Source organism: Callorhinchus milii, unplaced genomic scaffold, assembly GCF_018977255.1.
Source record: "Callorhinchus milii isolate IMCB2004 unplaced genomic scaffold, IMCB_Cmil_1.0 Scaffold7, whole genome shotgun sequence".
Lineage (NCBI taxonomy): Eukaryota > Metazoa > Chordata > Chondrichthyes > Chimaeriformes > Callorhinchidae > Callorhinchus > Callorhinchus milii.
In genome coordinates, this window is record NW_024704748.1 from 18,710,282 (window position 1) to 18,998,639 (window position 288,358).

General features: G+C 38.0%; 4 protein-coding genes and 2 non-coding genes across 13 annotated transcripts in view; 1 reads left to right on the forward strand and 5 right to left on the reverse strand.

Moving 5' to 3' along the window:
• Positions 1-2,085: 2,085 nt before the first annotated feature.
• On the reverse strand, positions 2,086-203,331 carry prkg1b (protein kinase cGMP-dependent 1b). 4 transcript variants are annotated; one of them, XM_007896982.2, is made up of 19 exons: positions 184,775-185,145; positions 159,476-159,642; positions 131,980-132,093; positions 81,608-81,713; positions 74,695-74,758; positions 70,610-70,687; positions 68,920-69,014; positions 47,559-47,624; positions 43,422-43,496; positions 30,287-30,383; positions 21,506-21,645; positions 15,302-15,391; positions 12,305-12,328; positions 11,565-11,706; positions 11,310-11,473; positions 10,232-10,354; positions 9,931-9,993; positions 6,818-6,884; positions 2,086-5,224 (listed from the first exon to the last, which is right to left on the reverse strand). In XM_007896982.2, exons 1-19 carry the CDS (start codon positions 185,083-185,085, stop codon positions 5,126-5,128), a joined length of 2,085 nt encoding a protein of 694 aa, XP_007895173.1. In that variant the 5' UTR covers positions 185,086-185,145; the 3' UTR covers positions 2,086-5,125. The 4 variants fall into 4 exon arrangements, with proteins under 4 accessions (XP_007895173.1, XP_007895192.1, XP_007895182.1 ...); XM_007897001.2 differs by lacking the exons at positions 12,305-12,328; positions 184,775-185,145 and adding an exon at positions 202,905-203,331; XM_007896991.2 differs by lacking the exon at positions 12,305-12,328.
• On the reverse strand, positions 153,900-153,971 carry trnae-uuc. Its single transcript has one exon. It is a non-coding gene; the product is annotated as a tRNA-Glu (tRNA).
• Positions 171,088-171,159, reverse strand: trnaa-agc. Its single transcript has one exon. It is a non-coding gene; the product is annotated as a tRNA-Ala (tRNA).
• Positions 203,332-222,402: 19,071 nt separating the features above from the next.
• Positions 222,403-254,934, forward strand: a1cf (apobec1 complementation factor). Of its 3 annotated transcripts, none has more exons than XM_007896957.2 (12): positions 222,403-222,498; positions 224,636-224,779; positions 225,960-226,094; positions 226,972-227,102; positions 227,859-228,097; positions 228,579-228,743; positions 229,513-229,610; positions 229,700-229,970; positions 231,766-231,983; positions 232,096-232,232; positions 238,854-238,981; positions 254,793-254,934. In XM_007896957.2, the coding sequence occupies exons 2-12, from the start codon at positions 224,681-224,683 to the stop codon at positions 254,810-254,812; spliced, it is 1,641 nt and encodes a 546-aa protein (XP_007895148.1). In that variant the 5' UTR covers positions 222,403-222,498; positions 224,636-224,680; the 3' UTR covers positions 254,813-254,934. The 3 variants fall into 3 exon arrangements, with proteins under 3 accessions (XP_007895148.1, XP_007895129.1, XP_007895139.1); XM_007896938.2 differs by lacking the exon at positions 254,793-254,934 and adding an exon at positions 240,429-241,970 and having other exon boundaries at positions 222,407-222,498; XM_007896948.2 differs by lacking the exon at positions 254,793-254,934 and adding an exon at positions 240,429-241,970 and having other exon boundaries at positions 222,407-222,498; positions 231,790-231,983.
• Positions 248,326-274,005, reverse strand: asah2 (N-acylsphingosine amidohydrolase 2). Its single transcript, XM_007896970.1, has 21 exons — positions 273,948-274,005; positions 272,745-272,896; positions 272,165-272,259; positions 271,592-271,741; positions 269,935-270,111; positions 269,056-269,183; positions 268,150-268,227; positions 267,753-267,873; positions 266,720-266,845; positions 265,774-265,860; positions 265,353-265,457; positions 264,191-264,272; positions 263,880-263,995; positions 262,888-262,982; positions 262,403-262,442; positions 262,033-262,131; positions 261,503-261,598; positions 260,480-260,632; positions 258,230-258,289; positions 256,669-256,757; positions 248,326-249,758 (listed from the first exon to the last, which is right to left on the reverse strand). Exons 2-21 carry the CDS (start codon positions 272,881-272,883, stop codon positions 249,575-249,577), a joined length of 2,220 nt encoding a protein of 739 aa, XP_007895161.1. The 5' UTR covers positions 272,884-272,896; positions 273,948-274,005; the 3' UTR covers positions 248,326-249,574.
• Positions 274,006-278,205: 4,200 nt separating this feature from the next.
• sgms1b (sphingomyelin synthase 1b) overlaps positions 278,206-288,358 on the reverse strand; it is a 36,173-nt gene continuing 26,020 nt past the window's right edge. For all 3 annotated transcript variants that reach the window (XM_042336769.1, XM_042336770.1, XM_042336771.1), the window contains 5 exons: positions 286,905-287,822; positions 285,185-285,302; positions 282,616-282,769; positions 280,489-280,655; positions 278,206-279,923 (listed from right to left, as the gene is read on the reverse strand). In XM_042336769.1, coding sequence (XP_042192703.1) covers positions 279,738-279,923; positions 280,489-280,655; positions 282,616-282,769; positions 285,185-285,302; positions 286,905-287,509 — 1,230 coding nt within the window. In that variant the 5' untranslated portion in view covers positions 287,510-287,822 and the 3' untranslated portion in view covers positions 278,206-279,737. The remainder of the gene's footprint in view (positions 279,924-280,488; positions 280,656-282,615; positions 282,770-285,184; positions 285,303-286,904; positions 287,823-288,358) is intronic.

Genomic DNA, 288,358 nt, shown 5'->3' on the forward strand with positions numbered 1-288,358 from the left:
TTATTGTAAATGTGTGAAGTTAAAAGATTCTCAGTGAAGAAAATCTTTCATTTGCACTTCATTTAACTTCATTGTGAGTTTACAGGACTAATCCAAATCTGTGGTAGCTGGTTTTTGTTTTAACAAGACTGCCCAATGTGTAGAGCAGTGTGAAAAGATGGTTGTTTTGGGAACTCTTTGATGAAGTGAGATCAAACAGAATTGCCAAGCTTGCACTAACCCTGCGCCTTAATCAGACTTGAGGAGACATTGCGTTTACACAAACATACCATTACTGAGCTGTTAGCTTTTTCCATAGACTCCCTGCTCAATAAATTCATCCAGCTCGATGGGACCTGATCCTTATTAAAATAAGGCAGGAAAACAAATCCATTCAGTCTATAATGACTTTGGCACCTGTCCAAGTGAGATCACAGCAAAAGCCATGTCGATTTTGATTATATTAACACAGAAAAAAGAATGGACATGAGCACACATTGGTAAGAGTGGACAACAGCAAATATTTTGGCATCAGTCCCTGTAACTTGGGTTGCAAAGGAAAAAGAAATGTTTATATTGCCATCTTGTGGCCACTGCAGTTTTGATTGTAGTTGCTGAGCAAAATTGTTTGTGGTTCTAACTTATCTTCCCTCTTATCCATATGGTCTGACATCAGTCAATTGCAATCACGTGTGTTGTGCTTTTCCTTCAGTTATATTTTTCTGTCAGCTGACATATTGCAAGAGCTTTTGTTTGTTTCTGGCTTGCAGAGTTAACCAGAGCTGAGTGGGAAGAGGTCCTGTTACCGGTGACAGTCCAAGACAGGCCTTGGTTTTACCAGTCCAAGTGCTGCGATGAGCCAGGCTGGCTGAGCTGTGATGAGAGGTACTGCAGACCCACTTGATTCAGGAATTGGACTCCTGAAACCATCACAATATATATATATATGTGTGTGTGTGTCTATGTTGTGTTCATATTATAGTAGGTTTCGTTTTGCTATTATTAGAAACGTTATTGTCATTATTGTATTAGTAACTTACAGTTCTCATTTGGTGGGGGATGGCGGTAAAATTAGAATTTTCAAAAACTGCAATTGATCTTTGTTGTAATTTTACTCATTCCAAACTAATGGAAGGTTGTGGGTTCATGCCCATGCTGGTCCTTTGAGCTCACAGTCTAGGCACAAACTCAAGTGCAATCCTGGGGAAACATTGCATTGTTGGAAGTGCCGATTGGCCAGCAGTGCCAATGAGATGTTAAACGAAGATCCTCTCTGCCTGTTCAGATGGCTGTCCCCCAGATAAAAGTGGGCATTGATTTCATGATTGTTTTGGGACATTGCTGTGCGCTGATAGGCTTCTACATTCACCTAAAGAGGCGCTATATTAAATGCAAGTATTATTATTACCTCAAGATCCCAATTAAATTGTTGGCCAGGAAACATGAGATGGTGGCCGCTATAATTTAGTCTGTAGACAATATCCAGATGATCTCTTAATGTGTTTGGGCAAAATTTACGTTAACCACCAAAAATAAAGAATGTCTTCAACAAACCAATAAAGGAAGTGAATCGACAGTTGTTAACATTAAGCTGTCTATCCTGCATCTAAAATTCTCAGCTCTTTAGATGCCAGTATGAGAAGTGATGACAGATTATGGCATACGCATACTGGACCAAATAACTACAGATTCATGTAGATGTATGTGCGCCTTAATAATTAGCAATAAAAAAGAGGAATGAGGAGGTTTGATATTGGACACGTACTTAAAATTAAGTTAGTTAGTCTACCAAATAAATCTGCATTATTTACTTGGTAGAAAATAACTCCCATTTTTTCACTGTGTACATTTAAAGATATTCAATTCCTTTCTTCTTCCTTACCTTGCTCTCCCACCCTCACCTTATTCCATATCCTTAGATTCCCTTTCACCATTGCATTCCCTTTCTTACCTTACCATGCTATCTCCTCAGAATTATCATCCCACTTCTTATTTGCATTAATCTCAATACCACACCACACTGTGCATTTATCCACTGAACTATCAAAGGAACCTAGTCATTTTTATGTCGGTGTTAATAGTTAATACTCAAAAAAGTATCATATATAATTCAAAAGTAATCATCTTTATTTCAGCTCTAGAAAGTATATACCAGGCACTCTGCATTGACAGCTGCAGGGAAATACAGGACAAATCAAGGACAATTAAACTTGTAAAAGTTAAAAATCTTTGACCAAAGAAGTGCAACAAGCCTGTGAACAGCATTTGATGACAAAGTTTACATTTTGACAAAATTGCCATGCTGACATACCTAGAACAAAGCTTAAATTGGAAACATTTGAAACAAATACTTTATAAATTTATAAATATTCAGTGAGTTTAACAGTTGATAGTAAACGTTTTGTTAAATAGAGACAGGGAATACAAGAGATTTTAAAGTGGGTATCAGCTACATTAAATCAATCTTAAGAAGCAGAGTAGTCTGACAAGAGTCTCTAGTAGTTTTACTGTTGTCCTGAAAGATTTCAATTTGTGTCAATCATTATTGCAATTGATGACCTTAAGGAGAAACTTTATCCTAATATTTCTAACACAAGTGAATCAATATAAGAAGGATTTGCATATACAAGAAAGCCATGTAAAGCAACAATAAGAAGTCTTGTGACTTTTTTTGCACTGCACACATTTCACAGAAATGATGCATTTCGTCAACAGTTTCACAGTTTCCCTAAATTGAACAGAATTATGGGTACCACATATTTTCTGCAAGTCGTGCAATAATAAAAAGGCCTTTGAAACTTAACAAAGAAAGAATTTATGAAGAAACCAGCTAGGAAGGACTGGATCCTTGAGGTTTGTTTGTTTTTGTTGCGCAGCATTTGACCAAATTTGTAATTTTTTTGGATGCCATGTATTTAAGGCACTTGAAACTCTGCCAAACAATGTAAATAACCTATGGAAGAAATGATCATTTTATGCAGCAACCTTCAGCCTTTTGCTTAATAATAAGTTAAATAATATAGATGATAAATTTAAGTTTGGTTCTTTCTAAAAAATGCTCAACTTTGTGTCCTTTTGAATTAACTGGTGAAGCAATGCCCATATATGAAGTCGGCAAAAACAGAAATGTTGCTCTCAACACCAAAACGCATCTGCTTATTTACAGTACTATGCAGCTTGTGGTCCTATTAAATACAAATGTATGTAGTACATTTGAAAATCCAGAGGTGCAAAAGCTACAGAGCCTTCGGAACTGCAGTACAACAGTGTGCGATTACCACTCAGCAAGAAACTGTACCCAGAATTTTTTCTTTGACAACTAGTAACCACCCCACCCCTATTATTTCTATATTCAGTTCTTAAAAAATAACCAGAAAGAGGAACTAATCTATATGATCCTGGCACTTTCTTCAGTACATTACGTGGTTGCTACAGACTTAGAAAAATTAAGCACTAACAAATTAAGTTGCAGATTTATCAGGAATGATTATTGTGGTATTTGGAAATATGAAAAAAGCTACTGGCAAAATAATCAATCTTCTTACTGCAACAAATATCAGGAATTTCCACTGGTTCTATTGTCAATGGACTTCAGCTAAGCAGTCTTCATCATTTCTGTTGGAAAGGGAAACTTGCAGGGATAAACTGCAGCTTAGAAATTTTAAGGTGATTTCTAAAATGAACTTAAAATGCATCTCAGTAAAGTAGAATTGTCACTGTAAAGTCCATTTAATTTGTCCCAATTTTATGTTTTTTCTAATGAGTTTGTTTCCTTGAATAAAAAGAGAACATCAAATGCAAAGCAGCATCTTATTAGTACTGTCATGGAGGATGGAAGATGCGAATACTCAAGCACATTTATTTTTATCCCAGCAACATGTTACTGGAAAGATAGTTTGACCAGACATACACTTCTTTAATCAGAATCTGTTTAGTCCCTCTTCATATAGACTGTAACCTACACTGGTGCAGCTGTAAACAAACAAAATAGTTCACTGCATCAGGGAGGCAGGAAGATAATAAATCAATTTTAACAGAAGAAATGGCCTGTATTCTATTCAAGGAAATGTGAAAATAATATTTTAATATTACTAACACATTTGTTTGACAGCATTATACAGAACTATTACTGTTTGAAATAACAATACATTATCAAGTACAGTTTTCAGAAAGGTTTGTAAACGACTGTTTACTATAATTTTAATCCATAGTTTTCAGCTAGAATTTAAATCCAGTGGCACATACAAATAAATATTATTTTTATTCAGATGTCTTAGGAAAGAAGAAACTTATTGAACCCATAGTAATTTTGCTAGTTTCACATTGCAACACAGAGAGATAAAATTACAGTATAGAAAGAAAGGGAATAGGACACAGGAAACCATCTATTTTTCCATCAAGTCCCATTTTGATCAGATGCATATATGATTAATGGAAAATAGAGACAGAGAATTTTAATCCAAGTTAATGGTCCTGATCACATCAGCATTTGTGCTTTTAATATATATGTGATGCTATTTTGCACATACCATCCAAATAAAGAGCAAACATTCAGCCTACTAATGGATACAATTTTTAAAAAATGATGGCATTGACTTGACATGAAATGTTGTTGACCAATAATTAATTGGTCCTCTTGGTTACATATACACTGGCCTGCTACACAAGGCCCTGTATTCTTCCACTGAACAGGTGGGAATATCCCAAGTTCACTTCTATAACTATCTATAATAGTCCCCTGAATAAATAACTACATTTGTCTAGAAAAAAATTCTAAATTCAGAATATCAAACAGTTTACTGGCTTTGAATAACCCTTTTTTAACCCATGTTCTGTCAATTTGTATCTGGAGCAATAGCACTATTCACCTCAGTGAAGGCAAGCCTTAGGTCTCTGCTAATAAAACAGCTTTGCTCTAGGACCACCACCTAAGTTGCTATTTTAGATTCAAAGCTAATCTTTCAAGGATCATCACTGCAATTTGCTAACGGCATAGATCCTAATGCCACTGTGAATAGTGTAGCAGCATCAGTCAAGGCATCATGGTACCTAGAGCACTAATCTTCCCATCATTCTTTTAGTTCACGGGCAGCCTTTTTACAAAGATGCTGTCCTCGGCAAGGCAGAAGCAGTTTGAAGGAACTGATCAAAAATCGGCATCCCATCCCGAGTTATCGTCAGGAGGTGGGTCATCATTATCTTCGGGGAAACTATCAAAGTTGCTTGTGTCTGTTGGAGATGTGACCTGCAAAGCAAACATCACAACAGTGGTAAATCTTCTCAACCTCAGGAATCATTGTCTGTTCTCAAACACAAGAAAGGCAGAGACACAGAACTAATGCTGTAATGGTTGATGATATTTTTATTCTGAAGTAAAACAAGAATAAGATGGAAATGCACAATAGAGTGATCGACATCTAAAAAAGGACTAGAAGTTGACAGTTTTAGGTAACGCTTCATAAGAGCACACTTTTTCATTTAATATCCAATTTTTAGGTAGAATCTTGTCGTCATTCATTTGTATTCACTATTGATAAAATTAAATTGTCAAAAGATTATACAAATAGCTTAGAAATAAACCCTGTCACATCAGTTAATATTTACAGATTGTTTGCAAGACGTGGAGTGTTGGAGGTTATTTTAATAATAATAATCCTTGTATTTGATATAGAGCCTTATCACATCTTCAAGAATTCTCAAAGCGCTTCACAGAATATACTGTAACTTCAATTGACTGTATGTTTTGTGGACAAAACCTGTAATGCACCTATTATGCTCCTACCACTGATTAACATCAAAGAGTGGGGGCTAAACCTTGGACCTTGGGGGTCTGTATGACTTATTTCTTCGCAGGGCGGTGACTTCTGAATAAATCATTGCACAAAATTAATAGAGTTGGTTCAATACTTAAGCATCTGCAGTTAAGTCAATACTTAAGACATGTCAGCAGTTACATAAAATTGATATTGATGCAACAATGGCAGTCGTCAATTTCTGTTAACTTTGCTTTAGTTGCAAAATTTGTCTGTAAGGTAGTTTTGTAGCCAATTAAATCTATATTTGAAAATATTTGGGTAAACAGATACTTTTTTAAATGTAATTTTTAAATGTAGATTTTGGTCATCGTTGCAACAATAAATTTATTCCTGGTGTTGGGAGTAATTTTGTTACTGTGATGTTAGTTTAATTAGAGCACATGAACTGAAAATATTTTTAAAAATCAGCCAACCCAGGGTGATGGGAAACTCTGCTAACCTGCTAACAGGTCAAGTGTTAAGCTACATAGTAAATGTGACAGTGGCATGCTTCTTTAGTTTGCCAGTTAATTTTGATTTTATGGATGCAGTATGTGCCTTGCAATAAAACTGCTGCAAAAATTCAGCTTGGTTAACTGATCTATAAAAAAAACAGTGTCTCCTGAAGTATGATAAGGTTTTGGCACCAAACGGCAATGAAATCTCCCAATAAATAACTGCAGATTATTTCCGAATAAACTTGAAATGGCACATAATCATTAATTAGTCAGTGCAAATATTATCATTCAGCAGTGATGTGCTGTGAACTGGCAGCTGTTGTTCTTACTGAGATATGTTATTGGTACAAAACAAATCAAAACCAGAGCATATATTATTAAACCATAACAAACACCAATGAGTCGTTTCAAGATCATGGCATAATCTCCAAAATTCAGAGAATTTCAGATTCTCTGAATGTCTGATCTGAATTTACTGATGTCTTGTAAACATTCTGCAGATATTCTCAAAATACCAAATTTAAACCATACATCGAGTTAATACCTCACATCAAGAGCCATTTCAGTTTTGGAAAGGAGACTTACACTAGGTACTATTGGAGGTGTTAAAGTGCCTTTTCTTAATCCTTCCCAGTTAAAGCCTTCAAACCATCTGAAATACAAAACATGAAGATTTACTGCAGTTGAAGCCTTGTTAAAAATTAAATGTATTTTAATGGAAAATGTAATTTTCATATGGGATTTATACCAACACAACTTTTTTACTGGTTTACTTAAGAATTGAATTCTATTATTAATTCTGTACTCATCCTTCATTGAGATTTCTGTCTTACCACCTATTTGCACAAGCAAGGCATAGTCCAGCTTTGCATTTTAAGTACATATGCGGCAGAACTGTGATAGCCTGCAACTGTCATTTATAATGAACAAATAATGATTGTGTGTTTTTCAGTTGTTGAATAAAATATATTAATTGACAAAAAATCCATTCAGTCTCAACTTAATTTAAGCAACATACTGAGCAGAATAATTTGATTGGTATGCAGTAACCCATTGATCAGAATTCTTTTATCAACATGTATTGCTCACCAGTGTTACCCAACTTCTGACAGCATCAGCATGACTCGTAGTCATTTGAATTTTATTCATTCACTTGAGATGGACTGTGGGATCACTGCACATTAACTGCTTATATTTGTTACTATATAATGTTCTATGATGATTTGAATTCTATTTTCATTGCATGTGATTCTGAGATATTTACCCAGTATTTCTGGGATCAGATTCCAGATGCGACTTATGTCGTCTTTGTCACTGTACTTCCTCCAGTGTTTGTCTGATATTGCTAAGAGTAGGTAATAAATGTGTTTTTGCTTAATGTTTTGCAGTTAGGAATTGCAAATAATGTGACATGAGGGAAATTACATAAACGAGAAATACCTTTTTTTTAAATAAAGCTTAGTATAAGTGCACACTGATTGTGTAGATTTCACTGATACATACCTTAAATTGTTTATCATTCACCTTTGTAAAAATATATGTTGGAAATGAGGTGTTTTGCGAACTACTAAATCTAAACTAACGATAATCCTTGCCTTTGATGTAGAACTTTTTATCCAGTTTTTTGTAAAGTCTATCTGTCAGTGTCTCTGCTCTCCCACTGGTTAGAAATAATCAATGTATATAGAAACTAGGAGTTTAAAGTTCTTTGACATGTTTCTTGACCAGAAACATGCAGAGAGGTGACAATCAAATCTAAAATGTGGTTTGGATTTATTTTTCATCATTTCTCAGTTATTTTCTCTCTCTTTTAATCGCCCTGTCATAAGCAGCAATCTGTCTGAGGTAAGTAACTTGGTTCCAAACTCTATTACCATCTACTGTAGTAGGAATTTGTATTTGTCTTCTGATTATTCCTCCCTTTGGAGAAATGCCAAACATCTCTTCATTCTTGTGATGGATTTTCTTTCTTTCCTTTGGACACTTCCGTGAGGTTAGAAGCTTACTTATGGGGAATCATGAGTGCTATTCTAGAAGGCTGAAATCAAATGGCTGGGGGGCCTTCCTCATGCAAAAGGTTAGCAGGTATGAATCAACCTGGTACAATGGTTGATGACTTCATATCTTTAAATGCAGTTTTACCTAAGAAGTCTGTGATGATGATAATAATAATAATAATGGCTTATAGCGCCTTATCCAGTCTTCGAGACGTCTCAAAGTGTTAGAATTTACCCTTTTTGTATAATGTTAGAATCATAATAGATGTTGCGAACGGGTTAACTTTTAAGTTAAGTGTGTTGTGGGCAGCTGGACTGAAACTCCCTACACGTACACGAGATAACGGACTGTCTCAAGGACAGTGTGTTTGTGTGTGTGAGGCACGTACACCCCATGAGGTGTTCACGTGAACCCAGCATGATTTCGACCGGGTGATCTAATATCCGCACCATGATTGGATGAATATTGGTATAAGAGTTCCGATAACTTTGTGTACGGGGCTGTCCCAGGTCGCGGAGACAAGGATACGGGAGATGGAGCCGTCCCGGGTCGTGGAGACAAGGATACAGAGATGGAAGACTGAGAGCTGGAAACACTAAGACTGAGGATATCAGATGGAAGATTGAAAGTTGTAAGCAAGAAGACTGAAAGCATGAAGAATCAAGTTTGTGTGCTGGAAAGACACAGTGTTGAACTCTTGAACTCGAGATATCTATAGTGGTGTTATTCTGTTATAAGATCTGTTGATTGTACCGGCCTTTGGTCTGACCCATCGGGATATTGGGGAATAACGAACGAATTATAATAAAACAGTATGATATCTGGTTAGAGGAATTAGCGTTATTTCCTTGCAGATTTGGCTGATTTTATTTTCTAACAAAAGCACTTCACAGAACATACTGTAAATTGAAGTGACCGTATATTTTATGGGCATATATTTTGTACATATTGATGATGTTGATGAGCAATATTATTACTGTAGGATGTGTTATTTTTATCAGTTGTTTTGAAGTTCAATTTATGATTCCCATGTAAAATATAACTATCTAACTAGAAAACAACAACAAAATTACATTTGTATAATGCCTTTCGTGTCAGAAGACGTCCCAAGGCCCTGGGTCTTTTATTCCAATAGGGTGTGCATTAAGATCGCATTTCTGGGAAGAACATATCTCTTCCCAATGATATGAGTTGGTGATTACTGTACATGCTTTTTTGAGCACCATTAATCCTTTGCTCATAATAGAGCAATTCAACCAAGAACATTATCTCTATAGGTTCTCTTTCGCTTCAACTATTGTTGGCATCTATGAAGAAAGCAATAGTAACAACAGTGATCACCAGTCAAAACTTTACATTTTATTTCATTAAAGTCTACACATGCTAAGCTGCGTTGAACACCTAGAACTATACATTTTATATGTGGCTTAGTATTCAAGCTTTACCTTTTGTATTTTAGAAGAAACAAGTAATATTTTTGGGACTAAGCCATTTTAGTCAGAATTGCACAGTTTGTATAATCTGTCATCTGTAAATTCTATTGCTAGTTGGAATACAAAAGAATTAGGAAATTCCTCTGAATATTGTGTGTTTAGAGATTTGCTTGTGCAACTGCAGTCATTTAGAAGGTGAATGAGTTTACAGAGGTTTAAGTGGGTGTTACAAGATCATACTTGGAAATTCAAGAACAAAACACTTACTTGTGCTTCTGAATATCCTTGACTCCATTTTTCAAGTTTCCTAGTCTTTCTGATGGATTGTCCCTGCATTTAAGAAATCAAAGAAGTCTGTTTGAATAATTACATCCAACAGTTTGATTTATCTTTCCACACCATGTATGGATAATCTCACTTCTAGGTTTAGAACGTCTAATAAACAATCCCAAATCAGTTTTGAGTTAATTTAATAATTTATATATATATATATTTCCAGTTGAAATTATATCACAAAACTAGTGTCAGGTATAGGTTGCTGGAGGCTCCAGATTGGGGTGAAACTCACCTGCATAGTTTCTTGATGAGGTTAGCAGCGTTTTTGGTTATTTTCTTTGGAAATTCAATCATATCAATCCCACGTAGTATAATGTTATATGTTTTCATAGGATCTGGACCTGAGAAAGGTGGGCTTTATAAACAGAAAGGCAACACAGACTCAAAATTAACAGACAAAAAAATCCACACAAATGTTTTAAACCACCATTTGTCTCAAAGCAAATATATAGATTGTATTGAATGAGTGGACATGAGATTCAACAATTCTCATAGTCTTAGTCTTAAGAGCAGTGAATTTAAAATTTAAGATTGTGCAGAATTTTCGAAAATTCAGATTTCTGCATTCTTGCACATATTCACCAGCCAGTGTATAACCATATAAAAGCTGACTCAGGGAAGGAAGGTTTATGTTCCATTTACCATATCAAGTTCATAGAATCTTAGAAATATACAGCAAGAAGAAGGCCATTCAGCCCATCGTGTCTGTGCTAGCTATCCAAATCAATCCACTCCCCTGCTCTCTCCCCATAGCCTGCAAACTTGTCCACCCCAAATAATTATCTTTGTGAAGGGATCGATGGGGCACTTGTGCCTAATCTCAAATTAGGAAGAATGGAGTCAGATAAAGACTATCTACATAACTAAAATGCATAATAATAATAATAATCCTTGCATTTGATATAGCGCTTTTCACATCTTCTAGATGTCTCAAAGCGCTTCACAGAATATGCTGTAAAGTGAATTGACCGTATATTTGTGGGCGAAACACGGCAGCCAATTGCGCACAGCAGTGTCCCACAAACAGTCGTGGATTGAAAACTACCTATTTATTATTGTTTTGTTTTGGAGGGATTATTATTAGGTGTGTGGAGTAAGGAAATTTGCCCAAGGTTTCGCCCTGCATGGAATTGAACCCAGGTGTCTCGCTTGCAGGGCGAGTGCTCTAACCACTGAACTACAGGACTCCACGGCAAATGAGGCATGTGAATGAAATAAATGGAGAAAGATTGCAATCCTACCTCCAGTTCTTCATTCCACAAAATTGACTACTTGGTTTTCTAGCCAAAGCTAATTTTAAGTTATCTCACCTGCCAGTCAGGAGTTCATACATAAGGATTCCCAGTGACCAGTAGTCTGCTGATATGTCATGTCCTTTATTCAAGATGATTTCTGGAGCTACATATTCTGGGGTCCCACAGAAAGTCCATGTTTTCTTTCCAAAACCAATCTTCTTGGCAAATCCAAAATCCACCTGTTCATACAGTCAAGTGACATTGTTAAATGCACCTGGGAAATGGAGTTTTTCATCTTTACTTTTAAACTATAGAAAAATAGCTACTCACCAATTTAGCATAGCCCCTGTGATCAAGAATTAGATTTTCCGGTTTGAGGTCCCTATAAATAATTCCTTTGGAATGCAAATAGGCAAAGGCTTCCACTACACAGGCTGTGTAAAAGCGAGTGGTGGCATCATCAAATGAACCTCTGCAAGAAAAAAAGCAACACGGTGTTACAGTAAATGCCATATTTACCATTACACAATGCGCGATGTGAAGCCAGATTTTAATATTTTGTTGGATACCAGTGTCATTTTTGCACAGACTGTCACGAGGCTAATGCCAGGAAATATTTGACATTGTGACGTAATGCAGTGCATACACTGCATACGGATACTATTAAACGTATTATTAGGTAAACTATTCTGTGCTAAGGAACAATGAGGAGTTCTGGAAAAGTTCTTTGTCTGGAACTAGAAGCAAACCAAAGGATATAAGCTAAAGAAAATGTGACCCAAAAGTAGCTTACTGAGTAATTATCTCACACAAGAGTTGTTATCTCATGCAATAGCCTAACACTCAGCGAACTGAATGTGACCTTGGCCGAAGCAGTCAAAAAAAAGATGGAGAGACTCCTGCTTCAAGAAGGAAGGAGATGAAAATGGACTGGATGGGCGCTGCACATGGATTTAAATGAGGCAAGCTGCACATGGATTTATATGATGGGCTGAATGGCATGTTCTCGTGTTCCAATTTGAATTGAATAGTTTACTTATTTTGAGTAAAACAGAAAGGACACCACATACCTTTTAATATTGTCTTCTCTGTATCTATGGAAAAAGTTCAATAAAATATTATTGAAGAAAAAAGGATATCTGGTATCTACAATATCTGGGTTTCTGCCTTTTTAAAGACAGAGGCCTTGTATACATGCATCAGTGTTTTTTGGGGGTGGTGGTTTGTTCATGCATTCCTTTCCTTTTAAAAATGTTGGAGGAGGTTCAAGATCGCCCCTCCAACTTCTGGGCCTTTGCTTTATTGGCGTTAACAAGCATTTTTAAATCTGTCGACGTTTTGTTGAGTACAGCCTTCATTTTATTGCAGGGGAGCAAAAAAGGACAGCCTCAAAAATGTACCATTGTGCAAAGTGACAGCAGATCTTTAATTACACAAGAATAATATGGAACTACAAAAAGATTTGTTGTGCTGAGGCCTGGAAAGAAAAAAAACTTTATTGGCTGAGCCAATATTATAAAAATGATCACAGAGAATAGTTATCAGGTTATTTGCATGAGATGGCAATAAAAATATTGATGTACCTGGAAAAAGGAAATCCATTTGGGTATTGGGTCTGCTTCTTGCACAGACCATACCAAAACTGCCCAATTATGGGCTCACTAATGAACTGTATCTACCTGGGTAAGTTGAGTTTACATGCTCCCTGAACCCTAAAGATATTCGAGCAAAATGAATGTGCATCATCACTGTCCAAGCCTTATTTTTCTTCTTTCCAAAGACAGTATTGCCAGAAGGACCAGGAGAGCCAAAGATTATATCCTGTGGAGTATTTATTCATGTCAGTCTATTTCTTTATTCTGCACCTTGGGATGTCCTCTTGACATGTAAGGTGCTATATAAATGCAATTTGTTGCTGTTGTTGTTATCATTGTAGTCTATGACTTCAATCCTTTAATACTGCCCGCAAATGAATTACAACTGAAAGTTAATAAAGAATTAACCATTCTGCATTACCAGAACTTTTAGTAATGGCCTGAACAGTTAATAGATCATGATAAATTCCTATTAACATTTTTCACATTTCTTGTTATCAATGTAAACTGAATCCAAGCATTTATTCCAAGTATACAATAATTTACATTTTTTGCAAAAGGTATTTGATATTTCTGCGTCAGCAGGTGGCGCCAAAGGATACTGATGAGAAAGTGGAGCTTTGTTATAATGTGGTGGTTGAGATTCATAGAATCTCAATCCGTTTTATAAGGAGATCATGATAGCTTCTGTGTGCGGTGAATAGTGTCCACGTGCCATTCATGTTATAAACAAATCACTGCTATAATGAAGTGCTTTATAACAGGGTTGCATTGTGGTGTAAATAAGATGAGTTGGTCACTTTAAAAATTCAGACAAATTAAGGGCTTGTATTTGTGCTTACATACTTCATTAAGACTTTAATGAAACAAAACGCACATTGCTAGTTACAAAATTTACAACATTTAAAATTATTTCATTGATGTCACGAATATAAAAATGACAATAATCCTGACAAAATAAAGAGAATATTTATGTCCATAGTTCAACCAGTATTACTGGTCTGCTCATAGAATGAGACACTGGAGAATAAAATCCCAAAAGCAACCAAAATGTCCTTGTGTCCTTTTGCCCACAAATATACGGTCAATTCACTTACAGTCTATTCTGTGAAGTGCTTTGAGACATTGAGAAGACGTGAAAAGCGCTATATCAAATGCAAGGATTATTATTATTATTTCTTGAAAGCATCATTATTTCACAAAAGGTTGATGCATATTGAAAAGCCTCATTATTTCAAAGGCCATTAACAAACGGTTGATACATATTGAATAGCAATACAGTACATGTAGGGTAAGTATTCTATTAGTATAAGTAAAATGTAATATTAGTATTATTGAATTTATAAAATATTTTGGTTTTAGATGCATATTAAATGTTTCCTTTCAATATCAATGACAATTATAAGTCACCTTACTACAGTGAAGTGGTAGAGATCGATCATACAATCGGCATGCAGTCCTTTACTTTCAATGATTTTTTTTGTTATCCGGTGTTTTTAAGTGTTCGCCAGCCATGAAACACATTGAAGCAGAAAGCATTTGATGTTCTATTATATTTTGTTGCAGCATGGTACTCATCATACTTACCAACAATTGCCTTCTTGGTCATATCACCAATGAATGCAAAACTATTTTTAATTGGAAATTGCGTTAATTTTATAGTAAGCAACTACATGTATTATTTGCAACAAATCTCAAATGCATATGCTCTCCCAAACAGTTTAAAACTGGCAGATGCCACCACGTAACCTTGGTTAACACTTCATGACTGCAGTTGGGGTGATGAATCCACTTGTACTTTAAGTACGATGGTTATTTCAGAAACAGAAAGCAGCAAATGGTTTAAACATGTGGCTGTTAGTAATGTGTGCATAATTTGCCTCCATTTATTCAGAATACTCTGAAGAAAGAAAACCAGATAAAAGAAGCAAAATGTATTTGAAAGTTCATACTGAGTTGTCAATATTTATGACTACTTTTAATGGACACTTGAATTGTAGTAAACCAAAGACACGCTTACAGATATTTTCCAAAGAATAGTCAAAACATGAATTATTAACATTTGTATGGAATTGCGCAAACTGCACAGGAAGGAAGCAGACTAGTCGGCTCAACTAGTCTTCTGTGTAGGTGTTTATACTCCATGTGAGCCTCCTCTATTCCTTGCTCCCTTATTTAGCAGAATGCTGCGTGTTACAAGTAAATGCACTGAACTCCATCCACTACAATTATCTAGATTTGAAATGCATTTACATTGACTGCAACCCTTCTCCACTGATCTCCTGTCTGAATTATACTTTTCTCATGTGTTGAACTTGAAATGCCAATCTGTGAAACAAAATGGGGTTTGCAGCAATCTTATCAAGGTTAGTTTTTGGCTTTCTCCTTGCAAGAACAGCCCCAAGTTAGAAATAAAAAGGAAGAAAATTATGTACATTTATGAATACAAGCCTGTGCATTTTAAATCCATACCTGTCCCTGAGTATCGTCCAGAGTTCTCCCCCGAGGCAGGCCTCCATTAACATATATAAATATTTGCTGTCCTTGAATGTTCTATATAGTCTGCAATGAGAAGACAAAGCTTTGTTCATGTTTGAACTATTTCAGCTTATTTAAGCTTAAAGAGTTTACTCAAAAACAAATCTGTATTTTCAAATAATTATAAATCCCACCATGGTTCAAGATCTTTATAATTGAACTAAAGAGGCTTAGTTTGTTGAATAAAATTAAAACTAATTCTGTCTAGCTTTATGTTACACCACATTGTTATATAAAGTAAAATAAGAGTTTGTCAGATTTCTCCGAAGTATTTGCTTCTACTCAAATATAAGCATAAATTACAGCAAAACAAATTATTGGTTGCTAATCACTCTCAGTGATCTGATTGTTGCCGTTTCAGATAAAGTGAGGATTGGGAATAAAAACCCAAGGACCCATAATGACAGCCATGGAACAACACTACAACTAAATGAGATTACTGATGTAAATCTGTCTGTGCTTTCTTTTTCTTCCTCTCCAGGTTCTATTGATAATTTTGTAATCCATTGAGTCTTGTGACCACGCTGCTTTCAATTCCCAGTAGTGACACTGCCCTATACTCAGTCATGTTTTTAACATGTTTAACAATCATTAAGAAACAGTTTCTTTGGCCATTATGAGTCAAAATCTACGGTGAGCAAGGTTAATGACTCCTTAGTAATGCATCAATAAGCAGCCCTCTAGCTCAGAGGTTAGAGCACTCGCCTCGTAAGCGAGAGACCTAGGTTTGATTCCCAGCAGGGCGAAACCTTGGGCAAGTTTCCTTACTCAATACGCCTGATAATAATCACTCAAGAAAAAAAAAAATTGGTCACTTCAATCCACGACTGTTTGCGGGAAACTGTGTGCGCATGGCTGCTGTGTTTGAAAAGCGCTGCATCAAATGCAAGGATTATTATTATTATTATCAATACACAGTAAGCAAATTGCATCATTCATTAAATGGCAAAATTGACTAACCTAAGCCTACAAATGTGTTAGCACTCTAGGTACCTCAACTATATGTTTCAAGATCACAATACTGGTTTGAATTTGGAGAAGATTTAAGACTTTCACTCAACAAGAGAAATAGACACAAATGTACAATTCACTAAACATTCTGATTTATATTTCTGGGATCTAATGTGAGGCCATAATTATTATAAGCGAGCGGAAATGAGTGCAGTAAAGTACAACAATGAGTAGTATAATATACCAACTGGGTCTAGATTTTCTCTATTCACACAGCATTTCAGAAAGTGCAGAATTTGAAAATTTGAAGTTTTTAAAATAACTTACAGAGAAACAGTTTCAAAATTAAAGACTAAATATCTGACAAACTTTGGACTCTCTGAAATGTTGCGTTAATTGTGTAAATCTAGAAATTTCTACTTAGAGATGAATAACCAATTTCAATTTAGGAATAAATTTAGATTGCGAAAAGAATATAAAGCAGGATACTGGGAGAAAGACCACATATCTTTAAAACAGCAAAGGCAGGGCCCTTCACTTCTGCTTGAGTAGGCTTCTCCTCCCACTCTTACACCATCAAGTTTGGCATTCCTCAGGGATCTATCCTCGGTACTCTACTCTTTAATATTTATATGTTCCCGCTTGGTGATGTCATCCAGAGGTTCGGGGTTAATTTCCACATGTATGCAGATGACACCTAACTCTATCTCTGCCTCCAGCCTTGATTCCAGGACCACTGCTTTCCTGACAATTGCCTGTCGGACATCAAGCCCTGATGAGAGCTAACTTTCTCTGGTTGAATGTTAAGACAGAGGCTCACCTAATCATGGATGCACGCTCCACCTCACTGAACTAATACAGAAACTCTGTATCTTGTTCAACTTTCTACTGCCCTTTAAACTCCATATCTGTGCCTTGACTCGTTCAGATTTTCTCCGTCTGCCATTACCTGTCCCCTTGCGCCACCAAGACCATAATCCATGCTTTTAAAATGTCCAAGCTTGACTATGCTAACTCTCTGGTCACCCGACTTCCCAACTCTTCCCTCCACAAGCTGTAGATTATTCAGAATTCTGCAGCTCGTGTGCTCTGCTGCTCTGCTGCTCCAGATCAACTGCTTAAAAATGAACTGGCTTATTTCTATGGTTAATCTACAAAGTCTGCATGATTGCAGCATGGGACATATTGCCTGTAGCCCATGGTAAATTAATGTGAAATTCCATGTACTAAATCAGATCTTATTGCTTAGCTACCACAGGCAGGGCAATTCCAGCACTGGTGCTTTATCTTTCATAGCACCAGGTCTTGCGTAAAATTGGGTAGTACCTCAATCATGCATCATTTGCCTTTGGCTAATGGACCATGTTAAACAAATTATTTGTTCTGGTGTTGTTCATTTATGCCAAAGTGAATCAAAACCATGTCACATAGATTGGTGATATTATTACATTTTACATATCTTCATTGAAATGGTTAAAGCTAAGAAGAGTTATTGAAGTCGTCTTCACTAAATGAGTGAACAAAATAATGCATGCTAGACCAGACTGTTAAGAGATATCTGCTTGTTTGGGAGCAGGTTTTACATAGCAGATCTACATTACTTTACCTTTATTTCTCAACTGCAATCAATCATCCAATCAATCACAGCAACAGTTATTCAATTCAGATGCTTATGAATTCTCTTATGAAAGGACTCTTTGCAATGTATTTGAAAATGTGTTCTATTTGCTAATTAAAATGGTCTTAGCCCCACTCCTGTTACAAATAAAATTAAACCAATTTTGCATTTGCAGTCCAACAGTTGATAACATTTGCTGGAGCTATTGTTTCAATCTAACATTATAACAATAATGCTCTTTGACTTCTGATGTTGAGGAATCCTACATAGCAAAACTGATTCATACTTTAGCAACAATTCTCTAGCTACATGCCAGCTCACATCAGCCACAGCAAAAGCAGATCAAAGGGCTATGGGACTAGTTATAATAATAATCCTTGAATTTGATATATTAATAATAATCGCATTTTATATAGTGCCTTATCACTTCTTCGTGATGTCTCAAAGTGCTTCACAGAATGTACTGAAAAGTGAATTGACTGTATATTTTGTGGGCGAAACGTGGCAGCCAATTGCGCACAGCAGTGTCCCACAAACAGTCATGGATTGAGTGACCAAGTTATTATTATTATTATTTTGTTCTGAAGGAATTATTACCCCCAGAAAAATGATTCGCCAATCGACTAACAACTCGGTTCCTGCTTACTGCTCGGTAAACAGAGGCGTGTGGAGTAAGGAAACTTGTCCAAAGTTTCGTCCTACTGGGAATCAAACCCAGGTCTCACGCTTGTGAGTCAAGTGCTCTACCCACTGAGCTACAGGACTCCACTCCACAAGTCTTTATGTCTGTGTAAGTCACCGGAAATGTGTTCTCTTACTTTTATGATTTACTGAGGCCTATTATGCAAGTTGTACAAACCATGTTTAAATCATACGTAAACATGTAAATTGGGTAAACAGAGGGAATTACAGGCATCATTAGTTATGTGATTAGCAACGTTGGGGTTTTGAGCCACCTAAACTAGGCTGACACTCCAATACAGTGCCTGGGGAGCACTGAGTTTTGCCCACAAAATATAGTCAATTCACTTTACAGTATATTCTATGAAGCACTTTCAGACGTCCCAACCATGTGATAAGGTGCTACATCAAATGCAAGGATTATTATTATTGTTGGAGGTGCCACCCTGTGGATAAGAAGTTAAACTGAAGTCCCGTTTGCCTGTTCAGGTAGATGTTAAAGATCTGACAGTTTTATTTGAAAAGGAAGGGACTCTTTCCCAGTGTTCTGGCCTCAGAAATGCGAGTGCTACCAACTGAGCTACACTTAAATTAAATCAAATTCAAGATCCTCATCCTCACCTACAAGGCCATTCATGGCCTTGCTCCCTCCTACCTCTCTGACCTACTATCCCCCTACTTACCTGCCCGTACCCTCCGTTCCTCTGGCTCCGGTCTGCTCCACATCCCCCGCACCAACCGCCCTACCATCTGTGGCCGGGCCTTCAGCCTCCCAGCCCCTAGGCTCTGGAACTCTATCCCCCAGTGCCTTCGCCGCCTCCTCCCTTTCCTCCTTCAAGGCCGGTCTCAAGACCTTTCTCTTTGACCGTGCCTTCAGCTCCCTTCTCGACTCTCTACCCCCTCCTCGCTCCCTCCCTTCCCTCCCCTCACCCTGACCATTTCCCCCCTGCTCGGGTGCTGATCCAACTGTACAGCGCCTTGGGACGTCCTCCTAACGTGAAAGGCGCTCTATAAATGGAATCTTGTTGTTGTTGTTGTAAATATAGCTCAGCATCCTCCTGCCTGACACTGTTTTGACATTGTGAGCAATGAATCACTGAGAGGTAAAGATTACTACTGTTTTGAGACCTGGAAAAAGAATGAGTTAAATTAGGAGCCAATGCAATGTATTTTAATTTCAATGTATTTTTTTAAATGGTCTTGAGAAAAAAAACTCATCCTCTAATTACCGTGGAGTTGATTTTGCTCATACTCTTTACAAATGCTTGACCTGATGTATTCTGTACATCTTTGAACAGGAGAAAAATCTCATGGAGCTAAGGTTTGGGTAGTTTTGCACTGTGATGTGTCTCCTTTGGGAGACAAAAAAAAACCACCACTAACTCCCTAAGAACCTGTAAGAGCAAAAATTAAAGAATTTTGTTCTCACTTGTCTTCAGTGAATTTAATTTGGGCTTCCTGAAACAAAAGGCTCTTGTTTTATCTCATTGCATCACGTAATGTACTTTCATGTTTATTAAATATTTATTAGGTTAATGTTGCTGCTTTCTTTTATTCATAATCAATAGTGAAATAAGCCAAAGTAAAGCGGAGAGATGTTTGGTTGTAAATCAAGCTTCAATTTTTTTGGGGGAGGAGAGTTTAGATTAAAAACATGCAGAGAACTTAAAAATGTTTAATGGTTTTTTACTGACTGTATTACACTAAGAGCTAAGTGTAAGACTACACTAAGTTGTACAAGTACAGTTGTCCCTGTATCTTTCCGGAGATTTAGTCCAGCTAAGTGGAAATGAAGCTGGATGTATTTAACAACTGCTTGGCACAGAGTTTCAGGTTACTTTTGGTTATGACCTCACCAGCACAAAATTCAATATCTGTAACATTAAAGTCTTGTTCTAATAATGCAGACTAGTCCATAGACTCCCCAGATATGGACATCAGACTATCAGGGAGTGTGGCTTCATGTACACTAACAGACTGCTGAGATAAAAGGACCCACGCCCACAATTGGACTGATTGGATGCAGTATGAACTCTTCATCTACTTAGAATGTAGATGCAGTATGTGGAATTGATCTTTTAATAAAATCTCTAGGCAGCTAATAAACACAATTTGTCTTGCAGTAATAGTGTGTTCTAATACACAGGATTCTGTTGTAGCAATGATATATTCACATGATTTCTGGTATTATAGTACAGAGGATGGTGTCACCCTTGTGGTAATTCAGATTGCAGGTTTTCTTGTAGTATAGATGTTAAATCACAATCTGATGAAGCAAAATAGTAGGTTGTTTTCATCCAATCAAAGAAATATAGCTCAAAATTGCAGGGGACATCATCTTTGCGAATACTTGTGTTTATGACTTTCAAACCTTAGATAAATTCACTGTTGAAACATTGGATTTCCAACACAACCTTGGTTCATAGTTACTCCCACTGAAATGCACTGATGATTCAGTAAATCAGTGAAGGAATAGTTCTGATCTAATGTCAAAGTATGGTGTAAATATAACAGGCATTGAATAAGAATATCTGTGACAGAAACAGGTTTACAGGCACAAAGACTTCAAAACACATGATAGTATGAATGTGTTTTTTGTTCACTTTGACCACACTTTCGGTCAACTTTCCCCTCCTGACCCCCAAAAGTGAAAGGTGTAAATTGTATTGTAAAGCTTGAGCGTAATGGCCAAGGCTTAATGACAGCAGGTTCAATCTTTTACATACATATTTGAATATATTAAAGCTAAATAAGGCAGAAGGTAAATGTATCATGTCACAATGATGGCAGATTTCACTTTCTGTTTCTCTCACTCCTGCTTTTTTTAAAAAATGTTTCAAAGGTGAATTTATCTTTTTATTGCACAATGTCATCAGGTTAGCTATTACCTCACAATGAAGTCTGAGTGAGCCTCCTGCATTATTTGCTTTTCAGATCGTATGTGCTCCTGTTGCCTTGTATCTACTATATGACGTTTTTTCAGGATCTTCATAGCAAATGTTTTTGATTCCTCACTCTTCATTTGGACCTTTTAAAAATAAACAATGACACAATTTTATATGTTTTTTTAAAAAAAAGTCTAAACCTTTTGCAAAAGATTTTCCGAAAAATACAATTGTTATTAAATAAAAGTGAAGATATAGTTGAACATTGTCTTATTTCATCATCCTTAGATTCGAAGCTTGGTATTTACACATTAGCACTGTCTATATAACCACCGTTTGGGGAGAAATGTGACACGTTTTGAATTTTATTTGGTTCAGTTTCTCAATTCACACTAGGCAGTGATTTTAGCAAGTGAATCCTATCAGGAGAGCTAGAGCATGGTATTTCAATAGTACCATCAGGATATTGAGTAAACAAAATGTACCTGCTCTGTGGAAAAATAGACCGAAATGGCTTTATTGAACTTTACTACGTCAATACATTCTCATGCTCTTAGTTGAATAGAACAATCTCTTCAATTACTAAGGTGAACAAGGAAACGGTTGGAAATATCTATACGTATGTATGGATACAAACATTTATGTTGAATTTTCTGGTCTTAAAGTTGCTTTGGAAACCTTCAATATTAACATCAAATTCTTTGAATGTTACTGGGTACTGCACTAGACTCAAACCTCTCAGAAACGGTTAATCTTTAAACTGTAAAGGAAAAGTTTAGATTATGTAACAAAATACTGTAGTATCAAGAAAGTAGTAAAAGCTGCAACAAACTTTCCTCTAGTTAATGAGCTGAAAAAGTCTTACATGTACTGTATATCTCAGCATAAGCACCCCAAAATGAGTTACAAAGTTATTCCGTTGAATTAAGGTTATACTGAGATTGTTATGAGCCAATGTTATATATGTAAGCAAGTTTGCAATAATTTGTTGAATTTGTGGGGCATTTTATGACTAATAATTCTTAAAATAGATGTAGAATTTTATAAAGGTCAAGGAAGTGCATTTTTTTGTGTCTCTTATTATGAAATGTACAAAATACCAACATTGCTTTTTTTAAAAAGCATTAGAAAAGTACCTTTTTCCGCAAGAAAGAGATCATCCGGTCTTAATTCAACCATCTGTGACACGGAGTACAGCGGAAGTCAATTTCAGCATGAACAAAATCTCAAACTATAAAAGTATTGCGTGTAGTTCATAGTGTTTCGCCCACAGAATATACAGTCAGTTTGCTTTTAAATATATTCTGTGAAGTGCTTTGAGAGTCTTGAAGATGTGATAAGGTGCTATATCAAATGCAAGGATTATTATTATCATATATTCTATAAAAATAACACTATAATAATCTAATCTCAGGTTTCAAGATATAATCACTGTTTTTGTTGCTTATAATCTCATTAAGATTCTCGGGGATTCATTATTTTATACCTAAATAAATCAGGAAAATATTGCAGACAGAGTAGACTTTGAAATAATCTGACTTGATGTATAACTGATGAATTAATAATGCACATTTTTTGCTATTTTGAAAATGTGCATATTAAATTTATCACCATCATGTGAGAAATAAATCTAAAGATAGTTTCCGTTAAAGCTCAGATATATAACTACCACATTTCTGTCATTGTAGGAAGAGCAGGTTTTTTGTGGTTAACATTCTTAGAGTATAGAAAAGCTGCGTTGAGTTGAACAAGCATTCCGTTCTTTATTCCTGCACTACAGATTTTCAAAATACCAACCATCTGTTTCTAGACAGAGATGAGGCAGCTCAGTTCACACAACCTAATTAGAATTATTAACCCCTGGAGCCCTGCAGATGAGTTGTCTAGTCTGGGCACTGCTGGGGTTAAGAGGGCTGCCGCCAATGTGACTAAAGCCATCCTGCTGTGGATGTTAAACCCACATTAATCACACTTCTTGTCAATCTTCCTCATTTTAGCTTTTCTATAAAATAGTATATTTAATAAGTTACTCCCACCTTTGAAAATGAAAGAGGAGAAAGTTAGCAAATGTTTCTTGAGAAGGGATTTAACAACCTGTGAATGAAGAAACCAAGATCCTTTCATTTGCTGACTGGAATGCCAAATTAACCTGCTCAAAATAGATTGCTGATTAGCATTTATCCTGCTCATTGATTATAAGATTCTTGTTTGTAACCTGACTAAAAAATTACTGAGACAGCTAACACCTCAACCTGCAGAAACTGATCAGCCCTGAAAGACATAGATAAACGAGACTGAATGGATCCTTGGGAGTTCTAATGATTTAAAATAACATGAGGTCACCAGCACTAGATTTTGTGCTGATGATTTACCATCAAGGAGCGATAAAAAAACAGTTGGTCTTTTAACACATGTCAGTATTGTGATATGGACAATCTGGATTTTAAACCAATTACTATTCTGACATTCATGTTTCCCATGTTTCCCAGCTGTACTGCTGCATACACCACAACTGTTGTCAGAATCATAAATACATTCTCTGGGCTGTCATAAGTCATCCTGTGTTAGCTCGATGACTAACTGTACTTACTTAAATGTAAGGTGAATTCAGGTTTTAAAGGGTTTGGGGGAAAAAAACATAACTGCAATTTTAAAGGAGATCTTTTTCAGTTCATGCCCAGTTGTAGCCTCATCCCTCTCTGTTGATATCAGAGCTCAGTTTCCCACTTCATTTCAGGACAAGCGCAAAATCAAGCACCAATGGACTGCATCTTTTTGTTTTGGTTTACATATGTCAACGCAATTCAGCCACTGTGCACAGGAATAAGGAAAAGGAGGCGATGATGTCTGAACATTCAGTGTCCAAAAACACACTTACACAGATGTTGTCCATCAGTATTGAAGCCTCCTGAATTCACCTGCACTGACTATGATTCTAAGATTCTCTTGTCTCCAAGCCACCCCTGAATTTTGGGGCTCATTGATGGGACGTGATGGGGCAGAGAGGTTGGAAGAGGTGAAGGAGTTGGCGAATAAATGCCACACTGCAGACAAAACACTCTGCCCATAATTTAGCTACCAACAACAATAAAGGAGATGCTTCATTCACCAATATTTAAAAGTTGGCCTTAGTTGTAGAAGAGCTATTATTGTGAGAAGACAGCAATTTGTACAGAATAAATGCTGGAAGTTAAGCTTTTGATGTAAGTTTACAAGTCTGATTTCTAGTTTAGTTCAGTCACAAAATTTAGCTGCAAGTAAAAAGTAAAAAAGGGTTCTTCTGTACTAACAATCCGCCCTCTTAGTAGATCACCAACAGTATTTTTGTAGCTTACTAACGTAGCTCATTAAAGTTATGGTGATCAAGGCAGAACACATGCCTGGGTTTCAAGACACGTTTTTCCTTACAGAACTCTGGCACCAGATGCAGATCTGGCCAATATGCCTGTCATCAGTCAACCCATACAAAATCTTTTGGAAATATGCAAAAAATGCATAGACTTCAGAAAACAGGCTCTAGATTCGCTGTAGAGGTTTCAAATACAATAGCTTTTCCAGAAGTATGCTATTCAGTGGCAGTTGGACACTCCCATTAAAATGAATACTACAACCTGGATGCCATAATTGCTCTGTTAGATTCATAGAGTATCACCAACAATTAAGTTGTTTCAAAAGCGACAGAAAAATCCCCCAATATTACCAGAATTGATCAGTAAATTAAGATTGGGTCAATAATCCAACACATGAACATTTCAACAATATACCGCAACAAAAAGAGTGATGACATTAAAGTAGATGATGCTGATGTTTATCCCCACAAGAGCATTTTGTGTAATGGATAAAGAAGTGTCGTCTAAATCCATCAGTATTAGGACACATTAATAGTGTTCTTCAGTGTAATTGGTATTTTTTTCCAGTACGGTTGCATGATGGACAGGAGATGAATAAGAACATGTTTAATTAACCACATTGTTGATTAATGATTCTCAGAGCTTCAAGTACATAGCAGGGCATGCGATCTGGATTAGTTATGCAAAGACATGTCACTGGAATAGTACAGCCTGGAACTGCATAGATTGCTACTTGAATAGTAAGCTCTGCATAGATTAGTTTACTGGAATATAATGGCTTCACAAGAAGGAGGAAGCAGCTATTTGACCCCACTGCTTAGAGGCCTGCTCAGGATTATGCCTGGTCATGTGGAAAGCTTTTTTCATTATACATTCTCACACTCAAGGGCAGCAATAACAACACATTATATTTGTAAAGCGCCTTTTACGACAGGAGGACATCCCAAGGCAATGGACAGTTAGGGATCCGCACCCGAGCTGGAATTAGGAGGGGTGGAGAGCAGGGAGGTAGGGGTAGAAGGGTGACTGAAGGCACGTTGAAGAGGAGGATGTTGAGACGGGTTTTGAGGGAGGCAAGGAGGGGGTGGGGTGGAGGTACTGTTGGATGGAGTTCCAGAGGTTGGGGGCAGAGAGGCTGAAGGTCCGTCCGCCAAGGGAGAGGACAGGTTGGTAGGGCATTAGAAGATCACAGAGGTAGAGAGGAGCAAGGCCGTGAAGGGCTTTGAAGGTGAGGACCAGGACTTTGAACAGTATCTTCTGAGTGATGGGGAGCCAGTGAAGCAATGTGCAATGATACACTGTAAAATAGAACAAATTGAAACCACCCATTTACAGACCAGTGGAAAATGCAGCAACTTTCAGAGAATTACCCCTCTGTTTTCTGTAAACTGTGAACCTTTTTTTGATTGTAAAAAACTCCAAGCTTTAAATACATCCAGAAAATGCTGAAGATTTTAGCAGCTCGATGAGCACCTAAAATATAGGTGAAATATAAGTGAATGTTTTGGATGTTTCCCATCATCCGACGTGACCTCCTTCAGATGACTACCTACAAACGCTAACTTATTTTCCATTTTGGATGCTGCTTGAACTGCTGTGCTCTCCTCCGTTTTCTATTTTCATTTCAGATTTGAGTGTTTTTCTGTTTCAAATTTTGTACTTATCGTTCCATATACAAAAGCGATCATACACAGAAAAATAGGAGAAAATCCTCATACACAAGCACTTAGTTAACAAACATCAACAAACCTATTTGTTGTCCCTGAAATGTTATTAGTCAAAATTATATTTCATCAGTATGATCAACCACAAAGATCTTTTGTGAATTAGTGAAAAGTTTCAAAAAATTGTTTCAGAGTCAATGATCCTGTTGCATTGTCATAATGGATGCAGTGCCCTAGAAATCATTTACTTGGCACTGATGTGTTTGCCTAAGGCTCAATTCCATGTCTCTCTGATCTGCTGGTCAAGGACAAAACAGGAAAGGCCAAAAGCACATCCTGCTGCATGTCAGCTTTTATTACAATCTGAATAAACTATCAAGGTCTGCCAGAGATCCTAAACTTTAAATCCCAGCATGACGAGACAAATGCCCTCGTCTCAGACGATTACAAAAAATTGTGCCTCACTCCCGTCAACACACTGGATGCACTGAGGGCAGATTGTACTCAAGCAATATTGAATGGCTTTACAAATGAAGGAAAGGAAATTTTTTAATTAATACTTGCCTTACTATTTAAAGAAACAATATAATCATAAACTTCAATACATTCAAGGATTTAACTATTATGCTTCAGCGTAAATCACAACAGCTGCTCAGAACTATTCACAGGCACAAGAGGAGGGAATTTCTATATCAGCTCATGAAATTCAGTTAGTTTCTTTTCAGCCGTTTTGACATTTTTTCTTATGTGTACCTATTTGTGACATTGTCATTTGTGCAGCAAATACTGGGATGCATCTTAATTTAATTATGAATCTCAACACTTTAATGGAATCCTACACAACTCACTGGTAAAAAAAACAAATCTGGTATTTCTTATCTACAATCACAGGTCGAGTCCAGAAGAAGATAGTTTCTGAGCCAGGGTTCCCAGAGTTCTTAGTATGATGTGGTACTGGTTACCATGACTAGTTGCATGACTCAGATTGCTTTTTGAGGAATCCCATTAAGAAATATCACAAATGTGTACATTTTTAGATTCCCTGTACTTTCAAATGGGTATTTATGTAACAAAGTGTTCAGAGAACAGTGAAAATGATGCTTGTGGGATGTGGCTCACAGAGCTCAACTTATTTTCAGTGGAAAACAAACTAAGAGAAAATGTGACTAGGCTTCTCATTACAATAACGAGAAACATGAATAATAAAGCTTCTCATTACAATAATGAGTTGCACAGATGATGAGTCTAATCCCAGGTTACATGGCTTCATTCTTTGGCCCCCCTGCACTCCTCCCCTCCTCCCAAAAATCCCTCTGATTTATCTCCTCCCCCTATTGGTCTGCAAAACTCCTGTTAAATCTTGCCTCTTCGACCCTCCTATACCCCTACTATGAAAACAATTTTTTTATCTGCATCTGTAAAATCCCCTGAAACACTGTCCTTTGTAAAAGCCACTATATATGTGCAAATTATTGTTATCTAATAGACTCCAATTGCAGAACTGGGAAACATTAACACAAATCTAGCAAGCTTCAAACAACGATGAGCTCTCACTAAGAGCATTTAATTTATACCAATTAATATAATTTTAAAAAGGGAATCAAATGTACTTATTTTAATGCAAGACTGATGCTATAAAACTAAAAATAGGTCCATTAATCAAATACTTCAGATGAGATGTTAAACTGACGTTCCATCTGACTGCTCAGGTGGACATTAATGATCCCACTATTCAAAAAGAGATGGGAGTGCATCCAGTGTCTTGACCACAATCCCCCTTTAAGACATCCTCCAGACATGAAGGCCAATGTTAGGATTATTATTACCATTACTTTCTGGAAATACAATATTGAGATTGCAGAGAGGATTGAAATCTTGTGGTTTCTCTCATTAACCTTCATGAATCAAAGAAAAAAGCCATGGAGCTTTACAACCTTAAAAGCTTTACCTGTTAGTTGGTTAGTTTCCTCTCAGGAGACTGAATGGGATTGGGGACAGAATGTACGACAAAATGTGTATGGCCTGACGATAGAATGGATCACATGGTCTGAATTGTTCTTTGTCACACATTATTTTCCTGTGGTCTTGTGTTCCTAACACGAAGACTCAACAACCCACAGTTCTCATGTGTGGACAAAAAGTAATAATCTACTGTTACCTAGTGTATATTCTCTATATACCCTCAAGGAAAAAAACAATAATTTGGTCACTCAATCCATGACTGTTTGTAGGACACTGCTGTGCCCAATATCAAATGCAAGGATTATTATTATTACTATTATTCTGTGAAGCGCTTTGAGACATCTAGAAGATGTGAAAAGTGCTGTATCAAATGCAAAGATTATTACTATTGTTATATCATTAAATAGCTATAGATAGTCCCATGCATCATATTATTATGGATGGAATATTCAGTCAATGGATAGATGGCAAATATAACTTTGCAATCCTATTCATTCATTTAAAATCAGACATATTGAATGCATAAAAACTGATTAAAGAGCAACTTCAAAGATAAGAGCAAATGAACACTGTTATTCTAACAATCCTTCCATTCTCAGGGTAGTCAGGTTAGAAAGAATGATTAATTCATTACAAGGTGCTGGAAACTAGTCTTGCCAATAAACATAAATTCATAAATTATTAAATGGATATTAAACTTTCTTTGCATGATTCCAATATGTATGTCAGCACCTGTGAAATAACTTGATTATTTAACACAGTTACACACTGCACTAACATCAATAAAAATATCAAAAACCCTCAATTCATAAATTAATTCATTCCTAATTTATGTAAAATACAATGAATAAAAATAGTAAAGCATATATAAACTGTATAAGAAACTTGTCAAATTTGATCAATTGTAGATTTTATTGTATACACACGTTTGTAGAACATGTTCATGCTAATAATCTTAATTATTTAAGTGATTATAAAATAATAGATACAAATAACCTTCATAATACATATATACTAAAATATATTTTATCACAATGGTATCTAAATTGTCAAACATGCTACTTTCTGCCTCTGTTTTCATATAATTCTGAATAAAATTTCATGCATGCTGTTTTTTTTGCATTTTGTTTTCTACATTGAAAACGTCAAGATGTCAAAGTTTCTTTGGGCATTTTTCATCAAAGCAGCATTTTTAGCCTTAAATCCTAGACATTGGTATGCTGTGTACATCCTTCTGGAAGTGCAGTGAAGCATCCAGGTAGAGCAATTGCAGCAGGAAGCTTGATTTATGGTTTCTACTCCACATCTCCTCACATCGAGTCCATATTTGGAGAGTGGAGATGGTATCAATTTGTACTGTTGTGTTTATGCATTTATGCTGTCCAATTCAAACTATTGTGCCACCAAAACTACCTCTTCCGGATAGGGACAGCCATTTTATGATGACTCTTGCCACTCTTGGATCGTGCCATCTCACCCCTGATTTATAGTGCACATTTGGTGGCTAATTGCTGCCAAACTAGCATAAATGCAGTATGAGACAAAGCATCAGAGATGTCATCTGGATCTAGATTTACTCTATTTAAGTAGCATTTCAGAGAATCCTAAATTTGGCAAATTCCTAAAAAGAGCCTGAATTTTGAAGCGGTTTTTCTATAACATATTTTAGTAATTTCAGATAACAGAGTTCAAAGTTAATGTTGATTTCAGCAACTTGCAGAATTCTAAACTGCTACATACATAGAATAAATCTAGATCCAGGTTGAATTCCTCTGTCGTACTTGTTTGAAATAAAGATATTGACCTACCAGTTCAACTCGTCCAAATCCTCCGACTCCCAGAGTATCAATGATGTTAAAATCAGCTAGTTTCAGGTTGGCAAAGAATGCGGATTCAGCTTCATATCTAGATATTTTCAAATGAAAGAATGGAAATTTCTTAGATGTGCCAAAGTTACGATTCTGCAGCATTATAACAGAACGGCTGAGCACTTGTTACCATCGGACCCTCTGACGAAGGCCTAAACTTTGTTCTATAAATCCACTATGCTATGGTCCCAGGAATCCAACACCAAGTTATTTGGGTTATGGAGTTACTATGGTTTCAGTAAGTCAGAAAACATTCTTAAAATAGAATTCTGCTTATAAAGAGAAAAGCACGTTCTTCTTAATGGTTTTTGTTTTATTTTGCTTCAGTGACCATTTTCCTATTTGTTTTGAATTACTAGTCATTGAGAGGAAAGGAAAACCAAGGAACTGCCTGAGTATGCAGATTTCATTATGAACAATCTCTCAAACCAAATTCCACATCTGCAGCTGGTGAGAATTATCCAAATGTGTGCGGGATCAGAGGTGTCAAGTCTACAAGGGTCTCCGGAGAGAAATCACATCCAGTGTTGCGTTGGGAAACATTTAGCAGCAAAGAAAACTGAAACATTCAAGTCAGATTGCATAACTTTAGAGGATTACATATGGCAGCTACCATTAATTTAATTTATCATTCTCTTACCTGAGTTCATAAGGATCATTTTATGATGTCCACAGCCCTGTTGTTGCAGAGATAAAGTCTTAACCATCACTAGAAAGTATGAATTTACATAGATTTTGATAAGAGTAGAACTGAGTCCGGCCGCCCCTACTAGCAAATACAACTCTATAAATAACGATTCGTAGGGGACCTTGGTATGAGTGGAAATATTTGGTGGTAAACATTCTGGTTGGGTAATGCTCTTCTCCCACATCGACCTAAGCCAACTGGTCGCTAAAAAAAGGATTAGCGACATGATCTGACAATTGACCTTTAACCTGCTACGTTGTGCACTATGGTGCGGATAGACACTCATGACAGCCTTATGGGGTTCCAGCGTTTTAAAATCCTTTTAAGTGGTAGTATATTTTATAAACCTTCTCTCGCTGAGTCTCTCTTGATGAATTAATTTTAAAAATTGTATTTAATTTAACAGTTACCTCAAGAATTTGTTGTTGTAAGGGATTAATACCTTTCTGTTTATTATGCATCTTTATATTTTTGTTTTTGGTTTATATTTGACCATCTTAATTAGTGCCTTGATGTATGGCATTACAGACCATTGGTCATATAGCATAAAGGTTTAACCAGTCTAAAAAGGGCATTATCTTTTAAGGCTGTGGTACGAGGTACTTTCAGTCGTGTGCCAAAGATTAATGGTTAAAAAATGCACTTATAATAAATAATAATCCTTGCATTTGATACTTAGTGTAAATGCCTCCATCAAAGTCTTAGACATTGTATTTGCTTCCTTTCCAAACACTTAGCTAAAAATAAGCATGGGACGAAATGTTTCAGTTACAATCTAAGTGACTAGAAGACCTTTCATAAATCTTTTCACATTTTAATTTCTAGTTTCCCAAAGATTCGCATTTCAGACCGTATTAAATGAAAGCCATTTTTCAAATATAGGAATGAATTGCAATATGTTTGCTTCTGTTGGTTTTGTGATAAATTATAATGTATACTTTGTCTTCTGAATAATAATACAGATGGATGGATCATGATCTTGAATTGCATGCACTGCATCACTATGGCTGATGAAAACCTAACAAGAAAAATTAAGGTACTGAATACATCCTTCAGATGAGATGTTAAACCGAGCTGGCCTTTCCAGGTGGATTTTAAAGATCCCATGGTACTATTCAATAAGAGAAGGGCATTGCTCCTGGTATCCTGACCCAACAATCCCCAGATAAGACTGATCATTTACTTCATGGGTGAAAACACAAATACACAATCACCACCCTTACAATAAATCCTGTGATGTGTTTTGAGATGTTTCAACATTGTGATAAGGTGCTGTATCAAATGTAAGGATTACTACTTTTCCCTAATCTCAACATCTCTTTTTAATTATTTATAATAATAATAATCCTTGCATTTGATATAGCTCCTTATCACGTCACCGAGACAGCTCAAAGCACTTCACAGAATATACTGTAAAGTGTAGTGACTGTGTGTTTTGAGGGCGAAATTTTGTATTTTCCACTAAATTGCTAAAAATTTGCATTGAAACAAATAATTTAGGAAATTTGAGTAACAATTATATCATAGAGTGTATACATTTTGCTTTACAATAATACGATATAAATTTACATTTAGATAGCGCCTTTCACATCTGGAGGATGTCCCAAAGCATCTAGCTGGGGGTGGGAGCTGAGGGTGGGGTGGCATTTGGTGCGGAGGGAAAAAATGACCAAAAGCACAGTCGAAGTAGTAGGTCTCGAGTTGGACCTTGAATAATTTGAGGCAGGGGCGAAATTGATTTGATGCATTGATACAGACAAAACTATTAATAGGTGTGCATTATGCTCTGTTTATGTTCTATACCAATATGATTGTAGGAATAAAAGTGTAATGCAAGGTATAGCAATGTTTCCCATCAACAATGTCATGGGGCTAAATACAGCAGCACACATGTGCATTTCATTTCGTGTTCTGAGACAGTGTACTATCCATGAGGTTGTATTGTGACAGGAGTGTGTATCACCTGGAAGTGAGACAATGCATGAATGCAAGCCAAACAATGGGACCAGTAATAATTGCATCTTATGTCAACAGAGCTTTATAAAGATTTATAAAAAATGTACAGCATATAAACAGGACACTCGACCCAACCAGTCCCTGGTCCACAGGAGTCTCCATCCATTCCTTACTTCCTCCCATACCCTTATATTCCCTTCTCCCTCACGTGAAAGTCTAATTTACTCTTGAACACATCTATACTGTCTGATTCAATCACTCCTTCAGGCAGTGAGTTCTACAGACTCACTACCCTCTATGTGGAGTAGTTCCTTGTAAATTCTCGTTTAGATCACCTAGCAATTGAGTCACACTCTTCTTCATGACTTTGCTAAATAGCTTTTCTAGGCTGCAAATAGGTTGCAAATAGGCTTTGCATTACACTTTCATTTCTACAATCATATTGGTATAGAATATTAACAGAATATAGTGCACTAATAGTGAATATAATAATTATAATAATCCTTGCATTTAATATAGCGCTTTTCACGTCTTCTAGACGTCCCAAAGCGCTTTACAGAATATACTGTAAATTGAATTGACTGCATGTTTATGGGCGAACGCGGCAGCCAATTGCGCACAGCAAAGTCCCACAAACAGTCGTAGATTGAAATTGACCAATTTATTATTGTTTTAGTTTTTTTGGAGGGATTATTATTAGGCGTGTGGAGTAAGGTTTTGCCCTGACCTACCTGGAATTGAACTCAGGTCTCTCACTTGCAAAGCGAGTGCTCTAACCACTGAGCTATAGATCTGTATCTTATATTTGTGTTCCCTGGTTAGGGATTCCTCAGCCAGTGGAAACAGCTTAGTTAAGCTAATTATCAATCCCTATTTAGCAAAGTCATGAAGAAGAATGGCACTCAATTCCTCCTCCGACCAAGTAAACACAATTTTTTTTTAAAAAAAATGCTAATTGAAGGAGAGGGTGGGAGGAAATGAAAGAATATTGGTAAATCAGTCTCAAATTCAACTGAAGTGAAAAATATTAGGTCTTGTATTTTTATTGCAGTCTCTATGTCTTATATGACATTGCTGCTTGAATTTTTAACTGAGTTTGCACTGCTGCACAAGAGGTTAATAACATTATTGAAGCCGCGATTCTCAGAAAGTAATGTATGTTCAAAAATATCATGGTTTAATACAGCTGTTATTAAGTGACCCCGACACCCACCCCTACTCCCCCATCCCACAGTCCTTGAAATCTGCCAGTTTAACTAAAGCTGTAGCTGTCAGAGTTTAGAACAATATCACAGCAAAGATCCTTGTACTGTAAGTCAGATCAGATATCATTACCAATGTACTCAAAGGGAATTATGGTTGAGCTTCTGTATCCATATCAGACTTATGTGAGAGATTTATGTGTTTTCCTTTATTCTGCTGTATCTATTGAGAGAGGGAGGTTACTTGGAAAAATCTCTTTTGAATGAATTTGTTTTGTGTTTATTTAACAGAGGCAATATTTAACTCACATGAATTCACTGTAAGAACACATTGACTTGGCTTGTTTGCCTTCCCTCCAGGTGATGCATTCTCCTGACATAATCATCTAAACTGAGATCATCCAAGTAAAGATGTTCAAATTGGAGGAAAGTAATACTGATTTCAGAACTAAAATTTTTCATACTGTCCTCGAGTTTACTGTGATCCATTATTTCTAAGAAACAAAATTCACGATTTCCCTGTACATTCTGTGTCCACTCAGAAGCCTTTAGGACAAGTTCCATGTTAGGATTTGAGATCATCGTCTTGGCTGACACTAAGTGCTGGGTGAGGTGTTGGGATGAACATTAAACTGACGTCTTGTGTGCCTGATCATGACACTACTTAAAAAGAGAGTGTTTCTCCCATTGTCCTGGTCCACAATCCTCTAGAATAATCTGTGAGACCTTGCTGCCACATTTACCTACAAAAGCACAGCCACTGTACTTGATACACTTGAAACTGTGGAGAACTTTGAGACATTTTGAGGTGATGAGGTGCTATAAAAATGCATGTCTTGGTTTTCTTACTAACGAAATACACTAAACCTAAAGTATTTAACTGAACTGTTACTAAGCCCACAGCCTCAGATAGAGCAAAGTCAGAATGAAAATGTCTTCTCATTAAAGGTAATGCTAGTATCAGTTTATAACTCTTTTGTCCAACGGAGTACAGCAATAGAAAATTGAACAATTCTTAAAAGGTTGCTCAGATCTTTCTGAAGTGTTCTGTAGGGTTCCACTAGAGGGCAAAGTGGTTTGGGATTTAAACAAAAGAAAGCATCTTTCAAGTTAGCAGCTTTGTAACATCATCCGGGATTGTCTCTTCTGTATAATACATTAACCAAAATTCAGAGATGTTAAGTGTTGGAACTGCACTAGAAAGCCATGGTAACCAGTAATGAGTTAGGAAATGTGATAAATTAGATTTCTGTCTGGTTGGTCTTGCATCGCACGCTGGACCCTTCATGAACCAAATTGGAATGACAAACAGTCAATATGTCTGATGAATGCTATATTAGACTTCTAAACCACCATTAACAGACAGACTCCAAGAGTGCCACAAACTCTCTTATGTGAAGTCCTGTAGCTCAGTGGTTAGAGCACTTGCCTCGCAAGCAGAGACCTGGGTTCAATTCCCGGCAGGGCAAAACCTTGGGCAAGTTTCCTTACTTCACATGCCTGATAATAATCCCTCAAGAAAAGAAAACAATCATAAATTGGTCACTTCAATCCACCACTGTTTGTGGGACACTGCTGTGCGCAATAGGCTGCCGCATTTCACCCACAAATGTACAGTCAATTCCCTTTATAGTATATTCTGTAAAGCGCTTTGAGACGTCTAGAAGACGTGAAAAGTGCTATATCAAATGCAAGGATTATTATTGTTATTATTTATTATAAACACAGATCAACAGATTGATTTGAACAACACAAAATTCAAAATACAGACCCGCAGCATTGGATTCCACTTCTACTGGACCCACGTATAGCAATAGTTTGATACAAGGCAAGACATGTAGCTGAAGCAATGCCCACTATCCAAAGATAAAATCATCATGCACATTGTTACAGTTGGCGTATTTTAAAACTCAGGGCAACGCTGCACGTTTGAACGCAATGCATGATGTAGTGTGTACCTGAGTTACGTGTATGCAGTGCTGTTCTGAGCTTTGGAGGATATCAGAGTTGTTAATGGGCAATCTAAATTGGTCACCTCTCTCAAGTTGGGCATTATTAGCGTCAATGCTGTGAGGTGCACTTGTAGAACATTGTTGATTTCCCTCAACTGGCATTTGTGCTCTAGAAATAATAGGTATATATTTGTAAGGAATATCCTCACTTTAAATAAGAAAGAGTAAGCTTTAGATTTTTTTAAAAGACTTGCACTGATAGCCAGTTTGAGTGATCTGGTAAGTGGACTTGCCTTCATTACAAGATCTACATTAGCATATTCATCCTACTTCTTGATTTGTTCTAGGCTCTAGGGATAAAAGCAAATCACCATGGACTCCCTGTATTACTGTAGCTGTTTATAAATGTAAATGGTGCTATATTTGTTTGTATCGTTACAAAATATATCATTACAATCTGGACTTTTAAAGCACCAAAGTAGAGTTTTAGATTTTGCAATAAACATTTTTAAGGAGTTTGGATTTGGTTGGCTCCCAATTTTATATAGTGTTTTATTAACAAACCTCACCAACGATAACAGAAATTTTGTTTTGTAAAGGTATTTGGATAATGTTAGTCCCACAACAGGGTGCACATGTGCCAAATATCCCATCAATGTCACATAACCCTGAATAATGATTCAGCATCAACGTTTGGGAATGCACTCTGGGATCGCAGAAATAAAACATTTATATTGAGTGAGCATTTCTCTTCTTGATAGCATCTCTCTGCATTTCCTCTCCATTAATGGTATCACTGGAATTCAAAACCCCCAGTGGAACCTATAATTGCTTCTCTGTTACACATTTCCAGCACAGTTCCGTTATGAGTCAGCTTTTGTTGCCCTTGGATTGTTGAAAAAGTCTCCTGTGTGAGAGATTTAGATGAAACAGATGGGACAGCACAAGAGCTCACTTTGCAGCCTCACTGGACACACCTTTTAAATCCTGCAATGAGAAAAATGGTCTCTGACAGAAGGTTCAATCCCATGATAGACTCCCTCAATTATATTGAGACTTGGTTTGTTAATCCTGGGTCATTAAAAGGAAATCTTTCAGAGTAAATTACTGAAGTTGCTCCAGTTAAAGTGGTTATATCGGCAATGGTTTGAATTGGAACTGAACCCTTTGATGGTTCTGGTTAATGTAGACACCAATTCAGCAACTATACTAAATGTCAGAGAATAGGATATGGCAAGTTTGGAGTTAATCAGGCAGGTCTGGTATGAGTGCATCACGCTATATCACAAGCATTGTACTGTGTGTACACCTTTACTTCAATCCCTACAGCAAAATACTTCTCCTTCAAGAACCAGGTCAATTGCATCCTTTCAAACCAGTCAGTAGCAAACGTCTACCTTCTAAGTCTCCTTGATTCGCATTGAAGCCATTGAGACATTATGGAAGCTTGCGATCTATCAGAATAATCTATAATAGACATTCAATTTCCCAGTAAATTGACTGCAGATTATTGCTCGAAAAACCTGCATCAATGACCTTGCACTCATTGATTCTTGGGTGTGAATATCATTGTGATCAAGGTTGAGGGGTAGTCATGTGGGCAGCAAAAACAGCCCAAATAAAACACACTCCTCTGTAAAAGTGAACCCATATATATTATACAATAGGTGCTATCAGATACCAGGCAGTTGTTTAAAGGCTTTAATCTAATTTGGTGTTTGTACAATAGACACAAATCTTTACAGTTTCACCGGAACCTTTCTATTGTAATTGTTCTCAAGCATTCATTCTATATAGTTACTATTTTATCTCCTCTAAGAAATTGGCAAACTAATTTTTAAACAATATTTAATATTCTAACTTTCAAGAAGACACTTTCAATTATAGATTTTTTAAAAAATTATAGTTACTGTCTTCAGCTTTTTTTTTTGCTGGAGAATATGCTTTGGTTGCATACATTCTAATTCAATAAAGTCTGTTTTATGTTATGATACACAGGATAGACAGCTAAGTATAGCTGTATAGATAAGTATAAAGCTGACACAGGATTTAAATCACAGTATACTGTGCCATTTCCTATTGATTTCATAGAATCATAAAATTATACAGCACAGAAGGAGGCCATTCGGCCCATCGTGTCTGTGCTGGCTCTTTGAAAAGAGCTATCCAATTCAATCCCACTCCCCTGCTCTCTCCCCATAGCCTTGCAAAATTGTCCTCTCCAAATAATTATCTACACACAAATTCAGTCTATTTCAGGTCTCCATTTCAATCATACTGCTTACCTTCTTCTTTTAAAAAAACTGTAACGTGTGAAAACACTTTACAGAGGATCATAAAAAATACTGAATTGAAACACTGAACTCTAAAGATGTCTCCCAATTTGTAGTTAAGTAACTAATGAAGCAAGCAGAGCAAGAACAGAGTTGCTTTTGTTAGTATCCATTGCTCTTTCATCTTCAAGTACACCGAACCCAACTCATTATACAGTAAAAGGTCAATAAACAGAAAAGCGGCAGACTCTGATTGTTATTCATTTTGAATGGGCCTCAGCTACAGAAACCAACTCAACCCTCATGAGTTCAACATAATGCCTGCTTCCCCTACAACATAAGCTAAATCCTTCGTTCACATCAGTTCAGACAGAAAAATAATTAGCATTCACCACTTCAAGTATCTAATTATTTGCAAATTTGAATTGAGTATATTGCAAGAAGTTAGTTGTCTGCGTGAAATGAACAGAAGGAGAAAGGAAGTTGTGAGGGTGGAAATACATTTTGCCAACTAGTGGAGATGATGCCAATGGTAGATTTAATGCACTGTAGAAATTGCTCCAAATCAGACTATGAGAACTACTGCAGGTCTCAGTTTTACAATGGACCTCATCTTCAACTCTAAGTCTGGTTTCATTCTGAACTATTAGCTGTTTGTCAAAATGGAGCAAAATAAATGTTTGGTTCTAATTTTAGAATATTTATTTAGTGATAATCTAGAAGAGTATGAGAGTGAAATCTGACGAGTCTCACAAACAATCCAGTTATAATGTCCAGACATTTGTACTTTGTGCCTTTTCCCAGAATCGTAACCTAACTTGAGTGCTTATGTGAAAATTGGACAAAATGACCAGTGATTTTACCAAGTGATTGTCATCTGTTGTTGATACATTACTTTACTACTCCAGCAGATTTACAGGGAGCCAAACAGTGCAACAAAATCACTACATTAATAGGGTTCCTAAAATACTAGAAGAACAAATAAACTCCTGTGAAATGTAATGCAAGAATGTTGCAATGCTGCAGCCTTTCTATGACAATCAACATGGCAACCTCTGAACTAAGTTTTCATATCAACAACAACAAGATTGCATTTATAGAGCGCCTTTCACTTCGGGAGGACGTCCCAAGGCGCTGGACAGTTGGGTCGGGACCCGAGCAAGGGGGAAATGGTCAGGGTGAAGGGAGGGAGCGAGGAGGGGGTAGAGAGTCGAGAGGGGAGCTGAAGGCACGGTTGAAGAGAAAGGTCTTGAGACCGGCCTTGAAGGAGGAAAGCGAGGAAGCAAGGCGAAGGCACTGGGGGATGGAGTTCCAGAGGCTAGGGGCTGAGAGGCTGAAAGCCCGGCCACCGATGGTAGGGCGGTTAGGGCGGGGGATGTGGAGCAGACCGGAGCCAGAGGAACGGAGGGTACAGGCAGGTATACGTGGGGGGATAGTAGGTCGGAGAGGTAGGAGGGTGCAAGGCCGTGAATGGCCTTGTGGGTGAGGATGAGGATCTTGAATTCGATCCTTTGGGGGATGGGGAGCCAGTGGAGGCGAGCGAGGGTGGGAGTGATGTGGTCCCGAAGCCTGGTGCGGCATAGTACACGAGCTGCAGAGTTCTGAATGACCTGCAGCTTGTGGAGGGAGGTGCTGGGAAGGCTGACGAGGAGAGAGTTCCCGTAGTCCAGCCTTGAAGTGATAAAGGCATGGACCAGTGTTTCAGCAGCGCGAGGGGTGAGGTAGGCCGTAGTCTGAAGATGTTCCGGAGGTGGTGGAAGGCAGTGCCTGCTGTGGGGCGGATGTGGGGAAGAAAGGACAGCTCAGGGTCGAACAGAACACCAAGGTTCCTGACTGGCTTTGAGAGGTGGAGAGTGCAGCTACCAGATGTCCCTAAGTACGGCATGCTAGGAAATCCCTGACATAACAACAGTAGCTTTTAAATGATAAATGAAAGACATCCAAAAGCCACATGTGCATCTGAAAAATCTGAACATTATCTTCTAAGAGTGTCATTCTTAGTGGGATGATTCAATAGTCGACTTTAGTTCCACATGTTAAAACATCCAGCAAAGGTATACTCAGGTTTCTCAACTGTTAAGTTTGTGTGTTGAGCATCTGGAAGAGTATGATTCGTGCACATTCAGGTGTACTAATTGTTAATGATGTACATCATCCAGCAACTTCTCCAGTCATCCTGGGTTAGACCAATAATCGCTGTATAATCAGCCGACAGGAGCCGGTGGCTGACTGCGTGACTGACTACTCACTAGTACTTTTGCCCTTGAATTTGAACCATAGACACACAGCACAGTTAATGTGTTGATGTTCCAACGTACACTGATGCAGCACTACCCCATAATTTCTACCTTCAACCCTTTTGAAATTTAGTGCTCATAGTAACAGACCTCATAGGTGTTCTAAACCCCATCAGTTTTTATATCTTGGACACATAATCTTTACTGCACGTGTCGACAAACCTGAAAAATGGACACTCTGTTCCCTTAAATATCATTTATGTGTCAGGAGCCTTCTCTAGCCCTAGCCACCCCTCACCTACAGAAGGCAGTAAATGTAATGACGCTGGATATACACATTCCTATTCCTTTGAAAATAATCCAATGGAATACTTTAGTATCACTATAGAGTTGCTGCACAGTTTGCAGAATCCAACTCCATATTTCAACTTAGAAATACTTTTTTGCAAATCTGTCAATTGTCAATTCATCAGATTTATTATTATTATTGTGTTGTTTGGTTTTGGTTTCAGTCTGTTTTATTTCTGAGCCTAAATCTGCACTTGCCAGAAACAGCCACTAAGTGTCATCCCAGTTCTGAAGACCCATCCCACGATCCTGCTCAGCTTTGTTTACAGGAGGATTTAAGTACTATGGAAGGAATGTTACAATCCAGTCTTTCTCCCCTAAAGCCCCGGAGGTTTTTTTTCACAAAGAAAGCTAGGTTTCTGAAATCTTATAATCAAAACCTGTACAAATCAAAGAATATGAGATCGCACCCTGCTTTACATGTTAACACTCATAAATTACCATTACTTGACGGCCTTCAAGGCTTAATCACATTAAGGAAACTGCATATTTCTCTTTGCTGAACTTCAGCCTGTCTCCATGGTGCTGTACTGTGTGTCTGAAGATAATGAATGAAAAATGGAAAATACAACTATAATAATTTAATGTAATATAACACAGTCTTGGGTCTAATTAACTGATTATGTGTCATATGTAACTCTATATGTACCTTTTAAATAACAAGAGTCCTTGAATATTAACACATTGTGGAAGGTAAAGTGACCAGCTATGTTAGAGTGTTGGCAGAGTAAATCTGCAGCCAGTTTACACACCTGAAACATTAAAAACTTAGAACACAATCTTAACACATATACTAAGCAAATTGATTTTCTTTGAAGGAGCAGCAGTAAAAGCTGTGGCCACAGTTTTGAGAGCAAAGCCGCTTCTCAGCTTAGCAGTCATGTAATAGAAGATTTAATATGACATGTAATAGAAGATTTAATTCCCAGCGTGGAATTGAACCTGAGTTCAATTCCACACAGGGCGAAACCTTGGGCAAGTTTCCTTACTCCACACGCCTAATAATAATCCCTCCAAAACCAAAAACAATAATAAATTGGTCATTTTCAATCTACGACTGTTTGTGGGACATTGCTGTGCGCAATTGGCTGCCGCGTTTGCCCACAAATATACAGTCAATTCACTTTACAGTGTGTTCTGTGAAGCGCTTTGGGACGTCCTCCTGACGTGAAAAGCGCTATATCAAATGCAAGGATTATTATTATTATTTGTTTAAAGTAAGGACCAGAGAAAATGACGTCAGTGACAACAGAGCTAGAGTAAAACAATGCTCCTCCTCTAACGATGGCTGCTATTAGCTCAACAGTGTCACCCGTCATGATGTCCTGGTACTGCCACAACTCGCAGCTTTTATTGCACTTAACACGTTTAATTTAGTTCAAAATAAGATTAACAAGCTGTTGCATTCCATTCCGAGGAATGGGATGCAGCAAATAAATGAAATTATTTTAGTGGTAGGTCCTGAAATATATAAAAATTGAACTTATTAGCAGCTAAATGCAGCCACTCAGCAGCTACCATGAAAACATTAATCAAGATTCCCCCAAACTGTTTCCTCAAATAATATACTTGTGCTGCTTTAAATGGACTCAATCCATTGACAGAAAAGGCAAGAATGTCCAGGGACCAACAGCTTGAATCCTGAACCCAATGACTATCTCCAACAGTAAGGCATCTAAATCGCTGGAAACGTGTAAAAGCAAGTAATAATGAGTCTGTTCTTAAATGTGGATTTTAAAAAATTCAACGTCATTTGGCAGTGATTAGCATTAATTGTTACAGCTAGTTACACCCTTTTCTGCACAATGATCAAACAACCCAGTACTCTATCCAGTACTAAAAAAAACAAAATTATGCTTCCAAGTAAACTACCAATGTATATTTACTTACATATATTTTATAGTCATGAACTTATAAAAAGCACTGAACTAAATCAAAACTCAAGTAACTGAACAACTTCTTACACTTCGGATCACACAACAGAAAACAGATTCTTTAAAACTACGCAACACTTTATATATTGTACAACAGCCAAATTCGACTCCACAAAAGGTATTATACCACAAACTCAGACTACGTCATTGTTAGCAGTGTTAGTGCAGCACTCACTGTGATTGATGTTTTGGGAATGGTCAATAAATACTCAAGTTCTCGAGGGATATTTCTGGATTCTAACTCCTCAAGGAGGTGTTCAGTCATTTATTTTACCATGGACTTGGTGTATCTGTTCACATTTCTTTTGTTAAATGCTCATCACAACCTCAATTACACTAGTCCCAGACCTCTATAATGCAAAGTGGATGGGATTTTTCTCCAGTGCAGTGACATATATTTTGAAACACCAGCTGCAGACGACAAGAATGGCAAATTTATATAACATGCAAAGTTCATTCTGAGAGAATGATGTTGATCAACATACTTAGCTTTAGCTTCAGCATCTTCATAGGCCTTGTTGGAAACATCTTCTAGACCTCCAATCAGGTGTTTAAATGAGCTGAAAATAATCAAAAGACAGTGTTCAGAAAATCCACATTCCCTTTTTTACTGAGTTTCAAAATATATTTAGCAAATGATGGGTTCTACCAGTGTCTCTTCTAGGCATAAATAATAGTAAAATCACACTGCCCACCTGCTATTTAATATAAGGACAGTCTAGACAACATATTGACATTTAATCTGCATAGAATTAAAAAGAAGTACTTCATATTTCTACCAAATATGTGGAATAGTCTACAATACAGAGATTTCAAATAATGCTGACATTTATGATTGTTGTTTACCACAAATTCTTAACAAAACCAGAGTGAATGTCTAAAAAGCTGTTAATTACAGAGTAGTAAAGCAGAATGTCCCTCTAAGAGTTCCCACTTGATAAATTAATTTAATAGTTACAAATAAGTATGCCACCTGCACTTGGAAAAATGTCTGTGTCTGCAACAGAATTTTAAAAATTCTCTAAGAGAGCCAGATGCCAGTCACTGTCATTGCCAGTCACTATGATTGCCAGTACTGCATGAGGCAAATGACAGGGTACTGGTATTCATGTCATATGAATTAACTGATTCCCATTTATTGGGGACATTTGCTGACCTAAATGTCTTATGACATGAGGTAACCCACAAAGTGCAGTGCAAAGGTTGAGAACTATTGAGTGTAAAGGAAGGGCTCTTGTTTACTAATCGGATTTGGTTTACACCAGAAGTGTGGCCTGCGGGAATGCAGCTATTACTTCTGAATGTCATTTTACAGCTAACGTGAGCCTTTGCCTCCAGCTTCCACCTTCTGCTGTCTCACATGAGGTGGTATAGCAGTCTAACTGAGCTGAGCGTCTAAATTTATCAGCATCACAAAAAAGAAAAACAACTTTTACGAATTCATAGATGGTACTAAATTTCAAATCCTTGGAAGGAGTCTTTGTCCAATTTAATGGTAGTCTTTTAATACATAAAACATCCAGTAAATAACTGTTTCTATTCTGTGGTTATCTTTGATTGCCCATGTAACAGAGCGGACCATCACAGCATGTATTTGTTGCAATCATAAACAGATAAAAAACCTGTACATTGGAAACTAAGTGGAACCAAAAAAAATGCTAGGAATGCATATTGGGTTGATGAGCACTTGAAAGAGGAAGATAGGTATTACTCAGTACGTGATCTTTTCACCAGAATATAAAAGTAAGATTTGTTTCCATTGTGTTGAACAACTTTACCCCCTCTTTCATTGCTTACTGTCCTGTTGTGCATGTATTACGTTCAGTCAGTCTCAGTTAAGCTAACTGAAAAAGTTTGAATCTCAAACATAGAAATACTCAACATGTAGAAGCTGGTGATTAACAGGCACATTCAGCAAATCTGCATCAGTGTGATCTGGTCTCAGTGGGATTGGACATCCACTAGCAGCACATGCCTCACAGAGGTCACACATGCAGTACAGAATTCCCAAAGCTCTGGCTTTCTTTTTGAACTCAACTTTCAAGCTTTGCTACAGTATCAGGTTTAAGCTCCACGATGCCAGAGCTGCACCAGTATCAACTAAAAATAAAGTCAACCGAACCAGGCCAATTATTCACAGGCAATAATTTGACACTGAGAACCTCATTGTGTCAGCCCTTTATTTAAAGAGTGTCACCTTTATGAAAATCAGTGACAAAAATGTTGAGTGACCTTCACAATTTTTTTCTCTCCTTTTCTTTCCTCTAATTTTCCCCTACGAATTTCTCCTCCCCTGAAGGAGTTGACTTTTTCTACCTGAGTAAAGTTCCACAGGTCAGTCAACCTCTTGCATGAGTGTAGATAGTGAATGTTAGCAGGTTGTGGAGGACATCACAGATAAGCCCAATTCTGTCATTACTTGAAGTCCACACACACAAACCTTTCAATAGAAATATCCATATAGTGATCAGGAACAAGACCATACTACGCATTCCTCCTCCTAACCCAGCAGGATAGAGAACAGTCAACTCAAAGGACACCAGGATTGAAACCTGTAACTTTCATCTGTATTGATGCCCTTCTCCCTTTGCCCACTGAGGATTCCCGTTTCTTACAATTCTGTGATATTTGAAAATGCTGCAGAAATGGTGATGCTGATGACATTATTGGGGACTGTTGTGAAGAGCTCTCATCCTGTAAGTGTGAAAGGTTGAAATGATTGTCTGTACTCATCAGTAGGTTCAGCAATTTTATACTGAATTCCATTATAACAGGTTTCTACTATATTTGTATCTAATAGCCTGTGCTTTCTAATATTAATCCTCAGTAAGGAAACTGGAAGTATGACTTGGTGACCTGTGAGAGCTCTGTCCTGACGCAACTTACTTTTGGAGCCACGTTTCCATGGGGTGGGGAAGCATCATAATGATCTTGATATAATTTCAGTTACAACTCGAGTCTCAACTCAAATTCCTTAATTACAATTTCTAGATGTGTTTTCACATGTGGCAAGCTCCTGCTTTTGATTGGTCTGTATGCAAGATGCCATGCGATTACTAGAAGAGAAAATTGGAGCCTGCTTTTGCACAGCAAATAGTTCCATAGTAGCACAAGCGGAGGTCTGGGAGCACATACTTGATCAGCACAGCTAGAGAATGGGATGTGACAAAAAGGAGAAAACTGTAATAAATCTGTAAGGGGCTTAAAGATTTTTCTAAAGATGATTCTCTGCACCAAAGCTTATTCAGTGAAGGTAGAGCATTCAACTGCACATCTCTACAGCTCTGCCAGCCATGTGGCTGCTTTCATTGGATTTACCTGGATTCGCTAGAAATCAGTAAACATCCAATATCCGTCCGTTCTTGCGCAATCCAACACAAATGCATTTTCACAAATAACATTTTATTTCACAATGCTGGGAGGCAAAGAATTGAGGAGAAAATTAATTAAAAATTTGTCTGAAATCTTAGAAATGGTGAGTACTGGGGGTCAAAGGTGAATGAGAAGGAAGAGCCTAAATCACATACTTGTGAGTTTGATGGACCAATGGGGGTCCAAATGCACACCTTCACTGAGGCATTAAGAAGGTCTGAGTCTGTGACTTGTGACTCATTATTAGGTTGCCAATTGATCTCTGTTCAGTGTGAAAATTGACCCCCCAAAAAATCGATAAAAATCTATTTTTTCAAACAAATTGCCAAAAATAAATCTGGTGAAAATCAGCAAAAATAAAAATCAACCCAATTTATACTGCACTGCAGGCTGCTGCGTTATGTGAAGCACATAAAGGTGAAGCTTCTGATAGAAAGGAAGAAAATCCATTAGCACAAGCTACCGGCAATTGACCTTCTGAGGTGTTCTTTTCTGGAGGACACTCAAAGACTCATGATAAACCTTTTGCTCCCAAAACTCACACATGATATTTGCTGATGAATTTATTGTACAAAATTAAATTGTGCATATGGAGTAAAGTGTACATATTTTTGTCCACAGAATTATTTTAAAATGCATTATGGTATACATTTAATAATAAAGACACGTTGTGTGAGCACAGAACTAAATTGCTGAACAAATATCGTGGAATCATATTGAATATCTGAATACTGAAATTTGTATCATGGCCTTTCCAAATTATTAACTAATTGACACAAATTAATTGTATTTATTTTCATTTCAACAAATTGTTCCCAATGCTGAAAAGGCCAGTAACGCTGTTGAACCTTTATTTTGTGAATAAAGTCGAGGTAATGTTTACAACATTTCCATCGCCCATGTAAACTTGCAGAAATTATTTCACATATTGAGATAAAGTTGAGTTGGTTCATAACCCTGCTCCTTGTGAAATACCACAAACTTTACCCAAATGTTTCTAAAAAACGAGAATGATGGAGATGCAGAGAGTTAAATGGCATCACCGCAAATTCCACTGTACCTGTGACATTACAACTTGGCTACGGCTCTGGTTGTATGTACACAACTATCTGTGTTTGTAAATGCTATCATGGAATGTTGTTGACCCAATGATGTAAAGCTCAGGTTTAGGTGACCCATGCGATTTTACGTACACTCAAATATGTAACACTTGCAGAAGACTGGGGAAAAAAGGAAATTGTCTCACTTACTCTCTGTCAATCACAAGGCAGGTCACCATTTCAGCTGCAATAACATTGGCTGTCCTCACATCTTCTCTGTAAAAAGAAGTCAAAAGGAAAAATGTAAATTACGAGACAATGGAAAACAACTGACAACACTTATATTCATGAACAATTAAATCAATTCAAAGCCAAAGCCACATTGTGGATACAGTAATTCGCTGGTAATAGTGAAACACCAAACCTTTAGCCAGTGAAGACTGCAGTTTATTTGTACCACAGCAGGTCTAAGGTGGTCTCTCACATAAACAGTAAACTAGATAACATGTATTCTATAACCAGCATGTAGCGTCTCCTAGATCCTTTAACTATCTTCAATGAATAGTACAGCAATTGGCCATTTCAGACACACAAACCTTATTACACATGTAAGAAGCCCATGTGTTTTATAATCAGACATGTGAAATACTGTTCACAATACTTGTGGAATAACTAGTGCAAGCACAGAAGAAAATATAATAAATATTAACAGTCAGTGGCAGTGGTAAATATCTGAAATATTTTCCATAAGCACTGATGTGCAAGTTGGGCAAGGCAACACCTGTGTAGTCTAAACCGTCTAGCTGGAGTTTCACTGTGCTCTGTGGTCAGTTTGCTGATCTCAAATGGGGAAGCACTATCAATTGATCTTAGTTCTCCTGATATAGTGAGGAGACAAGTCAGCCAGGATACCTGCTCCTGATTGTTATCCAATCACATGTGGGTTGGGCTCGGCTGCATTGCCCTTCACAATGAAATGGCCATTTGAACTGCCAGATGAAGAACAGCTACTTGAACAACAACAACAACAACAACAAGATTCCATTTATAAAGCGCCTTTCACGTCAGGAGGACGTCCCAAGGCGCTGCACAGTTGGGTCATGACCCGAGCAGGGGGAAATGGTCAGGGTGAGGGGAGGAAGGGAGGGAGCGAGGAGGGGGAAATGGTCAGGGTGAGGGAAGGGAGGGAGCAAGGAGGGGGAAATGGTCAGGGTGAGGGGAGGGAAGGGAGGGAGCGAGGAGGGGGAAGAGAGTCGAGAGGGGAGCTGAAGGCACGGTCAAAGAGAAGAAGGTCTCAGAGGGTTGCTTTTGGCCTGAAGGAGAAGGGGGTGGGAGGAAACTTCACGTCGAATGGAGCGAAAATAAATGGTTTCAAAATAAGCAAGCACACGACTCAATGAGAAAGTTCAAATTCTACATCAAATTACTTATGGGTAATTTGTGCCACAAAAGTGACACAAAGCTCTTGTGACATTTAGCTTTCCCAAAATGTAATGACTTATCAGCCCCGTTTGATGAACACATTGCCCCTTTAAGTAACAGTCTGTGTTCTTTAGGATTGAACACACTCACAGCTGTTCGTTCACCACACAGCAGCACCATTATGTTATTATAATTTTACAACTTTGAGAAAGATTTGAGGATTCAGACAATGTTAAATATGCTTAAAAGAATGGGCAAACATGAATTTATAGACTGAGTTTCCTCTATTAATTCCTGTATCTATGGTAAAACCACAGAATGTAGTTAGCTTATGATTTGACTGCTATCAGGTAAACACGGTAACATTGTAAAACACGGATCCATGATTAGCATCAGACAATTTTATTAACACGTTGATAAAATTATTAAGACCTCAGTAAAAAAATAAAGTCAGGGAACAACAATACAACACATAGGCGATACAACACAATCGCCTTCTTAGTATTCCGCGCTCTGGACATTCAACATTGAACATTCTTGATGACTTTCAACTTTTAGCCAAATACAGTGCACTGACAACTAAATAATTAAGTTGACTACTTTGTGCTACAATAACACATGAACATAATGAGTTCTAATTGTTTGCCAATCATTACTCTCACTTCTTGTTCTGCTTTGCTTATGACTTCTAAAATGAATAACAGGCATAATTTAATTTAATTAAACGTCTTCTGTTGTACACAACTGAACAATGTAGCTCTCTTAGCATCAAGAAAGTCTAAACCAGGGAAGAAACTTCAAATTTGTATTTAAACAGGTATAGTGTAAGGAAAACAAAATCACTAACTCAAATGTTTCCTCAACTTTCTCATCTGTTTCTTCATCAGTGGACTCTGAGAAGGAATACTCCCAGTCTGAGCAGTCTGTTTCAGTGTCTGTATTGTTCATATTTCTCTATGAAGTCTGAGAAATGCTCCCCTTCATAAGACTTCACATAAAACTCACTAGCTCTCAACCACCCAACCACAGTATCTTATACTTTGGAACAAATCTGGCCTTCTTCCCACAGCACCTCGCAGCTTAAGAAGCAATGTTTACAGCTGCTGAGGAAAGCAAGAACTTGATATCGTTGGGGCATTTTGAAAAGCACACAGTGCACAGCCAGAGCTCAGCACATCATCACAAATGTTAGTTTGCTGTTCATCATCGGGGCCCTCCTCTTACTCTGACTGTTTTATCTTTACTGGACTAGGTAACGCAAGCCCAGTCATTGCTTTGTGTGGTGTTGTACCCTTGTGAATGAGATGCTTTAGAGTGGCTCTTACAGTGAACTGGCAACCATTTGTTAGTATGTCATATACCCAAGTCGTCAAATTGTCCTTGACTTGTACCAATTAACGTAGCTCTATCTGGCTAGAATCTGCTGCAACAGCTCTTACTGAGAACACCAGTTTCAGTACATTATTGACAAAAAGTACCATACCTAGGACATGAGCCTTTGTACCAACAACAAATGCAACAAAAACGTGCATTTCTATCGCGCCCTTCACCTCAGTAGTGTTTCGGAGTTGCAGGCTCTCCTTCAAATTCACACACTTGAGCTACTTTGTCACGTGAAGTTTCACCTTAATTATTTATTCCTAATGTTTTTGAAGCATCAATATTTTCTGGTCAGCACTGAATACTTTTCTTATTAATAAAAATGCAGCAGCATCGTCCATATAAACGCATGAGGCAAAGTTTAATTATTTTCCCACAATGATTTTACCTCAGCTTTATTTGTCTTCCAACCTCCTGCTCTCCTCTTCAGGTCAGGTGGGCAGGTATTTGGGCAAACTGAGTAGAGGTTAGAGACTGACTTCGTCCCAGCTGCCAGATTTGATGAGGGGACGCAGCCTTTGGCAGACACAATCGGCTCGCTCCCAATTTTCCATCCTCATTGAGCTAGAATATCAGCTACCTTGCAGTGTTCTATCTGACAGTCTCGCTGCCAACTAGGAAAAGCCACTCATCGAAGTTACCAAACCCAGAGTCAGAGTCAAGTCTGGAATGTGACCCTAGAAAATCCACTCCTGCAGTTGTGAATGGGAACCAGATGGTCTTTCACTAAAGTCAGCTGGGTCGCACATTTCAAATGGCCTCTAAGACTGTTCAAGCTTATTAATACTACTTATTCAGGTCACTTTTGAGTTTGGGACAAAATATACTACAAACCATTGTATGGGTTTTTCATAAAATGTAATACAGCACACCATTTCCAAAAGAAGTCATAGAAAGTCATCCCCATTGATGGTCTGGAGAAGCAAAGCGAAGTGAGTCAGCTCAGATTAGATTTATTTTCTTTCCGTGAAGCAGGAAGATTAACATGGGACATTTTAGATTCTCTCAACATACAGTCCACTGGAACCACCTTCTAAAATAACCATATAAATAGCTCCTCCAGCTTTCCTTGTGGTCAGCAGTTGTTAACAGGCTGTCAGGTTACCCTTTCAGTAGTTAACTTCTGAAATAAGATCCCAACTAGGAACTCACTAGATTCACAAGAATGTATGCTAAAAAATCATCACCATCATCATCATCATCATCATCATCGCTTGTCGCTCCAAAACCACAGCTAGGATCTGGTGTTGTCATTTATCTCAAATAGTTCCCAAGATGTTGACAAGGGATACTGCATCAGACAGTATTCAAGTATTTACCAACGCTCTCCACATTCACATCTGGGTTAGTTTCTCAGCTCCCATGTTGAACACATTGTCACCAATCTTTGCCACACCAACTCTCGCTCCATTTAGAGGACACCAGTGTTTTTGTTGGAGGTAAGTGCTGGTGGAGTTTGTTCTGAAGTAAACCAGGTTGTCCAGGATCATTGGTATTTCCTGCCATTCTGTTACTCTGAAGCCTTCCATAATAGTATTTTAGGAAAAGGGATTTTGGGGGTCAGCTCGCTATTATGTGTTCGCCAGTTTCTGGAGTTGACTTCCTTTTTCAGCTCCCTGATGTGCTCTTTGAATGTCAGCATTCGGTCTAATGTGACCCCCAAGGTACACCACATATTTATAGTGCTTGAGCATTGTACCATCTCAAGTTATCTGAAGTTTTTACTTGGCCTGACAGTGTTTCAGGTGGAATGCGCACACTCGTGTCTTGCTAGGGATAGGATTCAGGGACCATGTGTGGTTGTATTCTCCAAGTAGACTCATGGACTTGTGTGATCAGCTGCACATGTGAAGGTACCCACGATCGAATAGACTGATATCTGTGGATGCCTTCACAAGTGTAGCTGGCCATTTGGGTGAGGAACTAATCCAAGTCTCATCCCAACTTCAAAATAACACTAAGAGCAGTCTAGTCATTATTTCAACATTTAGAATCAATCCGCAAACCTGATTGTTTTCTGTAAATTTTTAAAGTCAAATGATAAAAATTAAATAAATTGCTTGTACAATGTGGAGAAATCTCCAAAGCATATAATTTGAATCATTACTTATCTTAAAACATTACTGTTCTTTTAAGAGAGTGCTTTGTTTGAAAACAGAAGATGTATTATATACACTAATACATTAATGGCATACATATCTTTCATCAGTAAATGATTTAGAAAGTCCTTTTATAATAATAATCCTTATGTTTGATACAATTTCCTTGCATCGAGTGCTGCATTAAATGACTTTGAGTATTTCTGACCAAATAAGGAGTGCTATATGACATCTGTTGAACATTTGGGATATTTGAACAGGAAAACAAGCTGAGCCTACATAACTACAAAAAAGGAAAGGATTGCATCAGTTTTTCCTTTTTCTATAGCACTTGCTAACTTGCTAGCTAGCTAACTAACTAACTAACTAACAGCTTGGCCAAGAACACTCTACAATGTCATGAGTGCTCAAGTATCAGCAACCTGACCAATGGAAAGATGGAACTTTCACCACTTGTGCTACTGGCTGCCAAGTTATTGTACAATGGTGCCATAAATGTAAATTTATTATACCCTGGAAATTAAACACTACACTCAATGGGCTGGATGGTTTCAAACTGTGAGAATATGCAATTCTACATTCCAAGTTGTTGATCTGTAGAGTGAGAAAGATTGTCCCTGCCTAGCTACTAAGAATTGATTGTGAAAACAAGGAGGTAATAACATGTTCCCTGACCTTTGACAATTTTTTTCTGTGAGTGAAAGTGGCCAAAGCAATGTTCCTTCCTGCCTGTTTGCTCACACAAAATCTCAAATCTATTTTTATTTACAGCAAGGAAGGGTACATATTGATTTCACTATGTTGGGCGAAACATTATGGTTTAGTGAAAGAATGTGATTAGAAAATCAATATTACAGATTTCTAAAGGTTATGATCCACCAAGACAATTATTCTTAAATAAACTATTCTTAAACTGACAAACATATTAATAATGGGATTCTTAAGAATTATATCTGAGTCACTTCATGACATGCAGCTGTGCAAACCTAAATAGTGAATTGGCAAAACTTCAAGCAAAACAATACAATTCTACAGAACTTCATTAAATGGCTAAAAATAAATTGTGTTTGCATGAATTTATCCCAAGAATTTTTGATCAATTTCAATTCTGGTTTTGCCTAAATATATTTGCTCCAAATTTTGATTTATGGAGAGGCACAATGTGAAGGACAATCATAAACATAATGATGGTTATTTATTTTCAGCATGGTGACACAAGGTAGATACCATGATTTGTGCAAATCACAATTGCAGACATCTGGCCACATTTAAAGCAGAACTCAAGGCTCATTTACATTTCACGCTTAGAAACACAATTCTCCATCATTACTGTGCTTTGCATCTCTTTCTTTGGGGCTATTATGATTCATTTTGTGTCACACTCACACCATCGGTGATGATGTCAGTCTTCATCCATGCCCTGGGCCAACACAAAAGTGTGGCCGCAATTTTTCCGCAGAACACGGTACAAACACCACCCTCCATTACAAACAACCCTCTCCACCACAAACAACCCCCTCCACCACAAACAACCCCCTCCACCACAAACAACCCCCTCCACCACAAACACCCCCCTCCACCACAAACAAGCCCCTCCACTACAAACACCCCCTTCCACTACAAACAACCCCCTCCACTACAAACAATCCCCTCCACTACAAACACCCCCCTCCACTACAAAGAACCCCCTCCACCACAAACGACCCCCTCCACCACAAACAACCCCCTAATAATAATAATCCTTGCATTTGATATAGCGCTTTTCACGTCTTCTAGACATCCCAAAGCGCTTCACAGAACATACTGTAAAGTGAATTGACTGTATATTTGTGGGCGAACGTGGCAGCCAATTCCGCACAGCAATGTCCTATAAACAGTCATGGATTGAAAATGACCAATTTATTATTGTTTTTGTTTTTTGGAGGGATTATTATTAAGCGTGTGGAGTAAGGAAACTTGCCCAAGGTTTCGCCCTGCCTGGAATTGAACTCAGGTCTCTCACTTGCAAAGCGAGTGCTCTAACCACTGAGCTACAGGACTCGCTCCACTACGAGGCAATATAAAAATGCAAGTTCATTCTTTCGTCACCATCTATAATTTCCATAAAAATTGGCTGTTGGTTTCAATTGATTCTACTTCAAATGCAGTGTGCTTGGCCCCGGACTATTTACTCGACGGCGTTACTGTGGGTGGAGCTGCTCTGGACGCGTATTCACTGTGCGAGCGGGAAAATAGGTTTGCTCACCCCAAGGCCCCACTGTTGTGATTCTCTATGTGTGTCTATGAGTGTGTGTCTCTCTGTGTCTGTGAGTGTGTGTGTCTCTCTGTGTATATTACTCTCTATCTGATTGTGTGTCTCTGTGAAAGCAAGAAAAGCTTTAAGCATCCTGATTTCATGCTTGAATCCGTATTTTGAAGTTGTCAGTGTTGCATTAACTGCCCGACTGAAGATTTTTATTCCTTTCTTTTTCTGTCTATTTCAGTGCCTATGTCAACAGCAGAAAGTCACAACTAAAACCCCTGCAGGAAACGAATGTAGCTTCGAGCCAAGGCGACACATTTATTAGAGCTAGGAGAAATATTGGCACTATATGTTGCATTAAAGCACAGAATTATTATGACAGCTCCATCTTTGGCGACAACACTGAGATGTCCAGATCTCGTATTCACCCAGCACTTTGGAGACAATATGATTGGAAGAGCCATTACCTTTGGAGTCAATCCTTTCTAGCTAAGAAGCTTAGTTTGTTTAATCTGGCCAGCAATAAGATTTTTTATATGGTGTTTCATACCAACTTACTTCAGCCACTGACAATAGATTGGGTGTTGTAGGATTTATCCTGCAATGCATATGATGCAACTTCCACTTTGATCATGATGTAAAATTCAAAACCCATACTGTACAATTCATAATAATAAGAGGTTTTAAAACATCTTCTAAAATTCTTTATGTTCTTCCATGCTGTCAATAACTTCAAACACCTTGCCCACCTCTTCCCACCTGCTTGGTGATCCATATATTCTGTAAAGTGTTTTGAGACATTATCAATCACAACTTGCATTTATATATTGTCGTTCAACATTTTATGAAGACAATGTCAGAAACTGAACAGGGAGGGGGAGGAGGAAGATGAGTATATGCATGTTCAGAGGTAGATTTTCAGAAAGCTTTAGAGAAAGAGTGAGACAGAGGGATTGAAAGAGAGATTTCCAGATGGTATGGGGCATAGTTGCTGAAAGAGCAGAGGCATTGAAAACACATTGGCCAAAAGTCACTGGGCAGAGGAGGTGATCAGCTGCATTGCTCCACCAGAGCAATCATCCTTCAAATGAGACTTGAACCAAGGACCTCTCTGCCTGTTCAAGTCTGTGCTAAAGATCCCATGGCGCTACTAAAAATAGAGAAGGGCGTTTCTCCCAATGTCTAGGCCAACAATCTCCCAGCTAAATTGGCTGCTACGTTCACCTATAAAAATATACAGTTACTGCACTTTACAGTAAATCCTGTGAACTGTTTTGAGACATTTTGACAATGTGATCAGGTGCTGTATCAAATGCAAGGATTATTATATAACAATGAATAGTCAAACTATTAAACGATCTGTATGAATTCGTCATTAAGCGATCTGTATGAATTAGTATGAATTAAAACCTATTTATGGGCATAAAATAAGGAAGTATTAGCTTGTCACATGATCAATGAAATATCTTTAATCACATTATGGAGCTCATCTACCGAACAAGAGAACTATTACCATAACACACTGTGGAACAATTTTATTAGGAAGCAAAATAAACTTTTCAACTTCTAACCTCTATCCGTGGATCTATTGATATTCTGAGACAAAGAAATTTATTATTTTCAAGCAACTGAATCTACTTGTAGGTATCAAAACAGAGGTCACTTTTGAAAGTATATTACCATGCATCTTAGATTGTCTCTCACTTTTATTGCTTGTATCAACAGGTATATTGTAGTATTTGTTTTGCATAAATTACTGGTAATAATATGTACAAAAAACAAGATATAATGTGCATAGTATGATTATGGTTTATAATATATTACAGGAGAATGAGATTCCTTGTGTAAGAATTCATCTTTTTCAGAAAAATTCTCCTCTTTGATGGTTTGACATATGTTCATTTCTTGTAATATCCCTTTTCCTGTCGCATATCATATTCCAAAAGCAAAACCATGTGACCATAACATGTGGCATCATTTAGTTGTGGGATAGGAAGCCATAAGTCATAAATACTTTAACTGGGAGACAAAACGGAAGCTGAATGTTCAAATGATAAACACTGCCAATGGTAACAGAATACAGACACTCGCGCTGCAAAATGTAGTCTCGTAGCAAAATTTATGAGCTCAAATGGCAAAGTTAATGAATGAAATGCTATTTTTCATTCATATTTATGAATACACAAGCAGAGAATTGGATTTCTGCCTTCCTCCAGTATTTGGGCTGTGTTGAATTCTTTCAGGATGCTCAACTCATTATCTCCAAGGTTGCTTTCAGCATTTGTTGCAGCATTTATTATATATTATGCTATATGTATCCATTTGTATCCACCCTCACGCCGCTGAACCCCTGGTCCACGTCTTTATCACCTCAAGGCTGGACTATGGGAACTCTCTCCTCGCCGGCCTTCCCGGCACCTCCCTCCACAAGCTGCAGGTCATTCAGAACTCTGCAGCTCGTGTACTGTCCCGCACCAGGCTTCGGGACCACATCACTCCCACCCTCGCTCGCCTCCACTGGCTCCCCATCCCCCAGAGGATCAAATTCAAGATCCTCATCCTCACCTACAAGACCATTCACGGCCTTGCTCCCTCCTACCTCTCCAACCTACTATCCCCCTACCTACCTGCCCGTACCCTCCGTTCCTCTGGCTCCGGTCTGCTCCACATCCCCCGCCCCAACCGCCCTACCATCGGTGGCCGGGCTTTCAGCCTCTCAGCCCCTAGGCTTTGGAACTCTATCCCCCAGTGCCTACCCCTTGCCTCCTCCCTTTCTTCCTTCAAGGCCGGTCTCAAGACCTTTCTCTTTGACCGAGCCTTCGGCTCCCCTCTCGACTCTCTACCCCCTCCTCGCTCCCTCCCTTCCCTCCCCTCACCCTGACCATTTCCCCCCCAGCTCGGGTCCTGACCCAACTGTACAGCGCCTTGGGACGTCCTCCTGATGTGAAAGGCGCTCTATAAATGGAATCTTGTTGTTGTTGTTGTTTGATTGCAGACACCGAGCTCTTGTGAAGATAATGGACAACAGTTCTTGAAAATAAAAATGCTCTCTCCATCCTGTAAAAATCTCAGAAAACTACCTTAGATCTGGACCTAGCATTGGAGTGCGTGCACATTATGATATTGGACCTTATTGCTTTGCTTCAACAAAGCACCTCATTAACTGTCCCCACCATTACCTGAACCCTAATTGTACCAATTTGACAATTGCCCTTTGCATGCTCTTAAGTTGAAGCTGTGTAGCAATGAGATGGTCATTGAATTACCTTTCTAAATCAAGCTGCCAACCAAAAGTAAATGTGTAGCCTCAATTGTAAAAAAAATCTGGGTCTTTAGAGAACACAAGAGTGCCCTTGTACATGACAGGAAAAGTACCAGGCTGAGCTCAAAGGACCATAAGGCATGATGGTACAAACTACAAAGAGCTCCTGAGAAACAGAAAACAAAGGTCAACCCAACAACAAAACAGTTGCCTTAATATATCAGACAGGTTTTCTCTCTGAATCTTTTTAATGCTGTTCTAACAATAGCATATTTACAAAAGCATATTTCCACTGACTGAATATCTGGTCAAAAACCGGTGAGGTAATATTTGGTATAATTTGGGATACTGATCAGACTAGAATGCTCTCCTTATTGCGTTGTATAACACATTTATGTTTAATTAGGTTGAATTGTAATTTTATAAACTCTGAGGTATTTTAGTTTACTAATAAATGTTAGAATTACTTTGTTATTTCAGTGCCTTCCGACATGAAAGGCACTATACAATGTTATTTTGTATTGTATTGCCTTAAGGTAAAACTATTCTATTTTTGGATGGGTAAAGCATTGGTTTTTGTTCAACAAATACTGAAGTGTAGGTGGTGGAGAACTTATTGCCAAACAAGGAATCTATATTTCATTAATAATTATATATTTAATTAAGCTTAGTAAAATATCTTAAAACACCGCATATATTATTATCTAACAATAACTGTGTGACGTAAAACAATTTTAATAATTCTTTATATCTCCGCAACTACTCTAAAACAATCAATGAGAATTTTTTTAAACATATTTATATTTTTTTCACAAGATTCAGATATATTTAGGCAGGAACCTTTGGAAAACCTGCTGAATAAAACACATTAATAATCAACAATTAATACAACAACAAATTACAATTGTAGAGTGCCATTCATGTCAGAAAAACATCCCATCGGGGACCCGAGCTGGGAGTTGGGGTCAGATGGGAAGGAGGGCAGGGGGTTGGCGGTGGAAGTGTGGTTGAAGGCACGGTCCAAGAAGAAGGTCTTCAGACAGGACTTGAAGGAGGTAAGAGAGGGCATGAGGCAGAGGGATTGCGGATAGAGTTCCAGAGTGTGGGGGCAGAACACAGAAATGTTTTAGTGATAAAAATATTTTTTAAAAGTGATACAAGTATTTTTCTTTTTATCGTTGGAAGATCAAATGGTTATATATCGGGAATAATGCTGTTCATTTTACAGTAATTAATTTTTAAAAATTGTTTTAAATTTCCATTTAAAGGCAAAAGTTCAAAAAGTAATGAGATTTAATGATAAACTCTTAGTAGTTATGTTCTAAAGTAATATGGTCACATCATATTCTGGGGTTATTTTTACGTTTCATAAAGTGCATAATCTATGCAACAGGAAAAAAAAATGTACATAAAATTTTGCAGCTATCTTGCAACTGGGTAACCAAACTCATGGTTACTGAGTGTAATGTTTATAGAAGTAGCTGATCTTTGAGTGCCCAGGCACGGACTGACACTAAACATTCAGTACATAGCTTGTCCCACCTGTTGTTAGTGTAAAGTCTGACAACAAATAAAAATAGAAATTCTCAATTATTTTACAGTTTGCCAAGAAGTACTGCAGGCACAAACCGAGGTGCATATCATGCTGTGGTTTTGCTTATGCCACTGTCACCAAGTCACTTGTTCAGTTGATAAGTCACTTCTTTGTGGGTTGTTGTTGCCCCCGGTTGGAGTTGCATATCACTGGATGTATTTCATAAATGTTTGTTGTAAAGAAATACGACAAGTCCTGTGGAGTCCTGTAGCTCAGTGGTTAGAAAACTCGCCTCGCAAGTGAGAGACCTGGGTTCGATTCCGGGCAGGGTGAAACATTGGGAAAGTTTCATTACTCCACACATCTCTGTTTACCCAGCAGTATGTAGGAACCCGGGTGGTAGTCGATTGGCGGATCACTTTTCCGGGGATAATAATTCCTTTAAAAAATGCACTTGGCTGCCGTTTCGCCCACAAAATATAGTCAATTCACTTTACAGTTTTTGGGATGTTCTCCCGACGTGAAAGGCGCTTTACAAATGTAATTTTGTTGTTGTATTCCGTGAAGCGCTTTGAGACGTCTCAAAGAAGTGATAAGGAGCTATATCAAATTTAAGGATTATTATTATTGTTAAATACAATGAAACCTTTGTTTAAAACAGCATTTGCTTCTTGAACTGGATGTGACTTCTTAAATTCCTCTAATTTTGAAAAAACGTTACTGTTTCCACAGTTAATGGAAAGTCCTTCCTTATCATGTTTCCTTATATATGTTGTAGGCTAAAGATATTGGAAGGCTTTCCCTAGAGTACATGCACTATATCTGGAGGAACGTTATCATGTGTCAACAGAGGGTTCCTAAACTTTAAGCTGTTCCAAGAACTGGAAATTGTGCACACAAAATTTCTAAGCTCCTTTCTTGAGCCTAGAGGTTTTACTTCTACTGCAATGTTGTATCAAAATTTTGCATAATTTATAGTAGGGTTTATCGGTTGGTGGAGAATTGGAATCCTAGCCTAGAAATTGAAACTGCCATCTGAATTTCACCAGTACACAAGTGGGGCTGCTAAATGGTGTGTTATGTGATGAAAGAAAACTCCATTCTAGAGGTAAGAGGGAGAATAAGTGCAAGGATCGAAAGTCAATTCCCTATTCTGCAAAAACAGCTGACTGTCACAGCACCAAGGCAGTGGAACAACAAGCCATAGGTTTAGAGTTGCAAAGGGCAATGGCAGGACAAATACCAGGAAGTTTTACCTTAACCGGAGGCTAATTAATGACTAGAACAGTTTGCCAGGAAGGGTTGAGGCCAGGACAATGGATTTATTTTAAAAACAACTTGATGCTCTGATGGGAGGAGAGCAGGGTGGGTTTTCTGGAAGGATGAGATCGAATGGGCTAAAGGGCGTTCTTCATCCAAACCAACCTTGTGATCACAGCTTACTGATGCCCTAGCACTCCGGTCTGGAAGATTCATCTCACAATAAAACACTTTTACAGATACTAAAGTCATTTGTTTCAAAGCACCCAGATGAAAGGCCAAAGTGCATAATACAATACAACTCCCAAGGCTGAAAAATTTAATCAAGGGGAAAGTGGTTAGGTGGCTACATTCAATATGTATAAAAGTAACCATGTGGATTGAAGAAATCTTGTACACTGATCATTTATTCCTTGGTATCAGTAGTTTTCTAAAATAAAAGTTTGTAAATATTTGCGCATAATATTTTGGATTTTTTGTGGGCAAAGATGCCATCAACTTTATCCTCCATTGGGATTGTTGTGTATTTATTCGCCCATTGGTATTATTTAAGCCCTCTGAGGAAGATGAACGGTATTCAATGTTCATTCAACCATCATTTGAAATTTTGCTCATTTGTAGCCAGTAACTTTAATGGCAGATATTGTTTGGTCTTTAACTCTGCTTAAAGACATCACAGTTTGAGCCAAAGGAGCCGCCTCAGAAGAGAGCTCAAAAAGCTTGTATTCTGTCAGTAATAGAGTCCTATACAAGGAAATAATAATAATCCTTGCATTTGATAGAGTGCCTTATCACGTCTTCGAGATGTCTCAAAGCCCTTCACAGAATATACTGCAAAGTGTATATTTTGCAGTACATTCTGTGACTGTATATTTTGTGGGCGAAATGTGGCAGACAATTTACGCGCAGCAATTCAAGCTATGCCTCAAATTACACATACAAGAGGTGTTTAGGCTTTATCAGCTTTTGTCCTTTGGGAAGGACAGAGTCACCTGTGTATCCCCACCTGCCTCCCACCCCATGCTCAGGTGCCCAGCCAGCCATAGAAAGCTCTTTGAGATGTTTTCCCAATGTGAAAGGCACTATAATAATTGCAAATTTATTGTTTGCAAATCTGCTATCTCATTTGGTAAAATAAGAAACATCTACAGCTCCAGTACATTCTAACCACTTAATAAGAATTTCAATGTTATAATTGTATCCATTGCAATCCAATAGTGTGGCATCAAAATTAATCCTCTTAAGCATTTTCTCTTCAGTAGAAACTTACCATGACTGACTTAGTACATGATTGACATGCAGTAAATGTTTTGTTTACACAACCAAAATCAGTCAATTGTACAGCTCAAAATATGATTTATATTAAATATAATTTATAATTATGCTCGCCTAGAAAACAAGATATTGATTTGTAAATATATTTTAAGATCAGAGTAACCAGCAATTAGAATAGGCAATATCTATTAGCCAGCAAATGATTTACCAAGCATTTTAATATACACATTTGTGCTGATGAAATTTGTGCAACAGTTAACATCAAAGACTTTTTGATCCAAACAGTTGTTTCTACACTTCTCTGCCTTTTATTTAGCACGGTCCCCAAATCCGCTCTCAGGACAATTGGGTTGTTCTCCTATGTCATGCTGACATTTCATTTTTGCTGTGAAATTAATGAGTTCAACAGAGTCAATCCTGAACAATCTGAACCAAATGAATTGATGGCTTAAGTTGGAAAGAACAACAACAACAACAACAAGATTCCATTTATAGAGCGCCTTTCACGTCAGGAGGACGTCCCAAGGCGCTGCACAGTTGGGTCATGACCCGAGCAGGGGGGAAATGGTCAGGGTGAGGGGAGGGAAGGGAGGGAGAGAGGAGGGGGGAAATGGTCAGGGTGAGGGGAGGGAAGGGAGGGAGCGAGGAGGAGGAAGAGAGTCGAGAGGGGAGCTGAAGGCACGGTCAAAGAGAAAGGTTTTGAGACCGGCCTTGAAGGAGGAAAGGGAGGAAGCAAGGCGAAGGCACTGGGGGATGGAGTTCCAGAGCCTGGGGGCTGAGAGGCTGAAGGCCCGACCACCGATGGTAGGGCGGTTGGGGCGGGGGACGTGGAGCAGACCGGAGCCAGAGGAACGGAGGGTACGGCCAGGTAGGTAGGGGGATAGTAGGTTGGAGAGGTAGGAGGGAGCAAGGCCGTGAATGGCCTTGTAGGTGAGGATGAGGATCTTGAAATCAATCCTCTGGGGGATGGGGAGCCAGTGGAGGCGAGCGAGGGTGGGAGTGATGTGATCGCGAAGCCTGGTGCGGGACAGTACACGAGCTGCAGAGTTCTGAATGACCTGCAGCTTGTGGAGGGAGGTGGCGGGAAGGCCGGTGAGGAGAGAGTTCCCATAGTCCAGCCTTGAGGTGACAAAGGCGTGAACCAGGGTTTCAGCAGCGTGAGGGGTGAGGTAGTGCCGTAATCTGGCGATATTCCGGAGGTGATGGAAACAGGGAATCCATATTGAAGTCCTCCTCCGTCAAATAAATGAAAGAAATATAATGGCCATTTATTTGTAGGAGTCAAACCTGTCCCCAAAATTCTGCTTGCACACAGCAGATATTTCTACACATTTGTGCAGTACTGTGTAAAAGTCTACTTTTGTAAGTTTCATAACAAATTACATAAGACCAAAATTCTGAAACACCCTCCCTCAATCCCTCCGTCTTGCTCCCTCTCTCCCCTCTTTCAAGTCCCGCCTGAAAACTTTCCTCTTCGACCATGCCCTGTAGCTCAGTGGTTAGAGCACTCGCTTTGCAAGCGAGAGACCTGAGTTCAATTCCAGGCAAGGCGAAACCTTGGGCAAGTTTCCTTACTCCACACGCCTAATAATAATCCCTCCAAAAACAAAAAACAATAATAAATTGGTCATTTTCAATCTACGACTGCTTGTGGGACATTGCTGTGTGCAATTGGCTGCCGTGTTCGCCCACAAATATACAGTCAATTCACTTTACAGTGTGTTCTGTGAAGTGCTTTTGGACGCTATATCAAATGCAAGGATTATTATTATTATGCTTACGGCCACTCGCCCATACACCCCTCCCCCCACCCCCCACCGCCACCCCGCACTGGCTCGGAGTCAGGCTCCTCCACTGTTAAGCGCTCTGAGACGCTACCCTGCGTGCATTTGCAGCTCTAAAGGTTAAGCTGTTTATGCTGTAGTTTTACTTGGCAGTAAAGGTTTGTTGTCAAAATCACATTTCTCCAATGCAATTTGCCATTGCTCACATTTGCAATCCATTTTCTGCAATATTTTTGGCTTAACATTAAAAGTAACAATCAAAACTGTACAAAGCACTGGCTTCTCTAGGCTGACTAGTTTAAACTTCTCAGTGTTTTACTCAACGTGCTAGTGAAATCCATAACCTCATATAACCTTTGTATCTCAGCCTACAGGGACCTTAATCAAAAATGAGCCAGGAGTATTATATTACCTGTAACTACCTAAACATTCTTTCCTAGGAAGTGTTGTCCAACAAAAACCATAGCAGCAAGCATTGTTACCACAAGAATGGCTTCTGCTTTCTTGTTATTGCCAACATCTGTGGAAAAACAGTGCGCTTTGACAGGATGAAAAATGAAACTTTTTCCCCTCAGTTTTGTGATTTTATTGTTATTGTGTGCAGATTAATGATCTCATCAGTCATAGATTGCCTGTACAGTCATATGATGTGCAGTCCTTTATTCGTAAAGACGTTCATCATTGAGTTTTTGTTGTGTTGAACATTAACTACTAAAACAAATTAAGTGCAACATTTGATGAATATGTTACCTGTTGACTTGGACCAGTGATACAATTGTATGTAGATTAGCACAGGCGAGTGTTTGGATGACTGACCTGCATTACTAGTGTTAAGATATATAGATACAGAGTGTATTTGTTTTAGTGCTTTGGCTTTGCATTACATCATCAATCAGTGTAAGCAGATTTTCATAATGCAACTTAATTTTAGTTCCAATTAAGTTCCTTATTTCCTAGTTACTTAATGTTATAAAATAATTAACTCACTGGCTTGTGAGTGAGTTGTCATCATATATTTATTATTTCCCATGATCACCCATCCTACTACATTTTAGACCTAACCTCACCAATCCTACCTCTCATAAACATTTCTCCTAAAAATGTTATGCTTAAGATCATTATTTATATTTTTTAGGTTCACCATCTGTTTTGGTACCATCCATTAATTTGTCATTGATACTGTAGACATAAATATATTTATAAAGTTGACAGTTTAGCAAGGAACTGTAGCAGGAAATAGATTTGTACTACCATTGGGCGATACTAATTCTGCAATCATTAACATTCTTCATTTTCCTACTACAAATGAAAGTGACACAATATTGTAGAAGTAAAAATGCAAACCAGTTAGTAAAAAGTATGGTTAATGTTCAATGGCGAGTCACTCGAGTGATTCTATACAATTCACTGACTACAAGTTATTTGAGCCACTTGCCCACGTCAATGCTGTATTCACATTTATTTCTTAAACCTATTGCACTGTCTAATTAACATCTGAGAACAGGAGCAGGAATAATGAACAGACAAAAAACAGGGTAGTGTGTAATTAAATTCCCTTCAATATTCATCTGTATTATCTCATTTTGGCCCAACAGGACCCATGATTAATGCCTAATTGACACATACTTTAATTAAAGCAAGTGGAGAACTGGCAATGTTTCTCCATTCAAAGGAAACATTATGAATAAGAAACCAGCTCCTTTCCACATCAGCTCAGCAGATGAATAGAATCTGTTCAATTCCTGTTTCACATGGAGTGATTCAAAGCCAATCACTTGTATTGTACATCTACAGGACCAAACATTTTTCAGAATTTCACCAAGGTCTAAATTTGCTTCATTTATATAGCATTTTAGAGATCCAGGATTTGGCAAATTGTTGAGTTCAATCTTAATTTAAGTCGGGTTTCTGTGGTTATCAAAAGAAAATTACAGAAAAGCTTATTCAAACTTAATATTATAGAAACAGTCGTGGTGCGTTCTGCTGCTATTGTTTCCATCTCAAAACATCTTTAGATCTGTACACAGTTGTTTTAAGATCACTGATCATGATCGGTGGTAATACCTACCTTAAAGTCTGAGCAAGGGTGGAACAGGTAGACGTTAAACATCAAACATTGCTCTATAGCCTGTGTTGGGCAAGCTCTTCAACCACCCAGCCTGCTCAGAGCTAAAAGATCATTCCCTGCTTGTGTTCGGAGGGACTGGCTGATGCCATCTCTTTCGTTGGTGTGTATCACCTCCAGCTGCCCTGGTTGCATTGTTGGCTTGCCAGCTATGCAAAACTGAGTCAGTGACAAACTGATAATTTACACAAGGCATTAGATGAAAATTCAATATTTCCTGTTGGAAGTGGGTTTCCTTAACTTCTGCATGGACTAATTTGATCACTGTGATAGTGGTAGGCAACTATGCTCCATCTCCAGACAGTCTAACAGGGGTAATATTTGCAGACATTGGAAACATAATCCATTTCTCCAGCAGTCATCAAATAAAGGTGCAACAATTAAATGGAATGAATAACAATAAGAGGTGAAAAATATATTTGACATTGATTGGTGTTGTTACTGTAATACAGTGATGCTGTAAAAATAATAAAATAATCCTTGCTTTTGATATAGTTCCAATTATGTTAAAAACTTCTCAAAGCACCTGCCAAAGTTTCTGTAAAGTGTGGTGACTGTATTAGTAAGCAAATACAAAAGCCAGTCTGCACACATTGTCCCACAAACAGACAAAAATTAAAGACTAATATATCTGGGGAATTGTTGGCCAAGACACAAAGAGAACTCATCTTCTCTCTTCGAATTGGATGTAATAGGATCTTTAATATCCACATGAACAGTCAAACAGGAACTTGGTTTAATATTTGATCTGAAGGATGGCACCTTTGACAATACAGTGCTTCCCAGCACCAGAGAGTCAGTCTGGACTATGAGTTCAAACTTATGTGTGGATCTTCAACCCACAACTTGTTAACCCCAAATATACCAAGTTGAGACCTAAGCTATATTGCTTAAATACAGCTCATGTAACAATGCTTCTGAATTTCCTTCCTGAATTACTAGAGTCAGATCTCAAGGGCATTATTCATTTAGTTTTCAATAGCTGAAGTTGAAAGTAAGAAATGCAGGTTTCCCTATTTTTGAGCTTTGAGTTCCGTTTCCTTTAAACACAGAGGGAGTCAACAGATATATTGGCACACAAAGGCTCCACCGTTTCAAGTGATTAATCTGAGCTGAAGAAAAGTTAACAAAATCTACCTAATGACTATATTTTTAAAAAGTCAGATTTTTAACAAGTAAACGTTTGTGCCCTGTTTTGTTTTAAAAAATGAAATAATGAAAAGGACGCTTTTTTTAGCATGTTTGGAAATGCTCATTTCATTTCAAAGTTCAAAGCAGCCCTTTTATCTGTTTGTCAATTATACCGAGTCCTCTAGATAAAAAAGTTAAGTGATTTGTTTTGATCTTTCATTCAGAATTTATTATAAAACTGCATTAGTATGCACATTATTTAAAAATTAACTGTTGTATCCTTGTCCCTTTATTTATAAATGCTACTGTGTCTTAAAGTCAACAGAAATGGGAAAGGGGAATAGAAATGGTGGAGGGTCGTGTGGAGTTTAAACACCAGCATAGACTAGTCAGGTTGAATGGTCTGTTGCCATGCTGTATCATTCTATTTACAGTAATTTTATGTAAAAGGAATGAAACATCTTGTGCATCAAGGGAGAAAATTGAATGAGCGGGAATTAAAACCTAAGCTTCACTCTTATAAATTCATGATTCTATCAGAACCCATTGAGTTAATTATTTCTTTGCGTCTCACCAACAGCTAGCTATTAACTAATGTGCATAATCCTTCTGCATTTACCATGTGAAAATGTACTTGAGAAAGTAAAATCAAACAGTGAATTCAATATAAGTCTTGACTTTGGACCAAAGGTTTTTTTCCAAGTCCAAATAGATGTACGCCAGGTAAATTAATTTCCTGACCGAATCAAAGAACCAAAATAAATTGATGTTTTCTTATTTGAGTTCCAGTAATAATTAAAGTCTCATCACTTAAATAACTGTGGGATGCATCCTTTATATTACTTTTTTAAAATGTTCACTGCAGCTGTTACATCCGTGTTTTAAAGTGACAGATTCTGATCCTTATGTAACTACAGCATTAAGAACCTCTGGTCTGTTAGTAATTGTACCGGATTATCCCTAGGTGACAGCACTCCCTGGCAGGTCTCAATTCAGCTAGAAAATAATTTCTAGAATTTCTAGGCCTCTCACAAATTTTCCATTATTTGTGTGTTTAAATTTGGGTATTTTTATGAATGTATTTAGTGTTAACATTTTTATTTAAAACATACTATATGACAGTGTTGCTCTTAATGCATCTGCTTGATCACAATTAAATGTTGTGTCATCAGGGCAACATTTTCACAGTCTCATCAACCATTGTCCACTGAAAAGAAGCAAGAAGCAGCTCATAGAGCCCTGACTACCCAGTGTGGTGTACAAGGTGCAGTTGGCTCCACACAGGATAGTTGTGGCTATTGAGTTGCTGACATAAAATAACTGTTGCTAAAGGACAGAAGGAAAGTAACAAGTACATGTGAAAAACCAAAGAAATGTTGTGCTAATATTTTGGTGTAACTCCGAGAGTAATATTACATTTCATTTGTGTAGAGACTTCTTCAATGTATAGATCAGTGGCATGATTGTTTGCTGGTTTTAGTGTAATGGTCAATCCTTGTGACTGGCACTTGTGTGACAAAAGGCTGCTGCTGGCAAAATCAAAAAAAATTTAAAAAGAGAAAGGTAATTCATTAAGAAACTCATTAAGACATACTGCAAAATTAAATCCTTTACTTCACAGAATCTATGGAAATTCAATGCAGGTATCTGTTAACCTGATCGTACACTTCAGTTTGCATCCTACAGATGCAGCTTGAAATAATGAGGGAATGGAAAGATATCAAAAAGAAGAGACTCGTGTGATCTTTCTTAGAAAAACTGGCACTAATTAGGAAGTAAAGAATACGCCATCAAATCTAGTGGAAATGAAATGATTAGATACTCAAAAATATTAATACCTCAAATAAATGCAACCATATGAACGTCCCTTTTATATTATGATACATTCTGGCTCATTTAATTTCAACTCTGTAATACATTTCATCTCTTCAAAGCTTCATTATTGTGTACCTTCACTGATATATGCCCTTGTGTTGGTTGTAAACTGCTGCTCATTTTGTGAAACAAACAGCCCCACAAGTAGTCATAACTTGTAGTTCATCTCTCTTTTCACTTACCCCTGAAGAGCCTTTTCTCCAAACCAATCTCCCTTTTCTAAAGTCCGAAGGAAGGTTGTTTCTTCATTTGCTGTACCCTCCCGGGTTACATTGACCTGCCAGCAAAACAGTCAAAATTAGGCACTTACAATTGCATAAGGAATCAATAACTGTTCCTAACCTTAAAATCCCTAAAGTAATGGAAATGTTGCTTTTTTAAAAAAATGTCTCCTCTGGTCTTTTCTTTATATATACCTCAATCTCTTCACCCCCCATTGTCCTACTGGCACAACCAAGAGTGCTAGAGATCTCATGTACATGTTTGTAAACAAAATACTGATTTATTTGCCAATAGTTTTGTGTTGTAACTAGGGAGTATTTAAAACTCAAGCCAGTTGTGCTCATCTTTGAAGCCAAAGCAACATATCTAACCAAACCAGCAGAGCAAAAGGTTTGGTTAGATAATAATCTTGCATTTAATGTTGCAATCGTAAATTGAAATAGATTTGATTTGCTCTGCCCTCCAAATACAAAAAGCCAAACATTTGTGTTAAGGAATTATTAACTAACAGTTCTCTATTGGGTGAAGATTTTGATTTTAGTGAAGGTGTGTGCAAAATGTTGTTGAATAATATCCTTGTAAAATATAGATAATAATAAATAATAATAATAATCCTTGAATTTGATATAGTGCTTTTCACGTCTTCTAGACGTGAACTCAAAGCATTTCACAGAATATACTGCAAAGTGAATTGACTGTATAACTGTGGGCGAAATTGGTAAAAGTTAGATTCATTATTTTTAACATTATTTTAACATTTCCCCTCAGTGGTGTAAAATCAAATCCTGCATCACATGCTATTGTGAAGGTCTTTGTTATTTGCTTTAAACTGTACCATTTGTAACAATAATTTTATTGCTTACAATGTTATTAATTTCACATAAGCACAACTGCATGGGTGTCACAAATGATAAATGTGTCACTTATCCATATCTGCCAAACAACAGAGCTGTCAGATATTATTTTTAAAGCTATGCTTCATACTTGCAAAAAGGCCAAGATATTCTTGCTAAGAATAGAAAATGCCTCTGGGATGCATTTCATCGTAAAGACTGGGAACTACATAGAATTAAATATTCTAAATGAATTCCTATTGTAACGAGGATAAGAAAGAGCAGCAATTTCAGTATAAACTCCTAAATGTCTGCATGTAACAGACTTCAAAAGCACAAAACGCTATCTAGTCTTGGCTTGTAAGACCATTTTGTCTTAAAATTTAGGATCTTGCAGAATTATGCAGAAAATTATTGAATTGAAGTGCTCTGAGATGTTAACCAACGCTATGTAAATGATAGTTGTTAGAATATTTTTTTTACAACCCTAGAATTTTTTTAAAAATTAGGACTGAATTCTGAATTTTCCTTAACTCTATGCAATCTTAAATAACTGATTTCAACAGGAAAGATATTTATTATGCTTGAGATAAAAAGTGTGAAAAGCCTTAACGAACGACTCAATGCTTGTCCTTGACTTGTTGTCAAGTGAGAGTTAGTTTTTTTTTAAGCTCAAGTTTGAAACGTTCATTCTGCAACAGTATTATATTCAGTTATGAAGTACAGCTGGCTTGGATGTTTGGCAGTGATCCTTACTGTAGTCCCTAATTCCATTACTCAGTAAAATTTTCAAAGAAGGAACTCAGCAATAGCTTACCCTTCCTTTGCTAATAATGAAGAAAGTGTCTCCTCGAGCTCCCTGTCTAATTATGTACTCTCCATTTTCATAATGCGTCTGTGAAGAAAAAACAAAACCATTAGTGCCACAACCCATCCTGTGAAATCTACAATCTCAGTTTTGGATAACCAGTAATTGAAATGCATTTTGCAAGCGAGAGACCTGAGTTCAATTCCAGGCAGGGCGAAACCTTGGGCAAGTTTCCTCACTCCACACGCCTAATAATAATCCCTCCAAAAAAACAAAACAATAATAAAATTGGTCATTTTCAATCGACGACTGTTTGTGGGACATTGCTGTGCACAATTGGCAGCCGCATTCGACCACAAATATACAGTCAATTCACTTTACAGTGTGTTCTGTGAAGCGCTTTGGGACGTCCTCCCGACGTGAAAAGCGCTATATCAAATGCAAGGATCATTATTATTATTATTATTATTATTATTATTATTATTATTTCAACCAGCCATAAAATCTGCTTGTGCAAGAAACGCACAATTTGCCAAGATAATTAGACTAGTTACTTTAACTCGAATTAGTATTACTATTGTGAAATAATACAATTTCAATGTAAATGGACATGAATTTCAAATAACAATCACACTGATATATAAATAATGGGGTAAAACATATAGTGCTGTAGTTTCTTAACTCATTCCTGTGTTATTTAGTATGTGGAATAGGTTAAGAAATTATCAAACATTTTGCCCTAATATTCAAAAGTATCATTATTCTAAACTCAACAATGTGTCTAACTGCGAACTAAACCTTTGTATTGCCCTATTAAATATCCATCTCTTGACATGCCCCCAAGCAATCTAACTGAGAACCATTCCCTAAGCAGTTCTACCACATGAGGGAATTGTGAGAAGGTACTTTCAGTAAGTACTTGTGGGCAGTTTCATAGCAATTTATAAATGATTGTCCTGACAGGATTTTATGGGTTGTGCCATTAAGTTCCACAATAATATTTCAAAGATTTATTTTCTAAATTATACATTTTGGGATCCAAAACCGAATTCTTGTTTTCGTGTTGCCTTGGAAATATAATATATTATACCTTAGAGAGCGTCACATTCCATGTGTCTTTCTGCCTATCGAGAGTTTTAAGGCACGGAAAAGCAATTGGGAGTGACTAACCATATATAATAATGGATTTCTTCAGTTTTTATCCAGCAGCAAGTTGTATTTATCTAGTGATCACTGTCCATCCCCTGTATCAGCATCAGTATTATTCCTGCTATGGAACTGCTTACGACTATCACATCACCTCTTTGTTTCAATAGCTTGATAAATGGGTAAAGATAGAAACAAAATTCCAATGCATATCTTGTGTAAACTACATGCAGTTATAGCAATATAACTAGCATTGATGGTGATGACGTTTTGTTGTTTTCAGGATTACTACTGTGAATTTATTTTATACTTAATTTGGTTTGGCTGAAACATCTAGTGAGAAAGCATTCTCAGGGACTGCAGTGTTTATCAATGAACCTAACCTTTCTGCTGCAGAATACAAATACAGCCTTCATATTGAGCCTCTTCACCCTGAAAGGTCTAACTGATTTACACAGTTTTCCATCCTGCAACTCAACTGTTAACTGCTACATGCAGTTCAAGCCAATGCACTGCAATTTAACTGGCTCACCCTATATGCATGATATACTCTTGACCAGGATCAAATGTCAGCAGCTATCAGGCATTGACCTTAAACAAATACTGTAGTTAAAGATCTGACACAAAGGTATGCTTCATGTTTCAGCAGAGAGGTTTACCAGAAAACACATCTTCTTAGAAGCAGCTCATGTAGAAAAGCCACTGCAAAGACTCAGGAGTAGGGAATGCACACTCTGCAACACTGAAACATTGCCAGTGACAGTAAAGATTAGAAGTGCAACAACATTCTTTTGAATGTTTTCTCTGATTTATTTTTGTTTCACTGTGAAGCAAATAAATTGTGTTCAATTTACACAAGACGTTGGTTATACACGTTCAACCAAAGGACATCAAAGCTCTGGAATAAGAAAGAACAGATTAACATGGATAGTACCAGAGATGTGGGGTTATAGATGTGACTTGAGAATTTAACTTTTTTTTAATGGAACAGAGAAAGTTAAGAGTGGATATTAATAGAGGCTTCAAAATTCTAAAAGATTCTGAGTTGATAGAAAGTGAAAGAATATTCCTGCTGCTTGGTAAATTGGTAACAAGCTCAGGATTATCATTGAAAGAGATGAGGGATCAGTCAGAATGCTTCAAATAACAACCAGGATATTTGAACATGGAATGATTTACCACAAGTGGCTTTTTGTTTAAGGCCGAGACCATAACACCTATTTTGGTTAAATATTTGAAGAGGAGGAATATAAAAGCATATGGATAGTAAGGGTAAGAAGTAGCAATAGCACAGTTTCTTTGGATTGAATGGACTTTTATCTGTCATTTCTATGATTTTATCTGTGCTCCGCTAGGAGTTAACCTAAAAATAACAGTTCCTTTACTAACATAGTCAGTATCAAATTATCTCACCGTGGAGAATTATTGCACATTACTTTGTTGCTATGAGGCTATGTACCCACACAAGGCTTAAAGTATTTATACTACAGTGGATGCAAGTTGTACTCCCAAATCATCTCGCCCAGGAGATCTTGAGCCTGCGGTATAAATACAGTATAAACCTGTCACTGTGAGGCACACAGAAGGTGGCCTGTGGAAGCCTCTTCTTCTCAACTCACCTCCTCCATGGCTTCCACTCAGTGCCCCCTCAGCAATGCACCTAAAGTCAGACATACAGCAGCAAAAGCATTGGTTTAGGTCCCTATGGCCATCGGTCCTCAGATAAGGTGAGTACCTTACACATTACGCTGTCTGCCGTTGATCTGTTTTCAAATCCATTTTTCATTCAACAAACGGACTTAAAATAGCACCAAGTTATTTAGATGTTCAAAGTTTGTTCAGCAGATAGATGTAGGACAATGGACTGGGCCTTGGGATCTCTGAATTAAGACTGTGGATTTACAAACTGGTTAGGATGTTAGGCCCAAAGGAATAGGTTGAGGACACGAAAACCTATTTCATTCTAGCTTCTAGTCACTGTGGACCTGGATATCATATCAGCATTCAGGTTAGATTAGATTCCACAGAAATAAAAGTGCATCCTACAAAATTAATTCTTGTACAATTCAGCTTTACATAAATGGAGTGAAAGCAGAGGCACTGAGGTAACACAAGCAAAGAGATAACCCTTGGAGCAAGTCTGCTTCTCACACCTGGTGACAGTTTGATCAATCTGACTACCATACCACTTGCTAACATTATTTTTCCCCCTCATATTTATTCTCAAGTATTTTTAAATAACTTAGTCCAGGGAATGTATAGTTCGCCTTGCTTCCTCCCTCTCCTCCTTCAAGGCCGGTCTCAAAACCTTTCTCTTTGACCGAGCCTTCAGCTCCCCTCTCGACTCTCTTCCCCCTTCTCGCTCCCTCCCATCCCTCCCCTCACCCTGACCATTTCCCCCCTCCTCGCTCCCTCCCCTCCCCTCACCCTGACCATTTCCCCCCTGCTCGGGTCATGACCCAACTGTGCAGCGCCTTGGGACGTCCTCCTGACGTGAAAGGCGCTTTATAAATGGAATCTTGTTGTTGTTGTTGTTGTTATTTTAGGATTTCATACACAAATGAAGATAAAATAGAAAGAATTTTATATTACAATAATTGTTTGAGAAAATCATTGTTTTATATTTATACTAATATGGCAAGTTAACACAATATGCAATGCTATCTATAAACTTTGACAATTAACTTCATTGAGAAGAGTCGGAATACACACATGGACTTAAAAATATTAACATTTGAAAAAAGTGATCTTTATAGGTTTCTACCGAAAAAGACACAAAATTTCTTTAAAAAAATGTACACCTCACTTAAAAATCTACAATTGGCATTCCTACAATTAAATTATGAGTTGAAAAATGTGACGTAAAAAACATAAATAGAATTTTGAAGTCGAGAAACATTAGCAGGCACAGAGACATTGATGTACACTTTTCAAAGATTGTGGCTTACCTCTTCAAGGACATCAGCTAGTTTGCTAAGTATTTCCTCTGAAAGGTTTTGGAATGTTGGAACGCTAAGGATTAGAAAATGCATTTCATTATCTAAAGGAATACAGTAACATCAATGTGTAAATTAATTAGCACCATTAACCAAATAAAGTAACTATTAATGATTTTGTGCAACTGTAATATTGTTGCAAAATTAGCCAATTCTGCTTTACATATTTTAACAGAAACAACTTGCATTTATCAAAGCACCTTTAACATAGAATAATGTCTTGGAGCATTTCACAGAGGTTGAGCTAGGAGGTGGGTGGCGGGTGATGAGGAGGTGACCATAGGTGCAGTCGAAGTGATAAGTTTTCAATTGGAATTTGAAGATAGATATCCAGGAGAGGTGAGGTGGAGGGATAGAAGCAGGGAATATCAAAGGCTGATGGCCTGAAGGTTTGGCTACCAATGGTAGCACGGAGGTGCAGGGAATGTGCAGCAGACCTGTGATAGCCAGGTGTAGGGGTAACAGAGGAATGAGGGACGAGGAGATGAGAGAGATGGAGAGTGCTAGCGCATGAAGGGATATTTTAATAATTCTGAAAGTGCAATTAATTAAAATCTGCAAAAGTAATATCCTTTGTGAGCTTCCTGCTTCCATTTGAACATAAGTACGGTAACATTAGCACTTAGAACTATTAAGGGCAGTTTGTTAAGATGCTGGTTCACCCATTTCTTCCTTTAATTCAGGTCAGTGTGTTAGCCGACATGACATTACATTAGTATATGGCATAATTTCCTACGATTGCAAAATGGTTTTCTGATGTTTTAAGTACATGCTCCAAGTCAATCAGATAACATCTTTCTCTGTTGCATTTCAATGTTCCTTTGCTGTTCTACTTTCTGCTGCTAGTAGTTTGTGCCCAGTTTTACTCTTAAGAGCAATTCGAAATTATTTCCAGAAGCAAAGCAATTAGACATGAGAAGTTTGACTTGAACTTCCTCCTCTGAAATTGGTTTGGCAGTAGCTCAGGAGAGGTTTATTACTGAAACACACTCTCTTTTCCCAAAACTCTTCATGCTTCCCAACCATGTCTATCTCGCTTTTAAATGCATCAACTGAATCTGAGGTAGTGCATTCCTCATTAGAAATCTCCATATATTAAACTTGACTATCACCCAATTGATTCTCATTTATGGTGTGATGATATGCAGAATAATACTGTTTTACAAAATTTTCCAAATCAGCATTCTTTCAGCTAAGGTCTTTCTGAGAAAAATCAGAAATGTGCTAATTTGTAGTCAGTTCTGCGCTGTGATTCCACACGTACTAGGAACTAGGTTACGAATTCCCAAATGTTCTTGCACTACATGAGCTCAAACACAGGTCATAGAAGTGAAAGTATAATGTGCTTACCTACTACTGCTCAGTGTATCTGCTACTTATGTAAGCTTTGATATTCGATGAGTTGTTGAGCTGTTTAACTATAATTCTATAACTTTTCAACCTTCATGTGTATAGCAATCCACCCATTATAAAACATCCATCTTTCCTAGGAATAAGATTTGTCAAACACAAAGGATGACTTGTGCGGCACAATTTAGACAGAAAAGTGGGTCATTCAGGAAAGCAGGAGATATACAGTCATGCCTTTCAAGTTGCATAAGCAATATAAAGCTATTGAAAGATACAGAAAAGATTAGCTTATTGAAAGCTCCATAAGTGTTGCGAAGATCTTTGCTTGCATCAAATATTTACAATACAGTAATATCAATGTAAATGACACAAATATATACATTTCCTATAGCCATTGGTCTCAGATGTTAGGAACCATAGGTGGTGCTGTTTGCTAATTCCAACCTTAAATTAGTTGAATTTTAAAAGCCTGCCCCCTACCATAACAGGCAGATCAAATCGGATTGTTTTGAAGTGAAGTGAGTCTTGTGGTAGGAAATTTAGATTAAAAACAAATTTGCATATTTACTTTGTTCAAGCACAAAGAATAATTCCCTTCATTAAAAGCAGTCATTGCATCATTTTACTGATAAGAGATTTGTTTTCACAAGCAACGTTTCTCAGATGATAAAGAGCACTGTTGCAGTTGATTTGAGGAACAAAGTTCCTGGAGCCTGTCATTTAGCTAAACTAGAAATGGTTTAATCTAGGCTATATTGCTTCTCCTGATGCCAAAATGGGTAAATACGTTATACGGTAAAGTTAGTACTGAGCAATCCAAATTACTAAGGACCCAGTTTCGATCACCAAGTCTTATCACAATTGGGGATGCTAAAAGTAACTTCAATGTTCCCAGGGTAGGAAAGGCAAGCTGATTTGGTCTAAGTTCCCTATTCTGATCAATATCAGGGCTAAAGTTTAAGTAACGGCTTAGAGTGCAGTTCAGTTCCAGTACTTAAATTATTCTATCAGCAGTATCAGAAGACTTTGTTCTCGAATTGCACCAATGAAATTCTCGTACAATACCGTCATTAGGTTTAACAACTTGATAACATAAATCAAATGGTAAATCCAGCAAAATTTGACCTGCCAGACACTGTGGTCTGGCCTTGTCAAAACACCTGTAAATATAGGAGCACTAAAACTACTGATTCCATTAGCTATTCCCCACATAGAGAATTCTTGATACTGGGTATTTTATTGGAAGTACTTGAAGACTATTTATGTCTGCAAGTACTTCATGGAAATAGTAGTGAGACACGCAGAGAAACAGAGAGAAGTTATATTAAAAAGCAAGGCAACGTGGGCAACTTTCACTCATCGATTGAGTAAAATACTTGAAGTAAGTTGAAATGTGTGAACAACAACTGTATTTATATAGCACCTTTCATGCAGTATGTTGTTGTTAAAATACATAAGGAGAAAATAATACCAGTATTTGATCTGGTGCCACATTATGTCCAAAATGTCTCAAACTGCTGCTGTACAAATTGTGGGTTGTTTGGGAAATGCCAAATTTTGATCGACTATGTATTACTTTCATAACTATTCAACGACTTTGACTTTGTTTACAGCAGAGCATCTCAATTTTTATTATAATAAAACCAATTCTTGACAACAAGAGCGAGTTTAGGGATTACAGACAGAGTCTGTGAAATCTTATGAAATGCTTCATTTAGTTTTGATGGAAATAATTTCAAATGAACTTTGCCAATGCCCTGAGTCAATTTCTCTGGCATTGAAGAACACTGGAAAAGGTTATTTTTACTCATACATTTTGAAACTAAAACCATCAATTTGATGAAATACTTTTGAGAAGCTTTAATTGAGTCTACTGAACAACAACTTGCATTTATACAGCGTCGCTCACTCGAAGCTAATGTCTCAGAGCGCTTGAATGAGTCAGAAAAAGAGATTGCGAAAGATGTAGGTCAAGGGCCAAGATATCTTTGAAGCCTAAATGTCCATTTCAGAGTTTTGCCTCTGCTTAATCCCACTGAGTTCTACCAGGCAGATCCCCAAATCTTTCGAGATCAAGTTTCCACTGAAATTAATTGAATGTTGTCAAAAATTGCCTGAGAATGAAGCATTGGGACATGGGTAAGATTCACAATTGAAATGCATCAAGGACTGCTTCCTTCACCCACCGAAGATAGATTACTTCTCAAATATTTAGCAACCCTATACTATCAATTAAATTTTCTTAGTTAATTACCAGAGATGTTAACTGAACTAAATTCAAAAGCCAAGGTAACGAAAGTTAAACAACGTCAGGTTAATTCAGCATCGGATCTTCTGGTTTGGTTTCATAAGTATAAATTTTCGAATCTTTGAAGCTAGAAAATGAGACCAAATCTCATAGAACTTGTACTCCTTGTATTCATTAAATGCAGCAGAACCACTTGAATAGTTTATTGGGTGTACTGTTTTATTCATTCCCATGCCCTATTTATCACCTCATTTCATTCTCTTTTCCAGACTCTTTCTTTTGACTGATGTTCATTCCAGGAACATTTTGCCAAAATAAACAAAGAGGATGTTTCCTCATCTTTCTTTTGTTTATTTGCTTTTTATATGCAGATTTGCACCAAATTTGAAAATAAATGTTTTTTGGTACACAGCTTACTTATACTTGGGCACTTGATAGTTCAGTTTGAATAAAGAATAAAGGAGACCCTTGCTTATATGGCATGGAGCACAAGAAAGGGAAGTAATATAATATTACAGCTCTGAAACAGAGCATTCAGCCCTGTCTGTGTTGGCAATACATTGTGCTCTTAAAAGGATAGGCATTTTAAAAAAAAAGATTTCCATTGAAGGGGCATGTGTGAGTTACTGAGTATGGAGAACAAATGAACACAAAAAACAAATTCAATTAAAAAAATTATTCTCAGATATATGAAAAATAAAAACTTGAAGTGGTATTGAGATCGGCTATGGTAGTGGGATTGAATAAACAGCTTGCACTGAAAACTGGTGCAGACTCGATGGGCCAATTGACCTCCTTCTGCATTGGAAATGCCTATGATTTGTATGCCTTTTAAAATTAGAATTCAATTTCATACGCCTAATCTTTTCTTCTTGTTCACTTCCTTTGCTCAACTTCTGCAGTGGACGTAATCATTTGCGTAAAGTTCAACAGTGATCTAACATTTAAATGCTGCTCAAAGACAATTGAGTTCTCACACACTGCTGAAATCAGTAAGCACCCGAGAGTTGGTTCATTTTGCTCATTAGCATTCAGCATTGAACAGACAGCAGTAGGAAGGGGAAACAAATTATTGAAAAATATTTAAATAATTTCATTTTAAAAGAAGAGCTGATGGCAAGACACTTTTTGTAACTGCTCATCTTTACAGACTTTACAATCTTACACATTGACACAATTTATAGTCAAGTTGATTTCAAGACATACACAGTCTTAAAGTACTTCATAAGATTAAATATTTTTGTAAATTTGTGGTGAGGTAATATTAACAGTCTTTAGCTACAGTACTGCAGTAATCTTTTGGCTTTCATGGAATATTCTATGAAATATTCTTTTCGACTTCAAGATCCTCACACTCGTGTTCAAATCTCTGGCACTTCCCTACCTCTCCGACCTCCTCACTTCACAATCCACCACCTGGCGCCTCCGCTCGACTGGCACTGGCCTTCTGCTTCCACATGTATGTGGATGACACCCAACTCTACCTTTCCTCCTCTACCCTCAACTCCACGACCACCAATGTCCTGACAGCTGCCTGTCTGACATCGAGTCCTGGATGAGAGACAACTTTCTTCAGCTCAACGTGCGTAAAACTGAGGCCCTCCTGATTGGCTCGCGTCAGCGCCTCCGCACCTCAGGCGCTGACACCATCAGCATCCAAGGCTGCACTCTCCACCTCTCAAAGCCAGTCAGGAACCTCGGTGTTCTGTTCGACCCTGAGCTGTCCTTTCTTCCTCATATCCGCGCCACAACTGGCACCGCCTTCCATCACCTCCGAAATATCACCAGACTATGGCACTACCTCACCCCTTACGCTGCTGAAACTCTGGTCCACGCCTTTATCAGCTCAAGGCTGGACTATGGGAACTCTCTCCTCGCCGGCCTTCCCAGCACCTCCCTCCACACTGCAGGTCATTCAGAACTCTGCAGCTTGTGTACTATGCCGCACCAGGCATCGCGACCACATCACTCCCACCCTCGCTCGCCTCCACTGGCTCCCCATCCCCCAGAGGATCGAATTCAAGATCCTCATCCTCACCTACAAGGCCATTCACGGCCTTGCTCCCTCCTACCTCTCCGACCTACTATCCCCTTACTTACCTGCCCGTACCCTCCGTTCCTCTGGCTCCGGTCTGCTCCACATCCCCCGCCCCAACCGCCCTACCATCAGTGGCTGGGCCTTCAGCCTCTCAGCCCCTAGGCTCTCGAACTCCATCCCCCAGTGCCTTCGCCTTGCTTCCTTCCTTTCCTCCTTCAAGGCCGGTCTCAAGACCTTTCTCTTTGATCGTGCCTTCAGCTCCCCTCTCGACTCTCTACCCCCTCCTCGCTCCCTCCCTCCCCTCCCCTCACCCTGACCATTTCCCCCCTGCTCGGGTCCTGACCCAACTGTCCAGCGCCTTGGGACGTCCTCCCGACGTGAAAGGCGCTCTATAAATGGAATTTTGTTGTTGTTGTTGTTGTTGCTAGTCCCTCACACCCTCCTTCCTACCATCGGTGGTCGTGTTTTCAGTCGCTGCGCCCCAAAACTCAGGAACGCTCTCCCCCAATCCCTCTGCCTTGACCCCTCTCTCCCTGTTTCAAGTCCTACCTGAAAACCTTTCTCGGAGTCAGGCACTGCCACTGTTAAAGTGCTCTGAGATGCTACCCTGCATGGAGGGCGCTACATAAGTGCAAGTTGTTTTTGTATATTTATATGAAACAGTCAAAGTCTGTTTAAAACATCATGGGATTTTTGAATCGTTATCTCAGGGTTCTTTGTAACTCCTAATTTATTCTCAAATGTTTATTTTCCTTCATACTTTAACAAGTGTTAAATGCCAGCTTTTAATTGATTGGTGTCAATTTTTGTCAATTAATTTCTTATTTGATAAAAGCGTGATTACAACATCACAAACGCTGAAATTGATCCTCTTCATGATGAGAAACACATTAATCACAGTAATTAGAGAGGAAACGTCCATGGTTACAATTTTTATAATCAGGCAAACTTTTCCTTTTTTTGCTCCCCAAATAGACATTTGGAGTGTCAAAACAATCTTTTGCAACCATAAACCTTGATGTCAATTAGCATCACTCATTATTAAATTAGGAAAACAGTCACAATTTAACACGTTGTGTTTCTGTGGAGAAGCGCACGAGCAGTTGGAGCTAGTAAAGAAACAAGCTATATAATAATTTTTTTTTAACGTTTTTGAAAACAGCGTGGGAGTAAAATGACTTTAACATGGTTCAAATATAGAGTAAAAGCACTGCACAAAGCAAACTAACCTCTTTAGGAAGTCCATATACTCCGAATGCTTGATTAGTCCTGTCCTCATCATTATTGTCTGGAAACATTGTCGATCAATAGCCCACAGTTTTACATTTGTAAGAGCTGCCAAACCACAAAGAAAAAACAATTAATTCACAAGTGAAAAATATAATTTTTCTTTTTTAAACAAAGTTATAAATCTGTCAAAAAGGCAGCATGAATTCAGCCCCAGTAAGAAAAGGAATGGGGGAGGGAGAATTTTCAGGTCTGAAAAATACATGCTTAATCATCGACCAGAAAGATCAGAATTCCAACAGTACCGAACGAACATCAGTGCATAACCAATGAAAGTTGCAATTTTCCACCACGAACGTGTTAGGACAACAATCTCCAAAACCTTCTTGGCAAAGTCATTGGATACCAATTGAGCTTGGAAATCTATAGTTTTCTGCTAACTCTAAGGTTTGGCCTCTAAGGCCAAGCCACTGTTTAGCTACAAGGGTATTTAGTAATGGTCTGAGTAGGAGTGAAGTGTATAACTTGTATGCATAGAACTGAAGCTTTCATTGGCTGTAAAGAGAATTTTGTATTAGATAATACCAGGTGCTACAGCTACAGCTGCTGGTGTGTTCACCGAGGAGAAGAGGAACAAGGGCACTATCACACATAAGCAGAAGACTCCACTAGAGACTGTCACCAGTTGTTCTTCTGTGACCCGCAACAATCATGGCGGTGGTTTTATGGATGACTGATGGAAATATTCATGTCTACCAGATTAGGAGCAAGTGCAACTCAGCAATATTTTTTTCACTTTATTTTTCCAGGAGGTTTAAAACGATATAAGATACAGAAAAAGCACGCTAAAAAATTAGAAAAAGGCAGTTAACACAAAAGAGACATGACATTAACCTCACTCTGCCATCACTGAAATACTGTAGTGTAGAACCTTATCTATATTTTCACATCTTAAGTACAGCCACTCTTTCTATTTTGTTCAGATTTCAAAATTGTTAAATCCTGCCGATAACTAAACACTTCCAAACTAATGGCTGTTCAAGGTTGCTTCAAAAAAACATTTACGTCAAAAATTGCAACTTGAAAAACATTTGCGATCAAGATAATGTAACAATTAGTATTATAGAAAATATAATTTGGTTTTAAAATTCAACCTTGAAGATCTGCAGAAAGGCTGCAGTTTCACTGAAGCCTTCGAAAATGTAATTATGAAAACAATTTGCCGTTGGATTTGTTAATTCCAAAATGCTTGTAACTTTTTGTTGCAATTGAAGTTTTGTAAGACTACCTGGGTCCTCTTCTATAGTTCTAATAGTTCTAAAAATAGCATTACACAATCCTTTGGAGAATTTAAAGGAAGCTGTCAAATCATAGTATTGTTAATTTTTTAATGGAGATTTGATATGAAGCAAATGGATATCTAATATAACTGTGACCAGATTTCCAGTCACTAAACCATCCTGTAATGAAATATACCATTTAATGGCTGTACATCCAGAGCATAATGAACTTTTCTGTATATTGTCCGTTTTCCTCTTGATACCTTGTTAATTCATACAGGGAAAAGAAAACCATATTAAGCTTACATTGTCAAAGTCAGCATACTTTGTGGAAGAGGAATTTCACATCATCATCATTTTTGGTTTAGACTATTAAGACTTATTAATATACTTGAGCAGAGAGTAATGACGACTACTAGTTTGGTGTTGTCTTGGTGTCTATCTTATGCTCTCAATTTTTCATCTTTATCTTTAGTTGTACCTGGCTTTGCTTCACTCCTACTGATCTGCCATTGTGAAAAATTTATAAGATTGTCCATCTTTCAACCACTTTTTATTGTTTACTATTTACTACTGTGTAACAACATTGGCTGCTACATGAGAAAAGGTCATCTAAAAATCAAACTGTGGTTAACTGAGATTATTCTCCTCTGGATGGGAAATTTACCAATGATGTTCATGTAATGAAAAACCTTGTTATAATTTGACACCAAAAATGTACCACCAGAAGAGAATAACCCCCATAGTTATCATTCACAAATGTTAAGATTTGACTTTGTTATTCTTAAATGATCATCGTCCCATTTGAAAATGTACTGAATTCTGAAGTATATCTGTTTTTGTAGGAAACTAAGGAAAACGTCACTGGATTATTTATAGGGATTATCAACAACATCTCATGTTAATCAGGCTATTGAAATTCCCTCACCCTTTAACACTTCAATGCAAAATTCATTGCCAGAATGAATCATTTCAGCCTGAGGGAACTGCAACCTTTGAGTTCAATTGATATTTGCAGTTTATTCCATGATAACAGGAATAACAGTCTTTAACTTTGTTTCTTTGGTACCTTTAATGAAGAGTTAACCCCACTCATCAATCTTGCAAAAAGCAATCGTTCCAACTATTTATTCGATACTCAATACTTTTGTATGGTTCAGTTAAGGACTCTGTTATGTGCATTGCTAATGGTCTGTTGCTGCAAGTACTTGTGGGAGCCTGGATCATGCACTAAAACCAAGAGATTACAAGGATTTTTTTTAACACAGATAGTTGTTCGAATGTAGAATACCCACTATGTGTACTGATCAAGGCAACTAGATCGATATATAAAAAGGATTCTTTGCAGGAGTTGTTCATTGTTTCCTTACATTGTTTTGACACAGTGGGCAGCAACTCATCTAAAACACTAGATTTCTTTCAACTTTCCGCTTGCCAAATTCAATCCCATTCATGGAATATTGTTTTAAAATGCTTTAAATTAGGTCAAATATTCTCTGTTACTGTGTCTGTCTGTGTCTGTGGGGAGGTGAGGGGGGCAGGGGGAAGAAAAGCGTGAAATTGGTTACAAGATTAAAAGATTAAACCTTCAGTGAAGCTGTTCACCGCTATGGTATATCCTCTGAACTTAAATGCAATTCAGAATTCATTGAAATTAGCTCCAGTTAATGAGTTGCTGGTATAAGGTAGATAAGAAGGTTCACTTCTTTGGAATGTAATATTTTGCATTCATTGTAAGAGCTCTTTTGACTGGATACCTTAGCATAATACTCCCAAAAGTCAATCTTACTAATCTGAATATGAAAACTATTTATCTTAATATTTTACCAAAATGGAGTGCTCTCTTAAGGTACTGATAGACTGTGCTCGAGGGAGTTAATCTTTTTGAAGCAGATAAAACCAAGGTTAAGTGCTGCAGGCCAAGAGCATCAGGTGTTTTCTATCCGGAAAACGTGTTATCAGAGTAACATCGAATACATGAGTCTCAACTATTTCCAGGATTCTTCCTGTATTTACCTCAAGTACTACTCACAAACTCATTCACTTTTCACACGAGTTGAAAATAACTTGGCAGACAATAAGCCACACGTGTGCAGTGTTTTATTCCTGATTTAGGCCAACGTTGATGGGAAATGTTCTGAGGGGTTGAATATGCATTCTTTGAATATACAATTACCTGAAAGATTTCACATGACGTTGTCAGGAAGAATGCTGAAGCTGTGTGTGACCACTGAAATAGAATTTCTTTCACAGTCGTATATCGTTAGACCAAATATCACCAGTGCTGGGTTTCCTGCAAACTGAACACGGTTCACAAACATACAGCCATTCTTTGTCTTAAAACACACATGGTTCAAAGGCAAGTTGTGTCTTTTTATCCAAAAGACCTGGAGTAGTTCCAATCAAGAACAAAATAATCTTCATTTTAGTCCTCTATGTCCTCTATGATAATTATAGTAATTTTTCACATACAAAATTTGAAAAATGTTATACTAAAATGGGTTTGAAATGCAGGTTAGGTACTTGTTATATCCCAAAATAATGATGGGAGTGTTTTTTTAAATGTTCATCTTCAAGATAATAGATTTGAACCTGGTGAATGGAGAAAAATAATAGTTATCAGGCTAGACCTTTAGAATTTTAATTTGCTGAATTTTCCAGCTACAGAAGTGAGCATCTAATCCTCTCTCCAGTAAAGCCAGAGTAGCCACACGGTAGCCCTGAAATATCAACTATTGACCTACTACAGAGCCTATAATGGCCATCAGTCTGTCCAGTAAAATGACATCTACATCAAATCTACATCAAATAATTGCTACAGGAGAAGGTAATACATTCTACTCCAATGCTTCATTAATGGTGATTAAAGGATGTCAAGAATATAAGACAACCAAATCCTTGCAATAAATACAAGACAATCCAACCCTTGCTTTGTATCCTTCAAGCTTTTGTCAAAAATAAATTTTGGCATTAAGGGAAAATTATTAACTAATTGAAACAAGAAGAATGCAACCTTCCCTTGCCCCCCCATCCCCCTCCAAAACATACAGCCGTGTAAAATGTCACCCTACATCAAGGAGAATGAAATGATTGGTTTTGTAAGTTACTGTAACATTTAGATCCATGTACAGTATAACAAATGGACTCAATTAACCAGGTAGGCTTGATAGTAAATGGGGTATCCTGCTGAGCTGAAAGGCACTATCAATATGTAATTTGTTGTTGTTATATTGATACTGAAAGCCAGTTACAGGTAATTTGCCTTGCAAATCATGGATGCTGGTGGGACTTTGCTGGCATAATTGGCTGCTGTGTTTACCATTGTCTAATGATAATTCATAAGGTCTTTCAGATGTTTTGAGGTGATATCACGCAAAAGAAATGCAAGTTCTTTATACTTAATTGATTGCCTTTTAGCATTTAAATGGAAAATCATAATTAGGCAGCAAATGCTGTAATGCAATAAGTTAATCTGATACACCAACATGTATAATAATAATAATCCTTGCATTTGATATAGCGCTTTTCACATCTTCTAGACGTCTTAAAGCGCTTCACAGAATTGACTGTAAAGTGAACTGACTGCATATTTTGTGGGCGAAATGCAGCAGCCAATTGCGCACAGCAGTGTCCAACAAACAGTCGTGGATTGAAATGACCAGTTTATTATTGTTTTTTTTTGAGGGATCATTATCAGGCGTGTGGAATAAGGAAACTTGCCCAAGGTTTCACCCTGCCGGGAATCGAACCCAGGTCTCTCACTTGCAAAGCGAGCGCTCTAACCACTGAGCTACAGGACTCCACTGTATGTACATGTTCAACACCCAGAAAAATAAGATGATTCAGTTCTCAATGCAGCAGCCCAGCACTAAATGGATTTTCTCCTTAAACTGCCAAACAAAAATAAAGGGCGTTGATTGTGTTAATACCAACAGTGTCAAGAGTGGCCAGCAAGAGAGAAAAAATAATTAAACTAAGCTTCATAAACGTCGAAGTGACGACACATGCAGCATGTGCTTTCCTTAGTGTGCAACAAGGAAAACCATTCCAGGCACTTAACTTTACCAGTGATATGAGGTTCCTGAGGTACCATGTCACTGAGAAAGGGAAATGGAATGCAGACAACAAAACTGGTTACACACCTGAGGAAAGCCAATAGATGTGTATGAGAGATTATATCTTAAAAAAAGAGAATCTGAGTTTAGTACAAAATCCTTTTCCATGCAGATGTTGAAACTTCTGTGAACACATAACTGGTTTTCGGAATGGAATACCACATGCACAAGCCCTGTGACCAGCCGAATATATAATAGTAATAATACTTGATTTGAAATAGCACCTTATCATGTCGTCGGGATGTCTCATAGCGCTTCACAGGATATGCTGTAAAGTGGATTGACTATGCATTTTGTGGATGAATTTGGGATTTTAATTTGATTCCAATTAGCCAGCTGGAAATTATTACCATAATAATACTGAGCTTTTCATTTGCAATTAAGTCCCTTTCCAGCATCAGTTTGTGATGCGTCTCAAAGGAAATTGAAATACAATGATACACATTTTCACTGAATGCTATACAGCAGAACTTATATCTCAGTGCTTAGCAACAAGGAATGAAATGTGTTTCTTTGGAAATTGGGCTACTTTTCGACTGTCAAATTGTAAGCGAAGTGACTGTACAAGTGACGGCCAACGTGGCAGTCAATTGGACGACCATGATGTTTACTATTCTTTGTTTAATGGTTCATCTGAATGAACACTGATAATAATAATTATAATAATAATCCTTTTGTTTGATTGAGCACCTTATCACATTTTCAAGACGTCTCAAAGCGCTTCACAGAATATACTGTAAAGTGAATTACGTGTATATTTTGTGGGTGAAGCAAAATATATGCAGAGTCCCCCAGCATTTCACTGGAGTGTCAGCCTAGACCAGTGTTGTTAAATCCAGATTTGTACTGAGCCACAAAGTGAGCCACAAGGTCAGAAAATGAAGCATGTCATAGAATTTATTTGTTACCATGTGAGACTCTTTTTCAGCAAAGGCCACACCAAGAATACCACATAGACAGCAGAAAAACTCAAAAATAAGCAAATATTAGCAGTGTAAAAGCAAATTAACACATTCGTGTGAGTTTTGATAGTTGTTTTTCTCAACCAATTTCTAAAATTCTGTGAAAATGATTGTGCATAGCGCAGTTTTGCTACCAAACATTCGATTGTTGAGATCTGTATTTTCCTTTGATGAAAGTTATCACAGAAAATGTTGATTCACAGATATATATCGATCCGAACACTGAAACGTTTTGTTGTGACTGTTTTTACTCAGGTGAATATTATTTTAGATGACTATTTCATCTGAATATTCGAAAAGCCTGACTAGAGAATTTTTTACCACGTACATATAACACATTTAAATGGCCATGCACACGTCTTTGTAAACAAATTATCAGCAAGAATTATCCGAGACACACACTTTCTGCTGAAGCTAAGGTGGCTGTGAGCCATAGCAAGATCCTTTATGTTGCTCATGGCTCTATGGTTTAACAATGTCCGCATAGACAATGAACTCGAAGCCTTGACATGGGGCTTCAACCCAAATATACATCTGTGTCAGTGGTGAGAGTACTATCAACTGAGTAAGGCTGTGATATCTGATGATACAATGATGAACAGCTCCAGCACAATATCTGCATAATCATAATAATGCAAAACCTGCAAAGTGATAGTTTTCAAGTATGTAACGGAAGTGGCAAGTCCGTCATAGGGTAGGTGACATCAATAAGTATTCTAATTGAAAAGCCTATGTTTTTCAAATTACGTATTTTAAATTCTATTAGGAAATGTAACTGTGTTACAAAAGTGCAGCACTGGAAAGGAACCTAGTGAGTAATACTGCTTGACCTTTAAAGCAGCAGTGCAATCTAATAAATAACAATGCAGAGTTGAAGCATATTACAATAGTGTAATAAAATTGAAAGGTTCTGACAACATCATAAACCATGAAAGTGAGCTTCAAACTGGTTGTATAAATACAAAGGACCTAAAATTACCTTACAGTCTGTGACTACTTCCAGACATGTTTGATCTTATGATACAGCTTTCAATTTTTTTGAACATAGATTTCTTCTCTGAGTTTTGTCTTTTCAGTTTGTGTTCTGTTACTGCCGTCAAAGTTGGTTTACTTTCACCCATGCTGCTAGGGACATCTAAAACTAAGGCAGTCACAACTCTACATTCAGCATTACAACTCTACAACTGTGGAGTCCTGTAGATCAGTGGTTAGAACACTCGCCTCACAAGCAAGAGGACCTGGGTTTGATTCCAGGGTATGGTGAAACGTTGGGCAAGTTTCCTAACACCACCTCTGTTTACCTAGCTGTACGTAGGAACCCAGTTGTTTGTCGATTGGCGAATCGCTCTTCTGGGGGTAATAATCCCTTCAAAGATGTATATATATATTTGGTCACTCAATCCACCACTGTTTGTGGGACACTGTGTGCTACTGGCTGTTGCGTTTCGCCCACATAATATACAGTCATTTCACTTTACAGTATATTCCGTAAAGCGCTTTGAGACATCTCGAAGATGCGATAAGGTTCTACATCAAATGCAAGGATTATTATATTATAGCGTTGTGACACTCTCTACCCCCCACCCTAGCTCCCTCCCCTCACCCTGACCATTTCCCCCCGCTCGGGTCCTGACCCAACTGACCAGCGCCTTCGGACGTCCTCCCAACGTGAAAGGCGCTCTATAAATGGAACTGATTTCATTCCACCTCCTCCCACTCTTGAGTCTCTTTTGTCTATCCCCTCAAAGGAAAAGAGGGATAGCATTCATTCATATATCACCAAAAAGATTGAAAAGAAGACCAATCAACACAAAGCATATGAGCTGCAGGTAGCAAATGGTTCCATATCTGCTGTTTTTATTTGGAAATACTGTACAACATGAGTGCAAGTTGACTCCATTTGAACTCTATATTACCCTATCCCACCAATTCGCACTGAAGCTCTGCTGGGTAGTGCCTAATTATCATATACAGTATATTTTTCCCTACTGCAGTGTACACACTGTATCACAATATGTACAATTTATTTACATTTCATATTGACCTTTCTGGAAATGGAATTTATCTAAAATTCAGAATTGACATTTAGTTGATGCGAAATGTAATTCATGTAGGTAGTTCTTGCAGCGCAACCGAGGAATTAAGAGTAGTAAATAAATCCACACATGCTTCGTTAAAAATTGAAAAAGAAGCAATAGCAGCAATAAAGACTAATGAATCCATTCGAGTTGACTGCAAAGCACATTCTGAATTGCAACTAGGCTAATTTGTTTTAATTGGCAAATACCTAATACTGTCTTAATTCTAAATCTTCAGAATTATTTTTCCCTTAAAAAACACTTATACTTCTATATTTTACTGTCTGATCTTGTGGAATTGCTACATAAAAGGAAACATTTTTTTAATTGCTGCAGGTAGCCATCGAATCTTTAGTTGTCAAGGACTATTCTTGAAGATCCTCCATTATTTACTGAACCAGCGTGAGCCAAGGCTACCTATCATACCATAGTATGATCCAAGGCCAGCTTCAACAACACAGTGTGGTCTAATGGTTCCTATAATACCATAGTGTGGTCAAAGGCTATCTATCATTTATAAGTGTGAACCAAAGTCACCTATCAAATCACAGTATGATCCACTGTTACCTACCACACCATAGTGTGATCTACAATATTATTCAACAGAACACTAGCCATTTTGTTTCTGCATTTTTGGAGTCAAAATGTTATAGCGAATCAAATAGTGATCAAATAGTGAATCCTTCAGCTAAATGTTGACAAGACAGAAGTCATACTCTTTGGCTCTCGTCAACGTCTAAAATCACATGGTTCTCACCTCCTCCACCTACACGAACTCCCCCTAAAACTCTCTGAACCCGTACACAACCTAGGCATCAGATTCGACCCCTAATTATCCTTCCTCCCCCACATCCGGTCCCTCAACAGCACCGCTTTCTTCCACCTCCGACGCATCGACGGTCTCCACCAATACCTCTCTCCAATAGCCGCTGAAATCCTGGTCCATGCCTTTGTCACCTCTCGGCTGGACTATTCAAATGCCCTCTTCACCGGTCTCCCCTCCACTACCATTCATAAAATCCAGGTCATACAAAACTTTGCCGCCCGCATTCTTACACGTACCAAACTCCACTCCCCGATTACCCCAGTCCTTGCCAGACTGCACTGGCTGCCTGTCCCAGAGAGGATCGACTTCAAGATCTTGTCTTCAAATCCCTCCACTCCTCTGCACACCCCTACCTCTCTAACCTTCTCTCTCCTCACAACAGTGTCCGTTGTCTTCGCTCCATCAGGTCTGGCCTCCTCCTTGTCCCCCGAATCCTCCGTTCCACCCTCGGCAGCCATGCGTTTAGCCACCACGCCCCAAGGTTCTGGAACTCCCTTCCTCACTCCCTTCGCCTCGCCCCCTCTCTTCCTATTTTCAAGTCTCGGCTAAAGACCGTTCTTTTCGACCGCGCCTTTGGTCACCTTTCCTCTCCCTCCCCCTGGCTCGGACCAGGGATCCGTTACTGTGAAGCACTCTGAGACGCCATCTGGCATGGAGGGCGCTATATAAATCCAAGTTGTTGTTGTTGTTGTTGAACGAATAGAACCTTTGGTGATGTGCAATTATGAAGCGGAAACATCCCATTAGTGGTCAACATCGACAAAGGTACTCATGTAACTTGGACCGGAATCAGTATCCAGATTTCACCCAGTTAGAACCATAAATTTTGTACTTGAAAAATATGATGTTACAAATGGCCTGCCACAGGGCGACAGACACAGCGAGCACCTGACAAACTAATTAGCTTGAAAAATCACTCTTTCACTTTCTGTTGACCTTAAGACAGCGTTTAACCTCAGCAGACAGAACCATCGTACTTTAGTCACTGTGGTTTCTAACAAAAATAAAGATCCTTGAAACACAGTAAGGGTATGACATCAATTTGTCTTCCTATGGTTTCAAATAGATATCCACCAAGAAAATCACTTCCACAACTTGGAGCATTTGGAGTTAAAGACAAAACATTTTAGACCACATCATGAAATTTGATCTCTTGCAATTTGCAGAATGAAGCAAAGTCTTGAATTTTAATAGAAAATAAAATGTATCAACACTGCAGGTGAAATCTATATTTTAAGGAAGAGGTTCCAAAAATGTTCTTTCTTCCTATTTCACTGTAATGTTTAATACCTATTTTATGGTGGCAGAGTGATTGGCACTATTTTCAGCACTTGGGAGATTTGGTCAAGAAACCTGATTTATGCTTAGCCACTTGGAATTGCTCTCACCAGGGGCTATGGAGACCTGTGTGACATGCTGAGCTCTGAACATTCTCAGATTTTAAGTGATATCAAAGAACTGGGAGTGCAATCATCTCATTTATAGCATTAAATCTTAATAGAGGGCTAATGGGCCACCCAAGACCTTCTACACTTTTCTTTACAAGTTTGAAGGTTCATTAAAAGGAACTACCTGCATTACAACTATATTTGTGCTGCAGATAACTCTCTCAATCTCAAGACAAACATTGTGAGAAATTATTGCTAATATGCTGTATAAATAGGGCATTTTCTTCTGCATTCATCAATCAACAAAACCTTATAAAATATTGTTTATAATATAATCTATTCCCAGATTGGGAAAAGTCTGGGTAAAATTATTAGAAATTCAGTCTCATTATCGCTAGTCTGCTTCAAATTTTAAAATTCAGTTTTTGTAGTACAATATAAAGAAAAAGCAGAAAAAGGGGATTAAAGTGCTATTCTACAGTGGAGCACCAGCATATAGCCTCAATACTGTATTTTCTTCTGTGCTGCTGATTCTATAATAAGGCATCTATTTTTTAACACCTGAGTTCAATTTCATTGATTACTTTTGCAAATTCCTCGTTTTTTTGTTTTTGGTCTGGTATCTGACACGTGAGGAAACCCATCACCATGCTGAATAGTATCCAACAGTAAGTCAAACTGAGTTCCATGCATCCCGCCTATACATGGAATTTCCAGAGACATTTGTAGAAATGGAATACGCACTCTCTCCCTGCGAGATTCCTGGTGGGCAACACAGCTCAGAATGAAATACATGAGAGAGCATTGCCACCATCTTCCTGTCTGCATATCGGACACATATTCCTTCTCATTGAGTGATGGTTCCACCAGTCCATGTCGTGGACATTAAGCAGCAGTTGCTTACTTCTCTGCAAACCGACAGCAAATTCCTTGTTTTGTTGCCACTATTTTCTGAGACAACTCATTAATTTGATGTTCTGCAGTACAAAATGTATTCTTGCATATGTCTGTCTTGCAGCTGCCTTTACTGTGTAAATTTTGGCCCAGCTCTTTTATGCTTGTATCTAATTTAATGCAGGTCTCGTAGTTTACATATGGCTCAATCAGCTGGTTCCAAATATGATGGAACTATACTGTATGTTGTGGCAAGCAGGATATCATTATTTAGAGGTCGCTGCTGGATATCAAAGGCATTAACCTGGATGAAGTTTCTTATGTTATGCAATAGAGACCTGCCATTATTATTCTCAGCTTGTCAGTTCAAATTTATATTGAATAGACAAAACGAAGAATGGTGGAAGCTGAACTCAAACAATGCTTACAAGGACGAGGAGAGCTGCTAAAATAAATAATATATTGAGGTGTTGTAATGAATGCAAACAAGAAAGCGAGGAACACAATCTTGTGAATAATATTGTGCATTAAGAAAGATTGATTTTACTCGTACGCTGATGCATATTTATGAAGGCAATTGCATTTTGACTGACTTTGGTCTTTAAACGAAAATCCTTCCACAGTCAATTAACCTATCTAGGCTGACACATTAAGAATTTTCAGTTTGGTAAGGCACTGAGCTTGCAGAGCTATATCCTAGTAAGAGTTAGCACCTTCAGGAGAGAAGAGCAGTATATTGAAGGGAGCCAAAACACAATTAGGTGGAGAAGAAAGGAATTGAAACCCATCAAAAAGGTCTGATGGCCTTTAGTCAGAAATTGGAAGGGTCACACCTGAAACATTCACAGCAACTAAGACTTTTCACTTAGGATGACTGTCTCAAAGTAATCCATAAAGACAATGGAGAATTTTCGATTCAAATTTTTCAGCATCGGTGTTTTATTTTGTTCCCACAATGACCTAGATTTTCTTGTGGTGATAAGTGTGTAGTTCTTTTTATCTCACCTGGTTTGAATGGTAATCTTCACATTTACTCCTGAGGAAAATACAGTGAAATTCTGATAACTGATCATCACAAGGGAAATAGCTCAAATCACTGCTTATCAAGGTTGATTAGTTATCCACAGAACAGTGTCTTGAAAGAACAAAAAGTACTTGAATTGGCATGGGAAAGACTAGTTATCAGAGGATCATAATTAACATTTCTTAATGGGAAATAGCCAGGATATTGAGTGAGCAAAAAATTATTTGGGGTTGACGACTTATCTCAGAAGCGAGTTATCAGTTTCACTGTTCACTGAAAGGGATAGAATACAGCTATCATGCAAAGGCAGTGCAATTCATACATACATACATGATCTTATCATATGTAAATATCAGGAAAAAAAATGAACGTCCTCCTGACGTGAAAGGCGCTTTATAAATGGAATCTTGTTGTTGGTGTTGTTGTTGAACAGACCGACCATAGCTTCTATTTTCCAAACTTTCATATTGTTTTTAAATATCTCTTTGAATATATGAGAAAGCTTGTTCCCAAAGCAGTAGAATTCCTGCCATACGTTCAAAACACCAAAATAAATTCCAAAATAAAAAAGTGAATTGCAGCAAAATAAATTCCTTTCTTGCACTGTTGCTCCTAACTTGTCCACTTGGCTGCATGTCCACCTTCCACTGAGCACCCAAGGTCATCCCATTTCTCTTCTAGAGCTACGGTACGTAGTCAGTTAAATACTGTATTCAAATCCAACAGTTACCAAAACAGAAGACAGTGTAAAACAAGTCATTTTGGGACTGAGATGCATTTGAAAAAGATAGGTATGTCTGTATTTGGGTGTTTATGGCAAAGTGCATGTTTCAGGAAATATACTTGCTCATCAGAAGCACAATCTTATTTACAGTTATGACTGCTAAATTTAAACTACATTTACATCCCTCTGCTGCTGCCTTCGTCCAGCGATAGGTGCCTCACACTAAAGGAATTTTATAACCTGGCAGATAAATCATCTGACTGGACTTGAGCTCTTCTGAGTATTTTAATGGCACCTTGTTGCCAGGCAACAAGTTGCCAACCTATAATAGCAGCCAAAAAGCATCACCACTATAATTCTGAATCCCAATAGAAAGGTTTCATCTATGCACCAGCATTTAGACTGTTAGTCCTATATATATATATATATATATAATATGGTAAAGTCAATATATATATGGATTATAACATATTCTTAGTGAAGTATTAAAGGAGAAAAGATATTCTGTTGAATTGTCACATCATTTCAAGTATAATATAGGGTGAAAAATATAAGATCTAATGTGATATAATTATCATATGGCTTAAAATTGTGATCCAAACCAGTCTTTAATTCGCAACTATTTTGAGTGGGGTTTCCGTCTAACCCTGACTTCAACATAAAGATTGGGCTTGAAGCTGGCTTGAAACATTGGAAGCCGCCAGTATTTGCATCCGAACCATTTAGCGGTTCAGCTTTGCTAAAGATTGTCTTACTTTGACCAGTTTGTGACCTCTTGTTAAATATTATTATTACAAACTTTATCACGATGATATGATGATTGCCTGAATTTCTTTGGATAGAATGTCTTTGAATTCCTGATTCAAAGAATACAGGAGATTAAAATACAAAATTCAATATACTGGGAAGTGTATGTGGATGCCTTGCTACTCGGGACTCTGGTCATGCGAACGTATGAAAGAGATAACTGTTGACATGTTGTCCCAGTGTCTAATTCTTGCTTACTTTGAGAACTGTCTCTTCTCTACTTAGTGGCACAGCATGGAAAAGACTAATCAAAAGTGAGTCACATGGGCAACTAAGAGAGTGAACCCATATCCTATAACAGAATGCTTCAATCTGATCTACCAACATACATACTGCCCTGCCCCATTCAGCTAGTATTTGTGTCATTAATTAAAAACATTTTTCATGTAAACTGAAAGATTGTACTCTCTTTATATTTTTCCAGTTGGTGCAAATCCCACAGGATTTCACACAGCTGATACTGTACCAAATAACACACTGAAACCTCAGCATACTCATTGAACCATAAAATGGATTGGCCCTAGTGTAACCCTGTATGCTGCAACAGTGCATAAATCGCAGATCCATCTGAAAATCCATGAATATCAAAAAGAAGTTGAAACTGAACACAAATTAAAGTGAAGGAGATATTAAATCCATGACCTCAAACGAATATGAACTTTGGGATAACATCCCAAAGTTCCAAATGCAGCACATAGACCATCCAATGTAATCAGAGATTAAGATAACGTGTAAAGGACATTTTTTATGTATTTGCTTTATTCTTTTCTTTGAAAGTAATTCCCTTGATGTCTGCAAAGCCTGAATCATTAATAAGCTTCTATTGGGTTTATAATGTTGCAGGTTTACAAGAAATAAAATACGCAATGAAATCCCTGTAGCCAAACTGAATAACACAACTGTCGTATGTTAATATTTAAAATGAAATTGCAATTTGTAAGCATAACTCCTTTCTAATATATTTGAAATGAAGATCAAGTTGCCTTATTTGAAACCTTGGGCAAGTTTCCTTACTTCACACGCCTAATAATAATCCCTCCAAAACCAAAAACAATAATAAATTGGTCATTTTCAATCCACAACTGTTTGTGGGACATTGCTGTTCGCAATTGGCTGCCGCGTTCGCCCACAAATATACAGTCAATTCACTTTGCAGAGTGTTCTGTGAAACGCTTTGGGACGTCCTCCCGACGTGAAAAGCGCAATATCAAATGCAAGGATTATTATTATATTATTGTTCAATCCCAGAGCAGACAGATGCTTTTAAAATCATAATTTAATTACCCTATTCCCCAGTAAATCCTTGCTCTAACTTTCCAATGTCTCCATGACCTTCTCCCACATGAACGCCAACATCTGCTTCCTTGGCCCTCTTCCCACCCATTTTCTGACCATCCAATTGCCCCTCCTCTGCCCTTTGCTTGTGAATGTTTCCTTAGCTTTTGGAATGCCATCCCATCTCACCAGGATCATTTTCCTGATTTCAATCCTACTTTACCCATTGACTCAACTTGGTTTCCTCTAATGGGTTCTCCTTTTCTCTTCACAAAGTGACCTGCAGTGTACCCCAGGGCTCTATCCTCTGTCCCTTCTTTTTTTCCTATAACTATATATTTACCCTTTGGTGACAGCATCTGCAAACCATTCTAACCCTCACAAAATCGTACTTGCACATCCCCCCTCCTCCCCATTCTTGCTAGGTTCCATTGGTTCCCTGTCTCCTGACAGATTTCCTTCGAGATTCTCACTCTCACCTACAAATACCTTCATAGTCTCTCACACTTTCCATCCTATGTGCCCTTCTCCAGCCTAACTTTTCTGCTTGCCTCATCCTTTCAACCCTTCCATTTTCTCCCCTTCTCTCTTTAAAAGCTATCCAATGTAATAATAATGATAATAGTCTTTGCAGTTGATGTAGTACCTTATCACATCGTTGAGATTCCTCAAAGCACTTCACAGAATTTATTTAAAGTGAATGGACTGTGTATTTTGTGGGTGAAACATACAGCTAAATCGGTTTTGAAAAAGTCCACTGAAATGAAATGAGTGCGAGTAATAGTAATAATAAACATAATACCGTACACCTAGTTTGCTGTTAAAATGTCACTGAATTCATTCTGTGCCTCTTCGCTGCATTGTGTTGCCTGACAATGTGTGAATGAGGTGGAATACTTTGAAGCCATCCCTTGGGAGACGGCATCATCAGTGTTTATTGGCAGCCTCATGACAAGAGCAGCACTTGATTCTCACTATCAACCCTGTCACATTTCTGCTAATTTAAAAATGCCAAGCTGTCATTCAATTGAATTTTACAGTGCAAACAGCAAATTCCTTTTTACACACGTGCTCAAGGATACAATTAGAAACTGCTCTGACAGTTCAATTCAGTGTTTTCTGCCCACCTGTAACATGATAGCTTCTCAATTTTTCCCCTACCACCTCAATGTCCTGCTATTCACCAAGCTAAAGTTTTCTGGCCAAAGAAATATTCAAAAAGATTTTTAAAGCAGTCAGTAATTCCAATGTAAAATAGCACTCCTCTTCCAGCGGCAACAATCTCATCCATTCTTAAGGTCATATGTGACATTTATCTTTTAATTGTAATGAAATATTCCCACTGTTCAGAAGACCCTCAGTTCAAATGAATGATAAATACAATAACGATGCACATTTATAGTGAATGCTAGCAGTAATCTACTTCGATCTGAACACCACCCTATGATGCACTTCTGTTTATGGAAGGAGTCCCCATTGCATAGCTTATTTCTGGAATCACTTTGAAAAATACTGCATATTAAATCTCAGTATCTCTTTGATCAATAGTCCCAGGTGCTCTTTTGATATTCTGAAGAACAAAGTTACCCAGCCATCAGAGCAGCATGATATTGCTTGTGGAAGTCGAGCGGTGTGAAATAGTAACATGATTTTTACTTTCACTTCTAATTACACAGATCTTGAGCTGGTAGATGGCATCAGAATGTCATTCCCATGGGTCAGCATCATGTGCTTTGGTTACCAGGGGAAGTTCCCATTTGTGACTGGGTATCTTTATCAAGAAATCCCAATTGAAATCATCATATTTTTTACTATAACGGCAGAATTCAGCACACCAAAGACGTTTTTATTTTAATGTTTCTTAAGCACATCTTTCACTTAATTCGTTTTGGATTACCCAAGAACTTATAATGAACCATTGAGTAGAAATTCCACCTGGGTCTAGATTTACGCTATTAACATAACAAAACATTAATAAATTGGTCATTTTCAATCCATAACTGTTTGTGGGACATTGCTGTGCGCAATTGGCTGTCGCGTTCGCCCACAAATATAGTCAATTCACTTTACAGTATATTCTGTGAAGCGCTTTGGGACATCTAGAAGATGTGAAAAGCGCTATATCAAATGCAAGGATTATTATTATTATATTATTTTCTGAGTGCGCAGAATTTGTCAGCCTCTTAAATTAAGTCATGAATTTTGAAGCTAGTTTCCTGTAAATTCTTCTAAGAATCACAGAAAATGGGATTCAAAGCCGAAACTGAATTAATTAAGGAAATCTGGACCTATGAGGAATTTTACTCCATCGATTGGTATGCAGCCAGAATCTATTCATACACAAGGTAAAAGTAGACAAAGTGTACATGGAGCACTATTGTCTTCCTCGCTCTTCTGCATTCCTTGTAGCACTTGTGCAAATGCTAGAAATTAAACCATGAACAGCAGCAATAGCTTTTCAAGAAATCGACCTAAAGACATTTCTGGAGAGAGAGCAGTCTTGTGAAGTAAACATCTACAATTTTGAATTATTACAGCTGGGGGGACTGCTTACAATACACCATTGCACAAATCATTTTGCAATTTATACTGATCGCAATGAAATGATTTGAATAAATGTTTACCTTCTCCTGAAATAGGCAAACAATTCAAAATTCTATTGGTTCTTGTTTTCTTGGGACAAGCTCCACTCTATTCTGTGAAGAATGTGGTTGGATAAACTTTCTGTCAGTTCCTTAAACTAAAGGCACCAGGAAGTCTACATTTTGTTAACATTCTGGGGCCTGGATTTCTATAGAAAAGTTGTCATAAGCGAGGCTTTCGTGTAATTGCTGTCCATTTTCTATTTGGTCTTTGAAGATTAATTAAAAAGTGCAAAATTAAATTCTATTTGTGTCCCACTAGGAAACTGTTCATTATATTAATTTTCGAAATAGGTGTGGGCAATAATAATCTAATAATCCAAACAAATCTTTTTATGTGTGAATTAATGCTGCATTTAAATTGGATAAATCTCCACTTTAATAATTTGCTGCTGCATTACAGAAATGGTAAAAAAAACAACTGATAATAATAACTAATCATTTATCCCTCATATAACTACACTGGATAAATGTGTGGAAAGCCGTGATACGTACCATGGCCACTTAGCTCTTCCTGATGTGAAATGCATCAAAGAAATGTAAATTTGTATTTTATTGTATTAGCTGTTACTTTATCAGAGCTACAGTGACCAGCAATCCAGGATTGCAGACTTGGGAGTTTGCTATACTGTAGAGATATGTTGCTTAGTAGAAACTAAATTGTATTCCCTTAGGCTGTGTTAACATGGTTGTTAAAATCGCCATACCTCTGGACAATGTTTACTAGCTCATTCAGAATTGAAAAGATATTCAATATTATAGCACTCTTTGAAATTATGTTTTTAGAGCATTCTAGAAGATAACCAGAAGAAATTGCCAGGATTGTATGATAAAAGTAAAATACAACAATAACTTGCATTTATCTAGCACCTCTCACACAGGGTAGCATCCCAGAGTGCTAAAGAATGAAAGAATAGAACAATCAAGAAAATTAGTGGTAGTGTGATGTCTTTAGTTTTTTATTATTAATCTGCAGTCGTTTTCATTCATATTACATTATCAGTAATATTTAGATTTGTAGCCGCATTTTTTGACAAAACTCATAATCCATAAGTTACAAGAAATAAACCTTACTTACTTTCTCTTTCAAAAAAAAGACCAAATACTCTATCTTGTAGGTGAAATCAGTCATTTCTAATGAATGTTGAAATAACCTTGCATGCTGAGAAACAAATAGCCGACACAAAAATGTAAAGCCCGAGTTAAAAAGAGCAGCGGAATATTTTAATTAAGAATGGCAAAAATTGCACACTCACTGTGAAGATTTGCATATAAATTATAGTCATTTAGGACTGTGCTCAGTAGAAGGGAAAAATACATTATTGCTACAAGAGACCTAGAGGGGAGGGGAGCTAACTGGAGGAGTAAAATTGTTTGAAAAGGAACCCTGGTAGATTTTTCCATTTCTAACCCAAATTAAATCAATAATTGCAAAAAAAAAATGACTTCAACTCGGGAAATGCCATTTGATCACGTATAGCGGTGCAAAGCAATTTGAAGCCAAATTATAAGCCTTACTGATGAAACAAAGAATTATTTGTACAACACTGTGAAACTTTTACTTACAAAATCCTTTTTTTCTGGTGTCTTACCAGTGTAGTCTTCCTAAATCTCAAATAAATTAAGCTATGTACTCTATTTTTCTGAATTATCAATGCAAAACAAATTCACAACCAATCTAATATTTCTTGTGCATCAGTGTGGGGTGATAATTAAAATGTGCTGAATAACTCATTTTGTATGCAGAAAAAACAATCTATCCTTTGCATACAAGTAATGGAAAAGGAGAATATGCAATTTTGTTTAGAAAAAAAGGCACATGATACAGCATCAATTGATTTTTTACCTTGGTTGGATGATTGTTCTTAATGTAGCCATAGCAACACAGACACTGAGTCAACAGCAGTTATCATATCAACTAGACTCAATGCAGAATCTGAACAAAGGACACATAAAGCTACCTGACACTTGTAACTGTGTGATCTACCATAGAGTCCTGAATACTCAAATAGATCAACACTCTTAACCTCAACACTCTTTCCAGTTCTTTTGCAGCTTATAACGTTTCTAAAATGTACCCAATTGAAAAAAAAATTGCTGAATACTTAACACTATACTGTAGAAAAATTGACCTTTGCTTTAGTTAGCAGTTGGGTTTCTAATTTCATAAAATTACTCATGCTGCGCTTGGTTATAATACTCAATGTTACCTTCCAAAGGTAGCAATTTAAATCAGATAAATTAGAGGGAATCCAAGAATATCTTGCACTTTATTCTCTTACAATCCCCTTGATTTGGGGTTATTTTGTAGACCAGTGTTCTGATACGTGCACCAGCTCCTTGAAAGTCCTTGAAACAGAAAGGTTTACTTCCAAAAATTATAGAAATGTGAATAATAAATGTACTTTGATTGACAGTCACCTAAAGATATTTTCAGATAATGCTTTTTGCATTTAATATGATTTACCCAAACTCCGAGTTGCAGCCAAACTTGTATAAGTCATATCAAATCCAATTTAATCAATAATCTACCCTTGCATGCATAATTCAATGCAGCCGGGAAGTGCGCATGCAGTGATAGGTCAACACTACGGTTCCCACGATTCAATGCATCTTGAGCCATCGCCGCATGTGCATTTATTGGCAAGCATTGGAATCGCATCGACTCGCAGGAAATAAAGTTCTTCTGTGCATCCGTCGATGGATCAAGATTATGCTTCCTCTGATTCAATGCAGCTGGTAAGTGCGGGAGTAATGGAGGACAGGGGAATGCTGTTATGAGTTAGAAGATGATTAATACGGCTAGTGCAAAGAAACCTGATAGGAAACTGATTAGAACTTGGGTGCATGTAGAACTTAGGCGATTATACGATTCATCAACATACCACTTATACAAATTTTACTGTACTCGCACCTCTTAAATCAGAGGTTGTGGGTTCAAACCCAACATCAGGAGTCTAAACTCATGGTCTAGGCTGACTCTACAATACAGTGCTTGGGGAGCGTGGCATTGTTTGAGATGCTTTCCTGCGGATGAGATGTTAAACCTGATCAGGTTGTTGTAAAAGATCCCGTGGCACTATTACAAAGAAGGGAGCAGTTCCCCTCAGTGTCCTGGCCAACATTCCCCCAGTGAAACAAAATTGGTCATTCACTTCACAGCTGTTTGGAGGGCATTAATGCTGCAAATTGGCTGCCCACATTTGCTTACAAATACAAACACTACACAGTAAAATCTTATGAAGCACTTTGAGATAAGTCGATAATGTAAACAGGCACTATATTAAATGGAAAGAGTATTATTATATATATTATATGAGGAAAAGCAAACAATTGTGGTGGTCATTATGTTACACCATTAAACCCAAGATACGTATTTATCTAGCGAGAAACCTAGATGGAAAGGTAAATAACTTCAGTATCAACAACAACAAAATTACATTTATAGAGCGCCTTTCACGTCGGGAGGAGTATATATTGCTAAGAGATCACACTCTGGAGTCTTCAAATCTTAGCTCTCATCAACCTGCACTTAAACTCTCCAGGATTGGGTGAGCAGGGTTCATCCCTCTGGGGAGAGCGTACACTTTTAAATAGGAAAACAGATTTTTCTGGCCATATATGGAACTCTCAGTAATTTGGTTTGAATACGCTTAAGCATTGTGATGGGAGTTTTGTGTGTGTCAGACATCATTCTGACTGCAAAGAAATTAGATCATTGGGTAAATATCCTGTTCTCTTGAAGTCCACCATGTATCATGTTCAGTAATTCCTTTCTGAACTGCAGAATGTTTTCCTCTTTACCCACTCCTATCTAAACAGAGTCAAATAGTCTAAAATTTACTTGAACCTAATGGTGCATTCACCTGCCAGAATCAGAAGAGCCAGTCTGTACATGGTGGTAATTTTTTTAAATGACCCCAGATCTTATCAAAAGAATTTGTGTGCGTTCCTTCAAAGTCAACATTGGCTTCTCTCCATGCTACAACACACACAACAAACCATCTAGTCGTCTTGGTATTAATCATTAACATGTGCATATAAACAGAAGCCAAAGCAATAACCGTTTGCATTTCCTTATCAAAAATCCAGATTACTTGCAAAAACAGCTTTTAAATTCCACTAAATACAATCAATCTAGCTAGATTAATTCAGCTATATCAGGACAATGTTTTCTATCCCCAGTGAATTGAGGCCAGGAAGGACCTGAAGAGGTTAAATCTGTTAATAATATTCCTCAGTGGACTTTTAACACTGTAGATAGAGCTCGATGTGCATTTTTAAAGTTAAAAGAATTGTTGCTATATCAATGCTTCTTTGAGGCATTTGATCTCTTTTCATGACATTTTAAAAGACATTATGACATTTTTCTCACAGTAGCAGAGCACTGGGTCCCTGGGGTACATTCACCTGGTCTAGTCAATGGTAGATTAATAAAAGCCAACATTTTATAGCTGCTTTAGAAATATAACTGTTTTGGAAAGCTTGTCTTATATAAACACAAAGACTTCTACTGAAATATTAGAACAATATACATCTGCTTTGGGTAATGAAATTTAAGAGAAATTGCTGACAGAAATTCTACCTCAAGAACCAAACCTAATTTCTTCAATGTTTTAAGCCTAGTTTAATCATTTGAAAGCTCCCCTCAACCATTGAGTCACTATGCAATTGCATTTAAATAATTAACCACAAATACAAATCTATTTACCAATTCTTAGATGATCCATTGTAAGATTAGATAACTAGATTTATGGACAAAAATGCATTAAAGGTTGCCTTCAGGTGAATGCCATTTCACTTTTGTCCTGATTCAGACATTGGCTGCTGTAAAATGTAGTCTTTTTGTTGTGAGGCAGCACAGCTACAAATACAAACCCACAGTTCAAGCAAACTGCATAAAAAGTAATCATTTGTAGGGTTACGATTCCTTTACATTTCTGGAACGAGGAACCTCTGGAACATTAATACAGTTTTCTAGATTCTATAGGTGACAAACATTGAGCAAAACATCTACATAATGGTCACCTCACATTTTGTGCAAACAAGACACTGTTAATCGAGGCAGTGTCTGGCAATACCTTGATAAAATACCCGATACCCGGGTTATTGGGCCTGCCCCATAAGAGAGACAGCGCTATATTGAACCGATAGCTTCAAGAATCCAGATTTCGGTCTTAACAGGACCAGGTCTCCCCAAAAATTCCCTGAGCCATATATCCTCCCCACATATAGACAATTTCAAACTCCTGCCAGCCCCGTTCTCATCACTCACACCACGCAGCCCATGGGATGCCCACAGCTTGACACTGAGTGGTTCTGCTGAGGGCATCAACACAGCTGCATCGCATCAGTGATGAGTACAGAACCATACAATATTGTTTTGTTTTGTTAGTCTATTTATCAACCCCATCCTCGCTTCCCATCAAACAGAGGATACAGTTCAACAACAACAACAAGATTACATTTGTATAGCGCCTTTCACGTTGGGAGGATGTGCCAAGATCCTGGTCGTCACCTTCAAAGACCCCCATGGCTTTGCTCCCCCCTACCTCTGCGACTTCTTAAACCCCTACCATCCTTCCTCCTCACAGTGGGCTCCGGCCTGCTCCTGCTTCACGTCCCCAGTTTTTAATGTTGTTAAAAAGCCAGCCATGTGATCTGTCTCTAATAATATTAAAACTCTAGCACATGATTTTGGTATTTTACACATAGGTCCAACTGTGCATGTGCAGAACTCTTAATCAGGCACCCAGAGAACTCTTTGCATTAAATCACTTCCAATGCTCTCCAGTATTGAAGATGGTGAAGCCCTTTACCTTGGTCACCAACCCTATAATTCTGAAGATTTTTTTTCTTAGGGAAGCTGACAGTATTTGGCAAACATGTTCTTATTTCTTTACAAATGCACATAATAAAAACATAAATTGTTCTCGGATCATTGTCCGGTTACACATACGAAGTCATGACAAAAATGCTCTATGGTTCTTCTTCCTCAAAGAGTGTTTAGTTAGTACTATATAAGGTACCTGGCAGTTGACAACATAATCTTACTCCTGCTGAATTACAAAGCTCTAAAGGAAAGGCGCACAGCAATGTCCCACGAACAGCATAGAGTGAGTGACCAATTTTGAGAGATTGTTGGCCAGGACTCTGGGAGAAACTCTCTTCTCTTTTCGAATAGTGCCATGTGCTCTACTTTCATTGTGTTAGAAACATATTTTTCCAAATTGCTTGAAGCAGCTGATTAAGAACTGATGATTATCCCAGAGGTATTTTTACCGCCTTCATTTTGTTTCCACAAACGGCTTTTCCTCCAGCCCCCGCACTGTCTTGTGCGGTGTTCCTCGGGGCTCTGTCCTCGGTCCCCTCCTCTTCACCCTCTATATGCTCCCACTTGGTGACATCATCTGCAGACATGGGGTTAACTTCCACATGTATGTGGATGACACCCAACTCTACCTTTCCTCCTCTACCCTCAACTCCATGACCCCCGATGTCCTGACAGCCTGTCTGTCTGACATCGAGTCCTGGACGAGAGATAATTTTCTTCAGCTCAACGTGTGCAAAACTGAGGCCCTCCTGATTGGCTCGTGTCAGCGCCTCTGCACCTCAGGCGCTGACAGCATCAGCATCCGAGGCTACACTCTCCACCTCTCAAAGCCAGTCAGGAACCTCGTCATTCTGTTCCACGCTGAGCTGTCCTTTCTTCCTCATATCCGCGCCACAACTGACACCACCTTCCATCACCTCCGAAACATCGCCAGACTATGGCACCCCTTGCGCTGCTGAAACTCTGGTCCACGCCTTTATCACCTCAAGGCTGGACTATGGGAACTCTCTCCTCGCCGACCTTCCCGGCACCTCCCTCCACAACCTGCAGGTCATTCAGAACTCTACAGCTTGTGTACTGTCCCGCACCAGGCTTCGCGACCACATCACTCCCTCCCTCGCTCGCCTCCACTGGCTCCCCATCCCCCAGAGAATCGAATTCAAGATCCTCACCCTCACCTACAAGGCCATTCACGGCTTTGCTCCCTCCTACCTCTCCGACCTACTATCCCCCTACTTACCTGCCCGTACCCTCCGTTCCTCTGGCTCCAGTCTGCTCCACACCCCCCCCCCCCCAACCGCCCTACCATTGGTGGCCAGGCCTTTAGCCTCTCAGCCCCTAGGCTCTGGAACTCCATCCCTCAGTGCCTTTGCCTTGCTTCCTCCCTTTCCTCCTTCAAGGCCGGTCTCAAGACCTTTCTCTTTGACCGTGCTACTCTCTACCCCCTTCTCGCTCCTTCCCTTCCCTCCCCTCACCCTGACCATTTCCCCCCTGCTTGGGTCCTGACCCAACTATCCAGCGCCTTGGGACATCCTCCCGACGTGAAAGGCGCTCTATAAATGGAATCTTGTTGTTGTTGTTGTTGTTTACTGATACCCACAGTATAATTGTGGCGGTTGAACTGTGAAATGAGACTGGAATGTGGATAAGAAATAATTGAAACAAGGATACATTTGTAATAACTTGCTGAGGAATTTCTATAATTTATGGTGCCGTCTCAACATTTCTTTATATGATAGAGAGTTGTGAAAAATTATTCAAGCCGTCCTTTTGTTGTGTGTGTACTGTATATGTGAGCAAGCTGAGTTAGTTACGACTTTTGTCAAAAACTCAAAAATATTCTGAAATATTCAGTCAGTTCACCATACAGTCTATTCTGAGAAGTGCTTTGAGACGTCTCAAAGATGTGATAAGGCGCTATATTAAATGCAAGGATTATTATTATTATTTAATTGGTACACATTGCAGTGGTGCCTGTTGATCTGTCTAACCTTAACACAAACCCACCTCTCTGTAAAGAGCTGATTTGAACTCAAAAGTGACCTTTGTAGAAGGATGATTACATTAGTTGCACTCTGCCAGTGATACTCCTCCCTTTATTAACACTTCCCATATATTAAGTGTTTCTTTCCTAAAGCTGTTAGAATATTTTCCTCCTCTTCATCATACTGAAAAATCTATTAGTGCTCAGAAAGGGCTTGTTTAAGCTTGGCGAGTGAATATCGTCACCCTAAGGACCATATCCTTAATCAGCATTAAAAAATACCCCAGTAGGAGATAAAATAAATTGAATGGAAAAAATTGGAGGAGAAAAGTGCCAAATGAAAAAAAAGAGCAATATCAGAAATTAGACTGTACCATTTTTGTTCCTTTATTTCCGTTTGCTGGTTCTGAGCGGATTTAAAATATGTTGGAATTAACTAAGCATATATTTATACTTTGCAAAAGAGTCCGATTGCAATCAGACATTCACATCAGACCTCATCTTAAATAATGTTGTCCATATGTTGCTATTGTAATTTCCAACAACTTGCTTTTTGCAAAACTCATTGAATTCAAATGGGACATTTGAATGTCCCATTTGAATCTCCCTGTGGGAGATACAGTTCTGAAAGCCTTTCCCAGGCAGGCTACACTGTGGACACAGCAGTTACTCGAATTGGAATCAGTCCCCTCAATTCCGTTCAATTTCCCTCTTAATAGTTTTTCAGAAAGTTCGCCAGAAAGAAACTGAAGCTTTTTACCATATGTAATTCTTACAAAGATAGATATCTTAGTTATTGATGTACTCTGAAACCATTAACTCATTTCAATCTCTTAGGACCCATTAAAAGCAATCCAACTTTTTCCTATCCCCTCCCCCAACATCATACTTTACTGCACTGAGATAATGCTTATGATGAAGACTCAAAAGGACTAATTTCTTCCATTCTAGGTCAATGGTCATTTCGCTCAATTGTTTTTTTCTCATGGTTTAAAAGGGTAATTGTTTATGCTTCTTTTTATGGTACTTTCATGGTTGCACACTACAACTCACCAAGCCAATCAGGAACCTAGGTGTCTTGTTCGACCCTCAACTGTCTTTTCTTCCCCACGTCCAAGCCATGACCCACTCTGCCTTCCCTCACCTCTGTAACATCACCCGACACCGCCACTACCTCACCCCTCAGGCCACTGAAACTCTTGTTCATGCCTTCATCACCCCCAGGTCGACTATGCAAACGCCCTGCTTGTCGGCCTTCCGAACTCCTCCCTCCAAAGGCTGCAGATAATCCAGAACTCTGCAGCCCGTGTCCTCTCCTGCACCAAACTCCGCGACCCCATCTCCTCCATTCTCGCCTGACTCTATTGGCTCCCTATCCTTTAGAGGATCCAGTTCAAGATCCTGGTCCTCACCTACAAAGCCCTCCATGGCCTCACCCCACCCTACCTCTGCGACCTCCTAACCCCCTACCAACCCACCCGCTCCCTCCACTCAGCCAGAGAGCCTTCAGCCACACTGCCCCCAACCTCTGGAATTCCATCCCTCAATCACTCTGCCTCGCCCCCTCTTTAGCCTCCTTCAAGTTCCGCCTCAAAATTCTCCTCTTTGACCATGCCATCGGTCAACCCCCTTCCCCTCCCCTCCCTTCTCCCTCCCTAACCCCAGCTCGGGTTTGAAATGCTGTACACTGTCCAGCGCCTTGGGACGTCCTCCTGAAAAGCGCTATACAAATGTAATCTTGTTGTTGTTGTTTCAGATAAACAAAGGAAATATAAAAGTATCATCTATTTAATGATGTGTATCAGTGAGGCTCATGATTTTAGAAAAATTATTATTCATCCTTGCATTTGATATAGCACCCTCAATATTTAGTCTCAATAACCAACAATTTGTTGGTCAGACAAGAGGAGAAACTATCTTCTTTTTCAATATTGCTATTGGATCTTTAAATCTTTTGAGTTGAAAGTCTGGACATGGGGTTTGAACCCACTATCTTCTGACTTAAAGAAAATAGTTCAGTCAACTAAGTCATGCAAACACCTTATGTTTTATGTACATAGATTATTTTTCTATAAAAAAAACACTTGCACTCTGTACTCCATTAATAGTCTAGTTTCCTGGAACACATAGTGTTGGACTACCTGCACAACCTATGACATCCAATTCACCCTAGTTAGCCGCCAATCTATCAAGCTACACTTTTGAGTGCTAAGATGGGATCTATGGAAGATCTTTATTTTGATTAAATGGTAAACTGTTGAATTCCTCTATAGAACTCAAAGTAACTGAAATAGAGCATCTTATAACAACAACCATTCTTGAGTCCGAATAGAAAGTGTACAAATCTATTCAAAACGTTTCTAACTGAACTAAAACAACATAAGGGAAACATCTGATAGTGCCATTCTGTAGTAACATATAGATTTGATAAGACATTAGCAATTGGCTGCTGTGTTTCACCCACAAAATACACAGTCAATCCACTTTACAGTATATTCTGTAAAGTGCTTTGAGACGTCTAAAGGACATGATAAGGCGCTATATTAAATTCAAGGATTATTATTATTTATTATTACTTTTTTCAGTGATCAATTCATTCCAGTCTTGTTTCGGCTTCTGATAACTGATCATTCTCTTCTGTTTTGTGCAATTGTCAGGTAACAAAACACTACTGCACTCATGTTTTTACCCTTCTACAAGAGTGTGCATAAAATCAGATTGACAGTTAGTACAGAGATGCATTTTCAATTCAAAATGCTTCATTGCTACTCAGGGTGTTCCAATACATCTTCATTTAAATTAAATATATTTTTAAATGTTTCATTCTGCCTTAGCTGGAGCTGCAACAGCCAGTTTTTCAGTAATCCGATGTGACCTCCAACTAGTTTGTTTACTCTATCACTTTCTCAGCCTGTCAGCTTTCGTTAGTGCCTCCCCACTCCTAAATGTTTTGGAATACACATTTTCTCTGCCAAATGCTAAATACAACAGTTTGTTTATTTTTATACTGTACATTCCCAGCTCAAAGAAATCCTCTCATTTATTCTACTTGAATGCTCAGAAATAGCAACTTCTTAATTATCGGTTCATAAGGAAAGAACTCGGCAGGTGATCATTTACCAGCTGACAAGATAGTGTGGTTCAGATAAAAACATTCTCCTCTTGCTCGCCTATAGAGACTGACTTAGTGGGGTACAGCTTTCATTCTTCATGTATTAGCCTAGCTAGTGAGCATGGCATTCATATTGAGCAAGAAGAACCTGATTCTATTCAAACACTTGAATTTGCAAGCAGGGGTCATGGGATAGCAGTTTATTTTATTTTATTTTCCCACCACAATGATATTTACTTTAAATTTCAGTTTGTTGCTTATAGTTCAGTATGTGTCTGCCTTTGATGACTAAATATTCACACGCAGTCACAATGCATCTGGTCTCCCTGGCAGTAATCCAAACTAATTTCTTCCTCAAGGCCACTCAATCACCCGGTCATCCGCTACATCCTCACAAATTAATAAAATGAGGCAGGCACACAATCCACCAGGAACAGACTCTGACGTGATCCGGTACACAGTGTCCAAGCCATATGACACACATTTTGCTGCCAAGTCTTAACATGTGAAGAGGTCTTTTACTTCACATTTATAACAGGATTTATTGAATAGTGTAAGAATAATACATTTTTTTAAAGTAACTCAAAGTGAAAGAACAGAGGGAAAAATGCTGAAACACATTCAATAGTGTGTTTTTTCTATAGTTCAATAGTTCAACTTGGACTTATCGCTACTATCCACATATACAGCTTCTTACAGAATGTGGTGGTGCTTTCCTGTTTTTCATGTCAAAGTCAATCCTATCTTATTTAACATTTATCATTTACAGGACAGTGCCCCGAAACAAAATGTCTGAAAAGTTGAACTGCCCTGGAATTTTCATCAGTGCATGACTTAATTTCGCATTATAATTCACAAACATATGGCTTAAATCTCTTCCATTGCCGTACATTTGAACTCCATCCAGGAGTCACAAACTAATACAGCTGTGACTCCACTATAAATGGGAAAGATACTTTCATTCACTATTTCATTGCCCCACATTATAAATCTATAATGAATCTGGCAAATATCTGTTTTGATTCATATCAAGAATACAATAATTTGACCAGCAAATTGAACTTGCCATTTAAAACTAGTTAATACATTCCATCACTCTTCATAACCCAAATGGTGTGATCAAAGCATAAATCCACCAGATTAGATTTAGAAGGAGATGAGCAGATAATAATAAAAAAACAGAAGCTTATTACCGTAGCGAAAGTAACAACAGGTGACAAATCTGTGGCAAAAAACACCAATTTACAAAGTAATACAATATCAGCTATTGGACAGGCAAAATATAGTCAGGTGTTCATATATTAAACAGAATCCACATCAAATATACTGGAGCATCTAGTCTTATTCCATGTTGACTTTCCAGCTGTGCTGAGGGGCAGAGGAAAATTCCCCTGGAACAAAGTTAAAGATAGAGAGAATCCTGAATTAAGATCAGATTTTCAATGTCCCTCATTTGATGTCAGTTTCCTGTGGATTTTTTTTTTTATCTGGGTTACCAGCAGATTAGAGCAGCGAGTGGACTGTGTGGGAGCAGAGACTTGGGAACACTTTTGAGTACAGTGAGTTAACACCAGTAATAATGTAACACAAGGATCTGGCTCAAGAACATCACAGATTTTACTTGATGGATTTTTCAGTCGTATTTGCATAAAATCAAAGAAATTACAGTATTGGAAGTGGAATAGAGTCAATCTGATCCAGTCTTCTACTCGGCACGTAAAATCTCTGATCACATTAAAGAAAATGTAGACCACATGTGGATGAAAAACACAAGCCCCATTCGAAAACAGATAAAATCAGTTTTACACGCTCGAAAGACTTTCACCAAAACATTTCTGATGACCGCAAAATGTCAATAGACATAAGGTCATCCGATTCACTTAGGCCAATCTAATTAGAAAATGCTCCTTTAACTGTTGCATCAGCGAATGTGTTCCTAACTAACAGCATTACTGAAATGTCTCAAAAGCAAATGTCATGAAGTGTTAGCTTAAAGAAAGTAAAGCTGTAAATAAATGTCAGATTACACTGACATTCACAAGCCTGAGTGTACTTTCCTTCTTTCCATAGCCAGGCTGCTTTTTGAAAACTTTCCAAAGATCGACTCACCAAGATATTTTAATAGGGAAATTCTGTGTGAGTTATTCACTTTTCCAATTTTATCATTGTAATGTACAGAGTGAAATTCTCGGTCGTGAACCATTTTATTTCTTGGTGCAGCGATGGCTTTCGAACTAATGCGCTGTGCAATATCATCATTCTGACATAGCGTGCTGACAGCTGCTGTCAGCACTGGCCACCACTGTTAACACAAATCCAGACTGTGAATGGAATAAGCCTTGCATATTAAATCAGGATCTATGATAAATAATTCTTGCAGGAGAACAATCTCAATACTCTGATCCAATTTAGAGGTTAGGTGGCAGTTACAGTTCACTCAAGCTTCTCTCTTGTAGCTTATTATGTCAATGGAGCTTCTCAGTAAGATTACTGTCTCATCAATCACTTCAGGGGGTCCAGTGTTCTTATGTACAGATCATTTATGATTATGATTATTACACTCTCTTCAAGTGTTTTTGAAGTCTACAAAGATTAGCAAAAAGGTGATGTGCCATTTCAGTTACACAAACTCAATTTCAACATGCTTTGCTGGGAAGTAGTGATGCTGACTGAATACTGAACATATATATACATACTGAATTTGAAAATTGTCAAGTTCTTCAAATGCTTCCAAATGGAAGGTTTCTTTTTCGGGAGCCATTTGAGTAATGTTCAAACCAACATGTCTTGTGTTGCAAATCCTCTAAACCCTGAGGAGGGGAATTATCGCCAATGTTGTTACTTTCCCTATAATTAACTGAAACATTCTGGGATATAATAATAATAATAATCCATTCAGATGCCATGTGCTGCTTGTCTGTGGTATTTCTGCCATGCTTACTGTATACACCCACAAGACAAACAAGGGTTGCTATGAGCAGACCAGGGTAGAGTATGTTCAACTGTAATGGCTAACAGTTTCTGTGATGAAGAGCATCCTGCAGACATGAGTGTCTCACCAATTCATTTGTAGATGGGTTCTTTCTACTCATCTGAAGTCGGTGTTATGAACTTTCCATGGATTGAGAGAGAGATTTGAATCTGAAACCTTACAACTACATAATCCATTGTCATGGGTATTATACAAATAATTAATGTTTTAAAATAATAAAGGAGCTATTGACCACTGGAACATGTTAGTTTTTCAATGAAGCAATCAGGTTAGCTTTTCAGTTATTTAATTTCCATTTAAACATCTGGTAAATCTGAGATAACATAAAATAAACAGTTTTAAAGAGGTAGTAAAGAGGTGTTGAATTATAAAATATATTGCTCATCAATTATGCTGTCCCAGATCACATTATCTGATTCAAATTTTAAGAATTAATATTTCCCTGAGGCACATTTATGTAATGAATTTTAATGATGATGCTTTCCTTCCTGAATATAATTTTGATCTTTGCAACATCTGAAGCACATTGCGGACACAATTACACAAGTCATGATTCTGATCACGGAGAGTGCTTTGGCCATTGCGGCAAAGTATTTTGATAGTTCTATCACAGCAGCTCTGATGGCTGACATATTCAAAACAACAACAATTTACATAACACAATTCACATTTATATAAAGACTTTCATGTTGGCAGGATGTCTCTAAGTGCTTTACACAGCTAACTGGGCACCTGGGTTGGTGCAGGGTGCAGGCAGGGTGGGGGGCTGGGGGTAACAGAGGGAAAGGTGACAAAAAGCATAGTCAAAATGATAGGTCTTAAGGCAGACTTTAAAAGTGGGGAGCAAACCGGCAAGGTGGAGAGACTATGAGATGGGAGTTCCAGAGAGAGGGATCAGAAGGGCTGAAAGGTGGTCCTCTAGTGATGGGTGGGTGGACATAAAGCCAAGAATGGATGGCTGCAGGAGGCTGCAGAGGTAGAGTGGGGTGAGACTATGGAGGATGTCAATTCTAGCTGTTGGGGGATGGCAACTCAGTGGAGCCAAGCAAGGAAGGGAATGATGGGCTCATGGAGGCTTGTGCGGGAAAGGAAAAGGTTAAAATAGGTCATGTACAATAGAAAATTTACCTCTGATCCCACATGGCTGCTTTTGCTCTTTTTTAAAAAAATCTGATGTCACAAATGTAAGCCAGGAAGGGATTAAATTTGGTTAATTTCTAGTGAATCAAATAAATTTAGTTGCATCCTCTTCTCTGCTGGATTCAGGGATTATGTCTTCCATTACCTAGAATGATACAAGATAGCAGATCCTCCAAAGAACCTTACAGTTGTCCAGCCTTGACTGATATTCAAATGTACTTATTATCAAAACTTGATTGTCCAAATCCATGTTACTATGACAATAATAAATAAATTGATGTTGGTATATTTGTTCATCTACAATCCTTTGATTGTTTTTACCAGATCAGAAAATGTCTACGGAATAAAAATTCTCAATATACAGCATCAGACTTAGAAAATTTAAACAGATGATGACTAGCTTCTATAATCTTCTCACATTCTTTCTATATAATTTCAGTGAAACACAAATTGGATCCTATTCAGCAAGTAGGAGATGTAAGAGGTTTTCATACTAAAGTATATTTGTTCTATTCTGCTGATTTGCACATTGAATTTAGAGTTTCAATTGAATAAATTGCTGGTGAGTGGAGCAAAACTGTGCTCATGTAAAGTCTCAGGTACAGCGTCAATGATCCTGGAATACAAGACTCTTCTGGTTTCAATGGGTTACATATGGTTGTAAATCTTTTTCTTTATCATACTGAATTTCACTTTTTACTCTCTATCACTTTTCATTATCAAATGATGAAATAATTGCATCAGACTGTCACTGTTAATTACCACAAGGCAAAGGGAAGGATCAGGCACAGTACTTGGATCAAGGCTTCATTTGGTACTAAATAGAAAAATGTCAGCACAAACTATTTTGCTCCTTCTCTTGACAACATCTAGCTGACTCTGGAGAAATAGCTGACTGGCACAATATTACATTGATTAATTTCAGTACCATTATTTACAGTGTCTAATGTGAAGTGAAATACATAATTTACTTTCAATTAATACTTGTACCTTTTTGAATCAATGCTTAATTACTGAATCAAATATTTTCAGCAGCTCGGGTACTACCTATAAAAGTAACAAATATTTCACATTCAAAACACAACATATTTCAAACAAATCCCCACTCAAGGGATTTTCAGTGTGATGGCCAAACATCTATAATAGAAGACAAATAAATGCCTCAAATGATTAAAGCGTGCTTTATAAAAACAACTTGGATTTATACAGCACCCTTTACAAGATAACCAGATACTTTGCAAGGCTGGGTTCGGAGGTTGAGCAAGGTAGGAGGGGAAGGGGAAGGATAATGTAGGCACGTTTGAAGAGGCAAGTCAGGGTCGTAAGGGAGGGTGTCCCAAGCATTCGAGGTGTAGCAGCTGAGGGCTCAGCCACACTTGGTGGCGTGAAGGGGGACACACAGCAGGACAAATCTTCAGGCCTCAAATGCAGTGCTGGGGAATGATAGATGCATTCATCAAAATTATACATTTCACTACACATTACAGGCATTATAAATAATGAAATTGCCAGTAATCAGTGCAATATTGTACCTGTCAACTAGAATAGTCACTTTTTAAGTAAGAGCATTACAAAATAAATGGTTTGTTGAAGTACTTTAAATACATTACCAGATTGTAAGTGGTACAAGTATATCTAAACCGATATAATTGATTGAGGTGTTTAAAATAATCAAGGGAATTGACAAGCTTGATAGAGTGATTCAAAACAAAGCGGGAAGCAGTCTTAATATTAGAGCTGGTTGGAAGTGAAATCAGAGAAGAGGATGTGCAATGTGGAATGTCCATCACCCAGAAGGCTGTGGATGCAGAATTGATTGAGACATTTAAAAGGGAAATAAGTATTTGGGAAGTAAGAGTATTAAGAGGCTTTCTTTATGGGTCAGGGGGACATTGAAATAACATGTCAGTTTGATACACCTGGCTCCACTAAACTCAACAGTGCAGTCCAAGATCAGGAAGAGGCTTGATCCAGATATGAAATGAAAGCAAGGATTCCTCACCAAACAAAAAGAGCAATGTGTTGCACTGACCACCGGGAAATCTGCTCCAGAAATAAATTAGAGCAGACTTCCCATGGGTCACTGTGGTGAACTTCTGGTGATCCATCAGCGTCACAGTTTGCTAATTCAGGTCGTGAATATTTCAAACAGCAGTGTTTTCTATTGGACACAAGCAGTGAGTTCTATTGGAAAAAAGTAACTCCTTTAGGTTTTTATTCCCCCTTTTAATGCACCTTCTGTCATCAAAAATCTATTTTCTATACTTTACACAATGAATTGGATTTCATTGCATTACTCTTTATAGTATATTACATCAACAACGACAAATTATATTTGTGTAACACCTTTCGTGTCGGGAGGATATCTCAAGCATGGAATATCTGTGTGGTACCCTTGTTGCTCACACTCCATTGTTGCATCCTGAATATTCCTTTTCTTTCTGGCGCTCAATTGTCTTCTTTCACACTAATATTGTTGCCTTCGCTCCAAAAAATCTGACTCATCCTGGGGTATATTTCTTTGAATTTCTGCAGTTCTCCTGGACCTCGTCCACTAGTGCATTCTTCATGTGTCAGCCCAGCCAATGAGTTTTGGCAAGCAATTCGATAGTGTGGTACATCACAGCTGAACCGTCTCACCTGACAGCTGCACATTCACATTTTCCAGCCAGGATCACTGAATAAGGATTAGGACTATAAATGTGGAATTCTGTAAAACTTAAGAAACTAGTTAGATATAGCCATCGGCCTTGGGTTTCATGATTGACACCCATGAAATTTTCAAACCCATAATAATTGCCGCAAACCGTAATTAATCCAAGGAATCTGTCAATTTGAGAACAGATATGTTTGGACCCCATAGTTGGAACAGTGTAGCAGAAGTACCCTTTCTACAGTCTGATCACAGAGCAGAATTGAACCAGTCAAGATTATTAAAACCCCTTTAAGTCAAAGGAAAAATGTTTGCTGAGAAGTGACTCCCATGGAAAATAAAAATCAAGGAGAAATATTAACTAAAGGCAATTGAAAATATGAGCAGTAGTAAGTAGGGCTCACTTTTATAGGAATCAGTTATATACACTGTTTGGGGATTAGAACTGCATAAAAGTAATTTAATACATGACACACCACTGAATACAGTGAAATGGATTTCAAACAAAGAAAACCTTATTAAAGCAGTCAAAGTTTACCAGCACATTATAAAGTAAATTATATGCCTGATTCTTCTCATCCTGGAGGCTGGGTTGCAATTTTTCAGTTTGAGATGAGTTTTGACAAGGAACAGTTGGGCTCATCTCACGAGTTCAGAAAGTGAAATCTGGAATTGTCATCAATTTCAGTGGTGATTCAATGAGCAATGAACTTTCTGCATATTAATTCAATTGTGTAAGAGAAAGATGAATGACAGTGGTTTGTTTCTTCCATATTCATTCCTGATTCACAAATAGATTTTTTTAAAAGTTCCTTAGATGCGACAGAGAGGCAATGTGTTATTTTATTCTAATAGTAAGCTTTTCAGCATAAAACCAAATGGAAAAAATTATACCTTTTAATCATTTATCCATTCCATTTATCACTAGGGTTACCTTGTGCATTTAACATGAAGTAGGTGTTGTTGTGGCATCAGCCATTGCACTGGCAGTACACTGCACCACACAATGGTACAAAAACACCTTGTCCTGATTCCCACTTGCTGAGTTTCTGATCTCAGTTCTTTTTCGTTGAATGATACAATACAGAAACAAAACATTTTCATACAGTAATAGGGGTAAAATTAGAGGCAGAACTGTCCACACACACACACACACACGCACACAACATAGGAGACCTAGGTAGATTACCTCTGTGTCTTCTTAATCAGTTTTTTTTAATAGTTAAAATAGTTATCTAATAGAAAATAAGTGACTTTGAGCAGCTACTTCAGAGGAAGCATAAAAGCAAATGTGAATTAAACAAAAGACAGGGTATCCCCTGCAACTTGTATGATGTGCACCGCTACTGTTCTTGTTTCTTGACCCAAGGCAATGCCTTGGGTATGCAGCTTGCTCACATTTAAGATTTCTCACTGGAGATTTGTCCAATGTTAACAGCTCTGATCTAAGGCTGAAGGGAAAGAAAACATGAAAAAAATGTTATTTACATGGCTGAGAAACAAAGTGAGGAAGAGGGCAGAGGAAAACTAGCTCAAGCTATAAATTCTACCCTAGATTAGTTATAGTATTAGACTATATTCTTAAGCCTTTGTTGGCAAATTCTTAAATTAGGTTTTGATTTGGGTCTGTCTCCATCCTACCTCTTCAACCTCCTATAATACTACCCGGCCTTTCTATCAGCAAATGCATTAATTATGAGCCCTGCCTGATCTGTCCCACTGATGGTGGGAGAGTTTCAGGCATTTTATCCCCACTCTCTGAAACTCCGTTCCAGAGTGCCTCTGCTTACCCCTTCTCCCTGCCTTCAAAATCCACCTTAACCTTAAGCCTGCCTTTTCAACTGTGCTTTCAGCCACCCCTCTCCTTCTCCTTCTTCTTCTTCTCCCCCACTCCCAGCTGGTGTCCCAATCAGCCATGTCCAGTGCTTCATGACACCTCCTAATGTGAACAGCATGATCCGAATGTAAACTGTTGTTAATTTAACAGCCAGTTTCTGTAGCTCTTAAAAGACCTGTAGAACACTGACTTAGAAATTAATTCTGAATTTAGGAATTTTATAAAATCTCTGAAATGTGAGTAAATAGTCTTCAATCTAGAATCAGGAGGAATTTCTGACCCCAGGCTCACAGCATGTAGAAACTAGGCCACAGAAAACTCTGAAATAGATGTGATGGAGCGGTGTGATATTGTGGGTGATCTGGAAAGAGAACCACAGAGGAAGATGGATGAAGAGAATTAAATAGATAAAAATAGCTAGCTCTCATTCGGATCCGGCAATCTCCAGTGCAATTTACATTTTATGCTCCACATGGAATGCATTTACTACCTGCGATAATCAAATATTCCCTATCTTAGTATTAAGTGACCTACAAAAAATAATTTTGGAGCTGGGTTTACCGAGCTTCTGTAGAACTTCCATTATGGAAGATTTATTTCTATCTTTGCTTTGATATCATAAATGGATTAATACAGAAGAAATAATTGATAGCAACGCTGCAACATCTCCAGCTCATGCACTTTCAGGTTGGGATTTTTTAAGGTGATAATCTAAATGCATTAATTTATTTTATTTATTTATAAATTCACTTTACAGTATATTCTGTGAAGCTCTTTGAAACGGCTTGAAGACATGATAAGGAGCTATATCAAATGCAAGGATTATTATTATTATGATATCTACTCTGTACACAAACAATATCAATACACATATTTAATACTGTAAAAGTTACAATACTCAGAAGTTACGAAAGCTACTTTTAATGCACCTGGATATTTGTCATGCAAGATTGTTTGCAGAGAAATAATCCATCAGGTAGCGATGCGAAAATTTCCATGAATGTGACTCAGTAGTGTATGGAAGTATATGAAATTATTTAAAAATAGCCTTTAGCTAAAGGCATGTGTAAGCTCTCCAGAGATACAGTGACAGTGTATCAGCCATACACTAATAATAGTTTATTGGGTACAAAAATGTTTTGAAATTGGTGAGCAATGCCGCATTGACTTATAGGCAATATTTTGTATCCCTTTCATTCTCATTTGTCTGGCAGCTGAAGGTTAGTGGGTGTACACTGTCAATAACCACCAGGAGGCAGCAGAAACTGTCCAGCCTGGTTCTCTTAATTTTCTTTACCTTTCTAGGAGATGACTGAACCTCTGCTTGGTGTCATTTTAAACTGGATTGATCACTAGAAGGACACATATGGTTTTGCCAGATCTGTTGAAGTCAAATCAGAAATCGTGCTGAAATGCCATACCTGCAGTAATGCATATCAGTCTGGATACTACAATATAAGGTCCCTATTGCAGACATAGAGGCGATATAGAGAGCTGATGCCTTATGAATAACACATTCCAATAATACTTCCAGATATACCAGGTGGAAATGGGATTAGGGCTGTGGTGCATGCAGGGTAATCAATAGCTCAAACAGTTGTCAGATGGTTCAGACAAAATTCTGGGTTTTAATAAAACAGCTTGACACTGCGATAGGAAGGTAGTTGGATTGATATTTTGGAAGATTGAGATCAAGTAGGCTGAAGAGACTTTTCTATCAAAGTGAGCACCACTTGTAATGCATACAAATCATCCTCAGCTACAAAATCCAAACAAACTCAACTGAACATTGTTTTTATTGCAGGTAAAGTTTATTTGGATCTTCAATATTGTAATTAATTACAAAAAAAAGCCTTATTTTCATAGCATATTTATTTTTTGCTGTGGCGTAGAATCCATTATAAAACATATATTCGAGTGTTTTATTTTATGTCACAGCCCCATTGGAGATAAATATGTTAATAGCTAGTAAATCTTTAGCAGCTGCTTAAAACACAACAACAACAACAAGATTCCATTTATAGAGCGCCTTTCACGTCAGGAGGACGTCCCAAGGCGCTGCACAGTTGGGTCATGACCCGAGCAGGGGGGAAATGGTCAGGGTGAGGGGAGGGAAGGGAGGGAGAGAGGAGGGGGGAAATGGTCAGGGTGAGGGGAGGGAAGGGAGGGAGAGAGGAGGGGGGAAATGGTCAGGGTGAGGGGAGGGAAGGGAGGGAGCGAGGAGGAGGAAGAGAGTCGAGAGGGGAGCTGAAGGCACGGTCAAAGAGAAAGGTTTTGAGACCGGCCTTGAAGGAGGAAAGGGAGGAAGCAAGGCGAAGGCACTGGGGGATGGAGTTCCAGAGCCTCGGGGCTGAGAGGCTGAAGGCCCGACCACCGATAGTAGGGCGGTTGGGGCCGGGGACGTGGAGCAGACCGGAGCCAGAGGAACGGAGGGTACGGGCAGGTAGGTAGGGGGATAGTAGGTTGGAGAGGTAGGAGGGAGCAAGGCCGTGGATGGCATAGGCATAAATAGCTTCAGCTCATTAATCTGCAATTTAGGTTTTTCTCAGCAGTGGAGAAATTTGCAGCATCTTTTGGCTGTGTTAGGTTCCTTCTGGAATCCTGTGGGAGCCTGAATTTGATCACATTAAAGTCCCAAGCATCTCTCCAGGTATTAAAATAATAAACAAAAACAGGTTAAACGCAACAAATTTAGAATTTAGTTTATTTTTTTCCAAAAAGTTCCTTTATTTTAATGATATTATGGCTGATATCGAGACTGCCAGTTGGAACGTCACTCTACACAGATTTCCATGGTGTCTGCCTACATTTAATGCTCAGTGTTTCAATCCATTGGATGTTGCATTAATTGTATTGTATCCAAGGAATTACACACACAATGTCAATGAATTTATGGATCTTAGTGAACAAAGGAAAATCATAAATCATCATACCATAACGATTAGTGAAGATATTTGCAAGAACAGGCCATAAATGAGGCATTTAATACCTAAAATTACATATATTAAACGCCCCGTCAGGGCTGATCAGGAACTCCTGCAGTTGAAGTAAGCAGGAAACCAGAGCACAATACACGACACTAAGGACAGGACGTCTATAGCCTTTTGGAACTGGAATGCATTCCTCGCACCCACACAGAACGACAGAGGCCTGGACAAAAATTGTGCAACAGCTGAACACTATCTCGAAGAGCAAAAGATTGCAACACAAAGTCTACAAAAAGTTCATTTACACAAAGAAAACTATAAAGAAGATTTTATTCAATAGTCCTGCTAGACTAGGAATCGGCGAATGGCTCCGAGCTGAAGGACACATCTGAGGCTGAGAAGTTATTCTTTCAAGTAAAATAAATTACCTTTATTATTGACATAGTTTTGGATCTGTGTGTTCCAAAGATTACAAATCTTTGGAGTCCTGTAGCTCAGTGATCAGAGCACTCGCCTCGTAAGTGAGAAACATGAGTTCGATTCCCGGCTGGGAAAACCCTTGGGCAAGTTTCCTTACATGTCTGATAATAATCCCTCAAAAAACAATTTGGTCACTCAGTCCACAACTTTGTGGGACACTGCTGTGTGCAATTTGCTGCCGTGTTTCACCCACAAACTATACAGTTAATTGACTTCATAGTATATTCTAGAAGACGTGAAAAGCATTATATCAAATGCAAGGATTATTATTTATTATTATTACAAAGAATGTACAGCATGGAAATAGGCCACTGGCCCCAAGCAGTACATGCCTGTATTTGTACGTCACCCATTCCCTTACCTTCTATTCCCCTCTCCTTCATGTGAAGGTCTAGCTTCTTTTTGCATGCATCTGTACTGTGTAAGTAAACTGCCGCTTCAGGGAGCAAGTTCCACAATCTCGCTACCTTCTGCGTGAAGTAATTCCTCCTAAATTCTCTTTTATTTGTGTCCCCTGAATGCAGACTCCCAAACCAGTGAAAACAGCCTATTTTATTTGCCTTATCGAACCCTTTTATAATTCTAAATTCTCTATAAATGTTTCTGCTCTAGCACAAAAAGGCCTAATCTATTCAGTCTATCCTTACAGCAATAAACTGCCAGTCCTGGTATCATCCTGGTAAACCTACCCTGTACTCTTTCCATTTCTGCTATATCCTTCTTATAGGGCAGAAAACAGAATTGAACACAATATTCCAAATGTGGTCTAACCAAGGTTTTGTATACATTCAACATCACCTCCTCATGTTTATATCCGAATGATCTCTCCAGTAATGAAGCAAGATCATCTGGAGTCCAAAGAGGAACACCACAATAGTCTATGCCACAGACATAAGCATAGGCTTCTACCAGCACTGAGAAAGTTGAACCTATATTGATACATATTATCATTATTATTATATTATTATTACATACTGCACCACATCACCAACACAGCACTGACAATATAAAAATATTGTTGTAGGAAGTTAAACTGTGAAAAATAGACACTTATAACCTGAGGTAGCAATTAGATCTACCTCATATAATTGACTGAACCCATGTGTTGTTTCATAACCATTACCATAACAGTTGTGATGAACCTACATTGAAGTTGCTGAGTGGAGTAAACACCACTTAAATTACCCTCAGACTGCACTTGTGTGCCTGGGGTGATTGGGTGGCAAAAACAAAAATGATTTGGATAATTTACTTTAGAGAGAGAAAATTGCCCAACTTTTCTTCAAACACTCGGGAGTTAAATATGCTTATGAACAAATTGGAATAAAGTATTAATACTCTTACTGGTAAACAAACACAGAGCAATTATTGATTTTTTTTAAACATGTATGCTTAAGAAGGGTTATCCATACGTAAGTACTTGCTTATCAGGAGTACTTACTTATGTGTTGACAGGATTTATTTCTGATACCCAACTGCAGGCTGTCAAATGTTAAATTTGCACAATTGTATACACCGTATTCTTAAATAAGGATATAACTGTACATCAAGTATATGGAATATTTGCATTGACATCCACCAACAGAGTTAAAAGAGAAGCATAGCTGTACTAAAAATGCCTCCACTAACTCCGCAGTTATATGTTAGAAAAAACAATTGATAAATGGGAGTGACTTTCAAGGCATCATTCTGGTCTTAGATTCAGAAGCTAATTCTAAATTGCATTCGTTTTCATTTTGTTTGATTTCGTTTTCATCATTTATAACGTCTGAAATCATTCAGTAAAATTTGTAATGGTTTATAATCACTCAATTATCCAATATTCTCTTTGAATTACCAGTCAGTTATTTATTGCCATGCGATCATTCCTGGCCATATGTTATTCAGAATTCAGTTATCCATTACTCGCTCTGTAATTGTCCACCAATTATCCATTATTCCCTATTTAATTTCTCCCATTTATCTATTTTTTATATTAATCAAATGCACATTTCAAATAACATAAAATCAAATGATCAATGAATCAATTTGTATTAAGCCATTCAATATACATTCGAGTATACTGTTGCATAATCTGGCTCATTATGAACTTCACAATCCTGCTCACAGTAACAAAACATCGAACTAGATTTTTGTTCCTTTTATCAAATGTGATTCACAGTGTATAAATTGTCTTAACTAAATTAACTAAATAAAGAGCAGCTCATTTCACCAGACTTCAGAGACGGTGATTTTGCCTAAATTCTACATGTTTGTACATACATCTGTCTTATTACATTTCAATTTAACTCATTTTTATGCAACTTCTATTCCATATCCTTTATTCTGTTATATCTTTCTTTTAAACTTCTTCTTAGTTTTTGTTTCTAGTCTGATTTTTCCGATGGACCAGTTTTTTTCTGATCTTCCTTACCATGGTTCATGCTGTCTGCCACTTTAGAATTCCAGCCTCCCCTGGCTCAGTTCTCAATTCTTTTGATTTATTATTTTCACTAGCATTCTAGCTATTGAGTGAAATCCTGGTAGAAATACGACTTTACTGAATATTACTATTTGCCCATAAATAGTATATCATTATTTTGTCCACAAAATACAGTCATATGACTTTACAGTATATCCTGTGAAGCGCTTTGAGACGTCGCAATGATGTGATAAAGGCCCTATATCAAATGCAAGGATTATTATTAGATCATCTCACTGATAAAACTGAGTCAAAACATAAGACTGATCTGAAACATCAGTGTTGAACAGATTTCTCAGTATAACAACACTCAAAAAGGTTGGAGATGGCATGCTTTAATTCAAACCACCTCTTGGAGCATTGAATTCAAGCCTGCATTCAAGCAGTCTCACAGTTGCAGAACCATTGTGCTGAAGAAAATAGTAGGCAATGAGTGATTTGATTTTTAATCATATAATAATAATAATCCTTGCATTTGAGATTGCACTTTTCACGTCTTCTAGACGTCTCAAAGCGCTTTACAGAATAGACTGTAAAGTGAATTGACTGTATACTTGTGAGTGAAACATTGCAGCCAATTGCACACAGCAATTATATTAAATATATTAAAATAATATTAAGCCACAAGGTTACATCATGCTGACAAAAAGAGCAGTATTTAGGTTCAAAACATTTTCCCAAAGTGATACACCAGCTGACAGGACTAAAAGCAATACTAGAGAGCATTATAAACAAATAAAAATAAAAGGAAGTACAATTCAAATATTAAATCACTTTGTCTTCCTTCTTATGACATTATGTCACACACAATTCCGAGCAGATAAAAAAGGCTCTCGGACCTTTGACAACATTGTTCTATAAGAAGGTTTGTAGAAGGATATAAGTACTGAATACCAACTGCTCCTGTGAAGAAAATTTACAATTCACTCTGGTTGGAACTGGGATTCATCATATGTAGATTTGGGGCTGAATAGCGCATTAGTTCCACCAAATCCAAAAATTTATCCTAACAAATATATGTACCTAATGGAAGATACTGTTCATAAAGAATATGCAGTGCTTTTTTTTGTTTCAACTTTCATGAAGATTTTTATCAAATTAATCAACATAAGTATTAAGTATCAGTTCTTTGTGAAGTCCTGTAGCTCAGTGGTTAGAGCACTCACTTTGCAAGTGAGAGACCTGAGTTCAATTCCAGGCAGGGGGAAACCTTGGACAAGTTTCCTTACTCCACACGCCTAATGATAATCCCTCCAAAAAACAAAAAACAAAATAAATTGGTCATTTTCAATCTACGACTGTTTGTGGGACATTGCTGTGCGCAATTGGCTGCCGCGTTCGCCCACAAATATACAGTCAACTCACTTTACAGTATATTCTGTGAAGCGCTTTGGGACGTCCTCCCGACGTGAAAAGCGCTATATCAAATGCAAGGATTATTATTATTATTATTCTGTGAAGCGCTTTGGGACGTCTAGAAGACATGAAAAGCGCTATATCAAATGCAAGGATTATTATTATTCTTTACTTTCATATGTGCCATTTCATTGCACATCATTGTATCTCTTTCAGAGATTATGTTCCAAGGCTGGATTAACATTGTGGCTGGATCAAGATTTCTGTAAATTCCAGTCAGCAACAGCCAATTTGCACATCTTTGTAGCCAAGCACCTTTAATTATTCATTCAGAAATTCAATCTAAACAAATTGAAGAAAAAACACTTAACTAAAACAGATACTTTACATATAATTAGGTTTTCAAGTGAATACCAAACACCAGGGGTATCGTAAAATACAGCAATTAGTCCACTTTCATGCTGGTTTGGTTCCTTTTTTTAAAAAAAATGAAACGTGCAGTTACAGATTGTGTTCAGCCACTGTGTTATACATGTGCACTGAATATGACAGGAAGGCTGCAAACCAGGAATGTGACACATACAAGAGATTTTAAAGGATGTACCTTGAATGTTAAGTGGTTGCTCTGGAGAAGGAGTCAAATTTGGAACATTTGTAAACTGGTTTCAAAGAATAATTTGAGATTCCTGGTTTGAAAGAATTGAGTTGTGATATTCAGAACACAGCTAACTGCAAACTGTGAAAGATGGCAACTGCAAAAAAAAAGCTAGCAAACAAAATATTCCCTGCTCACTTTCTGTTCGTCAGCCTTTGGATTTCATGAGCTACAAGTATCACACATCAGGAGACACAAACCGAAAGCTGTAAGTCAAGTAATGAATCCAGTTTGTGAATATCTTACATTAAACACCTGTATTCCAATTCTAAATGTATTTTGTATGATTCTAAAATAAATGTCTTCAGAAAGCCCACAAAGCTAGTAACATAAGAAATAATGGTGGATGATAATGTTCTTGACATAATTTATAATAATCTATGCATTTACATTTTGAAGCAATATTAAAAAAAAGAGTACTGATGATAAATGGAGTGTCGCCCATTTCACATGAAAATTAATAACAGGCACTTTTGTAGGTATGTGTGTGTTAAATGCTTCAAGGAATGATTATTCATTGAGTTAAAATATCTTTTTGCCACATGTGGAGCATAGTTATGTGCCGTTCATCACTGACTGAAGCAGCAAATCGCCTCATCCTAGTTTTGGACACAGTTGGGCAGTGAATTTCAATAATTAACATTTGAACAGCCAACAATAACTGACAATCAAAATGTATAATAATGCCTTTCACATCAGGAGGGCATCTTAAAGAGGTTCTTGGCTTGATGTTATCCATTAACATCCAACATACCAACTCGGTTCTACATTGCTTTATGCAACAGTACATTCAAGATTAATCAGTTTAGTGTTCATTTTCACTAAATGATCCAGGGAATATTTTATAGCAAATACTACCAGTTACTCTGCTCTGAATCTTAGCAGAAAGTGGGTTGAGGAATCTATCCTTCCACGTCAAGCTCTGATCTTTTCCAATCAAAGAGCAACCTTGGTAAAACATAGCCCTCTGGGTCAAATCTCTCAGAGACCGTGTTCTAAGCAAAGCATAAAAATTAAACAACTTCTGGGGTGGCCGGATGCCATCACTTCCTGCAAAGCTAGTGTTCCAAAAAATTTCATTATTTGAGACTTCAGATGGATTCTTATCAAGATATATACCAATGTAGCATTTTCTTTGCTTGCCCTTTGATCCATACATGGCAGGATAGAAATATAGAACATTGGCTATTAAATCCAATGGACTCAGAAACTAACCAATGGTTTGAATTTATAGTGTATTCGGTTCAGCTTTAATCAATAAACTTGTACCTTTGAGGGTGGCTGATGGCTGAGACTGCCCTTGTAATTGTACCAGCATGTGGATTCTAGTTTGGATTACTTTCCACTGCTTTACTGATAAAAGCAATGCTGAGGATTTTCTGCTGTTGTTGCAATAGGTACATAACATGGAAGAGAGCCAAGATAAGATATTTGTGCAGCTGTCTAAAGCTTTTCTAATGCAAAAGTCTTAAAGTACCTGCGCACAGTGTCTCCCCCTGGAGAATCAACTTAAGTCTAAACTTATTTATTGAAGAAGCCTGAAAATGAGGCAACATTTCTGTTTCTTTTTAAATCTGAAATGAGCACACACATTTCTGAATGGTGGTCTTCAGATAGTGTGGGAACAATGCTCAATGAGGTTAACTACAGTTGTCCAGACCTGCATACAAATGTAACCTTTTCTACAGTCATCTTACAGTGCTGATTTTCTTTTTTTTATTCCTTTTTCAACTACAGAATGCTCAACCCCAAATTCTTTCTTTTCAATCTGTAGAATTATGATTAATTCCATTGCAATTTCAGTTTTTCCTTGGTCTAATTTAAGCATCTCAAAGGAATTCTCTTTAATGGCATTAGTGTAGTGAATAATCCATGTAGTTTCCAAACTGCTTTCACCAAATGATTTCACACATCAATATATCTTCTGGAAAGACGAGCAGAGACCTATTTTATCTTTTTACACCTGCTGGTAAACCACCTATTGTCTCATTATTAACACACATCAAGGATACTAATTGGATCTTTACTCCTAGATTTTATGCCTAGATTTTGGTTTACATTTATTAAGATTAGGATAGTTATTCCACCTTTATTTCTTGATAAGTGTCGCAAAAATATTTGGAAAACTTGTTCAAGAACATATTTATTACTAACCAGGATGTAGTTGCATGTATCAGGAAAGCCGATAAACTCCTTTAGCAGACTGAAAGTCTGAATCTGAAATCAGCATGGAATGAGGCTTAAAGCAAATTTATTTCCACTGGTTACTAAATGTTCTGATAATGGCATTTTCCCATAAAAATTCCTGGGGAAGTTACATTTACCAACCAGCGAAAAATCATGCCCTCAAAATCAATCAGTAAATTACGATCTAAAATAATTCTATGGTTGTGAATCTTGGATGTACTACATTATTGTGACAAATGTGGTGATAAATTTCACACTGCCAATTCAAGTGCATCATACAAATCAAATAACAGGATTAATGATTGGTGAAAATAAGACTGCATATTGATGAAAACATGGAAAATCTAAATTAATTGAAGCAATGTTTAATCAATTTGCTGTATTGATTTAATAAATTCTATCAAGTATGTTTTGGACAGGAAGATCAAACTTGTATAGGAAGATCAAGCATTTGCAAGGTGGATACTGAATCTAATTGCACCAACAACTAATGCAACAAGTGGAGGACCATAGAATAGGAAGTTCACAAATAAACACATTTGCTTCATGAATTGGATTCTACAGCCATCAACCAAAATAAATCACCCATCAACTTTGAGATCAAAAATAGTATTTTACCTCTCTTTTCGGATCACTTGCCATTATACATGTTAAATCAATAATTATAAAGAGTTATATTTTTCTTTAGCAGATTCCAGGAATATGGCTTTGCAATAAATAAAGGTGTTCAAGAATTGTTTTCAATAAAGTGTCGTGTTCTAAGGTGTCCTTGTATTATTCATGTTTTATATTCAGCCCATTTATCAATCACTAAAGGCTCATAGATACCATTCAAGTCTCAGGATGTTTTAAGACAATTCATAAAGGCTTGTAAGAAGCTGCCGTAGTTTATTTCAGTAGGACTTGCATGAATAATTATCACTATTCAACAAATCCAAAAATAAGCAGTCAAGCAGGTAAAAAAGATTCCAGCTGTCAATCATGGGATTAATTCTCAGATCCCAGAAATTAAATTAGATAATAAGAAAAATATAAATCCCCTACAGATGCTTGTGTGTATTTTTAGACCAAAATATCCTCAGGCAGTCACACTTGGATAATGTTGAATGCAAGAAACAAAATCTTTAAAATAATATGAAATTCTTAAAGACATAAAAAATGTCTTCATGCATACGGTCGCAAATAAATTATAGACTAGGTGTCAGTAGCTGCAGTGTATAATGCACAACCTGGACAAATGTTATCTTGAAGAAAATTAATATTTTCAATGACCATTTAAAATCTACTCTGAAAACACAGAAGCAAATCATAATGTTTCCCTGCCACCTGTTTAACCTCCTCAGGAAACGATCAAGAAATATAATACTTCCTAATCCTCAAAGGTAACACAAGAACATTTGTCTGCATAGGCAACATCACACCGTAGCTCTAACAGCTCAGGAGCAATTATGCCCCACACAGTCTTTGATAGTTTCAGTCTATATCCTAGAAGTCTATTCCACATATTTTTTAAATCTGCGCAGCAAAATTTCCCTCTAGCTTCACTTTAGGTTTGCTAATTTTTAAATTGAAGTCTGCACTAGCTGTCTGATTGTCATTTTTAAGACTAAAAAATAGTTTAAAATATCTCAATGATTTTTTATCATAGTTTGTGTCAGCAGCAATTGGAATTAGCTTCATTGCTCTCCCTTGCACAGTTTCCAAGACCTTATGTTTCAATGATCTGAGCGGTGTGATCAGTCCACCAAATCTCCAGAGGATTTCAACTCAATTGATTTGGCAATGTAGCTCATCATTCTGTTCACTTTTTTATTGTCACCTCTCCCAGTTTGTACATCGAAAAAAAAATTAATAATTATTTAGTCACTCAGTCTACAACTGTTTGTGGGACACTGCTGTGCCCAATTGGCTACCACATTTCGCCCACAATATTACAGTCAATTCACTTTACAGTATTTTCTGTGAAGCACTTTGAGATGATAAGGTGCCATATCAAATGCAAGGAGTACTACTATTATGGTGAATATAGTTATTTACAACACATTCAGCCCATTGCGTCTATGCTTATCTCTCAACGAGCATTCAGTCCTATTTATCTGCCTTCATCCCATACAGCAGCAAATTATTCTTTTTTAAGATATCTATATCTATTTCTTGAATGCTGGTATGGATTCTATTTCATCGCTCCTAGCAGAGGATACCATGATGAGTTAACTAACACCCCTAGATCTCCGTAATCCCTCTGTTTGTTAAATCCTAGCTCACCATGGAGCATATGTGCCTCTTAGTTTCAATTCCAATATCCAATACTACGCATCTATCCATTCCAAATTTAATTTTAATAGTGATCAGCCCAGGATTGCATACTCTTTGTAATACTCTGGCTATCTCCAGTCCACCCCAGCTTGGTGTCATCTGAAATATAAATATCCTCCACTGGGTCTATGAATCTAAGTAATTTAGACTTGATGGGCCAAATGACCTTCTTCAGTGCTGAAATTTTTATGATTTTATGTAGGAGCAGAATAATTCTAAGCCGATGAATTCAATTCAATACCATTTTGAGATTACATCTACTATTTAGCAGTTACTGGGCTTTCTTATTCTGGTTATACAATATCATATTAATAGTGTTGAACTCTGCATCATACAGCACTCCAAGGTTACAACATAAGTTGCAGAACTGCACAAATATAATGAAAACCTACAAGAATACATTTTTAATCCATTTCAAGAACTTACTTTTCACCGTAGCAGTCCTGGTACAGTTGTACAGAATGGCAAGCTCCCCAAATACTTTTCCTGGTCCCATGGTACATAGCTTTGCTTCTTCTTTGGTCACTTCAACTTTACCCTCTGAAAACACAGAAGCAAATCACAATGTTTCCCAGTTCATCTCAACACAATTAAAATAGTTTGATCAGGAATGCAATGACTCCATAAGTACAAATTCATGGATAGCTGTGTTTCATTTGCATGCAGACTTGTGGACGCATAGCACAGATGTGTGTAACACGCTATTACAAACCTAGCTGCATAAATTTGTCTACAGAATTGAATTTTAGATTTAAAATATAAAAATATAAACATATAAAAATATGCATATTGTCAGCGAACAACCATTTTTAAATCATGTTCACAGATGTAACTCTGGAGTAGTGCTGCCAAACCTAGTGGCACTGTGCACATGTGGCCATTTTGCTTTTCACGTTGATGTGAAGAGCAAAATGATTTCTCACAGAATACAGAATGCAAAATCACTCATTCTGTGTGATCCGATGGGTAACTCTTCTGTATATGTAGCTTTATTGTCATATATTGGTCAAACATCAGTGGCACACTCTTTCAGTTTATGCTGTGTGCCGTTATGTGGCCATATATTACAGTATTACCATTTCAGTTGGTTGATGGAAGTAAAATTTTGTTGCTATATATATGTACGATGTTCTGTATGTTTTGGATCTACATTGAATCCTTTTTTCCATTGTAGAATTGCCATTTCTTTCTCTGGTGACTACTTGTCAATCTGTGTTGGATAGAACTGCTGTGGTGGAGCAATATCTCTATAGTATATATTAATTTATTTATATGTTTTATAATGTATTTTGACTGACTTGCCATCAAAATGAGATTCTTCTGGAAAGTATGATAGTGTAGATGCTTTTTCTTGCATTTAAAATAACGCCTTTTACCTCAGGAGGACGTCTCAAAACTCTTAACAGGATATGATGTAAACTGTACTGACTATGTAAGTGAATGACAAATTCAGCACATCCCCAGCAATTGGAGTATCAGCCCAGACTATATGAGTTTAAACGCCTAACATGGGAATTAAATCCATGGGGGGATTTGATGGGACAATGACATAACACCTACAAAGTACAATCACTGCCCTAAATAGTAAATCCGATGAAGTGTTTTGAACAGTCCCCTTGACGTAAGCAACAGATGTGAGCATAAAACTGTGAGTAAGTAAATGAGCAGACACTTGCCAAAAACTGCATAATTATTTTTGATAAACAACATTTGTGTCAGAGTCATTTAATACAACCTAGAGCAGATCCGATAACTGGTCCATCATGGAATGAGAATGGAGCAGTTATCGGATCCGCTCTGGGTGATATTAAATGATTTGTCACAAATATTGGTTGCCGGAAAACTGTCCTGATAATTTTTTCCATCAAATATATGTTGGATGCTCCTGCACTAAATGTCTGCATCTCATTATCATTTCAATTAGAATTAGTAATTGTGTAAACTTTGGCAGAGTGGCTTATTTGCGCAATTACTATTGGTTCTGGTTTAAAAAGATAGGAATGGCAGCTGAGGAAAGTGAAATTGACAGACAAAGGGTAACATAACCTTCAAAAAGAAAAAGAACTGTGTATTGTTGCATCAAGGTATAACGAGAGGAAAGAGACTAGTGTGCATATTTTTAGAATTATAAAGGGTAATTGAGCCATTTACTATATCAGGAGGTTGTTGGTCGCTTGAGCTGTTCAAATGGGCACTTAGAAATATACTACATCTGCCTTGCGTTTTCACACAAGGAACATTTTGTCTGTCTACATACAAGATTTATTTTTCAATCCTCTGCTGCTGGTTGCAATGCAAATAAATGTTTTCTCTGCAATGCTGAAACAGTCGACTGCAAAACCAAACACTGTACTGTAGTTCCAAAAGACGAGTGTTGCATGGCCTTTAATTACCACTAAGATACACTTTACCACGTCTTTCAATGCAACTGCTGTCTGCAAAATTTGCACCACAGAAATCCTAAATCAACAAAGACCCCTAAAAAGACCAAATGGCAAAGCAGCCAGGTGTTAGCCCAGACGTGCCAAACAGATGAATTGTTCCAATTAACACAAAAAAATCAATTTTCTGAATATTACAGAATAGACCCTACTACACTCTTAAAACGGTACGAAATCCCAGTTGTTAAAATGTAAGTTGCAGGTCACCCAACTGTTTTGGAAACACAGCACTGCTCTTAATCCTGGATGTTTTCAAAGGACATATGGTTGTACTATTAAGGGCAGTTTTATTGTCTGTAAGTGCATTGAAAGCACACTTACAGCAAGGTATTGACACTCTAATGTTATCTTATATTCAGAAGAACAGCCACAAATGTAATCAAATGTAATAAAAAGCTGCAATAAGCTTTCTGAGCAGATTTTAAATTGTACATATTGAAACAATAGACAGTAGAAAATATAGTAAATTGTGGAGCTCCAATAAAGTACTAAGATACCATGTATCTATGACCAGCTGAACAAGTGCTGTAAATAGTTACACTGAAAGTATCAGAGAATAGAGCAGATGGCCTAAGCTGAAATGTAGATCCCACCCCTGAGATGTGGATCACAGTAAAAAATGAACCGTTCCCGCTGTCTCTATAAACACTATTCATGTGAAGTCTCTTGCCACTACGCACACTGCAAATGATTCTGAGAAACTAATGGAACAAGAGCAAGGTTTCCTTTCTCTTATATCAAATGTTTTATTGAAAACTCAAGCTGTACCAGAGGAATCAACGGCTGGAAACTACTTCGCTCCTTTTAAAATGTAGTGAAGTAAATCCTCAGCTACATTTTGGCTGTTCAGGCTTAACCGTGCTACAATTCCTAAAAAAAATCAATAAAATTAAAGGATAATAGAAAACAGGCCAGTGGCAATTCCTCACGTGACATGGCCAGATGTTCCTACACTGTCAAGAAAAAGCAGTAGCAAAGTCTGGGATTTTCCCCACAGAAAGGTGAGTCACACTGGCCTTTCAGCCAGATAAAAAATTAATTCATGTCGGAAGACCATCTTAAAGCACAGGATATACCTTAAAGTGCAGTGACTGTGTATTTTTGTAGACAAATTAAAGGCTAAAAACTAAAAGCATTGGCAGAAGCTGGCAAGAAGGTTACCTGCCTGCCATCTCAATCACGGAATGATCTGACCTGAGGCGATGCATGGAGGGGAAATGAAACAAACCATAAAACCTAAGTTTAAACAAAGTGTTACTGATGGGATCACTTGTCTGAAAGTGAGCAGGAATTGAGTATGCTTGTTCAGGCTAACAGTCACTCCTCTCAGATACAAATGTTGTCAGAGAATAATCTGTAATTTATTGATCTTTTAGGGAGGTTTTGCTGCAATATTAAAAACTGCCAGAATTATTTTGAGGGAATGTAATCCCTTTGCCTTTACCTTCCAAAATGAAACAGTGATAGCTAACAGAAGGTAAGTGATGGGTGCCAGTGTCAGACAGTGTCGGGAAAAGGGTAAAGAGGAAGAAAAGAGACAGAAAGAAAACAGGTGAAAAATACAGTTGAAGCAAAAATGGGACAAAAATAGGAAAGGAAAAACTGAATGCAGGCAATGTTTTGTTTACAGTAAAGTAATTTAGCATTATTCTTTATTGGGTTCATGTTGATACAATAAATCTGTTTTGGCATTCCAGCACCATAATCTAGGAGTAATCTGCTGGTAATCCACATCAGAATCCTTGCCTCAATTCTAATGCATGTGCAGGTCTCTGTATCACAATGGGGAATGGGAAAGGGCTTGATTTTCATTTTCCCATCTCTAGCGGAGAAGAACTGAGACCAATTGTAGCGCTCTGTCACCCCACCTGAAATCATCTAACTCTACAGTCCAGGGTCTGTGCGATCTATGAACGGACTGTGATTTTACTCACTAGGCTACTGGGTAAACTCTGGAGACGAATTAATTTCAAAAACCTTTATCAACCCACGTGATTTGATGCACATTTTTTCACTTGTCAATTCATGTTTGAAGCTGTTGACTACAATAGACATTGTTTCATGTTAAGTAAAATCCTTATAAATTCCTTAATGAACAACAACAACAACAACTTGCATTTATAGAGCACCCTTCACGTGGGGTAGTGTCCCGGAGTGCTTAATGAGCTATGAGGGACTCTCAGTAATCAATTAACTAGCATAGCTTATCCAAAATGCAAGGCGGGTTACCAGGTTTCCAAACCCATGGGACATAAACTCAGTTGAATTGCTAAGGTCAGAGTGCGATCCAAAGAAGTGGTGCTATTAACGTGACTCATTGCTGCAAACTCCTTTAGAATGTATGTGCACTCTGGGTGAGTTTACAATAATTCACAAGCTGTCTTGTTTTGTTTGGATCTTGCTAAAATTCCAGAATTTTTGTCTGTTTCAACTAGTGTAAATATCTGTCAGATGATGCTGTACACATTGTTTCTGCTGAAAAAAAGTATTTTGTGAACTCTTTGTTTTGTATTTCCTGTCTATTCTTTAACATTAAACAGTTGAAGGAGGACTCATTTTGAAATGCCTTTTGTCCTTATTTTGGCAGTTGTTTCTGAGAGCAAAAAGAACATTAATGAAATAAAGCTCGTGAGAAATATGTGAAGGTCACAAACTAGTTTATTTCTCTCATCTTAAACAAGCAGAACAAAATGTGCAGCAGATATTAGTCAGGAATATTAATCCAACACAGCACGCTAACCACCCCAATTGTAATGCTTGAGAATGATGTGTGAATGCAGAAAGAAGGCAATAAAATATAACATTGAATCTTATTAAACTGAAAATGCTGTGATCAGGCATTCCATTACCATTCATCTGGAGAAATTGTCTTAATGCCATTCTATTTCCATCCAACATATCCGATAGTGTGTGCCCCCAATACAGTATTTGTGAAATAATCTGCTCACATAGTACATGAGGTACTATTTATAAAATAAAATAATAATTCTTGCATTTAATATTTTTTCACATCTTCTAGACATCTCAAAGCGCTTCACAGAATAGACTGTAAAGTGAATTGACTACATTTGTGGGCGAAATGCGGCAACCAATTGCGCAAAGCTGTGTCCCACAAACAGTCGTGGATTGAAGCGACCAATTTAGTATTTTCTTTTCTTGAGGGATTATGATCAGGCGTGTGGAGTAAGGAAACTTGCCCAAGGTTTTGCCCTGCCGGGAAACAAACTCAGGTCTCTCACTTGCGAGGCGAGTGCTCTAACCACTGATCTACAGGACTCCACAAATCTCAACAGAATGCCTTCTGGTCAATTTTCAACATTTCAAATTATATTTATTGCAAAAAATAATCAGCCCAAACCATGTTTACACCCAGTGACTAACCAAATGAAATGGAACAAGCAACGTTATTTAAACTGCCCTGTAAAAAAGCAATCTGCACAATGCAGCATGAAAAAGTACTCACTGAAGTGGAATTACCTCAAATGCCATTATAATTAATCCACCGGACATCAAATGAAAGGAGAGGCACAGAATTGTAAGGAAAGCAATAAGAATCATAATATTGTTAGCTGTGACATTTAATCTGTCACTTTCAGAGTAAGAACAATGTTCTAGTCTTATCAGTTAAAGCTCCGATATTGCATATGCCACACAAATAATTTTCTCAGTGGAGTCTATTATGCATCATGTATAAATCATGTGTATTCTGCACCATGTATAGAGGGAACAAAAGGTGTTGTTAAATATATTATTAACAACCAGTGAAAAGTATTAGTTATCTATTGAATCATTTTCATTGGTTGTTAATTACAATATCCTAAATATTCTAATTTGAGGCAATTAAGGTTTTCAAATGGAAAACCTAAACAGTTAGACAAATTAGAGCTCTTCAGTCATGACAGGACATGTCTCAGAGGGAATCTTACATACTTTTATAACATTTTAAGTGGGATTCAGAAAATAAACCCAAAACAATACTCTTGTAGGCCCCAAGACAGTAGAAAGAGAGGTCATAGCTTTAGAGTTGCAAAGGACAATTTCAGGACAGACACAAGGAAGGATTTCTTCAGCCAATTGGGTAATTAAGGATTGGAATAGCTTGTCAAGAAGGATAGTTGAAGCCACTGTGGACTCATTTAAAAAATAAACTGGCTACCTTGATGGAAGGGTGGGTTTTCAGGAATTAATGAGATCCATGCTTCATCCAAACCAATATTGTGATATAACAGTTGCCAATCGCCAGTCAGCATTTACATGACATGCACAGAGGTAGAAATGCACAAAAATTTCAAGGAAAATGAAAACGTCAACCTTAAAGGAAAATTTACTAACCTTGGGTCAATAGATTAAGATAAAGGTCAAAACTAACCAAGGAATTGGTAGAAGTGCAATTGCTCACATCAGGGAACGTCATGTCAAACATTATCATTAGGCCAAACAGTTAACTTGATTCATGCAATAAAATAATGATCATTTGGTCCAGCTGGATATAATGGGTCAAAATTGCAATATTCCCAACTGGATTGGTAAATATTGAAATTTTCTGGTAACCTGCAGGTTGGCATGAAGTGTATTGTGCTAACTTGCAAGAAATCCACTCCAATGTAACTGGAAGTAGATTGCAATGCATTACAGCAGACAGCACGCTGTATTGTAAATCTAAAGTTTCTATTGAATGAAGCAAACACTTTTTAACTCAATCTATTTTAAAAATAATATCCTGTGGAAGGTACAGTGGTCAGGTTATTAACTGAATAGAAAAGTCTTCCTCTCATTCTGATGAAATCCTTGCCAGGGGTGTCTCTGTGGTAAAGTGCACTGCTTTTTCATTAGTTTTTGTAGTTAAGCAGCCTGACAACATATCATTCATTAACTAGCAAGCTAAATTTAATAATAACTTTACAATTCCCTACCAGTTCATGGTACAAGAATATTAGAGTATCACTGGCCACAGTGCAGGGAATAATATGTCGGAGTTTCACATACCAGCTGCACCCATCCGTTGCAGCTTCACTTGCAACCAAAGGATCCAATATGGAATGACACACAGACAAACACACAGACAGACATTTTGTCTTTATTAATATAGATCGATTAATATATAAAATTATATACTTAAGGGGAGGGAGAGGAGGAGGGGCTAAACTCCAGGGGCGGAGGGGATAAACCCCAGCCCCAGATGAGGCCCCAACTCGAGCCCCAGGCTTCACCCTCCCCAACTAGTCACTGCTGGGGCACGGAGGAACCTGTAAATCCTGCGACCTTACCGAGCCAACCATCACCCGCCCCTGGCCCACCTCCGACATGGCGCCGTCCAGTCCGGCGGCCGCCCAGAAACGGCAGGAAAAGCAGCCGAACAGCTGCCATCAACGCAGCTCGAAGCAACTTCCACCTCACCACCACTATCTTGTTCCGTTGCTTGGCTTTGTCTGAGTGCGTGCGAGTTGTGTGCGTGCTCTCTGACGCACGATGCCACAGCGCCACTGGGTGTCGGCAGGGCCACTAGGTATAACTGCAGCATACATGTAACTGCCAAACATATGTGATGAGCTTTTTTTTACCATAGCTCATCTACGATAGATCCCCGAAAAACAATATGACCATGACACTCCACCATGCAAGACCTTTCCGATGAGGTACAAATCATGTCTCTACGTCAATCAGTTATTGAATTCTTCGTCGATACACAGATATTACATCTTTATTAGTATAGAAGATATATATTATATAAACACAATATTCTGTTAACTGTCTTAATCTTAAACAGAATTAGCAGTCCTGTCAATTCCAGTGACTATGTGTCCTCTAAGGATTTTTTCCCCAAATAAAATGATGAATGAATATTTGAAATTAGAATTAGCACACAATTATAAAGGTGACAGCTTTCTATAATTGAAAGTAGCTGGATTTCCACTTGATATTGCATTAAGTTACATGTGGGCGTAAAGTCAATCACTTAAACTAAATTAACATGGATTTATACTGAATGGTCGGGCAAAGGTTATTGTAAATAGGTAAGTATTTCTGACAGCAGTAACATTTAAATGAATATAATGATGGTGTAATAATCATCAGTATTCCATTTATTCTGTCTCCACACATTTCCCTAGAGCCTGATTGATAAAGATTATAATACAAGACAATGGGGAGATGCCTGCTTGAGTGCATCTACCTCCTTGAAGAAGCACATAAACACAATTGTCAAACAGGGCTGCATGAGTATGTGGTCTGCTACCTTAGGAAGAAGATCATTACAATTTCTCCTGTTCTTGGTATATCTAAGTGACGTGGATTTACAAAATGCAACTGCAGTATCTGGCAACTTAACTAACTTGCACTTAGTTTGGAAATCCAAATCATTTAAACAGGTGAATAATGATCCTCATACTATCATATTTATCACATTAAATCTGTTAAGATCACAATTTCCAATCTACTACTAAAAACTGACCATGGATATAAATTCCCGCTCACTAAATATCGACACAATGATCGAACCGAAAGCCAGTTTGAAGATTTCTCAGCCACCATTTTTGTTTCTACACAAGAAGTTGAACTTTGCTGATTAAATCTCCTCAGCTTGTACAGTAGTCTATAGTACATAGCTTTATTAGAGTAGCCTAACTGCATTATAATAGGACCAAAACATTTTGTATTATTAACTAGGCAAATCAATCAGATGATCACGATCATGAAGTAACTGAAACAAGGTCGCAAATCATTCTCTGTTTCTTGATAATCTCTCCCTGCAGCACTCCCAAATAATGTGTGATGAACTCCAACTCACACTGTATGTAAATTAAATAAAGCTGAAATTAAATCTGCAAATATAAGGGTATAAACTGTAAAATATTAAGTATTGTACATGAGCCAGTTTTTATGGATGCAGTTAAAATCCTTTTTTTAAAATTTATTTTCTCTATTTATTTTCTCTCTTACTTCATTGACATCCTGCTGTGTACCCTATCTGAGTGTACACCTTATTAATCTGTTGCTAATCCCACTCTAGCTAAATCCTAGAAGCTGGGTAAAAGCAGTGCTGAGTGACTGTACCTCCAATTCTCCCTCTCTGTCTGATAACAGTGGTAAGAGTGAGAAATCACCAGTGTAAACAGATGGGCAGGATTCATACAAGTCATGGTACAATGCCTGGAGCCCAGTGTACCATCCAGTATATATACATACTGTGCCACTGCAAAAACTCAGTACCACAATCTAGCAACACAAATAATGAAAAAATAAAATGGCTCTATAAAAGGGAATCCTGCATAGTTGATTATATGTAAATAAATTTCATTACTAAACAGAAGTATTTACTGGATAAATTAAAAATAAATTAGTTACTCTGACCATGCTGGATTCTGTCATAATATAAAAGTCAGGACAATCAGGTCCTGAATTTGTTTACTATTCCTGAGTTTTAATTCTGCTTCTTTGTTGAGTTACTTTTCACTGAGTCAAGTGTTTTACTATAACGAGTATTGGTCAGTATTCAGTGCCAAATGATATTAAAACCTTGTTTACAATGGAAACAGAAACCAGGGTGATTAAGAGTCTGACTATGTTTCCAATTACCACTATAAACAATGATTTAAACATTTTGGAGGTTTGTTTATTCTGAGTACTCTGCGGAGCTCCCAACATTACTGTGGAACTTAACGATGGCTCAACAACCAGTCGACTTGCACTCTCTTAATTGCTTTGCCTCTCCCTACATTATTCTGGGGAGGAAGTGAAAGTTATGTTTAACTGAAGAATGTGAACAAGAGCATAGGAGACAAGTGAGTTGGTGATGATCAAGTTTTTCTCTCTTCCCTCATAAAATCTCTAAATAGCCAATGATCTGAACAAAAATTGATCATTCATTTCATGTGTGTTTGTAGAACATTGCTGCGCGCAAATTCACCTAAAACAAATACACCGTGATTACATTTTACAATACGTCCTGCAAAGCGCTTTGAGACCTTTAAAAGCTCATCCCCCTGATGAAAAAGCTGTTTTATTAAATGTAAGGATTATTCTTAAATATTCTGAGCAGGAATGGACATGAGTGATTCACCTCTGTATCAGAGTTCAACCTTATTTCCCACCCTTTCTTTTGTCTCTTGAACAAAATAAATTCCTTAAAGCTTTCCACCCCATTGAAAGGTACAATACAGTTTCTAAACATTTGATACTTTTATGATACGAACTGTTAATTAATACATTGCTAACCTTCCAATGAATATGGTACAGCTCAACTGCTATGGTTTCAGCGAGCACACTGCTGCCCATCAGTTATGCAAAGTATCAAATACAATTGCCAAAAGACTGAAACAAAAGAAAGCACTCAAAGAAGATTAAAATCATCTCTTGAGCTGCATTGTACATAGTTTATGGGAAAAAATTATGATTGAGTTTTGAAATTATAATATAATTTTAGGATTTGGATGATGGTTATAGAGTGTCTTTATTCTCATAGTTCATGGCAACATTTGAATCCTTTGATGAAATTACTGTTCTGTAATCACTCTACCTTATTGATGTCTACCTCTCTAGTACACATTTGGAGAACCAGGTGAAGACCGCATCACAGATAAGCTCTCCTGATGGCTTTATGGGTAAAGGCATTAAGCCAGGCATAGTGGAAGATTGCACATTCAAACCCTGTTCTGTGCTGAGTTTATCAATCTCAATCTGGGCAGAAACTGGGTTGCTATATTTGGTTTTAGGACCTCTGGGTTCGGTTGGGGAAAAATAAGACCATAAGACCATAAGACTTAGGAGCAGGAGTAGGCCATTCAGCCCCTCGAGCTTGCCCAGCCATTTAATAAGATCAGGTCTGATCTTCTAACCTAATTCCATTTCCCTACCCTATTCCCATATCCCTTAATCCCTCTATCCTCCAAAATCAATCTGGTCTCCAGCTACATTACCTGGAAGCGCATTATACCGACTAAGAGGGGCTCTGCTCCGATGCTAATCTACTTCCAGACTGTTCCCACGGGTCAGCATGTTGTACTTATAGTTATATGCAAGAATCATTATTTACATCTTCTGTTACAAATATTATGTTTCAGACCCCACTGTACTGAAATTATTTTTGGACTGGAAAAAAAACACCAACAGAAACTATTCAAATCACATCTCTGCTCATGCTAGAGTAAGGATCACTCCCTTCAGTCTGTGCTGCTGTGCCTGGAGCCTCTTTCATTCTGTCCTTCTACAGTTATTTCCCATCAATGATTTCTGACATATGTAAGTGGTGTTATACCTTGGAGCCAATTGGGCTAAACATTCAATTGACAATAACAATTCATGAGATGCTCTCTGGGAAGATTTGTGGGTCATTCTCTAAATATCACATGGAATTACAGGTGATCAATCATTCTTGTACAGTTCAAAAGTTCAGTTAAATCTATTTCCGCCTGTTCCAGTTCGACACTGTTCAAAGTCCTTGCTAATTTCGAGTTGAATAAAATGCATTAGCTTAATATGAAATCATGCTTCCACCAATAAAGAAATTATACAGGAAGAAAATGTTTATTTATACATGTTTCTTGTGTCTTTTATGATTTCTAATGTTCTCAGACAATCAATTCAAGTCAATCTCCGACTAAAAGCACTGGTTCAGATTCAAACTATTATCTTTGACAACATCGGCCATTCTCATTCATCAAACATTTCAAAGAGTTTCCAGGACTTTTATGCCATTAACTTTTCAAGCAACTACAAGTAAATAGTTTTCGATATCTTCAATCTAACAAAGGACATCAGAGGCTGTTATAACATTTCGGATGGTAGACTTAATTAGGAGCTTTTCTTTTAAGTCATACCAAAACTCCAGTTTACGAGGTTCTGAAATGTTTTATTTTTGGCATTGAGATCAGCGCTTTTCTGTGTGCTTGCAGGCTATCACTCAATCTGTTCATGCAGAAGATGTATTGTTCTAACTGAACTCATTGCTATTCTACAAGTTCACATTTCACCCACAAAATAAACAGTCAATCCACTTTACAATATATTTATATATAAAGCGCTTTGAGACGTCTCAACAACAACAACAAAATTACATTTATAGAGTGCCTTTCACGTCGGGAGGACGTCCCAAAGCGCTGAACAGTCAGATGTCAGGACCCGAGCATGGGGGAGGGGTGGTGTAGGGGTGAGGGAAGGAAGAGAAGTGAGAGGGAGACCAAAGGCACGGTCGAAGAGAAGGGTCTTGAGACCGACCTTGAAGGAGGCAAGGGAGGAAACGAGGCGAAGGGACCATGGGATGGAGTTTTAGAGTGTGAGGGCAGGAAGACTGAAAGCCCGGCCACCAATGGTAGGGCGGGTTGGGCGGGAGACATGGAGCAGCCCGGAGCCCGATGAACGGAGGGAGCGGGCAGGTTGGTAGGGAGTCAGCAGGTCAGAGAGGTAGGAGGGGAAAAGGCCATGGATGGCCTTAAAGGTGAGGACGAGGATCTTTAACTCGATTCTCTGGGGGATGGGGAGCCAGTGGAATCGGGCAAGGGTGGGAGTGATGGGGTCACGGAGCCTGGTGCGTGAGAGTACACGAGCTGCAGAGTTTTGGATGATCGGCACCTTGTGAAGGGAAGAGTTGGGAAGGCCAATGAGGAGGGAATTCCCATAATCAAGCCTTGAGGTGACAAATGCGTGAGTGAGGGTTTCGGCAGCCTGAGGGGTGAGGCAGTGGCGGAGTCTGGTAATGTTGCAGAGGTGGTGGTAGGCAGTGCCGGTCAGTTGAAACAGTTCAGTTTCAAACAAGATACCCAGGTTCCTGACTGGCTTAGTGAGGTTGAGTGTGCAGCCGTGGAGGCTGATGCTGCCAGCACCTGAGGTGAGGAGGCGCTGGCGTGAGCCAATCAAGAGGGCCCCAGTTTTGCTTACACTGCGTTGGAGAAAGGTGGCCCTTGTCCAGGACTTGAAGTTAATGATGTCGGCAAGTAGTGGGGCAAGGAGGTGGAGCTGGGATTTAAGGAGAGGGGTGGGGATGGGGTTGAGGGAGCAAGTGGTGGACTTCATGGAGGTTACCGTGTTGAAGAGAGAGGAGGGGGTGACAGGTTCAAAGGTGTGGAAGGAGGGATGGGTAATTGTCAGATGGGTAATTGTGTGGGGTGGGGGTAGGGAGGGGTTGGAAGTTGGGAGGGCAGTGGCAGCTGAGGGGATTCCCTTGATTTTGGACTCAAGGAAGTCCAGCATTTTCTCGCAGTGAGAATCGGAGGAAAGTATCTGCGAGGTGTGTCGGGGAGGGCGGAGGAGCCGGTTAGTGGTGGAGAACAGAAACCTGGGATTGCCTTTCTCCTCCAGGATTAACCTGGAATAGAAGGATGATTTGGCTGAGGCGAGAGCAGAGCAGTAGTTCTTGATGAGGTACAGCCAGATGTGGCAGTGGACCATTAGCCGGATTTGAGCCAAGTGCATTCGGCAGACCGAACCTGGCCCTTAAGCGAGCGGAGGTGGCTGGTGAACCAGGGTGCAGATCGGGAGTAGGAGGCAGTTCGGGAGTGAGGGGGGCAAGGACGTCAAGTGTGGTGGAGTGGGTGCTATGGAGAAGAGTGAGTGCAGTGAGTGGATTGTTGCGAGAGGTGGGCCAGAGGGGGAGGAGATCAGAGGACTCCAGGGCAGCAGAGAGGGATTGCGGGGAGATGTTCTTCCCTGGGTGGTAGAAGATGGTGATAGGTTTGGAGGCAGCGGGGAGAGGGATATGGGAGTTGAGGGAGATTAAATGGTGGTCAGAGATGGCCTTGTCAGTGATGGCCAGAAATGGCCTTCTCAATGACGTGATAAGGTGCTATATAAAATGCAAGGATTATTAATATTTGTTTAAAAGATCGCGGTTTACCATTTCAGATGCCTTATGGAGTTGTCTTTCTATTTATTTGATATATGTTTGCAATTTATCTGACGAGACTCATCAACTACCTTTGTCTCTGCCATTGGCTGTAGTCACTCAGTTAAAATTCCTTCTGTTGTACCTTCTACTGGATTAAGTTGTTCTTTACAGTGAGCGATGATATCCCCTTCAACTGAAGCTGTAACCTCTGTTAGTTTATTTTCTAATTGTGTCACAGTACACAGCATTTTTGCTGAATGCTGCTCTCAAGACTGATTAATTCTGGTTTCTTCCCCGTTAATTGATGTTGCAACTTATTGTCTCTCGGCTAATTGTCTATTTATATTAGTTGTCCCCTCCTGAAGCAACATTAAAGTAGCTCATAAGACATGTGCCTCAATTAGTGAGACCATATTAGGAAACCCAGTCATATATGTTCTCAAGTCTAATCTATTTGTCCCTCTTCTGATCTCCGGCTGATCCTGATTTAACCATCAACTGTGGCAAGACTAAGAATTGATTAGGGTATCTAACCTTTCCAGATAACAATCTCCAATGCCAATTTAAGGTAATTGTAAGGCTTTTTTTGATTAATCTACTTTTTGTAACCCCAAATCCTTCAGTGTACCAGACTACCTTTTTTGCATAAAATTACATAGAATGATATTGCACGGAAACAGGCCATTGACTCAACCATATGAACCATCACCCCTTCTATACCTGTATGTTCCCTTTTCCTCCACGTGTGCATCATGTTTTTTTCTTAAATATATCAATGCTTTTTGTTCCAATTATTCTCTTATGCCAGATTTATGAAGCAATGGATAAAGAACACATTGCTGTAAATGAGTAGTTTTAAGTTTGCAGCTCTGCAAACTAATAAAGATTACGGAGCATGTTAACATCACACACAGCAGATGATTTCCTTGTTGCTTATTGCTTAATTCCTTTCCTACTTTACTGATTTCTGGTCAATAATTTCCTGTCATAAATCAGTCACTTCCTGTTACTGTCAGTGCTGATATCTCCATCCCTAAAAGCCAATCAGTTTAGTCCTTTAGTATCCAAGGGAGAGTTCATGTGCCATGTTTCAGGGGGTTGAAAAATGTTCCTTGTGTTTTCCACTAAATAAACAGGGAGCAGATCTTGTTTCTGGGAATTCCTCCAAATCAAGCAAAAGGAAAAGTAGGTCCCCAGCTAATTGTTTGACAGTGGCATTGTCATCCACGGTGAGAATTGGAAGACTTGCTACCAATGTATACTTTAGTTTCTTGCTATCAGTCTGGGGGTGGAACCATTTTAAACTCTTCTCATGGAGTTAAGTTCAAGCTGAAACTTCTAAATTACCAAATTATAAATGGTGATAAAATAGTGGGAGTGGAGAATGATAAAATAGTCAGTTAATCAGAGAAATTCATTTTCAATGTAAAAAAAATCTGCTGCTTTAAATTATTTCTAATGTTAAACCATTTAAATATTACTGGATTTAATAGGATAATATTGGGATTAGCTGGCAGCCAATTATGATTAAAAGGATAAGATAAATAGCACTTTTAAAGGATTGAAAGATTACGGTGACCTAGAAAAAAATCTGATGATTTTCATCAGATTTTTCAACCACCCGACATACTATTCTTTGATGCTTCGTAACCAGGATACAGTTATGGAAAAATTGCAATTCAATTTTAAATCATTTCCAACACAGTATTTAACAGCAATAAATTATATCCTATGTTGTGATTTTGATATGTAATTGTGGACTAGTAATGAACTGCATAGGATTTTACAATATTTATATTTGACATTAAATCTGCAGAAAGTAAAGGTTTTGGTACTGGTAAGTACTCAAAGGAAATCTATGCAAGTTTGATCTTTGATTATCATGTTATTCAAGACCATAGACGACACAGATAGCTTACTGACCTATAAAGGACATCTGTCTTAAAGGAGAATTAATAAAAGCTGTCGAAATTTACCATTGTCTATATACTATACTTCAGGAAGAAATACTAGTTTTCCTCTTACGGCAAATTAACTGATTCTTCTACTGAAGGAGTATATCACTTTTACAATTGAATAATGCTTGGTACTTCAAAAATTAATGGACTGGCAAGTAATTTATTTTCTGATATTAGTTTGCTATATGGGCCTTGATGATCTGGATTCCCTGGACAAATGAAATTAATAATTTAACACGTAACTTCTTACAAAGGTAGAATTGTGATCCCTGAGCTGTGCAGCCATGAAGGGTTAAGATTCAGGTTCAAATAACAGAAACAGAAGAGAAAGCACCAGTACAAACTGTGCTGCTTATTTATTTAAAAACATCAAATCGATCCCCTGGCCGATTATCACATTCACGTTGCAGGAAGTCAAACATGGGCATTTTTAATGAATGCTCCTGTTTTTTTTGTCTGCAGTTTGCTTTGGTCATGCCAATCCAAATGCTGTAATTTTGTCATGTAATTCCCTGCCATGTACTTTTGCCACATAATTCATTCTATGTCATTTAATTGCCCCTGTGACTGTATGCAGTAAATGCAGTAAATATATGGCTGGCATTGATTTTGCCTCAGATTCAACTTCAAATAAGAAGCAAATAAGGAGCACGTCAAAAGGAAAGCATACAAAACCTGACACATAAATTCACAAACTAAACAACAAAGTCATCTGAAGCACAAGTGGCAATAATGGGTCAGTTGTGCAGCTATTAAATTCTGTTCAGTACTTAGTTTACAAAAATAAGGAATTATAAACCCTTTTATTGCCCATCACTCAGGGTAGCTATCTATCAGAATTCTACAATCAAGGTGTGTGTGTATATATACATATATATAAATAAACATGCATATTTTGATATAAGGCATCTTCTGAAATTAGTAATTAGAAATTAGTTTTTTTCGTGCGATAATTTCATGTATTGAAACATTTCATATAGGACACACAACTAAATAAACAGATCAAACTTTAGAAAGATTACTTGTAACCAAACAGCCTTGAATTGGTTTCAGGTAACGATTTTAAGCGCTCTTTAGCTTATTGTAGAATTTTTTAAAATAATTTTCCTCCCAGAATTAGCACCAAAAAGTGCTTGCTGTGAGCCGAAGCAAAATAAATTACTGCTCATTTGCTTCTGTTGCTAATTTTAATTTATATGAATGACTCATTAGGAGTCATGTCTCGGGTTGTTTTCAGGAGTGAGCTGATCTCAATCACTTGTGCTTTTTATTTTCCTTCTACACTTAAATCCAAATTGAAAGTCAAGAAAAATAATGTGAATCTGAAATGTGGCCAAAATCAGAAAAGTTATTTAAAAACAACTTAAATAGAAAAGATAAGAAGGACCAGGGGGAAAACTATAGAGACCATCAATCATGAAATATATTCAAATGCTTTGGAGCTTAGTAATAGAGGGCCCTGACTGGCTCAACTAAAATACTGATGATAATACAATATTAAGGGAAGAAAATTAAAGAGTTATATGGAAAGGGAAAGGGAAAATTGTTCAAGTCTTTGATGGAAATGTTGAGCTGCTAGTTGCAAAGCTTCAGTTGGTTAGAAATCAAATAGGACTCATTGGTTCGTGATAAGATTCAAGTTCTGCTGCAAAGACAAAATAGTACCACGACTTCAGGAAGAAACCGTTTAAATTGCATAACACCAACCACCATCTCTCTAAGACGTTTAGGATATATTTCATTATTTGCATAGTCTAGAAGAGAAAAATAAATAAACTCAATCAATGCAGGTCAATGTAAGACAAACTACTCTCTTGTCTAAATAATTTCCCGACGTGAAAGGTACTTTACAAATGTAATTTTGTATTGTATTGCTACATATTAATACTGGATTCGTTAGAGGCTATAAATCTTTGGAGAACAAATTCAGACTAGTTTAGAAAAGTGTGGGCTTTCAGAAGTTCATTGTGGTTTCCTACAGTGCTTTTGGTCATATTTATAGAATAATGTTATAAACAAAGAGCACATCCACCACCATGTATTGTATTCACAAAATTCTGCATCCAGCTAATATGAGTAGGGAAAAGCCAAGTGTCAGGGTATATTATTATACTGTGAATCAAAGCAAATTATCTTAATTATGTGCAATTTATTAGTCAGGTCACAATCCTTCACCCATGACAGGTGTTTAAACCTCAATATTTATGTCATCCAAATGCTATTTATTAGCTAATCTTATTCTATCTCCAACTCTTTTCTTTTTGAGATTATTGTTATCTAACCTTCTCTCTACTCCTCCTTGGAAGCTTTGACTTATCATGGGTTCAATTTCATGAGTGTAAGCTATCCTACAATACCTCACTCTAGTAAACATTTTCAATGCAGTCTCATACTGCTGAATGCTTTATTCAATCAGATCCTTTTCTAAAACTCAGATAATTATATTCTGTTCTGAGTATTTTTATCAAATATTCTGTGATGAGCTCAGGGACCTGATACCTGAGCCAAGCAGGTCGACACCAGAGCATTGTTGATCAGCCTTCTTTATTCACCTTAGAATCATAGTTGACTTCTACAAAGAAGGCCATTTGGTCTATCAAACCTGTGCCACTCTCTGTAAGAGCTATATCTGTTTAAACCACTCTCCTGTCTTTTACCATACTCTTTTACAGTTTTCTTTTTCAGTTATTTGTCTGAAAGAGACTTGGAGAGAGAGAGATAGATACACATTACCGAGGTAAAGGATTCTTCCCACTCGACATCAGGTATCGCTGATAGCAGCAGATAGCTTAATTGCAGCAATATTTTGATGTGAACTTTAAAGTTGCTGATGCCTTGGTTTCTGGAAATCTCTGCCTATGATGCTGAAGAATAAACGTCAATGATTTCTCTCTCTTCCCCTCCCCCTTGGAGACCCTTGTGCCCTCTAGAAATTGAGTTCTCAGTTGTTGGAACTTTAGATACTTCAGCAAGGCCTGGGGTTTTCATGCATATTAGACTCCTGACCTAATTAAGAGTAGTGGAGATAGTGATAAACCGGGAATGATTCAAGTGTGTATTAATTCAGCTTAGTCCCACTGCCAGGCTCAGTAGGGCTTCCAAGCCCGGTGCCCCTAATGATATCAACAGCACTTGTAACTTGCAGTTTAAAAGAATAATGAATGCCTTTATGCATCAAGTGAGGGGCTCGTCAAGAACTGGGTACTTGTGGAGCCCCTCAAGTCATTATGTAAATGATATTTACAATGCAAATTACCATTGCCACCATTGAAGTGGTGGTGCTACACAACTATCTGTTTCATTTATATAGTTGTGCTTTCCTTTTTGTCTTCACTTTGTTCATTTCAAAAAATTTTAAAAGCATTATATGATATCAAATTGCATCTACATTTGTCGGGGCTTCCAGTTTATGCCGGTGATGGGGAACAATTGACAGGTACATTCTTATATAGAAATGCAGAGGTTCAACTCTTCTGTGTGAAAGTGGAATCTGTCATCATTAACTGTATTCACAGTGGACCTACACTGATGCTCTCACGACTTGCCTTGTTGCTGTGGAGAATAAAGATAACACAATGGATAGAAAGAGGGGAAACAGATAGAAAGACTGCTTTTGTGCCTTTTCATTTGACTGTGTTAATAGACTGGCTGGTATATCTATTTAGTCAAAGGTACTTTGAATAGTATAGTAGAATGGGTAGAGGCAGAATCCATTAGACAGGTAGGGAAGTAGACAGGTATATGAAAGATAAGGGCTTGAAGGGGAATGGAGTTAGTGGGACTGAATGAGCTAGTGCAAACTCTGGCTATATAAATCTCTATGATTCTATAATGACGAGTTGATTTAAGATTAGTTAAAGTCTTTCATAAAATCTGCAATCAGAAATTAAAACATTGAAAAAGACTTAAAATTAGAGTATATAAGCTATTTTCCAAGTAGATTTAATCAATTATTCCATGGATTTACTTTCCTGTTTGAAAGTTATCTCTAGATTTATTAAGAAAGCATGTTTAAGTCATAAATAATAAATGTATTAGACAAACAAAATCTACACCACTGTTCAGATTTTCTTGAGCCCTCTCTTTTCCCTCTCCTGCACCCTTCCCCCTCCTCATATTGCAAGTCACTAGAGATGAAGTCAGGTGCAAATCACACATACACCTCTCATATATGTGCCCCAAAACATCATCCTGCATCTTGGCAATGTTAGCAAAGACACAAGTATTTCCAATCAGATGAGGCCTGGTACAATAGTGCTGAGTTACTAAACTATCGAGAGCTACAGATCAGCATAATAGATCAAAAATAATACTGACTCCCCCTCTCTTCCCCCCCATCCCCATAATTCAAAGAACATTGAAATACTAAATTGATGTCAGACCGTCTGCTCGGTAAATATCCTGTCCTTTACCTTCTTTTTAGATTTGATTTCCAAAGAGAAGAAAGAAGGTAAGAAAAAAAGGTAACATCTTTTCACAACAATGCACGATCTGCTTTACCATTGACTTCCCAACTCATTTCTCGAAAGTGCTGCATAAATGCTTGCTGATTAAAGGTAATCAAACAAAACAGTGGAAAATTTATCCATCCACACAATATATCAAATTGTTTGAAGAGAGCATGCAAAATAGGCTATTTTATATAGGTTATAAATAGGCTAAACAGGCTATAAATAGGCCGGTTGTTAATTAACATGTACTCCATAAAATGCAAACATTATTTTAGGTTTGCAATGTTCAGTCAGATTACTAACTTGCTGAATACTTCAAATCCAAACATTGCAATGGCATTATTTTATCATACTGTCAGATTAACATGTTGCAGGCTTGTCCTAAAAAAAGCAGACATTGGAGCAATTTATTTTGATTTGTTAGCAGCTAAATTGTGCCCTTATTAGTCTAAAATATCAACCGGAGCTAGTTCTGTGACAGTTAAATAAATTCTGTCTTTCCCCAAAAAATTGGATTATAACACTATGCATGTCTATCATTCTTAACATTAACTATTTCTATGAAAGTTCACTTGCTCGGTGAAGCTGACTATGCAGTCTAATAGGCACCAATTTATAATAGGATTTTTAAATATCAAATCCTAAAGGTGTGTCTCACACAGAATCACCAGATGCCCATCTTATTTCCAACTTGCTCGAAGGTAATTACATTAAAATTATTTTTTATAATAATTTTGATGATAATTTTTGGAAAATTATATTGTTAGAATATATTCACAAAAAAGAAAAATATTAAACTCACAAAACACTCAACTATCAATATCCTTAATTCACTGAAATCCTTGCACAATATCATCAAAATTATACCCCTCCCAAAACTCTGAAACTCAGAAAACACAATACATTTAATTCAGCCCAAAAATATGAAATGCCATGAATTCTCTAACTTAGTACTTAACAAAGTAATAAATCTGCAGCAATTCTTTACCAGCAGAGGAATATTCTTCAAGCAATTCACCTTGAGGCATACAAAAAACATTCAAATTCCACCAAACAGAATTTCATTATTATATTACAAGTGCCATTTCTCTTTACCAGCCTTCGTCACTGCTCTTATTGATATAGGTTAAATTTCAAGTTTCTTTTATTAAACTCAGGCAGAAGCAAATCACTTTTGAGAAATATATATTTTAATTTTCTTCATTTCCTTTCCTTCAGAGTTCAATAACTAATTGGTTAGTTGCAATAACAGAACTGCAATAACAGCTCTATTAACAATAACAGCAATAACAGAACTGGTCTTTCATTCCTTAAACGTCAAATGGATTCTTGGGTCATTTATGTGTGTAACATGTAAATATTATTTTTTGGGATACCTTTTTCAGTTGCAAGATATACATAAAAATATGAGCGAGGATATTGCACACAAACATATTAATAATAATAATAATCCTTGCATTTGATATAGCGCTTTTCACGTCGGGAGGACGTCCCAAAGCGCTTCACAGAACACATTGTAAAGTGAATTGACTGGATATTTGTGGGCGAACGCGGCAGCCAATTGCGCACAGCAATGTCCCACAAACAGTCGTAGATTGAAAATGACCAATTTAGTATTGTTATTGGTTTTGGAGGGATTATTATTAGGCGTGTGGAGTAAGGAAACTTGCCCAAGGTTTCACCCTGCCTGGAATTGAACTCAGGTCTCTCGCTTGAAAAGCGAGTGCTCTAACCACTGAGCTACAGGACTCCAAATATTGTATTTACTGGAGTTATTATTGCAGAGATTTCTAATGGGATTCCTTGAAAAAGACTAAATTCACAAATGGGGACTCCTCTGTTAACCACACGCATGTTGTCTGGAAATATGCAGTCACAACACCTTACAATAAATCCTTTGAAGGGCTTTGAGACATTTCAACAATGTGATAAGGCACTATATCAAACGTAAGTATTATTATTATTGTTATTACTATTATGTCACTGTGACCTGCAGCAACTTTGATGCGGTGGTAGATCAAAAACAAAACAGAAAATCAAAACATTCCAAATGGTTCCTCAAGATTATTTCTGTACAATTCATATTATTATTAATAGTAATAATAATAATAATCCTTTCATCTGGCAAAGCATCTTTCATGTCACTGGGACGTTTCAAACCGCTTCACAGGATACACTGTAATGTGCAATGACTGTATTTCTGAAGGCAAGCTTGAAGGAAATTACATGAAACATGATTAACTTGAGCTGTTACAGCAGTGAAATATAATGGGACAGACTTCAAACAAGAAGCAAAGATTTTTGCTTGAATCCACCGATCAGAGTTGTCCTAATTAAGGAATTAGATGGAGAAACATTTGTTGGACTCTCAGCTAATGGGGGTTGGAGTATTCTGATTTGACTTATGTGTCTGAAGTTTCTATTGAGAGTAACATGGGATCTCATTATTATAAGTGAAAGGAGAGTTTCATATTTGTACTTCAAGGGAAGATTATGTTCTCAAGGATGAATCAAAATCCAGCACAGAATATATTTTAGTATTATTATATTTCTTAAACATAATGTATTATGTTTTACCATCACTATTTTTTGAAGTCATTTTGATCATTTGTTTGGTCTCTGATTTAAGTGCCCTCTGTTAGCTATTAGCAAACTTTTGGAATTGGTCTCCATGACAACTAGCAAGAGGATTACAGAGCTCCCTAGGAATTTGGCCCCAATAATGATTCACTTCACAATTTGTCATCACTTCCTTCTTCGACAGAATGATAAAAATTAATAATGAATGGTGCAGTTAATTTTCGTAAATAACAATAATAATCCTTGCATTTGATATAGTGCCTTATCATATCTTCCAGACATCTCAAAGCACTTCACAGAATATACAACAACAACAACAACAAGATTCCATTTATAAAGCGCCTTTCACGTCAGGAGGACGTCCCAAGGCGCTGCACAGTTGGGTCATGACCCGAGCAGGGGGGAAATGGTCAGGGTGAGGGGAGGGAAGGGAGGGAGCGAGGAGGGGGAAACGGTCAGGGTGAGGGAAGGGAGGGAGCGAGGAGGGGGGAAATGGTCAGGGTGAGGGGAAGGAAGGGAGGGAGCGAGGAGGGGAAGAGAGTCGAGAGGGGAGCTGAAGGCACGGTCAAAGAGAAAGGTTTTGAGACCGGCCTTGAAGGAGGAAAGGGAGGAAGCAAGGCGAAGGCACTGGGGGATGGAGTTCCAGAGCCTCGGGGCTGAGAGGCTGAAGGCCCGACCACCGATGGTAGGGCGGTTGGGGCGGGGGACGTGGAGCAGACCGGAGCCAGAGGAACGGAGGGTACGGACAGGTAGGTAGGGGGATAGTAGGTTGGAGAGGTAGGAGGGAGCAAGGCCGTGAATGGCCTTGTAGGTGAGGATGAGGATCTTGAAATCAAGGAAATCAAGAATATACTGTAAAGTGGAGTGACTATGTATTTTGTATTTTGTGGGCGAAACAAGACAGCCAATTGTGCACAGCAGTGCCCCACAAACAGTCGTGGATTGAATGACTAAACTTTTATTATTATTAATATTTTGAAAGGATTTTTACGACCCAGAAAACCGATCCACCAATTCACTAGCACCTGTGTTCCTAATTACTTCTAGCTAACCGAGGCGTGTGTGTGGAGTAAGGAAAATTGCCTAGGGTTTCGCCCTGCCGGAAATCAAACTCAGGTCCTCTCGCTTGCGAGGAGAATACTTGATATTTATCCACGTGATCAAAATGTCTCAAAGTGCTTCACAGGATTTACTGTAAAGTGTTTGTGTAAAATGCCGATGAATGCACCACCAATTTACCCACAGCAGTGCCCCATAAACAGCCATGAAGAGAATGATTTTTTTTCAATTTTTCCCTTTACATCATTTTATATGGTTCAAGATGCATATCAAGACATACACTCGGAATCTGGGCTGACACCCCATTGTAAAAGCTGCATGGTCAGACGTGCTGTCCTTCAAGTGCAACATCAACCCAAGATCCGATCTCTTAGTTCAAATGAATGTTAAAAATTGCATGAAGCTATTCGAAAAAAGAGTTTCTCCCAATATGCTGGCCAACAACCTCTAGATTTAATAGATTAAATGGCTGCCACATTTGCCTCTATAAGCAATCTCTTAGCGTCACAGTAATTAGTTGTGAAGTTGTGTGTAACATAAGGTCACAAGAGATTTCCCAAATTTCCTGGTATACACCTGAAAATACTGAAACAAAGATCAGGCTGCATCTTTTAGGCGAATGGTTCAGAACTCTGCCACTAAAGAGGTTCCAAACTGATCTTGACCAAGGTCATGTACCATAAACACACTAAGCTTTCCTTTCTTCAGCTTTCATTCAATACATCAATAAAGCAAGACCTTGCCTGTGTTTCCTTCTATATTATGAGATATCTGTTCAAGGAAAAGTGTTGTTTCGCTGAAGTTAACAATGCTTGTTCCTGGATTAATTCCTGATGTTAGATAATCTATAAATAGCCATGTTCTCATCCATCTCATAAAGCATTACAATTAACAAAGGATAACAGATGTTTCTTTACTATCCTAGGTATTATTTAGACCAAAACACCAGAATGGTAACCATGATGTGCTGTTAATTCTTATAGTCTGTATCTAATGAAACATTGTGAATGATTAAATTACCTGTTTTATGAAAACCTCTTCACTGAATCAAGTAAAGAAAATGTAACAATGTTTAAATCAATAGCCAAGGGTTAACCTACAGATTACAGTTTGAACGAAACATGTTTGTAGAATGCAGAACAAAAACTAAGCACTACCCAGGTAATAGGATGATCTAATGGGACTTTTCTCAATATTAAATTAATGATGCCACTATCTGTTAAATCGGTTGAAATCTTCCATAAAACAGGTCAGATGTTTGCATCTGTGGAACAGATGGATATAAATGATGACTCAAGTACTCTTGCCCCAGGGGGGGGGAACATGTTCTCTTATGTTCCCAGACAGCCAGGCTGCATACTCATCAGAACTAACTACTCACTCCAAAGATTTATAGACCTCCAAGTCACATGATTTCAGCAGAGCTTATTATTTCGCCCCATAAAATACACAGTCAATTCACTTTACAGTATATTCTGTGAAGCGCTTTGAGACGTCTCGAAGACATGATAAGATGCAATATCAAATGCAAGGATTATTGTTATTATTATTTATGCACTCCAGGGTTAAATCTCTAAAGCCAGCAATAATTTTGCAGATAAAAAATATTATATTTGTTTCTATTTCCCTTTAACTCAGAGATACAAAATTGATTACTGTGACAACAAAAAGCTGTTTCCATCTCCACAAAGTTCAGGGTTAGAGCAGAAATTCACCTGGAGACTCCTCATGTAATGTGAAGTAGGCCCCTGACCTCTATGTACTACAATTCAGTACCAGGTAGTCTAAGAATTTCAATCCGTGTGCATTGTGTACAAAGCCAACAAGTGTAAGTTAACTGCTGCATAAGGAATATGATTTTTTTCAAAACAGAGGTTCAATTTAATATAAAACTAAGTTATATCACATTTTACAGCGATTGAACTTAAAAATTATTGGACTTCTCCAATAAAGTGCTTTTTTTATTTTAGGTTTAATTGCTGTCTAGTATATAATACTCTCTGTCTGGTATATTTATAGGAAGTAAGAGATTTATTGTATGTTCTTTCAATACTTTTCTGTGACAGTGTTCTAGAATTTAGTAAAATTCCTAACACGGTTAAGTACAGAACATAAAGATGATTAAGATACATAGATAATAGTGGCAGGAAATGCACAGCTAGTTCTGCACAAAGATCCATGGAGGAAGGGCATGTCGAGTACACCATCACCTTCATTTTCCATCTTCCAAGAGTTAGCTGTCTAACTCCAGATTCGGAATTCAGTATATTCAGCCATCTGAGCTTAGCAAAGTATAATAATCTCCCAAAAGCTATAGATTGTGCTGTTCAGCGACATGTGGGTTGGTTTCAAGGCATCATGAAAGGGAGCAATGAATTCTGTGTTGCTGGGGCTGGGGCTGGCTGGGAGAAATATCCTTAGAGGGAAGGAGGCTTATATTGAACAGATCTGGGGATGCGGGGGATGGATTCATATTCTGAAGTTCTGTTATTGCTAGAGGTAACATATCAGGTTTGTCCTAAACTTGCCCTACACTGTCCTAATCCTGCCTCTCTTGTCCTGTCTTTCAACAACAAGGCAGCAAAGCTGGGTATTGTTCTCTACTGCTGCTGCTGTAGACGTTTACATCAATTTTGAAACAAAGCAAGAGATTGCTATCACACATGAATCTGTGGGGTCACAGTGCGTGAAAGTGAGATCAGTACAGATATGAAAAATAATACTAAAGGCACACCTACGAGGAGTCAGTCAGCTGTGCACCAGCAAAACTCTTTACTGTGCTTTTTGCTGTGCGGTGCCTCAGAGCATTTCATTTATGCTGTTAAGTACTTATCTCACGTTTTCAGTCTAAAGCAACATTTTTCTCCCTATTGTTGGTGACATACGATATTACCATCCTAGCAGGATGCGTCTATGCTATTTTAAAAACAAACATTACAAGTCATATAAAAGTAGCCCAGAATGATTATTCTCCTCCTCCGAGCTTTTGCTTGATAAATCCCCTGGGAAATAGTGGGCTCAGGTTCATGTACCACCTCTCTGACACAGTATGTTGATTCTTGTACTATATATAATTTTCAAAGCTGTGTATTTGTGACCTTTTTGTGATGTACAAGAAAATACCAGACAATGAAAACACTTATTAAAGAAGCTATTTTCAAAACCATAATGTATTTAGAGATCCACAAAAATATCCTAAAAGAGATTGCAACATCAAGAGTATAAAAATCTTTGAAAATAAGATGTTAAAAATAAACATCTTAAGTGGTAATGTTAAATGACTCAAGTGACAATGAGGTAAAAAAACAAATCTTCCTTTACCAATTGATGTGCATATTTTACTTTCAGAACACTGAGTCTCCGAACATTCAACTGGGAACTGGCTGTGCCAAATCCTGCATTGTATTGTAATTGTCAGACCAATGTAGAAAAAAACTGTTGTAAAACTATTAAAAACAGCCAGTTGATACAGTAGCCTAATACCCACGGTTCCCTCCCGCTCCGCCCCAGTTCGGCAGCGTGCTCTGCCACCATCAAGCGCTCTGGGACGCTACCCCGAGTGAAGGGCACTATAAAAATGCAAGTTGTTGTTGTTGAACAACTGAAATAACCTACCTTCCATAACATATACCAAGGATCCCACATCACCCTCTTTGATGATACAGCTGTCTTTGCCAAACTCCACTGGGTACATGCAGTCAACGATCTCTTGAATCTGTGACAGTTCAAGATTTTTCATGAAGTCATTGTCCAGTATTGCTTCCTTGATCAATTCCTTAGACCTAAGTAAAAAGGGAAAATATGTTAATAGATTGTTTACAGATTTGCTAAAAAGCAATATAGGAAAATCAAATATGTCCTGCCAGAAAAAGAGATTGTGAACTCCAACTAAGACGTCTGAAAACATGTTTTATTTTCAATTAAACATGTAGTAATTGTGAGAAAATGAAGGACTGAAATATTTTTGTCCATTACAAAGCATGACAAAATTATTAATCTAGCTTTAAATTTTCCCCCAAAAATTAACATTTCATGAGCCTCTGATAACTTTGATATACTCTTTATTAATGCCAATGAAAAAGTAGCAATGAATGATAAGGCCTAGAAATATACAAAGTATTCAAACTTCACCAGCCTCTCAAAAAAAAACAATTAATAAATTGGTCATTTTCAATCTACGACTGTTTGTGGGACATTGCTGTGCGCAATTGGCTGCCGCGTTCGCCCACAAATATACAGTCAATTCACTTTACAATGTGTTCTGTGAAGCGCTTTGTGACGTCCTCCCGACGTGAAAAGCGCTATATCAAATGCAAGGATTATTATTATTATTATTAAACCTATTGTTCACATAAATCAAAACTATCACCTCCTGTTTAGTGCATAATGTTCAAAGGATTAATGATAAGCACGGACCAGGTTGGACTGATGGAATCCCTATGATTTCTCAAACCAGCCAGTGTTATACCATTTGTATACATAGGAGTGCACCTTATTGTAAACCTTACATTGTACTCTTAATTTATTGCAGCTCTGTAAATTGACGGAATTAGTCTCTTAACTGATACTTGTCAGCATTCAGTAAATTTTCACTTCATAAAAGTATGATTACTATTCCATCAAAAATAATAATGATTTAATGTTTGTGATTTTATTTATGTGCACTGAATTCTACAATAAATTTGACATAGCAAATTTGAATTACTCAGAACTATAGGAACACTTTTGTACTGCTTTGACTGTTTTGATCACCTAATTATTGTACCCAAGTAGATATATATTTACATTATATTTGAGCTTAAAACGTGTAGTACTTTCTGCTCTACAAAATAGTAAAAGTGCTCTGATCATTTTTGGCAATATATAAAGGTTGGAGCGTGTGACAAGACAAAACATTTAACAGCTCTAAATGCAACTTGAGCTGATTTATAATAATAATAAGCCTTGAATTTGGTATAGCACGCCTTATTACGTCTTTGAGATGTCTCAAAGCACTTCACAGAATATACTGTAAAGTGAATTGACTGAATATTTTGTGGGCGAAACACAGCAGCACAGCAGTGTCCCATAGTCAATCATGGATTGAGTGATCAAATTATTATTATTTTTTAAAGGGATTATTAACCCCGAAAAAGCAATCTGCCAATTGACTAACAACTGGGTTCCTACTTACTGTTAGGTAAACAGAGCCATGTGGAGTAAGGAAACTTGCCCAACGTTTCGCCCTGCCTGGGAATCCAACCCAGGTCCTATCGCTTGCGAGGCAAGTGCTCTAACCACTGAGCTACAAGTCGCCAACTCCATCTCAACTCTGAGATGTGTTACATCCCTGAAGCACATTTAAACTTCTGATATTCAAAATTTATGCATGTAAAGATTATGTTCTATTGTTGAAAAAAAAAACTAATTCTTCTTCATTCTAGTTGCTTCCAGTGTTAAGGTCTGCCATATTCTTTCAGCTTCAATTTTAACCAATATGGTAATTACCAATAAAACACCACTGGGCGACTCCTAAAACCATTCAACTTCCATTATTTTCGACGAGAAAATTGGAAACCTACATCCTATTTGTGACATGACATAGCGACCTATATGTATGCAGGAGCCAATCCAATCTAATCTAATTGACTACCTTGAAAGTGAAAATCAGTCAGTGACAGTCTGAAAGGAAATGATGGCTTGATAGATGAGATCATTAATGGGAAACCAGAACAGCAATGTATTTCCCATTGAATTGTGATCCTTATAACATCTGAACAACCCATTTGCCAATGTAAGCAATGCTTCTCACATCAAGCTGAAAAGCCAACGATTGAGCTCAACCAGTGAAGCAAAAATCATGTTTGAATCAAAGGTTAGAAAATCTGCGATAATTCATGGCGATTGCTGTAAAAATAGTGCGGTTAAATTCAGAATGGCAACGGTTCACTACTTGTGTTCAGGAAAATTGTAAATTTCTGCACGTAAAAGTGATTAATTGCTGAATATTTGTTTATTGTTTCACCCACAAATATACAATCAATTCACTTTACAATATATTCTGTGAAAAATAATCCTTGCATTTGATATAGCGCTTTTCACATCTTCTAAACGTCTCAAAGCGCTTCACAGAATATACTGTAAAGTGAATTGACTGTACATTTGTGGGTGAAATGCGGCAACCAATTGCACACAACAGTCATTGATTGAAGTGACCAATTTTATTGTTTGTTTGTTTTTCTTAAGGGATCATTATTATCAGGCATGTGGAGTAAGGAAACTTGCCCAAGGTTTTGCCCTGCCGGGAACTGAACCCAGGTCCCTCGCTTGCAAGGCGAGTGCTCTAACCACTGAGCTACAGGACTCCAAGCATTGCAAAGTGCTTTGAGACGTCTAGAAGATGTGAAAAAGCCCTATATCAAATGCAAGGATTATATTATTTATTATAAAGTACAGATATTTACTCAGCATCACGTGGTGTTGTAAGTTGAATGGAATAACAAATAATGAAAAATGACATGTAAAACTGGCCAAATGCTGATGAGGGCAAAAGAATTCATAGGACTCCTTTGTGATACTGTATAGTTTGCCTTTGAAATAAAAGACAAAAGCTTATAGTGTCAGCTGCAATGCATTAATATAAGTGGCAAAAGTGCTAGAAATTCATGAGTTACGAAGCTGAAAAAATGGCGGGCAAACTATCTACATTTCTACAAATACACCATTTGTACAGTATTCTATCCAGGCCAGAGATGGAGGCTGTATATCAGTGTTTTATGAACATAAAAATGGGAGGATTGCAAGAACAAGGTGGAAAATTGGTTTGAAAAGTAATCCTTATACCTACCTAACATGGTCAATGCAACTAAGGAGTGAAGATATATTTTGAGAGGAACAAAATCACAGCCTTCTAATTTAATGGGTGAAAGAAGATGAGTCAAATATATGCAAGAGATGTGATGAATTCTATCAACTTTAAACAGTCACAATGTAATGTTGAAAGCAATTGAGGCTTTTCAGGGTATAGTATAACTTCACATCCTGCTCCTGGGAGCAAAATTCTGCAATATATTTTACGAAGACAGTGAATATAGCACATTTTCAAGGATAGGTCATATCTACCTGGCCCATAAAGGTAATGATGCACTGTATATTCATCTGATAGATGGATTTATAACTGTGCCTGAGGACTGAAAGTGAGCGACATAAATGGATTTGTTAAGGCGAATAGAGCATTGCAACCAGACTTGCTGCAGCACATATTCCATATTTGTGAGGCAGCACTGTTTCGAAGAAGTAGCAACGTACCAGGCAATGGCTGAGCTGAGAGAGACTCAGCCACTGAACACAATGCAAGTAATAATGGGGCAGAAATGTACCTAGTGCTACACACAAAGGATAGGAATATCAGTCTCAATACAGAGACTTCATTATCATCTGGTTAATTCAACTGCCTAAGAAGGGAATGCCTTACTGCAAAGGAGCTTTATTTCGTCACACAACACAAGCTGCAGCCAAAGACGGAGACTTCAGATGAAATCCTCACAAATTCATCCACCAAAGACTTTGCAGGCACTATGAAGTATACTGGAACTAGCTCACTTTAGCTCACCTGCTTTTGTGATTGATAATTACAATGAGGACAGCAGCTGGTATCTCATGCACAAAATACACAATCAAGTCACTTAACAGTATATTCTGTGAAGCACTTTGAGACATCTCGAAGAAATGGTCAGGCACTATATCAAATGCAAGGAATATTATTATTACTATTATTAATTACCTGGGTGGCTGATTGGGGCCAGGCTATTAGACTCATTCAAAAAACAGCTTGTGCTGTTATGGTCACATTACTATTCTAGTAAGTTTAGAGCCAGGAAACTGGACCCATTTAACAAGCAGTTCGATATTCTAATAGGAGTAAGGATGAGTAGAGTGAGATGAAATCAGCCAAAGAGCCTTCTTCACCTGAATCACTCTTGTTATCCCGTGATCTTGTGACTTTAATTACATTACAAACTAGTGACTGATACAAAATGTAATGAGATTCAATAGAATAGATTCCGAGGGTTTAGGTGCTGTAGCGGTAAGGATTCTGAATAATTTTCTGGATGAAACTCAAAAATAGAATGGGAGAACTGTAATGGCTAACATAAAAGTTGTAGCAGTGAAGTGAGCTGATTTATTTGCTTCAAAAACAGTTTTAGATATGTTTGATAAAGCTACGGGCTAATTTATATTTCGATTCCATTGCTATGAACTAGGTGAGAGATCTTACTATAACTGGGTTTCCGTGCCTAGTCTTCACATCAGTACATTTATTTCACCTTCCCACTTGTCGATACGCACATGTGGCCACGACACAAGGAGGCCTGAAAATCCTGCTGATTTAATGATTCATGCTGACACTTTGTTCAGGTATGCATAGGTAACAAACGCCTACACTTTTAGAGTGAGCCAAAAAGACATTCTGCATTGCAGTTGGTGTTTGTACATTTTCCCTGATATCCTTCCTGCACAAAACTATCAATAAATGAATAGTTCGTCAGTAAATGAATTTCATACACAAAGTGATTTCCATTGTGACACAGCTTGCTGGTTTTGTTTAACCAAGGCTATTGACATCCCAACAGAATACATGGATCAACATTTCTACTGAGTGATGAAGCTACTGAAGCTCGGGAGGTAATGAAGTCTGAAGGAAAGAGGCGTCCAATGTTTTGTTAGCCAATGTTTGTACCTGAGAATGTTATCCCTTTGCTGAAATGAATGTAGGTTTTGAATTTTAAATTACTCCTATTTATCAGCGTCACGTGACAAGTGGTGTGACTTTGAATTGCTAATTGGAACACAATCACGCTGGGAATGCTTCTGGGACTGAAACATGCGGTAGCTCTTCAAACATCTGTAAAATGCCAGCAGCATCGGTTCACAGTTTTATAAACCTCAGTTTGCCGAAAGCTAGAGAAAAAAACTGCACAATATTCTGAATGTGAGCTTCCAGGAAGATGTGTTTCAGATCTACATACAACAACAACAAAATTACAATTATAGAGCGCTTTTCAAGTCGGGAGGATGTCCCAAGCCACTGGACAGACAGGGGTCAGGACCCGAGCATGGGGGAGGGGTGGGGTAGGGGTGAGGGAAGGCAGAGAGGTGGGACGGTGACTGAAGGCATGATTGAGGAGGAGGGTCTTGAGAACGGCCTTGAAGGAGGCAAGGGAGGAAGCGAGGCGGAGGGACTGTGGGATGGAGTTCCAGAGTATGGGGGCAGAGAGGCTGAAAGCTCGGTCACCGATGGTAGGGCGGGTCGGGCGGGAGACATGGAGCAGGCCGGAGCCCGCTGAACGGAAGAAGCGGGCAGGTTGGAAGGGAGTCAGCAGGTCAGAGCGGTAGGAGGGGGGAAGGCCATGGATGGCCTTGAAAATGAGGATGGGGATCTTGAACTCGATCCTCTGAGGGATGGGAAGCCAGTGGAGTCGGGCGAGGATGGGAGTGATGGGGTCACGGAGCCTGGTGCACGAGAGTACACGAGCTGCAGAGTTTTGGATGATCTGCAGCTTGTGAAGGGAAGAGTTGGGAAGACCGATGAGGAGGGAGTTCCCGTAATCGAGCCTTGATATGACGAATGCATGGGTGAGGGTTTCGGCAGCCTGAGGGGTGAGGCAGAGGTGGAATCTGGCAATGTTTCAGAGGTGGTGGTAGGCAGTGCCAGTCATGGCGTAGTTGTGGGGCAGAAAGGACAGTTCAGGGTCAAACAAGACACCCAGGTTCCTGACTGGCTTAGTGAGGTTGAGTGTGCAGCCATGGAGGCTGATGCTGCCAGCACCCGAGGTGCGGAGGCGCTGGCGCGAACCAATCAGGCAGTCCTCAGTCTTGCTGAGATTCAATTGGAGAAAGTTGTCCCTCGTCCAAGACTTGATGTCGGACAGGCAGTCGGTCAGAACCCCAGTAGTCCTGGAGTTGAGGGTGGAGGCAGAGAGATAGAGTTGGGTGTCATCCGCATACATACATATAAACTCTTCACCCCTAATTGTGCTGGAGGACATCAGGAACAATACCACCACAGATAGCAATACATCTCTTCGGCCCTACAATTTCAGCAGAAACAATGGTGTTGACTTATTGCGAGGAACATATTTTCGGAACTAGATTTAGAACATGTGTTTTGATACCAATTGTATTACCTGTACCCTCTGCCAACACAGAAAGATCTTTTACTAAGAACAATATTAATGTTTGCATACTCATTGAAAATGTATTCAATGATATATTGCACCAAGTTCAATACTTGACTGTTGTAAGTATCATTGTAAGTGGATTTCCAGTATTTGTTTAGACTGGTGCTGAATGTGGACAGATTTTATATGCCCAACTCCAGGGCATGATGATTACATAGAGTAATGCAACTTCATGTTAAACACTGTTGCAACTCACTTTTCTTTGTTTTCTTACTTTAGCATTGTGAATACTGCACAAATAAAATATTTTTAAGTTCATTCTGCATTTATTCGCTAAAAAAGAAACTATCTACGCTTTGATACAATTTCTCTAAACTACAATGTTTATGTTGAGATGGAAAATAAAACCTCCATAACAAATTACAAACTGTAAAAATCAGCTGGTTCTCAACTTAGTGAAACTTCTTACTGAATTTACTGGTTGTTAAACAATATATCTTTACATGAAGGATTCTACTGTAAATGTTATTATCCCTTCAATAATATATACAGTTAGAATCATAGGCCCCAGTGACAGGAAGATTAATAGCTAACAGAGCTCAACATTAACCAGTCTTCAGTGGATTTGTATTAGGACATCTCTCATATCCAAGAACCGTCTCATTATTGGTATCTCAATTCACTAGTCTATCCATTTAGCGAAGCATTAATCTCAGTGGAAGGACTTTGGATGCTGCTGGTCTCTGGTGCTGGTTGCATTCAGGTTTCTTAGCTATTCGTACCACCATTTTGCAATCACTTCACGCCAATCAATACTTGTAAGTATGACTGTACGGATAAAGGTAACACCTTTAGCCACTGTTGCTTTCTCAATCTGCCATGTAGGTTGCATATATAGAAACCTCCTGCAATCAAGGATTCTCACAACATCCTTGCAACATTGTAAGGTATATTTATCAAATTTCAGTCATTGAAATAGCCACTGAAATAGTTTAGATAGGTCTCCTGGTGATATCAGAGCAATTAGTTACCTCATTCTGCTTAAGTTTATGGTCACTAAATAATGTTTATTGACTTGCGTTGAGTCTGCAGTCAGGAAAGCTTTAGAACTGAAAACCCTCTTGAATGCTGATGCCATACTTAAATCTCACCGTAAAGTCAACAGCCATCCAAGCTTCAGATTGCATTTAAATGATGCACATTGTTATTGACATGTTTATTGGGTAGCAAATAGTTCCCTAATGCTGAATAAATTGTACTACTTTTATCCTTTGCTTTTTTTGTTCGAGTTGCTAGGAATAAATTTAAGTCAGTTTGTGTTGAATTAATAATACTGGTTTTAAAAACAATGCTGTTACCGACATGCAAAAGGATCATATGAGCATAACTAGAGAGTGATAGTTTCCTTAGCAACAACTGGTCATAAACAAAATCTCTTGGTCCTGATCCATCAACAATTCAGTTTTCAAATACATCAAAGCATGGAGGAATACTCACTGTGCCTCTCCTACTGTAGTCTATGCATATTAAATGGTACATTTTTATAATGAATATTTAGGTAACTTGTTGACACAGGATATTGGTGTAATAATACTTTGTGGAATAGAATGGTAGAATACTGTGATTCTTTATGCATTGATTTCTCAACTCCACTGATTTGTCTCTGAGGTACCATGAGAGTGCTAAGCAATTGCCCGTAAAAATGAAAACAAAATGAGAACACTTAAAGGAGGGAAGAAAATAACCTGTTCAAAGTTTATATTGATGGAAACATTGGGCAGCTCTGGTACATACCACTAAATCCAGGTTATATACACTAAAATATTTTCAAAGAAGCAAATTGTTCATTTCTTAGAATCTATTGAGACAAATGATGAAAATTTTAATGAAGTAGTAGCAAATTTACAGTTTTTTTAATTTAGACCATGTTGAAAATGATTTAGAAATTATTCGCAAGATGATTTAGTACTAACCAGCTGTCTTCCTTCTCAATCAATGATTTTTTACTGGAAGCATGTGCTGGAGCAAACAAATCCATAAATAATAATAATAATAACCCTTGCATTTGATATATTGCTTTTCATGTCTTCTCAACATCTCGAAGCACTTCACAGAATATGCTGTAAAGTGAATTGACTGTATATTTGTGGGCGAAAAGCGGCAGCCAATTGCGCACAGCAGTGTCCCACAAACAGTCATGGATTGAAAATGACCAATTTATTATTGTTTTGTTTTTTGGAGGGATTATTGTTAGGCGTGTGGAGTAAGGAAACTTGCCCAAGGTTTGGCCCTGCCTGGAATTGAACTCAAGTGTCTTGCTTGCAAGCCGAGTGCTCTAACCACTGAGCTTCAGGACTATAAAGTAACGTATTATTAATAATAATCCTTGCACTTGATATAGCGCCTTATCAGGTTGCTGAGATGTCTCAAAGCAGTTCACAGAATATAATTAAAGATAAAAGAATATAAGAAAAAGGAAAATATAAGAACCCAAAATGTAGGAAAACATTTCAAAGCGGATGCAATGGGAATTCTACATCAAAATTAGAGAAATTCTGATAAATTTGAATGCAAGTTATTTTGTTATGTGAAGTATTATAATAATAATAATAATAATCCTTGCATTTGATATAGTGCTTTTCACATCTTCTCACCCTCACTGACCCCTCTTCTGCTCTCACCCTCCTCCAGAACACCCTCTCCTCCACACTCGACACTCTTGCCCCCATCACCTCCCATACTGTTTCCTACTCTCGTTCTTCCCCCTGGTTCACCACCCACCTCCGCTCACTGAAGAGCCAGGTGCGGGCCGCTGAGCGCACCTGCCTCAAATCTGACCTAACGGTCCACCGACAAATCTGTCTGGACCTCCTCAAAATCTACCGCTCCACTCTAGCCTCGGCCAAGTCGTCCTTCTACTCTAGGATAATCCTGGAGGCGAAGAACAACCCCAGGCTTCTGCTTTCTACCACATCCCAACTCCTCCGTCCCCCCCGCCACCCCGCGCAGGTCATCTCCTCCAATCTTCACTGCGAAGAAATGCTGGATTTCCTTGAATCCAAAATCAAGGGAATCCACTCCGCAGTCACTCCCCCTCCAACTTCCACCCACCCCCCTCCCCTTCCCTCCCACACTCTGACTCCTACCCATCCTCCCCTACACACTTTGGAACCCGTTTCCCCACCCTCTGTCACCAAACTCATCCTCTCCCTGAAACCCACCACCTGCTCCCTTGACCCCATCCCCACTCCATTCCTTATCTCTCAGCTCCACCTCCTTGCCCCACTTATCACAGACATCATCAACCTGTCCCTCTCCTCTGGCTCTATTCCCATTCCCCTAAAAACTGCCACCATCACTCCCACTTTGAAAAAACCCTCCCTTGATGCGTTGCAGCTATCAAGCTACTGGCCCATCTACAACCTCCCCTTCCTGTCCAAGGTGCTTGAAAGAGTTGTCGCCTCCCAGCTTCATTCTTTCCTCTCCACCCATGCATTATTCAAACCCCTTCAGTCGGGTTTCCGTGATGCCCATAGCACAGAAACCGCTCTGGTCAAGGTCACCAAAGACATCTTGACCATCTGCGACCAGGGCTCCCTCTGCCTCCTCGTCCTCCTCGACCTATCGGCAGCATTCGATACGGTCAACCACGCTATCCTCCTCCACCGCTTGTCCTCCCACCTCAACCTTCAAGGCCCTGTCCTTGAGTGGTTTAGGTCGTACCTCTCCCACCGTCTTCATTTTGTTTCCACAAACGACTTTTCCTCCAGCCCCCGCACTGTCTCGTGTGGTGTCCCTCAGGGCTCTGTCCTCGGTCCCCTCCTCTTCACCCTCTATATGCTCCCCCTTGGTGACATCATCCGCAGACATGGGGTTAACTTCCACATGTATGCGGATGACACCCAACTCTACCTTTCCTCCTCTACCCTCAACTCCACGACCACCGATGTCCTGACAGCTGCCTGTCCGACATCGAGTCCTGGACGAGAGACAACTTTCTTCAGCTCAACGTGCGCAAAACTGAGGCCCTCCTGATTGGCTCGTGTCAGCGCCTCCGCACTTCAGGCGCTGACAGCATCAGCATCCGAGGCTGCCCTCTCCACCTCTCAAAGCCATCAGGAACCTTGGTGTTCTGTTCGACCCTGAGCTGTCCTTTCTTCCTCATATCCGCGCCACAACTGGCACCGCCTTCCATCACCTGCGAAACATTGACAGACTACGGCACTACCTCACCCCTCACGCTGCTGAAACTCTGGTCCACGCCTTTATCACCTCAAGGCTGGACAATGGGAACTCTCTCCTCGCCGGTCTTTCCGGCACCTCCCTCCACAACCTGCAGGTCATTCAGAACTCTGCAGCTCGTGTACTGTCCCGCACCAGGCTTCGCGACCACATCACTCCCACCCTCACTCGCCTCCACTGGCTTCCCATCCCCCAGAGGATCGAATTCAAGATCCTCATCCTCACCTACAAGGCCATTCATGGCCTTGCACCCTCCTACCTCTCCGACCTACTATCCCCCTACTTACCTGCCCGTACCCTCCGTTCCTCTGGCTCTGGTCTGCTTCACATCACCCGCCCCAACCACTCTACCATTGGTGGTCAGGCCTTCAGCCTCTCAGCCCCTAGGCTCTGGAACTCCATCTCCCAGTGCCTTCGCCGCCTCCTCCCTTTCCTCCTTCAAGGCCGGTCTCAGAACCTTTCTCTTTGACCGAGCCTTCAGCTCCCCTCTCAACTCTCTACCCCCTCCTCGCTCCCTCCCTTCCCTCCTCTCACCCTGACCATTTCCCCCCTGCTTGGGTCCTGACCCAATTGTCCAGCGCCTTGCGACGTCCTCCCAACGTGAAAGGCGCTCTATAAATGAAATCTTGTTGTTGTTGTTATTCTAGACGACTCAAAGTGCTTCACTGTAAAATGAATTGACTGTACTTATTTTGTGGGCGAAACGCGTCAGCTAATTGCGCACAGCAGTGTCCCACAAACAGTCGTGGATTGAAGACAAACTTATTATTTTTTTCTTGCGGGTTTATTATGTGGCATGTGGAGTAAGGAAACTTGCCCAAGGTTTCGTCCTGCTGGGAATCGAACCCAGGTCTCTCCCTTGCTAGGCGAGAGCTCTAACCACTGAGCTACAGGACTCCACAATTATGTAAACTTGATTATGTAAATCAAGTTAATTCCTAACATGTAAAGATAATTCAGATATGTTTCACTATCAGATGTATGGTTTTCCTCTAACCTATGAACTTAAAAATGGAGACCTTTTCCTAGAATAATGTTAAATGTGCTGTGATGAGCTGTACATTTAACATTAACACAACAGACAAATAGAGAAATTTACTGATAGTTTGATATTGTAGAACTCCAATGGTTCATAGTACACATGGTACACAAACTGCAATGTTGCATTTCATCTGACAATAACATTGAGTATGAGCTGAAGTTCAGATATGCGGTTTAAACCTACAATCTTCTAACACAGAATCAGTACTAACAGTTGAGCATCAGAATCAATACACATAATGGAACTCTAGGTCAGCTCCCACTAGAAGTAAGAAGTTAAACTTTGCACTACAACTGATACACTGTGAAGAAAACATAAAAAGAATCAGAAATAGGCATTATACAGCTGAAGCTTTTGCAGGATCATATGTCATATGCATGGCTCTGGATTGTGTATTTTGATTTCATATTGCGAGCATTTAATATCATGATTGTATTTCAAAAATTGGAATCTTTCCTCTGCAAAAAGCGCAATTTATATGGAAATTCATCTCATCGCAGAGTTGCTGAAGTACTATATTCAGGAAAAGATAAGATTTTTAAAAAACTTTTTTTAAGCCATATGAGTGTCAGAATAAATACTTTTGCTCAATTGACTTTAACTGATAAATATGACAGATTCCTCAGACTATGCAGTATGCAGCAAATGCAACAAGTCAGTCATGTACTGTATTTCAAATATTTTACATTCATGAATAAACTAGTAGTTCATATAGTTCTTCATAGATCCATAATGAAAGTCTTCAACCAGCAGCAGAGTTTCACATCCTAAAAAAATCATATTGATTTGACTACTTAACCCATTGATTGTGCGGCATTGCTGGCACAAATGTGCTGCTGTATTTGTCTAAATAACAGCATTCATTTTAATAAAAAAGAAGCAAATGAAATAATGAAGGCACAATAGCTTTTTGTTCCATGTAGTGTAGTGCTGAAATAGGTAGCATCTTTAACTACTAGATCTTTGGGAGACCGTAAATTTGGATTTAAGAGAATTGCAAATCGTTGCAGCAAAAAAATGTAATAAAGCTTCTTGTGTACTGAGGTAAGGCTTTTCTAGCCATTGGGCAAAAGCATCACTTTTCAGATGTTCCCCTTTTTCTCAAGCCTCTTTAGGCATGACACCCTTTCCCACCAAGAAAGAAAACCAAATAAGGCACTGGTGACATTAATAGAGGAACAGAACATGAAAGAAACAGGATTCTGAAAAATGTTGTGGGCGGTAATTGTAATTTAAATCATTGTTATTAAATGACATATTTGAAATCACTCCACTTCTGTTTTTATCGTACAATCTACAAATGTACTGCCAGATTTTATCCAGTTTTTCTATTTAGTTTTTTTTCCAATTTCTTCCATCATTGTGACTGCTGATGGATTATTATTACATTTATACTGATGCCATTATTCAAATTCACAAGCAATTTGCTGTAGTCTACTAGATGTCTCAAAGCGCTTCACAGAATACAACTAAAGATGAAGCAATATAAGAAAAAGGAAATTATAAAAATTATAACTAACATAATGGATTCACATCATTTAGATATGTTTGTATTTCATATTAACACTTACAGTAATATTAGCTGTTCATTACCAAATGTACACATATATCAGGCGCTATATCAAATGCAAGGATTATTATTATTATTATTATGTTTGTTTACCCACCCAAACACACATACACACAGACAACACTGATTACTGATATGTGGGAAACCACATTTTTAAAACCACTGCAATTTTCAGTTTTTTCCTTTTGATACAGAATCATGGCCAACAGAATTGATTGCTTAAGAGCTGCGTGCAGCCTATTGGGAGAGTCGGAAATCATCATAACGCATGATAACCCATAAAAATACTATTTTTCAAGTATTTTGCTTTTCTTTTTACTTTAATGCTGTGTGAAGTTCAATAAGGTTGCTGGGTTGATTAAGTTATCTACGACACCTTCTCAGCAACTAGCTAGCCACCACCAGTGGTTAGAGCACTCGCTTTGCAAGCGAGAGACCTGAATTCAATTCCAGGCAGAGGGCGAAACCTTGGGCAAGTTTCCTTACTCCACACGCCTAATAATAATCCCTCCAAAACCAAAAACAATAATAAAATTGTTCATTTTCAATCTACGATTGTTTGTGGGACATTGCTGTGTGCAATTGGCTGCCGCGTTCGCCCACAAATATACAGTCAATTCACTTTACAGTGTGTTCTGTGAAGCGCTTTGGGACGTCCTCCCGACGTGAAAAGCGCTATATCAAATGCAAGGATTATTATTATTATTATTATCTTGAAAGTTCTCCTCATTGCAAAACAGCAAGAAGCACATTATCCGGGCACTAAATTATTTCAGTCAAAATATGGAAAAATATAAGCACCTTCATAATGTAAACTGCTTCCATAACATATTCATATAATAGATTTTCCTTAAAACCTGAAAACAGAGAATATCAGTGGGAGTGGATTTTCATTTAACCGCAACCCTTGCCACTACTTCAATTATTATATCAAAAGTACAACCAGGGTTTTTATACCACCACAAAAATATAATCCTGGTGGGGCAAAGGCACATATGGAATTTGGATATGGGTTATGCCTGGTATTAATTTATCTTTCCATTCAATATTTTATAAAAGAAAGCTCTGAGAAAAAACAGCAGGGGATTTGTAATGCACATAACCAGGCAGTAACTATTGAACAGATCTCTAAATTGACCCAATATTCTCATAAAAGCTCAGCATGTCACCACTATAATAACCAGAACTCTAACAGAGTTTCACACATTATCGTTAGCTTGGGTTTTATAAAGAGGGTGACATGATAGTTGTAAGGAATGAAAATGTTTCTACTTCTGGGATTCAGTTTCAACATCAGGCATGTACTGCCAACACATCACCACTGTCTTAACCCCAGTTTCAGAACAGCAACCAGTTAATTACATGATTCATTTGCCAAGCAAGTGAGACTTCTCAACTGGTATCAAATTAGAGTCACTTTTGTTCTGTGGATTTACATCTAGATTGATATCAGCTAAACGTATTTCATGTAATCCCTTGCACCATCAAAGAGTCCATCCCATTAGTCTGATCTAATCTTCTGTCAGTCAATTCCAGTCAATTCCCCTTTTTATTTAAACTGAGGATTTGATATTTTTGAAAAGTATCTGGCCAATAATTCAATCTTTTTAAATAACAACAACAACAAGATTACATTTGTATAGCACCTTTCACGTCAGGAGGATGACCCAAGGCGCTGAACAGAGTACAGCATTTCAGACCCGAGCTGGGGTTGCGGGGGAAGGAGGGGGTGACTGATGGTCGAAGAGGAGGGTCTTGAGGCGGGACTTGAAGGAGTCTAAGGAGGGGGCGAGCCAGAGTGATTGGAGAATGGAATTCCTGAGGTTGGGGGCAGAGTGGCTGAAGGCTCTCCCGCCAATGGTGGGGCGGGTGGGTTGGGGGACGTGGAGCAGGCCAGAGCCGGCTGAGCGGAGGGAACGGGCAGGTTGGTAGGGGGTTAGGAGGTCACAGAGTTAGGGTGGGGTGAGGCCATAGAGGTCTTTGCATGTGAGGACCAGGATCTTGAACTGGATCCTTTGAAGGATAGGGAGCCAGTGGAGTCGGGCGAAAGTGGGGGAGATGGGATCATGAGTTCTGGATTATCTGCAGCCTGTGGCTGACAAGCAGGGCGTTTCCATAGTCGAGCCTGGAGGTGATGAAGGTATGAGCTAGAGTTTCAGCAGCCTGAGGGGTGAGGTAGTGGCGGAGTCGGGCAATGTTACGGAGGTGAAGGAAGGCAGAGTGGGTCATGACTTGAATGTGGGGGAGAAAAGACAGTTGAGGGTCGAACAAGACACCTAAGTTCCTGACTGGCTTGGTGAGTTGTAGTGTGCAACCATGGAGGTTGATGTTGCCAGAATGCCAGAGCCTGAGATGCAGAGGTGCTGGTGCGAGCCAATCAGGAGAGCCTCAATCTTGTTCACATTCAACTGTAGGAAATTTGCCCTCATCCAGGACTTGATGTCTGAAAGGCAGTCTGTCAGGACAGCAGTGGTCCTGGAGTTTAGGGTGGAGGCAGAAATATAAGAGTTGGGTGTCATCCCAATGTGGAAGTTGACCCCATGTCTACGGATGATGGCACCAAGGGGGAGCATGTAGATATTAAAGAGGAGAGGGCCAAGGGCAGAGCCCTGGGGGCCGCCAGATGTAACAGTGTGGGGGCTGGAGGAGAAACGTTTAGAGGCAACAAAGTAGAGATGGTGAGACAGATAGGAATCAAACCAAACAAAACTGTACAAAAAAACAGAATTTTGGTCAAGTGCACAAAGCCTTGAGTGTAGGACAGCATAATTGTTATTAGTTTACTGTGCATTATTTATTTGCTTCTTAATGTGGTTTCTGTGCCTAGAGTTATTTCTGTCTTCATTGATGCAGGACCAAGTGCAGTATGTGGCTTTGAGGTTTTCCTATTCCAGACCACACACTGAAAACAATATCACAGCATGTTGACTTGTTATTTTCACTGCACAGTGACAATTACAGCACTATTACTAGAGCGTTTTAATATAACAAACAAGGTAAAACAGCTTTCCATCATTGTTACTGCAAACTATAACTAATAATAGTAATCCTTGCATTTTTCATATAGGGCTTTTCACGTCTTCTAGATGTCTCAAAGCGCTTCACAGAATATATTATAAAGTGAATTGACTGCATATTTCTGTGCGAAATGCATGGGCCAATTGTGCACAGCAGTGTCCCACAAACAGTTGTGGATTGAAGTGATCAATTTCTTATTGTTTTTTTTTCTTGAGGGATTATTATCAGGCGTGTGGAGTAAGGAAACTTGCCCAAGGTTTCACCCTGACGTGAATCGAACCCAGGTCTCTCGCTTGTGAAGCGAGTGCTCTAACCACTGAGCTACAGGGCTCCACTACAAATTTCAGGGCTAATTTCAACTTACGGCAACACTTCACATTTTATTTTCAGTGCTTGAATCTGCTGAGATCAAGTGCCCACCTCGTTCAAAAGAATCACATTTTCTCTTTAACTACCATTTATTTTGGTGAATGAATTGATTAATACATTCCTATATGAATTAATACATATCAATTTACAGATAGGTATGTGTTATAAATAAACAGAACCTCAATTTAGTGCAGCTTTTATTTCCCACATGTTCGCACACTGACAAAGATTCTACGGTCCTCCATTCATTACTGGGAGTGACACCACATTAACTGAATGTAGAGCTCCCACGTGCCACCCATTCAATAATACACAGTATCACACTTGTAGTACCATCTTTTCCAGTATGCACAGTGCCTCCCAATCCATGGCTCAGAAGGTCACACGACCATTATCTGCAGTGTAACCTATCAATAGCTGAATGGACTATCTGAAGTGCCACACAAACAGGATGGGGCTGCACACATTTACTCATCCACATGGCCATGTTTTCTTACTAATCTGTTCATTTTTAATCTTTTTAAGCTTTTGGCAAAAAAATAGCTAGTTGCTGAGTATTTGAGGCCCATTCAACCCAATTTTCAAAGACAAAGAATTCTCGGGTGAAGCAGAGAAAACATTGATAAGGTGCTTGGGTTAGAATGTTTTACAGTGATGCACCCTTATGTCAGATGATAGAATTATGGTTACTTCACTGCTGCGGAAACCAGTCTCATAACCTCCCTTTACCTGTCCATCCCCTCTTGCCATCATTTGTTTGAGTGATTTCACAAATTCAAACCATAAGTTCGGTAAAACTAGGACATAATTTATTCCTAAAGGAAAGGGCTTTCCGAAAATAACCCGGCACCTACCTTCAGATTACATTACACACATAATGTTCAGTTAATGATATAATATATTTAATGTTCAGTCAATGTTAACTTTGGCATTTGGCCAGTTGCTGCTCATTGCAGTGCAAAAACAGTCAACAAACGCTATCTTCTCATCCTATTAAGACCCTTACAACCATTACAAAGCATTTACAAATAAATCATTACAAATCATGACTTTTAGTGCAGTTCAGAATCAGGCCACTGTATGACTTCTTCAATGAACCACACCATCTGGATGTTTTTATTGCTGTTGAGAAACAGGCAGGTTTTACATCCGCATGTTTTTTGACAGCATTCCAGTGCCAAATTTCCTTAAAAGGGTATGAAGCAGAGGCGTTTTGGTCTGGTGTACACAAACGGCAGAGCTTTCCAAATACTGTACGTTTCTTCTGCCTGAATAGTGATGTGATCAAGAGAGCCAGCACCAGTCACAGGCAGCCCTAGTCAGCCAAAAAAACAGGGAAAACACTCTCCTATTTACAACCAAAATTATTAGTTGGCTCAACAGCCATTTAACGTTCCATCTGAAATCATTTGCCCCAGAGTGGTGGCTATCAGTGACACTGTATGCCCATTGAACACTTTTTGTGACAATGTTAAAACCATTGTTAAATACTTGTGGATCATCAACCAGAAACTTTCAAAAATGTAACCTCTGAATAACTCAGAAAGACAAATTGGAGATCCTGGCACTGTAAATATTAATATAAAATGATTGAAATATCTGTCTTTAAAGGTCGTCAGCACGTGTTTGTACGATTGGAAGACACTGTTTGTATCTGGAGGGAGATTGATGGTCCAGTGTAAGGAAACTGATGAACAGCGCATGTGTGTTCAGCTCTGGTTGCTAGGAGACTAAACATCCCTGTGAGCAGACCTCGAAAATGTGCACTATCTTACTGTTTGCATTCATATTCAAACCTATCTGGCATTAAGCCGCTTTAAAATCAGGTTTGGGGAATGTATTCCTCCTCTTGCAAAACATCACCACAGCATCATATTGTGCTCATTTGCCACATCCATAAAAAGCTGATACATCAGAACCGAAATAACATAACCTAGGTTAATTTCAGTCACTTGGATAGTGATGGTGAGGGTGATTATACCTATACACTATTTATTTATAGATCAAGTGCTCGCTCTAATTGAAAAACAGACCTCTTCTAAGTTCTGTTCCATCTGATTTCTTAGCTTGCGCGTAATGTTGAAAGATCGCACTGAACCTGGCTGAACTTCCATTTGTATTGCTTACAAAATCATAATGAGATGCAAAAAATGGGTCATTTGTTTTAGTTGCTTTGTGATGCATAGTATACTTATCTATTATAAGATCAAAATGTCCTATAATAATCCATCCTGATAAGGATTCCTATCATCATTCCACTGACTGGAGCAAACACTATAATTGTGCAGAATGTGTTTGGCAGGAAATAGCATTTCCCACGTACTGTTGCACACACAACAGTAAAACTTTTTTCCCACAGTCACATATCCTCGCCATGACCGGCACTGCCTACCACCACCTCTGAAACATTGCCAGATTTAACCACTGCCTCACCCCTCAGGCTGCCAAAAACCTCACCCACCTCAAGGCTCAATTATGGAAACTCCCTCCTCATCGGCCTTCCCAACTCTTCCCTTCACAAGCTGCAGATCATCCAAAACTCTGCAGCTCGTGTACTCTTACGCATCAGGCTCCGCGACCTCATCAATCCCACCCTCGCCCAACTCCAGTGGCTCCCCATCCCCCAGAGGATCAAATTCAAAATCCTTGTCCCCACTTTCAAGGCCATCCATGGCCTTGCCCCCTCCTACCTCTCTGACCTGCTGACTCCCTATCAACCTGCCCTCCGTTCAGCGGGCTCCGGCCTGCACCATGTCTCCCGCCCGCCCCGCCCTACCATCGGTGGCCGGGCTTTCAGCTTCTCTGCCCCCACACTCTGGAACTCCATCCCACAGTTCCTTCACCTCGTTTCCTCCGTTGCCTCCTTCAAGGCCGATCTCAAGACCCTCCTCTTCGATCGTGCCTTCAGTCACCCTCCCACCTCTCTACCTTCCCTCACCCCTACCCCACCCCTCTCTCATGCTCAGTTTCTGACCCCTGACTTCCAGTGCCTTGGAACATCTTCCCAATGTGAAAGGCACTCTACAAATGTAATTTTGTTGTTGTTTTACTGAATGTCTGAGGGGAAATGCTGGAATTCTTCATTTATGATTGAATTTAGGTTTGATTTAACAGTTATTTCAAAATATCCATGCAGCAACTCACCAAGGTGGAAATGGAAGGTACTGTCATTTCAGTGACATGTTAATCCAACCAATCCACCTGTCTAGATGTATGTTACAAATGGTACTATTCAATGAGAGAAGAGCTTCTGTCCTTAGATGTATTAAATTGGTCACTAACTAATTTCACCGTTATAATGTGGGACACTGCTGTACACAATTCTGCAGTTTACAGAGAACTCTGTGATATGTTTTAACAACGTAAGGAACTACGTCAATGTAAGGATTATTATTATGTGCAGGATAGATTTGTAGTTGAATTGAAAGGCACTCGAATCTAATTAAATTAATGTGATTGTGCTGCTTAAAAAATAATCAGAATTAGCGGATTCCCTAAACATAAGCAGTTTGATATCAGCACCGAAAGATTTGGAAAGCCGGAAAAATTGGCCGCTTGATTATGAGAGGGGGATTTTTCGTCAACCAGTGAATTTAGGAAACGAGATTCATGTAAATGCATTTGAAATCACAAACTCAATTTAATGATGTTAGTTGACAAATCCTTTGGACTGTCATAGATGAGGATTACTTGTCTTTGGTGCAGTTTGATTCATTTGCTCTGGATTAACAGTGAGCTCTTGTGACACGAGAGTGTATTTGGTAACCTCTCTTCAGAACTCTCCTATCTTTGAGCTTTTCAAGTGGGAATTTGTTTTTTTCAGGGCTTCATTGGTGATACAATATAGACACTTTTTGTGTCACTGGTGACGACACTCAATTATTAAACCAGATAAAGATGCAGAGAATCACGCATTGATACTAACTGGTACACTGGACTCACTTTCCAGTATAAGCAACATGGAACAGAACATCAAAGCAAAAAGTTGTCATCCAGAATACATTAGAATATACAGCACAGAAACAGGCGATCCGGTCCTACTGGTTTATGCCAACATTTATACTCCACATGAGCCTTCTTCTGCCTTCCTCAATTAAGCCTATCAGCATAACCTTCTATTCCTTTCTTCCTCATGTACCTATCTAGCTTCCCCTTAAATACATCTATGGTATTCGCCTCAACTACTCCTTGTGATAGCAAGTTCCACATTCCCACTACTCTCTGTGTAAAGAAGTTTCTTCTAACTTCCCTATTTGATCTATTTTATATTGATGGCCCCTGGTTTTGGTATTCCCCCACAAGTGGAAACATCTTCCCTATGTCTATCCTAGCAAAACTATTCATAATTATAAAGACCTCTGCCAGGTCACCCCTTACCCTTCTCTTTTCAAGAGAAGAGTCCAGGCATGTTCAGCGTTTCCTGATAGGTGAAGCTTCTCAGTTCCAGGATCATCCTTGTGAATCTCCTTTGCAAGAATAATACTCTTAATGCCATATTTCTCTTTACAGTTCAGGTGTATCCCCAGCCCTACTCCAATGCACAAACCCAATATCATTGAATTGAATTAAAAAGACCTGAATTCACTTGAGCATTCAAGCACAACCACTTGGTATTTTTGTACCAGACCCAGTTCACAGCAAATCCAGCAAAAGGGACACATGGTAAAATGGCTGGGTGGGAAGGGGGAGAGTTTGTGCATTGCAGTTTAAACTCTATTTAACACACTGACAGACAATAATATCCTTTTAGTGAAACAAGACCTCTGTGTATCCTTTGTATAGTCCAGGTGTATGTTTCATACACCTAGGTTATGATATACTTTGACACATTTATACATTAGATATCGACACTTCTACAAGCCAAGTGGATGGACACTGACAACACAATAGAACAGAATGTAATGTTTTTTAGAATTAGATAGTACTTAATTGACTGAAAATGTTGTTTATACCAAAACGTCTGGAAAAACATGTTTATTTGGGGGAATACTGCAATCTTGTATTGTTGCTTTACCACCTGTTGTTGACAATAATGTAGCAACAATAAAATGCAGTGGGAAAAAAGCGCAAACAAATAAAAGCCTTCAGTTACAGGAGATCAAAGGCCAGAACAACAAATCGCTACCGTGACTTGAGTGGAAACCACAAGAGTTAAACATGCTGGTTCAGAAGCAACTTCAGTCCCGTTCAATGACTAACCGGGGCTTAAACTCCACACACAAACACTGAACAGTATTACTTGGATCCATCAACAGGTGCGTTGTTTACTGCTGCACTGAAACCACTTACATTCATCACATCTCAAATCCAGATTGCATTCAAAGGTTTTAAAGGTTCGCTCTAACCCATTATTTTTCTTACATGTTATTCCATTGTAGAAACATAAACAATTTCTGCCCTTGCAGCAAAAATCGAGACAATTCTTTCAGGACTGCGCTTCAGTAATAACCAGCTTTGTGGAACTTTATCAGCAACTGGCAGAGAATCTAAGCGACAAATTGAATCCTGAGGATAACAATTACTGCATTATTGGTTTTGTAGATATATTGTACTATCCATTGATGTGTCATGCATGGAAGGCATGTAATAAACTCCAAAAATGAAGGATGGAGACAATCTAAAATGTCTGCAAATTGTGCCTGAATCTGACTGGACACCGTGGCATGGAATGTGGGTTTATCCAATATATATTGGATGTTAAACGACACATGTGTAATCTCAGGCATCACCAATACATTCCTCATCTGCAAAATTACATTTAGACGTTGGGAATATACATGTCTGTACATAGGCCTTGAAAGATGCTCAATAGTTCACGGGTCAATGAATGTATGATACATAGTTGAGTAGTAGCACCCGGACAGCAGTTTCTATGGACCCCAAAAGAAATCCAAACAGTCAACGAAAGATGCACTGTGTAACCATTGCCAAACAAATGTATAATACAGATAAACAGCATAGGGTGCTTGAGGTTAGATCATTAGTTACCAGGATGTTTACAATACGCCCCTCTCCAAAACAAATGTGATCATTCAATCCACAACTATTTGTGGGATACTGCTGTGTGCAATTGGCTACCTCGTTTTGCCCACAAAAATATACAGTCAATTCACTATACTGTATATTCTGTGAAGCACTTTGAGACATCTCACCAACATAATAAGGCACTATATCAAATATTACCCCATCTTTCTAATACAGGGGCATGCTCATTGTTGGATGACGTTTTCACACCAACATTGACCGGCACCCTGTGTAACTCAATGAGAAAGACAAATGCTCCAATAACTTGTCCTTATTTAAATCTAGATAATTTATCAAATAGCTTTACTTTAAAAAATCTTTTTTTTATACATATTCGAGATCTTGCAAACTCTGTAGAACATTCAAACTACACTGCAATCATTATTGTATTTCATAATAGGTAAAAGTCTGGGCTCAAAATACTTTCCAGCAAAAAAAGTGTAAAGGCACTTTAATATATATTAGAAATAGTCCACTGTAAGAGAACTTGTCTCTCTATTCCTTCCACATGATCCCTTTTGGTTCAGCCTGGCTCAGTGGTAGTTCGCTCACCTTAGTCAGAAGGTTGTGGGTTCAAGTCACACCTTGGGACTTGAACTCACATAATAATAACAATAATTCTTGCATTTGATATAGCCCCTTATCACTTCTTCGAGATGTCTCAAGGTGCTTCACAGAATATACTGCAAAATGAATTGTATATTTTGTGGACGAAATGTTATGTTACCCTGTTGTGTTATGGACTATGTTACACACAGCCTAAGACGATACTCGACTGCAGTGCTGGGGTAATGCACTGTCCCAGGTTCCATACTTTGATTTGAAACACTAAACCAAGGTCAGCCTTTGGAATAAAGATCCCATGGCATTATTCGAAAAGAGAAACGAATTTATCCCAAGGACCTGGTCAACAATCCCCCGAATCACTGTGCACAACTGTGCTGTTGTGTTTGCCTATAAATCCACAGTTACTCTATTTGAACAACAACAACAAGAAGACCACATCGCATTTATGTAGAGCCTTACACATCAGGGGGAGGTCTCAATCTGCTGAAATTCCTGTTAAGCTCTTGGAGCCCCCTTTTCCCAACATGATCGGGCAGTACACCAAACGCAAGCACAATTTGCTGCACTTATTACTCTGTCGGTGACATTCGTGCCAGATCTTCAGCAGCGCCTCGCTGTTCACTGACGATACTGTGTGATCGCAAGTAATTCAATGAAACAGACGAGGAGTGAGTGAGTGAGTGAGTGAGTGAGTGAGTGAGTGAGTGAGTGAGTGAGTGAGTGAGTGAGTGAGTGAGTGAGTGAGTGAGTGAGTGAGTGAGTGAGTGAGTGAGTGAGTGAGTGAGTGAGTGAGTGAGTGAGTGAGGTTGTGCATTTGGTGCAGTCTCACACATCCAAACAGCCTCTCTCACCTTTCCCCAGTCTTGCGCTAAACCAAACCTAATCCCCTGGTCACTCTTTACACTGACTTTTCTGGTTCATGTTGAATATGGCTTTGGTGCACCTTTGGCTTCTCATGTGCCCAGCCCTGCCCTGCCCAGCCTCGCCCAGCCCAATCCGGCCCAGCTCTGCCCTGCCTCGCCCTGCCCAGCCCTGCCCTGCCCAGCCAGCCCTGCTCTGTCCTGCCCAGCCCTGTCCTGCCCAGCCCAGCTCCGCCCAGCCCTGCCTTGCCCAGCTCTGCCCAGCCCAATCCGGCCCAGCTCTGCCCTGCCCAGCCCTGCCCATCCCTGCCCAGCTCTGCCCTGCCCAGCCCAGCCCTGCCCTGCCCTGCCCAGCCCTGCTCTGTCCTGCCCAGCCCTGTCCTGTCCTGCCCAGCCCAGCCCTGCCCAGCCCAGCTCTGCCCAGCCCAGCCCTGCCCAGCTCTGCCCAGCCCTGCCCTGCCCAGCCCTGCCCTGCCCAGCTCTGCCCTGCCCAGCCCTGCCCTGCCCAGCCCTGCCCAGCCCAGCCCAGCCCTGCCCTGCCCAGCCCTGCCCAGCCCAGCCCAGCCCTGCCCAGCCCAGCCCTGCCCAGCTCTTTCCTTCGCCCTCTTGGTTTCCTACCGAATTTGAGCGCTTGGGTGTTTTTTTTAATATGTTGCATTTTTTTTCCCCTCCTAAAAATGCGTCTGTTAGTTACCCCCCAACCCCACCCCACTCCCCCCCTTACACCCAAAACAAAAAGCACAAGCGGATGAACGAACGTGCGGTCCTGCGGTTGGTAGTGGTGATGGGGGGGCGGTGGGGGGAGAGGGTGTTGCGTAACGGGATCCGATCCGATCCCTCACCCGGTCGATATGCAACCAAGAAACTACCCTCTAACCGCACACACGCCTGGTCTGCCGGAGCCTCCTCTCCAGTAACCGCACTGTCCCGTACATCGCATTAGGATTCGGGGGGTTTTAACCCTCGACGTGTGTGTGTGTGTGTGTGTGTGGATGGATGGGTGAGATGATGATGATGATGATGAGGAGGAGGAGGAGGAGTGGGGGAGACACGGCTGCTTACTGTGGGCTTTTGGGGTAGAAGGGAAGGGTGACTTGGCTGAGGTCCTGGATGTCGATGGCGGTGGGTTCCGCGGAGATCGCCTGTCTCTTGGTCCTCTGCTGCTCGGGGAGGGCTCCGGGCGCCGCTTTCTGGGTGGGTTTGGTGTGGGGTCTGGTGACCGAGCGGTACTTGTCCAGCTCGGTCTGCAGCTTCTGGATGAGTTCATCTTTCTGATCCAACTCCAGCTCCAGCTCGTCTATCAGAGCGTCGCGCTGCCTCAGCTCCTCGATTTTCTCCTGCAAAGCGTATTGCAGATCCCGCAATGTCCCCATAGTCAATCCGGGCTGCGGACCCGCAGAAATGCCCAACTTTACAAAGTGTTCCGCCAACTTCGCCAGGAAGGGATTCTGCACTTGGCTGAGGGTATGGGATTGGGGAGGGATGTGGGGTATGGGGTGGGGGGGGGGGATGGAGGGGTATAGAGAGATTTGGGGATTTCTTGGCTGCAGTTTAAAATAAAAATAAATTTAAAAACCAAACCAAAACCCCCGCCGCAGAGGAGAAGGAGAAGCCGATCGGGTGTTGCCGGGGAGAGGACTGGTATTGGGAAAGGCTCCGTTAAACTGTTGTGCCGCCAGTGGTTTTGTGCAAAACCTTTTCCTACTGAAGTAGATTCCCCCCCAAACACTCTGTGCGGCTCTGCCCACGTCGAGGCTCAGTGGAGCAAAGCAAGTCTGGCGCCTACAGGCGCTCACAGCCCCTGCAACTCAACTTCTACACAACTGCTTTTTTTTTTGTGTGTGTGTGTGTGTGCGCGTAACGTTCCTCTCTGTATTTATTTCCCTTTACTTTCCACCTAATAATGTATTAGTTTGAACACCGGCGAGGTTTAAAGCTCACTGACTGATACATCGGTGTGTGTGCGTCTGTGTCTCTCTGTGTGTGTGTGTGTGGTCTGTGTCTCTGTGTTGATTTACAGTCAGAAATCACGTTTCTGCTCCTGATCTATCGATTGGGATTATTGAGAGGTGTTGTTTGCTTTGGTGTTTTGCAGAGAGTGGAAATCTCACGGGGAACCTTCGGAAGGACGGATGCAAGTGATCCATTTGTCAGTCAGGCAGTACGTTTACACATCACTTTAGCAGGTTGAAGGGATATGTATTTGAGTTAAGTTGTTCCTAATGTCTGAAGAGAACAACTGAAAGATGCATTAATACACGAAAAGGCATTATCTAAATACATGTTGCGTTTTTTGGTGGATTAGATTTTTCCTCTTTTTTTAAAAAAAAGGCGGTGGGGGGGGGGTGTTCACAAATATTACCTGATGCTGTTTCTTGCTTTGATTTTACCCCTGGATCAGTAGTAGATAAAGGTTTATTTCCACCAGGGAAATAAATCTTGCACAACTTCAAATTAAATCTTCCGTTTTTTNATCCCCAAAATGCGTTATATTCGTACCGTGTTTGCACTTTTTTAAAATGAAACAGAAAACATATGTTGCAATCAACTGGAACCAAAAATCATATCTATGTTGGACTTGCAATAATAATTCTTCCTTTTTCTCCAGTTTGACTCATAAACCCACGACTTGTATATTATTGACACAACCTACCGTCAGCTAACTCACACTGAGTTATTGCTGCTGAGTCTTTGTTTATACCCACTGTCAACATTTACTTTTCACAACCTCTAAACCTCTGAGATCCATATTTAATACTCAACACTTAAGTACAGATCACACTACACAAATCAGTGTTCAACTCCCTCACGGTTCAACCATCACCGTTCAAAGTCTAAATACGTTACGAAAGTTAGGAATTATTTAATAGCTTAATAATTCAGATTGCATTAAACATTGATAACAGCAAAATAGTTTCTTTATGATACCCTGGGATGCTTTGATGGGTCCAGTCTCAATTTGAGTGTTAGCAAATGTAGAGTTAAGAGCGCCCTCTCGCGTATTATGCAGAGAATGGCTTCAGTTATGAAAACAGTCAGATATTCCTCCCAATTGTTTCAACGCAAAACAATACCAACATATTTCCTGTTATGAATAAAATAATGTACCATTATTCACAATCGCTATTTTTCATATGCACTATTCTTAGCCTATTATGATATGTGTGTAATAAAACATGTCGGTTTTTATTTTTTTAATGTAATCACCAAATATTGCGACTCCAGATAGGAAGCATTTAATATAGTGCTTGTGTTAAGTTGATTGTGCAGTACTGGATAGTCACAAACATGACTCAAATGTCGGTTATCACAACAGCTTATCCCATTACTAGAAAATGCGGTTGGAATTAATACTGTGGATGCATTAAAGTACAACACATATCAGGAATTCTATTTCTGTTTTAAGTTAAAATGTGTTGCACTATTTTTAGAAAGCAAACATCTCCAGCTCTCAGCAGCAATTGGTTCAGGTTTAGGAACTTTAACAAGCCTTTTGTTGTTATTTCTACTACAAATAGGTTGCACTTTAGTCTGTAGTTCACTGGGTTGTGGGTTCTACTTGGAGTTCATGGTCTAGGCTAGCATGAATGTTTAGCTAATGCTGTACCTATCGGCTAGTTGCGAATGACACGTTTTCTATGCTGTGGGATTGACGAAGGAATAGTTTGGATTCTGGTTGGGTGAATGTATTGCAAAAACAGGTGACAGATAGGAAAACAAACTTGCACAAAGATAGATTCGGAATGAATTACTCTTTTGACATACCCACTGATCAATAGTGTAATCTTTTTTTTGATATACAGGATGACCAGAAAGTCAGGATATCTACCCAATTATCTAAAAAGGATATTTCTTTAAAACTTATTAGATATTGTAATGGTATCACAACGTTTGGGTCACCCTGTAGTTACTTGCAAATCGTTAGTATTATTCTATCAGGTATTGCATCAAAAGTGTCCTCCACAATTGATTGAATTAAATGTTACTATTTTGAATAGCTCCTTCAACAACAATAAATGCATTTATATAGTGCCCTTCAAGGCACGATTGGAAAGTGGGGAGTGAGGGGGCAAGGCGGATGGATTGAGGAAGGGAGCTCCAGAGCTTCGGGGCATAGTGGCTGAAGGCACGGCCCCCGATGGTGGATAGTAGGGGACGAGGGCCAAACAGAAGGTCGGAGCCAGCCGAGAGGAGGTAGTGGGTAAGCAGATCGAATAGGTAAGGAGATGCAAGGACATGAAGGGATTTGAAATTGAGTGAGAGGATCTTAAAATCAATCCGTTCAGTAATTGGGATCCAGTGGAGCCTGGCGAGGACTGGATTAATGGGGGCACGGAGTTTTGTGCCGGTGAATATCTGGGCGGCAGAGTTTTGGATTGAATTTCATGTATGGTGGAACTGTGGAGACCAGCGAGAGGGCAAGTGAAGAAGACATGGACGAGGGTTTCAGATGCATTGGTTGTGAGGTACGGACCAAGACGGGCAATGTGACAGAGGTGGAAAAAAGTGCTCCTGGTCAGGGAATGGATGTGGTGTAGAATGGAAAGCTGGGGATCGATTCTGACACCTAAGTTGTGCACAGGTTCGGTGAGTCTGAGGGAGAGCCCAGGGAGGTTGAGTAGTTCAGACCCACAAGAGAGAAGACATTGATGGAAGCCAAATAGTATGGTTTCCGTCTTGCCGACATTCAGCTGCAGGAAGTTTGCGCTCATCCAGGCCCTGATGTCTGTCAAACAAGCTGATGGGACATCAGTGGACTGGGAGTCGCAGCTGGAGGAGGAGAAGTAGATTTGGGTGTCATCCACATACAAGTGGAAGTTGACCCCATGTCTGTGGGTGACATCACTGAGAGGAAGCATGTAAGGGGGCAAAAGGATGGAGAAAAGAAGGGGGCAAAGGATGGAGCCTTGGGCTACCCTGCATGTGATCAGGTGGGGGCAGAAGGAAAAAACATTTGCAGAGATGTATTGTAAGAAGTTTGTATTGTATATTGTATATCGCATCCCCCGCCCCAACCGCCCTACCATCGGTGGACGGGCCTTCAGCCTCTCAGCCCCTAGGCTCTGAAACTCTATCCCCCAGTGCCTTCGCCTTGCCTCCTCCCTTTCCGCCTTCAAGGCCGGTCTCAAGACCTTTCTCTTTGACCGTGCCTTCAGCTCCCCTCTCAACTCTCTACCCCCTCCTCACTCCCTCCCTTCCCTCCCCTTACCCTGACCATTTCCCCCCTGCTCGGGTCCGACCCAACTGTACAGCGCCTTGGGACGTCCTCCCGACATGAAAGGCGCTCAATAAATGGAATCTTGCTGTTGTTGTTGTATATTGTATGTCTTGAATATTAGCATGGGATTTGTTTTTTTAAGGCCGTTCACACTGCTGGGAGCAATGCAGTATCACGAGTTTGAGGTCAATGAGATCAGACAGATTGGGTTTATACTGTACTCTCCGCTTGCACCAACATAGAATGAAGCGACTCCTACTCCTACTAAGACTCCTTATCAATTAATATTTTGACAATTTAAAACCTTTTTTAAATTTAGATCACTGTCTTGGGGGCAGTGTTGAATCGGTGGAAGTATAGCACATATTTTAAAAAGGTTGAACCGTTGAATCCTTTTGGAGATATTTGGAACTTTGTTTTCAATGTATAAAATACACATTGTGGGGACATAATGAGTCAGATGTATTATCTAACCCGCTTGCATCTACACTGCAGCAGAATACATCGATTTTCCTCCCAAGCACCTTGTGAAGAATGTTTCGTCAGTCATCCAGAAATGAAGATTGATTTTGGATTGTGTGTCGGAAGTCACTTTCATTGTATTTTCATCATTGATTCAAAAACTAAAGCAGCACAAATGGGGTGTAAGATGTTGCAAAATGGGAATAACCTCAGTATTATGCAGTCATTCATTATTATCATCATTATTTTAATGTCACATTCAGAGCGTCTGTTAAGTGAGATCATGCGATTCTTTAAAATAAGCCAACATATTGCTCGTTTGAATTTATAACTAAAAGCAGATACTGAAACAGCATGGCATCTTTGAATGAAATAAGTCTCTCAAAACAAGACAAACAGATTCTTACAAATTCAGTATGAGGAGGTTGGCAGCAAATGGAAGGTATGTTCTTGCAGAATTTCTGCTCTTTGATCTATCGATGTGAGTGGCAGAACATTTTTTCACTTTGCATCTGGTGTCAGTATTGAATACTTTCACGTCAACTTTTAGTCCGAGTCAGATACAGTATACTGAATTGCATCAGCAGTATTAGAACTCTGACTTTGACTCAATAGCAAGCCCATTGCCAACAAATTCTGTAAGTTTGCCCTTTGGAAGCATTGGAGAAATTGATGGTAATCAATGCAAATGAGAGTAAGTATTGTGCGTATGCCCCTATCCATGAAGGCTGTACAAACTCATTTTATGAACCATTCAAAGAGAGAGAGAGAGAGAGATCATTGCCTTCTAGAATAAACTGGAGCCAAGGACAAGGAGATGAAATAAGGATCCTGCGTTGTTGAGCCACCCAACGTGTATGTGCACCAACAGTGTAATAGGGATTTCTGTATTTTAAACTGTAATTACACTTTTGGCCTAAATGAGATGGGAAAATCACCAATTCAGGTATCTGTGTGAATCCACACCCTGCTATTCTGTACATTCTGAGACACCAGAAACATATTGAGTTGGATGTTTCTATCTGACGTTGTGGAGCAACACTTGAATATCCTAAAATTGTGAATTCAACAACAAATTACCTGACTGATATGACTAGTAATATGTTTAATGGTATCTTAGTTGACACACTGTTGAATTTTGAACATATTAAGAAAAAAGTTCAGACATGCTTTCAAAATTCTAGTGGCATATTAGTAAGTAACAGTTGCTCACAACAATATAATAATAATAATAATAATAATAATCCTTGCAATTGATATAGCGCTTTTCACGTCGGGAGGACGTCCCAAAGCGCTTCACAGAACACACTGTAAAGTGAATTGACTGTATATTTGTGGGCAAACGCGGCAGCCAATTGCGCACAGCAATGTCCCACAAACAGTCGTAGATTGAAAATGACCAATTTATTATTGTTTTGGGTTTTTGGAGGGATTATTATTAGGCTCTGTGTGGAGTAAGGAAACTTGCCCAAGGTTTCGCCCTGCCTGGAATTGAACTCAGGTCTCTCGCTTGCAAAGCGAGTGCTCTAACCACTGAGCTACAGGACTCCACAATGGGAAATACTAGAAACTAAAGATAGAGAAGAAAATCTTTGAGGAAAGAGACCTTCATGGCTTCTTAGATGACTGCAGTAGGATTGGAATATTGTATCTTCTGTATATCTTTAGTTTGCATTCTTGTACAGACTCTTTTTGATGCTGTGCAGCAAAGCTGCATATTTTTAAATCAATTGTATTTGCAGAAGTTTTTCTCTAGGGTGTAACATGGGTGAAACTAGGGCTCTGTGGCTCTAATGGGAAAGTGATGTGTTTTATCACTGTTTGTTCATTAAGCAAGACACCTTAGAGTCTCACAAATTTATGAGGGAATAAATGGCTTCTGGGCACTAAATAAATGCCAAACTACCTCCCAAGACATTTATGAGTAAATGAGAACCATTTTGCCAACTAAACTTGGCAACCAGGACACATATAAGCTCTCACACTACATGATCTTATTATGTAGCTGTTGGATTTTTTTAAATTTTACTAGTTGCTAAGGCAGATAATTCAATTTGGTGATGCTGGGTAGTCATAAGGAATCATTTAGGGCATTTTGGTTTGGGATGCTGAACAGCAATAAATACATTTCTATTGGTAGATTAAAACAGCTCCTTTCAAACAAATGGTGGAAAGGTGCATGACTACAAGCACATCTATTTGATCCTGTCTCCAGTACTGATGGCTCACACCAAATGTTGTTTTAGAAGTTTACTCCAAATAGAATTTTGACATATGAAATGCACAATAGCTTTTGATAGTGGGTTTAAGCAATAGTTTATACCAATGTATTAAAAGGACCTACAAATGTAAATGTAAATTAGAATATTTGTAACTTGATGAAACGCTTTAATGTTTCATGTAATAATGTATATGAACAAGAAATTTGAAATTAATTGTTTTATTATTTTAGACTGATGTCACTACAGATACATTCCTGCAAAAGTAATTATACTCAAATAGGGAATATGCATCTCTTTGGAAATGAAAATTCCCAACTGAGAATTTCTAGTTTGAGAACATTTTCTCTTGAAAAATTAGTTCGTATTCCATAACTACCTGTCATAAATTTCACTGCAAAATTACAAGACAATTCTATGCATACTTGAATAAAGATGATATAAACTTTCCTTTAAGGGCTGAATACATTTTCCAGCTTATCATATTAAACCGATGCAGCCTAGGGTTATGACTACCCCTATAAAATATTATTATCATAAAATGTGTTGTGGAATGCTGAACACATTTTATAATAAGGAAAGGGACAAACAAAATTGAATGGTCTGAATATAATGAATGAGTTTTATCAAAATAATCAACTCATAGAAAGCAAGCAATAGTTAGATGATAATAATTCTTATTCTATCTCATCATCACTTACAGAAAACCACAAAACTTAGCAGGACATCGCTCCAGGCAATAGTGAAGGCAAACACTGTCCTGTATAGAAGTTTTGAAGCTCCCTTTATCTCAGTTGTTGCATAGGATGTTGATACACACTACCTCAGTTTGAAGCACACTTCAGCTGTGCTAACATTGTATTAGTACTTGAAAATGACACTGCCAGATGGACTGTAGCTTTCTTCTACAATCCTACAATACTTTCTTAATAAAGCTTTGACTAAAGGGGCAACCATAATCCAAACCCAGAGCTAATTTTCTACTCTCCAGTTTGTAATAGTGGGAGGATGGATAGATCCGCAAACAATACGATAGAAAGATGCGCTTTGAAAACTTGTGGAGCCCTTTTAGGAGACCTAGAGGTTGGAACAAGAGCTAATTTTTCAATATAAAAGGTTCTCAAACTAGAATTTAAAGGTTTACAATTTGAAAGAAATTCAATTAAATTGTCACAATAACTTCATACAGTGATGTACCTGTATCCGGGTAACATCTAAGTCAACTTTTCAAATAAGGTGCCTTGTTTACCTTGCAGAAATAGAAATGGACATCATTTACCAAGAAAGGTACAAAGCTGAGATACAGGACTGTTCAAAGGTAACATTTAAGAACTTTTCTACAGCTCTGCATTCTTAATATTATTAGGTGAGAACAATACTCTTCCTGAAATTGAACAATACACATGAAAACTAGAACAATTCATGTCTTTATGCCTTTATAGCAGAGCTTGGCTTATAGTGAGAGTATAATGTGGAAACACAGAAGTGCAATACTCTAACAGCTTCTGACACTGACAGGCTGGCTTCCTACACATAACATGCAGGTGCAGAATGCCTCCGAGTATCTAATGGTGTCCCTGCAACCATTGGAAATGCTTGACAGTTGTCGGCTTCTTGCGTCCAAGCACACTGGACCAGAAATGACGTCATCAGAAACCTGATAACCCAGACAAGCTGACCAGAACCCATTTTTATAGTGCATTCTCACTATAACATAAGGTTTTATTGAGTGCAAACCATTGTGTTATAAAAGTATTAAGGAAGCCAAAGAATGGTGCTTACAACACAAAACAGCTAATTAGACCACTTCAACCTTCTAGCTTCCAGTCACAAAAGTCCATAACACAGTAGTCTAATTTAGTGCCCAATTAACATTGTTTTGACTAATTTTCTGGATCTTTAACTTGATGAATAAATGTTCTAACTCACGCTAATGCATCAGAACGTTACATCAAATACCCATTAGTCTTACAAAACTAGCAACCAGTGGTACACCGGCTAGTGCTGGTTATGTTTATTTCTAGTGCCTCTGTGTTCGTCAGGCCAGTACATACAAGAGAACTCCCAACATTAAAACATATTCTGGCTCTTTTCTTTCTACAGTATAATATTTTCAAAATCTGTAAACTTGGAAGTTACGCCTTAGCTACATTGGTGGAAAAACCTAACAGAAAGATTGGGAACTGTCAAGAAAGCTTAGTTGTATTGTGGTGTGTTAGCTTAGTGTTCTAACAAAGACTATACACATTTGCCAAGTGGTGGAATATTGTCAGGTTTTTTTTTGACGTATTGCAGATTAAACCATATTTGGCAACTTTGCAGACTGTAACCTGTAGTTTGTGTAAAGTAAGATCAGGACTGGAGATTTGTACAGCAACACAAACAGTGCCAGCAGCATGAGATTTACTGCAGCTGTAGCCTTAATATTCAGTTTCTATCCAAAAAGTGCAGAATGGGTATCGACACAAAAGATATTATTATTATTATCATTATTATTATTATTATTATAAGATTCATGATTGCTTCTCCCATGGAATTCTCTTCCACACAATGTAATTCCTTGGAAACACATTTCTCTTACAAAACAACAACACAAAACTACATTTGTATAGCGCCTCTCATATTGGGAGGACATCCCAAGGCACTGGACAGGCAGAGTTACGGACCCGAGCTGAGGGCCGGGGAGGAGGGAGGGCAAGGGGGGAAGCAGGAGATAGAAAGCACGGTCAAAGAGGAGGATCTTGAAGTGGGTCTTGAAGGTGGTGAGGTAGGGGGCAAGATGGAGGGACTGCGGGATGGAGTTCCAGAGGGTGGGTGCAGAGTGGCGGAAAGTCCACCCGCCGATAGTGGGGCAAGCAAGGCGGGGGACGTGAAGCAAGTTAGAGTCCGCTGAGCAGAGGGAGCGAGCAGGGTAGTAGGGGGTTAGGAGGTAGGAGAGATAGGAGGGAGAAAGACCATGGAGAGCTTTGAAGGTGAGGACCAGGAACTTGAACTGTATCCTCTGTATGTTGGGAAGCCAGTGGAGTTCGGCAAGGATGGGGTTAATAGGGTCGCGAAGCCTAGTGCGGGAGAGGACACAGGCTGCAGAGATCTGGATGATCTGCAACCTGTGGAGGGAGGAGTCGGGGAGGCTGACAAGAAGTGAGTTTGCATAGTCGAGCCTCGATGTAATGAAGGCTTGATGAGGGTTTCAGTGGCCTGGGGTGTGAGACAGTGGCGGAGCTGGGCGACATTGCGGAGGTGGGGGAAGGCAGAGTGGATCATGCCGTAGATGTGGGGTAGAAAGGATAGTTGAAGGTCAAACAAGACCCCCAAAGTTCCAGACTGACTTAGCAAGGTGGAGTGTGCAACCATGGGCGGTGATGCTGTCAGCGCCTGAGGTGAGGAGGCGCTGACAGGAGCCAATCAGGAGGGCCTCGATCTCGTTGATGTTCAACTGATCCAGGACTTGATGTCTGCCAGACATTCTGTCAGCACAGCAATGGTCCTGGAGTCAACGGTGGAGGCAGAGAGGTAGAGTTAGGAGACATCCGCATACATGTGGAAGTTGACCCCATGTCTGCGGATGATGTCACCAAGAGGGAGCATATAGATGTTGAAGAGGAAAGGACCAAGGACAGAATCCTGAGGAACACCACACGAGATGGTCGGGGGTTAGAGGAGAAGCCGTTTGAGGTGATGAAGTGCAGGGAGTGTGAGAGGTACGATCTGAAAGTGCTTTGGGACGTCCTCCGGACGTGAAAGATGCTCTATAAATGTAATTTTGTTACTGTTGTTGTTGAACCAATCAAGGACAGCGCCGTGGAGGTTGAGGTGAGAGGAGAGGCGGTGGATGAGAATAGAATGGTCGATGGTGTCGAAAGCCGCAGAGAGGTCAAAGAGTGCTGTGGGTGGCACTGAAGCCCAATTGGAGGGCTTCGAGAAGGGAATGGCGGGAGAGGAAGGAGCAAACCTGAGAAGCAAAAATTCACACATATATATAGATATAAAAGCAATACTGTATATAGATATAATATATATTATAAGATTAAACAGAAAAAGGTAACCATTGTCTTATTGCTATGATAAGGCTCAAGTCTTTGCTCCTTCAGCACCACAACAGAATTGTTCTCGGTCTTTTGTGGTCTCATTAGCTTTCTCCCAGAAGGCATTTGCTTAACAGTGCAGCTTGAACAAGACATAGGGACTATCCTGCAATTTTCATTGAGCTATTCTGCAATTCATCGAAGAAGGAACATATGCCAAGTGCTTTCCTGTTAAATAATAATCCTTACATCTGATATAGTGCCTTATTACAGCCATCTCAAAGCACTTCACTGGATTTTACCGTAAAGTGTATTTGTTGGCAATAGTTACTAACATTAAAGTAGCAAAGCTAACTTTTATTTTTCCTCAAAATTCCTTTTTTTCTTTAGTATGTAGTTTCTAAATCACCATGATAAAGGGATACTTCCAAATGCATTCCAATATGTTTTAATTCACTTTCTCCCTACAGTGAAAATTGCAAAGTTGATAATTGAATGTAGATGCTCTTGTTTTCTTGATTATGGTGTTTAGATGTAAAGTCTGGTATAAAGTTCTGCCAGGAGAGTGAGAAATTCAGTTCACCTTGCCAGCATTGAAATGTAAACTGGATAATTTCCATTTAGTAAATGGGCACTTTTATGTGTTACAGACTCTTCCTACTGTGACGGCCATTAATGGTCAGAGTTACTTGGAGCAAGATTGATTTTGTTCTTGATGTTTCTAATAAAAGAAATTGAGAAAAAAAAGCTTCTGAATAGCCCCATCTCATCTTGCACAAGAGCCCCATTCTTGCAATATTGGTTTCAAATTTCATAAATAACTCTTTACTGAGGAGTAAAATTAGATATGAGCTACATTTATTGCCAGAATCTTCCAATAAGACATTGCAAAGAAGACATTCATTAGTTTACTTGGTCTGCATTCTTCTGTGAAAGAAACTCAAATCTTGTAGAGAAATTATGGAAACCAGCACAGCATTGGAGGGTCAGCCTCGACTATTTGAGTTCAAACTACCAACACAGAGTTTGGCCCACAACCTTCTGACTGAGGCAAGAGCAATATCAGCTGAGCCAAACTGACATACTTAAGACCAACATCAGAGGAATACTCCTTACTTGTGCCATTACACCATTTTCACTGCCAGGTCCAGAAATCCTTGTAACCTGGGTGAGACTTCGCATTGCCAGACTATTGTCGCATAATGTGTGCTGAATTGGGGATAGTTTTGTGTTGTGAACCCACACCCAGTGAGAAGCAGTGAGTCAGCTAATTCTATTGTACTTTACAGACTTTCATACCATGTTATATTGTCTCACAATGTCTCTCAGTAGAACTCTAGAGTGTAGCAAATTAAACATTGTTATTTCATCTCCTGGACTTAGATGTGTATCCAGTAGAGTTGAACTGAGATACATTGTGAGACAATATAATACATTCAAACCCCTTTTCAACAAACCTATCAAATCTACAACAAACCTGGATGTTGTGTCAAAACAATGGTAATTTTACAGAGTTGTTATTTTAACAAAAGAGCAACCAATTAAAAAAAAGTAACAATCTGCACATACAACATGACATTATTTTACTTTGTTCTTTGTTTATGGTCTCCAAAAAGAAATAAGCATTAGAAGTGATTGAAATATTCCTACCGATCCGTTCATGTAATTTTAGTGTAGCCCTTCTTGAAAGGATATACTATCAAATTAATAATCCATTAGAGGAACTTTTTGAAATACAGTACAATGATAATGGTGTCTATGATTTCGCTGTATATCAATGTCAGCAAACTGCATACATTAGGCACATTTAGTTTTAAGTGCCTATTTTAATCAGAGAATTAATGAATATTAAAGGCCATACAGTTGGAAAATAACCATCATGCTTATTCTTTTATATTCAATTTTGTTCACAAATTATTACTTTTGTAGTCTTTTGCCCTTGGAAGCACCTTGAACAAAGAGATGGTTTCAAATATCTCCCTTTACTACTTCCTGGCATTGCTCTTCCGATTGAAATCAATAGCCACATGAGTGGTTTGAATAATCCATTTTTTAATTGATGAGCAAGTCTGAGCACTAGTGTCTAAAATTATCACTAATGGTATCATTCGTTTTAAGGAGACCATTACTGAAATAGAAATAAATGTAAATGTTAAGATTGACAGATCATTGCTAACATGCAAATGCATGAAACAGCAGAACACTCAATTCAATATTAACCCACAAAAGTTAAAACCAGAGGAAAGCAATACATTTGGTTCCATCATTTCATTCACAATTTGCATCATCTACTTTTCTTGAGCAATTCAATGTTAATCATTGAATACCTGGAATCTTGAGATGATGACACACTAGGGCACAATTACTGATGTGTTGACCACAATTCCCCCATGAACACTTATGAAACACAAATACATTTTGATTAGAAACAGACTGGGGATTCTTACCGACACTCCTTCCCTAACCTGGGGTGCCGAGACCATCTGTAATACTCCCAGGGCCATCAAGTCCAAGATAAGCTAACTCAGCCCTTAATATGGATCTTTACAGTTGGATGCTCATTCAGCCATGAGAAAAATGATTTGGCTGTACATTTTGCATTAATTTTAAAAATACACAGCATAACCCCTCCTTTTTATTTACAGGAAAAAAATGAATTAAAAAGAATCAGGATTCATGTATTAATCGTAGTTTATGAAATACACAGTTAGAAAGGACTCATAAATTAATTCCCCTTAATCATCCTTTTTTAATGATATTCATGTAAAATACTTTATGATTTTCTTTTGCTGCAAAATAATCCATGTCATTTGTCGATCTGATGTTTTATTTTCACTGCACTACCATTGCAATGTTTATTTGTGTTAGCAATTTCGGTTGATAGGACACACCTGCTTTTGAGAATTCAACAATGAGTTAAGTCTCCAGGGAACATGCAATACTCCAACTAACCGAAAATTATTCCATCAATGATTGAAATGACTAGCCAGATCTTAGAAATTCCACTTAAATAATACTTGCATTTGTCATAGCACCTTTCACGAAGGATGTAGTGATTGTGTATTTTGTAGGCAAAACATGGCAGCCAATTTGCACACAGCAACGTCCCGTCCCACAAATAACTATGAAGTGAATGGCCAATTTTATCTGGGGGACTATTGGCGAGCACAATGAAATAAATTACCTTTTCTTTTCAAATAGTGTCACAAAATCTTCACTTGCACATGCAAAACTGGACCTCAGTCTTATCCGAAGAACAGCGCTTCCAACAATGCAATCTCCTTCAGCCTGTATTGAACTGTCAGCCTGGACGCTGAGGTCAAAGTCCTAATGTGGAACTAGAACTCAAAATCTTCCAACTCAGAGGCGAGAATACTCCCGCAGGCACATCACAATGGTCAGTCCTACAGACATCACTGATACTTCCTTGATCAACTGATAGTTGCACTGCAGTTTATATGGGTTTGTACCTTCAGTGTGTCAGCCTGGCGCAGTGGTATCATTATCACCTTTGAGTCAGAGGTTGTGGGTTCAAGCCCCACTTTGGGACTTGGAATCATATAGTTGAAGCTGGTCACTCCAATGCAGTGCTGGGGGTGTTTTGCATTGTCGGAGGTGACATCCTTTGGATAATGTTAAATTGAGATCCCATCTGTCTTTTCAGGTGGATGTTAAAGATCCTATGGCACTATTCGAAAAAAAGAGAAGGGAGTTTCTCCTGGTGTCCTGGTCAACAATCCCCCAAATAAAATTGGTCACTCACTCCGTAACTATTTGTGGGACATCACCTGTATGCAACTGGCTGTTGCGTTTCACCCACAGAAAAATACACAATCCACTTTACAGTATATCCTGTGAAACGCTTTGAGATGTCTCAACAATGTGATATATCAAATGCAACAATTAGCATTATTATATAACTTAGCATTATCATACAATGGTGTCACATGGTGAGCATTGAGCTCTCTAGAACAATTTTTATTTTAAACTATTCCTGCAATACGAATATGATAATATACATAAATATAAATAAAACATATTGGCTACATTTCTCACAGTTCCCAGACAATGTATACCATATAATTTAGCGATCATCTACCTGCAACCTAATGGTAGGTCTATAGAAAATGGAGATGTATCCCTTATGGGCTTGGTATACAGACTGAAGTACCTAGCTCCATGTGAAGTCAGTTTAATGTCTGTCCCACACCCATCACTGATGCCTCTGCGATCAACTGACAAGGTGGAGATTCTCCTGCTTTTCTCACTTTGACACATAAAAGAATTAGTGAAACAGCTAAACCTCAGTGCTGGTCAAATTGGGATCCAAGTTGGTCACTTCGGTTGGAGTCCAGCGGCTGCTGGGATTACAAACATGACTGACATTTCATTCCATCTTCCTCAGATCCAAATTCTCCTAATCTCCCTATTAATATGGCGGTTTTCTCACTTAAATAGACCCGTAAAGGAACTCTTTGCTGCCGCTGCATACCCTAATAAGTTGATCAATGCTGAACCCATTTAATGAAGTGCACTTTTGCCTGCAGGGAGTTTGGAAACCAGTTTGGCTGTACCACACTGCTTGTGGATCAGTGGGTACTTAACATCACAGGAGCTTGAAAAGTTACCCGATTACCCATCCGCCAATAAAACACCGCCCCACACTGCACTCCAGTACAATAGGATATCATACTTACAGACCAAACTGTCACTTTACACAATATGTTCTTCAGTCACATTTATTTTATTATGTGTTTTGTTCAATTTGTATCGGTTGTAGGTTTTGACAGTAGCTAAGCTTTTCAGACACAAATGAAAATTGGGTGCAAAGATTTGCTCATCATAACTACCGTACTGTCCTCTCAAAGCAATAGGACTACTGTGTGTGCATTTAGAGAAAATATTCAACTGATGTAGGCTGAGATCATGAACACCAAACAGCAGGTCTTCGCATGAGGAGTCAGGTTGGTCTGTGTGTGTGTGTGTGTGGTGTATGTAAGCACGCCTCTCATGCAACCACTTAACTGGATGCAACGAATGGGAAGCAACATCCTCATGTCTCAGACATCACATGGACTGGTGTGATCAAAGTTTTACCTTACTGTCTGCAGCTGTCTCCACATTACGGGAAAAGCCATTATTTCCAGCATGCACATAAATTATTTATCATCTTTGGCAACAATTGTTGCGCCGGAAGCATTACATTATATCTGCGGCTGAAAGTAGGCACCAGGCCCCTTATACTACTGGGGGATGAATATTGTCGACTGAGGCTTTTTGATGGCGACCAGCTGTCCAGATTGTCCCCCGTCTGTCAGAAGCGAGAGGGTTAAAAGCCTTGTCTGCAGGTTCTGATCTCCAGTGCACTGGCGCCCTGTTCCCCTAGTGTATCCCCGCCTCTCTGGAGACAGCTGCCATTTGCTAGCACTCAACCTGCTTCAGGCAATGCTATTTCAGCCCAGCCATCACTCAATAATTTGTCTGTCAGCAGCCTCCATACCTTGAAAAATGACACCCCTCTTAGATTTCTTCATAGAAAACAAACACACTGTAATCTCAAAACACTGAGGACACTGTGGACTCACTCCTCATTTAAAGCTAAACAGCAACATTCAGCATTAGTTAGATGGATGGTATATATTTCTGGTCCTGTCCTGTTCAGCTTTATTTCATCAATTCAACTATGACCAATAACTGCACATTGACGTTCACAAACTGTATGGACAACAAGATCCTCAATGCCAAGGTTATGGTGTTAATTTATGAAATGGCATGAATCTAAAAATGACTTCTGTGAATACTTACAATATATATTTTTTTTAAATTAAAAAGGCTTACATGGTACAGGGAAATTAGAAGCCGCTTAAGAGCCAAGTCATTTGTGTTGTGCACAAATCCAGATTCCAAATAATGGAGATGTCTGTGTTTCAAAAGATGATTTATTGATTGATTTCATCCTTATTGAAATCGATAGCGAGATCCAGTTGGATACCTAAGTGCAGCTTCACATCATAAAGCCTGTATATGAAGCCAATGTGGACTAATGTGGGAGAGAATGAATTTCTGAGAATTCGCATCACTTACAGTTGACCTTAAACTCGAAAGGGTAGAATCAGCCTGAAATAAATCCATGATCATATTTTATAACCATTTTGGTGGGCATATGAGAACAGCAGAGGATTGTTGGGAAAGTAATGTGTCATACTCCCGGAGCAATAAGTGCACTGTTATTGGTGCTGGGGTAGCATCTGCTATGTGCTCTGTGTGCTAAATGTGCTTTTCATTACATTAAACCTATTGTGAAGATTATTCTTTCAGTCAATCGGATGTCACTGCACGAACTTCCTCCCAGTTCATTGAAATATTCTAGTTCAGAGTTAATAAGATTCATCTCTGATGCCTGTAGACATTGAATTGAGATAAGGAAATTAGTAAATATGTTGTTTGGCAGTGCTGCATACACATCTGATAGCGATGGGCATTTCTGCACTTTCCTTCCACCACACAAGTGGAAACGATCTATCTACATCTATATTAATTTCCCAATAACACCCATTTCCATAGTAACTGATGACATTGCCACGACTGAAAAGATAATAATGATAATAATAATCCTTGCATTTGATATAGCGCCTTATCACGTCTTCGAGATATTTTTTCTCTCTCTCTCTGCCAGTGCACAGATCCGGGATTGAGCTGCAAAGTGAAGTGATTCTCAAGTCCTCACTCAATAAGTACATCAATAACCGGGTGTGCCATCAGATGAGAAAAGGAGAGCAACAAACACCAACTCTTTTTTTTGATCAGATATGTTAAATCGCAGGAATGAATGGCAAGGAGCACAAGAGAATTCCAACAAAAAAACATCCTTAAATCACATTGCAAGTCTGCTCCAACACCTGCCAGGACCGAAAGCAGAGAATGCTCGATTACTTGCCATCCATCGGTGGACCTTAACGCTGGACCAATCCATGCGGGTTAGACTGTCTCACACACAACACACACACACACAACACACAACACACAGGTGTAAGTTGTCTCACACACACACTACACACAGGTGTAAGTTGTCTCACACACACACTACACACACACACAGGTGTAAGCTGTCACACACACATAACACACAGGTGTAAGTTGTCTCACACACACACTACACACAGGTGTAAGTTGTCTCACACACACACACACTACACACACACACAGGTGTAAGCTGTCACACACATACACTACACACACAGAGAGAGTGAGAAACCTGGGGATCTTACCTTTCGGACTTGGTGTACCTTCGGAAGGACTGGCGAGTAAGATCCTGGAAGGAGCGGTAGGTTTGGGGCTCGGCTGAGATGCCCTGAGCTCTCCTGGTCCGGGGGGCAGTGATTTGGGTACTGGGCAGCACAGACTGACATTTGTGAAGTTTCCTTTTCAGCTCCTGAATCTCTTCCTCTTTCTCAGCTAAACGCACCTCCAGCTGCCGGATCCGCTCTTCCTTCAGGATCAGAATTGTGGCAAAGTCCTCTTCCAGATCACTCATGGTTTCCCCCTCTCTCTCTCTCTCTCTCTCCCTCTCTCTCTCTCTCTCTTTTCTAGTGTGTGCAAAGTTTACACCCAGCGAACAAGGCAACAACGCCAACAAACAAAAAAACAAAACAAAATAAATAAACCACACGAGCCTGATCTTGCAACGTGTTTGTTACTCCCGAGCTTCAGGGGGTGGGTGGGTGGGTGGGAGGGGAGAGGTGGGTGGGTGGGGGGTGGGGGGGGAGAGAGAGAGAGACAGAGACAGAGCTCCAGCACTAATGGTGATGATGAGATGTGTTCGATACACTTATTGCTGAATGGGCAGAAAGAAGGGGGAAAAGGATGGAGAGTATAAATGCTGTGTGTTATCGATGCTTTCGTGCTAATCCAGAGCTCCTCTGGGGAGCCGGTGATTATCTTTCATTGAGAAACCAATTAGAGCTGCTTTCCCCCCCCCCACTCCCCCCCACTCCCCTCCCTCTCCCCTCCTCTCCCTCTCCTCCCTTTTTCCTTCCAAAGGCTCCAAACCACTCAGATGTTCCAGCTATTCGATCGTCACGGGCAGAAAATGCTTCCACCACCGGAGGTGGGGGGTGTGGGGGTGTGTGTGTGTGGGGTGGGGGGGTGTGGGGGGGTGTGGGGGGGGTGCAACCAGGCGATCGGATCTTCAACTCAAAACAGCAACAACACCAACAAAAAAAAATAAAAGCTTTCGTGGTGCACAAGGTCTCGATTCTCGAAATAGCAGCAAATCACCATGTGATCGGCAGAGTGACGCATCCCCGTTGTAACTCGATCTGTTTCTTGAAGACATTTGTTTCCTCTTCGGCACTTGGACTGGGAGGGGGTGGGGAGGGGGAGGGGGCGGGGAGGGGGTCTAAAAGAGGCAGAGATGACAGACTGATGGGCTAAGAGCTTCCTCCCTCCCTAACGACCCACTCCCCCAAAGTATCCGGTAGCGCCGAGCAATGCAACGCCACCTCGCACCGAATTGAACGTATTTATTGCAGGAAGGGACATCGACTTCGGGAGCAATCGCTTCCCAGAATTGTGCCAGGAATGAGCTGCACCCCCTTCCCCCCACCACCCCTTTCCCCCCTTTCCACCGGACGAGGAGGAATACTGTTTCCCATCATTGACCATTCGCTGTGACTCGCGTCTTAGAATTACGCACTGAACTCTGAACATTCAGAGGGACCGTTCAAGGTGGTGCGCTCGTCAGTCAGTCAGTCAGTCAGTCAGAGTCAGTCAGTCCATTAACATGTCATTAACTTTGTCTATTTCAATGCACTTGCATTTTAACATTCCTTTAAATGGAGCACAGCAGTTTAACAGAGACTTCGAGCCTCTGGTAAAGTTGCATTTGCTGCATATCATTAAATGCCACACACCAAGTCATTGCTAACTTGATTCGTGAACCCACTTATTTACGTGTTGGTATATTTTGTGTGACCCCAATTCATTATTAAGTGCCCTTCTTCTGTAATGTCAGAGTTGTCATTGGGCAAAATATCAGAACTTTTATTCCCCCCCCCCCCCCATTATATAGATATTCTCTCAGAAAAGCAAATGTGTTTTCGTTTAAAAACTGTCCAATGTTTATTAATACATTTGGCATTCACTTGTATTGACACTACATGGAGAATAGCTTCCTAATGCTGTACTCAGACTGTCAAGTCCAGGAATGATTCATGAGCAAACCTGTTTGCTTGTCTTGGAATGATTTTGAAAGAATGCAATTTTAGATTGGGAGGTAATCAATTGTTAAGGATTTTAATTTGAGACAACTTGAAATAATGAAATCCCGCCTCACATGTTTTGGCCAAGACCTAAACAATAGCCAGTTTACACTATAACTATGATTTGTCAATTTAAAAGAAATTTATAAAATGCTCTCGACTGCTGTATTTCAATATTAATAATCCTTGCATTTGATATAGCGCTTTTCACGTCTTTTAGACGTTTCAAAGCGCTTCATGGAATATATTGTAAAGTGAATTGATTGTATATTTGTGGGCGAAACGCGGCAGCCAATTGCGCACAGCAGTATCCCACAAACAGTCGTAGATTGAAGTGACCAATTTATTATTGTTTTTTTTTCTTGAGGGATTATTATCAGGCGTATGGAGTAAGGAAACTTGCCCAAAGTTTCACCCTGACGTGAATCGAACCCAGGTCTCTCGCTTGTGAGGCGAGTGCTCTAACCACTGAGCTACAGGACTCCACTACTAATTTCAGGGCTAATTTCAACTTATGGCAACACTTCAGGTTAAGCAGTCAGTATAGATTTACCATAATTATTTCTTTGAATCTCTTTCATATTCACATTTTATTTTCAGGGTTCAAATCTGCTAAGATCAAGTGCCCACCTCGTTCAAAAGAATCACATTTTCTCTTTAACTACCATTTATTTTGGTGAATGAATTGATTAATACATTCCTATATGAATTAATACAGATCCATTTACAGATAGGTATGTGTTACAAATGAACAGAACCTCAATTTAGTGCATCTTTTTTTCTTGAGGGATTATTATTAGGCGTGTGGAGTAAGGAAATTTGCCCAAGGATTCACCCTGCTGGGAATCAAACCCAGGTCTCTCGCTTGAGAGGCGAGTGCTCTAACAACTGAGATATAATCATATATTATACAATATAACAAGAAGGCTAGGAAGACATACATCTTTTCAAATAAATTCAAAATAGCTCTCTTCATATACAGAGAGATTTGCTTGATCACCATTCAAATGCATAGGATTATTATCATTATTCAACTTCTGTTTAAAATTCCTTATGGGAGGAAATCTAGGTTCTGAACACAAATGGGGAGCAACATATATCATATGGCATTGATTAAATATGGGTTAACAAATGAAACTCAAACACTTATGCTTAGAAAAAAATCTGTAGGTATCCATTTGTTTGCCAAAATTCGATAATGGTAATTATGTGTTAAATACTAATTGTTAAATGGCGATGTTATGAAGTCTGGAAACGATAGATAGGTCTGCATTAAGCAGGTGCATCGTAGAACAAGAGGTGAGTTTTATGTTTTTAATTTATGAGTTTGGGAAAATACACAATACTACAATTGCGGGTCAACTGGTTACAGGAGGAATCTATCGCCATCACGTGGTTCTTTTGTGATATTACCGCTGTTTGCACAAATAGAGGGTAATAACTATAAAAACAGCAACACATTGCATTTGTAAAGCGCCTTTCACGTTGGGAGGATGTCCCAAGGCGCTAGAAAGTCAGGGATTTGAACCCGAGTTGGGGGTTGGGATCAGGAGGGATGGAGGGTAGGAGTAGGAATGTGAAAAACATAAATTCCTTGAAAAATTGGATATTTAATGTAAGTTAGCAATCTGACATTGTACTAGTCAGATACCCAAATCTCTCAATAAAACTAACACATTACCCCAAAACATGATTTAAACCATATCAATGCATGACTTTAACTGGTTGGCTGGCTCAGTTGGAAGCACTCTGGCCTCTGAGTCAGAAAGCTGTGGGTACAAGCCCACATAAAACCCCACATCTAGGCTGACCATATGAGTTTGAAGTCTGGGAAAGCATTACATTGTTGGAGACGTGTCCTTCAGATGAGATGTTAAATTCTAAATTCAGTTAAATTAGGTTCACAATTAGGAGTGTAGCCCTGTAGCTCAGTGGTTAGAGCACTCACCTTGCAAGCGAGACACTTGGGTTCAATTCCAGGCAGGGCGAAATCTTACTCCAGTAAGTTTCCTTACTCCACACATCTAATCATAATCCCTCCAAAACAAAACAATAATAAATTGGTCATTTTCAATCCACAACTGTTTGTGGGACACTGCTGTGCGCAATTGGCTGCCACGTTTCACCCACAAATATACAGTCAATTCACTTTATAGTCTATTCTGTGAAGCGCTTTGAGACGTCGAAAAGACGTGAAAAGCGCTATATCAAATGCAAGGATTATTATTAAAGATCCAATGACCATTTGGAAAGAGAAGGAAGTTTCTTCTGGTGACCTAGCCAACAACCCCCAACCCACCCCATCCAATAAAATTGGTCATTCATTTCATGGCTGTTTGTAGGATATTGCTGTACGCAAATTGACTGATTCGTTCATCCACTGCACATTACAGCGTATCCGGTGAAGTGCTTTGAGATATTCTCCTGAAATGAAAAGCTCTATATCAAATGTAAGTATTATTATTATTATGAATCAGTACAAACTAATTATTGAAACATATTTCACTCAGATAAAAAGTGAAAGTGATGCATTTCTAAAATTTTGCATAAATGTTATCCTACGTTGTAATTTTGAAGAACGATTCACATTTCTATGCAAATCATGACTTATCTATGGTTAATAATTTTGATTCAAACTAGTGGGCAATCAGACCAGAATGTGTACATGCATTCTTTCACCATGCCTGACTACACAGGCAGTGCAGTATGCTTAGTCCACTCTCTAAATTGTGAATGGGTGTCCTTTGATAAGTTGGCATTTCTTTTCCTCCTCCGTCACCCCCTCCTATCAATTTACTATTATTTTCTTGAATGCAAATTCATACTCTTCTCTCTTTTCTCTTCAAGCAATGGTTTTATTCATAAGTGAAATATTCTACTCCACCCACAGTATATAGACAAAGATTGACTGAGGGCAAGTAAACAGTGCTCCCACAGCAGAACATGTGGCTATTTGTGCTACACAAATAGTACATATGCATTACAAATGACTAGAACAAAATGGGTAGGCCAAAGAAGAAAGTGACCTCCAGCTGAAGAGACTTAGGGGTGTTAGTTGAATTCTCATTCAAAATATCAAAACAGTGGTAAGGCAGTAATAAACAAAGCAACCAAGATACTGATCTACTTAGTACTTCTTAGTACTCAATACTAAGTAGATCAATACTGATCTACTGATCTACTACACAAATCTACTTTGCTCCTCCAGTACCAACACCAGGTCCGCTGATGTTCTACCAACACCAGGGCCTGGATGAGTGCAAACTTCCTGCAGCTGAATCTGGACAAGATGGAAGCCATATTCCTTAGCTCCCATCAACATCTTCACTCCTGCGGACCTGAACTCCTCAATCTTCCTGGGCTCTCCCTCACACTCACCAGTGCACAATCTAGGCATCCGGTTCGACACCCAACTCTTCTTCCTACCCATATCCGGTCCCTGACCAGGACCACTTTCTTCCACCTCTGCTACATTGCCCACCTCCGACCGTATCTTACACCAAATGCAGCCGAAACCCTTGTGCATGTGTTAGTCACTTCCCGCCTGGATTACTCAAACGCACTCCTTGCCAATCTCCCAGCTCCATTATTCAAAAGATCCAGCTCATTCAGAACTCTGCCCACCACATACTTGCCCGGACAAAACTCCTTACCCACATCTCACCAGTTGTGGCTAGATTCCACTGGCTTCCCATCACCGAACAGATCGACTTCAAGATCCTCACCCACATATTCAAATTGCTTCGCTCTCTGGCACCTCCCTACCTCTCCGATCTCATCACGCCCAAATCCACAACCCAGGGCCTCCACTAGACTGGCACTGGCCTCCTGTTCATCTCTCACACCCTCCGCCCCACCCTTGGAGGTTGTGCTTTCAGCCACTACGCCCCAAAACATTCTCTACGAGCATTCTCCTTCAATGCCTCTCTCCCCTTTTTCAAGTCCTGCCTCTTCAACCGTGCCCTTTCTGTCAATCAACTAACAACCAAGTTCCTACTTACTTACTGCGAGGTAAACAGAGGTGTGTGGAGTAAGGAAACTTGTCCAGTGTTTCGCACTGGCCAGGGATCGAACCAGGGTCCTCTCGCTTGTGAGGCGAGTGCTCTAACCACTGAGCTACAGGACTTGAAGTATACGTAGTACACTCCATTTCAATAAATTTCTTGGGAACTCTCTGTCTAGTTTTAATACTCTTAAGCATACTGATGGGTTCCCACCTGTGCCAGATGCCCGGCTGACCAAAAAAAGTAATATTTCATGTTTGATTTGCTCTGGTGTTGACAGTCCAATTCCAATCTTGCCTGCATTTCATCTAAATATATTTCCTACAGTACTTCAGTCTGAAACGACTATACATTCTATTGTCACTATTTTGTTCTTTTGTAAAATGTATCCCTTCACTAAACTGTAGGCAACATTATTCAATAGCATTGCACATCCACATTGTTCATCCGTTCAGCAATATTACATTTTTGCTAAGTTTATGTGCACAGCAGCATAAATTCAAGTGAAAATTTGTACGTGTGTATCTTTGTAAATCTTTGTAAAAAATGCCTTCAGCGGTCATTCATGTCATTCATCTAAATTTGTCTTGACAGTGAAGTAATACTGTATTAAATCAGTCTAACAGCTGGAGCTGACACAATGCTCCAATGCAATGTAAGTAACAATGTCATGTTGTGAATTGAAACTACCCCACACTTATCCACCACCATGAAATTGAAATAGGTCAGTTGGCTTGCAGCAGTAGGGAGGTGCAATTTGTGCAGCCAGGTTATACTTCAGCACACAATCACGTACTCAGACTCTCCTCTAAAGTCCAAAGCATCACTGCACAAAATGTATGATGTGGCATATGTGGTATCATCGAATGCAGTGGTACTCTGAGCTTCAGTTGGATGAATGATATAAACTAAAGCGGTGGAATTTATGGTGCCTCATTGATACCACTAAAAACACAAAGGGTGGACGAAAATAATGCCGGGACTGTGGATTTAAAGAGATACAATGAATGTACAGCACAGAAACAGTTAGCCCAACCAGTTCATGTTGGTGATTATACTCCACACAAGTCTCCACCCACTTCTGTACTCCCTCCCATGCCCCCAAAGTAAAATGATAAATAAATGAAATAAGTAAATCTACACTACACAACCTCTCAGAGACCTCAATTTACTCACCTAAAGGCTGTCTAATTCTTCCTTGAACTTCCTGATACAATCTGTCTCCACAGCCTCCCTGGGGAATCCATTCCACATATTCACAGCTCTCCAGGTAAAGTGATTAAATATAAACTGTCTGTTCAGATAAAATAACTCAACTGATAAATGACAAGGTATTACTCAAGAGAGGCTATGTCATGGGCCAAACTGAGACTCAAACTCATAGCTTGAGATCCAAGTCAAACCTTCAATCCCTTGATCAACTCTTGATTAGAATTTATGCACTGAGTTAAAAATAATTGGCACTAAAATCTTAGTTTCTTTGTTATATGGAGAAATTCACATTGTCAAGGGACACTTTTGTGAGGTTAAGCTTAAGTTACACAGTTGGGTAGAGTAAGCAGAACTTTATTGGATGACAAATTGTGTTTCTTTAAAAAGTAAGAATTGAACTAGTGTACAAGGCAGCAAATATATACGCTTTATCTAATGAAATGCCCTTGACTGCACAGAATTTAATTTTAAAAACAAACACTATCCTATAGATTTGTAGAAAAACAGAAATGTTCAGCACAGGAGGCCATTTAGCCATTAATATCTGTGCTATAATTATCTATATTTCTAAGTCACCTTTTAGTATTAAACCTATTATTCAGCTCTTCGTCCTTGAAATTGGCTGCTGCATTTCGCCCACAAATATACAGTCAATTCACTTTACAGTCTATTCTGTGAAACGCTTTGAGACTTCTAGAAGATATGAAAAGCATTATATCAAATGCAAGGATTAATATTGTTATTAAAGTGCTGCATTATTGAAAGTCCATAGAAACCCACAGAGCCATTCACTTCACTTATTGTCGTCCTTTTGGTCCTCTGTTAAATCACGACCTCCTCCTGTTCATGCAGTGTTAAAGGTCCCGAGTTCTCCAGGTAAACTCCCTTTTCTTTATTTGAAAAGGCAAGGAAGTTTCTCTTAATGTCCTCCAGATAAATTGGTCATTCACTTCTTGTCTGTTTGTAGAACATTGCCATGTACAATAAATAGAAGGAAAAGAACCACCAACAATAAAAGTTTGCCTTTTGTTGTAGTAGAATATAAATATCTATTCATGTAAAGCAAAATTAAAAAAAGAGAAAGGGGATGAAAGCAGAAGCAAGTCTGCAAACGAAAGAATAGAGCTGAATACAGTTTAATGCAAATTCAGATAGCCTTTAAAACAATGCATTTAGATAAATTAATTCTGTAATACTTTATTGAATTTTAGTTCAAGCATAGGTCTCAATTTTGTATAGATGGAAATATTCACAGCATTCCATTTTGAGATGAATGGTCATTTAAATTTGTTTGCAGAATCACACTCAGTATTACTATTTTGTGGATCATATTACTTAAACAATATGTTATTCAAAGGGTTATTTTTACACATACTCCCCCATAGCCCATTTAAATTTCTTGTCAAAGAAACACATTAGTTCACATTCCTAACTATTGAATTCTCCATGAATTACAGCATAATATTCTTCAAACAGCTGTAGATACTGGATTTAAATAAGCAATTACATAAGCAATTAAAATGTATTTCACAGTAAATTAACTTTTTTTTGCTCAGCAGAAATTAATTTACACTCAGTTTCAGCACAAAATATTGGAGGTTTGAATGTGAAATTGTTACTTTGTTTAAAGTAGTATGTATCAATAGGAAATAAAACAAAGCAAGTTATAATGATCACACCCGCATACAAACATAAACTTCAAAAGCAGCCTACTAGAAACTTGCCCTTTGTTGCTTTTAATGCTATTTCTCATGTAATTTAAAAGAACCATTGTTCTAATAAAATTGCTCTTTAATTTGAAAATAAAATCTTATTGAGCAGAACTTCACCCCCGAAATATACAAACTCATATCTAACTATTGTAATAATCCTGCAAATTTACTTTCAAATAATTTAGCTAAGCTCTTTTTTTAATACACATGGCATTGTGTTCACAATGTACAAATATACACACAGGCCTATTAATTCTATTGATTTAGAATGGTTTAAGGAACACAATGGGGGTTAAAATATAGGTTAAGCTAATAACTGATCGGCTAACCATCTTCATATGCATGCATGCCATGAGTTGTACCTGGATTAACTAACATTTTAGATTCCACTGTTTAATGCTACGTATCATAACAAAAAAAAACTCAAATGCTTCAGCCACAGATTGGCCTCTAGCAATAATATATTGAACTCACCTGATTTAAGGCTTTAAGTATGACACCATTCAAGGCTTTTTCTCTATGTTTTTCATCATGTTTTTCTCCATTATTCATTCCTAAAGCTACCAGTTTCTGTCTATCAATAACTAACAGCCTTTCAGCTGATCTCCACCTTCAGAACATTCTGTTTTCTGCCCATAAAATAAACTGATGTGAATGGGTTTGTGTGGCAGACATACAAAGTTCTTACTAGAGACCTGCTAAGTTGATGAATATAACTTTTTAAGCTTTTCATAGAAATTGAATTCCATATCTTGCTATGTTCTTTGCTGACTTTGAGATCTAATATTGTGCTAGGGTATAAAGGGTTGTATGGTCAATAATTAAGATACACACCTTCTATTGTAATGGTCAGAGTGCAAACTGACATTGTATCAACATTACTCATCAATTCTTGGCTGGGTATCAAAATAGCATCTCCAGGGGAGGAATACATGTAAATACATTGTGATCTGAATGTTGTGTTGGTGTAAAGACATAGATGTTATTTACAGAATGGATTTCCACTAGATATTGCATTGTTGCTGATAAAATGTTAGTAACTGTACCAGCAGCTGGGCTATCTTTCTCACTCTCTTTTCTGCATTGAGATCCCAGGAAGAAGATTATCTGGCATTCAGACATCTCTGCCGTAAATTGATACCTCTTTTCAGTAGCAAACTATTCCAAAATTGCATTATCCTAAAAAAACTATGTCAAAAGTTTGAAATGAAACCCTAGGCATGCGTTTGTATAAACAAGCTTCCCCCACTATGCTCTATATAGATATATCTATGCTTATCTTATCTAAAATTTGGCCCAGCCTTCAATAAACTTATTCCAGTACTGCTTAGAATCACCCAAAAGAGCAATTTCCCAAGCTAAATGACCTTTGTTTTGGTCTCATCACTTCTGCACTATAAAATAGCGTATATACTGTAAAGAGCACTCCCTTGTCATGCATTTTTATAATCTCCATTCCATGGTTGTTAGTCTCTAATATTGTATTTCAAACATACAGCTCTCTTAAATTCTCAATACAATGACTTGCATTTATACACCATCTTTCCATAAAATAATGCCTCAGATAACAATTCTTCCAAACCATAGAGTTGATTTATAAGCTCATATATATATATAGCTCGCTTAATGTCTAACAGAACTACACTAACTAGTTATTGCTGTTAATATGTCACGTATGTAGTTTTCTATTTTTAATCATTCAAATTCTTAAAAGTTCCTTCGGAATATGTATACAAAGCTTTCACATAAATGGGTAGCAATCAGTTAATGCTGCTGGATGTTTTTTATTCAATATGGATTAACTTTTTATAAGGAGCCAATATCCCACAAAAAAAATTCTATGAGACTTCACAATGGAATCTGGGTTCATGGTCAAATCGCATTGCACTGTCTGAATCATAGGAAGGATTTAACATTTGGGTAAACAGCAACATGGAAAGCTATTGTATGAAGCAGCACTTCTGGACATTTTTGAAGGTAAGTTTATCCAACCTCCACAACTCTCAAAAGATACGTTTGTTCAAATCCTCTGCAGTGGTAAACCAATGCTTTCACATTTTAGAAATTTTTTGCAAACTTGAATATTTCATTCTTCAGTAATCTTCCCACAAACATGATCAGAGGGGAACAACATGTCCCTTGGCTGAGGCATTGTACTTGGCGGCTTATTTAGAGACAATCATGCTGTTTGGTAGTCCTATCAGTTGGTAGTGGATACACATTAAATACCTGGAAGCCTTTTGGGTAAACATTAAGAATGGATGTTCTGTTCATAGGCACTTTAGGGAGACTCATAAATTGATCAATATTGTCAAGAGCAATGTCTTCCCAGAGATAAAATCCAAAAGAATCAGACTTCTTATCCCTAATATACATTGATACATCCTGGCTTTTATTTCAATGTCCATGTATGAACAGTAAAAACAGTAAACAGTAAACTCATTGCTGAGGTCCTGAGGTCATGCATCAAGATATTAGTTTCAAGGCATTTGCAGATGTTTAGATATCTTTGCAAATACATTGCACACCCCATGGCTTGAATGGCCTCCCCCTATTTTACTATGTCCTACATTATGTTCTGTATGGGGGCGGGGGGGGGGGAGCAGAGTCTCCATGAAGCTGAACTGGCTCCAAGGTGACATGCTTGGCAACGTAAAGTCGAGCAAGCCCTCTGTGGCGGTCTTGGTAGTCCAATTCCTGAGCCAGGCGGGTCTACAGTATTTCATGGCAACACTGATGACAGTATAGCAAGCCTGGCTCATGGGCTGTACCTGGAAGGGCAGACCAGTCACTGGGGGCAGGGAGCCATCCCACTCAGCTCCTAGTAGCCCTGCAAGCCAAAGCCCTAATTGTCCTAGCTGGACAAGCAGCAGGAAAGCTTGCCAGACAGCAATATCAATGGCAAGCCATGCAGTTTTTTAACTGGACAGATTCCACACACTCTGGGGTCTCCAAACCTTGGCTGTTGCCAACCTGGGCCGAATACTTTCAGGAATTAGGTAAGCAGAATGCATCTCTCCGGGGAGAGAGTGTGAATTGCATTCCAACAATCTATCTCTGGGATTTGTTATAATGAATTATTTTTGCCAGCATACAATAACCCAGAGTGGAGAGAATTTCTAATTGCCTCTGTATGCTATTATATCTCTATGTATAACTTAAGATAACACAATAAACTTACAGTGGATGCAAAATATAGAAAAATATCCATTCCCAGAACTGACATCTGTCATTTGATGAGCACCAAAAAAAATTAAATGAGTCATCCTGTTCTACTTTCTATTATTTACAGACCTATTTCTGTAAGTCATTTCCTTGTGTTTTTTTAAGTCTTTTGCAAAGCACACCTTTCACACATTAATATTGCAGACAGGCAACCCTATTCCCAAGTCTCTGTCATAACAGTTCACTTGTAGCTGCGGGAGCACATATTAAAGGTACATTGTGCATTGTTGACATTTAAGGTTGCATCAACTGAGTTCGCCTTGCCCCAGTTATTAATACATTCAAATGATCTTATGACGTGCCAAAGCCTTGTAATTGTCTCGAAGAACAGTTAACTGAGTAGTTAACTGCCACCTAATCAGTTAATCAATCTGTGCATAATAAATAATTCAAACTCATTTTAATCCCAAAAGAGCAGGCACATACTTTGGGCACTCTATTAATTCATTGAACCCAAGGTTAACATATTACTGTACTTTTGTGGGGTTTTTTGAGTATTCATTTAATGAACCACTGGTCAAAGTTTGAGGAGCACATGGTGAAAGTAATCTTAATGTAGAATTTCCAGCGGGGTAATTTTAATGTAGAATTTGTGTCATTTGTTTATTTGTTTCTTATTACCTACATATTAAAACACGTTTATTGAAACTTAACTATACATGCTGCTGAATTCATCCTTACAATAGATGCTACAATAGGAAGATATGTACATAAACACTTACTTTCTCTCAAACACTGCTCGGTTCTGTCTTTTAAACTTTTAAACAACTGGTTTTAGGTTACCCAGGAATAGGTATTTTACACTGAAGTTGCTTTCATGTCTCATTGTGAAATTCCAGTGTAGTGATTGACCTTATGATAAAAATGCTGTCCAGTTTGTTGTTCCAGTTCAGGATATCACTGGAGCATTTCCAAGGAGGTTGTGCACAACATTTCTGCCTTTACTCACCAGTTTTAAAACACAAAATGCAGCAAGGAGTTGCAAGAGAGTCGCACAATACTGCACAGATATCTTCAAACGCTTCCCAGGAACCTTTGATCTTGCATAATTCTTCTGAGAGACAATTAAGCTCCTGCACTTCAAAACTAAACTGCAATGCGTTTCTACTTCAGTGTTTTTCAGATGTTACAGAAAAAATTAAGATATTTACTAGAACACCATTTTTAGTAATATAGAATATGAGACAGGAGTGGTGTGAGGCTAGTTGTAAATGCACTGTGTTTGTCAATTGAAAAACATTTTGTATTTCCTCAACCTCCAATACTAGTAACATTTATATGTTACATTTGCTCAGTCTAAGGTAATGATTTATTGGAGCTGGTCACAGAAGATATGCCAAGGCTGTCTTTCAAAGCCTTTGGACTATTTGAATTGTTTATTAATCTTAAATGTACTAAAGCTTTGTGGGGATGACACTTTGGTCAGCAGCCAGTAGCAATAACATTCAGATATTTATGATATCAATGATTAACCCTACAAGAGTGCTAACCACAACATATGCTGCTCTGTAATTCTGCTTCAAATCATCCAACAGGATTTTAAAAAATGTAGGTGTCTGCCTGGCTCAGGTTGTAGCAATATTCGAAAAAAGGAAGGAGTTTATCCCAGTGTCTAGGCCAACAATCACCCAAATACAAATTATAATTCTTCACTTCCTGGCTGTTTGTGGGCCATTACTGTGCACAAATTGGCTGCCACAAAATGTGCTTTGAGACATCCTCCTGATGTGAAAGAAAAAGCACTACGTCAAATGCAAGAATTTTTATTTTTTTATTTTATTACAATAAACTATGCAAAACACAATTTGCTTCTCATGATATTTAATACATAATTTTGTTAGTTAATTATACAGTACATTGTATTTTGTAGCATAACAATCATAAGAAACATTTGTGGAGTTTTCAATGGGGTCTGGGATCATAATTTAAAGATAAAAATGGATCTCCTTAATCCATCAACATCAACGTAAAGATTAGCCATAAACATAGATGTTGTGTAGCACCATGCGACTAACATCTCGGGTGTGGAAGACCAAGAGCACAACCGTTCATAAAACTATAACTGTTTGGTCTCTCTATTAACACAGCTCAACAACCAGCCTACAAGAATATATTTTGAAGGAATTGAAAAGAATGAACTTCATAAATTATGTACTTTATAAAACATTGGTTAGGCCTCAGCTAGAGACTGTGTTCAGTTCTGGGCACCACACTTTAGGAAGGATGTTAAGGCATTGGAGAGGGTGCAAAAGAGATTCCTTATTCCACACGCCTAATAATAATCCCTCCAAAAACCCAAAACAATAATAAATTGGTCATTTTCAATCTACGACTGTTTGTGGGACATTGCTGTGCGCCATTGGCTGCCGCGTTTGCCCACAAATATACAGTCAATTCACTTTACAGTGTGTTCTGTGAAGCGCTTTGGGACGTCCTCCTGACGTGAAAAGCGCTATATCAAATGCAAGGATTATTATTATTATTATTATAATGAGGGACTTGAGTTATCAGGAGAGGCTAGAGAAACTAGGATTATTCTCCTTGGAGCAGAGAAGGTTAAGAGAAGACTTTAATAGAAAATTTCAAAATGATGAGGGGATTCGATAGGGTGAATAAGGAGAAACTATTTCCACTGGCGGGTGGATTGGTAACTCGAGGACACCGATTAAAATAGTTGTTAAAAGAAACAAGGGGGAGGTGAGGAGAAATGTTTTCACACAGCGAGTTGTTCGGATCTGAATTCTTTGCCTGAAAGGGTAGTGGAAGCTAATTAAATAACAACTTTTAAGAGATAATTATTTGGGGAGGACAAGTTTGTAGGCTATGGGGAAAGAGCGGGGGAGTGGGATTGATTTGGATAGCTCTCTTCAAAGAGCCCTCACAGACACGATGGGCCAAATGGCCTCCTTCTGTGCTGTATAATTCTATGATTCTATGATTTTTATACACGTTTAAAGCCAGATTTCCCTCTTGATCAAGGAGCACATTTTTTAAATGGATTTGCAAATGATAGAAATGTAACAATTATCTTCAACAAAGATAGAGACCAGATTTTAAATTGCACAGCAGGTAATTGCTCTAGTTCAAGGGAAGGTTTAGTACCTGACCTTGGATTTCAGATGACTTCTCAGTAGATTTGCTAATCAGGCAACCCTGTTCATGAGGAAGAAACGTATCAGAGTTAACCGTTTCAGGCAAAAGACCACTGATATATTTAGCCTACCCACCTCTCCAATTTCCCAAAAAATTCCTTTGACACATCTATCAAAACTTCATCTAATAACTCTGAATCCTCTTAATTTTCAGGAACTTGTCAAATTCCTCTTTGAAACTTCTACAATACTCACTTTCTTCCACCACCAAGTAAGGCTTGATGTCTGACTATCCTTTCCAAAAGAGAAAAGAAGAAATGAAAGAAGAAAATATTTTGGCTGAGGAAAATGAAAATAACCAAGTATTAGAAACACCTTATTTCCACAGTGTAATGATAAGTTGCCATTATTTAAAAGAGCTAGGCAATGCTTGAATTTTATAAAAGGTTTGGATAGATTAAAAAAAAATACTGCTCCACTGGCTTCGCTTGTATCTCGCTGCAATATTTTGTGCAAATCTCCAAATTCTAATAATCTTAAACATTTCTGTTTATACACCTGTATCCTCACATTGCACTTTGAACACACGGGAGCAATAGGTATCCCTGGGCAACAGATTTGCAAGATTACGTAGTGGCTTGCAGCAGTATTATAGTTAGCCAATAATGATAATGAAAAGTTAGTTGAAATTATTAAAATGCACTATATTACTAACCTAACACTGAGGCTTTAGACCAATGTAGATGAATGGTGGCTTAGTGTTCCAGCTATAAAGACTAAAAAATTTGATTAAGCATAACATAAAACACATTTTACTGAGACAAACAAGTACATTTAATCAAAAGATGCATTTGTAAGCAACACTGCCACAATAGCTATAACAGAGGGCTCTCAAAAAATCTGAGAAATTTATTTCAAATTTCAAATGTTTCAAACATATGAGGCCATGCAGAGAAATGAACAAATGATCTGAAACACGCAGTTAGATCAGAACACCTCAAAAGCACACAATGATTGAAAACTAAATCTACCTCAATAAAAAAGAAAAAGAATTTCATTTTTTTCCACTATTCAAAGGGAGAGAGTTGATATGTATTCTCATATTCTGGTAATTGATATATATATATATTCTTTACAAAATAATATTGCTAAATAAGCAGGAGCAACTTTTGTGGTGTATATGTAACATTTTAAATTTATGTAATCCAAAGCCCGCATAAAATATCCTCTGTCCATAATGGTTTGCTTTGTACAATACAAGTTAAAAAGCTGCATTAGAAAGTCCTTTGATATTTCCATTTGGATTTACAGGGTCTGGAAGTGTTAATCACCACAACACTCTTTGTCCTCTGAGTATTGCTCTCAATGCATTCTTGAAGAAGATGAGAAAAATGTGAATTGTTTTCACAACAAAAATACTGCAATTCTTCAAAATAGCCATTCAGAACAACATACTCATAACATGATCTATAATGTAACTCATAATGTCTGTTACATATTGGAAACAAACACCAGCGTTAGAAAACATTATCTGTAATCTGTAATTCTTCACCTAAAAACTTTTGGTCACTACATTTTACAAAACACACACAATCACATCATAAGAATAACTATTTATAGTATATCCTCTGAAGTGCTTTGAGAAGTCTTGATGACTTAATATTTTAAGCATTTTCACTTAACTCTGTCAAATGTTTGTTTTCTACCTTAAAGCACAATTCATTTAGGCTTAAGAGCTTTCAAATATTAAACTAACTAAACTTAATGGGTTTGCCTTTTATGTTGGTTAATTATGGGTTTTATGTCCCTTGCAAAAATAATTTATAACTATGATAGACAAACATCACAAAAAAGCATCAAGACAACAATGATCCCTAAAACCTTTTACAGTCTAAAGTGTTAGTTTTCACTCAGCGTTCATTTTTTTTAGGTACATAAGGAATACATAGAAAATAGAACAAATATTAGTGTCCACTTGGTTGATCCAATTTTCTAAACTAATAGTCTTATTGTAGAGCAAAGAAGAGATAAAACAGAGGAAAAGGAGGAGACCATGCAGCCCATCGAGCTGGTTCCACTAGTTCATTAGATTATGAAATAATAATTATAAATGATACTAGACTTTCTAAAATGTCTGGTATACATGTAATAATACAAACTGTACAAAGAGAAAACTTACATGTGATCTTCATTTTCCAGGTTTTGGTGACATCTGGTCATAATCGATGAGACCATATACAGTAATTATAAAAAAATAAACTAATTGTTTTACCAGAATAGAGGTTAAGAAGTGATCTAAAAGAGGTATTCGAAATTATGGAAAATTAAATCCCTGTTCAGGGATAACAACAACAACAACAATCTTGTAATACTAGGATTGTCACTGGAAGAAATTGAGATGTTTAGAAGAAACTTTCACACAGCTTTATTTGAATGTAGAATGTTTTACTGCATGTTGAGGTGAGCAACATACTCTTAAAAGGGAAATGGGTAAGCATTTGAAAAGGAATATAAAAGGATAAATGGAAAGAGCAACTGGAACCAATATAGTTCTGATGGACCCGATAACCTGTTCTGAATGTCTAGGATTCTATGAGAATCTATCACATACATGAAGAATGGGTTTTAGTCACTTTTAGGAAAGGGAGCAAAGATTAAAGTATGATGGCCTCTTCCACTCATTCATATGACTTACCCACCTGTCATATCATGAAGCTCAACCTGGGCTATGTTCTTTTCACGTGGAAGATGGAAATGAAGAATGTAAAGCATTTAAATTGCATGATAGATTTCTATAAACACCAATTGATGTAATGTAAATATCACAGGTTGGGTGGAGCAAATTGTTTACTAGTATTATTCAAGAAAAGTGGATTATACAAAAGCAGGTAATCTACCTCTTTCATTCAGTTAACCTCAATATGTAAGATTCTGATAAAGTTCTATCTTCACTACTGACTGACATATCATCAGTCCGATTGCAGCACTCGGGGTGTTGTTGTGGATGTTCCTTCCAAAAAGCAATTCATAGTGAAAGCATCACACACAGTGTTGCTGTCTTATAGCCAGCGATGGAATTACAAGTGTATCACTAAATGTAGTACACAGTAGGTGCCATTCACCAATGAATTACTAAAGAGGTTGATATGAAGTTTCTGGCAGAACAATTTAACAAAGACGAGGGAGGGTCTGTGGCTGTAATTATTCTGAAAGGTCAGAGTCCCTGTGACAAACCCTTCTCCCAAATGATGATCTGTGGCTAATCCCACACATGGGATTCCCAAGGATCCCAGAAAAGAAAAAGTGAAACTTTTGAGCAAAGAGAGTGGAGAGAGAAAGAGAGATACCAAGAGTCTAAGAAATTAAGAAACACCCACAAGTAATAACTCACCACAGTATATCTGGGTAACAAATAGTCCATGAGATTGGAGGGTTTTTTTTTAAAAAAATAATTATCAAGTAAACGATTTTGGTATCTGCATGAAAAATCTGAATAGTTCTATTCAATTCGAAATAGGTTTTTTTTTTGCAAAAAAAAATATGAAAGAGCAGATTGCAATTCAAAAAAAAAATAATCGAGGACTTTATCAAAGGACAGAGACTGGGGAGTGGCTCTGAACCCACACACACACAAACACACACATAACCTGCCAGGTAACGTGCTTTGCCTTTCACAATCTACACGTGGCCTTTTACTTAGATCCGCCTTGGGATTGTGTAAATCGCTCTGACCTGATGCTCCTTTTTTTTTTCCGCCCATTTTAATTCTCGAAGAAGGATATCAAATAATGAAGCCAACAGCGAGGCGTTTTAACATGTGGTTCTGCTCCAGGTAAACCCGATGGAGGTGCTGCAAAGGTGACGTGTTAAGCCCTGCAGGTGCCATGGAAACTCCACAAGTCCCAGCCTTTGGTCAGAACCTCCAAAAAAAAAAAGAGTTTTTGACAAGAAATGAGAGGTATGTGTGTGTGTGTGTGTATGTGTGTGTGTGTATGGGAGGGAGGTATTTTTTTTAATGCAAACAACACAAACCCACCAGACTCTTGTGACATGGCCAATGCTTGCAATGCACTTCAGAGTTTGAGCAGAGAGTTTCTTATGGCTGGAAGTGAGCCCTGACTCTGCTGCTGCTGCTATTGCTGCTGCTGCTGCTCTCATGGGGCTGAGCAAAGGGCTGCCCAGTGCAGGAGATACAGAGAAGTTAAAGTTTAACCTGAGCCGATTGTTAACCAGCCCCTTGAGCCGAACCTTTGGATGTTTGATACGATGATTACAGAATAACACCGGTGACACGTCGCCATAATTCACCATAATCAAGGAAGAACTTTTCCAGGTGGTGATCTCTGAAATTGCTCAGGTAGGGGGGCTGCATTTTATTTCACTGGCCACATATATTTCAAGTGGGTGTTTGTTGCCTGTGTGGGGGGGGGTGGGGGTTTGGAAAAAAAAAGTCATCCGTTTTGTAGCTGAATAAACTGAGAGCAGCAGCAGAGCAGTCCATACTTGTAATCGTTGATTAACTCGCAGTGTATGGAGAGAATTGGTTTGAGGAGTGAGTGTGACCAGGTGGATGGGAACGACTCTTAACTGAAACATCTTGAAGGAGTCGCGGTTAGGGGAAGGAGGTCTCAGATCGCACGAATGCAATTGCAAAGTGGAGAAAAGAAAGTTAACTCTTCTAACATATTGGGACGTAGTGTGAAGGTTTCCAGGGAGGGATTGGGGGGGTGGGGAATGCATTTCATAGGGGCAATGGAGAAATATTTCAATAGGTCAAGACTTTTTTTAATATAGAAAGAAAAAGTGTGAACCAAAGAGACAACCTTATAATTTCATTCTGTAGTTGTATTTGAATTGGAGAGCAGACAATGTGCGGTTGAGAAACTTCACTGGCAGCTCTGCAGTGTAGTGGATGTTGTGCAATGGCCTGCGTCACCATATGGGTTTTAGCTGTGTCAACATGCCTGAAACAAGCTACTATCGATCTGCACAAGATAAACATCATCCAGTTATCTTGTTCGGTCAAACAGTAACCAGGCTTCTCCACCGAGTACCTTCATCACGCAAACAACCTCTTCAACGAACACCATGGAGAAACATACTCAGTGACAGGTGCAGAGGCTCACTGGAGGGCCATGCAAGCTAGTGCAGTACTTGACCCAATGTGGGCAAATATTACAGTTTCTAAACACTGTGGAAAAATGCGGTGTATTCGATTGTCTGAACATGATGAATTTTAGAATAACTTTTTAACTGTGTCCTTTTGCTATAAAAAAAATAACCTTAGGAATGTTAGAACATTATGGCTTTTGTATGTATTATATACCAACATAGTTCCAACAAGGTCCAAAGAGTACTTACTGGCTGGAACCAGTAATAATCATGAACAACTGATAAAGCAAGACAGATGGACATTGGTTGCTGGCAGAGGGTAGTGATGGAGCACAGATATGTTTTATGTTTCTCTGTTTGAAACCGTTCTCCTGTCTGCTCAAGTAAGCAAACCTTTTCTGAACACGGTTTAATCGCCCAATACTATAAAATAAAATTGACAATTACAAGTATACTCTCTTAATCTGGATAAAAAGGTCAGATAACGGTTAATCAATATTAAATTCTAGGCCCTGTACCTAAATTGATGACCTTCTATTTTGTTATTGAGACACTAACTGGCACCAAACACTTTTGTTGATAGATTCTATCTGAAAACTGTGATGCACGTTGATGCCAAATTCTTGGTGCTTTTTCAGTGTCGCATCACAATAACCACTACTACAACCCCTATGGCCTGTGACATTCATTTGAAAATTTATGAAGCTGAAATTGGTAGCAGCATTTTCATGTAAACTCAGTAGCAATCTATGGTGGTCCTTTGTGATGATGACAAACACATCTTCCATTCCTAGCAGTGCCTAACATGCAACCAATCCCATATGCTCTAATACTCACTAGTGCTTAGTCAAATTGGCAGGTGGGATTGGTGTCGCAAATGTTTAAAATTAGTCTGTTGCCCAATCTCACACACATTTTAATAAAGTGCATATCTCCTAGCAACAGTAGCTATTGAAGAGGAATGAACGGGATAACACCAAACAACCTTTCTTGAATTTTACTATTCAGCAAGGCTTATGTCATTAGCAAGCAAGATGTCATGAAGGGGTTGACTGTCAAGGTTATTAGGTTTATTGATTTTGAGGGTGGTATGATCTCCTTGTTCACCATTGATTGGTGTGAATGTGATGTCTAATATCCAGTATCATTAATTTCCCTATTGTAATTATCTTGATGAAGTTTAATTGTAAAAATGCTCAGGAATTCAAACTTTTTCATCAGATTTAATTGACTTCGGACACAAGATAGATGTTCTCTGTCTGCACAATCATATAGCAATAGTTGGACGTTTTTGCAACTGCATCCTACAGACCTTGTAGAATAGCCTAAGCACTTTCATGTAACATTAATTGAATATGTATTGAATTTCAATTTGATTTCAGTGAGCACCTCTAATTATCCTGATTTTTTGCTGATAATCACATACAATGGAATCAAATCAAAAAAACGGGGATGGATTGACTGGAACTCCAAAAGAAGCAACTTTACGTGCATTGATTCAGCGCACAGGATATAGCTTGTTGCAGGTAGGAGGTGAAAGACATCAGGTCAAAACAGGTTCCAAATTTTATTAATGATGCTTTTATTCAAATTTGAAACAAATATAAACTTTACTGATTATGAAATATGCTAGAAAATAATTAAGATGGTTTCTTGGCAGTTTGGGATTTATTTTCCTCAGAATAAAGATCAGAATGCATATAGGAAGTTGCTACCTGAAACCTTTATGCTTTAGAGTAATTCTGCATATATGATGTGTATTGCAAATAATTGTGATTTGAATTCATATCGGTGCCAAGGTAGCATGTGTGTCAAATTGTTAAATAAAATGTTCAAATATGTAAACGTTAAATGTTTGGGCAATTTATATCCCTGACACATCACAAGAGAGCATTGTTTGAGGTTAAACATGCATTTCACAAAGATTACATTTAATATTTTAGTTGCTGCTCAATGCATTTCCTTGTTTGCATACACACAGTTTGAGATACATTAGCCTTGCATATAGCATAAAGCACACATTGATGGATTGTCCTATTATGCAGATGTGAAGCTGATGTGCCTGTTCATCTGTAACATTGAGATAGTAGCCCAGAGGAACAATTAGATTTAAAATGATACCATTACAATTATCACATCCTTTTCAGGAAGTGTATTAAAAAGGCAAAATAACTGAATGTCATTCTGTAATAGTTATTTTATTTCACTACCATAATCCATCAGTCCATACTTGTGGTGTCCGCCTGGCTCATTTGGTAGCAATCTCACCTCTTGATTCAACAGCTTGTGAATTCAAGCCCTATGTGAGGACTTTGAACCATCTACTCTAGGCTGACACTTCAATGCAGTGCTGGCGATGTGCTATATTGTCAGAGGTGGCAACCTTCAGGTTAAATGTTAAGCTGAGGCCCTGTCTGTCTGTTTAGGTGGACGTTAAAGAACCCATGGAATGATTCGAAAAGAGAAGGGAGTTTGCCACGGTGTCCTGGGTAATAATCCACCAAATAGAATTGGTCATTCACTTCCTATGTGTTTGTGGGACATTTAAGTGTACATTTGTTTCACTCTTTATAGACATTGCATTTACCAGGCTGGGCTTGTGGTGACAATTGCCAATGTACTCAATTCATTGAAGTCTTTTTCCCACTTGTGTAGTTTTAGTACGTTTTCTTGCGCAAAACAATGATGACTACTCTTTTATTGCAGGAAAATGGGCAAAGAAAATATGGGGGTCCCCCTCCAGGCTGGGAAGATCTACCTCCTGAGAGGGGCTGTGAGATTTTCATTGGCAAATTACCACGAGATCTTTATGAAGATGAACTTGTTCCAGTTTTGGAAAAAGTAATGCTTTAGTAATATTTGTATCTGAAATTTCAGGATCTGGAGAAGGCAAATGATCAAACATGGCAGGATAACTGTAGAGACAGATAAATATTAAACACAAATTACAAAACCCATTTCCCAATATATATATATATTTTTAAAGTGAACATGGACAGCTACAAATACGTTTCTATCATAATCATTCTATTATAGCCAAGTTAATTTAGGGAACTCAGTTGTTCATTGGGTAAGCGTTTTGCTGTCTGAAACTGCCTTGTGAAGTCCTGTAATTTTGGCTCTCCTACCTCGCCTTCTCAGATGCTCTCTGTTGGATGTTCCAAAAAAANGACTTTGGAACATTTGCATTCATTTCAATTGGGATCAGCCCTTTAGAATGGTCTCAAAACCAATACAGTTTTCCTGTTTTTCCCGCAAAAGCCCACTATGAGCTGGGTTTGTGAAATACTTAGCTGGTAGCATTGTATAGGGCCAGAAAACATTAAATGGATACCACAGCCAATCTGAAATCCTTGCCCTCTCCCACTGCCTAGTAAATTGAACTATTACAAACCACACATGACTTCTGCTCATACCTGTTCCATTTCCTTTTGTGTTTCCTCACTAAAAGTGAGGCCCATTAGCATCAACACAAGCCTCTGAAGAGGCTATAAAATCTGTAACATAAGATCGATTTTTATCCATTACAATGTGTGTTTAAACTACAGGTATTTTCTTTACAATTTTCTACATATATTACAGCCACATAGAGAGTTAAGTCCATTAAGAAGAGAAAGAAGCTTCAATTATCTTTTCTTTTAGAATTCTAAAAAAAGTAGACAGAAAAAATAATTCATTTTCATTCCATTCATATGACATTTCTCTCATTGTTTTTCAGATTGGAAAAATATATGAATTACGGATGATGATGGATTTTAATGGAAATAATAGGGGTTATGCCTTTGTACTGTTTTCCAATAGACAAGAAGCCAGAAATGCAATTAAACAGCTTAATAATTATGAAATAAGGTTAGTTTATAATGCACCTGAGGACAACTACATTACTTCTTGGAAGAATTGCTGAAATCAAAACAATAAGTTATACTCACAGTCCCAGTGCACGTTGGAGAATAAGCAGTTCATTTACCCAAACCCCAAATGCTCTGTTGAGCATTAAATTTTGTTGTACCACTGTAAAGTACACTGGGTTTTATACATTAATAAATGGTTCACAGACTAAGTAAAAGGTTTTAAAAAGTACAATTTTGTATTTTCGCCCACAAAATATACAAAATATGCGTTTGAGACGTCTCGCTGACATAAGGTGCTATATTAAATGCCAGGTTTATTATAATAATTCTATTAATCAGATGTTGGGTCTTCTTTAACTTGTAAGAACACAAGTCAATGAGAAAAACATAGTTTGTAGCTTTCCCACAAGCTGTTGGGAATGCTCCACAAGAAATAGCAATATTGCAGTTTCAAGAAATAAACATTGGCATTTTTTCCATTAAAAAGTTATATCTTACACGCATTTCATTCGGAATATATCGGGCAGATCTTAACTGTTGAAATATCTTATGGATTTCTTTTGTGTTTTTTTCATTTAAAAAAAGAAATGGGTTTTGACTCTTTCAAACTCAAGAAAAGGCTATAGCGTTGGGATTCTTCAGTTTTCCTTATGGTCCATTGACTCCAATAAAAAATTCAATAAGAAATACTACAAAGTAGATCAAATTTATTTATTGATCAGCGCAAATAACACAGGTCCTTAATTTCCTGTAGAAATGGACGGCTTTTGGGTGTGTGTGCAAGTGTTGACAACTGTCGTTTGTTTGTTGGTGGAATCCCCAAGACAAAGCGAAGAGATGAAATTTTGGCAGAAATGAAAAAAGTCACAGAAGGGGTTGTTGATGTAATTGTATACCCCAGTGCAGCTGATAAGACCAAAAACCGGGGCTTTGCATTTGTGGAGTACAATAGCCATCGGGCTGCAGCCATGGCAAGAAGAAAACTATTACCAGGTTTGAAATGTTTTATAGCATGGAGGAATTGTTTTGCAGGAAGTTGTGAATAGGCTATCCTTAATGGGCTTGGATCTGTATTGATTGGGTATCTTTCAACATAGGGAAGTAGCTTTATAAACTGTGTACACAGGAACATAGCTTTTACTGTTAATTTTGACTCAACACATCTTGATACAGAAGTATAGAGCAGTTCCATTCCAAAATGTCGACAAAAACTTTTTTTAATTCTAGGATCAAAACAATTTTAAACATGCCTTGCTGTGGAATCTAAAAGAATCCACTGTTAACATTTCAATATCAGGTCTGAAAAGAAGTATTTGTAATAGAAAAAAAAGTTTGGTATTGACTAATGCTACAACTGGATTCATTATAACAGTCGCACTTTTTGATTTACTGTTTAATGAAAAAATGATAACAAGAAATAACAATGTACTAATGAAGGAATGATAAGTCTGCTTCATATCTCTTTTTGATTTAGGAAGAATTCAGTTATGGGGACACCCTATAGCTGTAGATTGGGCTGAGCCAGAAGTTGAAGTTGATGAGGAAACAATGTCATCAGTCAAAATTTTATATGTGCGTAATCTCATGCTAACAACCACTGAAGAAACAATCGAAAAAGAATTCAGCAACATCAAACCAGGTAAGGCTAGCAATGCCAATTCTATTTAACTCTCAATGGTTGAAAATTTAGACTCACTCAAGAAATGTTTCTAAAATTCTATTCTCCAAAAGTTACATTTGTAAGACTATATTATAAATAATTTATAAATAAATTTATAAATAAATATATTTTATTAGCGTTAAAGTACTTTTTGCAACCAAAACATAGCATGGCAAACAATATCAAACAAGCTGTGTATTGCAAATATCATAAACTATATTGCGAATTAGTAGAATTGTTTGGTCTTAGGAAATTAATATGCATGAAGGCATAAAAAACAGGACAAACATATTGATTATTTCTGGTAAATTAGCGAATGGGCAAGAGGCCAGTTGAATCTATTAATGCTTTTAAGGCACTTGACTTTGATCATTATTATGCAATTTCAATTCATAGCTAATGAACTAAAAAAAAGCCATCAGAAAGGATTGAGATGTTTAAAACGGACACAGACAGGCAGGCAGACAGAGAGACAGCAGATTTGGAAATAATGTAATGCAGAACAGAAATAATGTAATTGAAATATATGGAACAGGCTTATTGGATGGAAATGGTCTAGTCCAGTTCCTATTTTCCCATATGCTGTATATAATGAATTGGATGGTCCTTGGGGCAAACACTCTCAATCCATATATAGCACTTTGCATAATTCTTAAAATATTAGGAAGCTGATTACTAATGAGAAATAAATACAGGATGTGCAGTGTTATGAATATGCACAAACATGGTTCTGATGTGTTGCTTGCAGGCACAGTTGAAAGAGTAAAGAAAATCCGAGACTATGCATTTGTTCACTTTATTACCCGAGAAGATGCCATTAACACTATGAATGCAATGAATGGAAAGGTACTATTAAAATCATTAATCACTTGTGTCGATTGCTTTTTACAATCTATTGGAAAATATTATTAACACATTTTATGCATTGCTTAAAGGTATTGGATGGTTCCCCAATTGAGGTAACATTGGCCAAGCCTGTGGATAAAGACAATTATGTGCGGTATACTCGGGGAACAGGTGGCCGAGGGGCAATGCTGCAGGGAGATTATGCATACACTTTAGGACATGTATATGATCCTGCAGCTGCTTACCTCGGAGCTCCTGTTTTCTATGCGCCTCAGGCCTATGCTGCCATTCCCAACCTGCGGTTCCCAAACAAGGGGCATCTCAGTGCACGAGGAATGATACGAACTCCCTCTGTGAGAGGTAACTCCCATCTTCGTACTGTGATTTGCCTTTTTTATTTATCTCCCAATAAGAGCTGGAATCACCAGCTTTACTCTCACACTCATTCTGAATATTAGAGCTGGTGCCTTCATAAATTGATGAGGATTTCCAACTTGCCTACAGAAATTCTTTTTTAAAAAAGAATTGTTTAAATGCTCAGGGCCTCCTCTATGTAAAGAAGTTAAATATGGTTTCTAATCCAGTTCTTATTGCTGCTATTCATCACGTATTGACAACAGACAACTTAGAATTTATTTGGATAACTTGCTCACAGTAAAACACTCACTTTCTTTGATGCCCTCAACATAGCTTGGGTGAGATCAGAGACCCAGTGTTTGGGCAGTCACAGACCACAAAGCATTGCAGAGAATGACATATTAGAGTACTAGTGAAACATTGCAACTCATTTTTTGCAATATTCACAAGATTGCCAGACTTCCATTTAAATCTGTGGTAAACGCAGAACAGTTAATTGCACTTTTCAAAATCAGACAAAGAGCAAAATAAAGGCCAGGATGCCAACAGACCCTCCAGCCATTTTACCCCTACTTTGGGCAGAAACCACACTTAGCTGTTTGTCTGAATAAAACTAGTAATGGAAGAGAAAGTAAATGGAATATGTAAAGTTTCCTTACTCCACACAGAGCCTAATAATAATCCCTCCAAAAACCAAAAACAATAATAAATTGGTCATTTTCAATCCACGACTGTTTGTGGGACATTGCTGTGCGCAATTGGCTGCCGCATTCGCCCACAAATATACAGTCAATTCACTTTACAGTGTGTTCTGTGAAGCGCTTTGGGACGTCCTCCCGACGTGAAAAGCGCTATATCAAATGCAAGGATTATTATTATTATTATTATTAAATGCAACTCATTTTTGTTCAGAGAAATTCAATGACCATCAGTTTCAGTGTAAACTGTGAGCCTAGCTATCTCATTCATTATGCATTTGGGTACACCTTAAGTGTAGGAAGCAAAACAATTACAAGTTGTCATTAAGGGAATTACTCTTACTATCAAAATATTATTGTATCAGTTGAGAAGGAACCAGTTTTAATATTAGAAATGGGTGCCATAAATACAGGTCTGTGAATATATGTATTGAATACTAACCATAGGACATTGCAATCAATACTTACTTAACTTCATTATTCTTCAACAATGCAATATCTCTTTGAAGGAACTGCAAATTAATCAAAAAGTGCAACATTTTTTTAAACGTATTGTCTGATAAAATGCACTTTTCACTCAATATTAAATAACTGTAACAGATCATTTTATTAAATAACTGAAAAAAATCATATCTTAATCTATGCATGTTTTAAATAAATGTTTAGCCTCAAACGTAGATCAAACAGTATTTTGAAAGGTGAGCTTGCTAAAAATTAATTGGCAGTATTTTTATGTGATGTGCCAGCTAAAACCGTGCTTTACTGCACAGCCATTAACTTTCGGATTCCTGTTCTTCGTTAATCTTGCAAATTAGGAATTTATTAAAATTAAAACCAAACAAAAATGTTATAACCATTGAATGTTGACTGCAAGCTTCATGACCGAGGGAGATATTTCACCCACCTCAATTCTGAGAGCATTACAATTACCAAATGTATTTACATGATGATATCTTCGGTCAATGAATGAAGAAGAAAAAAATATTGAATGCCACCTTTCAGTAACGAGATAACTGTGTGCTATTGAGGCTAACGTTTTTATTTAAGTGAGAATCAGGGTGATTCTGGTGATTCAGTTTGATGCCTTCTTGCATTCCTAGAAATTTACATGAGTGTACCTGTAGGGGCTGCAGGAGTTAGAGGTCTGGGAGGCCGAGGTTATTTGGCTTACCCGGGTCTTGGACGTGGGTATGCAGATTACCACATGAAAATGGACAAAAGGCAAGAGGACAAACTTTACGACCTCTTGCCTGGAATGGAGCTTACTCCAACCAATCCAGTCACACTAAAACCTCAAGGAATGAAGCATCCTTCTCAGGTAGGAGCTCTTTTCTGTTGCTTCAACATTTTCAAGGTTTATCAAAGTTGCGTTAAAAATTCAATCAATTAAACTAATTCTAAAACAAAATGCAATTTTGCTTCAACCACAGATCCTGGACGATATCTGCCAAAAAAATAACTGGGGACAACCAGTTTACCAGCTTCATTCTGCCATTGGGCCTGATCAAAGGCAGCTTTTCCTGTACAAAGTCACCATTCCTGCTCTGGCTAATCAGTACCCAAACATGTAGGTTGATGATTTAATATTAACATTATCTTTTCAAAGTTGATGTTTATAAAATGATATTAGCCCCAAGGACTACATGGCTGGACACTAGCTGTCTTTAACTAATTAACAAACAGTGTAACCAGAAAATTATTGACCAGGAATTACAAATACTAGAAGCCTAGAGGCTTCACCAAAGCCAGTCTTTTTAGATATTTTTCATAGTGATTTAATATTCAGTTTTGTAATCTTGATTGTAAAATGATCACATGAAGGGGTTTGGCCTTAATTCTTTCTATGTTACTCAGTTGCACCTACTCTAAGTGAGCTTTTGAGCTGTAGCAATCTCATGCAAGCATCCAGCTTCATACATTTAAAGTGTATGTTCTGTGTGTTTCTTTTTAAGTGTTCAGACTTTAGTTGTCCTTCAACTCTTAAATGAATAGTAGCTTCATATAATCAATATAACACAATGTAGTAAACTATGAATAGGAAATACTTTTCTCTTAAATGTAATGATGCAGGGAATTACAATTCTGAAATGTACATTTGAATTTAGGATATTACCACAAACCTGATTATCAGGAACCAGTGAAGCACATTGCAATCAGAGCAGTAAACACAGAGAAATAAAGTGATGTTAATTCCTGCTGCTTTGAGATCCTAAAGGAATCAATGCTAATAGAAGTGCAGGTGTGACAAAGAAGATGCTAAAAATAAGAATGTGACTAAACTCTGTAATAAAAAAGCAACAGGGGAAAAAAAAGTGAAGAAAGTAAGTACATGAAGAATCTATCTCACTTGGAAATCCTTGTAAAATATCAGCCAACAAAAGGGACTACAATTCATAGAATCCTGGAGGAAGTGTAAGAGAACATTCCCATAGAAGGCTATGGAGTTGCTTAGACTTATTCTGACAGGTCAAAGGTTTGGGATTAGACTTTCTTGAATGGGACATCGGGAGGGGAAGATCAGTAAAAAAAAGAAATATGTGAAGACAAAAGGGATCCCAAACCTTGGCACAATTGTCATCATACAGTATTTTGTTTAAAAGGTATTCACATACTAATACACAGTATTACTCATTCAATATGATGTTATTTCTATTAGAATTGTGAATCCATGAGGATGAATATAAATTACTAGTTCTCTTAGCAAATAGAGAAGCAAAAATATGCACAGGACAATAAAGTAACAATACCTAATAAGTAATCTAAGAAGCACATGATGCCAAAAGGGAAAGAATGTTTTTCAGATTCTGTGGATCGTATTGATTGTTACATACCAGTAGATCATAGAATAAACCCCAAGTGTTAAAGGAAAGCTATTGAATTCTTTTATAACAAAAAAAAATAGAATTTGAAGCCAGTATGCATGACTTAAGGGTAGATAATGGTGATCTTACCATTGATCTACCATCAAAAATATTAGGGAAGTAATGTGTAAGCTAGGATTGAATGGCTGCATTTTTATTAACTGCCAAACCGCTTAGAGTTAAAATACATTCACTTATTAATTCAAGATAGGTCATATAATAAACCCTGAGTATGTAAGGAAAGCTATTGAATTCCATGGCATTGGTTCGCCAGAAATTTCAGAGATAATATGGACAAGCCCTAAAATAACAATACTCTCTGCTCTTGGCCTTAATTCAATTTCAAATTGGAGGACATTTTAGAATTTTCCCCAAACTCTGCACAATCTTTAAGTTTAAGATCATAGTCTTTAGGCTAAAGACCATGAGAGATATTGAGCCTTAATAATGCTACAACCATTTATGAGATTCCAATAGATCTACATTTATTATATCCACTTAATGAAAGGCATTTCTAGGAAAGAATACTTTTGATGTATTTGTTACAAGAAAGAGGAATGAGAATGGTCTTCAAATTGGCTACCAGAAGTGAAGGTTCTGTATCACCTCCAGATACAGGTAGATGGCAGATGAGCACAAGTTATTCAATCTCTTCAAAATCTGTACAGTCCTGTTTTAAATAAATGCTGGTGAATAGACCCAGTCCTTTTGTTACTTGAAGTTGATACAGAGAACATAGCTATGAAATCAAAGGATTAGTAGTGAAACTGGTAGAACCCAGTGATTAAACAATTGCTAGCATCACAATAATGGGATTATAGGCAGAATATCATCGGTGATTGGTGGCAACCGTTTACTTTAGTTTGAAACACAAACAATCAGAAAGGTGTTTTATCAGATTTATGTTGACCCAAGTAGTCATTACGAAGCCCATTGACAAAGTCCTCCAGAGATTATAACCTAGAAACTTCAATCTAAACAATTCATGCAACTAAGCAAAGTTGTAGTTCCTTCCCTACTCAACCTATGATTGAGTCTTACTAATAAAGTTGAACTCTAGAATATTGATCTAACTTTGTTGGACACATAATTCAGTTATTACCAGCTAATATTCCATATATGAGGCACTATGTTCCCAGTACCATGTGTTCCATATGTATTTTCTAATTGAAGGTTTTAAGTATAAACAAATACCTTTATTTGTAACCTTGATACATTTAAAAAAAACAAATCTAGAGAATGACCACAACTTTACCTTCCATTACTGCAAGTTTATTCCAGGCATGCAGTTCTCTTAATTGTGTGTGCATGTGTGGAGAAAATTGAAAACATTATTTAACACTCAATTTTCTATTTTGATTCCTGCATTTTTCCGATTACATTCAAATTTAGATAATCCACTGCATCTATTATTTATACTTTTCACTATTTTAAAGGGTAAGGATCATACCTCTCTCTCTGTTCTCATGTCGCCGTTGAAAATCAGATTAGTTCTTTGCCACTTCAAAATAATTTCCAAGGTCTAAGTTCTGGAAGAGCTTTGTTACCCTCTCTAGATTCCTTCCTGCCATTTTTAAGTCAGGATGCCCACACTGTTCTAAATATGTCTCAGAAATTATTTACACAGGGTTACAATAACATAACTTAAAACATGCAAATGCCAGGATTTAAACAAAAATTCAGATGCCTTTGAGATACAGTCCAGACTTTTTTTTTAAAACTTCATGTGAACTGGATGTAAATGAACAGTAATCATATCCAGATCCTTTTTTTCTTTTTCACTCTGTTAATGGGCATATGTTCATGTTGCACACATTTCACGTACAGAACACAATAACTTACAAGGTATCTACATTAAGGTCCTTTAGTTATCCCTTATCAATCTGTTATCCAGATCCCTTTGAGCGCTATCAGTTTCCTTTACATTATGACCACGTTATGTTGCAGTTGGCATCAATAAATACAGAATTCAATTCCAACTCAAATCCTGATATCCACATCATTAGCTTTCAGGGTATGAAATAGCCAGTCAGACCAGTCTGTTGGAACCAACGCTGTTCATGAAGGTTGAGAATCGACAAAGGATTGTGAGACAGCAGACAGAAGTAAGCAGTATGTTGAACAGTTTCTAAGACAGAATGCTACATCTTTGGCTGATATATCAACTGACAGAGAGTTGTCCTCTGCTCAAAGGAAAGTGACCAAATCTATCCAACTGATGGCTTTATTTGGAACTACTGCTATTTTGAAAGTGACGAAGAGAAACCCCATCATCCTTTTATTTTTATTACTATTATTACTTATTATTATCCTTTTACTAAATAAATGAAGTGTGGCAAATTATAACTGTAACAAACACATTACTGAAAAGTGATACATAATCGCCATTTATATTGCTGTTCTATTTGGGTGTTTTTATCTGTGTTAATACAGTGTTGCATATCCCAGCATGGTGAACAGTGCAATTTATAAATAACTTAGACAAGTATATTTTAAAAGTGGAGATGGGGAGACTTGTATATTTAATAGTTTATACAGGAAACTGGAATTGCTAAGAGGGATACTAAATTTTCATAAAAGCTTTCCTCGTTTACCTATTGGCATTTTTCCCAGTCAGTATCATTTGCATCTTCCAGACAGTAAGGTTCAAAGATCATATCCCTCTCCTTAAATGCTGCTCCACAATCAGCTGTGAGGAGTCATGATCCCAGCAGGCTAACTAACACAGGAAATGCTACATTTTTCTATCATTTTAACCAATTTTCCTCTATGGTTCCTTGTCCTCTAATTTGTTTGCACCCTCCCTGTAAGAAAGTTGCTTTAGTGTCTAATTCCAGTTCTCTGCCCTTCTAACAACAAAGAAAATTATGCAAAATAATTAAATCACCAGCTGATTCAGAGACGACAGGTTAGAGCATTGTGCTGTTAAGATGAGCATTCAGTCACATAGACTTTGGAGCCTTGCATCGCCTTGTAAGAGGAAGACAAAAACTTCTCAATTTAAAATATAACCAGCAGCAATATATACAAAAAGGAAGTGACATTTTGCATTCACAACACAAAACCTCCTTTTGGAAAATAATCTTTAATAATTTCTGCGCAAAAAAAGGGTAATTCTTTGAGCTTGCTTGTCAAAGTGTATATTCTGTAATGGCAAATATTAATAGCTTTTTGGTTAAAAAGGTGCAAATTAACCATTCTGTAAATAAATGATCACTTTATTGAAACTGTTTATCTTGGCAGTTTACGGTTAAAGAATAGAGAATCTGATTTCATTCTGTTATTTGAATGCATTGTCTATCGTGTGGAGGTTCCCCACTTTTGATTATGAAGATCCTTGTTATAAGAGCATTATATAATTGTTATCTCACACTGCCTGTGCAACAGTGGACACTCTGGTTTATTCAGAAACTTGGAGAAGCAATACACATACATAGCTCAATCTTGGACATTAAAATAAATCTGGAGGATCTGGTATTGTGGCCAGTATAACATGCCTGTCCACATTATATAATAATAATAATCCTTGCATTTGATATAGCGCTTTTCACATCTTCTAGACGTCTCAAAGCGCTTCACAGAATGTACTGTAAAGTGAATTGACTGTATATTTGTGGGTAAAACGCAGCAGCCAATTGCACACAGCAGTGTCCCACAAACAGTCGTGGATTGAAAATGACCAATTTATTATTGTTTTGTTTTGGAGGGATTATTATTAGGCGTATGGAGTAACGAAACTTGCCCAAGGTTTCGCCCTGCCTGGAATTGAACACAAGTGTCTCGTTTGCAAAGCAAGTGCTCTAACCACTGAGCTACAGGACTCCACAACATATCTACCTACATATGGACATGTCACCTCATGGGCCAATGTATCGGAGAGATATTGATGGATTAGTACTGGGTGGGTCCAGTGCTCACGACGGGCATTGAAGTTTGGCCGATTATGTTGACTTTCGCTCTTGGATAGAGTTAACACAATATTGTTCCATCACCAAACCACCAGCTCACATAGCACATCACAGTGCAGCCAAGTGGGGCAGGTTCCATTCAGTGCCTCCTATTATCAAACTTGCAGCATTAGAAGTTTACAGCTGGCACAAAACTCAGAAGTATTTTAAGTTTATTAGGTTCTTACATGTTGGTGATTATGATAAACATAGGGAAATCCATACCATAAACTATACAAAATTGTTCAAGCCTGCTAAAACTCACAAGACAGTTTTCAGAAGTTCTGAAGCCATAGTTACTACTATCTAGGTGATTATTGTCCAGGGCACCAGAAAAATTCCCTTCACTTTTACAAATAATGGCATAGGATCTCGGTTGGGACATCAGTTTAACATTTTATCTGAAGGATTGGACCTCTTTAATGCAGTGCTCCCCAAACATTGCACTGGGGTGTCAGTCTAAACTGTGAGCTCAATGTCCCAACATGGGGCTTGAACCTACAAATTTCTGACTCAGAGGTGAGAGTGCTTTCATCAGAGCTAGACAAGTAGAGTTAGTAGACACAATTATTTACTCCTGTCAATAATATTTCCTCATCTCTGAGGGACGAAGGGACCGACTTTGTTTTGATTTTCTCCTAAAAAATACAGTTCAGAGCCACGTCCAACCACTGAAGGAATCCTGTAGCTCCGTGGTTAGAGCACTCGCTTTGCAAGCGAGAGACCTGAGTTCAATTCCACGCAGGGCGAAACCTTGGGCAAGTTTCCTTACTCCACACGCCTAATAATAATCCCTCCAAAACCAAAAATAATAATAAATTGGTCATTTTCAATCTACGACTGTTTGTGGGACATTGCTGTGCGCAATTGGCTGCCGCGTTCGCCCACAAATATAGTCAATTCACTTTACAGTGTGTTCTGTGAAGCCCTTTGGGACGTCCTCCCGACGTGAAAAGCGCTATATCAAAAAATGCAAGGATTAAAGCATTGATTGTGATCTATAGCACAATAGAGGCTCAAATATCTGCCAAGCTTTGCATCTGGTATAAATATGCTCATTCCTATTTTTAGACAACTATGTGACTACACACATTGCATTAATGAAGTTAGAGCAGTATTTGGGGTTTATTAATATCTGCCTATAATTTGGTGATGTTACCGCCAAAGAGTTTCTGAATCATCAACTGAGATAATTTTTTTCTAGTAGGAACATTTCAGGCGACGAGAGTTATATTAAAAAAAAGTGATTTCAGAAGTCAAAAGAATGAATTCCTCTGCAAGAGTAAAACCCAACCTGGCCAATACTATATTACTCCTGATATTGTGAAACAATAATATGCTTTGGTCCAACTGGAAAGTTAACAGATTGTTTCCTCGCAGACATCCATTCACACCAGCCAAACTTTGCACATCTGTTGAAGAAGCAAAAAGTTTTGCAGCAGAGCACACCCTTCAGGTCTTGGGAATTCAGCCCGAGGTTGCTGAGCCACCTACAGCAGCTTTCACAGGTATGTAAAGGTCCGTACTGACATTACCTTCTGAAAATTATTTGTAGTAACAATGTCAAATGTGAAACAAACATTCACTTATGTGATACAGTGAGATTTATTACAAGGCAAATTATTGTTGCAAAAATATTCATTGTTGAAGTTCTTTTATTTTTAAGTACTCTGGAATGCTAGCCCGTGGGAAAGGTGCTATATAAGTACTGCAGTCATATTTTGCTGTTATATTTGTGAATGGAATTAATATTGACATTTGTGATGTCAGTGTAAAATCTAGGATAAAGTCATCTTGTCAAATATTTGTGATCATAAAGTAAGCGATTCGAGTCACAAGGAATAGAAATAAGTTCAGGCATTCAGTATTGGTATCAAACACATCAAAGTCAGGTACTGACCACAGACAGAGGCAGAATAAACCTCTCAAAACAACATACCCAACTCCTCCTCCATCCTCAGAAAAGGATCCTCTACTTGCAACAGTGAAAGGTTTGCTTCCCTACCACGGTCATACTTGTCTTTCTGATTTCATTAGTTTAGTGAAAATTTAGGCCGTTTTGCACTGTCCATTCACACCTTTTTAGAAGTGGGTGAAACTATTAAACAGACAGCCAAGCACAGAGTGAGAGAGATAGAAAAGAGACTTCTGGATAGATTTAAACCTGGATATAAGTAGTGAAAAAATAAACTGCTTTATCTAGTTCCCCAAGGATATACCTTGAATAATAAGAATAATCCTTGCATTTGATATAGTGCTTTTCATGTCTTCTAGACATCTCAAAGTACTTCACAGACGGTGTATTTGTGGGCGAAACACGGCAGCCAACTGCGCACAGTGTAATTGAGTTATACTTTTTTTAATTGAATTATATAATTGAACCCTGTATACTGTAACAGTTTAACTCAATAGTAGGAATGTCAAAATCTAATTGATTGAAGTAATTAGATAGGACATTTAATATCGAAAAAAACGAGTTCTTCAATTCCAACTGGTCCACACAGAGACAAGAACCGGGAAGTAGAATCTTTCCCATTACCAGGCCGACAGAAGACACTTAATGTGAAATAAGAGTTTTTTTTAAAGTGTCAGGTCTAGGCTGCTATGCTTCCTTGTACAAGCATCACTCTCCATCTCCTTGATGTATTCCATCACAGCCGTTTTGTGATCGTAAAAATGAACTGATGACAAGGAAACAATCTGACAAAAAACATTGCCATTAGGAACATTATTAGGAGAAGTGCTACAGCTTGAAAGGGAAAGGAAGGAAGTGCCTGGCACTCTGTCAACAGACCCAAAGCACATCTAAAACCCTAAACTGTGTACTGACTGCATTTTGTGAACTATCACCCAGGGTAATGACTGCTTTGCATCTTCTTTCAGGCAAACCTTTGTGTATGCCTATCTCCTACTTGGGTTCTTCCACTGATATCCCATTCCCATGTTATGCTGCAGGATATGCATTAGCTGGTGCTGCAGCCACTGTGACAGCTACACAGTTGAAACAAGCTGTCGCCTTGGGACAGGATCTCGCCACGTACACAACCTACGAAGGTTATCCAGCATTTGCAGTGACTGCAAGGGGAGACACATATGGAACATTCTAAAAGATAAGGCATTGACAGTCAGTCTCATCCACAGCTGTCATAGGAATGCTGATTTTTAAATTAATATTAAAACGCAACAGATAGCAGAATAGGATTGCTCTTAATTGTTTTCTTTGTAATTCCAATACTACATATAATAGAATAGATTTCAATGATAGAATCCAACTAGATTAGAAGATTGATCCGTAATGATAGACATCTGTATGCATCAAGGATGTATTTTAAGTTAAGAGAACCTACCTTAATAAAAAAAAGTGAAAAAGCTATAAGACCCATGAATATTTTTTTATATTTCTCAGGTATAATTTGGCCTTCATGTTTACATTCATAACTTAGCCATACAGAATACTCAGTTATAGAATATTTAACTGTTTCAAAAACAGTAGGAATGTGTTTGTGTAACTGACTAGTTATGTATAGTTAGAAAGTAGCCACAGACACCACCTGTTTTACTGATAGGAGTTCACATTTGCTAAATGGTTAGACGTCATTTGGATTATCGCACACTGACTGGTTTTCTGCTTATGCTTAGTTTTATTTTGAATCCACAAAGTGGTTCTTGTTTAATCAAATATCCGTCATATCATGACAATTCCTTGAAAGGAGCTTAAAAGCAGTTAGACCTGTGCACGTGTAAAGCAAAGCAAACTCTGTTAACATGGCCCTCTTTCAGGAGGGAGATTGAGTGAAACATAGCTTCACCTACACTGCTGCTAGAAACCTAACAGTCATGACACCTAATAGATTAGAGTGGAAAGTTACGTTTCTTTAGTATTTACTGTCTTCTAATTTAGTAATGGCCTGTTCCCTTTATTTGATGCTTTAGCTGACTTTCTTCAGTTTAAATGGAACAAAAACTTTAAACCTGTGCTTTATTGTATTGTGTTTTAAAAGCATTGATGTTTTTGGGCTTGGTAAGGTATTTCATGCAGGTGCCAAAGCAGTAAAAAAAATGATAACAGTATTAAAACATGCGTTTGGAGCATTCAGAACTTATTTTTGTACCAGTAGTCAAAATATCAATGTTTGTACAGAGCTCTTCGCTGAGAGAACATGACATTTTCTTTCAGATATTACAATGTACCTTAAAAAATTACCATTCATTTGTCAAAAAAAACTGTTATCAGGGGAAAATTACTGACTTCAATAAAATGTGAATGAATTGGCACCACCGAATCAAGGCAAAACAATCAGTTTTGTGTCTGTAATCACAAGTTGTAAGTTTTAAAATAATTATGTTAAGCTACATTGTATTTCATTGCATCTTAATTTGTTTCTAACTTGTTACCATCAAAGTGGTGTAAACTGTTATAAAACATTTATCGCAATTGTTTAACATTAGTGTCAATGTAGAAATTTGCAGAATGTATCAATAAAGAGTGCACAGAAAATTTTCAATGTGTTTCCATATCAGCTATGGTTCTGATAAAAGTTTAATAGAAACATCCTTCCATAGCGTACAAGGGTGAATTTCCTCAAACACAGCCTGTTCTATTCCCCAGTGCATACATATTCCAAACATTGTCCACTCAAATACTTTGTTTTTTAAACCTTTTCCCACTGGCAGCAGTCACGATGATTTCTATAAATCAGCTGGTCACTCAGAAATATTCTGTGCAGAAAATAAGACGTAATAAAATAACTCATCCCACCAGAAATACTAAACCAATCATCTTCCAATTCCAGTAACCAGCTATTTTTTCAGGAGCAGAAAGCTTCCAAGTGCTTAAAATTACCAAAAGACTATTTAATGTCCACCTTAACCATTTCCCCCTTGCTCGGGTCCTGACCCAACTGTACAGCGCCTTGGGACGTCTTCCCGACGTGAAAGGCGCTCTATAAATGGAATCTTGTTGTTGTTGTTTCGGGTGCAATGAAAGAAGTGACCAGGATTACAATAGCTCTGTAAATTATGCATTAGTGATGCTGTGTAACATTTTCAGGATGAGGAAATAGTTCTTTCCTATTAAGTTGAAATATTACCTCCATTTAAAGAAGATCCTTATTATTTTTATTATCCTGACTAAATCTCCCACAAGTAGTCCATGTAAAATTATTCAGAAAGCTACGGACCCTGGAAGGAGTTGGATAATCAATTACAGAAATGATTTATATATAAAACAGACAAATGTTAAAAAAAGGTTTTACATTCCATTCAATGTTGCCTTCAAACTTTACTTCTAATTTTTTAGAGTTGACTTTCCTCACCAAACAGAACCTGTGGTTGACCTTTGCCAAAAAAAGGAAAGATGGCAGGCCTAATATCAATACTTATATTGGAATGAAATAAAACAACAAGACTCAACAACAAGGTTACATTTGTATAGCGCCTTTCACGTCGGGAGAAAGTTCCAAAGCGCTGGACAGAGTACAACATTTCAGACCTGAGCTGGGGTCGGGGGGAAGGGAGGGGAGGGGAAGGGTGGGTGACTGATGGCATGGTCGAAGAGGAGGGTCTTGAGGCGGGACTTGAAGGAAGCTAAAGCTAAAGCTAGTCGGGCGATGTTACGGAGATGAGGGAAGGCAGAGCGGGTCATGGCTTGAATGTGGGGCAGAAAAGACAGTTGAGGGTCGAACAAGACACCTAGATTCCTGACTGGCTGGTGAGTTGTAATGTGCAACCATGGAGGTTGATGTTGCCAGAGCCTGAGGCGCTGAGGCGCTGGTGCGAGCCAATCAGCAGAGCCTCAGTCTTGTTCACATTCAACTGTAGGAAATTTGCCTTCATCCAGGATTTGATGTCCGACAGACAGTCTGTCAGGACAGCAGTGGTCCTGGAGTTGAGGGTGGAAGCAGAAAGATAGAGTTGGGTCTCATCCCAATGTGGAAGTTGACCCCATGTCTGCAATGATGTCAACAAGGGGGAGCATGTAGATATTAAAGAGGAGAGGGCCAAGGACAGAGCCCTGGGGGACACCAGACATGACAGTGCGGGGGCTGGAGGAGAAACCGTTAGAGGCAACAAAGTGGAGATGATGAGAAAGATAAGAATCGAACCAGGCAAGGCAGGTCGTGAAGACTAATGAAGAGGAGAGGCGGTGTATGAGGATGGAGTGGTTGACAGTGTCAAAGTTGGCAGAGAGGTCGAGGAGGACAAGGAGGCAGAGGGAGCCCTGATCACAGCTGTTCAGAATGTCATTAGTGACTTTGACCAGGGCTGTTTCCGTGCTGTGAGCAGTGATGAAGCTGGATTGGAGGGGTTCAAAGAAGGAATAGTGAGAAAGAAAAGAGCAGAGCTGGGACTCGACGACTCGTTCCAGGACCTTGGAGAGGAAGGGGAGGTTAGAGATGGGGCAGTAGATGGAGATGAGGGATGGATCCAGGGAAGATTTTTTCAAGATGGGGGTGATGACGGCTGTTTTTAGTGGGGTGGGAACTGAATGGGTGGACAAGGAGAGGTTGATGACGTCGGACAGGAGAGGGGCCAGAAGGTGGAGTTGGGAAATGAGGAGAGAGATGAAAATGGGATCGAGGGAGCAGGTGGTGGGTTTGAGTTTGTGGACAGTCGGGGTGAGGGAGGAGGGAGAGATAGGGTCGAAGGAGTATGGGGGGGATGGGTGAGGGTGTGTGTCATGAGGGAGAGGTGATGTGGGGGTGGATGTGGACGGGGCAGAGGTGGCTGAACGTATCCCCTCGATTTTAGATTCAAGGAAGTCCAGCATCTCCTCACAGTTGGAGTTTGAGGAGAGGATGGGCGAGTTACGGGAAGGTGGATGGAGGAGACGGTTTGTGGTGGAAAAGAGAAGCCTGGGGTTGTCCTTTGCCTCCAAGATAACAAGTGAAACAAATATGAAGGATGGTCATTAACAAAGACTTGCTTCCTGATCCCCATTTCCCCTTATTGAATACAGTGTTTTGTTCAATATGTGTCTCTCTTCCTTTTCACCCATTAAACAGCAAAACATTTACCATTTTTCATTCAATCAATACTGCATGGCCGGGTAAGAGAATTTGAAATACTATCCTAATTTTCTTCCTGTGTTTTCTCACTCTCTCTGGCAGTATCAGATCTATTCTTAGAAGTTATCTGCTCCAAATTTAAGCAATTAAAGGTCTTGGAAAGACTTTAATTTCCCTCAGGGCTTTGTTGTGATGTTTATCAGTCTGTTTGTGTCACCCCTTCAATTAAGAGCATTATTCATTATTTACTGAACAGCCTGCAGTTATTTCTCATGTTTACTTTTTGATTGAAGCCATCTATCCAGTTATATGTTCTTGGTCAATTTGGGTGAATGTCATTTTTTTAGCCTGCATTTCAGTAAAGAAGAGTTTTACCTTCATTGGAAGCTCTCATTTGGCAGACAATGATACGAGTAGTTAACAATCTGTGTCTCAGTAGATGAACCAAAAACTTCAGATCTGATCTTTTTCTCCTTGTCTAAGTTAATATTTTACATTATCTTTTACTTCACTTCCACCTCCCCTTTACATCTGATAGTATATGTGCCAAATGACTTTCAGACAGCTTATTTATTTACATCCCTTTTGTTTCATCCACTGCTGATGTGAACATCCAATCCCATTCGGTTAGTTCAAGTTGTCACTGGCAGGACCAGAGCAATAAGTTGAACCTTTACATTTATCATTATGTTGATATCTTACAGTTCTATTTGAACTAAGACCTAATATTATTCTTAACATTTTGTGTTAATAACATGTCTGGTATTTCGAAAGATTATTTTTAGCAGCTATTTAGGGATTTCTATTCCAGGCAGAGTGCCAGGTTGTAAGAATGCAATCCTCCGGCAATCATCTGTGTCTGAGCCTCACATGACTGACAACCTAGTCATTCACTTTACGGCTGTGAATGGGATATTGCTGTAAATTGGCTGCTGCGTTCGCCTACAAAATATAGTCACTACATTTTACATTAAATCCCATGAAGTGCTTCCAGACATCCTCTTGACATGAAAAGTGCTATTATCAACTACAATGATCATTATTTATTATTAAAACATTTTTTAGCTACTGTCCTGTCCCACTGGATGTAGCATTCCCTGTTTACAGGAATGGACAGGCAATGTATTCCACTCTGTTATCCCTCTGTTACCGAATCACTTTTAACAGTTGGACAGGCTAAGCAAATAGAAAAACTAATATTTAAAATTTACAAAACTTGTCTAAGGATCCAACAAAATGGTAGCACTTAAGACACTCAATGCACTTGGCTGCAGAGGGTCGCCATCTGCTGGTGTTCTTAAGAAAAAGTTCCCAATATTTTAAGAACACATTTTGGAATCATGACATTCTTGTACCTTTGTCCTATTTTAAGATTTCTCGACTTTAAAAGTCAAGTCAAAATATACCCCCAAATTACACATTTAATGCAGCAAGGGGACATTACTGTTGAGTGATTGATTCAAGTGATTGCATTTCTCATTTAGGTTCTGCTTTGTTTGTTATACATTTCCAATTTTAGTTTAGTTGCCTCATTTGGTTACCTGTGAAGAGCTTGAGGCAGAATAGTTGCAAGTACTATACTGTGTGCTAGTCTCATGTATGTTCAAAAACATTAAATCAGGATGGAAGGAGGTTATGGACAATTGAAATATCACTCCCACATGTGTAGAAAAGGAATCCAACTGTAGTTTCAGACACTTCCTCATAGAAATGGCCAATACTCGGAAACAAAAATGCACAACATGTTTCTGAGCAAACATAGGCCTCCTTTACTAGACATAAAGCAAAATAAACTCAAAATATTTTGACTTGGCCATTAAAGTCGAGAAATCTTAAAATAGGACTACCTATATAATTGTACAATGCATGGTTAGGAACAATAGGAAATTGGAGGCTATTCAGCCTATCAAGCCTGTTCTACCAGTTCTATGGCAAATATTTTCTACCCACTTATCTGACTTTACTCTGTATCCCAAATATCCTTACTTCCCAAGTATATATGTAAAAATATTACACTTAAAGCCTTATTGAGATTAAAACTGTTTAGCTACAGAGCAGTCAGTCTTTACATTAGATTAGTTGTAGATAGTCTCTTGTGTCTGAAAAGGCAAATAACATTGACATCCTGGAGTGATTATTAGCAGAAGTTGCACCTAGTTATATTGAACAGCATAGATTGATTTAGTCATTTGGAAGTTAATTTGCTTTGGTCGATGATGTTGGCAAACATTTAGAATCGATAAACAGGAGCACAGATTCATTCAATAGTGGCGACAAATCTTTTACTTTTCAAGCAGAATCTTCTCCCCTCCAAAGCAGAATGTTTTCTAATAATGTTGAATTCTAACAATCAAACTAGGTAAGACTTTTTTGAAGGTAAATAATGAGCAATTGAGCAAGTGCCTCTATGTGTAGGTGAGAGGGCAATTCTAAACTCTGGGTTATTTACTCCAGGTCATATCAACATTAATGAGCCCAATGAATGAGAAAAAAAGTCCTTTTTTTTTGGTCAACTTCGTGTTTAACACATGCAAAAATCATCGCCATACTTAAGTATATCCAAATTAAACAGAGTTCCACATATACATGCCACTTACACATAGAAATGTCCCTCTATGGAATTTGCACACTCCTTGGAGGGATGCATCTTGCTTATCTTCCAAAGAGCCAAGGCTCAAAGACCCCAGAGTGTACTATTGTTGGGGTACTGCTGGAGTTGAACCAGTTAAAACAGCACAGCTTTGCATTGAGAGCAAGTTTTTTGCTGCTTGTCCAGCTAGGACCTACCGGTTAGGCCTTTAGCTTACAGAGGGTAGCAGGAGCTCAGTTGGAAGAATCTCTGCTCTCAGTGACTGGTCTGCTCCTCCAAGTTATGCCTATGAGCCAGGCTGGCTGGTCTGTTATCAGCAGTGGCCTGGAGTACTGTGTATCATCACTACTTAAATATTAACGTGAAAAGAAAGACAGACTCATTAGATTCTTGTTACAGTAGTTTGGAAGTGTATTGAAGCAAAGTACCATATGTGATAAATCGTATTGTTTTGTAGCTGAAGAAAACTGAGTAAAATATTCTTTAACAAGTATTTGCTACAAATAAAATGTCATTGGAAAGCGAGCGCATTATACTGAGGTTACTGTGGAACGTCAGGGGGCAATTTTGCTCCTACTGGGGTTCCTGTATTGACTTCCATTTCAATATCCAATTTTGGCATTGCTCCATTAACTAGAAAATCCTGCACTGCACAACTGAATTTAGCAGACAGTGGGAGAGGGTGAGGAAAGGCAGAACTTCAGCTTTTATAGCTCGTATCATATTGAAATTTCTCATAGTGCTTCACAGGTAATTATTGTCAAGTGTAATGATTTTTTTTGAGGCAGATAGGAGTCATTTGCATTTTAAAAAATCCTACAAACAGCCTTGAGGTGAATGACCTATTCATCTGGAAGATTTTTGGTGAGGAAAGGATAAGTGGAGAAATTCTCTTCTTTTTTTTCTCTAATAGTGTCACATGATTTTTAACATCCACCTAAATCGGCTGATGGGACTTTGGTTGAACATCTGATCTGAAACACAGCACTCGCCAATCCTGCCCTGAGGTATCAGTCAGCCTAGACTATAAATCACTTCTCAATTCAAAAACACACAACTTGCTAATTAGTCAAGTCCAATCATCAGACTATTTTTTTTAACCAAAGTATTGGTGACGACGCTGACCTTTTTGGTATTAAGTAAACTGAAAATCCTAGCTGGAGTAAGTAGATGTGAAAGATGTATTTTGTCATTTTAGTTATTCCCTCCAAGAGCGCAATTACCTTACTGTAGTTCAAAACCAAATACTACAAAGTAAAGTGTTTCATGAACTTTATTTAAGCTATTATTTAAAGTGTTTGAAATGTTTTAATTGTATTAATTTGTGAATTGATGGACTAGAGTGGTTGCCCAGTGAAACAAATTTCATTAAAACACCTACATGATACAAGCATTACATTTAATGAATCATCCTTTTTCTTAATGTGAAAACCAACATAATACATGTTAAAATAATTGATCGCATAACCAAAACCAACATCTTAGTGCCCAGCCAGCATTGTCAAATGCTTTGAGGTATCCTCCTGATTTGAAAGACGTTATATAAGCATATTATATTCAGATCAAATTCTTATTCTAGAAATAGATTTCTCTCCACACCCTTGATTCAATGAACAGTAAACTCCTGATCTATCGTCACTCCAAGAGAAAAGAGCTGTCATTCTAAATTTGGGCAACTATATAAAAATGAGTCCTCCGGGGCCAACAGGGGTCGATGTGGCCGGGACGACCTATACCAACACACACTGCGCCTGTGTAGAATGAGCAGAGGGGCCCCTGCCCCACAAATGTCGGTTTTTGGGTTAAAACTCATTTGAGTTACGTACAGAATAAGTATAGGCCTACTTGTGTACAAAAAACATTTTGTTCATTTTGCTCATTTTAACAACCTGAATTACTGATAACAATCAAGCAGGACCACATACAAGGCAAGATCTAAAATTTCCACTTGCAGAGAACTTGCCACGAAACAGCTCCCTCATGGCTGACTCAGAGCAAGGGTGATGTTTTCCCACGCTACCAGGCCACTCAGCAAGAGAGTTGGCTGACAGGCTAGCTGAGCGGGACAGGTAGGTTTGTTCCAACAAGAGATCTGATATTTTACTTACTGGGTATGTATAGAATGTGACTTTATATGTTATAATAAGCCAGTGATGATAATAACAATCCTTGCATTTGATATAGCACCATATCATGTCTTCGAGACGTCTCAAAGAGCTTTACTGAATTGACTGTATGTTTTGTGGGCGAAACGATGAAATAAAGAGGGGTGTCATATTAATTTTGCATCAGAAGTGACTAGGATATTGACAGCATGAGGATATAAACCATGTGATGGCATAAGGCAGGGTCTTATCAGGAGTTCACTGTAAATATAATGAATCCATTATTAAATTATTCAACTGGATCATGAATACAATGCACAAGGTTTGTAATCTTCATTCATCCTCCATAGAAAACAGGAATAATCAATGGTTAAATTGTCATGAAACAAATGTTGATCTTTAACTTTTGACATCAAATGGAGATGAAGAGCCTTCATAAGGGTTGAAGACTGGTTTCAGATTCTGTAAAGTTTTAAAATGGCCAAAGTGGCATATTTTGTAGGTCCCATGCTCTACAGAGAGCGGAATATACCAGACAGCTGTGACATTGCTATAACCTTTGGGAGCTTTATTCCATAAAAGCCTAAAAAATAAATAGAAAAGGAACAAACTTCAGTTATTAATGTAAATAGTCAGAATAATCCCAAAGTTATCTACACACCATTTCTCAACAAAAGCTTTCCTCCCAGTGTTCCATATGTAACTGGATTATTTCCAACATATGGTTCAGAAGAGCAATAACACACAGTGATTTTTATCAGCACATTAGTTGCGTCCAGAAAATTCCCACTTCTGAAATACAGGCACTCTAAATGTAAATGATATGTTAAAACTAACTTCTGAAGGTAATAAACATAATAATAATAATAATAAACATGTAAAGAGATGGCAGAATATATGAATATATACTGCTGGAAGTGGTCACAAACAACGGCATTCTGATGTTTTTCCTCCGCATTTCACAAGGTGTAGAAAAACACCTAAAAAAATAAGCTTGAGAAGATAACCCAACCATCATTTCAGGAATAGATTAAGGATACTTTTGAACTCCATTACAACATGGTGGTTTGGGTCCACAAACTCAGCCCCCATGTTATAATGAGGCACGCTAAAACAACAGCCATCCTTCAGTGCTTCTGGGTCATCAAGTTACTCTTGACCGTACTTCCTGCACATCACAATCTTTAACCTTTAGGTCCTACTAAACCACGGTCCACAGTACACCCATGCTATAAGCAGACATGCACTAAACCAGGGTATGAAATGCTTTAATGGGGATAGCACTGTATATTTGCTGCTGTTGTGTTTTGTGTTCTCAGTTCAATTTTCAACGCTCTTAATTGAAAATGGATATTGTACCATGGAATGAAACTTCTAATTTCTGTCATTTATTTTTCGTTCAAAAATCTCTTTTTTTTCCCCGTTTCTGGTTTTCCAGCATTTTCAATGTATTTCTGCCTCAAAAGTATATTTTGAACAATGCTAATCTGCTGAGGCCTATGCAAACTCATACTGATAGTATTTGTTATCAGATTAACCCGGCTCTTAGTTTCTGTATAAATAGTTGTCAGGCTCTGTTAATATTGTATGTGATGAAAGCTTTTCATAAGAGTCTTAACCTAGATAAATGCCACAGGTCATTGAACTAGGTGAGCATGTAAAGTTCCACGGAGCATTTAAGCTACAATTTCTCAATATCAGTTGAATCTGTGATAATGTGTTCAAACATTGCTCGGGAATTGCTCAAACAGCCTGGAGACAAAATACACTGACTCCGGTTCATGCTGTATACCTGGTGTAAATGGGATATTTGTACTCCAGGAATAGCCCAAAAAGACACAAGAGCTTCACCACATATTCAACAACAGTTTACATTTATTCAGCCCCTACACCGAGGGAGGACATTTCATTGTGCTTCACACAGATGATGGGGAGCCCATGCTGGTAGCTGAGGGGGCAGGGATGGAAAGTACAGCAGCAAACAAAATGACATTTGTATAGCGCCTTTTGCGTCGGGAGGACGTCTCAAGGAGCTGGAATGTTAACAAGTAATCTATACATCCATGTCTCCTGCTGAAACCGATGAACATATATTAATAGAAGAGCGGTTATTCTTCCCAATGGCTAAAAATAGAGAGGAAATAGCCCCAACCCAAATGTGACTGAAATGACTTTCTTAACATTGATATTTCCATAGAAAACTATAGAAAACATGGGAATCCAAGATACTTGTCATATTAACAATTTTTTAAATTGATCAACGGCCAGATAGGGATCCAATTGCTAGAGTATAAAACCTACAGAGCTCAGAATAACATCTTATATCAGTTTTATGCCCAAAATGTTACATGACCAGTGTTCATATCATCGGTGTTACTCTATGTGTCAATCAATACTGGATTCTGAGCTAAGTGTTCTCCATTATATGAGACCTTGGTTGCTCTTTCCTTTTGTACTCTACCAATAGTCTGCAGCCCACATTTATTATGATTATCCCTTTAAATATACATTTGTTTCATGTTCCCTCATCTCACTTGTAACTAGATAAGCTGTAGCCTTACCTTACAGCTGTTTGCTTCTTCGGGAATGTATCTGAATGAGACTGAGTCCTGTTTCTTCTTAACATTCAGATTCTAAACTCCACATAGTTAATTTTAAAAACTTGTTAGTGTCCCAATTTGGAAATTACATTAGCCATTTGATTTCCTAAGGTAGCTAACCTCACATTCAATTCAAATTCAATTTTCTTTATTTTAATAGATTTGTACTGAAATAAATTTGGACATCATCAATTCAAAAAATATTGCAAAAGGTACTGGACAGATGATACTGATGTGTTTTAGCGAGACTGGAGCCCCAGTCCCTGCGCACTCCATTTCACCTCCATATAAATTGCTTTTCTTTACACAGTTTTCCCATGTGCTTAAATGACAATAGACCATGTTTACCAGAGAGAAAATGTTAAACCATTATCATATCTATAAATCGTTTAGAATAATTAAGCTGACAGAGTTGCTGACAATTTACTAGTTATGCCTTGAAAATCAATGATAAGGATGGGTGGATTTAATTCCTATATTAGTGTAGCCCATCGACTAGCTTTAAATAAAATGTACCCCTGACATGGAAGGCGTAACAGTATATAAATGCAATTTGCTATTGTTGTTGTTGTTATTGCTGCTGTTATGTACCCAGTACAAAACTGAATGTATGCAGAATCTTACCCACAGCAGCAATTCCACCTGTGGAAGTAGTCATTCCTCCTTCTACAATCACATCCATGCACCTTATTTATATTGTGTCAAACCACCATGAAAACATAGTATAAGTTAGGTTTGAGACATGACAACTCATGTTGGAGCCATGGTGCCAAGACCACCTATGTGGTTTTGCTGGGACATCAATTTACAACACTGCGGTAAAAGTGGAAGTGCTGCAAATCGATTCAGTCTCTGCCTTAAAATACTTTGAAAGAAACCATTTTAATTATTGCTTAAGAGCTGATAGAGCAACTGGGCTGTTAATAATACTTGTGTAGAGATCTGGTCCTCAGTGTATACCATGTATGAAGGGAGGAGATTCCAGAGATAAAAGTCCTCAAGAGAAAATGGTTTACTTATTATTATTTTATCATTGAAACTGACTGAAGATACTCAATGATGATTTAGCAAATAAATTAACGCTTGATCTGTGTCAAACTAACTTTGCACCCAGGGTAATATTTGTGGAAACCACATAAGTCAGAAATGCGTATGTGACAATTTGTTTTACGTCATAATATTTCCACTATAGGTGTTACCATTAGATGTATTATACACGATAATTGAGGTATCATTGATATACCTTGACAACTCAAAAAGATACAGGAAGAATTCAAGCAATTCAAACAAAAGTGCAAAGAATAAAACACTAAATACACTTCACTTCTAATGTTTCGGTATCTATGATGTCTAATCAGAGAGCAAACTGGATTGAGTTAATAGCACAAACTGTCAGCAGTATTCTTTTGAATGGCTTAAAGTATAAAATCAATGAAATCAGTTCAGCATCTAGTAAGTGGTAGGGCTAAGCAACTGCCAAAGTATGTAAGAAGCCACTATTGATTCACCAACATATACCAGCCTTGTCAACCACTCTTCCTTCTGGAGTATGTCACATCTGTTTGTTTTACTGCAGATAGTTTTTGGAATATTTATTTTGCATCTTAACGTCGTACCAATATTAATTTGCGCATAAGTCAAAGGTAATAACTGGTCTTGTTGGCAGGATCATTAGCATATACTGTAATAATGAATCATATTGGGGGTCAGAATTACTTGGTACAGCGGATTGACCTCTCCTAGGGTGAAGCACTGGATAGTATCCCAGACTAAACTGCTGTAAAAGCACTGAATTGAGCAGATTGAATTTAAAATATGTCTGTTCAGATCTAGAAACTAGGGGATGGCTCGTCAAGAGAGTATGGGTGCAGTGCTGTGTTCTATGTTTAAAATATATCAATGAAATATATTTGTTTGGAATTCCATTTTCCATTCAAGTTGTTTTCAAAAGAATTTGCAAGTTGACATGCGTTGGGTGTCAACATTGAACAGGCGGCTTAACAAATTTAGCACAGAGTGTAATTTGTTTTGAATCTTCACAGGTTCAACAAACACATTAATAAAACGTGTCCTGGGAGACATGGCTTATATTTTACTTCACTGGCTTTGTTAATAGATTCTGTAATTTATGGATTGTATCTCAGATCTGTGAACTCTCAGAGTGCATCCAAAGTTTAAAGAGTCATCACCAGCTCGGGGACAGAGGGAGATTGGTAACTATAATCCAAAATCATCATTACAGCCTGAAGCTGAAGCTTGTAATGATCCTTTCCCAGAAATTTTCCATAATCCTTTTTCTTCCACTGGGGTAAGGATACATCAAAACATTTCAGTTCAGTTATACACAAGCCAGCTTCAGAGTCCAGTTCATTTTATCACAGAGCACAAACCATCCTAATTAGGGGGTGGTCCTGTAGCCAGTCAGAGAACCAGTCTGCTACCCAAGAGATTACAGCCAGGTTTTGCCTCAGCTACATAGCTAGATGTCAGCCTTCTAATCAGGTCACAGACTAACCAACTTGCTGATTTCAAAATCACATATGACTGTAACTACTGTTTGGTTGAAACTTGGTTGAAAGAGTATAATCAAATTGAAATTGCATTTGAATATCATTCTTCTGTTGTAAGCCCAGGGTGCATTTTGTTACTGTATCCACGGTTTTCTGCCACATGGTTCAAATTTTAAACGTTTTGCTTGGAAAGGAAATGAGTGGATATAAACTATCTGGAATACAGTGGAAAAGGACATTTTGCACAAATAAAGGGAAGTTTCATTGCATGCACTGATAGCAATTTTGGAGATTTGTTTTTTTTAAAAAGGTCAGGCTTCATATAAAAACTGATATAAGTAAAAGGCTTACAGTTTCTGGCTGTCATTATTATAGCAACAGCTCTGTTTGTTCTGTTTTACCCAAATTCAAACGTGTCACACAGTCTACCATGTGTTTGGCCTCTTGAGAAATGATCTTAATAAATAAAATGTATAACACAGACATGAAACATTTTGCTCTGTACAGTGCTCCCTCTGCTGGTTTGACTGAGAAGCAACTTGGAGACATCAGAAAGCAGCCCCAAAAAAATGCAGATGTCTTGTCATTTTGACCCTAGTACTAACCGTGAAGACAGAAACAATCGGAAGAAAATTGCCTGGTGTAACCACAGTCAAGTCACAGATCTCCCACTGATAAATACTTGGTTCAACAGTGATGATTTACTCTGCACTTGACCTTCTAAATGCAGAGAACAGATTTCCAGATGACAAAACTGTCTGGAAAGAATTTTACAGGACTGAAAAGTAGTATTTCAAACTTGTTGTTTGTATCTATGTGCACATTGTGGAACGATCCAAAACGCAGATGTTTAGCAACGGATGTTTTTGCGTTCTTGAAATTATTATGGTGGTTTGCTTGAAGCATTAGAATTTCTTCTTCCGTTCCCTCCGTTCAGCGGGCTCTGGCCTGCTCTATGTCTCCCGCCCGACCCACCCTATCATCGGTGGCCGAGCTTTTAGCCACTCTGCCCCCACACTCTAGAACGCCATCCCGTGGTCCCTTCACCTCGCTTCCTCACTTGCCTCCTTCAAGGCCAGTCTCAAGACCCACCTCTTCGATCATGCCTTCGGTCGCCCTCCCACCTCTCTGCCTTCCCTCACCCCTACCCCACGCTCGGGTCCTGACCCCTGACTGTCCAGCGCCTTGGGATGTCCTCCCGACATGAAAGGCACTCTATAAATATAATTTTGTTGTTGTTGTTCTATGTTTAATGTTAGAGAGGTGTGACAACTCCTCCCTCCAGTCATATCTCTCCAATTTGGTATGAATTCTGCCATGTACAACAACCGGGCGATTGCAGATTGCATTAATAAAAAAGTGACTGATTCTTAACACACATTTTGCATGTTTCCTAAGGCAGCCCTATATTTTCAGAAGTGGAGTAAGGTTGAGTATGTGAATTGTAAAGCTTTACATTCATAAGTAACATAGGAACCAGTAGAACCCCGAGACTAAAATAGCTGTGACTCAACACCATTTTCTCTGACTATTCTGCAGTCACATGCACATTTATCTGTGCAATTGAAAATACAAATGAACTTATATGAGCTATTCATACATACGAAGTCTCCTATTATTATCTCTACAAATACTTAACTGAGCTCCATGGGACATCCTTCCAACAAGAAGATGCTATATAAATACAATGTGTTGTTTTATTGTTAACTGTTAACTGCGGTAACTCTGGATTTGAACACTCCTGCAAAAATACTATGCACTTAAATATTCCACAACTATAAGCCTCCCTGGACTTAGAATGTTATTTTCCCAATGCAAATAGAAAGGATTTGTTTAATGAAATAAGTCATTTCTCATAGTGTAACTTGATTGAGCTGAACAGAAACATAGAATAACATTGCACGTGATCACCTTTCTCTTTACTAAAGTAATCTCAAATTGCCCTTGAAAGTCCAAACTGCAAATAGCTTGAAGCACCTCCCTCCAACCCAGCTCATGATTTTTTTCCCGAGAGCTGCAATTCAGCTGAATTTATTCAGCCAGTTTTATATTAGGTCAGTTTTATGCCAGGACTCTATATGGTGCATCACACATTAGCAAGGTACTCCTTCTCATGATAAGTGAAAGCTCAATGAAAACCGTACTGCCTTCCTTAATTTACACTACCTGTAAGTAATCATTCACAGAACTGTTACAGTTAACCTTTTGATTTTTGGGGGGGCAATTTAATACACAGTATCAATGTCATCAAAAAAAATTCAAACTAACCCACTAAATAAAGCATATTGAACTTTTGTGAACCACCAGGCAATTTAAGAAAAGTGCCTTGTAAAGGTTTAACTTTAATTACAGTCTTGCTGTAACTAATAAACAAGAAACTTACCTTGTCTCCCAAGAAGCATCATTGAACATTGTATTCCAGTTGCCAGTAGTACTGTTGTATTTTTCTACTGTTAGAAATGTTCCATCAGCCTGAAAACAGATCCATTGTTCCACAATATGAAAATAACTCAAAGTTATAGAGCAATTTTAAACTATTAAACATCATGGGGAGTTACAATTTTATTAACAAAATCTCAGCAATGCATGCTGCAATAAATCTAGTATTGGTGTTTTATTATTTATATTTACCATACAAGATTATTTATTTCATTCATATTTATCAATTTAAAAATTGGTTTCTAATGACTCCAGTCACAAACACTGAAAGGTTTATGAGAGTGTAAAACAACTTAATTTATATAGCAACCTTTACGCTGGACGGAGTCTCGGAGCGCTTAATCACCTTGCCTGTGATCACCTTTCTATTTTGAACTACTTTGAATTTGAATTACTAACTAGCCTTAGTAATTCACTCAGTACTTCCATAGTCACAGAGCAAATTGATTCTATTAATCCAGAGTTTGAGGCAAGAATGTAGAAATATAATTTTTGTGCATTTTCAATCTTGCAAAAAAATCCAGATTGACATTGGTGGCTAATTGGCAACATTCCCCAATGGATGTGTAAATAGCAAATCTTAGACACTGACTTCACAGAAGTCAAAATTGAGATCAGAAACCACCTGGAATTGCAGAGTATCAGCCACAATAGACTCTCTTGCAAATTGTGCCCAGAAATAGAAAAGAATAAAGCAACCAGAACAGTAAAGATTTTGAATCAAGACTTTATTGATTAAAGACTGATATTTTTAATTGATTTTCTGTTCAGTCACTAGAGTAGAAATGTACAAGGCCTCACCGTCCACAGACATTTTCATCTGTCTAAACTCACATCACCTTGTTTAAATGTTACTTGCTGGTGTACCGGGAAAACACACACCTGCTCCAACAAATAAAGATAACTACTGCAAATGATCAAGGTTAAGGTAAGCATGAGAGAAGAGAGAGAGGGTTGAATCAGAAAAAAATTATCTATGGTTGGTTTTGTGCTTCCACCTCTAATTTTGTGCAGACCTATCTATATTGCAAGGTAAAAGAAAACCATTTTATACAAATTCTTATTAGGATATGGGATGCTGTATCAAAAACAGTGGTTAAAGAAAAATCCAAAAGGAGAAATATAAAAGGGATTGGAGAAAGGCAGGTAGTGGAACTGATCAAATTGCTCTTAGAAAGAACCACATGGCCCAGATGGAGTCTTTGCCCATTGAAAAAGTCTATGATTCTATCCTAAAACTGATATTTATTTCAAGAAATCATTAATATTCCCAACCTTGCAAGTATCTGAATAATAATCCTTGCATTTAGTATAACTTTTATAATGCAAAGTTTCTCAAGCATATTACAATGTTTTTTGTAGAACACACTGGCTGTGTACTTTGTAGGGAAACACAACAGCCAATTTTTTCACAGCAATGATTCACAACAGTCATGAAGTGAATGACCAGTTTTATCTGGTGGATTGTTGGCCAGGACAATGGGAAAAATTCATAAGTGACTCACCATATAAGTAACGGAATTCCTGGGATTTCCACTCACAAATGTCACTTCTGCAACATCTCCCTGAAAAAAGGATTATATTATTAATTCACTACTTGGCCAGATCTGTTTTATGTTTGTCAAGAATAATACTTTACAAATAAATTCAATGGTCTTACTGGCACCATGAAGTGTAAAAGATTTTAACAATCAGCTGGAAGAACATGTTCAGCCAATTCATAGAGTGATCCACATTAAACTAAACTACAGTATTACAATATAGTAAACTAAATTACTACTCTATATTGATTCTATGTTTGCTAATCTAAAAGCACACTTAAAATACCTCTACTTGATCAATGAAACATAACTGCATCCTGAAGCAAAAGAACAGGGCTGTTTAAGTAATTGTAAATTCATATGATAGAAACAGTTCATTTAATGCAGCCACAGCATAATCATAGGTACTGTGTCTGCAATACATTAAAGTCTTTATATCTGCTAGAGAAATTGCAGCAAAATTTATATTTCATGACATCTGATGAGGTGGGAAAGATTGTTGTGAATGAAGCAGTAAAAATGAACTTAGTGGAAGAACACATTACTATCCATATCAATCACATGGAAACTGGCTGAATAGCGGTCACTGAATGACTCCTTCGATTATCTTGACCTGGAGCTTATCTGTATGAGCAATATCTGGAAATATTACCTCTAAATTTATGTACGAAGTACTATTTGTCAAGAATAATATAATCCTTATCTTTGATATAGTGTCTAATTATGTCAAAACGCAAGCAAAGCACTTTGCAGGTAATGTCAAGTGTAGTTTCTGTTTACTTGGAGGGGAACACAGCAGTTAATTCCCACAAAGCAATATTCCAAGAATAGACAGGAACCAATTTAGCTGGAGGTTCATTGGCCAGAACACTAGTGGAAACCTTTGAATAGTGCCGTATGATCTTTAACTTTAACTTCCATCTGAACAGGCAGATGGGATGTCAGTTAAATGACTCATAAGGAGCTTCATTTAGGTCATGTCTAGTTTTGGCAAGTACTTATACTTTGCTTCTGAATTGCCTGATGCCTATTAGAAGTGTACATGTATTTAGTCGTGTTATTGTTTGTAATAATATAAGTATCTATTAAATGAGACTTGATCCACAGAATTGCTTCATACTAAAATCTTCAATGTGTTTAAGCATTCATATTGCTTTGTATTTCCTTTCTCCTTATTTAGCCTTATTGGTCTGCATGTCCATATCTATATCTTTTCTGTTCCTCTTTCTGGCATTAATCTTATTCAATTTTTTAAAATTCTAAACATCTTCGTAAAAATTTTAAATGAGCAAAATATTTTATCAACAGAATTTAATCATGTTACTTGGAGCACTTATGTAATTCGGGTCAAAGACTACAGCACAAATATCTTTTTAATTACCAAAAAGCAATAAAGTAGACATTCTATGTAGGCATAAGCAGCCAATTAAGAGATCTTATCTTCAAAAGACTCAAGGACAATGAACCACATGCCTATAAAAGGAACACCCAAACCATCAAGCTTATATGAATTATAAGCAGAATGCTAGCCTGGAATCTTAAGCCTAAACTGCTGGACTGCCTTGGGATGCTGCATAACGTATTATTTTTAATAACTGATCGAAAAGTGATCTTTGGTTTGGCTGCATAGGGTAAGAAGTATTTTGAATGATGTAGTCTACCCTCCCCTATAACCCACTCATTAAATCATCTCTTGGGGAAAAAGAACTGCTCACCCAAAGTTTCATTGGTGAAGAGGTAAGTAGCTGAGCATTACAGTCCATCTCCAAAGCCTTCTCTGCACTGAATTAGCAAACCATAGCCAGGTGAGGGTGCTATAGCACATTGTTCTCAGTCATTGGTCAAGACAAGGGAAACATTTTCACCAAGAGACCTTCACCTAATGACCCTGCGGGAAGTTTGCATGTGTGGCTGTCATATGGGCAAAGAGTCAAGCTCATTGGTGAGTTTAGCCCAACATTAAAATAGTACACCAACGTTCGCTTTCAAACTTAGATGTGAAGAATGGCTACTTTGATGAGACAGCTGTCCTCATAGAACTTGAGCCTTTGTCTTCAAGAAAGGAGAGTTAGGCAGAGAATATCAGAGGGAAACTTAAGAGAGGAGGATTTATACAATTATTATAAATAGTGACGGTTAGATTTACAAATTTAAAAGAACGTAAAGAAGATGAGATCTATGAAGCAGAATATGTGAATAACATGCTTCGCTTACCGGTCTGTATGTTCCTTGTACATCCACTATCGTATCACCAAATGTTGTGTTGATTGGTTTCTTATCAACAGGATTATTGGGCAGCAATGAGATCAGATTCTTGTCAGGAAAATTGGGTGGTTCAGGACCTTTAGGCAACTGGTCAACAGTATTCTAGAACATCAATAAAGAGTGATGGGTTACAAGAAGAAATAGTTTGAAATCCAGTCTCTTTTAAGAATAAATCTAATTCTATTTATTTAGCTTCTGTGTAAAATATTAAGTGGAATAAATTAAGAGGCAGCAGTTCTGGAACTATCTTGTAAAGTTTGATAAAACATTGATGTATTTTAATCAAAGTGATTAAACAACATTCATCAGGTTCATTTCACAAAAGAGAAAATAATCAAAATCAAATGTACTTCTTGCTCAAAACGCACAACAAATGGTTAATGTAGGACTGCCAGACAGGACTTATATAACCCCTGAATGAAGCTTATATATTTCCCTTAACTAATACATTGCACCTTCTGGTCATAATGTATAACGCCTGAAAAAGTGAGAGTATTAATTGTGCCATCTGTGAATTAGGAACAGATTAATCATAACCTTGTGGGGAATAAGTCTAGGTCGGGGAGTCACTAAAAATAATACAGTGAACAGTGCAGCTACTTTACAATCAAATTCATGTTATAATGAAGCAATGTTGTAACAAGGCTCCAGTGTTTTAGCTAAAATCTAATAATTTATTATGAAACCATAAGGCAGATCAAAGCAAAGTTTAATGTTAGTATGATTATATATGCATAATAGGGAAATATAAATTATTGAAAGAAATCCCATTGTTGTAAAATTGACCTACTAAATCCTGAGTTGTGGATCGGCCATGATCTTCACAAGCTCAATGGGCCGAGTGGCCTACCCCAATCCTATGTTATCTGTGTTGTCCCTAAGTACTGGCTGCTAGCTTTATGCCACTGTGGATTTATTTTGAGGTTTTCTAACCAGCTTTACAAATGAAAGAACCAAAATGTCTAAACTCACCTCTGCAATGGCCTTAGCTAGACTTCTAAACTCCTGTATGTAGGCTGAGAGAGTGTGAGGACCATATATTGTTGATGCTGCCTCATAGCGTTGAATCTATTTGAGAAAAAAATAACAGTTAATGATCTGATCATCTAATTTTAAAAATGTATTACATTTTAGTTAAAACATATAATTAAAACATGTAATTTAGTCTGCAGTAGGAACATAAATGCCATTGACCGAACATCTTGTTCTAAATAGAAATTCAAAAAAACAGTCAACAGTTTGCAATGCATTTGTGAATCAACTCACAAGAAACAATGCTAACAATATTATTAATAAGTAATACGTATTAAAATGAAGCAGCATTCTTAAAATGACCAGCAAGAATAAAAGATATGTTTGAAGATAAGTTTATGCTCTCAATGCATGTTCCACTGATTATTTTCCAGTGTGAATCTCAGCCTACTCGTGACATTAGCAGCTCTGTAGATATGAATTATACCTCTACAAGAATCCTATGAAAAAAGCATAAACTGTTTAATTACTTGATATTCTTCATACGTAGTAATATAATGCGTGTAAGCATTACTCAATCCTGCAACAACGACATCAACCTCCTTCAAAAGCCCAGTGGATTCAAGTTCCTAATGCAGAAGAGAAAGAAAAGCATTGTTGGAAATGCTGAGTCAACTAATGCAATAGATTGTGTAATACAAAAGTACTGGACTGGGAACTTCCATTAAACCTTTGAGTCTACAATTATCTTTGCTGGTTTGTTTTTATGTATCGATTCCTGGGTGTTTCGAAACTGAGTACCTGTATTATTAAACATTTCCGTGAGCAGCATTATCTGAGAGCTCTAACTCCTTGGATACATAGTTTAAATCTATGAAATCATAAAATTTCAAAACTCACATTCTTGACAGCTTCTCTTAGTCTTCGTCCTGACATAGTACTGGGAAAAGAAAATCAGGAGGAAAATTTAGAGGCTTTAGAGCTGTAGTAAAGATTTTAAACCTAAATGTTCAAACAATCAAAACATATTTGGTTTTCTTGATAGCTAATAAAAGCTACTCAGTATGTAATAATAATAATCCTTGCATTAATGTAGCATCTTATCACGTCTTCGAGACGTCTCATGTAAATGATATTCCACCACTTATTGTTAATTTGTGAACAATGATAATTTGTCTTATACAGAACATTGAATAAATTAGTCTCTTGTGCAAGGAGAGATTGTGAGATTGATTGTAACCCTATATTGTAAATTTCCACACACTGCAGAATAGGTCAGTATTACAACAGTAAGTGGAGTAGAATGCTCTCATAAATAATTAAATTACAGCTGATAATATAATCTTGTTCTTTTGTGGTTCCATAAACATTTTGCAAGCACCTACGTGAATTCTCCTGGAACGGCTGCAATTGCCAATGTCCCAATGGTAAGAATTTGTACATCCACAATTTCAGGATGCCAAGGAAGGGGTTTCGTCATCTGAAAAGATAATGAAATTCTGTAATGGATGAATACTAAGTTAGAAATCCTCTCTAATGTTTTAAACAGGAATGGACAAACAATAATGCCAAATAAAATAATTCTGAGAAGAATAATTCAACATTAGAGAACAACTGAACTCAAATAATCATTGCACAAAATACTGCAGATGCTGGAAATCTGATAACAAAAATACAAGTCGCTGGGAACACTCAGCAGGTCAGGCAGCATCTATGGAGAAAGGAAAGTGAGCCAATGTTTTGGGTCTACAGCCCTTCGTCAGAACGGGTTCTGCCAAGTTTGATGATTAGGATAGCCTGGGATAAAATGACTGGAATTTTTTAAGAAGATACAGAATTTGAAGTAATGATCCCATTGCACCATTATCATTGCTTCTAAAAATTGCACTAAAAGACTCTGAGTATATTTTTGTATACTGGATATACAGGAACATATATTTATAAATGTCTAATATATCCCGTGTGAAGAATTTTTGCATTATTACGATACTTGAGACCTGCTTTCTCTTGCCTGGTACAGTAACATATCCTACAGGAAACAGTTGCATGCAACATTTCTTGCGGCAAGTAAGCATTTTGATTAGTATAAGATTTAGGATTACAAAGTCCAGAATAAGACATCTATCTCCACAGCTTTAAGGAATGTGATATCATTAATGATGCCAAAGTACAGATACAAAGCACTTTTGTTCAAACTATTCTTTTAGGGGTTGCTGGTTTTGGATGCATTGTCTTCTCTTCAGCGTAATAAAATATCACAAGAGAGGTTTAGATTAAGAAGGCTTTTTAAACATCATCCTTTCAGAACACCAAGCCCTACATTATTAACTGATTTTCAGAGTATGCAGTCTAGTAAATGAAAAAAATACCAACATACTTCCCCAGTGCTGAAAAGGATTGGTTTGGGATGTTGGCATTCCTGGATTTCACTAGACGGTTTTCCTAACAACATGTCACGAATAGCATCCCAAAATGGGTCTCCTTCCACAGCTCCTACAACACATTAAGTCAATTCAGTACAAAACAATACCTTTAGCCTCTGATGAAGACACGTTTAATATTGTTGCAAATTTGGCAAAGTATTGAATAAATAAAACGTTGGGGTAAGGAGGAGGAGGGCTGCAGAAACACAGATTTGTTTTTCTATTTTGAAAGGAAGCACAGTTATCACTTCAGTGACAGACTTACCTTGTGTAAAGTTAAAGGCTCCCACTCCATCTGTTGTACCAGCAGCAAAACTGTGCCCAAGGGCAGGCTTGCATGTCCTACCCTGCAATTTGGAACACGGGAGAGGTTCAGATTAAGGAGGATCTTTAACCTTACCCTTCCAGAATACCAACCTCTAAATAGTAAACTCATTTTCAGAGTATATAGTCTAATGTTTGGAGAAAAAGATATCCACTTACGTCCCCAGGGCCCAAAAGATACTGTAATCTCTTGCGTGTTAGTTTGGCTCATTTGGTAGGTCTTTTGCCTCTGAGCTGAAGGTTGTAGGTTCAAGACCCATTTCGGAACTTTAAATTAATATAGTTTAGGCTGACACTCCAATGCAGTGCTGCAGGAGCTCTGCATTGTTGTCCTACAGATGACACCAAGGTCCCTCCTGCCTATTCAGGTGGATGTTAAAGATCCCATGGCACTATTTGAAAAGAGAAGGGAATTTCTTCCAGTTTCCTGGCTAATAATCCCCAGATAAAATTTATCATTCACTTCATTGCTGTTTGCAGAACAATACTGTGTGCAAATTGGCAGTCACCTTCACCTACAAAATACAGCTAATAAACTTTACAGTAAATCTTGTGAAGTGCTTTGAGATGTCCTTCTGATATGAAAGAAGCTATATCAAATGCAAGGATTATTATTAATAAAGTAATGAATAAGATGTAATTTAAAACCGCATTATTCCTTGGTCTACAAATAGTAACACACTCTAAAGATGAAACATTAAGTTTTGGTGTCTGTTTTTATAGACTGTTACAGTATAAGTACTATAGTCATATTGATGTTACTCCACAGGAGATTGGATAGACCTGAATGGGGTTAATTAAAATCTATTTGTAGGTTTTACATTTATATTAATATTACAGTATTCCATTCCTATCACATTGAAACAAATCAAAGGCCCTTCACACAATGAGTTATTATAAATGCAGTGATTACTGTTATGCAAACAAATGTAGCAGGTAATCTGTGCCAGCAGTGTCCCACAATAAGATGATGAACTAATTTTTGGCTTTGAAGGTTTTGGTTGAATAAGGAAGAGAGAGTGATCATTAAATCGTATTGCAAGTGTCTCTTAACTAAAATTTGTAATACCACACAATAAAAGCATCCAAGTGTAAACACTCACTGTGTGTGTTGAGTTTAATTGGACGGTAACATCTGTCATGTTAACCCACTTATGTGCAAAGTTGATTGGACCTTTTATCTCCCTGGTTGCTGTTCTGGACAATTCCTGAAAATAAAGAAGTATGTTATAACATGGCTGCACTGTATACAGGGTTTCAAACAGTTAAATAACGCCTTTAATAAAAATCAGTAACATTGTTATTTGTCGTTTTTTGCGAGGTTCCACAATCCAAAGCAAATATATTTCCATTGATAAGCAATTTGTTTAATATGCCAAAACACAAAGAATTGAGAAAAAAATTAATTGAAACATGGCTGGAGCCTTAGAAATGGTGCGTAGAGAGATCCAAGGCGAGCAAGAGGAGCCTAAAAATAACTACATTTAGCTGAAAGAATGCTAAATTACACAGATTTTCTTTTACCTTTGCTTTATTGAAGATATTCTGCCCAATAATCGCAGTGCTTTCAAACATGTCTTTCCCAGGCCCTGAAGACATGCACATTGAAGCCTGCAACATTTTAGAAAGATCAATGCACGACATCATCACAAACCATGGCCATTAGCACATACCAAAGTTATTCTTATATTTATTCTTTTATGAAATACTATATAAACAAGCATATACGTTTCAAAATAGTGATAATTTCTTATTATTATTTGACTGATTATGAGATGATATTACTGTGTAGGAGGGCAAAAGAACCTAAGGATTTAATGAAAACACTCAGGTTAAAAGTAAATTGACATTGACATTGCTATATTAGGAAATCCCCTTAGGAATCAGTTCAATGGTGCACATAATATTTGTATTATAATACATTTTCATGTGTTCATTTCCTGCAAGGTTTATATTGCACAACAATTTAGAAGAAGCTCAGTTTGAATTTTAGTAATAGTATATCATAATACAGTATTCATATTTTACAAGGTATTGTGTACTGTATATGTTATCATTTGTTTGCGTGAGAGACATATAAACAGTAACCTGCCACAATGCACTGAATTACTGTTCAGTAATCCAGTAATTGGACCAGGTTTAAAGATATTTAGAATCCAATAGAAAGAATGAGTGATTAGTGCCTTTCATGTCAAACAAAGTGAATTGGCATCTGAAGGCTGTGAAATAATGCTAAAAGTTGTTGCAAGTCCTATCGTTTTTATTATACCTGGTATAACTTTATCAGAAGAAATTGGTCAAAACTAATAGAGCTCTTTCCACCGATGAATATTTTCAGTACAGATTGCACAGCTGCAATGTCACTCGGGTGCCCTTGCTGTCGACTGTAGTTTAATCGTTTTCAGTTATTTATTGAGCTCTGATCCATAATCTAACTGATCAATTGTTGTTGATGCTCAGAGATACTTACCCCTCCAACAGGACAGGTACTGTCAGGATTATTACACGATTCCCCCGTGTTTACACAGTGAGGGCCCCGAGTATTAGATGATACATCACCGAGGTTGGTGGAAGCGAAGGCTGCTACAAACGGTCCCTGTAGTTGGAAAAACAAGTCTCTATAGTTATTTAGCTCATAGAGACTACTCATATGACAAAGTGAATTGTTGTCCTGTGATTGACAGGGATGAAAACTGTGTTTGTGAAAAAACATTGTATATTTAAAGAACCGCTATTTATAAAAACTAAATTATTCATTGAGGAACATGAATAACATGTACATAATTTATAGTTTTGTCAATAATTTATTATGAGTTATAGGAGGGAAGGATCACATTTACAAACCACATATACATTGCGGACTGCAGACGGAGAATCAAAATGAAGGACAAATCTCCACGGTGTTTGTTATAGCCTTTGTGATCCAATGAACGAGGTGTGGACTCAATACACATCAAGCAAACGGGTAAATGGAGCTCTGCTTAGCTCCACATCAGATCCATTCTTGTTTAACAAGGAGAGAATGGGAGGCCATTCCATTCATCAATTTTGAGGAAGTCTGTTAAATTCCTCTGAATTATGTAGTTATCTCACGTAGCCGTGTTCATCAGAGGCTGAAAGACAACTTCTTTCAACTTTCCCATCAGCAAGAATGACCTCCATTATTACTAGAATAATGTACTCTCAAGCATTGAAACCACTGAGGGTCACCAAGCCAGCATCATTAATAGTCAGGGCTCTCTTTATATACTCATTGGTTGGCCCAGAAAGGGTTACTACCATAGAGTAATCTCAGAGATGTTAGACCAGGTCATCATTTTGTAGTTTCAAACTAGGTAAACAAGTGAGTAAAAAGTGTTTGTAAGTGTTAGACTCAGGCTCAGGCTACAATATTCCTAAGTTTAAGAACGTGTTTAAAGTTGGACACATAAGTACTGGATTTCCAGGAAGATACTTTCATTATAGAGCACAGTATATCAAGAGCATGATTTTGTAATTCTAACCTGCCCTGGCAGTGAGCCCATGTTCTTCTCCTGCTCGAACAGATATGATGCGTGTCCCATATTGTCACTACTAACCAGGAGGTTAGTGTTGTTCATGCTGACAGGGTGGACAGCAAACCAGCTGCAGACAAACAAACAGGACAGAATAACATGGGATCACACCAATGTAAAAAAAAAGGCTACAGGAATCAACATATATCAATACATTCTCCGAAAGCTAATTGAATTAATGAATATTCATCAATCAATATGATAATTACCATTAGCTTAGACTTTTCTAGTCCATTGGAATTTGAAAAAAATCTAAAACATGATGCAAATTTCATGCAAGTCTTTAACTGTTAACATATTTCAACTCTACTGACCAAACTCTTAATATATTAGTTTATCGCTGTACCTGAGAGCTCCGAGCCCATGACCATCCATATCCACCATCTTCAGTAGAACTAGTTTTTTGTCTGTATCTGATTTATACCTATATCAATCACAGGATTGCATATTTAAGTGAATGATTGCACAGTATAATTTCTTCAACTTTGTATACTTGTTCAAAAAAAAGCTATTTTGTTCTGAGTCTGAGCTATATAGAAATATGTAAGTAACTATCATTGATAGCCATCATGTGATGAGAACAGTTTTTTTTGCTTGTTAATGCCTCGGTACAAATTCTTCATATATTTCCTTGATTACAGGAACAATTGGGGTCAACCTGATGAAGCAGCTGGATTTGTTGCAATTCTCTTTAGCTGCACCCTGTTATTATGTCACCTCATGTATAAAAGAACTGAACAAAGAAGAAATTTTATTCCTTTCTATTTTCTGGAATAGAATATTTTCACAAAAAACAATGTAGCATGGAAGGTTTGCAAATTTGGAAAGATAATTTAAATAAATGAGGCTTAATTTTAGGATAGCAGAAATATTAATGTTAATTATACTTTTGTGCAAAAGATTATTCAGTTTACTAGGTGGAGCTGTGCTGCTTTTGTGAATTATAAAAAGGTGCTCATGGAAGTTTAATAATTGCGAATTAAAGGGAACACTGAACTCATAGATTTGAATCCTTTTATCTGTGTTGATATTACATGTCTAAATATGTAAAGCTGACTTGCTAAAAAAACATGAATACTTATGAATTCGGAGAAAACTGTCTCAATCATGTCCCCATTTTTCAACACTAGGTACAATGGCTTTGTTGACAGTATTGGTATAACTTTTATTCTGCCCTTTGATGGAACTATCAATCACTAACTGATTGTACCTTAGACTTGAATTTCTTATGACTGCTATACTGACTGGGTACCTCTTTCTTTCTGCCTCTGGATTGTTCATATAGGAAAAGGGACTTCTGTTTATATTACTCCCATCCACTGCTCCCTTGTTGATAAATATTCTTCCTGGTTTCATGTTTTTGTGGGCAATATCAATGCTCTGTAAGGAAAATACTTCAGTAAAATATATTGAGTAGTGGAATAAAGAAGTCTAAGAAGGAAAAATGTTATCATCTAAAATACCTCAAGTAATTACTGTCAAGCAGAGATCAAGATTACACAATTGTAATTGTCTGAGGTCATAAGAAAAAATCAAGGAAATTATATTTTATTTATCAGGGCTGAGGAGGATCCATATATAATATGTGATCCCACCATGTGAGTTGTAGATTTCAGCAAGGCCACGAGCAGGAGATATTGAATTGAACTGTTGATCTTCCCCATAGTTAAATCAAAGCCCACATGGCTCACACAGCACCTGCTGACTGGGAGTAAAGTGGCATTGGTTGAGGTCTAGGAATAGGTCATCTGTATACTCCCAGTCAGGAATTGTCATAGTTTTGTATGAAAAGACCAAATTAAAATAACTAACAAATGGGACATTATGAAGAATTCTCATTATTTTTACTTATGAAAGATGAAAATTTGATATCTGAAGTTATGCTGTTTCCCACAAATAATGCTATAAAGCTAACCAAAATTAGTGATAAATGATGCATTTTGTGAGAGTTGTTTCCCATTACTGCTGATTCTTAAAATATTATGATGGTTGTTACATCTGATTAAAATTTATGATAAATTCTTATAATATTGTAGACACAAAATACTACCAGTTAATTATAATTCGCTTAAAAATATTTGTAGTGTTCAATTAAATTAAATGATGCAATAAAAAGCAGAGAATATCTAACCTTCACTATACCATTAACTAAAGCATTAATGGATGGTTTGATGTAGCCTTTGCCTGTTAGAATAAAGAGAGTGTACTGGAAGTAGCCTGCAGGACCTGAATGGGTATGAGTACCACTCAGAACAACATTGTCTTGTCTGTAGAGGTTCCCATATTTGGTCTTTAGAGTTTCCATGACCTAAAAGACAAATCAGAAGTCTTATTATTCATAAATAATAAGTTCCATAATCTACCTCGTGAATAAAATGAAATCTTAATGGAAAATAAATTGAAATTTGTGCTTGAAAGAACTATAATAAGACACAGATACGCAAAATACAGCCAGCTTGGCAGAGGACCTGTATCCTAGCCGATAAAGATCAATCTTCAAATTAATTAATTTCAGTATCTGTTCATAACACAAGCTTGGTGAAAATGTCTTTATATATTGCATAATATATAAGGAATTGAATACATTTTTGCATTGAAAATAATCCCACTCTATCTCCAAATTTATCAGAATGTAACAAAGGTTAAATCAAGTGTGTTATGCAGTTTGACTTGTTTACAGCAGTCTCTCTTTACCAGTAATGTTTATAGCTTGTAGGTATCTCAGGAGGTTAGGAGTATGAGCCAGTGAACCTTACTTCTATGTTCAGAAGTTCATTTTGATCTGATATAAATTGTCCCAAATCATCAACCGAGATTTTTTTAATACTATCTCTTTCTCCCTCCTCCCACATGTCCATTGTCACAAGCTAAAATACAGTAACAACAACAACTTGGATTTATATAGCGCCCTCCACGCCGAACGGCGTCTCAGAGCACTTTACAGTATCAGATCCCAGGACCGAGCCAGGGGGAGGGGGAGGAAGGTTACCAAGGCGCGGTTGAAAAGAAAGGTCTTCAGCAGAGACCTAAAAATGGGAAGGGAGGGAGTGAGGCAAAGGGAGTGAGGAAGGGAGTTCCAGAGCCTCAGGGCATAGTGGCTGAGGCACGGCTGCTGAGGGTGGAGCGGAGGACTCGGGGGACGAGGAGGAGGCCAGACTCAGAAAAACGACAACACTAAAAACACTAACCAATGGACTGACAAATGCAAAGGACTTGCTTCTAAAATATACATCTCCAGGGATTCCCCAGATTTCTTACTTTATCCATGTCTCTTCAGAAGTGTATTTGTGCTATATCACACCAAATAATGCTTTCATTCCATAAATGCTTCCACTCCTATTTTAGTAAATAGGCTACGTTAGTGAATCTCATTTTTTGTGATATATTTTCCATTCTCCCAGATCATTTACCAGTGTTACTCTTCCCAGTTCTCTGTGGTGATGTTTGACTATTTCACTCCATGGACAATTTAAACCCAGCCTGAAGCTATCTGTTTTCCTCTAATAGATGCTTTGGATTGGCCCTTCATGTTTAACTTTGACTTTGGATGTTATGTGTTATCACCCACTCCCTATCCCCAGCCCAAGCCATGATTTGAACAGCTGAATGTTTTAATCTAGTCATTTCCGAGCCAACTTTAAAACTTTAAAAAGAAGTTTAAAAGTTCTTGGCTCTCAAATAACTGTAAGCAATTTGTTCAGGTCAGCATTCCACTCCTTTAACGCAGCCCTAGGCAAGAGCCATAACCTGCTTTCTGTGAAAGTTGGTACCTTAAGCTCCAGACTTACCTTTAACCTGAGTTTCTGAGATACCATCCCAATGTCAGCACTGACAAATACAACTCTCTTGGAATCATCAGAATCTGCAACTATAAAAGCTCTGCTGTACAGCCGGGTGTGGAGCCCTGCAGCATTCTGGCCTGGTTTAGCGTATCCCATCTACACACAATCAAACACTAATTAATAGCATACGTAATAGCATATTTATAACATCTATTACATTAACAAATTAATCGAGGTCATTAAAATATCAATGCAAACATTAAAGAAACAACACTACACTTTGTCTTGAAAAAGTCCCTTTTCAAACATCAGGTATAACTACTTCCATTTCATGGTTTGTAATCTTTATTATTTTAGCAGGACTGTGTAGCCCTGGTAAACACAACCCTGCTATTGGCACAAGGGAGGTAAAGCCGAGATCATTAAAAATAGATTTCTGCACTTTTATTTTACAAAGCCTTCAGGCTTTGGTCTGTTCAATAAACTCATCATGCTTCTGATAAACAGAAATGTCATTGACAAAACAAATTTTAAAAAATAAACGAGTAACACGTTTTGTAAAAGATATCATTCACCAACCAAGGGAAGATCTGCTATTGGCCCAGTACAGTCAGCACGACCAACACCAATCCTATATTGGCTTGAAGATACTGGAATTGTTTCTTTTCCCATATCTGAAACAAAATACAAGCCATTTGAAACTGCTATTCTGGAAACTGATCTGTTAGCTCACTCAATAGTATTTCTTGGGATTTAAATAATTTAAATATTCCCAGAATTTGCAGTTTTAATCTACGATTCAAGAGCTTCCTCTTTGACCGTGCCTTAGGTCACACTCCCACCCTCACTCCTCCTACCCTCTTGATTCCAACCCCAATTCAGCTGCAAACTCTTAACTGTCCGGCATCTTGATACATCCATCCAATGTGAAAGGCGCTATATAAATGTAATTTGTTGTTATGAGAGCGGAACTCCGAGATATTTTACCAAAGTTCAGAATGACATTTGGAACTCTTCTAGTAAGGACAAGACAGGCCATCCATTTTATGGCTATCGGCTTCATTGATAAAAACAGCCAATGTATTGCTCATTAGATGTTTTTTGTCCAAAAGAATATACAGTGCACAACACTAATAACAGCTGTATGCTTTCAACTTACTTGAATTTTCATTTGATGATGATTGATCTTTGACAAAGGAAATGGCAAGGATTCCAACAGTCACACATGTCATCAGGAGAAATAGAACAATAAGCATAGACTCCAGAGATGTGCAATGACATCTAGTTCTGCGAGCCATTTTCAGAACAAGCCTGTCAAAATAACATTTGATAGATGCAATGATCGAAACAACATGTTTTTTGTTAAGACCCCAGCAAAGGGATTACAATAGCACAATTATAAACTGATATTGTTTCTAAAGTGTGGAAGTATTCTTTCATAACATCTCTTATTAAAGCCTAGGAAGTGCCATAATATTCAATAGAACTATGAGCAGCTAAATGGAGGAGTACAAAACTAACTGTAAGCTAATGTAACCAGACTACCTTCTTTTATGATCCTTCTTTCTACATCACAGCCTTTTAATAGGTATTAACATTTTCTGTTGTTGGGTCCCATGAAATAAATATGAAAACAAGTTTCTGGCAATCTTAGAGATCATCAAAACTTTCAAATTAAGTTAAAATGACCTTTAACCAAGAATTAAGGGAACAAGCAAGAGGGTTCCAAATAAATCCTTAATGTGAAAGTGGGCTGGCAATTCTAACAGATTATGTCATTAGCATAGAATCTATTCACAAACAGATTATAAAACTGAAATCATAGAATCATAGATTTGTACAGCATAGGAGGCCATTCGGCTCATCGTGCACTGATCTTTGAAAAGAACTATCCAAATCATTCCAGATCCGAACAACTCAATGCGTGAAAAGATTTCTCCTCACCTTCTCCTCATTTAACAACTATTTTAAATCGGTTTATAAATTGACAAAACAAATCAATGTATGACATTCTGTAAACTGTGCTATATAGAAAATCCACATGCAAAACCACAACACTAGTCATCTTACAGATTTATAATCTTTTATGTTATGGACAATACTGTAGTGTCACTGAGAATTGAAAATCCTCAAGTCAAAATGAAGCTCTGTTCTAAAACAATAACTATAATAAATTTAGAAAGCATTTAATAAAAAAGCAATTCAAGTAATTATTATTAAGTACATTTTAAAATATCCATTAATGTGTTAGTAGTTACCCTGTAATTACTTCAAAGTAAACTAGTGAGACTTATTTAAAAGTCAAAATACAACACATTGGCAATGTCTAAAGTAAACTCATGTTAATCAGTCATAATCTTACCTTAAAACTAACCTATTTACTTTAAACCGGAGGTTTCTGTGAGTCAGTCCTTTGTGTCCGACAGAGACTTACTGAATATTTCCAACAAATGACTGAACATTGTACCATGATTAATATGATAAGATTTTGTAATAATATTATAATTAGAAACTTCTTATCTACAGCCTATAGTTTTCAGCTTTTCAGAATTATGACACATTTATATAATTTGTAATGTGAATACTGTAACAGAACAAAGTTAAACTGTATTTTACATCTTAATACTGTAACTATGTGAATTCAAATAATAAGCTAAAATCCTGAGATTGTTTCTTTTTTCACGACATTGAATTTATCTTGTTTGTTCTTTTGCACCTCAGATAAGATCTGGTACAATGAGACAATATATTGAGTCTGTTCAGCAATTTTTCTGTGTTATACAGTATATTGCAATCTTAATGAAAGTACAAAATTCCACTGGCATGCGTTAAGCCTATCTCTGGTCAATTTGCTTCAACCAATAAAACTAATAAAAAAAAGTCAGTGTTGCATTGGGTTCATGCACACATTCTCTGTAATTAGGAAATCAAAAACTTGAGTTTTGAAAGTCTAGGTAGTAAGAACAAGGGAAATTATTTGGAAAATAAGGTATTTCTTCCAGGAAATAAGAAGTTAGACGGGGAACCATGCGTCAATGTAAGAAGCAGGGAATTGAAATAGCATTTATGGTGGCTTATTAGGAACTTGGAAGAAATAGGAGAGTCAAAGTCAGAGAAAACAAGTTCAGTCGATCACTGGAAGAAATCAAGAAAGATTGTGTTCGGTGAAGAGAACGATTTAAGGCAAGTAATTGAGAGGGGATGAAAATACTCATAATAGAAGACTGGGTGCCAAAATAGGTAACACTGGCCTTTTGTTACCAGGACTTGGGACTCAAATCCATCCCAGACTTACAGGATCCCAGACTGCCAATGATTTACCTTCAACATACATGATTTATGTATGTACACACATGGGGGATTGTCATGTAACAGCTAATTTACCCACTGTAATTATCATAAAATATTTTAGCTTCTTTGTGTGTAAAAAAAACAATTAGATGGCATACAATTCTAAACTACCCAAATTGCATCATTAATTCTATAGATTACAGCAGTTTTTTTTTAAAAAAAAGCAAATTACAGTATACTGCAAAACTTTGCACCATGCATTTTTCTTACTGAGAGAACGTAAATTATGCTTCAAATGTGCTTTAAATGTCCACAGAATTACTATAGTACATTGAAGAGTGAAACAAAGTCATTGACTTTTTTTGAGTTCATTTCAATCCTTCATTATTGGTTTAAATGGAAATTTGATACTTGGCAAGAATACATAACATCTGTGATCGATCACACTGTAACATGTGTCTCAGTAATAATAGCCAAGTCATTTAGCAGCCAAAACAAAGACATTTTTTTTCTCTCAATAGTAATTGTGAAGAAACTCATGTTAGAACAATTCCATATTTGATTTGAGTTCTTGTAACCTATCCAAATACGAGAAAAGCAAACAGAAGTTTTAACTTCAAGAGGACAAAATACAGCATTTTTCACCTCCTTCAGTGACAAACTACATAATCATGCTCTGCTTTACTTGTTGATACTCATATCTTACACAGATTTGTCGGTGTAACTCTATACACTTGTGCAAAACATTAACTGTCGCTGTGTAAGTCCCTTGTATTTCATGCAAAGTTCATAGAAAGAGAGAGATGGGGGAAGAGATAGAGTAAAATTGGAGATTGAGTTACATACACATAACACATGTAAGTGGACACACAATTGAAACACAATTAGAAATTAAAAAATAGGAAAATATGAGTCACTCATATAGTATGACAGATAAACAGTCTCAAATTAACGCTGCATATGCTAAACATAGACCAGCAACAAAAATGTTTACGATGATAACACACATTTGAGATAAGTAGCTGAGACATCGGTTGTTTTTATATTTTTACACCACTGGGAATAATGGAGCCTCACTCCCTGCAGTATAAACACAGTGGAAGATGTGTTTTTTTCAGTTTAACCTCACTTGAGCAGTCTGGTCTTTCTTACTTCCAAATTGTGTAATCATTGCATTCCGAATTTCCTCACGTTAGCAGAAAAAAGTTGGCCGTGGGCAAACAGCAAACACAAACTAACAGAAATTGACACACACCAAGGATTGCCAAATCAAAGAAAAGATTGTGTACTCAGTAATAAACAGTGAAAATATCATTTTCATCCAATAAAATCTCTTGAGTTCTTGTTTTCACAGTGGCTACATTTTACTAAATGTAATGAAGCCTTGCCCTATTTCACTGAGACACAACAGTTGTTTTTTTAAACATTGCTTCCCTTTAAAATGGAGTCTGATTATCCAATTTATAACCGGGCAAAAGGCGTAGTCAGTTTAAAGTAACACATCCCATTATGGAGAACAATGACACCTAGTGGCTTTGTCTATAAATGACAGATTTTGATTTAGCTATAAAATGACAGGTCATCATTTTTGACAAGACTAAGTGCAATTTGGCATGGAGGACAATGAACTGCATATAGCCAGACAGGCTATGCAATCATATGCTTGGTTGTGAAGACACTTGCTTTTTAAACTTATTGCAATCTTTTAAAGGGATATCCAAATTGTGGAAGAATAATACTGCATTTCCACGTTGGATACCAGCCAGATCTAGTGCAGCAGAGAGCCAAATAAATTCCACACTAACTGCGACTGGTCCCTTTGCGGATCAGTAAACAGTGTAGATAAGTGGACACAATGCAAAATGCCTTCAGGGTAAACTGAGAGACTGAGAACAATCATCAAAATAAGTATAACATACGGAGTCAACTAGTTAAGACACATTCATTGCATCTCTAAATTGTCTCTTGTCGTGCAGGGGTTTTAAACTATTTCAACTAAAACCCAAGTATAAGATAAAAGCGTTAGAAGTCAAACTCATCCATGGATGAAGGTGAAACAGTATGTAATGATTCCACAATGTCAGAGAAGTCATCTGATTTATTGAGCTAGCAGACAATTGCCAATTGTCTGTGGTGAGCAGACTGGCCCTCTCTCTATATAAAACCTTTTATCTTGTCAAGTTGGTTTATTTAAAAAGATTGCTGTGGAGTTTTTTTTTGCTTTGCCTCGAGTTTTTCCTTGAAGTTGAAATATCTTCAACACGTAAGAAAAAGCACTTCATCTTAAATGTTGAACTAAGGGAGAAGCAAGTCAAAGTACAAAATTAGGTAAAGATTTTCAGCAGTTACATGAATAATCATGTTCAAATATTTCTTTGCATGGGGTTTTATTAAATGAATTGAGAAGAATCACGTTTGGTTAAAAATATAATTAATTGATTATTTGATTTGAGTTCAGATAAGCAGGGGTATAATGCAGAAAGTAGCAAGTACAGATCAACCTTATATCAGAAAGGGCAGAGAAAAGGTTTTAGTGAATAACCAATAAACCATATTTATTAAAAAGATAACAAATTAATGGGGTGGAGGAGACTAAACCCTCAACATGTTCATGTTGTAAACTGGACAGAGGAATGAACCTTCCAAAAATACTGATGATTGTGAGTTCAAGCTTGATTATTTGAATGAGGCCATGTGGGTTCAAGCCCCAGGTCAAGACTTGGAATTGCATAGTATAAGGTACCACTCACTCCAAAGCAGTGCTGGGAGGGCGTTGCATTGTCAGAGGTGTCATCCTTCAGGTTCTGTATGACTGTTCAGGTGGATGTTAAAGATTCCACGGCATTATTCAAAAAGAAAGGAGTTTTTCCCAGTGTCATCATGGCCAAGAAATCCCCCAAATAAAATTAGTCACTCACTCCATGACTGTTTGTGGGATATGGCTGCCCCGATTTGCCCATGATAAAACAGTCAATCCTGTACTTACATATCCTGTGAAGCGCTTTGAGACGTCTCGACGACGTGATAAGGTGCTATATCAAATGCAAAGATCATTATTATTATGGTTGGAAAAAGTTCACAATTATTCATTGACAAAAGAGCATCATTGCTAACCCCATCAAATAAGTTGCGGTCAGGCCTGGCTGGTTTCCTGTCCTCTCCTTATTTCACATGGAATCAAGCCTCAATAGAAATATTCAAACAGAACAGCAGGAATGGAGCAATTTATGAAGAGAGATGCTGTTTGTTACATTCATCCAATTTGCTAAAACAAATGAAAAATTAAAAACGTGTGTTGAATTTTAAGTCAAGATTTTAAAAAAAATTCATTTGAAAAACCAATGCTTTATTTTATAAATAAATGACAATTTAAGCAGCAAGACTAATCAAAGAAATATTTACATTTAAAGCTTTTTATTGTCCATCCTTCACCATAATTATATTACAATACAAATATCACCTTGGTGTATACACAAAACTACAGAAAAGAACTCCTCTCACATAAAATACAGATGGAGATCATATTTTTCCGATTAAAAAACTATTTATTTCTCACATTGGCAAGTAGAGGTTTCCTTTTCACTAGACATCTGATTTTGGTGATATTTAAAGACTACATGCATTATTTGCAGAAATATAATAAAATTTATAGAAATAGAGTATCTCTGTTGATTATTTACCCACTAAAGGGTCATTGAAACATGGATAATTTTCCAGTGCCACTGCACATAAATTCAATTTTTTTTTGCTTTCACGTTATGACTTGATATTTAAGAAAAATGCAAAATCTATAAAAAGGAAGTTGAGAAACAACACTTATATTTGCTCTGTAGTACTTCCCATTTATATAATAAAATAATTTACCTGTACAGTAATATAGCTAATAGGACATGCCCACAATTAGTGAATTGAACATTACCATTTTATTTTGCACCGAATATCTCAAAAGTATTTAAGACATACAGAATGCACAAACATTCACTACAAAACAGATTGCTCACTGTAGAGCTTACATTTTGCAATGCTGCAAAAGTTAATTATTAACTCAATATTTCTGGGTAACGTACATTTAGGTTTTTGAGTTTTCCATATACAGCATCTCAGACCAGCTACTGACCATACAATCAGGACAAGAAAAGGCACTATAAAACAAACAATACCAGTCAAAATTTCCAACCAGTGCTGATTTCATTCTTGCTATATAATGTGAGCGAGTTTTGGAATCCACCATTATATCTTAATACTTTTTAATCACTTGAAAAATCACTTCAAAACGCTAAGTAGAATTTTTTTTGCACTGCCACTTTTCATTTGACAAAAATAACAAGAATGATTGCTATAAAACATTTTTGCACTTAAAATTGTCTTTTGCCACATTGGTTGCAGCATGCACGAAGTTCACAAATCGAACCCAATCCTTACATTCACCAACTGCCTTTAATAGCTAAATATTTCTAGGAAAATGGCTTTAAGCCCAGTCTTTAGGGCAACAATTATTAAAGATGAATATCTGATTGTAAAAATACAATTTATTCCCAGAAAATTGTGCACACATATCCTAAAGAAATCACTAGCAGACAAAATACAATTGCCACTGATGCAGTTAATATCAGATATAATGGAACGTGATTTTGTATTTATGGCATACACAAAGACAGACAGACAATTAACAAAAAAAAATATACAGTGCATGTCAATCTTTTGTGTTCTATTTAGTCCTTTGGAAAGATCACAGTGCTGACCAGTTAATTGGAACACTTAAGTAAATGTTGCAAGACATGAACCAGCAAAAAGTTCACTATGGCATCAGCTCAAGGGTTATTTTCAGCACTCTTGCACAGTCCCTTCATGTTGCCTGCTGTTATGTGTCGTTCACTAATCTGCTGTATTTAACTTGTCTCCCAAAGAACTGTGAGATCGATGAGCACAAAAATGGCAATTGATATGAGCGAGGTACAATCCCTTGAACATTGCTTTCCAAAAACCGAAAGAATCTGTACCACCACACTCTGGATAGAAAATTTTTCTGGGAGGGTTCTTTTAATACCTTAAAAGATAGGAAATAATTATGTGTGTTAGCGTTTATAGATTAAATGCACTGTAACGTAGGAAAATAATCTATACATATTGAGGCACTAAAACCGATATTACCAGTTAAACAGTTCATACATTTATACATACTCTCAAAATTACACCTTTGCTTCTCTATTACCCAGAGGCTGTGTCTTTTTTTACTAGTTTAAAAAACAAATTATGGGGCATCCCCCGATAGTGTAGTTGAACTGACAGACCAGGAGCTCACTGGTTCAAATTCCAGTCCATATTGAGTTTGTTGGTTTCAACTATGGCTGCAAGGAGGTTAAATTGGGCTGGACTTGCTTCCCAGGACTAGGGAAGATAAAACCTGATAGGTTTTCTGCCCCTGCTCCATCTTCAACACCCTCTTACTGACATTTCACTTTTCTGCACGCATGCGCAATGAACGCTGAAGAGCCAGCTGCCGAACATGACCCATTATATCGCTGGTTGTGATTTTTTTTCACATAGAGTTGAAACGAACACTATTGAACAAGACAAACAGAGAGCGATGGTGTACTGATTCCATGACTTACTTGCTGATTGGCCATGGTATGGTACCACCAAAAAAGTCGGGACGTGATATAATATGCTACTAACACATCCACAGTATAGTGGTCATGGGCCAGAAGAATACAGAGAATTCCAACGATGCTGAGAGTCCAACAGATCCAGGGATACCACCAAAAACGCTTTGGAGAATCTGAGAGAAAGAAAAACATACATAAATTAGGACCATCAATTGAGAAATTCCCCTCTGTACTAAATTTAAATACTTGGACTATTGTGGTGCTTAACAGCTCCTGCATATTTACCTTGCCATAAAATATAACTAACAATAAGTACCATCACAAATTTACCACACCCATGCAGTAATGCACCCATTGTATCGCTATGATTCTTTCACCAGTGTAACATTACATCCATCATTATAACAATATCACAGTCAAAAGGGCTTTAATTCAGTTTAAAACATGCAATAATGGGCGGTTATCTGTAATTTGGATTTTAATTCAGTCTGTTAATCTGCTAATGTTCATAAAATCCTAATAGATCCACTTCAATGAATTTCAGCTTTTCACAAAGCGAATAAAAATATCAGAGATCCATATTTGTATCCTGGTAAAATTAATTGGCTCAATTTTGATGTGTAAGCCACAGAAATACGTATATTAGATAACACTCATTCCTTCAATTTCTTCCTTAAAAAAATTCTATTGGACTCATGAGATATGGACTACATCTTTTAAAGCCATGTTCACTTCTTTCAGATCATATGTATTCTTTAAATGAATACATTTGCATTAAATATAATCACTCAAGCTTTTCCCCAATTACATATTATTTTTTGCCATGCTTGATCTCTTTTTTTGCCACCTAAATCCCCTAAATCTGTTTTAAATATCTCAATTGTTTTGTTTTATTTTCTACTTTAATTTCCCATTTAATTCCACTTCTCATAGATTCAAAACCTGATAATCTTAAATCCATGGAACCCTGTACTATTACTTTTGATTTTATTTTTTAATATTGTATCAAATCGAACTATCACTAGAGCCCAAGTGTTTACCCACTTCCAAGTCACTGTTCAGTTGATGCACTAAATCTAATTTAGCATCTGCCATGGCAAATTTAATTTCTACATGACAACAAAATCACATGTGTCAAGATGTAGCCAGTGTTTATGCCTGAAAATTCTTTTATGTTCACCCCTCCCTTTTCGTTGTCCCCGAGCTAACCAATTCACTTCTGGAAAATTTAATTTCCTCTGATTATCGCCTTGCTAGTTCCTGTAATCTTGTTCATTTCTACAAGCTGCTATCCATCTACTGGATCAGTTTGAAAGCCTATCGTTACCAGTTGCCAATTATTATTTAGTGGCTTGACAGTTTATTTAGATCTCTCTTTCTACTGCTATATCCCATTTTCCCTCTTAAAACCCATCTAAAGGTCATTTTTTTTTTATTTTGCATAATACTCTGAACCATCTTCTCTTTCTTACCCCCTTCCTTCCCAAGCCCTGAACTCTTAACCCCTCCATTTCTTGTTAAAATGAGGGAATATCTGGATATTATAAACCAAGACAATTCACCAGCACCACTATCTATTGGCAACAGCATCATCACTGTTCTGTCACAGGTCTACTCATCCCTAACTCAATAATTCAGTATGGCAGTACGTCAAGAAAGCTTCTTTCACGTAGAAGCGATCAATGCAGCACATTGTTCTCCGGGGCCTAAAAAATGTTCCTCTGTTGCTTGGGAAGTAACTCAAGTGACATTTCATATCTGTAGGGTAGATTTCCATTATAACTAGCAATGTCAGATAAGTGATGCCGTGTACCAAGGGACTAGTTTTATTTTATATGGTGACGTGATGGATTAACAATGCACCGCTGGGTCAATGTGCAGCTAGACGTGCTTGCGTCAATGAAGATGCACCAAGGAGAATTGGTAGTAAACTAGCTAAAAATTGAAGGACTTATTCCACACCCAATTAGAAAATCTGTTTCATTGATAAGACATCTTCAAAACTGTTAAGTACATGAGATCCCAGCTTTTAGACCTGTTGTGCTGGTTTGGTCTATTTTGGTCTACTGTGGAATGTGCAAAACATTAATTTACATTTATCACAAACATAATTTTCTGTAGAATAAAACTTACACTCTTTGATAAATAGGTAGGTGAGGGTTAGCATAACTGTGTGCCCACTATACAGGTAATCTCCACACATGGTGTGCGCTCCTGTGATTGACAGTCCACCTCCAGCTATCATCTTCATAATTCTTCTAATCTGTGCTTCTACATCTCCAAACAGCTGCAAAATAATGAGAAAATTTAAATCAAAATGCACAATTCACCAAGTTCAAAATATAATAAAATCTTAAATATGTACAATTTAAATTAATATTCTTACAGAAGGCTTCTTTAGAGTTCTATGTCCACTTCAATTGCACAGAAAACCAAAATGTCATAGCAGTGAAAAGCACAAACTGCATAAAACATTTAAACCTGTACTGTTCAGGGCACAAGCAGTTCTGGTAAACCAAACAGTCTGCTAATAAGAAATTATTACTTCAACACATTCATTGGCCAATGAAACCACCATGCACAATGTGGCCTTTCAAATATCTGCAAGAATGCAAGTTCTGCCTTCAGCATTTTGTTATCAAATAGAATCTCGTAAAGTCAGGTAAATGGCAATAGGGACAGCTGGTGTGGGCATGAATGAAACTCCACCCAGATGACTTAGCGATGCTCTTCGGAAGCCGGGTTCGAATTATTGGGTGGAGCAGAAGGAAGCTTTAATCTGCATCTAACTGTTTTATTCACCAGGGATTGCTCAATTTTGATACTTGGCATCAAAAATGGAAATGTTTTTGTTCCCCAATACTGTACTAACATTCCTCACCTTGATAACAAATATGCATTTTTTTTTTAAAAATCACCTTTGACCCTACGAGCCAAATTTAAATGGCCTAAGTCTTGCATGGAAAAATGACAAGCCATAAAAATGTTACCTCTTTCCTTGAGCCAGCCTGCCCACAAATTGAAAATTAATATTTAAAAAACCCTCGTAAAATAATTAATTTATGCTTTAAGAACGTGAAATATAATTGCATACCATTTCTAGAATTTTCAATAATTACCTCAAAGATGCTCAATTCATAAATTGTTTCAGTTAATGTCCTGATAATTAGAACATTAGAACACTGCTCTTCAGCAAGATAGTGGTGTGGTGACAGTATGTTTTGAGCAACTGTAGCTATGGATTCCCCAATAGCCTTTACATAGAACCACTCAAAATCAAATCACAAGCGTTTCACTGAATACAAGATAAGCACTTTTGAAAATATCCTTGCTGTAAAGTCATGGCATACTCCTGATTTTGAGATTTTGTGTGACCTTCTGATTAAATGCACACATAACACTGTACTTTTAAATAACCAAACTCAATTTATACTTTAAAATATCACATGCAGATTTGCGACTATACTCCACAGGAATCAATTAATTATTCTGATGGGTAATAATCCCATGGTGTCTCTTAAGCAGCAATTTACATGGTACTTGTGCACTTCAACGATAAAGCATAAATAGTGTCAGGTAACCATGTCTAACAAAAGTGGGTAAACCTCTGAAATAGCAACGTTAAAATAATGGATTTCTATGAGACTCAATGAGTGTAAATGACTACAAGACTGCTAGGATTAAATGAATCAGCATGATACAGTTCAAATATTTATAGGATTTCCACATGACCAAGATAATCTTGAGATTACACGAAGCCTGTAAATGCATTCCACTGTAAGATTAATGTGTTTAAAGAGGGAAAAAAATGGAGTAACTGTATACAGCAAATTGGTTGCTATGGTACAAGGCAACAAACTGTAATTCCCTATAGAATAGTCTTCACTGAGTACTGGTAATTCTATGCCCTTCTGGAAGTAGATAAACTTTAAATAACTCCATGCCACATTGTACTCAACATATAGAACAGTAAAAATATTTAATATACACAAAAGTCAATGTGCACATTTTCATCACCTCTGATTAACATAACATTTTTAGAATTCTACCTTATTTTACTCTTTTTAAAAAAAAGCAAATTGACGTCCCAAGCCCTGGATAAATCTTAAGAATAATGTTTCCTTAGACTTCATTCAGTAACACACCACCTTTAACTCAGATGAGTGAAGAAATAAAAAACAATAATTTCCTGATCAACAGGAGATATAATCTGAGTCGAATGTCACCATGAAATAAACCGGCAGCAATAAATCTCAACAGTCTCCCTAAGCACAGTAAATAATTTGGGCATCCTTGTTTGAATAAATTAGTTTTAAATACTCAGGAAGAACCCTAACAGAGTTGTTTTAAAATATTCCATCTTCTTTTAGAAAGTTGAATGGATTCCAATGTACATACTATTTATAAATATTCAAGATTTGGTGTTTGCCTACAAAATACACATTCACTTCACAGTATGTCTTGTAAAGTGCCTTGAGATGTCCTTTTAACGTAAATGGTGCTATATCAAATACAACAATGATTCTTGTTGTTATTGAAGATACCTTTTCATTAGTTGTGATAAAATGTTTAAAATATTGTGGCTTAGTTATAACAGTGAAAACAGTTAAACCTAGCAATATAACAATCTACACATTCCTTTACAAGAGGTAAGAACTTGTATTTAGTTGTTCTCAGTTGTAGAATGTTGATCAGAACTTACCTTTGGAGAACAGTTGAAGTGCATGCCAGGCACTGGAAGTGTTGTAACATACATTGTAATACATCTGTACAGGTAAAGCGTGCCAACTATGAAGAAAAATCTGCGACCCACAATGGATCTGATTTTTTAAAAAAAACATTAAAACTTTTGAATTAAAACTAATATATTTTAATGCTACATTCAACTAACACAAATATTGTTCATATGATTTCCATAATACTTCAATGCACATATATTTTCATTAAGCACTTTAGTAATCCCTCATTACTTAATTTCCACTGTTATTGCAAAACTGGAGTGACATCAATGCAAAAATTACCAAACCTCCAAGTGAATAACCTCAAGTTTCTGCCCTAACATTCAATGTTTTGTATAGCATTGCAGTTGATGACAGCGCTTAGATACCACACATATGTGACCTAGATAGCGAATGCAGGCCGGCTATTCCATCAATGAAAGGTACGGCAGCCCAGCTTGATCCTATCCTTATCTAGCCCCCACAAACATACTAACAGTATATAAATATGTAGACTTCTGGAGAAACAGCCTGGCTAGCTGTTTCTTCCCCTGATTTAGAGACACCAGGGCTAAATGTAGTACACCCACACCAGTCAAATATACAATATTTTCTCTCATACTAGCAACCATATGAAGCACAATAAGTAAAATTAGAAAGTTTCTGAATAAAATGCCTCGATTCTAAAGATAGAAATTTGCAATGAGAAAAAACAAGCATTGCAAACCTACTGCTTCAAATGGAGCACTTGAATAAAATTTGCAGTGCTCTGGATGCGTTGTGATATAATTTATTCAGAAGTGAGCAGCCACAGCTAAAGATTAAGAAAAACTCTTCAAAAATCTACCGTAATACCTAAATCATCTAAACATACAAACACTACAGCATATTAAGTCAACATTACACTTTACACAGCCCTAACCTGCTTCCTTACATTGGACTGGAACCATAATGTTCAACCATCTATGACTAATCCTTATAATCCCCAATCCCTTTCAAAACCAAACAAGCATTCATCCTAGTCTTCCTTTTTTTTAAAAAAAGGTTAATCCCTGGTTAATCAGCTGCTGTTGATGGAAGTGTATTTCTATATGTGTGCGTGTGTGTGTGGTGTGTTTTGTGTGGTGGGGGTAGAGGGCAGAGAGAGTAGAGAAGAAAATATCTTCCAATCTTTAAATTCACTTGAAACTTTGCAATTTTTGCATTTATATCCATAGATTTTGCAGAAACAGTTGATGTCAAGTCTACATTTTTAATGCTTCAGATATTAAAAATCTGAATCATGACACTTTAAATGGTATTTTATTCAATTTCCTAAAACTGTCATCATAATACAAAGATCTTCATGGAGACTCCCAATTCCCAAATATCTTATTAAACTTTGGAAAGTAACTTCAAATTTCTTGGCATTCCTTAGCAATGATGCTACAGTCATGTTTATGTTAATTATTTGTCATAGGGTATGGTTTGATAACCAAACAAATAGATTTATAGAATGCGATAGGAGGAATTATTTGAATATACAAATATTTCATATATGCTGTATTTATGAATAACTAGAATTACAATTAGAAATTGTTTTATGGAATGTGAAAGGAGGAATTATTTGAATTCACAAATATTTCATATATACTGTATTTTTGATTAACTAGAATTACATTTAGCATGCTTCAGAGATTAAATCCGATCGCAGTTTGCACTTACCTGTATTTCATTAGCACCCACTGAACAAGCCACAATCCTACAAGTATCATCCCATTGATTTCACAAATGGAGAAGGCCCATTCTACCCTGTTAAAATAGTCAAAAAATTTGTCTGGAAGAGGAGGTTGTTCCTCCTTGGGAGGCACACGTTCGTGAACAACTGAAATCATCACTGTTGTGAGTAGAAAACAAAAAACTGCATAAAGGAAAGCTACACCAGTCTTCCACCATTCCAGAGGTGTCTGAAGTCGCTCCAGTTCCGGCATGGGGATTTGAACCATTTCTTTACGAAAACCGTTCGCCAAGCCGTTCCTTTTGGTTTTATTATTGATATCATTCCCTGTGCAAAGATGTCCATTTGCATGTCCGTTTTTGTGTGCTTCTATGTGATGCTCAATCTTTAACGTTTCGATTTTTTCTAACAGTTGCTGTCCATTGTCTGATGCAATGTGAGACAAGGGCAGTCTCTGGAAATCTTGCTGAGACAGTTTTAACAAGTCATGGCCATTTAGCTGGTTATGAAATGCATCGGAATACTCCTGCATGCCATGTTCCGTCAACCAGGCGAGCACTTCTTTGGATGACCATTTCCCCACCTCCATCATCTCAGCAGTAAATGGAGTCCAACATGATAATCAAACATCAGCAAAATTAACAGCAAGCACGAGTCAGCAGTAGCATCTTCCACACCATTATTTTACTCTTGTTGGGCAAAATAATTTGATCCTTTCTTGGCTCGTTCATATCATCTAGAGTACATCAACACACAGTATTATACGATTCTTGTTTGGCACATATTCTGGTGATTTGGTTTGCTGTTTTCTCTCAGCTAGCACATCGTGGGTGCATCAGAATGCTTGTGTTTCAGACATATTACTGGAACTTATTGTGAGGCGAGGTTTGTGTGAAGGAGTAAATCTGGAGGAGAAAAATAGTTTAAAAGTAAATGTCAGGATATTCCAATTTTCCATTTTACAATAATACATCAAAGTCCAATAAGATTTTCTGCCCCAAATAAGAAAAGCAAATGCAAATAGTTAAGTAAAGTTAGTGAATTGATTTCATAGCTCCATCTTGAGTGCCGACAAGCCAGTAACAGCCAACCTAATGCACATTCTGTGTGGTAAATCTTGCACTGAAAGAATCTAAGACAAAGCAGAAGTGGTGCTGGAGTTACATGAAAGCTGCTTTATCGGAAAGGGGAACTTTCTGTATATAAATACATAGTGGGGCTAATTTCTGAACAGACCTTCATCTGAAAAAACAAAATATGATAATAATAGTCCTTGCATTTGATATAGTGCCTTATCAAGTCTTCGAGACGTCTCAAAGCGCTTCACAGAATATACTGCGAAGTGAATTGGCTGTATATTTCGTGGGTGAAACACAGCAGCCAATTGCGCACAGCAGTGTCCCAAAAACAGTCGTGGATTGAGTGACCAAATTATTATTAT

Coding starts and splice junctions, on each gene's coding strand:
- prkg1b (XM_007896982.2), bottom strand. CDS start 185,085: ATGGGGACATTGCGGGATCTGCAATACGCTTTGCAGGAGAAAATCGAG. Junction 30,384..43,421: donor GATGCTGAAGCTAAAGCTAA/GTATGTTGATCA, acceptor GAAAATATCTAG/ATATGAAGCTGAATCCGCAT. Junction 11,474..11,564: donor ACAGGGGCTATGCTAAATTG/GTGAGTAGCTAT, acceptor CTGTATGAACAG/GTGGATTTTGGATTTGCCAA.
- a1cf (XM_007896938.2), top strand. CDS start 224,681: ATGGAATCAAATCAAAAAAACGGGGATGGATTGACTGGAACTCCAAAA. Junction 231,984..232,095: donor GAATGAAGCATCCTTCTCAG/GTAGGAGCTCTT, acceptor CTTCAACCACAG/ATCCTGGACGATATCTGCCA. Junction 238,982..240,428: donor ACCTACAGCAGCTTTCACAG/GTATGTAAAGGT, acceptor GTTATGCTGCAG/GATATGCATTAGCTGGTGCT.
- asah2 (XM_007896970.1), bottom strand. CDS start 272,883: ATGGCTCGCAGAACTAGATGTCATTGCACATCTCTGGAGTCTATGCTT. Junction 262,443..262,887: donor GCCGTTCCAGGAGAATTCAC/GTAGGTGCTTGC, acceptor TTCTTTTCCCAG/TACTATGTCAGGACGAAGAC. Junction 256,758..258,229: donor GGAATTCCGTTACTTATATG/GTGAGTCACTTA, acceptor ATCTGTTTTCAG/GCTGATGGAACATTTCTAAC.